This window comes from Rhynchophorus ferrugineus, unplaced genomic scaffold, assembly GCF_030347505.1.
Source record: "Rhynchophorus ferrugineus isolate W39M unplaced genomic scaffold, kcgeb_rfMv2 rfM11, whole genome shotgun sequence".
NCBI classification, from domain to species: Eukaryota; Metazoa; Arthropoda; class Insecta; order Coleoptera; family Curculionidae; genus Rhynchophorus; species Rhynchophorus ferrugineus.
In genome coordinates, this window is record NW_027472590.1 from 3,259,067 (window position 1) to 3,475,000 (window position 215,934).

General features: G+C 32.6%; 12 protein-coding genes and 2 long non-coding RNA genes across 79 annotated transcripts; 7 read left to right on the forward strand and 7 right to left on the reverse strand.

Moving 5' to 3' along the window:
* Nucleotides 1-13,776: 13,776 nt before the first annotated feature.
* On the forward strand, nt 13,777-32,753 carry LOC143205073 (uncharacterized). Of its 50 annotated transcripts, XR_013007732.1 has the most exons (15): nt 13,777-13,913; nt 18,925-19,039; nt 20,172-20,300; nt 20,359-20,535; nt 21,069-21,161; nt 22,529-22,636; nt 24,201-24,302; nt 25,105-25,206; nt 25,380-25,481; nt 25,647-25,748; nt 25,910-26,011; nt 27,486-27,593; nt 27,737-27,978; nt 30,570-30,762; nt 32,228-32,753. XR_013007732.1 is itself a non-coding variant. In XM_076418102.1 (14 exons), exons 2-14 carry the CDS (start codon nt 18,931-18,933, stop codon nt 32,294-32,296), a joined length of 1,545 nt encoding a protein of 514 aa, XP_076274217.1. In that variant the 5' UTR covers nt 13,777-13,913; nt 18,925-18,930; the 3' UTR covers nt 32,297-32,753. The 50 variants fall into 50 exon arrangements, 22 of the variants coding, with proteins under 22 accessions (XP_076274217.1, XP_076274221.1, XP_076274220.1 ...); XR_013007738.1 differs by lacking the exon at nt 25,910-26,011; XR_013007737.1 differs by lacking the exon at nt 25,647-25,748.
* A 1,258-nt stretch (nt 32,754-34,011) lies between these two features.
* LOC143205065 (transient receptor potential cation channel protein painless) lies at nt 34,012-63,192 on the forward strand. 6 transcript variants are annotated; one of them, XM_076418075.1, is made up of 7 exons: nt 34,012-34,233; nt 54,250-54,652; nt 54,706-54,908; nt 56,087-56,320; nt 56,377-56,621; nt 57,131-57,455; nt 61,418-63,192. In XM_076418075.1, exons 2-7 carry the CDS (start codon nt 54,268-54,270, stop codon nt 62,729-62,731), a joined length of 2,706 nt encoding a protein of 901 aa, XP_076274190.1. In that variant the 5' UTR covers nt 34,012-34,233; nt 54,250-54,267; the 3' UTR covers nt 62,732-63,192. The 6 variants fall into 6 exon arrangements, with proteins under 6 accessions (XP_076274190.1, XP_076274189.1, XP_076274188.1 ...); XM_076418074.1 differs by lacking the exon at nt 34,012-34,233 and adding an exon at nt 38,836-39,038; XM_076418073.1 differs by lacking the exon at nt 34,012-34,233 and adding an exon at nt 39,499-39,730.
* LOC143204971 (uncharacterized) lies at nt 51,452-51,858 on the reverse strand. Its single transcript, XR_013007710.1, has 2 exons — nt 51,699-51,858; nt 51,452-51,645 (listed from the first exon to the last, which is right to left on the reverse strand). It is a non-coding gene; the product is annotated as an uncharacterized LOC143204971 (long non-coding RNA).
* Nucleotides 63,193-65,655: 2,463 nt separating the features above from the next.
* On the forward strand, nt 65,656-88,107 carry LOC143205068 (transient receptor potential cation channel protein painless). Of its 10 annotated transcripts, none has more exons than XM_076418093.1 (8): nt 65,656-65,839; nt 72,099-72,486; nt 73,358-73,554; nt 73,611-73,838; nt 73,893-74,152; nt 76,740-77,094; nt 85,013-85,063; nt 85,231-85,292. In XM_076418093.1, exons 2-7 carry the CDS (start codon nt 72,129-72,131, stop codon nt 85,028-85,030), a joined length of 1,416 nt encoding a protein of 471 aa, XP_076274208.1. In that variant the 5' UTR covers nt 65,656-65,839; nt 72,099-72,128; the 3' UTR covers nt 85,031-85,063; nt 85,231-85,292. The 10 variants fall into 10 exon arrangements, with proteins under 10 accessions (XP_076274208.1, XP_076274203.1, XP_076274206.1 ...); XM_076418088.1 differs by lacking the exons at nt 85,013-85,063; nt 85,231-85,292 and adding an exon at nt 78,197-79,491 and having other exon boundaries at nt 73,893-73,928; nt 74,055-74,152; XM_076418091.1 differs by lacking the exons at nt 85,013-85,063; nt 85,231-85,292 and adding an exon at nt 87,951-88,107.
* On the reverse strand, nt 83,471-84,367 carry LOC143205096 (uncharacterized). The gene is made up of 3 exons (XR_013007761.1): nt 84,227-84,367; nt 84,082-84,169; nt 83,471-83,607 (listed from the first exon to the last, which is right to left on the reverse strand). It is a non-coding gene; the product is annotated as an uncharacterized LOC143205096 (long non-coding RNA).
* Nucleotides 88,108-88,744: 637 nt separating the features above from the next.
* On the reverse strand, nt 88,745-99,053 carry LOC143205066 (transient receptor potential cation channel protein painless). 2 transcript variants are annotated; one of them, XM_076418079.1, is made up of 7 exons: nt 98,859-99,053; nt 96,920-97,301; nt 94,975-95,177; nt 94,677-94,916; nt 93,927-94,174; nt 89,998-90,295; nt 88,745-89,947 (listed from the first exon to the last, which is right to left on the reverse strand). In XM_076418079.1, exons 2-7 carry the CDS (start codon nt 97,287-97,289, stop codon nt 88,760-88,762), a joined length of 2,547 nt encoding a protein of 848 aa, XP_076274194.1. In that variant the 5' UTR covers nt 97,290-97,301; nt 98,859-99,053; the 3' UTR covers nt 88,745-88,759. The 2 variants fall into 2 exon arrangements, with proteins under 2 accessions (XP_076274194.1, XP_076274195.1); XM_076418080.1 differs by having other exon boundaries at nt 96,920-97,252; nt 98,859-99,035.
* Nucleotides 91,091-91,883, forward strand: LOC143205088 (uncharacterized). The gene is made up of 3 exons (XM_076418164.1): nt 91,091-91,327; nt 91,386-91,466; nt 91,524-91,883. The coding sequence occupies exons 1-3, from the start codon at nt 91,214-91,216 to the stop codon at nt 91,761-91,763; spliced, it is 435 nt and encodes a 144-aa protein (XP_076274279.1). The 5' UTR covers nt 91,091-91,213; the 3' UTR covers nt 91,764-91,883.
* A 422-nt stretch (nt 99,054-99,475) lies between the features above and the next one.
* Nucleotides 99,476-121,463, reverse strand: LOC143205067 (gamma-tubulin complex component 2). 2 transcript variants are annotated; one of them, XM_076418081.1, is made up of 14 exons: nt 121,309-121,463; nt 121,078-121,254; nt 120,886-121,027; nt 120,530-120,831; nt 120,299-120,470; nt 120,116-120,244; nt 119,639-119,815; nt 119,412-119,586; nt 118,952-119,353; nt 117,591-117,937; nt 117,383-117,526; nt 104,148-104,219; nt 102,068-102,231; nt 99,476-99,596 (listed from the first exon to the last, which is right to left on the reverse strand). In XM_076418081.1, exons 1-14 carry the CDS (start codon nt 121,359-121,361, stop codon nt 99,539-99,541), a joined length of 2,514 nt encoding a protein of 837 aa, XP_076274196.1. In that variant the 5' UTR covers nt 121,362-121,463; the 3' UTR covers nt 99,476-99,538. The 2 variants fall into 2 exon arrangements, with proteins under 2 accessions (XP_076274196.1, XP_076274198.1); XM_076418083.1 differs by lacking the exon at nt 104,148-104,219.
* A 69-nt stretch (nt 121,464-121,532) lies between these two features.
* mRpL53 (mitochondrial ribosomal protein L53) lies at nt 121,533-122,394 on the reverse strand. The gene is made up of 3 exons (XM_076418165.1): nt 122,200-122,394; nt 121,977-122,099; nt 121,533-121,920 (listed from the first exon to the last, which is right to left on the reverse strand). The coding sequence occupies exons 1-3, from the start codon at nt 122,343-122,345 to the stop codon at nt 121,758-121,760; spliced, it is 432 nt and encodes a 143-aa protein (XP_076274280.1). The 5' UTR covers nt 122,346-122,394; the 3' UTR covers nt 121,533-121,757.
* Nucleotides 122,395-122,627: 233 nt separating this feature from the next.
* LOC143204972 (uncharacterized) lies at nt 122,628-123,124 on the forward strand (the record flags this gene model as incomplete). The annotated part of the gene is made up of 2 exons (XM_076417929.1): nt 122,628-122,865; nt 122,945-123,124. Coding segments are annotated over exons 1-2 (402 nt in total), but the record flags the coding sequence as incomplete, so codon positions are not given.
* Nucleotides 123,125-123,129: 5 nt separating this feature from the next.
* On the forward strand, nt 123,130-188,481 carry LOC143205095 (dynein axonemal heavy chain 1). Its single transcript, XM_076418171.1, has 62 exons — nt 123,130-123,286; nt 124,972-125,295; nt 125,347-125,479; nt 126,323-126,446; nt 127,193-127,413; nt 129,328-129,495; nt 130,576-130,791; nt 130,848-131,107; nt 131,162-131,387; nt 132,208-132,351; nt 132,403-132,645; nt 132,704-132,884; nt 135,210-135,349; nt 135,404-135,524; nt 135,582-135,773; nt 135,826-136,003; nt 136,058-136,190; nt 136,243-136,470; nt 137,899-138,091; nt 138,146-138,437; nt 138,499-138,677; nt 140,174-140,346; nt 141,943-142,075; nt 142,131-142,318; nt 143,335-143,497; nt 143,624-143,734; nt 144,467-144,558; nt 164,175-164,329; nt 164,385-164,624; nt 164,678-164,756; nt 164,818-165,031; nt 165,096-165,258; nt 166,590-166,708; nt 166,783-166,988; nt 167,211-167,373; nt 167,429-167,589; nt 167,703-167,918; nt 167,975-168,371; nt 169,100-169,269; nt 172,311-172,519; nt 173,186-173,288; nt 173,871-174,120; nt 175,292-175,422; nt 175,480-175,585; nt 175,642-175,796; nt 177,918-178,106; nt 178,168-178,478; nt 179,829-179,976; nt 181,169-181,366; nt 181,443-181,753; nt 182,150-182,375; nt 182,439-182,634; nt 183,136-183,329; nt 183,386-183,540; nt 184,537-184,903; nt 186,505-186,676; nt 186,737-187,149; nt 187,201-187,469; nt 187,524-187,750; nt 187,806-187,987; nt 188,038-188,167; nt 188,223-188,481. The coding sequence occupies exons 1-62, from the start codon at nt 123,147-123,149 to the stop codon at nt 188,435-188,437; spliced, it is 12,036 nt and encodes a 4,011-aa protein (XP_076274286.1). The 5' UTR covers nt 123,130-123,146; the 3' UTR covers nt 188,438-188,481.
* CNMaR (G-protein coupled receptor) lies at nt 150,178-159,105 on the reverse strand. The gene is made up of 6 exons (XM_076417906.1): nt 158,833-159,105; nt 157,408-157,689; nt 157,127-157,357; nt 156,991-157,072; nt 152,352-152,451; nt 150,178-150,388 (listed from the first exon to the last, which is right to left on the reverse strand). Exons 1-6 carry the CDS (start codon nt 159,103-159,105, stop codon nt 150,178-150,180), a joined length of 1,179 nt encoding a protein of 392 aa, XP_076274021.1.
* A 2,335-nt stretch (nt 188,482-190,816) lies between the features above and the next one.
* Nucleotides 190,817-193,281, reverse strand: cass (apoptosis inhibitor cassowary). Its single transcript, XM_076417903.1, has 7 exons — nt 193,067-193,281; nt 192,513-192,998; nt 192,250-192,456; nt 191,989-192,183; nt 191,551-191,928; nt 191,333-191,489; nt 190,817-191,267 (listed from the first exon to the last, which is right to left on the reverse strand). The coding sequence occupies exons 1-7, from the start codon at nt 193,136-193,138 to the stop codon at nt 191,173-191,175; spliced, it is 1,590 nt and encodes a 529-aa protein (XP_076274018.1). The 5' UTR covers nt 193,139-193,281; the 3' UTR covers nt 190,817-191,172.
* Nucleotides 193,282-193,585: 304 nt separating this feature from the next.
* On the forward strand, nt 193,586-197,118 carry LOC143204944 (potassium/sodium hyperpolarization-activated cyclic nucleotide-gated channel 2). Its single transcript, XM_076417902.1, has 8 exons — nt 193,586-193,942; nt 194,227-194,501; nt 194,561-194,737; nt 195,507-195,676; nt 195,758-195,888; nt 195,945-196,185; nt 196,240-196,438; nt 196,875-197,118. The coding sequence occupies exons 1-8, from the start codon at nt 193,616-193,618 to the stop codon at nt 197,056-197,058; spliced, it is 1,704 nt and encodes a 567-aa protein (XP_076274017.1). The 5' UTR covers nt 193,586-193,615; the 3' UTR covers nt 197,059-197,118.
* The last annotated feature ends 18,816 nt before the right edge of the window (nt 197,119-215,934 follow it).

Consider the following 215,934-nt stretch of genomic DNA (forward strand, 5'->3'; position numbering starts at 1 on the left):
ATAGGAGTTAGGGCTTGGAATCTTAGATGATTCCTTTGTTTAGAGTGACGATACGGTACTTTATTTTCTAGTTATTTCACTTGATCACAGATAATTGAGAAAAAATGTTGCCTGGTCTTCAGTACAATGACACATAGTGGAAAATACAATTTAATAAAGGAGTTTTTACATAAATATAGTAACGCTACTTGTCGAAAACTCTTTCATTAATTCGTATCCATAGCTATTTACCGTATATGTCGACTCAAGACATTGGCAACGATATTTTAATATATTATTTCGGTAGATTATCGAAATAAAAAACCAGATCTAGTTGTCAATGCATTTCCCTGCCTCTAATGTCGAAACACTTAATAGTTAACCACCAACTGTACATTGTAGGAGACATATTTGGCTTCGATCCCCAGTAGGCGTACGAAATTAAAAATCAAGTAGGTTTGTTTGGTGACTCAGTCGAGCTGACAAGGTGAGATACGAACCATTTACGGCTTTTCCATGGACAACCGAAATTCTCACTTCACTTGCTTATAGAGAACGAACAAACATATGTTTGTTGTCGATGGTGGGTATGGTAAATGGGATAGGATCGTGGCTATTTCGTTCCGATTTTTCTGATTTTAATTATGGTTGCCGAACGGACTGATTATAATTGGAGTCTAATTAAAATGGTCTCATCAAGTCTAAAACGAGAGAGAGAGCGCTCGACAGATCTTTTTTGTGTTAATAAAGACATCAAAGATTTAATTTTCTTTAAAATGTCCAATATAAAGGATGTTTTTAAAATTTGTAGACACTAGTAATTTTAATTAAAGTAATTTAGTGTAAATTGTCGTTTGTAATAATAAATTACCCAATGATAATTGAATGCCGTTGAAATTTATATCACTTTAAAAAAACATTACACTTATACTCCATTTCTTGCCGAAAGAAACAGTTTTTTTGTTATACTGATTCAGCATTTTAATAATATAAAACTGAGAATCATCAGTTTTCATATTTATCAATGTCTATTACACACACATCCAGTCCACATCATTACTGTTTTTTCAATCAGTTGTTGCTAATACCAAGAGAGCTAGAAAAAATTAGAGCTAGTGATTTGCAACATTAGTTCATATATGGCGTTTATCTCGATGGTAGGCTAAATTAGAAACATCACCATAGACAAAATACAGAGAAGATCAGATTCAAAATCAAATATCTGTATTAGTTACTTAGAAGATACTCTCAACTTGACCTAAAATCGAAGAGATAACGCACCCAAAACAGAGTTCTTTGATTGATTACTAACCGTTACTAAACCAACGTTACTTAACCAACAAATAATTGCAGGACGACCTCGAAATCAAAGGAATTTACGAAGTTATCCAATATTTCGCCATAAAATATGAAATTAGATTGAAGAGGTTATAAGGTTGAAGTGAATCCAATCACATAAACTTGTATAGTCTATAAGTTTTTATTCTTAACTTTAGTTTAAGTGGTTATACTCTCCCTGTTTGTGTATTGATGCATATATAATAGGATAATAGTTATAAATTAAGGTTGTAGTATGTATATTCAATATAAGATGTAATAATAAAAAATAGTTTATATATACATCAATATTAACGATATGGTTCAATTTTGTAAGTATAATAATGTACCAAATGGGCATATTTTTGTCATGCCAGCAGGGATCCAACTTTTTCATTCCTTTTTTAATTATATATTCATCATCTTGTTTTTTTATTAATCTCCTAGAACGTCAACAATCTGCCCATGGGCAATAAGTATTATTACATGATTTCAGTTATATAATATAACTATCCTGACATGTAGAAGATCACTTCAGTAAGTGATTTAGCAGGGATCCAGCTTTTTCCTTTCTTCCTTAATGATATATTCTCCATCTTGCTATAACATTGTTTGTGTTACTATTGATTATCATACTAATTATTATTTAGGGATGAATACATCAGTATCTGCTGTTCCTTTTCCGCATACCTCAGAGCCTATTCTATCTGTTCTCGTTCTTTATTCTCAAAAACCAATAACTTTTTAGTTATTTCTGGTTGGTAAATAGGTTTGAAAATATTTACAATTTTTGTTTCTGTTAGTTCTAAATTAATTTTGAATTCTTCTTGAAGCTTCTGGTTTTTTCTTCTCTGTTATCTTCTTCTTCTCTTCCTTTAACTATTATATTTGATTTTTGTTTTTAAAGATTTCCAAATACTCTAAACTACTTGTAGTACTACTTATACAATACTGAACTAAGGTACAGGCTTAGAGAACCAAACTGTGTGGTTGTATAGTGAAGTGCAGTGAACGGTAAAAACAGTTATGAAAAGTATTTTGGATGTACCAAAATACTAAAGGAACAGTTACTTATAACGAGACTTTTGGATATGACACATAGAGGACATTAAGAGATTCACAACAAGACACGTGGACAAGTTCAGCAAAGCTTGGACAGCACTGAACTATGAAGCAGACTCAAGAGAACCAAATCGTGTCATCTTATTGTATGGTGAAGCGAATTAAAGGAAGGAAACACTGAAAAATCCTACTAACGTTTATTTTATTTTATTAGAAACTAAGTAAGAACCAACGAGTCTTCCTAAAAAAGTATTTAGTTTTTAGTTACTGCAGAAAAATATTGTAAGTAACTAGTATTAATATATTAATAAATTTAAAAAATAAATTATTTTCTGCTCTTTGGTATATTTCAACGGCTTCATTCTTCAAATGTTTTTTTTTGTTTTATTACTCTTTGTGATTCCACAATCTGCCCTATTGACAATTAGTATTTCTTATGTCTATATTATATATACATGGCATGTAGAAAATCACTTCATTAAGCAATCTTCTGTATAAAATATTATCTTAATTAATTAGTCTTATTCTAAAGCTTATTCTAAAGTCTACATATGTCCAGTAATCAGATCAGGTGGTGTTAAACGTTTTAGTCTACGCACTTCACTATCACGTCGCATATTTAGCTGATTAACGAGTACATTGGGATGCATCGACACTCTTTCGAAGTACTTCACACAAACACGTTGAATTACACTCGTTATAGGTTCTAGAGGAATATCGCGTTGTATCACTTTATTTGAAATATAGTACGGAGCATCAAGAATCGCACGCAATACCTTATTTTGGAACCGTTGAATGATGGATATATTAGATTTGCTGGCGGTACCCCATAGTTGGATTCCATATGACCAAATAGGCTTGAGTATAGACTCACACAGCAATACTTTGTTATCTAATGATAACTTGGATTTGCGCCCGATAAGCCAATACATTTGATAGAATTTAAGTTCAAGTTGTTTCCGTTTAGAGAGTATGTGCTTCTTCCAGGTTAGGTGACGATCTAAGTACATACCAATATATTTAACATGCTCTGCTTGGGGGAGTTGACGATGATTGATATTCACTGGTGGACATGTTCTTCTACGCAGGGTAAACGTTACATGCGTGGATTTTGTTTTATTGGCTTTAATGCGCCATGTCTTCAACCATAATTGTATTTGCTCCAGATGGGTTTGTAGGTTTGTTGATGCTGTGACTGGATCTTCATGGGATGCTAAGATTGCTGTGTTGTCTGCGTATGTTGCCACAGTAGTTATTTTTGTGGTGAGCAGATCGGCAGTATACAGAAGATACAGTACTGGACTACCTTGCGGAACTCCTGAATATATGTGTTTAATTCGATATGTCCATCGTCTTGATTTACAATAAAATGTCTATCAGTGAGATACGACTTTAGCAACTGACAGTCTGGATGAGGGAGAAGTTTCTTTAGTTTAACCGGCAAGCCGGTATGCCATACTTTGTCAAAAACCTGAGATATGTCTAGAAAAGCGGCCGAACAATATCTTTTGGCATTTAGGTCAATATCTATGCACTTGTTCTATAGTCCCATGTTTATTGCGAAAGCTAAACTGATGTTCTGGAATAATTTTTCTTTTTTATATTATATAGTTTAGCTTCTTTATGTATAATATGTCAAAGACTTTCGAGATTATCGGTAATAAACTTATAGGTCGGTAGGAGGTCACATCTTCTGGTATTTTTCCTGGTTTAAGAATCATTAATATTTTAGCTACTTTCCAGATTTTTCTCGGGAAGTAATTAATTCGTAGCATAGCATTAAATGTAAATTTTAATAGTTTTATACCATTTTCTGATAGGAGAGGATATTTCCATTTCCAGGAGTTCTTCAAATGTAGATCTTGTTAGAAGTTCTCCTCTATTATGTTTCTTTTGTGTATAGTTATATTACAATATATACTTATCATTGGAGTTGAATCAACGCCCAATTGTGAGGATTCCCGAAAGAAAACAAAGTCAACATCATAACCTATAACATATTTCATCTCTTCCCAATCTTATCCCAGTTTAGTTAAGTCACACGTAATACCGTGTTAATATTGTTTAAAACTTGAGTTACGAACGGTTATTTTTCAACACAATGATACATTAACGTTACGAAATCAAATCAATTAACACTATTTCACCGAGAAAATGCCGCTGGAAATATCGGTAAACAATTTGAATGACCCAATTCAACCATACGGTCTCCAACCGCCTTGTCAATACCAAACAGAGTAAAAGATATTGAACGCGAGAGACACCGAAAACACCGAATTCGTTTTTGCATCGGGCCTGTCCGCGGAGTTAACCATCGACGGTTTTCACAGCCAGTCAATTGTGGTGCATAATTAAGGAAATGATTTGGTCATATTTACAGCGATGGTTCGTGATGGGAGCCTGTTTATATTTCGATTTGATATCGCTGGCAAGGTTAAATGGGTATTTATTATTTCTGTTGTTATTACGTTACTTAACATGTACACATTTGCTGTATATAGGGCGAGGCATCTATTGGATTAGTTTTGAAATGATATTTCGACATTCGACATTGAAATATGTTGGTAAATTATTGATGAAACCTATTGTCATCTTGGCTGATGTATAAACAAAAATATTTAAGGTGAAGTTGTGATTAGATTGTTGTCCTCTTCTAATAATTCACAAAGAATTGTTATTCTTAATGAAACTGTCCAAGCAAATATACAAAATCACAAAAGATAAGATTATCTTCGAAGGAGATTTAAAAGATCGGATGTACAGCAATCAAAGGAATGAGAACTGTGTGAATTTCAACATGTGAATACTGGTATCGATGTTTTAAAAGTGTTCATTTTGACACTGAAGACAAAGAGCTTTCTGGAGATTTCTTCAAACAAATGTGTTGACTAGGATTTGAGGGCTTTAATCAATTATAATATTGATAGGGATTTTCAGAATAAAATGTTGAGATATATGGTTTATTTGTGGATTAAAATACTAATAGAATTATACCAGGAAAATGATTTTATGGAAGATATATATTTAGAACCAATAAAATGCCTTAATCAATCAAATTACTCTTATAGTGATCATTGTAACATCTACGTAGTTTAACAGTGAAATGATTAATTGACAGTCCAACAAAGTAAAGCTCGATTTAATACTGACGTCAGAGATGATAATTTCTACTTAGAAAACCCTAATTGTGAATAAATACGAGGGTCACTATTTATATTTCGGGAATAGGAAAAAAAATTGTTAAGCTGCGAATATATTTTTATGGTTTTTCAAAGTACTCGCCACGATGGTCGATACACTTTTGCATACGCTTAAACCAACTTTGAAAGCATTTATTCCATTCCGAATCAGGTATCTTCAAAACATGATTTTTAAGCGCTTCACCAGCTCCTTCGGGCGATGAAAATCGTTGACCAGGCAGTTTATTCTTCACGGATGGAAACAAAAAGAAGTCATTGGGTACCAAACCAGGGCTGTACGGCGGATGACCCATTAATTCTAGGTTTTGAGTGCTCAAACAATCTCTTGTTTGAGCCGATGTGAGAGAGCTCGCATTGTCTTGATGAAGAACAATCCGGCGTCTCTTGTTGTTTTCCTTATTTCACCGAAGACTTCTGGCAAACAAGCAGTTGTGTGCCAATCAGAATTTACTATTTTACGATCCTCTAGAGGCACTGTTGCAATATGACCAGTTTTTTCGAAGAAACAGACCATCATTTTGTTTGAAGTGCTTTATGTGCGAACAACTTTTGTTGGATTTCGTTCATCTTGGAACATCAATACAGTCGACTGCTGCTTACTTTCGGGATCATAGGAATATATCCATGAGTCGTCACCTGTCACGATTTTATAAATATCTTTCAAAGCACCGCGATTGAATTTCTTAAGCATTTCTTTGCACCAATCGACACGAGCCTTTTTTGAGCGATTGTCAAATGTGTGCCATCCAACACGAACATAACTTTCGCACAGCTAAGTGTTCATGTAAGATCGTATATATGCTGGTGGAACTAATGCTTAGGGATGCCTCGATCTCACAATAGGTGACATGACTATCTTGCTTAATAATTTCGCAGACAGGATCGATGTTTTCTGGCACAACAGCCGATTTTGGACGACCTTCACGAAACTCGTCGGACCGCGAACTACGACCACGATTGAATTCACTAAACCAGCGATACACGGTGTTTTTTGATGGAGCTTCATCGCCAAAAGTCATATTAAGTTTATTGACGCACTCTTGTTGTGATAATCCACGTCGAAAATCGTAAAAAATCATCGCACGAAAATGTTCACGATTCAGTTCCATTTTTTGCCGAGACGAAAGTTTCATCTAAATATAAAATAAACAAATAGCGTCCGTGCGACAAAATGTTCTGAGTACGTATTTCGTCAAAAATGTCAAACTTTACGATGGAACCGTCAGATGGACTCACATGGCAGCAGTGTTGCCAATTCCCGAAATATAAATAGTGACCCTCCTATTGAGAGATTTATAATAGATATAACTATAACTTATTTTTGTATATACAGTAAAACGTATAGTAAATTATAAAGTTGGTGTTTTGGTGGTGTCTTACTTAATATTTACCTATTTTCTCTTCTTATTTTCATCGAAATCATCTGTACTGCAAAAAACTAAATTAAATTAATTCATTTTTGCATTATTAAAGAGTCTTTTTGTTATGTCGTATATATCGCAGCTTTTGTTATAACTATTTTATAATCTATGAATTTATGAACGATTTTACAAAAGCAGTTAAGGTAAATATTTGCGAAATTATTTAAAGGCCTTGATTGATATTTGGATTGGCTTCGAATCATCAGTTATGTCTAAGTCCAGAAGAAGAGACAGTTCTGTAAAGTTCACAGCAATAATAACAAGAAATAATGTTGTCGTTCTATGTAGCAGGAATGTTAGTATCTCCGAAAGATTCTTGATGCAAAACTTGAAAGTGACTGGAAGGTACATGTAAAAAGGATAGGAAAGAACAGGAACTAAAATATAGAAATTGCCAAAAAGAAGATATGAGGACAGACTCCAACCATTTGATCTTGCGTAGTATAGTGTAGTGAGGTGCATTTAATGTAAAAACAGCCGTGTTAATATATAAATATTATTAGATCAGAAATTAAGATAGGGCCAATGAGCCATTTACTCTACTGTACAAAATAAGATTGGCTAAAAATTGGAAGAAAAATAAGAAGAAAGGTTATAACAAGTAGAAATCTATAATAAAATCATCAATCATCTTACATATGTCTGTATGTAATACATGATTTGACTCTTTCCTTTTTTATAACGATTTATTACTTTAGGTTTGACATCAAAATTATTTCCAGTATTTTGAAATTTTATAATATATTATAGGACGGTCAGTATATTAGTTTTTTTTTGTCGATTTTGTTGAGAATTTTGAAAGGATTGAAAAAGAGAAAGTCAAAATATAATATTACTAAGTGTCACTGATGATATACAGTGACAACAAGCTGTACAAGAACACACAATCACCATTAAATTTAACTGCTATCGCATTTACCTCAACATATCTCGAAAAATGCATTTTAGTTAAAAAGCAAAAAGACATTTACTTTAGTGACACACATTTTACATGCACTGATAAAGCCGGGTCAAGATCCACTAATAAATTTTGACGCCAAAATAGGTAACATTTATTTAAGGCGCAGTGGTAATAACTGGATTTAATATAATTTTAATGATACTGCTAATATACAAACACAATCACGATGGACCGTTAAAAGTTCAGCAGAGGTTAAAGTTTAATTGCAACTGGCGAGAGAATAAAAAAAATCTTTTCGAATATAGATAAAAAATCCGTAGGATAAATATAGATATTACATATTCAGAATTTCTTCCTGTTGGATATATTAAAAAGACGTGTAGGCCTCATCAATTGTTTGACAAAAAGAACAGCTCTTTGCCAACCGGTACCCACGCATCGACCAATGCAAATGGTCTGGCTTTCACCAAGGAAATGATTTTAAGAACTGTAAGATATGTTTTATAAAAAATATATTTCAATAATATCTTTTAAAATTAACTGCAATTAGTTGTTTTTAATCATAAAGGAATGTTAATTTTGTTTTCTTATTTTATTTTATTACTCTTCGTGAGTCCACAATCTGCCCTATTGGCAATAAGTATTTCTTCTGTCTATTTTATATATACATGGCATGTAGAAAATCACATCATTAAGCAATCTTCTGTATAAAATATTATCTTAATTAATTAGTCTTATTCTAAAGCTTATTCTAAAGTCTACATATGTCCAGTAATCAGATCAGGTGGTGTTAAACGTTTTAGTCTACGCACTTCACTATCACGTCGCATATTTAGCTGATTAGCCAGTACATTGGGATGCAGTGACACTCTTTCGAAGTACTTCACACATATACGTTGAATTATACTCGTTACAGGTTCTAGAGGAATATCGCGTTGTATCACTTTATTTGAAATATAGTACGGAGCATCAACAATGGCACGCAACACCTTATTTTGGAACCGTTGAATGATGGATATATTAGATTTGCTAGCGGTACCCCATAGTTGAATTCCATATGTCCAAATGGGCTTGAGTATAGACTCATACAGTAATACCTTGTTATCTAATGATAACTTGGATTTGCACCCGTTGAGCCAATACATTTGATATAATGTTAGTCCCAGTTGTTTTCGTTTAGAGAGTATGTGCTTCTTCCAGGTTAGGCGTCGATCTAAATGCGTACCAAGATATTTAACATGCTCTGCTTGGGGAAGTTGACGATGATTGATATTCACTGGTGGACATTTTCTTCTACGCAGGGTAAACGTTATATGCGTGGATTTTGTTTCATTGGCTTTAATGCGCCATGTCTTCAACCGTAATTGTATTTGCTCCAGGTGGGTTTGTAGGTTTATTGATGCTGTGACTGGATCTTCATGGGATGCTAAGATTGCTGCATCGTCTGCATATGAATAAAGAAATATTAATTAGCATAATTATATGATCAAGTTTTTGCTTCTGCTTATTTTGTTTAAAATTATTAATTACATTCCAATAAAGAATGCTCTATAACAAGAAGAAAAATGAACAATCTCATTGTTGATTTTAAATATGTAGAAATGCTAATTCCATTCTAAGTTTTAGGATCAGCCTAGAAGTGTCGTACTATATATGTATGTATTTGATGGTTACAGAGGTGCTAACTGCTTTAGTACTTATTAATAAACGACAAAACAATCAGTTATTAAAAAAACGAATATATTAAAAAATTATGTGAGTATTCCAATAAAAACCAATAATTTTGGTTTATTTCGACTTGAGCGTAATAGTATTATGCCTCTATACTAGAATATCCCCTAATATAAGCATATTAATTAATTTTAAAGGATTTGCAGCAGATGGTGGTATATTCGTAATCAACTATAGGTTGAAACCTTACTGATAGTGTTCACTTTTCAGTATGTGCCATTTAATATTAAATTTTTATGGAAGTTTTATATTTTTACTTGATTTTGAAGAAAAAGGCAGCTGAAGGTCACCGAACACAGTGTGAAGTTCATGATCTATCTTATTGGCATGGTTTCGACATTTTAAGAGTGGAGATTTCGACAAATATCGGTCTGGACAGTCAAAACAATTAGAAGGCAGAGATTTGAAGATGATGGCTTGATTTGACTCGATGATGATCGATGTAAATCGCAAGATTAATATGCAGAACACAAGAAACTATAACACAAGAAACTATTTCCAAAGCCTTTAAGAACGTGGAAGTGATCCACAAGCTTGAATGTGTTGTGCCATACGAACTCAAGCCAGGAGACGTTGAAAGACGTTTGGTAATATGCGAGATTCTGCTTCAATGGCAAAATCTTTGAAGGAAAGGTCTCTTGCATCGTACTATTAATGGTAATCCAAGTGGATCCATTACGAAAATTCAAGGCGACAAATATCTTGGGGATCACCTGGTTATAAAGTGAATTAAAGTTAATTTTTTGACTATATGTTTGAAAAGTAGCGGGAAATGTTATATAATACAATATTTTGACCCTATTAAATGAAAACACATTTTAGGAAGCAATTATTTTAGTTACAGGAACAGAACAATGGATGAAAAATGGTTCTATCATTTCACTCCGAAGTCCAATCGACAGTCATCCCAGTGGATTGCACACAATGAACCCGCTCCAAAGCGTGGGAAAACGCAACAGTCGGCTGGCAAGGTTATGGCGTCTGTATTTTGGAATGCGCATGGAATAATTTTCATTGACTACCTTGAAAAAGAAAGGACCATCAACAGCGACTATTACATAGCGTTATTGGACCGTTTGAAGGACGAATTGGCGAAAAACAGCCGCATTTGAAAAAAAAAGAAAATGCTGCTCACTAAAATATTGCACCGTGTCACAAGTCAGTGAAAACGATAGCAAAAATCCATGAATGGGGCTTCGAATTGCTCCTTAATTCAGCGTATTCTCCAGATCTGACTCCCAGCGACTATTTCCTGTTCTCAGATCTCAAAAAGATGTTTGCTGGGAAGAAATTTTCGTTGAATGAATAAATAAAAAAAACTAATTTTGCCAAAAAATATGTTTTACTATGGTAGGTCGGGGACTTTTGCCTTTGCCTTTGCCTTTGGAATTGCCTTTGGAATTCTCTATAATAATGCGTTTTTACAAATAACTTCAATAACGTCAATTAGATAATAAAAAATTGAAGGTATTTTTAACGTCTGTATCAATTTTATACAATTAAAAAATTAAACCTATAATATCATTAATAGATCAAAATGAAATTTATCTATCTTTAACAATATAACAACCATAACTGCCTGTTTTTATTAACACAGCGTGGGTAATGTACGACCTTAGAATAGCGATAGAATATAGTGTGTTCGTTATTAGTTTGCTACCTTCTTATTTCTTGTAAAAAATAGGTTTATCAGAAATATAATTATAGAAATTCCGAAAATTATATCTTATGTTTTATTAACACTGATGATACGCATTCAACTTTTCATTAAATCCCCTATTAATATACAGTGTGTTTCCATCGTTTGCTGGTTTTTAATGTATTATAAGTAATTAGTAATTAAATCTTGTTTAATAATCACTCAAATCCCTAATTGGTATTGATAATAACATAGTAATTTGAATATTCAGTCAGAATGTGTTTTACATCTAATTTGATTATATTATAGTATTTGTGAGGTAAATGTCAATTAGTCTCATTTTAAAACAATCAAGATAGTTAAGTAAACAACAGAGTGCTATTTAAAATATACGGGATTAAAAAATAATGTTATTTAAATAACACAGTATGTAACAGTGTATAATTTATAAATTGAACGTATTATCATCATAATTATTGTATTAGTTTGCTTCAATTAGTAAGTTTGTTTGTTTGTTTATGTATAGTTTATTCAAAGTTTTTTTGTACATACGTCATCAAGATGTTTAATGTATTGCTTGTAAATTTGTTTTAGAATTAGACAATATCTCCCGTCTCATTTTATTCTTTTAAAAAGTGACACAATGCTGTCTGATTAGTTCGAATACGTAAACGAACGAGCCTGTCAAAGTCGTCCGGTTGTCAGACGTATTCAAAGTTCGTGAAAGCAATAGTAATAAGAGGGTATAACTCTAACCTATAAACTATTGTGGCTGTAAAATTAAGTGTAGTTTTTAGATGTACTATAATGTTAAAATAAATTATATTTGATAACATTTTTGTTCAATTATTCAACTGAATTATCAAAATGAACTAAAACTCAGAGTTGATGCGGCAACACTGCGACGTTTGTACAAAATAACTTTGAATATATTATATATAAATCACATTGACTTCTCGAATTCCTCATCTAGTATACCAAACTGAGATTAAAATGATATGAGGTGTTAATATTTCGTAATTTGTGATTAAGTATCAGTGACTCCTTATCCTAGTCATTAATACGTTAGTTTGTTTAGACACTAATGGTCTTGCTCTCAATAACCAAAGGGATTAACTGGGTAGCGCAACTAATGTTAAAGAAGTCTGCGAAACTCCAAAAGAGTCTGAGGAGACAAACATTGCTGTAAGAGATATGATTAAATTAAATTAAAACGTACTAAAATCTTTTATGCAAGGATATAGATGCGTTGATGGATTATGACAGGCATATTTTGTTTGATTAAGTTTAATTTAAGTGATGGTAATCTTACGGTAAGAAAGTAAATAGTACGCAAATAGTGATACTGTTATGTAATTAATCCTAAAGGTATAAAAATAAATTGTTAAGCTTGTCTTTAGAGGTTCTCAGTAAACATAAATGAAAAAAACATAATAAAGAAATATATGTATAATATGAAGTTAAAAAACCTTCCTTCATTTGGCATTTCGGATAGTTGACTTCCTTTGGTCGTTGTTTTCTAAATATTTAGAATAAATTAAACCAAAGCTCTAGTTTAATTTCAAAATATATGATTTGCCGGCTTGGTGGTGCAGTGGTAAAGGGGACAGGACGGTCCGCCTACTATTGCGATAGTCGTGGGTTAGGATCCTTCTGGGGCATGGTCGTAAATTTATGTTTGTGATTGTTTAATATTTGTGATTGTCCTAGACAAGAGTGCAAAATCCGACAAGGAAAATGATCCCAGTCACGCCAGTAACCAGGCTGGCTAAGACCGGAGGGCTTCTGGGATGATTTATAAGTTGGTAACTCGCCAGTCGGTAGGTTTAATGCCGAGGACCGTGGTTCGAAACCCACGTTAAACTGTATGTGCGGTCAAGATAAACCCCTAGTCGGTAAAAGGAGACTTTAAAAAATATATAAAAAATATATATGATTTAAATTTATTTTTGTAGTTATTTGACTGTAACTGGTTGGGGTTGGAATTACTTGTTGGCACTTGATGTTTTCTGTTGTATATTTGAACTGTTGTTTGAAATTTTTTGAATAGTTGTTTACGAATCTTCAATATTTTGGTCTTCTTTTTATTAATTCTTCGAAGACTCATCATCTGTATCAGCTTTCATCAGCGAATATTAGATTAGAATATCATTTTTTTTTTCAGACATTTTTATCTATACAGCTGGTATTTGGTCTAACAGATCTGTTGGAGATTGAGTTTAAGATATTTTTGATTTAAGGGCGTTCAGATGAAATTGGGATGATCCGTCCAATATTGGATCATTGTTAATTTATCGTTATTATGCCCGACTGATGAGGATAATAACAGCGTTTTAATCTACCTCCGTAAGATGACATATGATACGACAAATTGAAACATTAGCGGTAATTTCTCTGATATTATCAAAGCTTGCGAGTAGGTCGATTCCAATACATGACCATAAAAGAATATCCAACAGGTCGTCCTTCAAACTGGCGGTGATGACGTACCACCTGAGGTGGCTCTAGGTGGGGAGGGTCGGAATGGCGAACTCTTCGAGCTGGCGAACTTTTCAATTACACAAGATAGTAACGCGCGGCGACAAGCTAACGGCGTGGTGTGACATTTTGGATTTCATATCGCTCGCTGTATTTATTCTCATATTACTAACTTAACGCATTAAGTAAGTTTTTGTTTTTGTTTTCTCAATTGTTTTTACTATTCAGTTCAGGCTTATGAATTTAGAATACTTTAGTAATTCATGGATGATTTATTATTGTAAAATAATAAACATTTCTTTCAGTTTGTTGACGATTTGTTTGCTATATTCCTTTTAAACGCTAAAATAGTGTCGAAAAATTATTTTAAAGTGTGTTTTTGGTTAAAAATTATTTTGTGTTGATTCTTCGTTAATTTTTAAATATATCTGTGCATATTTGATTGTTTCTGAATTTGGGGTCATTTTCTGGATGATTTTTGTTGTAAAATAATAAACAAATATTTCAGTTTATTGATATTTTTTGCCATATAACGATTAGTTCAAAGTGTGTATTTAGTTAAATATTATATTTATTTTGATACTCTATATGATCTCCAATTTTAAATGTTGTTTTTGCTTTTTATTGATGGTTACTATTGTGACAAAAATTCGGATATTAGGATATTGTTTTTGATGGATGATTTCTTATTGCAAAATAAAAAACATTTCTCTCGATTTGATATTTTCTTTGCCATATTCTTTTAATAAGTTAATATAGTGCTAAAATTAGTTCAAACGTCAAAGTGTTGCTAATGCTAATGTGTGTAGTCGAACATTATATAGTTTTAATCCCCCGTATAATCTCTAATTTCTTAACGTTATTTTCATTTAAAAAAATTTAAATCAAAAATATTAAAACAAAAATTTAAATTACTATTAATATTAGAGTTTGCATATGCTTCTTAGCTAATAGTTATTTATCTTCTTGTTGTTCAGATTTACTGATTGATTCGTTTCTAATGTTATCTATTTTCTAAATATTTAAAATAAAGTAATCCAAAACTCTTTTTAAATCAAATGAATTTAACTGGTTTTATTTGGAATTACTTGCTGATACTTGATATTATCTGTGGTATACTTTAATTATTGTAAGCAAACAATATATTGTTTATTTGTATAATAGATACAGTAATTATACTAAAATAAAAGATATTTCATAGGCGATTTTTATAGTTTTAAACAACAATTCCAATACTTTCAATGTTATTTAGTTGTTTACCATAATATTGTTTTCCTAAATTTTGTTATTATATATATTTCAATTATGTAATATATATTTAATGTGATTTATATTCTGTATATCCCCATATAGAGTCCATTATCATTCTTAATCAAATATATAACTACATTCTGTGGATAGTTGTTTACGACTGGTCAAAAGCGTCATATTTATTTACGAAACAGGTTATTATTGATAACTGGACTTTTATTTTTCAATATTTTCTTTCCTATTATACAATATATTTTACTATTTATTACTTTCGCCATATCTACAGATGTATCAAAGAAAGACAGATGATTCTACATAGTTTTTACATAATTTGTAACTATTTTTTGCGTTTTGAAGCTATATAAAAGTCTCATTCATTCGTTGTCCCGACATTATAATTATTAGGCACATTAATAACGAACTTATGGTTGGAAATTCCTGTTCTATACATCCACCAACGCTATTTCAGGATGTACCAGGCACCAATGGTATCCGATCTGTAAAATAGTCATGGATAGCTGAAAATAGCGTATCGATTAGTAGATATGTCACCACCGAAAGAGATCAATATCCCAGGAATGTGAAAATTCATTTCTATATAGAGCAATCGATAAATATTAGGCGTGCGAGAAAATAATCCGCATTTTCGTAATAATAATGAGTTCAACCTTTTGTAGAAGCAATGTCATTCATCGACAATCGGTCAAGACAATCGTATTGAGACTTGTCTGGACGGTATGACCCTCCACCTGTCTAATGGACAGAGTCTTGTTTAACTAATAGGTTTAAATAGTCTATTTTATCCATACAGTATTTGATACTCACTCAACTTTATTTTGTGATGTTTTACTCAATTTTGAAGTAAAATTAATACCGTTTAAATATTTCTTTAGAGTTGACGCCTCATAGTTTATCACAAAGTTGTTAGTGCGATGTTCTTGAAGTAAATTATTTTTAAAATGATCTGTAATGATGAGTATTATGAAGATGGCGGTGATAATACAATAACATTCAATACAAAACAGCTGTTTTTTAAAATAATTATTGAACAGCTGACAAAGTTGAATAATAATGAATTGGAGGTACTGCTTGATGAAGACTCGTATCAAATACTTCAAGAACTATCCAAATTATTAAGAAACTACTCACCAAAAGTAGGCAATCTCCTAAACGCTGTCGAAATAATAAAAAAGGAAGAAAAGGTTCCCTTTCGAATGAAACTTAGAAAGAAAGGAAAGGATGTTTGTATCTAGAGTCATTTTTACTTCTTCCGATTAATGGTTCATTACTTCATTTTTTCTGTTAATGTTAACATTATTTTAAAGCCAGTTAATGTTAACATTATTTCAAAATTAACAGTTTTAGCTTTTAAATATACTTCATGCATATGCAGAAATTTTTTTGCAATTGTTTAATATTTAAGGAAATAAAATAGTGTTAAAAATAGTTCTATGTAGTTTTATAAGTGACTATTTATGTATTTTCTTGATAACTCTTAAGCGATCTTTATTTTTTAACATTGCTTTTGCTTAGAGTGTAACTATAAATTCTTTCTTGATATGGAACTTTGGAATTATTCATTAGATACTTTCCTGTTAATAATATTTAATATATATTACTATTTATACTACTTAGTTGACATTTATTTTGTTTTTACTTTATTAAAATATGATTTTGAGCTGACGGTTTATAAATATCTTCAACGTTATGTTTAAAATTAATAAAAATTTAGTGTAGTTTCCAGGAATTTCAATCTGTTTTGGCACATACTATATTTAGATATATGCAACTTATTTACAAACACGTAAAGTTTGTTATTAAATAATTAACTTGACCTAATTGTACGTTGTTATCAGGATTTATGACCTCTTACTAATTATTACAATAATTACGTTCTGATGTGGGAGAGTTGTCATTTCTATATATAGATAGGCTCGGAGTACCGCTGGCGCTTTGCATATTTATATAAAACCATAATGCAAGGCCCGTGAATGGTCTCAAAACAACTGGCCGCCACGGATTTGTTCCTGTTAACCAAACATGGACCAATATTCGGACCGGTTCCACTAACAGTTTCCACCAAATACGTTTAGATCATCATTAAAAATACGTTTCACCTAAGTTATACGTTGAACCATTGTTATTTTTGTTTATTTCGCAACTATAATGACCGTTAAGTATTTCTTCGCACTTTTATTTTGACGTTCTTCAAGGTTGCAACACGCTTTTTACCAGCAGGCTTGATTGTGGTGGTTAATTATCAATAATTTCGATTCTATGTAACTAAATGATATATTAGGTAACTTGCACCTTTTGTTGAATGGTGAACGCTAATTGTCGAAAAGATACCTTGAGATTTAAATGCATCTTGAATTATTCGATTTATTTTTTTTGTGATAAAAGATGTTGTTGTTCTGATATTTTCTAATCGTGACATGTCTGTCTTTTTTTTACTTCGTATGACTATTTACTTTCGGGGAGATTATTGATGCCAGTAGGTCAGTGAAGTCAGCTAATAGATGTCAGATATTAAAACATTATACGGTTTTTCTTTTTTTAATCTATATCGTGGGTTTTTTGTCTGTTTTTTTGTTTCAGTTTCTCAATGGTCAACAGTTCCATCGTTTAGTTCATCATTCAAAGTACATTGTTCGGTGTATGTTGTTTTTTTTGGATTATATTTATCGAAAATAAATGTGAGAAAATCAGCATCTATATTTAAAGCTTCTACTATTATTATAAACATAAGCTTGGACATCAAATTTTTTATGGAAGGTAATAGATAGCCATAAACAACGTTTCTAGAGGGCATCTCTTTGGACTTTTGTTCTTTGGAAACTTTCTTCTTTGTTGAAGTTAACTGCTCTGCAATACCTACTTTTATAGTACAGGTTGATCACTCGCCAATATTAATAATGTTTCCGATAATGCACATTTGTGTGCAGTAATTCCATATACGCCATTTTTTCTGATGGTTTTCGAAATTATCAAAACCCTTGGTGGTTATTGTTGTATTTGATGCATTTTGATTTTAATAAACAAGGGGGGAGTGAGAGTTTAACATTTGATAGTGATAAAAGATGCGCAGTGTGTTAAAATGTTGTTCCCTATTGGAAAAAATTGTATCAAATGCTTCCATAGACTTTCAAGGAGGATATTTGGAGTTTGACATACATTCTATAGTGGTTTTGTCGCTATAAACTTACGGTTAAAATCAACAAAGGTAGTTGTTTGATGTTCGCTGAATATTGGAAGGTTAGCCGAAGAGCTCTGATATTTTTGGGCTTCCATATTCGCCAGACTTAGCTCCGTTCAATTTTTTTCTCACCTTGAGAATAATAGAACATCGAAAAGAGATACGTTACTACAATTTGGTCAGTGGTGTTTCAAATAGGGGTAAACAATCTTGAAAAACACTTTGTATATAACTAATCATTCATTGACTGGTTGTTATTATTGTTTAAAGTCTTCCCAACGTATGATTATATTCTAGAAATAATTCTACATAGAAATCAAGTTATAACGCTAGAGTAATGAAAGAAAACATTACTTTTTTTAATAAACAGCAGTAATCTATCAACAGGTTAAAATGTATGAAACAAAACTGGCAAAATAAATAGTAAAAATTAAACTTAAGTGTGTTAAGATAAGAAACAATACAAATTATTATTATATTAGAAGTTTCTTTGTTTTGCTGAAGCGTCTTTCAGAACTTTATACATTAATTGGGACAAATATATAAGGTAATACCGCCTTGTTGATGTTTCTATATTCGTATATAAGCTAAACAACTTTTACCGTATCGCGAATAACCAACCAGACAGAACCTAGTTTATCTAAAACGCGCGATTGCGAAAACTTGCCCTTACCATCTTTGGCAGACTTTGGAATCGAGCGCCTAACAGTACTGGGAGATTATTTATAGATGTTATTTGTTACTTCTAGATCATCATGGGTGGTTTGACACAGAGACCATGGACGCCAACCAAAAGACGAGGACCCATCGCTGCTGAATACAACAGTCCCGGACCGGCATGTGTGTCTTTGCCATCATACATCGGTGAATATCGTTATTTATATTTTGTTTGCTTTTGATTATCTGGTACCTGCTGGTACGTAATTGTAAATTCGCTGGTTAATTCTAGGTGATTCTAGTACTATATAGGAACCCTCCTACTTTGACAGGACCTCTTTTTGAATCTTTCTAGTCATCAACTGCTAAACAATTGTTTGACTTAGAAAAATATTAAATTTAACACTTTATTGCATGAAACATACATTTCTAAGATTCCATTCTTCATGTAAATTTATTTGCATTTACAGCCATAATATAATAAAATGTTGCTTTATGAATAATATCGTTGCTGAAGTACTATTGTTGGTATAATATTGTAATAGGACTGCATGTGTATATAATTCTCAACTTGTTTATTATGTGTGATAAAATGCGGAAGGGTTTAGAAACACAAAAACTATTAATATAATTTGAAAAACTGTTCTATTCAAATAAAGAAGAGGCGACTTATTCAACAGTGATATAAAACGACACTGAGTGTTTTTATCTATTAGAACTTTTATTATGTCGTTGGGAACTATCGACTGAAAACAGCCGAAACATAGCCAAAAAAATAGCGACTAAAAATAATAATTACTATTTTCGGTCAAATGCACGGTTATTTACAAGAAAACTACCAAAAAAAATTATAAAACTGTATATATTACATATAAATCTATGTAAGCATAAATTGGGTACATTTTTGTCAAGGTCGCGGATAGAGCGACAGAGCCAGAACGTTAAAAATTAAAAATCAGTCGAATGAAACTAGTAGAACCGAAAATAGTAACTAAAACCGAAATCCACCATCGACTGTTTAGTAATTGACTACATTTTACAATCGACTGTTTCAGTCACTATTTTTGGTTCACTTTACTATACTTTTCACTATACTTTTATATATTTCATTCACTTTTTTATCATGGGTTCCTTTAATACTGTGTTATTAAAGATTGGACCTGCTAAATAATGATGCTGATCTTATAGTTAAGAATGTATATCATTTATACCCTGAATACCATTTCCTTAATAGTTGTATTCATGTTTATCCCTGAACATCTCCTGATATATGGCTTTTTAATAATAAGACATTCTCAATAATGAGCTCAGAGAAATTTTAACTGATCATTTTGCATAGGTAAAAAACCATTGGAAGCCAAAACAGGTAGCGCGCCGGCCTTCAGTTTTGGAGCCAAGACTAACGCGAAACTGGACAGTATCGGACCCGGGCCTGGTCAATACAACGTCTCAGGACTCAGCGCTAAAGGTTGGTCGAAATTAGCACCACACGATCCCATTCGTTCTTCAACATCATTCGTTTTCAGGTAAAGACAATCCCCCCGCGTTGAGTTTACACAGTCGACACAAGGGACCCAAGCAGGAGAATTTTCCAGCTCCTGGAGATTACAATCCTGACAAAGCCGAGAAGGTTATTCATGATAACTCGCCCAAATACACGTTTGGGTTGAAGACGAATGTAGGAAAACCTTTAGACACCCCAGGTAGCTTAAATTTCTTTTTAGTGCATATGATAAATCGATGGTCTAACTTCAGGACGCAGAACTAGGAAGCAGGAATATAATTATCATAGATTAACATATTTTTGACAGAACAGATAAAATATATGAATCAATACTGGTCAATGCAGGTCTCAAGTTTCTTTTTAACAAGTACAAGAACAAAATCTCTGTCAGAAATGTATTTTAATAATAAATAACATCGGTTATTGGTCTAATAACCAAAATAATGTATTGATTAGCTTTATTTTTGGTTTGTGAAGTTGGTATCTATTTATAACACTGTGTGTTTATTATTTATAGTGAAAAATAATCAATATATTTACCGTTTCTATATAACATATCTACTGAAAAGTTTCCAGTATTGTATTTTTTATAATTAATGATTCATAATTAATACTAGATATGTTATATGTTAATAGATACCAGCTTAGATTAGTAGCCTAATTAAATTAAAGAAAATTTAATTTTAACCGATAATGCAGCGGTAATAAATAATCTATTAATATTTAATACAGCTCCTAATGCTTATAAACCATTTGTTCGAACCGGTAGCCACAGGTACTCTTTCGGAAGAAGAACTCAAATCCACAAAACGTCAGATACACCTGGTTAGTTTTTGTTTTTGTTTTTTTATGTCTTATTCTTTATGTGTATTGTTATTGTCATTTTCCTTCTTTGTTTTTCGTATCTGTTTATGTTTGTTTCCAATGTTAATTCTTCTTCTTGACACGCTGGTAGATTAGAATTGCTTGTTTGCATTTTACTAAAAGTAGTACTAAATTAAGAATGAGTTTTGAAGTTTAAAAACACATTATATCATGTTACACAGCTCAAAAGAAATCTTTATGGATTTTTACATTTTCAAGTATACAATATTTGGAATATATTCATGAAAGTACTGATTTTATCTGGCGAATTACAACGCTTTCTGTCAAAATATTTAGTCGGTTCTGTAAAAAATAAATTACGGGTTTTTGTTTGTCTAAAAATAGATTGATTGGTCAGTAAACACAAAATATCTTTGTTTTGTATGTCTGTGTGATGACAAAACGAACCAAGCACTCAGAGCAAGATATGCAGTCAGTACCAATGCTAAAGACAATGCTTTAAATACATTTGTCAAACCTAAACTGAGTGTAGAATATTCAAATGTATTATGTAGAATAATATTATATTGATGAAAGTTTGGAGATGGTTTGTGTCAATGTTCGAAAACATTTCAGTAGTATCAAATTAAAAAGAAATTGCATAAATGGTGTAGGCAATCTTCAAAACTTTAAGACTAATTATGCGTATAAAGTTGTACTTTATCCGCAATCACGTGAGTATATTTTGCTGAGGATCTAGGAAATAAAAGTGATTAAAGAAAGATATGTGAATGGACAGTAACTTCACACAATCACAAACAAAAGTTTACAGAAGGCGTTTATTTTACAGAAGTACACGTATTGCTCTTTTTGGTATAATGTGAAAACGAAGAAGCCAATATTCGTGATTTGTAGACATTAGAATATTTGAAATTCTTACACTTTTATATCAAGCTCAAGTAAACCATTGTGTTATTGTTTATAATATTACATATACAGTTTAAAATTAGTATTAATTGAAAAATGTATTCATTCAATAGTAGATTTTTTTGAATAACTATGCGAAATTTCATTAAAACTAAAAACGACGACTGAAAGTTAGTTTTTAAACTTCATTACTATATAACCTATTAAAATATATATTAGGTTTAGTGTTTTAATAAAACTACTCGTGATTCACGAAAAATATCAGTATTTTTCGAATTCCACGCTGTAATTGCTGAGGCATATCACGCTAGTCGACCTTCACCTAGTTTTGTTGATTAATTTTTTTGCTTATATGCTTAATTATCTCGTTAATTTCTAAAAAAATCACCCGTAGTTTTGTTGAAATACAACTTAACTTCACGTAGAGTCGCGATTCACCAGTAATATTTATAAATTTGTAGCACCCAACGTGTATAATGTTCCCGATTCCGAGAAAAGGTTACATGATAACGCACCTAAATACACATTTGGCGTAAAGGCCCCTATAGACAAACCCTCAGACACACCTGGTTAGTTACTAATTAATTTTTAACCACACTAATTCCAAATATACAGTTTCGTCACCCTTTGATTTGATAAGAAAGTAATTTTTGTTATGTGAAACGTTATACTATAGTTTATTATTTATTAATAAATATATAATATTTATAATATTATTATGATATAATAGGGATACAATAATTCAATATTGAGGTCTAATTTATTGTTGCTTTACTTCTCATCCTGTCCATCTTTGTTATATTGTTTGCTATTCTGAGGTTTTTGAATACTGCTGCTTGTATCTATCTGCATTATGTAGTATGGAATATAACCCTTACTTACTAAGGATTTTTTAAACATTTGCAAAAATAACTAACAATTTAAAAACCCTTTTCGTCACATAACAGGGTAACAGGTAATTGAAAAGTCTACGGCCTACCATAGTAAAACACATTTTTTGCGAAAATTAGACCCTCCAACTTTTCTATACCATTTTTGTAGTACGATTTGTATTCAGTGTCGGCGATCACCTCTTTATTCGACGAATTCGATTTCTTCCTAGCCAGCATTCTTTTGAGATCTGACAACAGGAAATCGCTTGGCGTTAGATCTGGAGAATACGGTGGATTCATGGATTTTTGCCATCGTTTTCACTGACTTGTGACACGATGCATTGTCTTGGTGAAGCAGCACTTTCTTTTTCTTTAAATACGACCTTTTTTCGGCGATTTCGTCCTTCAAGCGGTCCAATAACGCTGTCTAATAGTCACTGTTGATGGTCCTTCCTTTTCTAAGGTAGTCAATGAAAATTACTCCATGCGCATCTCAAAATACAGACGGCATAACCTTGCCAGCCGACTGTTGCGTTTTCCCACGCTTTGGAGCGGGTTTATAGTATGCAGTCCACTCGCATGACTGTCGATTGGACTTCGGAGTGAAATGATGGAGCCATGTTTCATCCATTGTCACATATCGAAGCAAAACTCGGGTTTATTATGCTTGATCTTCTCCAAACACTGCTCCGAATCATCAACTCGTCGTTGTTTTTGGCCAAAAGTGAGCTCGCGCGGCACCCACTTTACACATAGCTTTCTCACACCCAAATATTCGTGAATGATATGATGTACACGTTCATACTAATGATCTGACAGCTGTAAAATTTATACACGCATATTTTGAGGGATAGGGCTAACTAAAAAACATACGGATTTAATTCTAGTTGCGCCATCTATGTGCCAGGCCGGGAACTTTTTAATTAACCTGTTATTTTCATATATTTTCGATAAAATAATCGTCAATTATTTGCATTATCATTGTTCCTAATTTATGATCACTCATCTTATTTTAATCCCGAGTTTCTTGTGCTCTAAAGTATTGCTATTAGAACACACATACTTTTTTTTTAAATAACTAAATTCCATCAAATTGTAATGTAGACATTGTCACTATTAACTTGTTCTTTTCTGAATGATTAACAAAGTTTCTCTCCTCCTCTACAATATATTAATTCAATTGTTTTTGTACGGAATGCAATGAACACTGAAAATTTTTTCTTATCAATTCAAAATTTTATAATTTTTTTTTCGCTTATAGCACCGAACGTCTATAAGATCCCTTCTAGCGAAAAACTGGATAACACTCCAAAATACAGCTTTGGAGTTAAACCAGAGCAAGTGAAACCGTTTAATACACCTGGTTAGTTTGTCTCAATATATTTTTTAGGGCTGTTGCTGTAATACCGATAAGGAACAGCTTCATTGTTTGATTAATATATTTTTAATTAAAAAGCGATTAGTATGATATATGTATATGGTTTCAGATGATTTTAATTAAAAACTTATTAATTAATCGATATATGATTGGTTATAGTTGCATGGGTATATCATTTATATTGATCATTAAGTCTCTATTTTAAGTTGTGTTATTGTTAAATAACTCATTTTATTAAGAACAAAATTAATTAAAAGGGCATGTTGAATATGGGGGAAAGGTTGCTGCTTTTTGTGTATAATTACAATGTGATATTTATGATTTCTACTTGGTTTTTTTCCTACCGAGTTTTCATGATATTCCTTATTTTAATCCAGTAGTCTTTATATCGTACTCGATGTACCTAGCAACGTTTTGCTGTAGTTCAATCTAAAATTAATTATTAGGAGAGAAAATACATAGTTTTCATTGTTGTTGGAATATAAGAAAAGAAAGAAAACACTTTTTTAATCAGCGACAGGACCACATTTCTTGTTTGAAAATTTTGTGTATAACTATAAAAATCGGTTTAATGACTCTGGAAGTAGGAAAACATTAGTAATTCTTATAAATAATTTTAATATAATAAATTAGTAATAATAATTAGCAGATTATCGCTTAATATATATACGAAAAATCCAATGTTTTTTGCACTATTCTAAAACCCTATAAATTTTCTCAAAATCCATGATGGATCAAATAAATCACTGAACTCATATCAAGATATTATGATTGTTTCATTTTTCAGCTCCCAATGTTTATAACCTACCATCTGGTGAAAAGTTGGATAATACTCCAAAATACAGCTTTGGTGTTAAACCTGAATTGGTGAAACCTTTTAATACTCCTGGTTAGTTCATTATCTTGTCACTAATTGATTTAACTGTTTCAACATTCACTATAACCATCATCTTCAATGAAACACTGATATCATTTCCATGAAGTGTTAAAATGTTTTGGTCACAAAGAAAATACAATGGTAAATCAAACCTTTGTGACGATTTAATTGGGTTTATGTTGTAGCTCCCAACGTTTATAACATTCCGTCTGGTGAAAAATTGGATGCTACTCCGAAATACAGCTTTGGTGTAAAACCTGAGTTGGTCAAACCTTTTAATACACCTGGTTAGTGCATTATTTTGTCACAAACTAAATTAATAGCTTCAATATTCATCATCATTATCAGCTCCAATGAAGAATTAATCCCATTTTCATGCATTCTAAAAGTATTTTCGCCATAAAGCAAATGTTATGGCATCTATTTGATGAATTATTGGATTTATGTTGTAGCTCCGAATGTTTACAATCTGCCAACTGGTGAGAAACTCGACAGTACCCCGAAATATAGTTTTGGTGTTAAGCCAGACTTGGTGAAACCTTTTAATACTCCTGGTTAGTTCATAATATTGTCATTAATATTTATAACAGATTCAATTCTCATTATTACCAACATCATTAATGAAAAACTGACCCCATTCCCATGTATATATAAAATATTTTGGTCTTAAAGCCAATATTATGGCCCACTAAACTTGTTTCAACTTATATTGTAGCTCCTAATGTTTACAATCTGCCAACTGGCGAGAAACTCGACAATACCCCAAAATATAGTTTTGGTGTTAAGCCAGACTTGGTGAAGCCTTTTAATACACCTGGTTAGTTTTTTTTTAGTAAAATTAAAGCTTCCTGGCTTCCGATTACTTATCTACTATTTAATACAAAACACATTGTTATATGTTACTTGACTTCTTCGTCATATTTAACACATTTTAAGAATGAAAACATACAACAAACATATTGCTAATATTATAAAAAATTCTATATTAATCTGCATTATAGTTTTATAACTGAGCATAATTTCATTAATTTTCTTAGTTGTAATGATAAGAGCTTTAACAATCTTTCTACAATTTAAAAGTCTTTGTTTAGTTCGCGTCTTTGTTTAGTCTTAACTACTAATTTTAACTTTTTTAATATTCGTTTTCCTTTAAAATCAGTGTGAAAATATTTGTAATAGCAATTAATAATCTTATGGCTTCTAATGTAATTATTAGTAATAATCCTCTAACTAAAAGAGGACTATATCTTTGAGTGATAGTTTAAAACATATATCAATTTTATTATGTGTACGGTATGATATTAGCAATTGGAATAAGTTTCGGCTATTTTTTTGCAAACAGGTTAAAAAATGCATATATTATCATACAATTTTGACGTTATCTGTATAGCACGAAGGCCTTTTAGAATTTAACGATTTATTTAGTCCATCGATGGGCGCTACTTTTCCTCATCCTTCAGGCAATTTTCGAATTCCATCTCGAAGAAACGATGTCTGTTTTGAGGCTATCGCCGAACCGAGTTTTTGGTGTCCTTGTATGAAATGAAGCGCTCGTCAGACAGGTTACGACTTCTATATCGGAACAAGTAGTAATCAGAAGGTCTGGAGAATATGGCGGGTGAGGTAACTCTTAGGATTTTAATGTTTCCAAGTATGTTTTCCTCGGTTATGTTATGATGAAGAATAATACTGTTGTATCTTCGTTGGTATTCTGATCGTTTTTCGCCGCAGTGTTCGTCTGAAACAAATGAAAGGTAGTGGGCAGCGATCCCCATTAATAGTTTCATGGAATAACGATTTCAAGTACTCCTTTTCAAGTTTTTCAAATAAGCTTTACACATCATTCGATGACCTTCAGCTGCTTTCTCTTGAAAAAAAAAATATAAATAAAACTTCTCTCAAATACGATATATTCGATACACATTCCGACATTTTCAACGCACGGAACAATATGTTATGTTCGCACTTCGACGAAATGACAATGAGGCTTCAATATGGATATCATCTGTTGTAAATCCTTTATAATTAATTTATAGGCCTGATAAAAAACACTATGCGCACTTGGTAAAGCTTCCAATAACGGAAAACGTCTGATAATCTCTTGATATGACAATTTATTTTGTGTTGTTCTTGTTGATTAACATACTCTGGTTTAATATTAACCCCAGGATAATTCTGCACTAACACGCATCTTGTTTTAGCTTGGAACTCATCGCCACTCTTTCTCTCTCATTTTTTTCTCACATTTTATTTTATTTATTTCTTTAATTTTATTTTCTTTGACATCCTAGCACCGAACGTCTACAATATCCCGAAAGCTGACGGTGTTCTCCTCGACAATTCCCCGAAATATAGTTTCGGGAATAAAGTTAATCTGGATAAACCACTGGACACGCCTGGTGGGTTTCTCTACACCGAAATCAATCTGAAAAAGACATCATCTCGCTCACCATCGTTCACTATCATCGATCGCCGTGTGTCTTTTTGATTTTGATTGCTTCGATTTGAGATAATAGAGTCTCATTTGGTCTTGTGCTTTTAGCTCCCAACGTGTATAACATTCCGTCAGTTGTGGGCGATAAGAAGGGAGCTCCGGCCTATACCATTTCCGGCCGCAACAAGGATCTGATCGACGAACGTGTCAAAAATCCAGGGCCAGGTCAGTACAATAATGTCGATCCGGAGAATTATAAGAACCATTCGCCGGCTTATACCATGAGCGGAAGGACCAACGTCCCTAAGGATGAAACCATTCCAGGACCTGGAAACTATTCCCCGGAAAAGGTAACGTTGTTTTTTAGTTTTCAATACAAGGACTGTGGATTGATTAAAAATACATTTATTACATTAGATATGCTTAGTACAAACTTGATTTACAAATTAATTTATTACCACTGTACTGTTGTACTTGCATTAATGCACAATAAAGGCGAGATCCGTTCGTGTGGTTTGGTTAACTTCAATCTTCTAATTTCCTGTGCGTTGTCCAGTAGCTGTATTATTTCCACATTGAGATTTAGCAATCTCATTTCATGTTTTAGGGCAAAATCTTGGATCACTTTGTGTATCCATTTGATTCCGAGGTCATCGCGTAGCTCTTTGTTTGTTATGTAGCGATAAGCATTGCTAATTATTGGCAGAACTGTGTTTTGGGTGCACTGAATTACTAGTTAGTTTGATTTCTTAGTTTCTTTTTGGCCTGAAACCGGTAAGGGGAATCCTGTTACGGATACCTGATCGGGGAGACCCGCAGGAATAAGCGAGTTGGACTGGTTATGTGGAGACTGCCTCTGGGCTACCCATTAAACCCCACCCTATTAGCTGATCCTATGACCCTAACTTCTTACTGTTAGTAAGGAGGGTGCCCGTAACCAGTAATACCGTTAAGAGGCACAAGGACATGGCGTCGTTTTCACACCACGCAGTTTGCGGTACATAAGTTAATCGCTCGTCGGAAAAGGTCGAGACAATTTGGAGTTAGAGCACGACGGCTGTGATAGAATAGGGCCACAATATCTCGAGTGGAGCTCAGATATAAAATCGTGAACTTAGAGGACGTCTATTTTTCTATGAATTTGATTGTTCCCGACGAACCAGGGGACATTGATTACTTTCCTAAGAATTTTGTTTAGAAAGACTTGAGGACGTTCCATCTGGCTAGTTGAGATGGATTTTCGATAGACACTGGAGCCGTATAGAGCGACTGATCTTGTACAGTAGAGATTTTATAGAGAAAGGAAGCCTGCTGGTCCGATTGATAAGCGGGAAGAGCAAATTAACAATACCTTGACCTTTATGGAGGGACCTTTGAATCTGGGAACTCCACCTAAACTTGCGATCGAAGACAAGACCGAGATAGGTGACTTCTTCTGATCATGGGATTTCGGCGTTCTCGATTTTAAGACGCGAAGTGCTCAGTGCAGAACGCTTCTTGTGGAAGAAGATGGCCTGCGTTTTTTGTGGGTTGACCTGCAACCTTCAGAAATGTAACCACTGGGCCGTTTCATCGAGTTGTTTTTGGAGTCTGCTCTGGATAGAGTAAATTATGCGAGATAAGATCAAGATCTGAATACCGAAATGTGATATCTGTGAAAATACATATGATTGATATGATCTTGTGATAATTTTACAACGAATTGTTCATTACTTGCTTGTAATCTGGTGGTTGGTGATGGCCGAGAAAGTTATGACCAATACTTTGAAACGATGCCCATGCTGCTGCTTCAAGAGGTGTTAAAAACTTTGTAATTACTGCATCAGTAATTAGTTTTCAAATATCGAAATTAAATGCTCTTCTTCCATAGCGAAATTGCTTTCATTTCTCGCAGGTGATCAAGACTATATATATACTGTGCTATATTAATAAATTTACATCGACGACATTCATCGAGCAAAACTAGCAATAATCCACATGATAGTTCTGAATAACAATCACATCACAAAATAAGTTACAAAAGATATTTGATGTGTCAGCTGACAGCTGTTTTAAGAGCGCGCTATGCGCTAGCTCGAGAAGTAGAACCAATCTGGATATACGGATTAAAGACCTGACTTCAGAGCACCAAATAACGTTAAGAATCATTCTCATTTGCTCAGGTTCAAAAGTTGCCTTGTGTTTTTATTCTCCTGATCCTGATATATCTAAATCCAGTTATTTATACTATTACTTTATTTAAATACCTTGGATTACCGGTACCAACAAAATAAATCTGTAGGATTTTATTCCATCTTCTAAATATCTCGGACGTGTTGTAATCGAAAAGCTGAATTAATCAAGTTGGCGAGTATGACCATTCTATTCCTTGGTTCATATTTGCAGCACTTTATCATCGGTAAATATCAGTTTTTATAACTCTGGTGACTTCTTGACTCTTATGAGTTTTATTGCAGATCAGTTTCTGTGATCTGAAGGTTTGTTCCAAATGGTTGGCGAAAGCTTTATCCAAAGATAATCGCTTTAGGCTTTTAATTTTTGAGTGTTTTTTCACAGTGAATGATTTGTTTGTTGTGTGATTGTGTCGTATTTCAGATCACCATATAAATAACCGTCATCGGATCCTTTTTTACCCTCAATATTTCTATATGCAGCATTTGTTTTATATCGTGTAATCTTGTTTTGGCTTTTCAGCTACCATTACCTTAATTTTTTGGATATCCGTTTAGTTGCATCTTTTATGATCAAAAAACGTTGCTTACGCCAACAAGATATGAAACGTCACTTATTTGAGATCCTTATTTAAGATTAATTCACAGTCCTAGTATAATTTCGGCGAATTTAATTAGATTAGTTCTTGTTAAGTTTAATCAATAACCAGTCTAATTACTTTGGGCGTGGTAACGATCTCGTTAACTCCCACCGCACTAATGCTTTTTAGGTAGTCTCCCATCTGAGACACGCGCCCAGTCATTCCTTCGGCATACGTCACTCCCCATATTTGGGTTCGCATAACATGTTCCTTCGTAAAGACAAAACCTACTTGCTTTTCTAACAGCTTACCCGGATGCTAACCGATCACTAACCTTTCTATCTAACTAACATCTTCTTCGTTACTCAGACGTGGATGCGTGGTAAGTATTTCTGTTTTCTGCTAATGAATGAATGATGAATGATGAGTTAATTTTATAATATTTAATACAGTATGGGAAGTAACAAAGTTCGTGAAAAGTTAAAAAAGACTTTGGGGGTCGCTAGACGTGCTGCTACCTTGGAATGCGGGTCTTACTCTGCTTACGATGGGCTTGTTGAGATTTTTTTTATATTCATATTTTCTGTTGCCATTTCAATTTGAATGATTCTACGTTAGTGAAAACTAAGGGAGTTTTACTAAGAAAAATTTTGTATATAGTGTGGGGCAAAAATACGTCTATCATTTTGATTGCGCGCCAGCTTGGTTATGTGATGTTTAACTCAGTTTCGCTTTAACCATTGTTTTGTGTGGACGTCGAAATTTTATTATGGATAAATATACGCTATAATCGTTCCATTATTGCCACTCTTAATATATTATTTCCCAGTACTTCACATATCATTTTCGTTAAAATCATGGGAGATTAATGAACATTGCAGAAATTATAAAAAATTTTACACCATTAAGCTTGTAAGTTATACAATAAAAAGTGTATTCCCACAAAATAAGTGGATATCTGTTTATGTCATATATATCAAAAGCTATAAATTCTAGCGCAATTTGACATGGATTTTTGTTTATTTTAGTACAAAGTGCATCTATTTTTAGAGATTTATCTTTGTCCGAGAGATAAAAAAAATTTATCACTTTTTCCTGTCATGAAAATTAGCGACTTTTTGCTATTTTCAGGTTTTCTACTGGTATTGCCGTATAAATAATCACAGCTTAATGAAAATTACAGAAGTTATAAAGAATTTCATGCTGAATCGAATGGTGGTATAACAAATTTCATACAGCGTTTACTTAAGTTACACAATGAAAAGTGCATTCTGAAAATTAATTTCTAATATTTAAAAAATACAAAAGTGAACTTTTTACAGACTATACTGTGTAATGCTTTTAGGAAATATTTTATGTAGATGAAATATGCGTTCTAGAAAAGGTATTGCGTTTATTTGTATTCGTATATTGTAGTTAGTGCAACAAAATTTTAAATGTAGTGTGGATTCTCAAGTGTTTGGATTTAAACTAAGCCATGTTTGTAAACTAATCCGGGGTTATCATTCTTGCCAAGCCATGATTATCTTTACTTGATTTCAATTAACTTTGTATGCATAGTTTACAGTTTTATCTATAAAATCAAATTCATATGATGTCAAAGGCTGAGATGAAAGTTATAAAGAACTTTGAACTGATATACTATACGTTTGATTAAATGAAACTTTCTGTTTTATAAAATGTTCCGTAGAACAATGTCAATGAAGCACTGAAAATTGAACGATAAATTTATACCAATACTTTCTCATGGGCATATATTTAAGCTTCTGGAGTTTGTAATTAGTTTTATTTTAAAAAAATACATTATTTACTGAGTATTGTTTATTAATTGTTTATTAATATTTTAGGTCGTACTGGAGTATCCACCAGCCCATAGTTTCGGTATCAGACATTCCCCATACGCCGATCACTACTAAAAAACATTCAAAAGAACGATTTATCACGACCACGAAACGACTGCCGCAACCTATGCCACCTATTACCTTTGCGCAGAACTATCATCGATAATTTTTAAGTTGGTACATCGTAGAATCCCAGAATCCATGGCGGTTTTATTTTCGTTTTAAATCTACTTTTATTAGGATATAGTTTGCCCGTGTGATTAATTGTATATGCTTCTATATATAAAAAATATTTAAGTGTCTGAATTTAACAAATTCGTTAGACGATCGATTAAACCGCAAAAAAAGCAGAATAACTTTTGTCGTTTAATGAAATTGTAGGAATTATATCCGCTTATTAATTACAAACGGCATGTACATGACGATATTTCCCTTTCTGATACCCACTTGCCATTAATAAATATATTGTTAATATATGTGTCCATCTATATCTACGTAATATTTTTAGTTTAATAAATTTTTTATTACACTACTGTGTGTTTCTCATTACTGTGTTTTTTATTTCCTCCATATAGAGGAAAACATTACAATAATTTGAACTTACGACGTTGCCAGCTCTTGTAAATTTTACGCATATTTGAAGAATATCTTAATTGATTGAATTATGCTTGGTATAATTTTAATTATAAATAATTTATAGGCAAGATTATTGCTGGAATAATATATACAAGAGTTTACTGGTAAGTGCGCCTGATATGTACATTAAAATTTTATTTTTGCCGCGTTGCCTATTCTTGAAAATCACTGTATATTTCAAGAATATAACATATACAGAATATTTTCTCGGTTTCAAAAAACAACCCAAAATATACGTTTAAATTGAATTTAATCTATTATCAAGAACAAAGGCATTTGGCAAACCCTTAGGCGGTAAAAGGCTACGCAGAGGAATGCCCGGCATGAGCGTAAGAATTTGAAGTTGCTACGTTGTCAACTATTGTAAATTTTACGCATATTTGAAGAATATAATATTATTTTAAATTCACAAAATTTTAATTATAAATAAATTTTCATCCGTATTGATCGGTTTACAGGCAAGATGAGCGCTGGATAAATATATACAAGAGTTTAATCATAATGACACCTGATATGAACATTAAATTTTGATTTTGGCGTATTGCCGATTATTATATGTGTATGTATCATCGGTATATCAAGAATATAATATATAAAATATTTTCCCGGAACATGCTTTACTCACAAGCTTTAAATGTAATAATTATTGATTAAAATAACGTTCGCCGCGCCTGCACCATAATATAACAGAAATCCACTTATTTATATAGTTGCGTATATGTAAAATAGAATACTGTAAATATAGGGACACTGACCGCCCCGTAATTTCGAGTCTCGCCGTAAGAGGTCGCCCGAATCAGTTTACTGCTTTAATTTGAATCTGATTTTCAGTATATATTTTATATATATTTTGTATTTAATTCTACTCTGATTATTTACCTTATATATAAATACCCATCTTATATTCATGTATAGTTTGTTGATTTTATTATTATTTATATATCGTATAAGGTATATTCAGTGTTATATTGAATATAATTTAGCGTATTATAATTAATATAATAATAAATATATATCTATATATTATATATTATTATGTAGTTATATGTATATATTATTAAGTAATATTTAGTAAGTATTACTACTTTTGTATAGACGAACGTGATAATCCATATATCATATAGTTATAGCAGTAGCAAAGACCAAGGAGAGGGTACTCACAGCCTCAGTGCTGCCACTCTACTTCAAATCTTTATCTACACCGTTTTGCTGACCAGCTTCTTACGTCGTGATTTTTACACAATTTCAAGGTATATGTCAATCTTTATCAAGTGTCTTTGTAGTGATTTGTGGTAACCAGTGTTGTTTGTACTCTCGATTTACCGCAGTGTAGTTGCCTTATGCTTCTATTTTAGTGCGAAGGACTTAACATTCTGGTAAGTTGTGAAATTTTGCCTGAGGGTCTTCAGACGTGATGTCAAGGTTTTTCTTATGTCATTGTTATCATATCTTGTCTATAACACGATGTGGACATCTCAAATTATTGAGATCATTACATCATCCTCAAATTCCTCAAACCTTAGCTTTTTACTATATGTGTCCCCTTGTCCAAAAATTACATTTTCGAGATAACATACAATCCGTATGACCTCTGTCAAAAACGTCATCATCTACCATATTGGTTCGCAGTAATACGTCCAATACATGCGTTCCTGTAACGGTTTTGGTCCTCATATAACAAGAAAGCAGCAAATTGAGCAGATATTTTTTAAGGCTTGATTATTTGAAGAGCCTCTGGTGCCGGACGATTTTGTATTTGTAATCATCTAAGGTGAATAACGTTCGTTGGTTGATCAAGTATGATTGTATGAAGTATGGTTGTTCTGATCGGTGTAGTTCGAGTTTTTTTTCTGTAAAATATCTTAGAAGTTCAAATTATGCAGTTTAAATCGACAAAACCCTTCATAGAATTGCAAATATTGCATATTTATTTACAATAATTGAGCATTTTCAAAATAATTTACCCTCCAAATTTAAAAAAAACAAGAATCTCTTTTCCTCTTAACTTAGAGTTGGTACCAATAATTTCCTAGTCCTTTAAATTTCTATAATATTGTTCTGTTTTCCTGTTCTTTATTGGTACCCATTTATTACCTAAAATTGATTAGTAGTAATGTTTTTATATAAATAGTTTTATATCATAAACTTATTATTCTTAAGAGGTTATTTTAGTTATAATTAGTGAATCAACAAGTTTGTTGGTAGTTTGGTCTGCGATTGTGATCAAATATGGACGCACACGCGTGTTTTGAATCCCACGATTTGTTTTCCATTTAAGGGGGTCCGTGTGAGTGTATGAGCTCATGCCAATAAATATTTACGTGATATTGGCGCAAGAAAGCTTGGAACAGTGTATGCCTACTTGTATTATTAAAAAATATACACAATTTACTTAAAAAAATATATCTTTATAACATATATTGCAATCACATCAGTTCTAGTTTACGTAAATCTGTTGGCAAAGATATAACGTGGCTTTTTGTTGTAAATATTAGAACGATTTAAACGTAGAATATTATAAAATACGATAAATTGTAACATAACTTTGCTTGGGGAAACGAAGAACAATACTTTCTAAAAAGCAGTCGTTATTTTGTATAAATTACTTCATATTAATATAAGAACTACTTACCAATGCTCACGTAATTCTTAAGTTACTAATATTCTATAATCCAAACGGTTTAAGACTACTTTTAAGAGGTTAAAAACAAACTCTGATTTTTGTTATTTCAACGCCCTCTGCAGGAGGCTTCTATCACATACGTTTTTCAGTAATTTCGATTTTTAATTAACGGCCACTGAAGTTTCACTATATATAACACGTGTTCATGCTTCAAATACTTCATAGAAACGTTGTTAATGTATATAAAAGCGATAGTAGCAGTAAACTAGACCAGAATACATTTTTTTAGAATATTAATTAAGTTTAATAAAATCATATTATGTAACATTTATATTAACATATTATGTATATCAACTTAACGTATTTAGTTACATGCGTCAACTTTAACAATTTATATTAATTATGTATCTGTGTTGGTTGTTTTTCCTTAATTAACTGCAAGAATTATTGCAGATGATAAAAGTATTGTTTGCAGAGAAAAAAAGCGCAGTAGTTTTAGTTTACGCAAATCTAACACCAGAGTTGAAACGTGATTTTTTTGTTGGAAATACTATAGCTTATTGAACGTAAAATGATATAACGTGATAAATCGTAACATAATCTTATCCCCGTACTATTAAATATCATTTATGAAACAGAGAACAATTCTCTATCACGAACAGCCCCCATTTGGTTTAATTACTTTATATTAATATAAAAAATACTTACTAATAATCATTTACGTACTTGTTCTATAATCGATACTATACTGAGAGGTTAAATCTACGGATTGGGTCATTTTGGTTACATCACACGCCATCTACAGGAAGCGTGTATCACGTATATCACTTGTCGTACCCTCAATATCTATTAAAACTGTTTTTAACTACATTAACAAAGTCACTAACAAGGAAGAAATCCGTTAAAAGTTTTAGGATATTAATATGGAGCTTTGAAGGTTCATCTACAATATTTACGTTCAATATTGTTTTATCAAATTATGCATATAGTTTACGAAAATTTCCGATAAATCCGTTTATTTTCTAATAAACATTTTGATAGTCTTGATGATTTCATCAATTATTATTTGATAAATTATGTTATATATATATATATATATATATATATATATATATATATATATATATATATATATATATATATATAAAGAAACATTCAAAGTTTTCTTGTGATAATAACACTCGGTATACTCACAAAAATTTGATATAATTATACAACAATGAAAAAACTTAATTTTCGTACTGTAATTTTTCAAAACTGTTTATAGGAATACTCGTAATAATTTAATATGATAGTAAAGTAAATAGTAACATTATTTGTACCATCGCCTGTTTGTCCTTAATGATCTTCGAAATAACACAGTTTTCATCCAAATTTCCATGATATATTTTGGCGGATCCGGGTTCCAATAGTCTTTGTCTGAGAAACTTCGTCTATCTTTGGTGACTGTACACTTTTTACTTCATGTATTTGTCTAAATTTCTCTAGAATATTTTAGTTCAGAGCAACTTCAGACAAAAGAATGGCAAAGGAGAGACACCTTCCTGCAAGTATTGCAACTTTTGAATGACATCCGAACAGGAAACAGATTGTGTAGTGATTATTGTAAAGTGTAGTTAACAGATAAGTATAGAGATTAAGAAATGAGACAAGAAAATAAATTATTGGTTTGCAAGAACTAGTAATAATGTACTAATTAAAAGAATCTTTGTGAAATTGTTTAAATGGTTTTTTTACGACAATATACACTCAGTTTGTTATACTTTCTACAGATATCTTAATATACATATATAATCCTTCTGTCCGTGTGTATGTCACTGAACTCTTAACCGGTTGGACCGATACTGATAACAAATTTCTGTGCGTATCTGTTTGTAATGAATAGATTACGAGAATATTAGATTTATTTTAAATTCACAACTGGACGCGGTAGACAGTGCTGCCATATGATTTCAGGATTCTTTTTATCTTTTGTTGCCATTGAAACATATTTTTCGATTAAAAGAATAGAGAATAACAAATTATAGTATTTGTTTATTTGTCGCAACGTTCGAGCACACTAAGGCCTGTTGGATTCATAGTATATATATATATATATATATATATATATATATATATATATATATATATATATATATATATATAATAAAACCATCCTAACTTACTCTAAAAACTATTCTAGTTTATTCGGGAGGTTATTAAATCTCACCCTATGTGTCTATTAATCAGTTCATACGGTGGTTTGCGTTTGAGCCTACGCGTCACTGTCATCGCGCACATTTAACTGTTTGGCGAGTGCATCGGGATGCACTAACAGTCTTTCAGAGTACTACACACTAACACTCCGAATCACAGTCGTTAAAGGATCTATGGGGATGGTGATATCAAACATCATCAATATATCGGTTTATAAGTCCATTTCGAATGTTTAGTTGTTGTCTTTTACTTATTCTATTTTAGGGCATTATGATCAGAAATAACAGGAAAATAATATCAGTTCTGGGATGTTACTGTCACGTGCTAAAATCACAAAAATTAATTGATATCTTTTTACACTTTCTTTTATTATCTTCAGGTGATTTGTTGTTTGATGATTTGATAACTTGTTTTCCAATATTTTAGAGTTAACATAATGAATAAATTAATAATCGAGAGCAATAACATTAGGTGATATATACTTAAGAAAGTAAAACTACGTGTTTCTTGGTTGTTTAGTTGCTGTGAGATCGTTAATTCGTACGGGTGTCACATTTCTATGGCTGTAACTTATTCTTTAGTCAATCACTATTCAATATTTGATTGGTTTCTTGTAATTAAACAGTGATAAATGTGAAATAAAAGAGATATCACACGTGATATATATTTTTTGGTTGTGACAGTTCAAATGGCGTAGTTGTATAAACCCTTAATGGATACAGGAATTCAAATTTAACATTGGTAAAAGCACATAAACGTTATAGTGGTTGTTGGATATTTTGTTTTTTTGATAAATATAATGCTCTGAGTTAATTTAACTTATATAATGACTTGCTGGCAGAATATGCCCAACAATTGTTATCTTTTTATTTACAAATTATTATACATTATGATAAATAACATGGCAGTAATATCATTTCTGTAGTGTTTTTGCACAATATTTAGAATCTCAAAAACTAATTAGTATTTTTTACATATCTTGTGATTTTTTAAAATAGTAAATGTATCGTAGTTAAAAAGATATTTATCTTTATAAATATGTAGTTAAAATTTTACAATAAATACATAATAACCAAAGGTAATAACCTAATGAATAAATTAGCAATCAAGACCAATAAAATTAAGTGGCATATAATTAAAAAAGGAAAACCACACGTTTCTTGGTTGTTTAGTTGCTGCAGGACCGTCAGTGCGCGCGGCTGTCACGTTACTACGGCCGTAGTAACGTATTCTCGTAATAAAACAGTGTTAAAAGTGAAGTAAAACAGTTTTAAAACGTGGTACACATATATTGGTTGTGAGATTTCAGATGGTTTAGTTTTATAAATCCTTAATGGAGAAAGGACTTCAAACTTAATATTGGTAAAATCACAAAAATATTATAGTGGTTCATGGATATTTTGATTTTGTTTTTTTTGTTGATAAATATCACTCTTAACTTAAACAATGACTTTCTGGCAGAAATTTTTTTTACAAATTTTTATTCGACATTACGAGAAACCTGCCAATAATATCATTTCTGTAGTGTCATTGCAACGTATTTGGAATCACAAAAATTAATTGGTATTTTTTACATATCTCGTGGTAATTTTTGAAAATACTAAATGTAATGTAGTTAAAAAAGGATTTCTCTTTATAAATATAAAGACAACATCATCAGCATGTTGATATATAAATTTCTTCTAAATATTTAGTTAAAATTTTACAATAAAAATACAATAACTAGATGTAATAATGCAATGAAAAAATTAGTAAAAAAGACTAATAAAATTAAGTGACATATATTTAAAAAAGGAAAACTACGCGTTTCTTGGTTGGTTAGTTGTTGGAGGACCGTCAGTGCGCGCGGGTGTCATATTTCTGCAGCGGTAGCATATTTTTCAACAAGCTACTACTCGACATTTGACTGGATTCTCGTAATTAAACAGTGTTAAAAGTGAAAAAAAAAAACAAATTTCAATTTTCAAACGTGAAGCATACATTTTGGTTGTGACACTTCATATGGCATGGTCGTATAAACCTTTAATGGATACAGGAATTCCAAATTAACACTGGTAAAAGCATACAAACAGTGATTGTTAGATTTTTTAGTTGATAAATATCTTTCTCTGAGTTCATTTAACTTATATCTTGACCGGACGACAGACTTTGCCTAACCATTACTGTCATTTTCTTTACAAATTATTACGACTTTACGAAATTATCAGAAACAACAGGCCAGTTGTATCAGTTCTGTGGTGCCATTGTCACATATTTAAAACCGCAATAAGCTTAAATTTGCCTTAGACCGGATATACGTATTGTTATACTTAATATGCTACTGGGTATACGTCAACTTAACTTGCTTTATTCTGGATTTAGCGTAGCCATGCATAATACGAGGCGCCATAGTTATTGTGCAGTCAGTAAGTTTATGAATTTGTTAATAAAAAATCGTAGTAACAAAAAAAACCTTATCTTAATTAAAAAACCTTCAGAATCAGAACTGAAATGACCAATGTCTATATTTAACTTAGATTTACAGTATTTTAAAACCATATTTATACTAATTATTTTGTTTTGTTAATAATTAATAACACAAACTTTATTTATATTGCTGCCCTTTCGAGAGACATATTGGGATGAGCTCTTATCGATATAAAATAGGTATTTGATACCTCATACCAATTTAATTAATACCAGTGTAAAAGTGTACCCCTTTTAAGTTTAAATTGCATTTTAATTAACAAAACTATTATATTTTACATATAGAATTATTCTAACCTATTTTCATGATTTCATGAACAATTTTGCACAATCCTCTAATGAACAAACATATTGAACAATTAACTCTTTCTTTAGACATAGTTTCTTTGTAAAGAAATACTTTCCCTTTGTATTCAAAATTTTGATTACAGAAATAGCTTTTAAATTTTTCACTTTTGCTGCCACTAGTTTGGCCAGTCCCTGGGCTGCCCAACCTATGGATATATACTTTCTAATGAATTAAGTCCTTTGAGTCCATGATCCTTGCTAAATTTTAGTTATCGAAATTTCCATTGGCTTATTCAAAAATCTGTTTAAATATGAAGTACTACAAGCAATATTTGTCCTCATAACTAATAAAAAGTGCGTAAGATTGCATATTAATCTTCTATACGGTACGTTTTTTTTTATTATTTCGTTTTCGCTTGAGCAGTCATTAACTGATGCTTCTATCTTCTCTATTCTGTACTTTAGAGTGTTCCTCACATTTTGGGTCACATATCACTGGTATAAAGTAAGTACAACATTAGTCCTAGAATACTTTTTTGAGAATGACAATTTTCTAAATCTCGTCAACAATTTCCTTGGTGTTAGTGGCTTTATCTTAACGTTCTTACAGTCTTGTCAAAATGAAAGAATAGGGTAGATCTTAATACACGTTAGGTTTTAAAGGATTTCTTTTTAAATTTGAAGCTTTATTGCAAAACATCCATTGTCCATCGATGACCTCTACATTTTCCATTCTGTCAGGCAAATTACGGATTCCTCTCGAAAGAATCTTTAGTATCTTTAGGGATATCCAAGAATCGACTCATTTGGAAATGGAAACGCTTCCTCCTCTTACTCTCAAACATATTCATGGCTCAAAAAATTATAGAAAACAGCTGAAATATTATTGAAATAACAATTAATATTCGACCAAATTTACCAACAGACCTAAACTGCAAAAATAATGTAACTTCTTCTGTTTAGTATTACATATTAAAAGTTTAAACCGACAATTACATTTATGAGTCATGGCCACAAATAACGTTCTTATTAAGGTCAATTTACAGCCATCGTCCAATTCCTCTCCAGACTCCACTTTGTGTTTGTAAATAAAGAATCCTACAGTTGGTAGCATATGTTTTACAGTTTAGGCAGAACGCAACATGTGAAAGTAATTTTTATTCCTAGTAAGTCAGTGTAATAAAATTAAGTTATTATTCTAGACATTAATAAGGTAATTCACGTTTTTCGTGTTAAAATATGTTATCAAACTGAAGTACTTTTTAAAATCTAAAAAGATATTAAAAAAAATGTGACGAAAAAGCCGGACTATATAATAAGATTTATTTAAAAAATGCTGTTCAAAAAACGTGGGTAGCTTTTCGCTAAAACCAAAACTAAAATTTGTCCTGCACAATTTAAACCCGAATTGTTAATTAAAAATTATCAGGTGGTCTGTTAATAAAAGCAGGAAGTTTTCGATATCCGGAACGGAACAATATCGCAGGTTTGAATACTAATGTGGCTCGTTATTTAGTTTTTATTTGACGTTTTCGTGTCTCTGGCAACGATTTTAAATAGAATTTGATGTATTTTATTCCCTTTCGTTAAGATTCCATTCCCATCTTATTCTGGATTGATTCTAGAATTCAAAAAAATATATTTTAATGAAATCATCATGATATCGATAAAATAGGATTCTATAATGAGATATGCGTTGAGAGAATGTGTCAATTAAAAGTGTTAATATTATTTCTGTTATGACAGTTGGACTTTCGAGTGTGATTTGAAGTCAGAAAATAGGTGCCATAAAAAAGGGAAAGATATTAATTCATAAACGTTTAAATAGCAAGACGGCTGGACACGTTCTTTCAAATTGTAAAAATTAGTAAAAAAAAAACCTTAAAATAATGACATGTGACATTTTATGAATATATGCATCGATAGGAAATTAGAATATATACATTATTATCACAATTTTAAATACAAGTTAAAATAAATTAAAATATATTATAATACCATATTTATTTTACAATATTTGATATAGCATTTCTAATAATAATAAAATCTTGATGTGCAAATAAATCCATGATTGTTTGGCTAATTATATTTTACTTGCTATATGTTATAATAGAACCCACTCTATCACGTACTAGGTCGACATTTGGCTATAAAATCGAGATATCATAGTATTGACAGAAATCGTCAAATAACAATCTTTACTGCGATTCAATTAATATTATATCTTTCTGGGATATGGTGGAGGAACATCATCATAAACTTCAAAAAACTGCTTTTAGAAGTTGGGCAGACATTTTCAAAACAAGTAACAAAAGTAATCAATGTCGGAAATACAATTTTAAGTATTTTCTTGATTAGTGATATATATATATATATATATATATATATATATATATATATATATATATATATATATATATATATATATTTATGGAATAACTTAATAATTTTGAATGGAAATGTATTATTTTTATAGAGAAATAATTTTTTATATATATGTTTTAAGTATTTTTTAAAAGTATTCTTTTACCAACTATGGGTTTATCTTATAGAATATATTGTGTGATTTACTTGAAAGTACTAGTCATCATTAATTATGAGATGTTATATTGGCAGAATCATTCATCATCAAATCATTCAAAATCAATTAACAGTTTTAAGGCTAATGTCGCTTGATCTTATCCCCATGTACTAAGTTACGACGTAACGACGCCTCCCTGCCCTTCAGGTTCAAAATTCCCCAAAAAGTAGATTGTTGCTCAATCAGACTTATCGGCCGGGATTAACCGGGACCTGGTTGGCGCAATGTTTGGATGGATATGACGGGAGTGTTATCTAATCCTTAATTTTTTTATTTATTTAAGTTTTTGATTATTGACAAATTGATAATATCACGTCTATTAAACTGTCTAAATGCAATTTATCATCGTCTATTAAGATTTATTAGCGAGGCCATTATATTATGTGCTTGCATGTACATGTATTCTGATAATATTTTCACTATAATATTTCTTTCAACATGGCGGTAACCTCCAAACATTGATTTGTCTTTTTATCTTCCCCGTTTCAACAACAAAATTAATTAATATCGGAAATGCAATTTTGAGCATTCGCTTAATTAGATAATTAGTATGTATATAACTCTATATATTTTATATAGATATATATGTTATATATAAACCACGGAGTTTAACAGTTATTTACATTGATACTTACCATTCTCTCCATTATATTTGTTTTCTATTCAATTTCCCAATATATGTAACCTGTTATCAAACATACAAAATTAATAATATATAATAATATTAAAGCATATGGAATATTTTTAAAGATTTTTATTGTGTTGTGATATTCTTGAAACCCTTATTTGGCTTAAATCTCGAACGGCCGAGATGGAAAAAATATATTACGTGCTACAAAATTGTTAATAATAACACCTATTTTTATTATACACAGATTTATATCAGATAATTTTGTATTACTTAAGTAAGAGGTGGGGAAAAAGTCCCGCTATCATTTTGATTACCTATAATTTTGCTCAAAGGAACGATAATTAACGGAGATCTGGCTGGCCATATTAATTGGCCACTAAATTAGTTTTCATGGAAAAACCTAATTCAATAATTGTATTGTTGAACGAGCTGTGTGTGCTGTTGCCCCATATTTCTGAAACCACATGTCCTAGTCCTTGCTCTTCCATTTCAGGCACAAGAAAATTTCGAATCATGTCTTGGTATCGTTCAACAGCAATAGTAACAGTAACACCTTGGACATTTTCAAAAAAATAGGCACCAATGATGTTTCCAGCATGAATACCATACAGTTGTTGTTAGTGGATGTAATGATGTCCCATGAATTAATTGAGGTTACTGTACCAAAACCGATTGTTATGTTTATTGACGTGGCCACTGAGAAGAAAATGGACTCATCGCTCATTATCAATTTAGAAGAAAAATCTTCAATTTCACCAGACAGTCTTAGGGTTGCATTACTATAAAATTTGGGCGTCTATACAACACAGTGGTTAAAGCGAAACTGAGCTAATGGTAGTGGGACTTTTGCGCCACCCTATAGTGGCGTCGTTTTTTTAGGTATTCTTGTACACCTAACACCATCTGTAGTATTGTAAAGCAAATTGTTGTCCTGTTGTTAATATAGGACCGACATTTCCATTCTAATAAGTGCCTCCTTTTGACCGTGACTTCAATATAACAATATAACAAATAACGTTGGCTTTAAACAGCATGAAACCGATTTGAATAACAAAGGACGCTAAAATAGTGCTAATTTATTTACGCATGGTTATAGATACGGTTGTAAATAAATAGTGTACATGCTTTTTATGTATTTAAGCTGCCCGTAAATTCGCTTCTAATTATTGATAAATTGATAATGTTACGTCCATTAAACTGTCTAATTGCAATTTGTCACAATTTATTAGTGTTTATTAGCGGGATCATTACATTAGGTGCTTGCATGTATTCTGATCATTTTCTCCTATACACTTTCTTTCAACAACATGGCGGTACCCTCCAAAGAACGATGTTCTTTTTCACTCTTTCATAACCGTGTCCAAGATATACTACATCCATCTGAACAGGTTCTGATCAGAATTTTTATTATTTAATATTGTCGAAGTTCATTGGTTCCCCAGGCCGTTCCTTGTCATTGGCGTCAAGTTACCACTTTTAAATCATTGAAATTAGTATGGGGAACAATTGACTGAAATCGACTATCGACTGTTTAGTAATTGACTACTTTTTACTATCGACTGTTTCAGTCGCTATTTTCGGTCCGACTTATTTTATTACTATTTACTATCGACTATTTCAGTCGTTTACTTTTAGTTACTATTTTTGGTTCTACTAGTTCATTCGACTTTTTCATCACTCATTTTTAGCAATGTGGTTGTGTTGTCATAGGCGCGACCTTCAAGGTAATGCGCTGAATTTATACTTATATAGATTTGGCTTTTTGGAAAAATGACTAGAATGAAAGAAGTAATTACTCCAAGTACTGCAGCAACTTTACAGATTAAGCAGTATTTGGAAATGCCATTTATTGGGCGCTTAGAAAACACATTGGATTTTTGGCAAGCCCATAAAATGACACTACCCGATGTGATATATGATTTTAAATAGATGAGAGTTTACATTCATTTTTATAATTAATTAAATAATAATATAAAATTTCTATAACAATAATGGTCTTCCTCCATTATATTTGTCTTCTTTATTTACTCCCTGGATTTTCACAGCTTCTTTTACAGGTACTATTCCTTTTCTATGCTGCAAGAGGGATCAACCTCCATCTTTTACGATAGCAATATTTTTGATCTAGTCTCCCTCTACCGAGAAAACTGCGCTCTATGAACGTGGAACGATGCTCACTGCTGAAGTTTTGCTTTGTTTTTGATTTATTAAATATACAGTAATATTTTTCAAGTATCTACTGACACTAAATAGTTGCCAAGACTAATAACTCACCATATTTAATAAAAAAATGAAGTAGATTTATAATGATTTAATAAATGAGACATTTTAATCGTCTTACAAAAACATGCTCTGGGTTTTAGAAATACAACAATTGTTTTATTTCTGATAATTAGTAGAATTTTTAGTAAATGAAGAAGTGAAATGAAGATTTATGCTAATACTGTGAATTTTGTCAATAAAACAATAGAAGGTATTTAAACTGATATCATGTGAGTTTTGAAACAATGGCTATTAAAGAATATGTGAAAGATACTTTTAATTAAAGTGTGAACTAATTCTCACACAACAACAATGATGGATGATTAATTTTTGATTAAGCAATAATATTTATTCAAGACCTTATCAAAATCCAAACCAAATAACTGTTGACTAAACATCTACAGGTATTTTCCCTTTTGTAAATAATTGTGAGAAAAAAATAGATTTTGAGTCAGTCACATATTTGTAAATGTTGCGAAATAACATGATCACTAATATATCATTTTACAGTGTTTTGTTAGTTAAGCTAATATTAAACTACCATTTATGGTTTTCTGTATTTCTCATCTTCTATATTAAACAGTCACATTAAACAGTTTTGTAATAAAATATTATAGTAATTGTTTTTGGAATGAGCACTAATTTTAGGAATTTTAAAAAGATTTTAGAAATAATTTTCTTGTTACGAACTGATCTTTTTGCACTATCATATCACATGTCTGTTCTTCGAGAACCAAAAACAACCAGAAACCAGAAGGAAGTAATTCCGGAAAGTAAGGGTATTATATAAAGGCACTGTTTTAGAATAGCTAAAAATAAATGTGTATTTATATGTTGAAATCAGCAGCGTTTTAATCTATAATAGTAACAATAGAGGTACTGAAATCGATTGGTCGTGCAAGTGGATAACAATAGGTGATTTTACGCAAATTAAAAGCCTACATCAAAAACAGGAATGAGCTAGTGAAATTGTTGAAAAATGCATGACTTCCTTTGCATCATGTTAGATAGCTGTTCAGCTATTTTAGACAATACAGTATCAACAGAATGAAATATCTTCAAGCATTTTATATCATTTAGATTTAAGTAGATAGGTAGATATTATCATATCGTATGAGAAGTCGGAGAGACATGGTAGGCAACTGTTTCTATGATGTAATAGTTTGAACATTAAGCTCACACGCGGAGGTCCCGGGCTCGATTCCCAACAGAGCATCAACTATCTTTTTTCTAGTTTGGTTGGAACATTTGCCAAATCACCTAGACTAGTTAGCGGGCCCCAGTGTCAGAAATATTATCTGTCTTAAATATTTGGTTCTTTATTTCTATTTTTGATCATCGGGCTGTATTTTTACTTGCTCTGTCCATTGGAAAACTTCATAGAATAACTGCGTAATTTACTGAGTAAATATCTAACACTAAAAAGAGAGAAATAAATTATTTTACAAAAAAAATTGGACCGACTTCAGAAAATAAATAAAGCAACTCACTAATATGTAAAAACTAATGATACTTAGACTTTTAACAAAAAAAAACACGTAAAATGAAATATGTACTTAATAATCGTCAATAAATAACACGGAGCCATGTCATGTCAGTAGGTGGAGAAAAGTTAACATAAATTGTTTGTTAATATCTAATTTCTTTTTACGGTACATCTTTCATGTTATTAAAGTTTGAGCATCCTTCTACGTCCGGTATATCTTTGATTCCGCAATATTCAATTATTTTACCATTTGTTGGTCTGTCAGTTAAATGTCGCTGGCGTTAAATTGTCCTAACCTCAAAGCACTTTCATCAATTTTCGGTATTTATCTACGTTACGTGCTCTACGCGTGGAGACCTTTTTTTAACAAAAACGGAAGATTATGTGTTTACTTCTTTATGTCATCGTTTATTTTTAAATGTTCACTAGTGGAAAATGAACGCACAACAAAAACAGACGTCATTATATCCACGTAATTACTTATACTTATATTAGTATTTTTATGAAGGAGAACTGTCGGCATCAAACCTAATTATAGGTTGCTGCTTTATCGACATGTCTCGTGAAATGCGTATTTCGAAGATTTTTTATAAAATTATTAATTTAGTCTATACAAAGTTTATTTGTATGCGCCATGAAGTTGTCTTTGCCTTCCTGCCGCAATTTGTACATTCGTTTTAGAATCAGACAATATTTTCCTTCTCATTTTATTTTACTTAAAAAAAGATACAGTGCTGTCCGATTAGTTCGAACACGTAAACGAATGAGCCTGTCAAAGTCGGCCGGTTGTCAGAAGTATGTAAAATTATTGAAGGCAATAATGATAAGAGGTTATAACTCTAACCCATAAACTGTTGTGGCTGTAGAATTAACTGTAGTTTTTAGATGCATTATAATATTAAAATAAATTACATTTGAAAATAATATTTTTGTTCACTTATTTTATTTGGATTAGAATTTTGTTGTATGTCAAAGCTAAACTGAACTAAAACTCTAAGAGTTGATGCGGCAACATTGACGTCACTAATTTCGATGACGCATATACAAATAAACTTTGAATAGACTATAAGTATAGTTAATTAAACATTATTGAACTTTTAATTCTTCTTTTAAGAGGAACCAAAATTAATTTGCATTAACCGTACACCAAGTACCGTGCTTTGTCCTACAATCCTTCTTGAAATTAATATATTCTTAATAAAACATTAAAAGTCTCACGTTAACATGTTAACGTCTGGTATAACTATTCTATTCAACAACAACGTAGACTTACTGTATAATTTTAAGACAGAAAATACTAATTTTGTTGTCGCAACAGTGCTGAATATTTTATGAATATTACCGCATCAGCTATTCCAATCGAGGAAATATGACTTATTAATGATGTTATGAAGGGATACGATTGATTTCGAGGACTTTCATTGATTTTTTCGATGGAAAAACATGAACGTTTATCATACCATTCGTATGTTTAATAACGATTGTCTCGAAAATATTGTCTCGCATAGTAGCATAATAAATTAATAATTACTGTTGTTATATATGTTATAAATGAATTCCAACGAACTAACTTTATTTAACTAACTGTATACTGTATACTAACAAAGAAACTACAGCGAAAAGCGACAGCATTTCGCATCTACATCTAGCATCACGGCAGTCTACATCTGGTTATGTTTATTATTTGCTAAATCTATTATTATATCTTTACTGACTTATTAATTTGTTATATGTGGTCGTAAATTAATTCAACGGAAATATTATAGCGAAATTGAATTGGGTTTATGAATATATATTAAGTTATTAGTTATTATTAGTATAACGTTCATCAATATGAATAAAAAATAGAGTATTTAAATAATATATTGTAGATGTATATGTATAGATAATATATTTTGGGAGAATACATAGATTCTACCAGATGGAATATCTAGACATCTTATCTAGTATATCTTTTATAGCATAGCTTGGCACAGACGAAGCCGATTGCTCACAATATTTTCCTCGGGGTTCTTTCTATGAATATATCGGACAGGTGAAAATCTGTAGAATTTAAAGAACAAAATCAGTAAATTTCGAATCATTATTAATTAAACCCGCTGTATTCGCCAGACTTGATCCCCAGTGACAGTTCCATTTCCACGTTGGGTAACTGAAATATTTTTTTGTTAAATTTTTTTTGATCCGTTTATAAGACCTTGCTGAAACATATTCACATTTGCAAATATAACATACTGAATGTTTGATTAATTAAAAACTGCCTACATATTAAAATTTTCTTTTCGTTTGGATTTTAACATTGAAAACATAATCTTTCTCTAATAGAGCTTCGTACTCAATATATTTTATTTGAAAATTACCACCTTAAAATACATGTTATTGTAAATGTATTACCTGTTATTATAATGTTTTGTCATTGCTAATTCAATAAAGCTATAAAATACGCTTTACTTATGCATGATGCATAGGTGTTTTTCATAAATATTTAAATTACTGTAGCAAAAAAATGCTTGGAAAAATGTGACGCATTTAATTTCCTAGCTAGTCAATATTCTTTAAGCTATAAAATATCCTTTAATGATTGTTAATTTAGAATCATATTGTGGCTTTTGATATGTTTTTTTACAAGTACAAACAGCTAGACCTCCAATAGAGTCTTTGTTGTAATAACTTATAATTTGGTTTATTGATTGAGATGGTGAGGGGTTTATTCCGCAGTCTAACATATATTATATCCAGAATTTTCATGTCTAGCTGTAATTCACGAGACTGTATTCCAAAATAAAACTGATGTTAACATCTTGCTTAGTTTTAGACATTTACTCATATATGCGTTGGATTTCGGTTTTTCAGTTAAATATATAAGATTAATATTTCGTGGTTAACGTGAATAATTGCGGATATGGTTAAACATTTTAAGAATTAACTCATAATAGAGAATAATCATATCTTATAAAGTTTAGTCAGTATTCACCAAAACTACATTATAAAGTTTTTTGTTTACAGAGTTTTTATCATAAAATATATGTAGACAATATAATTTTTTCATCACTTTTTAAACATATTATTAATTTTTAAACATATTGGGAACATCAAATTCTCTTAATATGCATTTTATTCAAAATCAATCAAAATATTTTTAATTGTTACTGTATACTTTATCCAACCAAGGACTATATACTAATCCAACTTGCTACCTTTATGTGAGGTGAGATGCTGCTTATGTACAGTCACATCATGGTCCTCACTCGAAGTGACTACATGTATGAATCCTATGAAAGAATTAGCTGTATATTACTGATATGTGTGAGGAGAATTAGCCAATTAAATACGAATTATTTCAACATCCATCTTATTCGCCCTATTTAACAATCGTAAAATTTAGTGTTCGAAATATTGCTACAAATACAAACTCGTCTTTTTCTTTATGACCTATAGAACGCTTTAGTAATAGTCGGTATGAAATGTTTTCAATAACTTACAATAACTTAATTTCGATTGTATGGTTACTGAAGGCAATCAAGAAAATTAAAAACCATTGATTTTATTATTAGACAAATTTCAATGGACAGTCAATTTAATCAGAAATTTGTTAACTCATCAAGTATTACCTGTATCGTAACAAAGCATTGGAGTATTGATTAAAAACGGTGACGTGGAAAAATACAAACTTGTATCGTTATTGTAGGATCAATTAAAGGAAGACATTTGATGTCATGTGTTACTATGATTATAATGTAACAAAAGTAAATACAGTAGATGCCACTGAAGAAATACCTTTCTATATCCTGATGGTACATTAATGGTCACTGTAGAAATTTGTTTGGTTAGATTTGATAACTTGATGGTATATCTTTTGTATATATATATATATATATATATATATATATATATATATATATATATATATATTTCAAACAAAAGATATACTATCAAGTTATCAAATCTAACCAAACAAATTTCTACAGTGGTCTCATTTTTGTTTCCTGTACATCCGATTACATAACCTGTCTTTATAACGAAGATGTTTTGTAAGAGCTAATTTTGATTTTAAGTTCGATTTAATTTAATTCAAATTCAATAACGGTAATAACGTCATCCAGTTTTTTCTTCTTCGCCCAGAAGAGGGCGGTACGATTGTTCCTGTCGCCTTGATTAAGATTAATACCCTTATCAATAAGAACTTTGGCACAGCGACTAATATCTCGGGATTCATAGTCGCCATAACGTATGAGGATGTGCAGTGCATTTAAACCTGAAATCGTCATCGAATAAATTAAATAATACTCTGAAATGACAATAACTTACCTCCTGCTAGATTGTTTATGACGTTGCCGTCCTTTTTCAAGATCAGTTCCAAGGTCTTGTACTGCGTTTTCTTAGCAGCACAATGCAAAGCCTGCCAATCCTCCATGTTCTTGTCCGTCACGTAGGCTCCCTGATCCAGTAAGACCTTCACGACCTCTGCGCTGATATATATATATATCTTTCTTAATATATATATATATATATATATATATATATATATATATATATATATATTTCAAACAAAAGATATACCATCAAGTTATCAAATCTAACCAAAGAAATTTCTACAGTGGTCTCACTTTTGTTTCCTGTACATCCGATTACATAACCTGTCTTTATAACGAAGATGTTTTGTAAGAACTAATTTTGATTTTAAGTCGGATTTAATTTAATTCTTACGAAAATATAGAATAAATATTCTAAACCTACTCTTCCTTAGACTAAGGTTTATACAATGCGTGACATTTCTACCATTCAAAAGCAGCGATTTTGATGTAACTGATGAAGAATATCTCATAAAATTAAAAAGGTTCGAAAGCAACGAAGTGAAAGCTTCAACTCAAGTACCAAAAGATCGTATGGACGTATCATTAACTGGTGAATCAAAAGTTCTAAAACATTCCGCTCGCTTTGGAAAGATCCAAAAGAAAATAAAATGTCAGCCAAATACAATAACAACATTGCCGGTTTGTTAATCGATAAATCAAAATAAATTTTCACTCTTTTCACAAAAAAATCTGGGCTATGAATTCAGAACCAAGCTAATAAACTTCACAGTCATAAGCTCTTCATTTAGTTAAAGCAAGTAGGAATGATCACGAGTTCTTAAAATCATGAAATCATCAGTCATCTATAAGAATTATCCCTTTAGATGGTAAATAAGTGATTGTTTCGTCCTAATATTCCAAAGGTGTACATTGAGCTTATATGTTTTTACAGCACTAGGATACAAGGCGTTTTGGTGGATTGATTTTAAAAAATGTTTATTAATTATTAAAATATATATTTGTTTCTTAAAAATAATATTCTCAAAATGTTAAACATATCAATGGAATAGATGGAACAGTTCGTTATATAACAGAATTCTGTTGAATTAACAGTAACATTTTGTGATAGACAATTTCTTTCAAAAGCGTGATTCCTTAATATTAGTCTCAGTTCTGTTTGTTTCCTTATAAATTTAGATTAAAAAGATCTTCTTCTACGTCTCTGTTTGTCATAGAGCTTTAACTTTTATACAATTTTTATTTTGGGACAGCATAATGCAGCTTTAAGTTTCTATTTTTTAAAAAGTTTACTTATTATATTATATTAGTTGTTACTGACTAACCTACAATTTGTCTTTACAATAACTTAAATCTACGTATATATCTAGGAGGGCCCATCTGACCTATGTTAATGTAATAGTACTTATGTATTAACAATGCTGTTTTTCTATTAAATTTATCTCACTTCATTATACGACAAAATATCAAATTGTTTGATTCGCTAAAGTATGTATCCTGTTCTGGTGTTACCAGTGAGTAGTATTTCTTCAATCTTGATATTAGAATGGTGTGCGTCTTCATGTCTTCTTTTCAATTCTCGTGATTTCTTCAGTGATACACGGTATCTCAAAGTCTAGTTGTTAGTAATTAGTCCCGTAATAACCCAGTCCACCACCATTACTCGCCAGGACTTTGTTCTGAAAAACTTGTAATGTATTTATATTGGTTTTTTCTCCGTAATTGAATTTCACATATTCATATAGGTTTCAATATTTGCTCACATAATATCAGTTTTATATTTTCCTATATTTTAACATCAGTTCTTTCCTTTTCTTTTTTACATATTCCTTCCAGCGTAATTTTGCACCAATATTCATTACGATAGACTTAGCGTTGTTGCTATATGGAATGATAAATTGTTCAAATTGCCACTTGCCTGTTGCAATTTTCGTATGGCTTCTCCACTATAATCTCCGACAGCTATAATCGCAGTATCATCAGCAATTATAGTTATCGTAATATTCTTCATTTGTGGTATACTACATGTGTAGAATAGGTAAAGGATATACTAATACACTTCCTTGTGGTAAACCTGCTTTAGCTGTTTTTACTGTAGAATATGCTTCCTCTTGTTTGGTGTTGGACGCTGGTTGTGATTTAAGATAAGAATATATGTTAATTATGTTGTTTTGGTAATATTTCGAAAAATGAAAAATGTCGTCATCTTTTTTAACACATCCAAACTGAAGTGTAGGTAGTAGGTTTTTTCTCTATTAGATTTAATGGATTGTATCCTTTTCAACAGTAGTTTTTTATTTGGTGATTTTTTATGTTTGGCATGTTTTAGTTGAAATGTTGACCAAGTTTCATAATTCCTTCTTGGGAGTTTTTGCAGCAGAAGTTGTTATATCATTCATTGAGTATCTGTATATATATAAGTATCTGCTTCATATATACCTCCCATGGGTTTTCAGAACTATTTAAAAATCACAATTAGCCAAATTGGTCAACAGACGAAGCAAATTTTATAATATAAAATAAAATAAACGTTTGAATTTTTCTAGCAACGATTGATTTTCGATATGGGATCGAACGAGATCAACCACAACCGCCCTCCCAAAATACAAAGAGTGGGGAGCCAGATATGTCCGACGCCCAATGACGAGCTGCTGGAGGCCATCCTGAACAACGAAGAGCTGAAGGTCGAGCGGATTCTTCGAAATCATCCGGATCTCTTGAGTTATCGGTATGAGGATCAGTTTAACAACACACCGCTGTTGATAGCCTGTTCGGAGCCAAGGATCAGCGCAGAGGTCGTGAAGGTCTTACTGGATCAGGGAGCCCACGTGACGGACAAGAACATGGAGGATTGGCAGGCTTTGCATTGTGCTGCTAAGAAAACGCAGTACAAGATCTTGGAACTGATCCTGAAGAAGGACGGCAACGTCATAAACAATCTGGCAGGAGGTAAGTTATTGTCATTTCAGAGAATTATTTAATTTATTCGATGACGATTCCAGGTTTAAATGCACTGCACATCCTCATACGTTATGGCGACTATGAATCCCGAGATATTAGTCGCTGTGCCAAAGTTCTTATTGATAAGGGTATTAATCTTAATCAAGGCGACAGGAACAATCGTACCGCCCTCTTCTGGGCGAAGAAGAAAAAACTGGATGACGTTATTACCGTTATTGAAAATGCTTTGAATTCACCGGAAATGGTAGAGACACTGGTCCTGGTACAATGTGTACAAGCATAATTCCGCCATTTATTCTAAACACGTATACGTATTTTGTTTTGACTGAGAATAACTTGACCTAAATACTAATTCGTTAAAAAAGTGGTTTAGGAACTTCCTTAAACTGGAAATAGTGGTTAAAAGCCGCCATAATTTTCAGGGTATCTCTCGAATTGGTGGCGTAGTAGGTCAGCATCTCTGATAATCCGAAGGAGTAATATCTGGAGAATTCGACGGTTGATATAGGATGTCTGATTTTAGCGTTAAAATGTGAACTACATGCCGATTGGTCATGTAATAAAGCTACTTATTATTTGCGACTAAAGCAGTAGCTTACTGGAAAAGTGTAAAATAAAGTATTTATGCTTACGTTTATATGGTAGGCGATGTCCTTCTCCTTGGACCATTCGCAAGGCTTTTAATCGAGGAGAAACTGCTTGTTGAGTAACTTCTAATGATTCTGACAACAATCTTCGCCCATCAACTCCTTCAATTCTACGTCGTCAGATTTATTTACTGCTTCATAGTTTGAAATAAAACACTTTCGTCGAATTTCTAGTCTGGTCTGACTTTATTTAAATCAGACACAAACAGGATATATCGATGAGATTACAGTGAAGTTTTCTTACTTGTTAAATTCCTACATATGGTTGTTGATACTTGATACTTGATTTCTGAGTAACGTAATCTAGCTCAATGCCGCATTTTGTTGTTACAGTCATTTTTAAATAATTTCTCACTCACCACCGCGTCTTTATAAAGTATCCTTGGCAGTTTTTGGATAGTTGTCTATATTGGAACTTCCTAGATACATCAGAGCATGTTTTCAGACTTCCTTGGCTTTTATACCGCTTTCGAGTTTACATCTAATTATTTCAGCATTTGAATTATATTGGTAACTTATATTATTGATATTATTAATAAACTTTACAGTTTTAACAATACTTAATTCTGATACTGATTGATATATGAGATGGTGGCGTCACCATTTCTAAAATGGCGGGTTTCAATTTCAGTTTCATTTCTGTCGATTCTAAATTTGACAAAGGTTTTATTTTAAGTAATAAGCATTCGTTTTAGGAACTTAACTGAAATAAACAAATGGTGGGATAGTGTTTGTACACCTAATGATCATGTAAATGAATCAAAAAATGTTTTAGAAATCTGACGATCCTAGTAAAAGTGAACATAGTCAACTGTTGACTTACTTGAGAGCAAGAGATGAAAACGATTTTATCAGCTACAGATGCAATATCGATGATTTTGTGAACGAAACTGATACTGAGTCTACTTTTCTGCAAATATGTTGCTCCAACGGTTTGAACAAGGTAGCCGGTTATTTACTAGAAAAGGGCGCAGATCCCAATAAAACATACAGGAATGAGCAGACACCCGTAAGATGTTATCCAGCATTTATTAAGTGTTTTTATTGTTACTGATTTGGTATTAGATTGAGCTGGCAGCAAGTAGAGGGTACAATGAGTTGATAAAGACATTGCTGAGATATCATGCAAGATTAACAACCAATACGCTCTGCGTTTGCATCAAGGACATAGAGGACGCCGTTCATAAATATAGAGATTGTTATAATACTTTAATATCACATATCAAGACTCAATATCAGGACCACGAGGTCTTTTCATTGCTCAACGGTCATGATAAGATGGGGTACACACCACTGCACTATGCTGTTAGGTAAGTTTTCTGTTTACAATAAACTACCACTAAATTAGGTTTACAGTAGAATAAAATTAAAACAATATGTCTGTCATAAAGTTCGAAAGTTCAAGGCAAAAGTTGCTAATTAAAATACGAACTGTAAATACATTTTATTCGCCAGGTTTAGTTCCTTTTGATTTCTGACTGTTTACACGTTGCATAAGATTCTGAAGAAAGGTAGGGGTGTAAAGAATTTTATGAAGAATCGATGGGTATGATGGTATGATTGGTATATTTGGAGAGTATTATCTTTATTCCAGAGCTAAAATGGTTTGGCACTTTTCTCATATACATAGTCATAACACTTTGTGTTTTTTCTTGCTATTTTGTTTCTTTAAGTCTTTTACCATAATTTCTATTTAAATAATCGAAGTTTAATGAAAATTACAAGTACGTAATGAATTGCGTTGAATTAAGAAATTTTTTTTAAGCTAGATAATCAAAAGTATATTAGACAAAAGGTTTAGTGTGATTTTACATTTTAGGTATGCTGATTCAGATGTTATTCAAGAACTGTTGACCTTGGGCTCATCCCTGGGAGCCAACAGCGATTTTGGCGTGATGCCGATTCAGGATATAGAGCCGAGCGTCCTGGAGAAACATCTCGACAGTTGCATAATATACGACACCAAGGATAAGCACTGGGACAAAGAAAGCTTTAAGGTGGAATATAACTATCGTTCTCTTATACCACCGTTCAGTAGGAAGAATGGATCTGGTAGTCAGGAGAATCTATTCAAAGTCAGCACAGATCCTGAAGAGGGTCATTTTAAGCAAGAGATCCTATCGGATTTAGTCGAAGAAACAAAGGTAAGAAAGCATTAAACAGTCTATTCAAAGTTATTTTGTATATACGTCATCTAAATTTGTGACGTCAAAACGTGGCAATGTTGCCGCATCAACTAGGTGTTTTAGTTCAGTTTGGCTTTGATAAACAAACAACAAAATTCTAATTTAAATAATATAATTAATCAAAAATACTGTTATCAAATATAATTTATTTTAACATTATAGTACATCTAATGCATATATTATCGAAGGACTTAGAATTACAATTAACTACACAGTTATAATAGTTTGTAGGTTACCGTTGTGTGTGATTATATTTATATTAAGCTCTTTTCCATACTACTTTTGAGTTATGCCTATGATGTTCTAGGCGCGTTTGTAGTTGTATACCCTGCAGGCCTAATCCACCTAATTAACAATTATATATCCAAGTAATATATTTTACTCATGAAAGAGCATATTTATCTTTTACGCTTAATTCTTGTATCTTTCGGTACAGTGTTTCCTTGTAAAGACATTTTGGTATCACTGTATTTCTCTTTCGTTTGCTCTGTTCACACCTCTATACATCTTTCTTGATACAACTAGATTTAATCATTGCAATATTCTTAATACATTTACCATATCTGCAAAACAGTTACTGTTCTTTCTCTCCTGAAACATTTTAACCAAACTCTCATATTCTGAACAATTACACACATATATGTGCACATAACCCTTTTACACTTTGCAATAACATTTCTTCACCTCTACCTGTTTCCACTCTCATCACTCTGTCTTAAAAATTGACAGCCTTCATTTTTCCAGCATGAAGAACAATATATCTGCAATGTACTGTTAATAAATTTTATGACTAACAAAACATAATCGATAGTTATTCCAGTGTTTATCTTTCTCCATCCATCATCTTGCCATGAAAGACCATTGGGTATATTGGTCTCATTCTGACATATCCATGTCTCATCTATCTAAATACATAGATTGAAACAATAATCATTTCTTAATTTTATTATATGCTATTAAAAATTGTATTTTTTTAAAAGCAATATCCGGAAGTTTTATTAAACCTTTTCAATATTTTTCAGACTAACAGTTTCCGTTGAAATAATTGTGTTAAATTATGTTTGTATTGAAAACTACTCACTGTTTTTAACTAACGTCAAGCTGATCTTGATTAGATTTTTCATTTTCTGAGATATTTCAGTAAGCTGGCAAGAGAGCTCTCATTATCTCGTTCTTATTGAAAGTAACTGATTAGAGATATAATCCGTTCTGTCTGGCTTCGGAATTTTCAGAGTAATAATAAGCGGAGATTTGAAATTTATTAAAACAAGCAAAGCATTAAAATAAAGTTTGCAGCTTTATAAGCTCTTATAACTATTGTTTTGAAGAAGGCTAGTTCGGTTATACGTACGTACTTATCAGACAGCATTCTGTCTCTTTTAACTAGAATAAAATGAAAAGTATAATATTATCTGATTCTGATTCTTATAAATTGCGACAGGCGATACATTAAACATTTTGATGACGTATATACAAAATAACTTTGGATATAATATTTATATAGGAGACAAACAATTATTCAGAATAGAAATGTCAAGTTATGTTGGCGAAATAAAACAAGTAATTCGTTTAATAAATATTTTTTATCGAAGAAACTAGATACCCCTAGATGACGTATATCTTGAAAATTTTCTCCGACGAAAATAAATATAACCATGTCGTCGATTGTTGATCAAACTTCCTCGCGTACTTACCAGCTGGTGTTTTGTCTGTCAGATTTTGACGACATCGTTGCTGATGGAGAACAGTTTGTAGTTCTTGGCCAACAGTTCATTTCATTGTTGAACTGTGAGCATAACGCCTGTCATATTTCCGTATATGGATTGCCCATAAAATAAAGTTGTCAGAATTGATCTGCATCTGACAGTGGTAACAGCGGCCCAAGTAAGTTAAACATTTGATGCTTTGTTAACTTATCTCTGATATAAATTTGAACATACCAATATGACACATTTAATCGGCCTCGACGACCTAAGTCAAGTGGCCAATTTTGGCATTGTTAACTATGCAAGTAGAAAACGCACAAAATTTGTGAATAAATATTAATAAATGTAAAATACACTTATCAGCATATCAATTCCGAAGAGTACCGTCAGACCTGAGTGGTAAAATACACCTAACTTGATCTAAGATTAAATTACATTAACAAGTATATATCTCGGGGGTTTATAAATAATCCAACGCTGTTTAGACAATTTTTACGATTAATTACCGATGCTTATCGTTACGTAAACATCGAAGAACTACATGTCCCAAAAATCAAGTTGTTCTGCGATACTATCCAAGATATCGTCTTGAAATATGAAATAACGCTACTAATTACTAATACGGTCCAATGACAACGTCGAAAAAACAGCAGAAGCGAATCATGTCACACGATCTTGTATAATGTATAAGTGCTACACTTAACTTTTATTGGGCGACTGATCTAGCTAGAGACATAACATAAAACCATATGGAAAGAAAACGGAAGATATCTTGGTATATCTCAATATCAAGATAATTTTATGTTAAGATCAGATCACGTATCAGTGATTCATATACGGGGTGAATATATAATAAGGAAAACAATATAAATTATATATATATATATATATATATATATATATATATATATATATATATATATATATATTTCATCTCATTTCATCATTTCAACATCTTTATTAGATACGCTTAGTACAATCTTAATTATTATTATTACAATTAATTTATTACTACTTTTCCTATGTGCTTGGATTAATTAACAAGCAAGACGAGTGCGAGAAAATACATCCTCACATACATAATTCCTCAATTATAAAATTATAATTATTTATTAATTATTAACTTATAGCTATAGTTTAGACTAATAATACACACTAAATATTCACCCAAGTTCGTATGGTTTTGTTCGTTTCAATCTCCTGACATCCTGTGCGCTGTCCAGCAGTCGTATTGCTTCCACGTTAGAATCATTTAGTAATCTTCTTTCGTGTTTCAAGACGAAATCCTGCACAACTTCGCAAATCCATTTGATTTGCAGGTCATCGTGCAGTTCTTCATTGGTTACATAGCGATAGGCATTGGTAATCAATCGAAGAATCTTGTTTTGACAGCGCTGTATGACTAACTGATTTGACTTTTTAGTGCAACCTCATATTTGCACCCCATAGGTTCAAATTGGCTTTATAATTATATTATAGATAAACCTCATTTTTATTTATTTTAGATCAAGTTGAGAGTATCTTCCGACTAACCAGTATAGTTGTTTTATTTTGGTTCTAATGTGTTTTGCTTTTTGTCTAACGTGATGCTTCCAATTTAATCCACCGTCAAGATGGATTCCAAGATATTTTTCTGATTCTGCTTGAGCAATCGGGCATCCATTGAGTGATATAATTAAATTTTTATTATTTCGCCTTAATGCAAAATTAACGTGGACAGATTTGGAGCTATTATATATATATATATATATATATATATATATATATATATATATATATATATATATATATATATATAACAATAATAATTTGAATAACAAAAATAAAAAAGAAAATGAGTTAAAAATATAGTTAAATAAAGACGTTATTAAATAATAATCACATGATGAAACGTCTGGATTATATAGTGGATGAAAGGTAGGATAATATGGAAATCAGTCTCTTCTTGGACTTTCCATCATAAATATTCTGATTACTAATAATACCTAGTAATCCTATAAGTAGCAAGTAACTATAATTTTACTTTATTCTTACACTACGGACTACGAACTTTGAAGTAAAAATAATATATTATACAAAATAAATCAAGAAAATTGCAGGCGATAAAAGAAAACTACCAAAAAAATGGCAACAAAATAGAATTACTGGAGTTTTTCTGTTCTGAATAATTGTAATCTGTTCTTGTAACATTGTTTCTAATCACTTTTTTTCCAGGTCATCTTTTTTATGAGCAAGGAAGAAGAGTTTAAGCGGCTATTGATGCATCCAGTAATAACCAGCTATTTGTTCATGAAATGGTGGAGGGTGCAGTATTTGTTCTGGTTGAATTTCTCCTTTTACGCTGCGTTTTTCGTGTCGTTGGTCCTATATATTTTCACCGATTATGCCGATCTGTCACCGGTCGACAAAGTACCGCTACTTCAGTTTTTATCCGGCTTGTCGTATATAGTGTTGTGTTTCACGTTGATTTTGCTGTATTGCCGGGAACTCTTCCAGTTGATAGCCGATCCCAGGAGGTACGTGAAGTGCTTCGAGAATTATATCGAGTTCATTTTGATCGTTATAGTGACCGTCATAGTGTTCTGCGATTCCGCCAGCGGGACCAAGAAACAGTTGTCCGCCATCTCTATTCTATTGGCGTCTTTCGAATTGGTGTTGTTGTTGGGTCAGCATCCGTTCTTTTCCACCAACGTCGTCATGCTCAAGACCGTATCCTTCAACTTCTTCAAGTTCCTGGCCTGGTATTCGATTCTATTGGTGGCGTTCGCGTTGAGCTTCTTTCTGCTCTTCATCCCGTCCGAGGTTGAGGAGAAATCGGATACCGTTGTTCAGGCGGAGAGTAATAATAAGTCTTCGAACGCCGATGATGACGACAATACCTTCTTCGATACTCCATATCGATCGGTGTTCAAGACCATCATCATGTTGACGGGAGAGTTTGACGCCGGCAGCATCAACTTCACCACATTCCCAATAACGAGCAAAATAATCTTCGCCCTGTTCATTTTTATGATAGCCATCATTCTGCTGAACCTGTTGAACGGTTTGGCCGTCAGCGACACACAGATGATAAAGAACGATGCCGAACTGGTCAGTTACATCGCCAGGGCCAAGTATCTCCAGCACGTCGAAAGTATGTTCTTCGCCAACATCTTTCCGGTGCAATTATACCGGAAATTGGTCGATGTCTGTTGCTGCTTCTCGGGCGTCAACCTCAACCGTTGGTCGATGAAAGGGATCCTCGCTCAAAGGGCCTGTCTGTTCCCTAAATATATCCAATACCGACTGGTTCTATATCCGAATAAGCGCGGTCTTGTCGAGCTCGATTCCAACGACACCAAGAAGAAAGACAAATGTTTTCGGTGTTCCGGGATTAATTTGGATGGTGAAACGGTGAGAAGAACCAAAAATATCATACAAGCGAGGAACGATCATCTCGAGAACGTCGACGTGAAGAAGATGGCTGAAGAAATTAAGTCTCTGCAAGAGAAATTGGACAGTCTGATACAGATGCTATCTGATAAATAATCTTGCTATTTGTAAAATGATGTTCCCTATATGGTGAATAAATGGGAAAATGTTTCGCAATCATTGGGGGCGCTGAAAACGTTTTTTTACGATATGTGATAGGTTAGTGTAAAGTGGTCATATGTAAAATATTTTGTTTGATTTTCGTATTTCTTTAGTGTCGTCAATTTTATGGGATCCATTAGAGTTCTATCTTAAATTTTTGACATACCGAAAGAAAACTTTAAGTCTTTCCTTGTTAGTATTGTAATTGTTTGATCCAAAAATATAATGACCACCTAACACTAATTTTTAAAATATATGTGCTTTTTAAAAATATTTGTGTAGGAATAAAACTATTAAATAATAGAGTTAGCTTCACGACCTACAAATAGTGTAACAAAATTTCGCTGTTCCATTGCTTAAATCAGCCTCTATTTTTTTTAATCTGTAGAACTACTTAATAAAGAATGTAGACAAAGCTTACAAGTGGTTTCTTTTCTCAGAAATTATGCCAAATACCATAAAACATAGACCAGCGTGCTACGTTCGTTTTTCATTTTAGTCACAATTTTCTCGCAGAGAATGATATGAAGAAGATAAATTGATGAAATCTATTGACAAAACGAGCATTTAAAATATTTGATATTTATTTAAACATACTAGCTGAAGATTCCTTAAACAAATATAATGACTTGGAAACTGAGTCAACATATTTTGCTTTAAAGAAATAAATTGTTATTTTATTTTTAACGGTACAATAAAATCTGACTCTATTTAAAAGTATAATTGCTGTTTTTTTGACCTTTTTGAATGGCTTCTTTATATGATAACATGTAACATGTGAACTGTGCCTTACATTACCCAAATTTTACTACTATATGTTATGTCTCGATAAGAAATAGGTTAACTTTCTACAAAAAAAAAGCAATTTCTACATGTAGTAAGCATATAATAGATAGATAATTGTATACGTATGTAGTAAAAACAATGTTACATAGACATTTACCCTAGTATCTTCTGTTTTATGGCGTTCAAACCAGCTCCAAATACTGAAAACAAATCCGCTTGAAACAAAAACTTAAAAATGCTTGTGTTTGCACAATTTAAGCAAAACAATCACGTTCGTTTGTGGTGGTGATTCCAATTATTTTAACTAGCCAATCACAATTGCGATCGCAGCACTACCTACGATTGGATATGACAAAATATCTCTACATTCGCATTTATATTTATTATAAGTATGTAGTGCATACGTCATGTCTGGCAAAATATATATCTCATATACATTAATCCAGCATAGACATACAATGTTATTTTTATATTAATTATTATTCTGTCTTATATTATTTAATAAAAACGCGCTTATTTAGAATCAGATCTTTCTTTGCTCGACATTTTTACTGCGGTATCTTCTTAATAAAGTTGTAGCCAAGTTTTGTTGGTGTAAATCACCCGATAGGGGTGTATCAGGAAGGTTTATTTTCTACAGGGAGAAATGAAGAAATATCATCAAGAAATATTTATATTAGAGTTGGAAATTAAAAAAAATATTTTCAAAATATATTAAAAAGCAGTCGGATAACTAGTAACTTATTTACAATTTTGATTACAAAACATCCTTTTCTTTTTTTTTATATATTTGCCCTTTGCAATTCTGTTTATTTTTACATCCGCCAGAATAAGCATTTTATTATGTCGCCTTTGCTTAGCATATAGCCTAAATGAATTAAAATGTATTATTGATACCATAACACAATATCAGAATCTTAAAAATATACATAACACTTCTTGCTTTTAATGTTACTACATATACACCTAGTCTTTAGTGTTTTTGGTGTTATATTATCTGGTTCTTTCAGCATAAAGTTGAAGACACAGATTCGACTGTTCAGAATTTTCAGATTTTAACCCTCTCCATTTAGTTCCTTTGAAAAATTAAACTTGTACTCACTTCTAACTCTTTTTAACTAATGTGAACTGAGCAACTGCAGATTTCGATATTTAACTTCAATCCAAATTTTCCCATCTGATGGGTTAAGGGAAATAATCTGCGTATATACACAAATAATGTATTTCGTTACATTTATAAATGTAGATTTTAATGAAATATTTACTATTAAAATAGCAATTAGGAAATGCCTCTTGGTTAAGTCACGATCTTCTAATGTGACTATTATTCGGCTGAATATCGAAATGTGCTATTAATTACATAATTATAATTAATTATATAATATAATTAATTCCTAAAATGTCTAAAATTTAGTAAATGTTTGAAATAGGTTTTTCGAAAGCGAAGTGATATAAAATGTATTATATTGTTTAGATATAAACTTAATCAATAAATACAAAAAGCTGATGATAAGTTGTTGTGAAAAACCAAAGATATCCAAACAAAGGGAATGACGCAAATTTGTTACTCAATAGTATTAGTCACTGGGATATTGAGTTGTAACATCAAACATGCATTTTATGGAGAACTTGTTTGTCATTTTAAAAGCTAGTCAAAGCGATTTGAATATTTTTATGTATACCCACCAATGAAAAATTTTGAAGAATAAACTACATCTGCTTGGATGACAAAAAATTTGATTGGAAATAAATTCGAATAATTAACCGTTAAAAATGTATAAGACAGAGTATAAATGAACTTAAAACAGAATAATGAAAAATGTAAAAAAGTAATGTAAAATGTCTTCTAATATAACATATTTTAATTCGAATCATGAAAGATGAACAGTCATTGCAAAGTTATCCGCTTTGTTTGATATTGTCATTTTGTGGTTAGAGACGATTAATAAGCGTCAACAACACTTTATTATCTGAAAAACGTATATAACAATGTAATATAGCATAATGGTTAAAAATCCAGGACAAAAACTGACATAGTTAATAGTAAAACAAAAAAAATATAAGTAAAATATAATATAGCCAGCTTAGTTAGTAGTATAGGCGCAGTGGTGAAAGCGAGAGGATGGTCCTCTTGCTGTTGCTATAGTCGCGGGTTCGACTCCTGCTGGATCGTGGTTGTAAATTTATGTGTGTAATTGTTGGAATCGATTGAAAAGGAAAACGATCCCAGTGACGCCAGTAACCAGGTTGGAAAATCGCAAGATAAATAAAGCAAAGGTACGTTAACACACTAGGAACTACATTTGGTGACGTTTATATATGCTTCATATTGTCAATATTTAATTATATACATACACACACACACACACACACACACACACACATATATATATATATATATATATATATATATATATATATATATATATATATATATATATATATATATATATAATTATATTTAATTATATACATACATACATATATAATATATATATATATATATATATATATATATATATATATATATATATATATATATATATATATATGTTGAGACATCAACAATTGTTAACAGTGAATAAAACATATTGTAAAGAAGTCGAGGTTTAAATAGTGATGTAAAATATAGTATAGTCCATGTTTCTAATTTAAAATTAAATTAACAATATGAAATAATAATTATACTATTAATCTCAATCATTGTGACAAGAAAAGGAGAACATCCCTGGATTGGACGAAAAAGCGGGATTATTCGGACGTTGTCGCTGTTATCGAAAAAACTGTAAATTCTCAAGTAAGGAAGAATGTTTAATGATGACACCAATGATTTTTTGTTATAATTAGACGTCATAATGTGTATTGATGGTGTGAGGTTTGCTAGTTTAGAATTTATTTTAAAAACTGTTTTATCTAAGGAAAGAAGAGGCGGCGTATTGAACGGTTCAATCTTAAAACAGATGGTCCCTGGACATGGCCACTACAGTGGACCTTTTTCCATCTGGACAGCTTATAATTGTCGTAAAATTGTCTTTGAGAATCGATTGTACCTTTGGCCGCTAGTTTGCGTTCGAAGATCTTTGAAATGACATAGTGTGTAGCCAAATTTCCATAGTGTCCATCTATACAATGTTATTCCAAGTTTTGGTGACTCCAAATTCCAATAGACTACAGCTAAGAAACTGACGTACTACAATCCGCCTTTGGTGGCCGTTTACATTGAACTCCAAGCATCTGTTCTATGAACTGTGATGCATGTGCCGAGATTTCACAAATATGGATTGTTTTTGAAGCTTGAATGTTTCTTATTTGGAATAGTTCATTGCTAGTCCTTACAGTTTCAGCTGCGGTACTTTTGGTCGAATTCCACTTAACTACATCAAGAAATGTTTCAAGTAACTGCTGAACGATTGCCATTCCAACGTCAAACCGGTCTCCTTTCCACGATAATTAATTTTGTTCCGATTAATTGACCGAATTCAAAAAAGAACAGCACTGAACTTAGCTGTGAGATCGCTTTCTCTGCCATCTTCCTTAAATTTTACCTCTACTTGGAGTCATCCACCCGTTCTGGATCATCTTATCCCTAGCTACTTCACTCTCACAGCTTCTGTCCAGGGTTGGAATGGCATTGAGCTTGTTGCATTCCCTCCTTGTCCACTACCCTAATTTCCCCCCTTGGACCTTCACTACCTCTCCTTCATAAACATATCATAATGTCAATTTTATAAAAGAGAACTTTGTCCATACCTTATTCCAAATACCAAATTCTGTGTACTTCTCCAATCTTACCCTGGCCGCAAGTATATATATATATATATATATATATATATATATATATATATATATATATATATATATATATATATATATACCGATTGTTCCAAATCTCGCAGCGGACTTGGCAGTACAATTGTGGTGGACAACCGGGTATTAATCGCTCAACTCTTCGCGATATTCAAAGCATTATCGTACATCTCAACACAAACTTTCAAAGAATGGATAATCTTGACCAACTCACTGTCAATTATCCGTACCCTCTATGTGAATGGTATCAGGACAATTTTACTGTTGATCCCTTCTTATATTTGTGTCCATACCGACCTTATCCCATTTGTTTCTTGTTTCACAAATAATGAGGTACAACGTCGTTGGATCCAGGAGGCCAACCACAACAGGCTTTTTGAAGTTAAAGCTGATTTTTTCTCCTCTCTTCGCGTTCCTCCCCTTAGTCATCATGCCGTAGTTTTGAATCGACTAAGATTGGGTCAGTGTCGTTTCTCGCACGGTCACGGATGACTTCGAGCCCGTCAGCTCATTATAAGTCCATGGCTCACCCAGATTAGAACTAAATATAAGCTGCAAAATTCTAGAAATGCTTTAAAAGGAGAAAATACAGAGTCCCCGGATTTTTACCAGAGATTCGTTCTATAGTTCCGTCAATTATTACTGAACCCAAATAATATTTATATCTTCAGTTATTGTAAAAAGTCTCTTGATGTACAGTTTCTTAAGAACTTTTGAGATAATTACCTGTAACTAAAAGTAACAGGCTGGTAGGAGGTTGGCTCTTATTTTTTTTCTTGGGTTGTAGAACCACTTTTCAAATGTTAGGGAAATGATTCATTCATAACATTGCACTAAATTTAAATATTATTAATATTATGCCCTTTTCTTGCACTTGTTATAGATTTAGATTTTTCAGTAACTAAATTAAATCCAGACGCAATTGATGCTTTTATTTCCTTCATTATCATATGTTCCACTTTCTTCACAGTAACTTTTTAATGGGGTAGATTTATATGCAATGGTAGTTTGTGTTGTAGTTGATAGTTTATGATTCGGTAGTTTTTTTTCTTTTTTCCTGTAGCTATTTGAGGGCGAAAAGAAGACAATTTTTAAATTATTAATGCTCGAACTTTTTGCCTCCTAGAATCTAGCCTATGCTAAGTTTAGTGTTACTGACCAAATAACCATTACCACTTGTTCGTTATGGTTGTGTTTGTAGTCGTGTATTTGTGTTCATTTTTTGAATTGTATATACACTATTTATAATTTTAACCCCCGTGTGTGTTATTAAATTTATATCAATAAGTTATAACTTATTGATATCTCATGTTAAAAGACTGTATCAAAGCAGAGCTCATGAAGTAATAGTATATCTATTATTTAGCAAAAATGATATGGGATTTACTCCAGTGAGCACTTTGAATTAATTATTAGTCATCCTTAATTTTACATAATAACAATTGAAAATGTCCCAATGTTAACCCTAACCCTCAAAAGATACGTATATAAAATTGACAGCTGTCGGATCATTACTTTATGAAGCAACTTTTGTTATTGTGAGAAAAATGGATAAAAAGGAATTTGGCGTGTTGATAAAATATTGGTTTTTGAAGGGAAAAATACAGTTGAAAGAAAAACTTGGCTTGATGCCGAGTTTCCGGACACTGCCCCAGGAAAATCAACCATCAAGGATTGGTATGCTAAATTTAGACGTGGTGAAATGAGCACTGAAGACGGTGAACGCAGTGGACGCCAAAAAGAGGAAAAATGTTATGGACGAAAACATTTAAAAAAATCACAAAATGATTTTGAAACACCTTAAATTGAAATTGAATGAAATAAAGACACTCTGAAGATATCCACTGAACGTGTACATCATATAATTTACGAATATTTGGGTCTAAGAAAGCTCTGTGCAAAGTGAGTGCTCACTTTTGACCAAAAACAATGACGAATTGATCATTCGGAGCAGTGTTTGAAGATGATCAAGCGTAATAAACTAGAGTTTTTACTTCGATATGTGACAACGGATGAAACATGGCTCTATTATTCCACTGCGAAGTCCAATCGACAATCATCTGAGAGGACTTTATACTCCAAAGCATGGGACATCGCAGCAGTCGCCTGGCAAGGTTATGGCGTCTGTATTTTGGAATACGCATTAAATAATTTTCATTGACTACTTTGAGAAAGGAAGGGCCATCAACAGCGACTATTACATAGCATTATTGGACCGTTTGAAGGACAAAATCGAAAAGAAAGTGTTGCTTCACTAAGACAATACACCGTGTCAAATTCCAAAAATCCGTCCATCCACTGTATTCTCCAGATCTGTTCTCAGATTTTAAAAGAATGCTCGCTGGAAAGAAATTTTCGTCCGATGAAGAGGTGATCGCTGAATCTGAGACCTATTTTGAAGCAAAGGACTAATCGAATTACAAGAATGGTATCGAAGAGTTGAAAGGTCGCTATAATCACCTGTGTGTCACCCTTGAAGGGAATTATGGTGAATAAAAAAACCAATTTTGCCAAAAAATGTATTTTACTATTATAGATTTGCTGACTCGCACATCATTAAGGAACTGGCTGTCTTAGGAAACAAGTTTCCAGGTATTATAATAAAACATTTTAGATTCGTTTATTGTTTATCGTTTTCTGGTCGAAATAACGAGAATAAAATCGCGATTATTAGATATGATTATTTACGACTCGAATTTGTAAACTTGTGTAATTATTTATCTTTCGACAGTATTAATAAAATTGTGAAATATTAATATATAATATTATAAATATAATCTAAGTTCGAAACGGATCTATAGATAATAAGAAATTATTTCTAGAAACTAAATGTCATTATAGATATGGTTATCATGGTTGAACGAAATCAGGCTATTCCACAAATGAATATGGATCAATTAACTTCATGAGCTACCTGATTTTTACGGAACTGTTTCTTGTACTCATATATATTCATATACACATATTACGCTTACAGAATTGTAATATGTAAAGTAATAATATGTATTCTAATATATGGTTTTTTTTATTATGATAACTTAAATTTAGATATATAACTAGGAGGACCCATCGGCGCTATCTCAGTCTCTGGTGAAATAAAGTTTATACATGTCACTGCTGTATTTTCTATTATATGCACCTCACTACACAATACGACACAAGATCAGATGGTTTGATTCTTTTGGGCCTGTGTCCTGTTCTGGTGGTATCCAAAATATTTGCAATATTTCAATATTCTCATGATAATGGACTTTGTTCTGAAAAATTTCTATTTTATTTATGTTACTCTTTGCAGAACATCCCCATAATTGAACTCCGTATGTCCATATAGGTTTCAATATTTGGTTATATAATAGCATTTTATTATATACTGATAATTGTGATTTTCTTCCAATTAGCCACATTTTCCTATATTTCAATTCCAGTTCTTTTCTTTTCTTCTTTATATGTTCCTTCCAGCGATGTTTTCCATCGAGATTCATTTCGAGATATTTAGCGTTGTTGCTATATGGAATGTTAGTGTTATTTAATGTTATTAGTGCTTTTACGGTCTGTTTATAAGTGAACTGCACATGTTCGGATTTACTTTCATTAATTCTTATTTTCCAAGCTTGTGTCCAGTTATTTATTTTGTCACTTGCCCGTTGTAATTTTCGTGAGGTTTCTTCACTATTGTCTCCGACAGCTATAATCGCAGTATCATCATTAAATGCAGCCATCGTGATATTTTCCATTTGTGGTATATCACAAGTGTAGAGTAGAGTAGAGTAGGACCCTGTACACTTCCTTGTGGTACACCTGCTTTTGCTTCTTTTATTGTAGAGTAAGCTTCTTCTTGTTTGACTCTAAACATTCTGGCTGTAATGTGTGTAAATTTTAATAGTTCGGTGTATTGCATTGGTAGCGTTTTCTGTAGTTTATGAACAAGGCCTTCATGCCAAACCTTATCGAAGGAACCCGATCGAAGAATCGATCTACTTGTGCTACATCTAAGAACATAGCTGAGCATACTTTTTGACTTTCGTAGGCTTTTTCAATAACATCTGTTGTTCTGTGGACCTGGTCAATTATTAAGTGTTTGTTAATCAACCCAATCTGGTGTGTAGGTATTAGGTTTTTTCTCTCTATGATCGGTTTTATTCTTTTTAACGGAAGTTTTTCAAAAACTTTAGATATTACTGGCGGCAGTGATATAGGTCTATAGGTTTTTATTTCGTTTGGTGACTTCCCAAGTTTTGGGATCATTATAATTTCCGCCATCTTCCAAATATCTGGGACACGTTTTAATTTAAATGCTGTATTGATCAAGTTGGTGAGTTTTATAATTCCCTTTCTCGGTAGTTTTTGCAGTAATTCTCCTATTATTATATAGTTTTGATAACTTTGGTTAACTCTTTCGGCGTGACTAATTCAATCATCGAATTTTCAGCCTCTATGTCCGGCAAGAGAGTGTTACATGCAATAATAATTCTTACGAAAACCTAAATTGTTTCGACAATTCCCAAATACTGATATCAAAAATATCTAAGGCTCTTAATATTTTTAATCCGTTTTAATTGTTCGGAATATTTTAAAATAAAGATATAAATTATTCAATAATTTTTTTATCATATGATAATATAGCCTATATATATATATATGTTATTGTTATATAGTTTTGTTTTAAATAGTATTGTAAGTAATCTGTAACAAATTAAACCAAATATTATTTTATTAATGTTTAATATAGATTCGCGTGAATTACAAAAACAGTGTCAACATGGATCTAAGAAATGACTCCAAGGAAAAGGCCTCCGAGGAATTGTTGGATATAATATTAAGTAATAAAGATTCTAGACGAGATCAAAGTAGGATAAAGGAGATTATCGAAAGTTACCCGGACCTTTTGAGTAACCGATATTCGATCCAATGCTCTAACACTCCACTGCTCATTGCTTGTTCAAATCCTGGGGTTAAACCGGAAGTAATTAAAACCTTACTTGGTCTGGGCGCTGATTTGATGGAAAGAAGGTGCGATGATTGGCAAGCTTTGCATTGTGCAGCCAATAATGCACGACTCGATATCCTTAAACTGTTACTGGACAAAAATGGGAATATCATAAATAACCTAGCTGAAGGTGAGACTATAATTAGTTTATAAAATATTTATCTGTTATTTTAAGTTAAATTTTTTGTGTTAATTACATCTTCCATTAGATATGTTTAGTACAATCTTAATTTACAAATTAATGTATTACTAATATTCTTTTGTACGAGGGTGGACGTGGCTTGAGTATGTGATAGCTGGGTCCCTTAGGAACAGTGTGGCATAGTTTTCGTCGGGAACGCATGTTTCATGCGCGTGCTGGACTAACATAGGAGTGAACGTCAAGTGCCGACCGCCGTAGCTTTACGTGTTGTCATTCGTTTTTTAGTGTGGATAGAGATTAAAAAGACGTAAATTTTACTGCATTTGCGAAATCAGTTCGGTAATGAATGCCTGAGTAGGGTTGTGTGTTCTGCTTTTTGTCCAGCATAATGTTTGCAATTGAACTTGCCGAGGTATTTAGCTGATTTTGCTTGAAGAATCCGGCATCCGTCAAGTGATATAATTAGGTTTTTGACATTTTACAGCAACGCAAAATTAACTTGGACAGATTCTGAGCTATTAAGCTCCATTTACCAGTTTCTTATCCATTTGTACTTTTTGTATATCTTTAAATAGACATATAGATTTTGCATGATAGTTGTGTCATCGGAAATTGTTCCAAGTAGTGTTTATATACTTGTTGGGATATCAGCAGTGTAAAGCAGATACAGGAGTGATTCCAAGATACTACCCAGCTGGTAAACGCTAGCTGAAAAGGATGTCTTAATTTAATAGGACGTTACTAATAACTAATATACTTGACTATTTTATATTTTATACCTTTTTTATAAATTTTTCAAACTTTTCCAATTTTCTTGTTCAATGTTAAATATTTTATATTTATATTTTAAATATTTCAGAACAAAACGCCCTTCAGATACTTGTACGTTACGGCGATTCCAATTCCACGGACTTCTATAATTGTGCTGACCTTTTAGTGAAAAAAGGAATCAACCTCAATCAGTGCGATAAAAAAGGGCGAACTTCTCTGCACTGGGCGAAAAAAAGAGAATACAATAATATCATCGATATGATTGAAAAGGCTTCGAAGACGAAAGTGAACGATAATGCGAATTTGGCATATTTCATAAATACAATAATATTATTTTATAGACACCTGTCGATCCACAAATTGTGAAGATAGAAACACTAAGAGAATGCTTACGTAAAAGGGATGAAGAAGATTTTATCGCTTATTTTGATAAATTCTACGAGAGTAGCAGTAGTATAATTGACGAATTATTGCAATTTTCTTGCGAGAAAGGTTTAGTAGAAGCAGCCGAACATCTACTTTATAGGGGTGCTGATCCAAATAGGATTTTACCTAATAAAAAGACACCTGTAATATAATAACATAAATTAAAATAAGGTTTTAATTATTTTTATTTGTTTTAGATCGAGATTGCCGCGATAAAAGGCTATAGTGAACTGGTAAAACTATTACTTAAATATAATGCGAACATATCAACAAGTATTTTATGCATATGTCTAAAATACATTAAGCATTCGACACATAACTACAAAGAATGTTGTGCTATATTGATATCAAATTTCCAGAAGCGGTATAAGGTCAACATAGATAAAGAATACGAAGGATATTTATTATTAAACGGTCACGATGACGTGGGATACACTCCGCTCCATTATGCTCTCAGGTAAGTTCGAAGCCCAATTGATTAGTTGTTGGCACACTACAGAGTATTCTGGGCGCGAATTTAAACAGAAAATGCATACATGAGTGGATCTGAACTTTGTGAGCAGTTTGAGAATAATGAGGATATTGTAAACTGAAGGTAATTTCAGTTTAGCACATACGCATAAAATAAAAAACTCATCAAAAACTCAAAAAGTCCAGAAACCATAATTGTATATGTAATTCATATAGCTCAAAACAAAATCTTCGTCTTGCACACCATCGTACTTTTCACCTGAAAGACGTCACCAGTCAATACATCATTATTTTTACATACCAAAAATGTACTTACCTATGCTCTTTTATAATAATATATTCCTTTTTTTCCTTGTCTGTTTCACTCCTCAACCTTCAAAGTACTAGTCATTAGATTGTTAGGGTGCCAGTGAAGATTGATTGTGTTTTGTTTATTCGATTCAGGTCAACCCTTGCTGGCCTTCAAGGCATGATTTTCCGTAAGTTTTTCTATTGTTCTAATTTAACTTTCATCATAATTGCTTCAACAACTACTTGGAACTTCACCTATTAATAAGACTTTTATATTAATAGGGCTTTTCAGGACTTCCCATCTAAATAATCTTGTACCCGAGAACGTTTTTTTTTATACTACTTAGCCCTTAGTCTGAAATAATTACCATAATTAATTAATCATACACCATGCAGTAAAAACAAATTCGAACCTCATGATATAATTCTTGTCTTTATACTTGAGGAATTAATTGCTTGATGACTCAATTTCTACAAATAATATAATATATATATATATATATATATATATATATATATATATATATATATATATATATATATATATATATATATATATATATATATATATATATATATATTGTCAATAATATATTGACTGAAAAGTGCCTAACCCATCGATGGCGCTAGTTTTTTTTACATTCACTGCTTTTCAGTTAGTACCGACTCCGAAGAAAGTAGTTAAAATTTGATATTATACTCATAAGTTTGTGAGTTATTGTGCTAAGAGTGACAATAGTTTTGTTGTTCTCAAAACAAATGCACTGCTTTTTGATGGTAAAAATACCATTCAAGCGAAGTAATGGCTTGAAAAGTGTTATAAGTTCTCCGCTCTATCAGAAATAACAATAAAACGTTGGTTTCCTGACTGTTGAGATGCGGGGGAGAAAACAAGGTTGTAAATAGAATACAATTTATTTTCTCTCTTCCTTGAGTAAATTAATACCCAAAGACCAGTTATTTAATTGATAATAAAGAATACATTTTCCATTCGATACAGTTTACTATCAAATTACTAAAATATAATCATACACCATGCGGTAAAAACAAATTCGAACCTCATGATATAATTCTTGTCTTTATACTTGAGGGATTAATTGCTTGATGACTCAATTTCTATAAATAATATATTGTCTGAAAAGTCCCGAGCCTGACCTATAGATGGCCCTAGTTTTTTTACATTCACTGCTTTTCAGTTAGTACCGACTCCGAAGAAAACAGTTAAAATTTGATATTATACTCATAAGTTTGTGAGTTATTGTGCTAAGAGTGACACTAGTTTTGTTGTTTACAAAACAAATGCACTGCTTCTTGATGGTAAAAATACCATTCAAGCGAAGTAATGGCTTGGAAAGTGTTATAAGTTCTTTCCATCAGAAATAACAATAAAAGTTACTGTCAGACTGTGTTCTCGTTGTGAATGTACAGTGTTTAATCGCTGAAGCTCCTCCCTCGGGTTCTTGGCGGTGGTGGGCCAGGCTGGCCCAAGAAACCCTTTTTTGTACGCTGATTCGCTGAGAATATCGGGGTGGGAAACACTCTTCCAACATGTGCGTTTCGGACTCTTAAGGAATACCCAAAAATTCCACGATTTCGGGTCTTCTTGGTATTTATGGTTATAGGCGCCATAAGGAGTTCTCTATCAGGTCTACCATCCGACACGTTTCGTCTAGCCTCGTTACTTAAACCCTCGTTATCCTAAACGTTCGACAACGAGCCGATGGGAATAATCCTTGTTGGACACGTCTGTTATGTTTACTTGTTATATTTTTGCTTGTCTGTATTTACCAGAGGTTCAATATACTGCGAACGTTATGGTTTTTATCAGGTCATAATTATTTTCTATGTTGTCTATGTTTTTATATATTAAGAACTTCAGTTAAAAGGTTTAATAAATTAAATGTCGTAGAGTCACCTAATGTTGTCACATGTAGTGGAGGTTCAAATAGTGGTAACACTACAAAACATAAAAGAAACGCAAAATCGTTTTGAACGGTCGAAAAGTGAAATCGCAGGAGTTAGCTAATATTGCAAAGATATTAAAAATACGTTTTATATTGTATAAGCCTTTGGCTATGATAAAGCTCTGTCGGGGTATTTTATCCCTTTTCCAAAAAGTGATTCACCAGACATTTATTAAGTCATATTTTTATTATGTCATTGTGAAAATTATAGTTACAAAGTCGCGCAGTGTCCAAACTATTCGCTTCGTTCATATCTATACCTGTCCATGTCTGCCTGTCCATAAGGATTTGGACGATAACCAAAAGTGTTCCTTTTAGATTTGCTGATTCCGACACCATTGAACAATTATTGAGCTTAGGTTCATCTCTGGGTTCAAGTAGCATATATGGCGGCAAGCCAGTAGAGAATATTCGCCCGGGTGTCTTGAAAAAACACCTGGACAACTCTATCAACCCAGATAATAGCAACTCAACGTCAGATACGGAAATTGATATGGATCAAGAAAATTTTAAGTTAAAAATAAACTATAATTCTTTAATACCACCTTTTATTGAGAAGAAAGAGTCTGAAACTACTAATGACAGTATGAATAATGATATTGAAATGCAGGAATGCGAACAGAATAACTTACTCAACCGAGGTTGCAGAACACGGTTAGTCGACGAAACAGAGGTAAAAATGTATATATTTTGTATATTTTTATTTGTGTATGTGGGTCATTCTAAGTTAAGTTACTTTCGACGTCCACGATAAAAAATATATCACATATTAAATATATCACAGATACAATATTACCTTAAACACGAAATCGTATCTCCTCTGATTTGTCCCATATCAGATTCGGTCATTTTATAACAATTTTATAAATCTAGGATAAATAAATCGTTATAAATACAAATGGAATTACATAATAGTTATATCATCTCTGTCATATCTCCTCTGCCTTGTAAGATGTCAGGAGAATAATTCATTTAGCTGTAACTTCCGAAGTGGCATTCTATACGCCAAGATGGGTCATAAACAAAAAAAAACAAGTACAAGGTAGCGCGTTAAAAGGACAGTGAATGAACCCAGGAAATTTGATTTTAGACCTGGATAGGAAATTTTAAAATTTCGTTATGTTCGTTTCGTATAAGTTTCGTTATAAAATTCGAGTTATGGAATCACCCACCAAAATAAACAAAACAAAAATCCAAAAAAAGCTTTGAAAACAAAATATACTTTATAATAAGGATACAATTGCATACTTTGACTTTATCGAAAAGTATGCTGAAAAAGTGCGAATCTTTCATTTCGGTCGGTCGAAATAATAAATAAGTATGCACACAGTGGCAGTCTACACCATTTACAAGTAACAGCCAAAACTTGACACCTTGACATGTAGTGTTAATTTACATTTCTTAAACGATGGTCCGATTATCCAGTACATATAGTATACATATCTACCCTGGATATCTGGTCTCCTTAATTAATAATTCTATAATGAACAAATGATGTTCATTCACAAAGATGATCTGAAAAATAACGTGAAAATCCCTCCCCTGTTCATAAAGAATATATTTACCCTGGATATCTGGTATCCCCTTTATTGAATATCTCCCCTGATGTCTTAGAAATGCCTAAATAAACGGTTTCAATAAAAATATTATATAATTAGGTTGAAATTCTAAACATTTATGGTGTGGCGTTTTTCTAGAATGAAACTCTTAATTTAGAATGACCTTAGAATTGTATAAATATATACGGTATATGCATATTAAATTGTTTTTTGTAGGTGCTATATTTATTGAGCAAGGAGACAAAATTTAAACATCTATTAAAACATCCAGTAGTTACCACATTTATCTGTTTCAAGTGGCAGCAGTTTCGATATATTTTTTGGCTGCATTTATTATTTTACACATTCTGCTATCTTTCGCTTGTTTTTTCTATTCTAAGTTGGCGTGAGTTGAAATACGAGCCCCTGACATATTCATTATGGATAGCATTGTTTATCGTGTTCATAAGAACGTTGGTATTAATTATAATCCTTATCAGGAAAGGAAGAAAAGTCAAGAAAGTCACATTCAAATATTTAAAACATATTTCATATATTTTCGATTTATTATTAAGTATACTTATTTCTGTTATGGTTCGAACTGATTTCGACAGCAGTGAAATGAAACTGGCATCCGTTTTTGCTATCCTTTTAGTATCAGTTAAATTAATATGCGCAATAGGCTATCACCAGTCCTTGTCCGTTTACGTAATAATGATCAAAATAGTTTTGAAAGATATCTTTAAACTTCTATTATGGTTGTGCATCCCGTTGTGGTCTTTTTCATTAATCTTTTATCTAATTTTCGCTACACCTAAAAATGTTGAAGAAACAGGGAGATCTGAAAGTTATAATGGATCTTTCGATGATCCTTACCTGACAATGTTTAAAACTATGATCATGATGACAGGTGAACTGGAAGCCAATAACGTTGATTTCAGTAGTTTTCCATTTATGGGCCGAATAATAATTGGGCTGTTCATTATTGTAATAATTATTGGTCTCATGAACTTACTGATTGGTACAGCAGTTAGTGACATACAGGCAATTCGAAAGGATGCTGAACTCAGCAGCTGTATCGCCACAGTTCAATACTTAAATAATATCGAGTATATTTTTAATGAAACCAAATCAACATTGTCTTCGCTGAATTGTTGCGAACGTTTTATCAACGCGCTATTTAATTATCAAGAACCGACTTCGAAAGAATCCGATTGCAATTTATTTACACGTTACGAACGTACTCTACACCTAAATGCACCACGTAAAAACAATATTTCAATGAATAAACGAACAATAAGTGAAATTAAGGAAATTCTGTGGAATAGAAACCAAGAGGAAAAATAATTAGTTGAGGAATAGTCGAAAACGGAATAACACGTTATCATTAATGATATGTTTAGTATTTGATATCATAATACACAACTAATCTATAATCTGTAATCAACTAAACTAAGAATATTGTTATTTTGTTAAGCACTGGTGTTACCTTTTTATAATTTTATTCCTAAATAAATAATATCCACTATGAATTACCGTTTACGTTTAGGCTACATCCTATTTTTTCATACCTTCACCTTTTATTGTCCATCCAAAGCTATTTTATACAAACGTCATTATTTGTGACGTCAAAACGTCGCAGTGTTGCCGTATCAACAATTTTAGCCCGGTTTGGATTTGGCATATAACTAATAAAACATTAAATAAAATAATTTAACAAAAATACTGTTTTCTAATAAAATTTATTTTAACATTATAGCAAATATAATGAATATATTATCAAAAGGCATAAAACTAAAATTAAGTAAACAGTAAGTGTTTAGTTATATTTGCATTGAACTGTTTTCCATACCACCTATGGGTTAGAGTTTTACGGGCATTTTTTTTATATAGTGGTAACATGACATGACTGCACGACTTTTTGTATCAATATTTCTTGTAATACAGAAATCTATAGAATCTGGTTTTTTATTTCGGTCTGAAGGCCAATATGTTGGTTCACCTGTAGAGATATGTTGCAAGTTATTTGTCTTTATTGCTTTTAGCAGTTCTCTACCTTTTGAGATTATTATTCTTTAACCCCACATTAAATGTTTTGCATTGTAATCTCCTCCGGCTATAAATCTGTTGCCTAGCGTACTGAAGAATTTTCGAAATTGTTCTGCCTTGTTGTTATGTTTGGGTGGGCAATAAATCGCAGACATTGTTAATGGTCCATGGATTTCTTCTATGGTTATACTGATGGCTTGCAGGTAGTCTTTGCGGAATTTTTCTTTTTCGAAATGCTTTATATCATCTCGAATTATTATGGCTGTACCTCCATGTGCTTTATCATCAGGGTGATTTGTATGATAAAGTTTATATTTGGGAATTTTCAAATAATGTTTGTCCGTAAAATGTGTTTCGGAAACCATTATAACGTTAATATTTTGTTCAGTTACGAACATTTTTAGTTCCCTGGCGTGTTGTTGGAGCCCATTGGCATTCCAGACGGCGATTTTGTAGCTATTGGTTTCAGGCATTAGGCAAGTTTGCTGACGACGGTTGTGAGTAGACCAAGTATCCTACTCATTTGATCCATTAGTTTGGCCATCATGTTTTCTAATCTAGAAATGTTGCTGCTAGTTTCAGTAGGTTGTGATGTACTTTGTCGAATTTGTGCTGAACTATTTTCAACCATTTGGGCATAAGTTATGTCTGGTGGTCTTGGTCTGGTGGGTAGACTGGTAGATGGGGATTGTTTTTGTTGTTATTGATGCCTTTTTTCTCTTAAGGCAGGATAGAGTTTCTGCTGTAGTTGCTTGTAAACTGGGCAACCCTTGTAGTCCGCTGGATGATTTCCAGTTACAGTTAGTATATTTCACTTTTTCATAGCGAACTTTACGAGTACAATATTCTGTTTTGTGTTCTCCTGAACATTTTACGCATTTGCGACAATAAGTCTTTGTGTGCCCGTGCGCTTGACACCTCGTGCATTGTGGTATAATTCTTTTTATATGGTTCGCATTCAATAATATTAGTTTCCAATTTAGTGATTTCATACATCGCCTTATTATTTCCATTAGGTTTTAAATCAATATAGAACATAAACAGGGGTTTTTTTGTCGTGCGATGTCATATATTGTGAATATTTACGACCTCGTGGCCTTTTTCAGCTAGTGCTACCTTGATGGTATTAAAGTCCGCTCCGTGATGTAATCCTTTTAACACGAATTTAAATGTTATCTCGGATTGATGATTGACCTGAATGTATGGTATTAGGTGTTTCTTTCATCTAATTCTTTTACTAGAACTTTAAAGTGTTCCGCTTCGAACAATTGGATATTTAATGTTTCATAGCTCACTGTTTTAATTGTGTAGTTCGTAGTAATGGCTTTCAATAGATCACGGATGTGTTTCATTACTCTTACTTTATGGACTGTTAATGGTGGTGGTTTGGGAACAACTTTTTCAGGGCTTGGTTGTATATTCTCTTCAATTTCTTCCGACATGTTGCTAATATATATATATACCGTTTACGTTTAGGCTACATCTTATTTTTTCATACCTTCACCTTTTGTTGTCCATCCAAAGCTATATATATATATGGATGCCTATATTGGAAATTTAAATTGTCCAATCAAATTACTTGAACGGCCAATTATGGCGCCCTCATATGTTGGGCAAAGCAATACTTTGCGCCCTATTGAGTTACATCTCTATTACTCTATGATTTATATGTCTGACATTGAGTACGGTCAGCATTTTAATTATAATCACTATTATTTGATTATAATGTATCTTTATTGTCAAAAGTGTTGTGTATCCAGTATATGTGCGGAAATAAAAAAATCAAGCGTCGTTTTCCTAGGAAGAAACAACCCAAGTTAGCTAGATTAAGGATATGTGTGTAATTCAGCATTGCTTTTACATGGCACGTGTACAATTATTTATATAGGGCATTTGTATTCATATATATTGTTATTAATAGGAATACTACAGAAGAAATCATGAAAATATTACCCATTCTGACATATATCATACAATTTAACGGTTTTAATGAGCCGTTCCACAATTTTAACATTGTAAAAATAATTATAACTTGTCTCAATTATTTTTTCGTTGAACAAGCAAGTAAAATATAAACAGACACGGACTTTGAGCTGTGCTGCTCTGCTTTCAGAATGAGGGAACAAAAAGACAGAAAATGTAATACATATTATTTAAATTGATAGCACTAAAGAAATATGAAAAAGCGCTATAGACAATTTTGATTATATTTGCCATTAGATATCTTATGTATTGAATTAGATTGCAGCCTTTCTCATATTCACATTTAATTATTTTTTTATTTATATTCATTATATACTTATATATTAGCTTTATGATATTTATACTTTAACTACCGATTATATACTTTAACGACCGATTAAATCACTACATAGTATAAAACAAAGTCGCCTTTTCTGTCCCTATATCCCTATGTGCGCTTAAATCTTTAAAACTACGCAGCGGATTTTGATGCGGTTTTCAATAGATAGAGTGATTCAAGTGGAAGGTTTATATGTATAATACATTCATAATATACTAAGGCAACATTGCTAATTTTAGAGGTTTCTAACGTGATGTCGTAAATTAACCTATTTTTTTAGGCTTATTTAGCAATTAGCAAAAACGCTGCCTAACCCTACGAGTTAGATCAAATTAATGTACTACAGTATTGTACACCATAAAAAGGTCTACAAAAAAGTCCGCGATGGTATATGTTTATCTTTTAGGGATAACCCACATTAACCATTTTTATTGTTTACTTTTTACGTGAGAAAATGGCTTATTTACGAAGCTATTTTAAGCAATACGGCATTAATCCTTATCGAATTAAGTACCTTAAATACAGTGTGCAATTAATATAGATCAATATGGTTCCTTACAGCATGTAAATTAAACAAATATTTTCGGAGATATTACAAATTTAAAATTTGCGTTTAAAAATGTGTAATGTAATAAAAATTGTATGAATTTAGATATTCCAAAGATAGCAGGAAATCTTCATAGTAAGTATAGGGGAAGAGGAATTGTTTTACTTCAAATTTAATGCGTGCAGGCCAAGGGCAGTAATGAATGAACCAAAAATACTGGATCGATTTTAATCATGTTTTCATTGAGTGACATAGGCATATATATTTTATGCCCGTGCAAAGTCGGAGCGGGCCGCTATGTTTTTATATACAACGTTCATATTTTTTCTGTAGTGTATTTAATTTAGTATCAGCATTGCACCCGTGCGAAGCCGGGGCGGGTCGCTAGTTTGAAATAAAACCCAAATAAAATAATTTTTGAAAATAATTTATTCAAATAAAATTCTATATAAATACAAATATCATACAATATTAAAAAGCCAAATTATAAGTATATAGTGAATAATGAAAAATAATAAAATATAAATATGTAATTAAAAAATAATTAAATGTGGATATAAAGATCAAAATCTAATTGAAAATATAACATATCTCGTGGCAAATATAATCAAACTTGTCTAAAGCTCTTTTTCCTTTTTCATATTTTTTTAGTGCTATTAATTCGAATAAGATGTATTAAAGTTTCTACATATTTGTTCCCTCGTACTGAAAGTGCAGCAAAGCTGAAACTCTGTGTCTGTTGATATTGTACTACAAAAATGTATTGAGGCAAGTTATAATTATTTATACAATGTTACTGTGAAAATTATGGAACGTATAATTAAAGCAGTTAAATCGTAAAGAGAAAGTCATAGAGGAGGGGAACGGAGAACACATACCAAAAAGTAATACTTTAAAGTACTACGCACTTATTATGGTAAAATCAAGGAGTTAAAAAGGATAACTTAAGCCTCTATTTACAATATACTAAGATAAGCACGATAATCACTTGTCTATGAAATCAAGCTCATCTTGTTGGTTTAGAAATTGTATTATATTATTTTGTATAAATATATTTTATTAACATCCTTGTTGGAAAGGTTATTTCGTTTAAGAAGCCAAAATATTAATTATAAGTATCTTAATCAATATATATTAATTAAAAATAATTAGAGAGTAATATAATTAGAGAGAATTAGAAAGAGTAACAAAAGCTTTTCATGTACTATAATCAATCACATTTACCTTCAACGTAATTTTATCATTGTCTCATTTAGACACATTTTGGTATAAAAGTGTGGGTAATATTTTCATGTTTTCTTCTGTGGTATTCCTATAAATATTAATATATATGAACACAAATGCTTTATATAAATAATTGTGTACGTACCCGGTAAAGAAATGCTAAGTCACACTCACATCCTTAATCTAGCTAACTTGGGTTGTTTCACTAAGAAAAACTACGTACGGTTTTGAGAATGAAGATACATTATGATCAAATAATAGTGATTATATTAAGACACATATATGCTGATTGTAGTTTATGTCAGATACGCAAAAATGGCGTAGTAAACAAACTGAAACAAACAATCGCGTTATAGAAATGAGCCAATCGAATGCCTTTGTAGGCCCATTCAAATAAATCCAGTCCACTCCAGTCCAGGGTTTTCCACTCTTTAAGGCATCACTTGGTACTTGAGTTAATCGATTTTAAAAATAAATCAAGTGTAAATCCATTCTTAATCTTAATCCAACATAATATATTTGTCTATATATAAAAAAATATAAAAATAATATAGTTTTGAAGCTCTCTTTCTATAATGCTATCTTTCTATATTCTAATAATGCTAATAATTAATTTAACATACACTATTAAGCAATAAAATTATCATTTTTCTGACAAATTTTTGTAATAATAAATAAAATTTCCTCTTAATTCAATATGTAGAGAGAAAAAAATGGCATGGTGGAATATACATTTATCTTATTTACTAAATCTTTAATCTCTCAACACATTTATTAATTTTTAAATTGCAATTTAAAGTTTACAGGGATTTTTTTCATAAAATGTCTGATATTATATCTTATCTAAATACTTATTATTGAGATTCTAATATAGTTATACTTTATATATACCGTACCATATATTTTCGAGTATATCTTTTAATATTTTTAGATCGATATAATTTCATAATCATTCAAAGGAACGAAGATAAGAAGATGAATGGTAATAAGAACTAGATTTACATTGAGTTGAAAGTAAACAAAGATAACACACAAATAATTTAGATTTTCGTAAATTACATTTTAAATAAAATATTTCATAGAATATTTTAGCTAATCACTTATTATTGAGATCCCAATATAGTAATAATTAAAATAATGTTTTTGTAGACTCATAAATATGTGACTACCAACATAATGGATTCTTTATGAGAGTGAATCTATTGAATATTCTTTTATTCTACAATATATCATCAAGAAAGCAATCCCTATAAAGAGAACATGAACTTATCCTTGGCGTTCTCTTTCTTGGATTTCTAACAGCATAATGCGCATGATACTTAATTTATGGACACTATCCACCTTTGCAATTTTTTCGCAATTTTATCAATTATCAATTGTTATTTGGTTGTGATCGGCACTTTCTAAGTTCCTACGTAACGTTATAAATAAACGTATTATAACTGATTATTATTTTGTTTATTCCATATTTCATTTCACTGTATCATTTTGTCAAATATATTTCGATCCAAACACATATTTTATATATAATCTATAATCATTTGGATCTAAATCGTATAAATAGAGTGGTATGTCAATATAGCGATTCATATTCTAACTGATAAAATATTCTGTTATCTTTTACGTCAAGTGCTTGAAATGCAGTTTTGTTAAAATTTCCTAAAATACATACACTTTCTACACAAAAAAGGTTGTGATTTTTCTAAATAATTGAATATAAAATAAAACAAATTTAGGCTATTTTATTAACATTTCCAAAAGTGTGTCAATTTTTTTATCAAAAGAATCAATCTTTTCAAACAAATTCTTCAAATCGCACTCCTCCTCTTTGGTCCTCTTCTGTATTATATCTTTCGTTCTTGTTACTGTTTCGCTGTCGATATAGACCAACATGTTCCTCATATGCGCCAGGGCGGAAAATATAGTATCGTTCGGGTATACTATCAGTTGACGGTTTGTAACAAAAAGATGTTTCATAATCCAAGACATTATGCTAAATTTCGACAGAGAGCAGACGTATTTATCGAACTTTTGGAATAAATATATGGGTAGGCCATCGGGACACAACAAACTCTCCATATAGTAGATGTAATTGACTTTGGCGATATAACTGAGATTTTCTGACAAATTTTTGTAATAGTAAATAAAATTTCTTCTTAATTCAATTTGTAGAGTGAAAAAAATGGCATGGTGGAATATACATTTATCTTATTTACTAAATCTTTAATCCCTCAACACATTTATTAATTTTTAAATTGCCATTTCAGGTTTACAGGGATTTTTTTCATAAAATGTCTGATATTATATCTTATCTAACCACTTATTATTGAGATTCTAATATAGTTATACTTTATATATACCGTACCATATATTTTCGAGTATATCTTTTAATATTTTTAGATCGATATAATTTCATAATCATTCAAAGGAACGAAGATAAGAAGATGAATGGTAATAAGAACTAGATTTACATTGAGTTGAAAGTAAACAAAGATAACACACAAATAATTTAGATTTTCGTAAATTACATTTTAAATAAAATATTTCATAGAATATTTTAGCTAATCACTTATTATTGAGATCCCAATATAGTAATAATTAAAATAATGTTTTTGTAGACTCATAAATATGTGACTACCAACATAATGGATTCTTTATGAGAGTGAATCTATTGAATATTCTTTTATTCTACAATATATCATCAAGAAAGCAATCCCTATAAAGAGAACATGAACTTATCCTTGGCGTTCTCTTTCTTGGATTTCTAACGGCATAATGCGCATGATACTTAATTTATGGACACTATCCACCTTTGCAATTTTTTCGCAATTTTATCAATTATCAATTGTTATTTGGTTGTGATCGGCACTTTCTAAGTTCCTACGTAACGTTATAAATAAACGTATTATAACTGATTATTATTTTGTTTATTCCATATTTCATTTCACTGTATCATTTTGTCAAATATATTTCGATCCAAACACATATTTTATATATAATCTATAATCATTTGGATCTAAATCGTATAAATAGAGTGGTATGTCAATATAGCGATTCATATTCTAACTGATAAAATATTCTGTTATCTTTTACGTCAAGTGCTTGAAATGCAGTTTTGTTAAAATTTCCTAAAATACATACACTTTCTACACAAAAAAGGTTGTGATTTTTCTAAATAATTGAATATAAAATAAAACAAATTTAGGCTATTTTATTAACATTTCCAAAAGTGTGTCAATTTTTTTATCAAAAGAATCAATCTTTTCAAACAAATTCTTCAAATCGCACTCCTCCTCTTTGGTCCTCTTCTGTATTATATCTTTCGTTCTTGTTACTGTTTCACTGTCGAGATAGAGCAACATGTTCCTTGTATGCGTCAGGGCGGAAAATATAGTATCGTTCGGGTATACTATCAGTTGACGGTTTGTAACAAAAAGATGTTTCATAATCCAAGACATTATGCTAAATTTCGACAGAGAGCAGACGTATTTATCGAACTTTTGGAATAAATATATGGGTAGGCCATCGGGACACAACAAACTCTCCATATAGTAGATGTAATTGACTTTGGCGATATAACTGAGATTTTCTGACAAATTTTTGTAATAGTAAATAAAATTTCTTCTTAATTCAATTTGTAGAGTGAAAAAAATAGCATGATGGAATATACATTTATCTTATTTACTAAATCTTTAATCCCTCAACACATTTATTAATTTTTAAATTGCCATTTCAGGTTTACAGGGATTTTTTTCATAAAATGTCTGATATTATATCTTATCTAACCACTTATTATTGACATTCCAATATAGTTATACTTTATATATACCGTACCGTATATTTTCGAGTATATTTTTTAATATTTTTAGATCGATATAATTTCATAATCATTCAAAGGAACGAAGATAAGAAGACGAATGGTAATAAGGAGAACTAGATTTACATTGAGTTGAAAGTAAACAAAGATAACACACAAATAATTTAGATTTTCGTAAATTACATTTTAAATAAAATATTTCATAGAATATTTTAGCTAATCACTTATTATTGAGATCCCAATATAGTAATAATTAAAATAATGTTTTTGTAGACTCATAAATATGTGACTACCAACATAATAGATTCTTTATGAGAGTGAATCTATTGAATATTCTTTTATTCTACAATATATCATCAAGAAAGCAATCCCTATAAAGGGAACATGAACTTATCCTTGGCGTTCTCTTTCTTGGATTTCTAACAGCATAATGCGCATGATACTTAATTTATGGACACTATCCACCTTTGCAATTTTTTCGCAATTTTATCAATTATCAATTGTTATTTGGTTGTGATCGGCACTTTCTAAGTTCCTACGTAACGTTATAAATAAACGTATTATAACTGATTATTATTTTGTTTATTCCATATTTCATTTCACTGTATCATTTTGTCAAATATATTTCGATCCAAACACATATTTTATATATAATCTATAATCATTTGGATCTAAATCGTATAAATAGAGTGGTATGTCAATATAGCGATTCATATTCTAACTGATAAAATATTCTGTTATCTTTTACGTCAAGTGCTTGAAATGCAGTTTTGTTAAAATTTCCTAAAATACATACACTTTCTACACAAAAAAGGTTGTGATTTTTCTAAATAATTGAATATAAAATAAAACAAATTTAGGCTATTTTATTAACATTTCCAAAAGTGTGTCAATTTTTTTATCAAAAGAATCAATCTTTTCAAAGAATTTCTTCAAATCGCACTCCTCCTCTTTGGTCCTCTTCTGTATTATATCTTTCGTTCTTGTTACTGTTTCACTGTCGAGATAGAGCAACATGTTCCTCATATGCGTCAGGGCGGAAAATATAGTATCGTTCGGGTATACTATCAGTTGACGGTTTGTAACAAAAAGATGTTTCATAATCCAAGACATTATGCTAAATTTCGACAGAGAGCAGACGTATTTATCGAACTTTTGGAATAAATATATGGGTAGGCCATCGGGACACAACAAACTCTCCATATAGTAGATGTAATTGGCTTTGGCGATATAACTGAGAATTTCGGCTTCGTTCCTTAACATCTGCGTGTCACTGATGGCCAAACCGCTGAGTAAGTTCAACAGAATAATGGCAATCATAAACACGAAGGTTGTGAATATTATCACACTCGTTATAGGAAAAGCTTTGAAGTTTATATTGCTGGCATCGAATTCGCCCGTCATCATGATAATGGTCTTGAAAATCGATCGATAAGGAGTGTCGAAGAAAGTATTGTCGGCTTCAGATGGTAACGGGGTGAAGAGGATGAAGAAGCTCAGCGCGAACGCGGATACGATATTGAAATACCAGATAAACATCTTAAAAAAATTAACCGATACTGTTTTGAGCATTGTAACGTAGAGGGAAAAGAACGGAAGCTGACCGGAAATGAGTACCACCTCGAGGGATGCCAGCAAGACCATGATGGCTGACATCTGTCGTTTTGTACTAGTGGGAAATTCATAGGAAACTATTATGGTAGCAGTGACGATCAAGGTGATTTCGATATAATTCTCGAAACGTCTCCAGTAATTCTTCGGGGCCGCTGTCAACTGGAACAACTCCCTGAAGTACAGTAATACCAACGTTATACACAAAATTGTATATGAAACGCCAGCCGAATACAACTGTACCAACATATCTTTTGGTAAATCGGCATAATGAAATACAATATATTCGGAGAGGGCCGCGTAAAAGGTCAAGTAAAGAGATAAATTCAACCAACAGATGTAGCGAGCCTTCCACCATTTCGCAAACAAACAGCTGGTTATCACGGGATGTTTTAACAAATACCTCATTTTTATATTCTGACTCATGAAATAGATAACCTGCAACAGAGGGCTTTTAAAACTAAGTACCGAGCCGTGATCGTTTTTACCTTGGTTTCTTCTTTTAAACCCAGCCCATTTACTGAGTTATCGTCGTTTCCGGACAAGTTATCGGTGCTTTCGTGACGTGTAACACGAGGGGCTACCAGAGATCGAAAATCAAACACCACCTCCAAGTCCTCCTTGTCCCAGTCCTTGTCCGTACTATCGCAGATGATGCAGCTGTCCAGGTGTTTTAGTAAAATATCGTGATCTATATATTTTATCGGCATTATACCAAGATTGTTGCAGGAACCCAAGGACGAACCCAAGGTTAATAGTTCCTCGATAACGTCGGGACCGGCATTTCTGCAATGAAACACCCACCTTCATATTGATATCAGCATTAATGGATACTAGGGTAAACTTATAATTATTAAGAATCCACATCCGTGTACTGAAAATGATTGCCGTGGTAACCATTATCCAGTAAAGCGAACTCTTGCACAAGAACTACAAACTTTTGGAATATGGCATCTGACAGCTATAATATCGTCATCAGATTAAACAAAACACACGCCCATAAGCACGCCAGAAGGTTTAATTCAATAACACTCGAAGAAATGGCTATTGTTATAGATGAAGTAGGTGATATATAGTCTATTCAAAGTTTATTTATATGCGTCATCAAGATGTTTAATGTATTGCCTCCCGCAATTTGTAAATTCGTTTCAGAATCAGACTATATTTTCCTCCTCATTTTATTCTAGTTAAAGAGAGATACAATGCTGTCTGATTGGTTCGAACACGTAAACGAATGAGCCTGTCAAAGTCACTCGGTTGTCAGACGTATGCAAAATTCTTGAAAGCAATAATTAACTGTACCTTTAAGATGTACTATAATGTTAAAATAAATTATATCTGATACTATATTTGTTCAATTATTTTATTTAGACATACAAAAAATTCTAATCTAAATAAAATAATTGAACAAAAATATTATGAAATATAATTTATTTAACATTATAGTAAGTCTAAAAACTACAGTTAATTATACAGCCACAATAATTTATAGGTTAGAGTTAAAACCTCTTTCACTATTGCTTTCAAGAATTTTACATACGTCTGACAGCTTGTCGCCGTCCGGTTATCAGATGTGCGCTAAATTATTCAAAATATCAGTTATAATTATTACAAGTTATAAACCGGCAAACATTATTATAGCCCTTTGATTATTTAGATAAAATTTAAGTCGCTCTGTAATATATTATATTACTTTGTTTGAAAATGCCGAAAACAATAGATATTCAGGGTCACAAATTGATTGCGGCTTTAATAGGTCATTTCCAAAAGGAACGAGATAATGAAGGCCCCCTTTTGCTGGTAAATTCCGTTAGAGAGGTATTTATAAGGTGAATACAATTTTGAAATGAAGAATAATATGTTAGATTCATCCAAGAAAACACGTCTACATACAAAATGGGTGACCATCTTGACCATCTTGATATTCGAGACCAAATATACGAAATGTATAAGAACAGTAAGTGTACAAACTATTTTATCGATATAAACATAATTTAATAAAATTATTTTACAGAAAATTGGCTGTCTGGAAAGTATACATAAAAGAATTAGGGACATGCAGCTTTTTGAAGGATGTAAGACATCCTTTGATACACTGTTACAGAGCATAGGGTTTAAATGGTGTAAAGTTAACCCTCGAAGAGGTTTAATGGAACTTCCAGGACAACTGTTTGGATATGTGGAAGGAAACATTGTCAACCATAACACCTTCGGTTCGGATGAACTCGATAAGACATACAGAGGAAGTAATTGATAAATGGTGGAATCGTGAACATGCTTTAGACAGATTAGAAATTAACAGTTTAGTGATTGAATTGGACAGTGAGTCGTAAAGATAAATTGACTGAAGGAAACTTTCAGGATATGAAATAATGCTATGCAATGCCGGAAATTCCTGAGACAGAGAGATGAGAGTGGATACAACTAAAGGTATGCACATATTTAATTGAATATAACTATAGAAAATGGTATTGTAGGGCGTGAAAGATTTTTGTGCACAGATATGATTGTATGTGTTCAAAATAAAACATGAGCATTAGTTTAGAACGTATGAGGAAATAATCAATACTGTTTGTAGTACAATCATAACTGTTTTGTAGAAATGGAAAATTCATTAGACAGAATTCTATGTTTAATTTTATGAAGAATGGTGTATACAGATAGTAGCAGAAGAAATAAAATATACAGTGATACCAAGATGACTTGACAAGTAAACACACCATCGAAGGCAACAAAATCAAGGATTTTCTCGTATGTCCAAGCTAAACTGAACGAAAAGTCAGAGTTGATGCGGCAACATTGCAATGTTTTGACGTTGCAAATATCCATGACACATTACTAAAAAAACTTTGAATAGACTAAACAAATAAATTTTGAATAGACTCTATAGTCATCCAAAATAGCAGTGAACTCACCTCTAATTTTGGATTTACCGAAAACAATGTGTGTACATATTTAAAAATATGAAATGTATAAAAACAGTTAATGCAAATATTCTTACAAAATTAGACATGAAATAAAATAAATTTAAGTTATTTTATTAACATTTCCATAAGAGTGTCTGTTTCTTATCAAAAGAATTAATCTTTTCAAACAACTTGTTCAAATCACTGTCTGCCTTCATGCCATTCTTCTGTATAATATATTTCATTCTTGCGACGGTAATAGCGTCAATATAAACCAACATATCTCAAAATCTTCAAAAAAAAAAACAATGTAATTTTGGATTCGCCGAAAAGAATGTGTCTACATACTTAAATGTATAAAAGGAGTGAATAGTTTTTTCACTATATATATTTATTTATTACAATTATTTCAGAGATAACCGCTAATAAAAAATATCCATAAAAAACTTAGAGATGTCCCTTTAGTCATCCCTTCAAAGACTGTTCGAAAACATAAGATTTAAATAATGTTACGATAACCCAGGAAGAGGCCTCTGTAACTTCCAGGGATAGCTATTAAAAGAATGCACTTATTACAAGCATATAATAAAATTAAGGAAGATTCATTTCTTCAATTTGTGTATAGACAAAGTTATTTCAATATGGGACAGTAGGCCACCCTTATCAAGATGCTAATAAAAAACGGTGTAAAGATAACAAAAGATGAGAAAAAAAGCTAAATACTAGAATAAATTTTGATTAGATTTTGGGAATCCTTATATTTTTAATAATTCATTACAGATTTATTGTTTTTCATGCTAAAAACAGAAATACAACAGAAATACCCCAACAAGTGGTCGACAAAGGCTGTAATTAAGGGGTGGCTTGCAAAACACAAATTAAGTTTTCAATTTACCATGTTAAAGAGTGTAGTGTAGTGTGTTAAAGAATAAGTATTTCAAATCGTTGGTTGGTAAATATAAATGAAGTGTTTAATTGCGTTTTATGTAATTTATCTTTTTAGAAAAAAGCCTGAGAAGGGATAGGTATAATATATGTGAAAAGGATTTTCTACGATAACATCCTTCGTTTTGGATGAACTCCATCAGACATACTGAAGAAGAAATTGACAAATGGTCAAGTTGTGAACACAAGGCAGTGACTCAAAATTGGGTTATGATCCAATACTGATAATACCAAAACAGGATAACTGTAGAAAATTGTATTGTAGAATATGACAGATTTATGTGTGTAATTGTTCAAGGTGTAATGAGGATTTGGTTAAAATGTACAAGAATATAATGAATACTAATCGTGTTGAAGATACGACAAATCGATTAGAGAGAATACAGGGATTAAATCTAACTTTATTAAGAAAAATGTACAAAAGAATGACTTGATAAAAACACAGCAACAAAGGGAACAAAAACTAAACATTACAGCAAAAATGTGATGCTCTACTGTCATAAATTCAGATGACGTGTGATTACTCCTATTTTGTAAAGACTATAGTTTAAAAATATAGTACTCACCTAACTGCATAGTGTAGTGGAGTATTTCCCAGTCCATCCTGACCATTAAGCAATAAATATATGTCTGTATCATCCAGACACTGCTTCTTTATATGCGATATTAAAATATCGTAACATTCTCGGTATTTATCGGTAGTATTATTGATGCTTTTCAAACAAGTGATCAGCATAGTCGTCGATACATTCGCACCCAGTTCAAGTAATTTTAATATCAGCTTGTTATGGGGTTTTTTAGTGGCTAATTCAATCTAAAATCGATTGAAAAACTATTACATCATCATTATCGCTATTAAATCTATACGATAAGTATCTGTTCTGGACAAGAAATAGCTATAATGGTATATACGAATTACCAATTTCGGATCCATCATACTCCCTATATTTAGCACTCAGCAACTATTTCTAATTTCAATTATAACTGGAAATTTGTTGTGAGCCTTTTCTATACACCTCTATGGTACAAGGTAAACTATAATTTCGATTTTTAATATTGTTAAAAAAATTGTAATTTAATTAATAAAAACTGTCGGGATGAAGTATTTTCTTTTTGTCGGAATTCAGAATATTCAGATTTCGATTCAGATATAACATTTTCTTCATTTATGTATTGTTTACACATCTGTAAATATCTAGTAAAAAAAAGGAACAATAAAAATATTATTATCCTATTTACTAAAGAAAATCACCAAAAGCTTTTTTTCTTGTCAGGACCAGTTTTTCACAACACACTGTACAACTCCTGTACCTTACCACTTCCTGAATATCATTATGATCTGTTGTGGCTGTCTCAATGATTCTTTGTAGTAAATAAGCAGCTACTTTCGGTAAATTATTATCTTCACAGAATTTTAAAAGATTCAGTTGTCTATAGACGTCTATCACTATATCGCCGATATTGCTGTCAAAGTAGTTGACGAAATCATCTTCAAGTCCATTATGTAAGTACTCGATCAACCTATCTTCATGGACCAGCGTAAGTTCCTCTGTGATCTATAATATTAATCACCTTATTTGAATGGTCATCTGGATTAAATATATAACCGTTTACCTTTCCTGTTGTTCGCAAAAAGTCTTCAATGATAGTTACGATATTATCCAACTTATTAAGTTTCGCAAAATATAACGGTGAACGATTTTTAGTGTCGTGTTGAGCAGCGTTTATATGTTTTTGCATAAGTAGCTCAGCACAGCGGCTGAGATCATTTGAATCACAATCGTTATATTGCACAAGGATATGGAGAGCATTTGAACCTGAAATATCGGGTTATATAAGTAAGCAAAATGTAATATATGATTGGCTAGATGAGCATATGAGCACTTAAATAAAATAAATAATATTTTTTGTATCAATAGATATTTATTTTGTTGCTTAAATTTACTAAGGGGTGTTTCTTTTTATTGGGAAAGAAATTCATGGTGAGTTGAAATTATGTGGTTTTTGTGGAGTAAATTGCACTCTGTACAAAGTAGCCATTAAACCATTAGTATCTGAACATCGAGTTGATGTATGTTTTGTTGTCAAGGGTAAATCGGATCTGTTACAGTTGTATCATGAGAGATGGGGTTATCAAGATAAACATCATGTGAAAGCAAAGCTCAAGAAGGATTTTTGTTTTGATGTCAAGATAGATGAAGCAGAAATCTGTGAACCATGTACATATGAAAAGGCACATTGTTTACCACAAGAGAGATGGCAAAAACTCCAGGTGAAATAATATCAACAGATGTGTGTGGGTCTTTTGAAGAATCATTCGGAAAGAAGCGTTAGAAGGAGAAGAAGCTTGAAGAGGAAGAAGAAGCACTGAAGGACTTTCTAAGGCACACAAAAACATTGGGACATCCAGTAAAACTGATGCTAGGTGATAATGAAAAGGAGTTTGACAATGGAGAGGATAGATCTATCTTGCGCGAAAACAGAATCACACAAAGGTTGACGGCACCCTATACTCCTGAGCAGAATGGAGTTTATGAGCGAGACAATAGAACTGTAGTTGAAATGGCCCGGATCTTGAAATATTCCAGTCCATAAGTGACCTTTCCAGCAGGATTATAGGCTGAGTTAGTTAACACCGCGGTACATATTCTCAACATAACGGGGAAATTATCTGTAAGTGGTGTTAGTCCTTACGAATTATGGAATAGAAAGAAGCCGCGAATCAAACATCTAAAGAGCATTGGTTCAACATATTATGCCCTTATCCCTAGCCAGAAAAGAAGAAAAATTGGTAAAAAAAAGGGCGCCTCATAGAAAATAATGGTGATGAAAGGTTTAGAATTTGGATTGAAAAGGACCAAAGCATTATTTTGTCTAGAGATGTACGATTTGTACCAATTCAAGAAATGAAACCAGAAGAGGAAACTGTTAATAATGAGTCACAAGATTGTGAGAGAAACAGATCAAAGGAAGACTTTGATGAAGTTGTTTCAGAGCTTCAAGAAGAGAGACTAAATGCCAGGCTAAGAGATCGGTCAACTTCAAAAAAGCGTCAGTCTTTGAATGATTATATTCGTTGCAATCAGGGAAAGAAGATAATACAAAGCAGAAGTCTGCAAACAGAGAAGAAGTCGGAGCATTAATGTATTTAATGCTTGTGGCACTTAAATACCGGTCTTGTTTTAGAATGTTTTAGACGCGGGGGTAGCGTAGTGCAGAGCGGGCGTTTGAAGGAGCTCGCAGAGCACGTTCGTGCGGCCCAGATAAATAATAGCGATACGAATATCAATAGCGGAATCGATAGCCTACCGAAAGTTCCACTGCAGCTTTTTATCATTTGTTACAACAAGAATTCGCGAATGCTAACTGGAATTTTCTTATTAATAAGTAATAGAAAATATTTTAGTATATTAGTGAGATTACATATTTATTTTTTGAGAGCTCTGCAGCTCGTGCATAAGCCGCCACTATTTGTTATCACCTTCAGCTAAGTTTAGCGCCATTTTAGTAGTTGTCTATATAATTTGGGTTAACAAGTAAATATTATTCGTGGCCTCACCTTCAGCTAGATTATTTACGATATCACTATTCCTCATAAGTATCAGCTCCAAAATATCGAATCGTCCTCTCTTGGCAGCACAATGCAGAGCTTGCCAACCCTCTGTGTTTGTTTGAGTTATGTCTGCCCCTTGATCTAGTATAACCTCAACGATTTCCACACTGACTTTAGGACTTGAGCAAGCTACGAGTAGTGGAGTATTGTTGGATTGATCCTCATAACGGTAATCCAAAAGATGGGGATGGTCTCGGAGAATCTTCTCAAGCTTCCCAACATCATTGTCCAAGATGGTTTTCAGTAGCACATCCTTGATGGAAATGTGTTCCTCGATTACTGTAATTTCGATTTCGTGTTGATTATCTGAGTCCATATTCGAGAAAACCTAAATAAAATTCCATAATAGGTGAAAATGATGACAATATATTAAACTGCGGATATGTCAATATTTTAAACATATTAATACATCGGCAAACAATTTTTTTCATTAATTACATTTTATATTAGATATGTTTAATACATTTAATACAATTACTGCGATTTAGCAATCTTATTTCATGTTTTAAAGCAAAATCTTGGATCATTTCGTATATCCATTTTATTTCGAAGTCATCGTGCAGCTCTTCGTTGGTTACGTAGCGATAAGAGTTTATAATTGATCGAAGGACTTTGTTTTCGGTGCATTAGATTACGAGTTGGTTTGATGTTTTAGTGCTGCCCCATATTTCCATCCCATAAATCCAAATTGGCTTTGTGATAGACTAATTAACCAATCTCTTTGACTTTAGGTCAAGTTAAGTGTATCTTCCGACTAACCAGTACAGTTGCTTGACTTTGAATTAAATCTGCTATGCTTTTGGTTTAACATGATGTTTCCAATTTAAATCAATATCGTGGTATATTCTAAGGTATTATAACTGATTCTGGTTGAGAAATTCAGTTATCCACGTTGTGATATAATTAGGATTTTCGCATTTCGCCTTTACCCAAAATTAATATGGACAGATTTGGAGCTATTAGCTCTATTTTCTAGTCTTTAGACCATTTGACGATCTTGTTGACTGCTACTTGTAGAATATCTTGATTATACTGAGCTGGATTTTGTCTCATTTATACTTATGTACTCGTATTTCTCTATTTTTATTATGTGTACTTAACAGGTCAATCTAAAAGTTCCCGGCCTGATACATAGATGGCGCTACTAGAATTAAATCCATATGTTTTTTAGTTAGCCTTAACTCTCAAAAGATGCGTGTATATATTTGACAGCTGTCGGATCACTAATTTGTGAAAAATTTGTTTTTGAGTGAAGCAAATTTGATGGATGAAACATCAGCTCCATCATTTCACTCCGAAGTCCAACCTCCAGTCAGCCGAGTGGACTGCACACGATGAACCCGTTCCAAAGCGTGGGAAAACACAACAGTCGGCTGGCAAGGTTATGGCGTCTGTATTTTGGGATGCGTATGGAATAATTTTCATTGAGTACCTTTAAAAAAGAAGGACCATCGACTACTGCGACTATTATATAGAGTTATTGGACCGTTTTAAGGACGAAATCGACGAAAAACGGCCACATTTGAAGAAAAAGGAAGTGCTGCTTCACCAAGACAATGCACCGTGTCATAAATCAGTGAAAATTATGGCAAAAATCCATGAATTTGGCTTTGAATTGCTTCCTCATCCACCGTATTCTTCAGATCTGGCCCCCAGCGACTATTTCCTGTTCTCCAATCTCAAAAGAGTGCTCCCTGGGAAGAAATTTTCGTCGAATGAAGAGTAGTAGGCCGGGGACTTTTCAATTGACCTGTTATATTAGTTTTTTATCTTTTATATACTTATATTATTTACATCTTTGTATATTTTTCATTTATATTTTTATATAATGTCATTTAATAAATTAAATTTATTGACAATAAGTGTGACATTATAGGGTACTCACGTGAAATAGACGACCAATGAGAATATGTTCTTTACAGGTTTCTATATAACCAATTTTAAGTAACCACTAATTAAACTGGACAAAACATTGCCCCAGAGCTCACTATTAGTAATTAGACCCCCTTCACAAATCTAAGACATGAAATGTACTCGCCGGTTCATAGACACCAACCGAATTAACATATTAATCTCAGTCAGAGGACTTGTTAAAACACAGTTGGAATTTAATTATTTATCACATTATATATTTATCGACTCGACCACATCCGCAATTGCTCATTAAATTCGAAAAATTTTATATAGATATATGTGGGTATTCTTTTGTGAAGGAGACAGATGCGATAAAAAATACCCGTACAGTAACATTTTAGAGTCTAAATAAGCTCAAAAAACATTCGGTAGTTCCCGCCTGATTTCGCGACGTTGCCATTTACAATGGTCATATGCGAAAACAAAAGAAAAACTATTTTGAAGATTGTAAAAAACTAGAGTTCTTAAAAAACAAAAAATATATACATCCAAACTGATAAGTAATCATATAAATAGTTTGCAACTTTTTATATTGTCTTTAATTGACAATTACCATCTATAGACGAAATGCCCAAATAAAACTCGCTGTTTTAAAGTTTATTATATTACGATAATAATAAAACAACAGTAAAGATAATTTACATTTACAATTCAACCTGACGAGCCGTCAATGATTCTCTCTCCGGTGTAAAAAGAGTTGAAGTCCAACCTGAAACAGAATAATCCCAATTATTCTTTTTCCGATACCACTAAAAAAATGTTCGTTCTTCGTAGGAGTCCCAGTTCATCAAACAAACATTTAAATTCTGATTGAGAGCGGAAAATCTAGTTAACCATGTAAAACAAATGGTTGTTTGTTAAACAGTTTGTGTTAGTGTTAGATGCTTGCATTTATTCCTTACAGATATTTTTAGAAAAAAATTGGTACAATATATTTTAATCAAAATATTTTCGATAATTTTCTACAACTTTTCCTAATTTGCATCTGGAATTTTTGCAACAAAACGTCGTCCAATTTGTTCAACTGAGGTCAGTAGACATTTGTTTTTTGCTGCGTGCAGACTGGGCCAACGAACGCTAACAAATAGGTTTGTTGGGATATTTTTAGTTCTGTTTGGACGGTTTGGTGACGGCTAACGTTGTGTTGGCATTCGCTTGCAATCCGTAGTGGGTCGGTAACATCAAAATAAATGAATGGAATTGACGAATGCGGTGTGGACGGTAGGTATATACTCTATAGTCACCGTTTCTGTTGAAAAATACGGATTCACGCCCAACAAACGTTTGCTCGTAACAACAAATGCAGTATGTAACAGGTCAATTGAAAGGTCTCCGACCTGACACATAGATGGCACTACTAGACCCTCAAGACTCTTAACCCTTAAAAGATGCGTGTATGACAGCTGTCGGATCATTCGTTTGTGAATTATAGAATTTTGAGTGAAGCAACTTTTGTTATTGTGAAAAAAATGAATAAAAAGGAATTTCGCGTGTTGATAAAATATTGCTTTTGAAGGGAAAAAATGCAGTTGAATCAAAAACTTGGCTTGATGCCGAGATTTCGGACACTGCCACAGGAAAATAAACCATCAAGGATTGGTATGCTAAGTTTAGATGTGGTGAAATGAGCACCAAAAACGGTGAACGCAGTGAACGCCCAAAAGAGGTTGTTACCGACGAAAACATTTAAATAAAAAATCCACCAAATGATTTTGAATGACCGTAAAGTGAAATTGATGAAATAGCACACTCTAAAGATATCAACTGCATTTGTACATCATATTATTCATATCGAATATTTGGGTATGAGAAAGATCTGCAAAGTGGGTGCCCGCGAGCTCACTTTTGACCAAAAACAACGACGAGTTGATGATTTGGAGCAGTATTTGAAGATGATTAAGCGTAATAAACTCGAGTTTTTGCGTCGATATGTGACAATGGATGTAACATGGCTCCATCATTTCACTCCGAAGTCCCATCGGCAGTCATCCGAGAGGACTGCACACGATGAACCCGCTCCAAAGCGTGAGAAAACGCAATAGTCGGTTGGCAAGGTTATGGCGTCTGTATTTTGGGACGCGAATGGAATAATTTTTATTGACTAACTTGAAAAAGGAACAACCATCAACAGAGACTATTACATAGCGTTATTGGACCGTTTGAAGGTCGAAATCGCCGAAAAACGGCCGCATTTGAAGAAAAAGAAACTGCTGTTTCACCAAGACAATGCACCGTGTCAAAAATCCATGAATTGGGCTTCGAATTGTTTCCTCATCTACCGTATTCTCCAGATCTGGCGCCCAGCGACTATTTCATGTTCTCAGATCTCAAAAGAATGCTCGCTGGGAAGAAATTTGCGTCGAATGAAGAGGTGATCGCCGAAACTGAGGCCTATTTTGAAGCAAAGGACAAATCGTACTACAAAAATGGTATCGAAAAGTTGGAGGGTGGCTATAGTCAGGGTATCACCCTTGAAGGGAATTATGTTGAATGAAAAAAACTAATTTTGCCAAAAAAATGTGTTTTACTATGGTATGCCTGGGACTTTTCAATTGACCTGTTACGTTTCATTGATGGCCAACGAATGTTCAGTATCCAACGCCAAATCTCATTCGTTGGCCTGGTCTGTACGCAACATTTCGGTGTTGATGTGGGCGACTCATAATACAGCATCGAAAGCTTTTATCTTTCCTGGTAAGCAATGAAACTGCAATATCGAAATGGTTCGAAATTACATTTTCTGACAGTTAGTGTTATAGCCATTTTCTCTCCTTCTAGATCTTTCTCATCACATGTACACGTCTATAAACAGCTTATTCCCCGACTGAAAAGTTGTCTGAGAGTTTGAACTCTAATTAAGCCCAAAAAGTCTTGCAATTCGACTTATGTTCGATCCTCCTGATTTTTTAAATCATTGAAACCAAAATTGATCGGAATACATGCAAGCACCTAATAGTTTTAATGGGACTCTAAATATTTGCCTATGAACTACGATTCTTAATATGTCCCTGCTCACCAAATATGAATACCGATCACAGCAAACTTTGATTCGCAACAAGTTAAAACCTTCCCAGTTCGCTACGCAGGACGCCGAAGGGTTTTTGGGGTTGGGGGGGGGGTTATGATTTTGTGCGGATTGGGGTATTGGTGGTCATCGTCGCGCTACGTTTTTATTTGTACCTGTATAGCAGATTGAACAGGCGATCGTGTTCGCTCGTATCTCGGTTGAGATCGTTGATCTGCGCCAACAGAGTCCTGATGGCCTTCAGGAAACGCGTGTCGTACTGAGCGATCTTGTCTTTAAAGCTCAGATCTGGCTCTTTCTCGTCCAGAGTCACGTCGTTCTGAAACACAAACGTTGGTCAGAGTAGGCCTCGATAGAGTATCGGTGCGTTTAAAAGAAAGGTGTCCCATTAACAATATTGTTCCAATTATTTTCAACACCAAAAAAAAACACTGTGTGACACTTTTTTTATCCATAACATCATATAAAACGGCTTTTTGCCAAATTGTACCTGCTGAACAGAAAAACCTAAGCGGATTTTTTCTAACACCTTTTTTAGGTTATGATAAATTAAAATGCTATAAATAAATAAATAAAGTCAGCATGAAAATTGTAAATCTTATTTATGTTATATTACTGGACATATATATACTTTAGAATAAGACTAATTAATTAAGATAATATTTTATACAGAAAATCGATTAATAAAGTGATTTTCTACATGCCATGTAGATATAATATAGACATAAGAAATACTTATTGCCTATAGGGCAGATTGTGGAATCACAAAGAGTAAAAAAAATTATGCTATTAATTTTATAAAAAATATATTTACAAATAGATAATAAATCAAAATATCTTGTGCACAGTACAATCCTCTTTCATTATAAACCAGCAATAATCTGTTAACATTTCAGCATTACCTCTTGCTTGATAACTCTCTTCTATCTGTTTTATCGCTCACCATTCCAAGATTAGAAAATTCCAAGGCAAGAAATGTATTTTTAAAGACATTCGGCCTTTGTCTAAAATTTTTGTAATAAGTCATTTACTAAAAACTCGGTATTTCCTGCTATAAGACTGCTTAATAAATATCCATGAATTACTTTTTTTAGAGATAACCAAGCCGCTAACCCTTTCGCGGTAAGATATTCATCTAACTTACGTTTTCTTACCTGTACACCAACTTTCTTCTTCTATTCTTCTTCTAGCCTTCTTTTAATTTAGCATTTTGAAAAAGTTTTTAAATACAACAGTTTAAATACAAAAGTTCTTTATCCATTTTTATTCATGGCCGTCCCGTTTTTTTGTGGAATAAGAAGTGAAGTGAGGTTCATATTTAACATTTGATTTACCACAAAGTCAGTTTTTTTTACCAATCTTTAGCTTAATAGTGGTTTTGGTATCTCTAATGTCCCACAAACTGAGAAAACAACAATACTTCGCGAACCGACTTGGTGGCGTAGTGGTAAAGGTGACAGGACGGCCCACCTACTGTTGCGATAGTCACGGGTTCGAATCCTGATGGGTTTCGGTCGTAAATTAATGTTTGTGATTGTCCTAGGCAAGAGTGCAAAATCCGCGAAGGAAAATGATCCCAGTCACGCCAGTAACCAGGCTGGGTAAGACCGGATGACTTCTAAGTTGGTCACTCATCAGTCGATAGGCTTAATGCAGAGCACCCTAGTTCGGAGTCCACGTTAAATTGTAGGTCCAGTCCAGATAAACCATTAGTTGGTAAAAGGAGACTTTAAAATATATATATATATATATATATATATATATATATATATATATATATATATACTTCGTGAATCTTCTAGTCCAAGCAATATAGCAACAACTTTTAAATCATCACAAACTTTCCAGTTGTATTCTTTGTAATTAATTAAGCCTAAAATTATTCACATTATTACTAAGATAACGTCACGTGTTAAACAACCATATCAATAGACAATGATTTTTAAAAATTGAATAAGGAATTCAAAACACCTGTTCGTATTTACGTTAGAAAAATTGAGTCACACAGCGTAATTAACATAATTTTTGAACACAAATAAAAATAAAGTGAGAGACAGTTAAGAAAACATATGAAACACAATAAAGGCAAAACAAATGAATCAAGAATAACAATTGACAGGTGCAAGTATTACTAAAATGAAAAGGTTTGTCGCATGCTTTGATGAAAAAAAACCGACATACATAATGGAATGGCTCGATACTAAAGCTGCAAGCACAACAACTGTAGAGAAATACCTGTGTGAACGATTCGTAAAATGAATTTGGCAACGAACCCAACTCTGCCTCCACGAAATAGCGTTGCATCCGCTGAATGAAGCGTCCAAATACAATAAGGGTTCGAATTAAATTTAGGTTACGAACGGAAGCTTTTTGACAGTGATTTTTGATCTTACACTAGTGGGTAAAAAAATATTTAACTCACCTAAAAAACATAAAACCCTCCACCGGGCGAGACCGAAGTTCTACCTACTAGATGTCGTAAATGTAAAATAACTTTTTTTACCCACCGTTAGTGTAAACGTGATATTTCAAGCCTGAAAAAGTAATCCGCGTCTTTTTGTTGTTTTTATCTGTATCTGTATCCAGTTGTATAGTGTAGAGATATGACTACATGACTGTTAATTACTCTATCTGTATCCTGTATTCATTGGCCTTTCATTGAGTTGCGAACAAGTGATCAAAACAGAGATCGCTGTTTAGATTTGATGATGACGATGTTTAATATAATCGCAACTTAATGAAAAGTTACACATTAAAAAAAATTTTACGGTTAATCGAATGGTAGGATCCAAATTTATACATATAGTTAAAACTGTTTTTTCAAAAGTGAGTAATTTCAGTTTATGTTCTATATATATTAATTCTACCGCAGTTTAATATAGATTTTAGTTTATTTCACCCCAAAATACATATATTCTGAAACAGTGAAAGGTGTCTTTTCAAAAAATGAGTTTATTTCAGTTTATGCTCTATATCTCAAAAATCATAAATTTTAAAGCAATTTAACGTGGATTTTCGTTTGTATCACCCCAAACTACATATATTCTGAAGGTTTTAACTTTATCCGAGAGATAAAAAAATTTGCCACTTTTTCCATACATATGGTCGTGAAAATTTGCGATTTTTTACCATTTTCAGGTTTCTTGCCATCATATCCGTTAAAATAATCGCAGCTTAATGAAAATCACAGAGATAATGAAGAATTTTACGGTGAATCGAACGATAGTATACCCAATTCTATGCATCCTTTAGTTTATAAGCTAAACAGTGAAAAGTGTTTTTTCAAAAAATTTGTTGATTTCAGTTTATGTTCTATATCTCAAAAATTATAAATTCTGAAGCAATTTAACGTGGATTTTCGTTTGTATCACCCCAAACTACATATATTCTGAAGGTTTTAACATAATCCGAGAGCTAAAAAAATTTGCCACTTTTTCCATACATATAGTCGTGAAAATTTGCGATTTTTTACCATTTTCAGGTTTCTTGCCATCATATCCGTTAAAATAATCGCAGCTTAATGAAAATCACAGAGATAATGAAGAATTTTACGGTGAATCGAATGATAGTATACCCAATTCTATGCAACCCTTAGTTTATAAGTTAAACAGTGAAAAATATCTTTTCAAAAAATGAGTTGATTTCAGTTTATGTTCTATATCTCAAAAATTATAAATTCTGAAGCAATTTAACGTGGATTTTCGTTTGTATCACCCCAAACTACATATATTCTGAAGGTTTTAACATAATCCGAGAGCTAAAAAAATTTGCCACTTTTTCCATACATATGGTCGTGAAAATTTGCGATTTTTTACCATTTTCAGGTTTCTTGCCATCATATCCGTTAAAATAATCGCAGCTTAATGAAAATCACAGAGATAATGAAGAATTTTACGGTGAATCGAATGATAGTATACCCAATTCTATGCAACCCTTAGTTTATAAGTTAAACAGTGAAAAATATCTTTTCAAAAAATGAGTTGATTTCAGTTTATGTTCTATATCTCAAAAATTATAAATTCTGAAGCAATTTAACGTGGATTTTCGTTTGTATCACCCCAAACTACATATATTCTGAAGGTTTTAACATAATCCGAGAGCTAAAAAAATTTGCCACTTTTTCCATACATATAGTCGTGAAAATTTGCGATTTTTTACCATTTTCAGGTTTCTTGCCATCATATCCGTTAAAATAATCGCAGCTTAATGAAAATCACAGAGATAATGAAGAATTTTACGGTGAATCGAATGATAGTATACCCAATTCTATGCAACCCTTAGTTTATAAGTTAAACAGTGAAAAATATCTTTTCAAAAAATGAGTTGATTTCAGTTTATGTTCTATATCTCAAAAATTATAAATTCTGAAGCAATTTAACGTGGATTTTCGTTTGTATCACCCCAAACTACATATATTCTGAAGGTTTTAACATAATCCGAGAGCTAAAAAAATTTGCCACTTTTTCCATACATATAGTCGTGAAAATTTGCGATTTTTTACCATTTTCAGGTTTCTTGCCATCATATCCGTTAAAATAATCGCAGCTTGATGAAAATCACAGAGATAATGAAGAATTTTACGGTGAATCGAATGATAGTATACCCAATTCTATGCAACCCTTAGTTTATAAGTTAAACAGTGAAAAGTGTTTTTTCAAAAAATTTGTTGATTTCAGTTTATGTTCTATATCTCAAAAATTATAAATTCTGAAGCAATTTAACGTGGATTTTCGTTTGTATCACCCCAAACTACATATATTCTGAAGGTTTTAACATAATCCGAGAGCTAAAAAAATTTGCCACTTTTTCCATACATATAGTCGTGAAAATTTGCGATTTTTTACCATTTTCAGGTTTCTTGCCATCATATCCGTTAAAATAATCGCAGCTTAATGAAAATCACAGAGATAATGAAGAATTTTACGGTGAATCGAATGATAGTATACCCAATTCTATGCAACCCTTAGTTTATAAGTTAAACAGTGAAAAATATCTTTTCAAAAAATGAGTTGATTTCAGTTTATGTTCTATATCTCAAAAATTATAAATTCTGAAGCAATTTAACGTGGATTTTCGTTTGTATCACCCCAAACTACATATATTCTGAAGGTTTTAACATAATCCGAGAGCTAAAAAAATTTGCCACTTTTTCCATACATATAGTCGTGAAAATTTGCGATTTTTTACCATTTTCAGGTTTCTTGCCATCATATCCGTTAAAATAATCGCAGCTTAATGAAAATCACAGAGATAATGAAGAATTTTACGGTGAATCGAATGATAGTATACCCAATTCTATGCAACCCTTAGTTTATAAGTTAAACAGTGAAAAATATCTTTTCAAAAAATGAGTTGATTTCAGTTTATGTTTTATATCTCAAAAATTATAAATTCTGAAGCAATTTAACGTGGATTTTCGTTTGTATCACCCCAAACTACATATATTCTGAAGGTTTTAACATAATCCGAGAGCTAAAAAAATTTGCCACTTTTTCCATACATATAGTCGTGAAAATTTGCGATTTTTTACCATTTTCAGGTTTCTTGCCATCATATCCGTTAAAATAATCGCAGCTTAATGAAAATCACAGAGATAATGAAGAATTTTACGGTGAATCGAATGATAGTATACCCAATTCTATGCAACCCTTAGTTTATAAGTTAAACAGTGAAAAGTGTTTTTTCAAAACATTAGTTGATTTCAGTTTATGTTCTATATCTCAAAAATTATAAATTCTGAAGCAATTTAACGTGGATTTTCGTTTGAATCACCCCGAAATACATATATTCTGAAGGTTTTAACATAATCCGAGAGATAAAAAATTGGCCACTTTTTCCATACATATAGTCGTGAAAATTTGCGATTTTTTACCATTTTCAGGTTTCTTGCCATCATATCCGTTAAAATAATCGCAGCTTAATGAAAATCACAGAGATAATGAAGAATTTTACGGTGAATCGAACGATAGTATACCCAATTCTATGCAACCCTTAGTTTATAAGTTAAACAGTGAAAAGTGTTTTTTCAAAACATTAGTTGATTTCAGTTTATGTTCTATATCTCAAAAATTATAAATTCTGAAGCAATTTAACGTGGATTTTCGTTTGAATCACCCCGAAATACATATATTCTGAAGGTTTTAACATAATCCGAGAGATAAAAAATTGGCCACTTTTTCCATACATATAGTCGTGAAAATTTGCGATTTTTTACCATTTTCAGGTTTCTTGCCATCATATCCGTTAAAATAATCGCAGCTTAATGAAAATCACAGAGATAATGAAGAATTTTACGGTGAATCGAATGATAGTATACCCAATTCTATGCAACCCTTAGTTTATAAGTTAAACAGTGAAAAATATCTTTTCAAAAAATGAGTTGATTTCAGTTTATGTTTTATATCTCAAAAATTATAAATTCTGAAGCAATTTAACGTGGATTTTCGTTTGTATCACCCCAAACTACATATATTCTGAAGGTTTTAACATAATCCGAGAGCTAAAAAAATTTGCCACTTTTTCCATACATATAGTCGTGAAAATTTGCGATTTTTTACCATTTTCAGGTTTCTTGCCATCATATCCGTTAAAATAATCGCAGCTTAATGAAAATCACAGAGATAATGAAGAATTTTACGGTGAATCGAATGATAGTATACCCAATTCTATGCAACCCTTAGTTTATAAGTTAAACAGTGAAAAGTGTTTTTTCAAAAAATTAGTTGATTTCAGTTTATGTTCTATATCTCAAAAATTATAAATTCTGAAGCAATTTAACGTGGATTTTCGTTTGAATCACCCCGAAATACATATATTCTGAAGGTTTTAACATAATCCGAGAGATAAAAAATTGGCCACTTTTTCCATACATATAGTCGTGAAAATTTGCGATTTTTTACCATTTTCAGGTTTCTTGCCATCATATCCGTTAAAATAATCGCAGCTTAATGAAAATCACAGAGATAATGAAGAATTTTACGGTGAATCGAATGATAGTATACCCAATTCTATGCAACCCTTAGTTTATAAGTTAAACAGTGAAAAATATCTTTTCAAAAAATGAGTTGATTTCAGTTTATGTTTTATATCTCAAAAATTATAAATTCTGAAGCAATTTAACGTGGATTTTCGTTTGTATCACCCCAAACTACATATATTCTGAAGGTTTTAACATAATCCGAGAGCTAAAAAAATTTGCCACTTTTTCCATACATATAGTCGTGAAAATTTGCGATTTTTTACCATTTTCAGGTTTCTTGCCATCATATCCGTTAAAATAATCGCAGCTTAATGAAAATCACAGAGATAATGAAGAATTTTACGGTGAATCGAATGATAGTATACCCAATTCTATGCAACCCTTAGTTTATAAGTTAAACAGTGAAAAGTGTTTTTTCAAAAAATTAGTTGATTTCAGTTTATGTTCTATATCTCAAAAATTATAAATTCTGAAGCAATTTAACGTGGATTTTCGTTTGAATCACCCCGAAATACATATATTCTGAAGGTTTTAACATAATCCGAGAGATAAAAAATTGGCCACTTTTTCCATACATATAGTCGTGAAAATTTGCGATTTTTTACCATTTTCAGGTTTCTTGCCATCATATCCGTTAAAATAATCGCAGCTTAATGAAAATCACAGAGATAATGAAGAATTTTACGGTGAATCGAACGATAGTATACCCAATTCTATGCAACCCTTAGTTTATAAGTTAAACAGTGAAAAATATCTTTTCAAAAAATGAGTTGATTTCAGTTTATGTTTTATATCTCAAAAATTATAAATTCTGAAGCAATTTAACGTGGATTTTCGTTTGTATCACCCCAAACTACATATATTCTGAAGGTTTTAACATAATCCGAGAGCTAAAAAAATTTGCCACTTTTTCCATACATATAGTCGTGAAAATTTGCGATTTTTTACCATTTTCAGGTTTCTTGCCATCATATCCGTTAAAATAATCGCAGCTTAATGAAAATCACAGAGATAATGAAGAATTTTACGGTGAATCGAATGATAGTATACCCAATTCTATGCAACCCTTAGTTTATAAGTTAAACAGTGAAAAGTGTTTTTTCAAAACATTAGTTGATTTCAGTTTATGTTCTATATCTCAAAAATTATAAATTCTGAAGCAATTTAACGTGGATTTTCGTTTGAATCACCCCGAAATACATATATTCTGAAGGTTTTAACATAATCCGAGAGATAAAAAATTGGCCACTTTTTCCATACATATAGTCGTGAAAATTTGCGATTTTTTACCATTTTCAGGTTTCTTGCCATCATATCCGTTAAAATAATCGCAGCTTAATGAAAATCACAGAGATAATGAAGAATTTTACGGTGAATCGAATGATAGTATACCCAATTCTATGCAACCCTTAGTTTATAAGTTAAACAGTGAAAAGTGTTTTTTCAAAAAATGAGTTGATTTCAGTTTATGTTTTATATCTCAAAAATTATAAATTCTGAAGCAATTTAACGTGGATTTTCGTTTGAATCACCCCAAACTACATATATTCTGAAGGTTTTAACATAATCCGAGAGATAAAAAATTGGCCACTTTTTCCATACATATAGTCGTGAAAATTTGCGATTTTTTACCATTTTCAGGTTTCTTGCCATCATATCCGTTAAAATAATCGCAGCTTAATGAAAATCACAGAGATAATGAAGAATTTTACGGTGAATCGAACGATAGTATACCCAATTCTATGCATCCTTTAGTTTATAAGCTAAACAGTGAAAAGTGTTTTTTCAAAACATTAGTTGATTTCAGTTTATGTTCTATATCTCAAAAATTATAAATTCTGAAGCAATTTAACGTGGATTTTCGTTTGAATCACCCCGAAATACATATATTCTGAAGGTTTTAACATAATCCGAGAGCTAAAAAAATTTGCCACTTTTTCCATACATATAGTCGTGAAAATTTGCGATTTTTTACCATTTTCAGGTTTCTTGCCATCATATCCGTTAAAATAATCGCAGCTTGATGAAAATCACAGAGATAATGAAGAATTTTACGGTGAATCGAATGATAGTATACCCAATTCTATGCAACCCTTAGTTTATAAGTTAAACAGTGAAAAGTGTTTTTTCAAAAAATTAGTTGATTTCAGTTTATGTTCTATATCTCAAAAATTATAAATTCTGAAGCAATTTAACGTGGATTTTCGTTTGAATCACCCCGAAATACATATATTCTGAAGGTTTTAACATAATCCGAGAGCTAAAAAAATTTGCCACTTTTTCCATACATATAGTCGTGAAAATTTGCGATTTTTTACCATTTTCAGGTTTCTTGCCATCATATCCGTTAAAATAATCGCAGCTTAATGAAAATCACAGAGATAATGAAGAATTTTACGGTGAATCGAACGATAGTATACCCAATTCTATGCATCCTTTAGTTTATAAGCTAAACAGTGAAAAGTGTTTTTTCAAAAAATTAGTTGATTTCAGTTTATGTTCTATATCTCAAAAATTATAAATTCTGAAGCAATTTAACGTGGATTTTCGTTTGAATCACCCCGAAATACATATATTCTGAAGGTTTTAACATAATCCGAGAGCTAAAAAAATTTGCCACTTTTTCCATACATATAGTCGTGAAAATTTGCGATTTTTTACCATTTTCAGGTTTCTTGCCATCATATCCGTTAAAATAATCGCAGCTTGATGAAAATCACAGAGATAATGAAGAATTTTACGGTGAATCGAATGATAGTATACCCAATTCTATGCAACCCTTAGTTTATAAGTTAAACAGTGAAAAGTGTTTTTTCAAAAAATTAGTTGATTTCAGTTTATGTTCTATATCTCAAAAATTATAAATTCTGAAGCAATTTAACGTGGATTTTCGTTTGAATCACCCCGAAATACATATATTCTGAAGGTTTTAACATAATCCGAGAGCTAAAAAAATTTGCCACTTTTTCCATACATATAGTCGTGAAAATTTGCGATTTTTTACCATTTTCAGGTTTCTTGCCATCATATCCGTTAAAATAATCGCAGCTTAATGAAAATCACAGAGATAATGAAGAATTTTACGGTGAATCGAATGATAGTATACCCAATTCTATGCATCCTTTAGTTTATAGGCTAAACAGTGAAAAGTGTTTTTTCAAAACATTAGTTGATTTCAGTTTATGTTCTATATCTCAAAAATTATAAATTCTGAAGCAATTTAACGTGGATTTTCGTTTGTATCACCCCAAACTACATATATTCTGAAGGTTTTAACATAATCCGAGAGCTAAAAAAATTTGCCACTTTTTCCATACATATAGTCGTGAAAATTTGCGATTTTTTACCATTTTCAGGTTTCTTGCCATCATATCCGTTAAAATAATCGCAGCTTAATGAAAATCACAGAGATAATGAAGAATTTTACGGTGAATCGAATGATAGTATACCCAATTCTATGCAACCCTTAGTTTATAAGTTAAACAGTGAAAAGTGTTTTTTCAAAAAATTAGTTGATTTCAGTTTATGTTCTATATCTCAAAAATTATAAATTCTGAAGCAATTTAACGTGGATTTTCGTTTGAATCACCCCGAAATACATATATTCTGAAGGTTTTAACATAATCCGAGAGCTAAAAAAATTTGCCACTTTTTCCATACATATAGTCGTGAAAATTTGCGATTTTTTACCATTTTCAGGTTTCTTGCCATCATATCCGTTAAAATAATCGCAGCTTGATGAAAATCACAGAGATAATGAAGAATTTTACGGTGAATCGAATGATAGTATACCCAATTCTATGCAACCCTTAGTTTATAAGTTAAACAGTGAAAAGTGTTTTTTCAAAAAATTAGTTGATTTCAGTTTATGTTCTATATCTCAAAAATTATAAATTCTGAAGCAATTTAACGTGGATTTTCGTTTGAATCACCCCGAAATACATATATTCTGAAGGTTTTAACATAATCCGAGAGCTAAAAAAATTTGCCACTTTTTCCATACATATAGTCGTGAAAATTTGCGATTTTTTACCATTTTCAGGTTTCTTGCCATCATATCCGTTAAAATAATCGCAGCTTAATGAAAATCACAGAGATAATGAAGAATTTTACGGTGAATCGAATGATAGTATACCCAATTCTATGCATCCTTTAGTTTATAGGCTAAACAGTGAAAAGTGTTTTTTCAAAACATTAGTTGATTTCAGTTTATGTTCTATATCTCAAAAATTATAAATTCTGAAGCAATTTAACGTGGATTTTCGTTTGTATCACCCCAAACTACATATATTCTGAAGGTTTTAACATAATCCGAGAGCTAAAAAAATTTGCCACTTTTTCCATACATATAGTCGTGAAAATTTGCGATTTTTTACCATTTTCAGGTTTCTTGCCATCATATCCGTTAAAATAATCGCAGCTTAATGAAAATCACAGAGATAATGAAGAATTTTACGGTGAATCGAATGATAGTATACCCAATTCTATGCAACCCTTAGTTTATAAGTTAAACAGTGAAAAGTGTTTTTTCAAAAAATTAGTTGATTTCAGTTTATGTTCTATATCTCAAAAATTATAAATTCTGAAGCAATTTAACGTGGATTTTCGTTTGAATCACCCCGAAATACATATATTCTGAAGGTTTTAACATAATCCGAGAGCTAAAAAAATTTGCCACTTTTTCCATACATATGGTCGTGAAAATTTGCGATTTTTTACCATTTTCAGGTTTCTTGCCATCATATCCGTTAAAATAATCGCAGCTTAATGAAAATCACAGAGATAATGAAGAATTTTACGGTGAATCGAATGATAGTATACCCAATTCTATGCATCCTTTAGTTTATAGGCTAAACAGTGAAAAGTGTTTTTTCAAAAAATGAGTTGATTTCAGTTTATGTTTTATATCTCAAAAATTATAAATTCTGAAGCAATTTAACGTGGATTTTCGTTTGTATCACCCCAAACTACATATATTCTGAAGGTTTTAACATAATCCGAGAGCTAAAAAAATTTGCCACTTTTTCCATACATATGGTCGTGAAAATTTGCGATTTTTTACCATTTTCAGGTTTCTTGCCATCATATCCGTTAAAATAATCGCAGCTTAATGAAAATCACAGAGATAATGAAGAATTTTACGGTGAATCGAATGATAGTATACCCAATTCTATGCATCCTTTAGTTTATAAGCTAAACAGTGAAAAGTGTTTTTTCAAAAAATTAGTTGATTTCAGTTTATGTTCTATATCTCAAAAATTATAAATTCTGAAGCAATTTAACGTGGATTTTCGTTTGAATCACCCCGAAATACATATATTCTGAAGGTTTTAACATAATCCGAGAGATAAAAAATTGGCCACTTTTTCCATACATATAGTCGTGAAAATTTGCGATTTTTTACCATTTTCAGGTTTCTTGCCATCATATCCGTTAAAATAATCGCAGCTTAATGAAAATCACAGAGATAATGAAGAATTTTACGGTGAATCGAATGATAGTATACCCAATTCTATGCAACCCTTAGTTTATAAGTTAAACAGTGAAAAGTGTTTTTTCAAAACATTAGTTGATTTCAGTTTATGTTCTATATCTCAAAAATTATAAATTCTGAAGCAATTTAACGTGGATTTTCGTTTGAATCACCCCGAAATACATATATTCTGAAGGTTTTAACATAATCCGAGAGATAAAAAATTGGCCACTTTTTCCATACATATAGTCGTGAAAATTTGCGATTTTTTACCATTTTCAGGTTTCTTGCCATCATATCCGTTAAAATAATCGCAGCTTAATGAAAATCACAGAGATAATGAAGAATTTTACGGTGAATCGAACGATAGTATACCCAATTCTATGCAACCCTTAGTTTATAAGTTAAACAGTGAAAAGTGTTTTTTCAAAACATTAGTTGATTTCAGTTTATGTTCTATATCTCAAAAATTATAAATTCTGAAGCAATTTAACGTGGATTTTCGTTTGAATCACCCCGAAATACATATATTCTGAAGGTTTTAACATAATCCGAGAGATAAAAAATTGGCCACTTTTTCCATACATATAGTCGTGAAAATTTGCGATTTTTTACCATTTTCAGGTTTCTTGCCATCATATCCGTTAAAATAATCGCAGCTTAATGAAAATCACAGAGATAATGAAGAATTTTACGGTGAATCGAATGATAGTATACCCAATTCTATGCAACCCTTAGTTTATAAGTTAAACAGTGAAAAGTGTTTTTTCAAAAAATGAGTTGATTTCAGTTTATGTTCTATATCTCAAAAATTATAAATTCTGAAGCAATTTAACGTGGATTTTCGTTTGTATCACCCCAAACTACATATATTCTGAAGGTTTTAACATAATCCGAGAGCTAAAAAAATTTGCCACTTTTTCCATACATATAGTCGTGAAAATTTGCGATTTTTTACCATTTTCAGGTTTCTTGCCATCATATCCGTTAAAATAATCGCAGCTTAATGAAAATCACAGAGATAATGAAGAATTTTACGGTGAATCGAATGATAGTATACCCAATTCTATGCAACCCTTAGTTTATAAGTTAAACAGTGAAAAGTGTTTTTTCAAAAAATTAGTTGATTTCAGTTTATGTTCTATATCTCAAAAATTATAAATTCTGAAGCAATTTAACGTGGATTTTCGTTTGTATCACCCCAAACTACATATATTCTGAAGGTTTTAACATAATCCGAGAGCTAAAAAAATTTGCCACTTTTTCCATACATATAGTCGTGAAAATTTGCGATTTTTTACCATTTTCAGGTTTCTTGCCATCATATCCGTTAAAATAATCGCAGCTTAATGAAAATCACAGAGATAATGAAGAATTTTACGGTGAATCGAATGATAGTATACCCAATTCTATGCAACCCTTAGTTTATAAGTTAAACAGTGAAAAGTGTTTTTTCAAAAAATTAGTTGATTTCAGTTTATGTTCTATATCTCAAAAATTATAAATTCTGAAGCAATTTAACGTGGATTTTCGTTTGTATCACCCCAAACTACATATATTCTGAAGGTTTTAACATAATCCGAGAGCTAAAAAAATTTGCCACTTTTTCCATACATATAGTCGTGAAAATTTGCGATTTTTTACCATTTTCAGGTTTCTTGCCATCATATCCGTTAAAATAATCGCAGCTTAATGAAAATCACAGAGATAATGAAGAATTTTACGGTGAATCGAATGATAGTATACCCAATTCTATGCATCCTTTAGTTTATAAGCTAAACAGTGAAAAGTGTTTTTTCAAAAAATTAGTTGATTTCAGTTTATGTTCTATATCTCAAAAATTATAAATTCTGAAGCAATTTAACGTGGATTTTCGTTTGAATCACCCCGAAATACATATATTCTGAAGGTTTTAACATAATCCGAGAGATAAAAAATTGGCCACTTTTTCCATACATATAGTCGTGAAAATTTGCGATTTTTTACCATTTTCAGGTTTCTTGCCATCATATCCGTTAAAATAATCGCAGCTTAATGAAAATCACAGAGATAATGAAGAATTTTACGGTGAATCGAATGATAGTATACCCAATTCTATGCAACCCTTAGTTTATAAGTTAAACAGTGAAAAGTGTTTTTTCAAAAAATGAGTTGATTTCAGTTTATGTTCTATATCTCAAAAATTATAAATTCTGAAGCAATTTAACGTGGATTTTCGTTTGTATCACCCCAAACTACATATATTCTGAAGGTTTTAACATAATCCGAGAGCTAAAAAAATTTGCCACTTTTTCCATACATATAGTCGTGAAAATTTGCGATTTTTTACCATTTTCAGGTTTCTTGCCATCATATCCGTTAAAATAATCGCAGCTTGATGAAAATCACAGAGATAATGAAGAATTTTACGGTGAATCGAATGATGGTATACCCAATTCTATGCAACTTTTAGTTTATAAGTTAGACTGTGAAAAGTGTCTTTTCAAAAAATGAGTAATTTCAGTTCATGTTCTTATGAATTCTTCTCAGAATTATAAATTCTAAAGCAATTTAACATAGAATTTAGTTTATTTCACCTCAAGATACATATATTCTGAAGGTTCTAACTTTATCTGAGGGATAAAAAAAATTAGCACAATTTCCATATCTAGTTGATTTTTTTGCATTTTCATATATTTTAACACCTGTTCAAATAATATCATCCTAATGAAAATGGCAGTCATTATATTGAATTTTTTTTTCAAATCTTTCTCAAATTTTTTCCCCAAATATTTTAAGCCTTCTATTGATTCTTTGATTTCCTTTTTAATTTAATACACTCGTCAGATCACGGAGCTGAAGTTATTATTAATTTGTCATTGGTCGTAATTTGTATTTTTATCTTTGAACACGTGCAAAACCAAATATGAGAAATGAACGAAATAAGATTTGTCAACACATGAGCTATTGGAATATTAAAAACGTGGATTACTTTTTCCACAGCTTACTTGCGCTCATTCTCAATCTCTCCATACTGACCTGCATGAACTTGCAGAACTCCACGCAAATATTCAATATATTCACAATGGTGCTGAGTATGGCGGGTATGGTCAACATGCAGTCTTTCAGGCAGCTATCCAAAAAGTCACAGTGGCACGACAATATCTCGTCAACGTTTTGAACCTAAACTTAAACAGAACCGTGACGTATTTTCCACTACGTATTAAGACGGGGGGCGTCTCGTCACCTTGTTGATCTTCTGTATGAACGTGCACCAATGAGGTTCGATCACCTCCACCATCATGTGGTACTCCAGATTCTGGACGCAGTGGAGCATCTTCTGTCTCAGCGCGAACGCCTCGCGGTAGTGCCTCGCATCGGGATAGTGGAACTTCTTGGCCACCTTGTTCGACTTCCACACTTGACACAATAATCTCTCGACATATTTTGAGTAAAACAGGTGCCGAAAGATCATTTGATAGCAAGCTAGGGATTTCTTGTTCAGGATCAGCGAAAGCGGCCAGTGCACCTCGTAGCTGAACGCGAACGACTCGATGACGGACAGGTTCTTCGGATCGAAGCACGACCAATAATCTAAGACACAATAATACAGAAACAGTTGGGAAATGCTACAGCGGTTTTGGAAAACGACAGATGATAATAAAATGACTAATGTAGATAATTATCACGATATTGTAAGATATAGCATCATCCACATTGGGTCGGGAGTTTCCTCCAACCTCATAGATAGTCCCATCCCCCTGATAAGGTCAAGGATGAGATAGTATAGACAGATGTCCTAATGCCATCAAGGTGATGGTATCAGATGCCCTATGGTAATGTTCTGATTTAACGCCCACAAGACAAGGAAAATTGAAAAATTTTGCACAAATCTTCAATCAAACATGCCATGATAATGTTAACGAATATTATTAACTATATTAGAAAAGCCTGTTATTACGGTTGATTATTACAATATCATTTATCATATATCATTTGAGAGAACACAACAACAAAGTGAGATGTAATGAAAATACAAGACTGAAAACCAACAATGCCTCCCAACGAATAGATTTTAAAAAATAATCAATGCTCTTACAAAATTGTACTTCATTATTCCATTGTTCTTCTTGTGAGACTAAATGCGAGAACAAATGAAGAACTAATACTTTTAAGCAGAAAGGTCAAAGCAAACATGGAAATGATGAATTAAGCCTCCTAGATTTTATTATTTTGTTATTTTTCTAACTTGCCAGAACAAGTGAAAAACAAAAACTTCTTATCAACATAAACTCATACCATACTAGTATACCTAAGACAAATAAATGATAACTTTTGATGGTTAGGCCGGCAAAAATAGACTTGGAGCTGTAAGACTTGAATTTTAAGTAAATAAATAATATTGTAGTAAATTTTTGCTATTTTTGTAAAAGAAGTATCAAATAAATCATGAACACAATATTAAATACTGCTTTTAAATTTAAAAAAAAAGACGTTTTTTCTTATATAGGTTGTAAATCAATTAGCTTAATGAGCTATTTAGGGAATATATAATGAAATTCATGTCTCAGAGTCCCCTTTGAATTTTAATGTCTAACCTAAACGAACCTTGCTCAGAATTGGTCTGGATGCTGAGTATCTTGAACATCTGGAACTGCAGATTGAAGGGTAACAGTTCGGTCTTCAGATCGTCCTTGTAGGGGTCGTTGACAGAGCTGGACAGTCTCAGGGCCAGGTCCATCAGGCTCTCGAGACGGCCTTGAATGACGTCGACTATCGTCTTGTTCAGTTCCTTCTCGCACAAAGTCAGGAAGGTTACGATGAAATCGCCTTTGTCCAGCAGGAAATAGTGTTTAACGGACTTCAGTCGTCCGATAAGGTCCTTCTCCCTGACGACTAGGTCTAGCAGAGTCTTGCTGGCGAACATGTAGGCTTTCTCTATGGCTTCGATATAATGTTTCTCCTCGATTTTGTACTCTATTGGGTGTATTTTCGTCCTCACTGGCTTACCTTTAAAATCGACTATAATCGTAATTTTGTTCTGTATTAACTGGTGTAGTATAATTACCACACTGTCGGATAACATTTAAATATTTCCCTGCTTTCAATATAATATCAGCCACTGGCTCTAGGAACTTTGGTATACGATCCCTTCGGATGCAATACTTTTTATCCCAGTAATCCGCTGAGTAATCGACGGGCATGTCCTCCTTTTGTATCACTTCATTATCTTCGACGAGAAACTAAAAGCCGAGTTATTTTAATAGATCCCATAAACACTTCAATCCATTTAACCTCATTGATCGGATCGGATATAATACCCATATATATCCACATCCCTAACATTTTCATGTATGGCACACAGGCAGCTTCCATCAGTTTCAGGCATAGCTGCTGATTTCTTTCGTCACCGATAGAACTTATCACGTTATCATGCAGCAAACTGAGCACCTTACCACCTTTGGCATCAGACTACAATAACTCATTAAAAAAACTAACAGATCACAAAACAATAGGTTCGTCCATACAGTTCAATATAAAAACCATTTGTTAATGTCACTCATAAAATATATGTGTTTAAAATTAGTTCTTTACTTTGTGAAATTGAAATCCGAAAAAATTAGTAAAACAAAGAAAAACGGAGAAAAGCCCTTACTTACTTTTGTTTTAAAATTTATTGGAAAACTATTTAAATTTTAAATATGAGTTAAATTAATTAGCACGAATAAGTCAGAAATATCCCTGTGTGAACGAACCTAGTATAAATCTTACCTTGCTTATGGAGAAAGCTATATCTGCAGCAATCCCCAAACACTGCATATTCCTCTGAGTAAAAAACCACATCTTTTGCAGAGTTAGATTACCTGCTCTAAACTCTGTCTCAAGTTGAACCACAAATAACTACAACATAAAATATACAGAGAAATTAACAAAAAAAAACATACCTCATAATACCATATGTTCTTTATTCAGTCCTTGCATAGCTTCAGCTAATGCATTATTGACTTGTCCGAATTCAAATCTCATTTTCTCCTCAGTAAATCTCTGTATCATAGAATAATGACTAGCCAAAGGTAATATTTGTTTTACCAATTCTTGTAATGATACCGGAACATTATCATTAATCCTATAACACATTAAAGTTATTACCTACATGTATTATGTACTTTGGTGGTAGTCAACTACTTAAAAGTTCTAGGACCATAGGGATCTTTTAATTCCTCTGGCTCAATGTAACATCCAGGTAATCCAATTAGACAGTTTAAAAGATCCTCTATTAAAATGTTTTCCTGAGATATCTCAGGTACAGTGGTGTGACAGGCGCCGAAGTTTGTTGTTGAAAAGTCAAATGACATGGTAGGTCTTCTCTGAACCCATGACATAACTGAAGGTGTGGAAGCAATTGGAACCGTGGCTGATATATTTAAAACACTGCTTAGGTCTCCCACAGGACTGTGTTTAACTTTTTCCTTTAATATATTTTTTACCTAAAATTACTCTCTTTATTTTTTATTGTAACACAAGAGAGATAACTGTGTTACCAGTGGCAAATCATCTTTAGTAATGTTGGTTTTTGTGCTTGATGAAAACTGTTGTCTCTTGCATTTAGCTAGCAAATCTTTGACTCCAGGATCTTGTGATATCCTGCTTACAAGCTGAACAAATAAATTTAAGGAGTCAACGCTAAAAATTTAAGCTTGTTAAAAAACCAAAAACAATTAGTTCAAATTTACTTTTTTTGTTTCAAATCATTGTATTTGGCGAGAAAGTGCTCTTGGTTCGGTATTTTCTCAACCAGGTGCCTAATTTGGCTCATTTCAGCCACTTGAACTCCCGAACATCCAGTACTTGCATTTTGATTTGTGTTTTTCTGTAAATAATCGACAACTTCCTCCGGCTGAACCGTCGCGCTAAAAATAAACCTCTTTTTTCTATAGAACCGAAATTGTTTTGATAACACTCACCCTAAATGATGTAATATTTTGTCTACGATGCCTTGTAAATGAAATTCGCTCATTTTTGTTATTTAAGTTACTGGTAAACAATTTTGAATTAATATATTTTGACAGTTAACTCTAACCTAAATAAATAAAAGCGTTATGATCGCAGATGTATTATGGGTTGTCTAGTCGCTACAATTTATAACTTCTCAATAGATGAATCGTAAACAAAATAATTAAAAATAATATTAAAATTTTAATAAACGTTTTTATTTACATACAGTACCTATTCGACAGCTTTTATAGTGATAAATCTAGATAAAATAAATACTATGACGAATGTTCCAGCCACAAAACATACTACAAATATATAAAATGTTTCCTCATCAAAAACATCGGTGAAGGCAGGTATTTGATCATACACAGAATGAACTAGTTTCGCGCTAAAGTCGCCGGATGATCCCCAGCCCATCCTATCGATTTTTGTTCAGCTTTTTGACGGATACCTTCTTAGTTTTGGTCACTGTCGAGTCTGCGGTGCTAATTTCCTCCACCACTACTTTGGAAGAGATGTGTTCGTTGATTTTTTTCAAAACTTCCAATACAGTTAAATCGTTGAGCAAAAACTTGATGCTCCTACAAGAACAGACCTCACTCTAAAAATATCGGGCACAATCCGTCGATTTACTCACCCCGATTCTAATAAATGTACTTTGATATAGGGCTCACTCCGGTCGCACACAATATTGGTTTTAATTGAACAGTTCAGGTTGGTTTCCTGGATTTTCGGCGCACATACGTGATAGAGGAAATCCCTGAAATAAAAATAACAATCCTTGATATACTGGGCGGAAAACGGACTTGCGTGAATATATATTTAAAGAAATCGATCGAGGTCTGTTAGGTTATGTTTACCTCGCCGTTATTGCCTTAGGATGGAATGGATCGAATTGCACTTCTATCCGTTTTACAGGCTTCAAATTGATCAGTTTTAGTTGTTTACAAATAGCACTGATTATTCCAGCTGATCTGGTAAACGTACCACTATAATATATGGACATGGTTAAATTCGGCAACTTGATTTATCATCAAAAAAACTGTTTGAGATATTAAACTGTCACTTGGTGTTGTCACATGCGCATCCACCATATCCTAACAAATACATTTAGAAATATTTATATGCAGTATCGAAAGCTGCATAACGACAATACCAGTTAATAAACGAAAATTACCCAAAAACGTACGCACAATCGCCAAGGAAATAGGTTTTGTCAAATAGATATTATATAGTGACAAATATATATGGATAAAGCGAAATCTAAAGACGGGGTTCCCAAGGAAGGGAACCCCCCGAAGAAAATGAAGGGCGGGAGGGGATACTATGCGGAACTTCTTACGAATTTGAACATGATAGATCTGCGGAAGAAGACGTACCCGGGTAGCTATAAAAGGACCAGCTTGGCGTGGCAGGCGAAGACCGAGAAGAATACCCCGATCTTCATGGACCTGGTACCACCGAGCAAGACCGTTGATTTAGCACCGGCCGAGAGATGGATGACTTTCGAGGCCGAAAAAGATGTGGTATATATGTTTAAGTACCCGTACTTAGTAGAATATGAAGGTTAAGTTAGCGCACGATTCCAAAGACGAAATGTTGCAGTCTTTTCCAGTTGACACCTTCAAGCCCAAAGTCCAGCACCAACACGAGGTGGATCCGCGAACGTTGCCCAGGAACGTAGCCATCGAGCGCAGGAGACGACAGTATCAGGAAAGTGTGGTCCTGCCGAGCCTTATTGTCGTTTGTTTATTGTTGTTTATCTCTCTTCGGACAGGGCGAGAATATTATTCAGGTCTTAGAGAAAATGGGGGTGCAAAATCGAGATTTGTTGCCAATCGACGTTCTGTTTCGCGAATTTCCCTCCGCCTCTGATAGATATGGACTTTATTCTTGGACACCATTCCTCCCATTAGAGTTATTTGATGACGAAGAATACATGATAAGGTATTTTTCAATTAATATGTAACTTTTAGACTTGCTACAGTATAAATTAAACCATAGTCTTGATTATTAACTTAGCTTGTACTATACACTACGTAAGAGCAGCATATTTTACCATATTCAAAATATCCACGACTGGAACTTGGCTGTATACATTTTATAACACTTATTACTAACAACATATGATATTCCTTACTGCTCTGGATACAAAAGTACCTAATATCACCAGATTAACACGCTTGGGGTCGAACAGGAATAAAACTTTGAGATACAATTTCGGAACAAGCATTGGGAACTTTGGACTGAAATTGACTATGGACTGTTTAATAATTGACTACTTTTTACTATCGACTGTTCCAGTCGCCACTTTTGGTTCCACTAATTTTATTATTTTTTGCTAGTGACTGTTGCATTTTCAACCCGACTGATTTCTGAACGGATTCGTGAACTTTACTATTATATATATATATATATATATATATATATATATATATATATATATATATATTCTTTATTATGCGTTAAAAGCGTTAATAATACCTAAATGCTGTATACTATTTTCCCTATATGTAAATACTAATTTAGCATATCGTGTATCATGATAATACTGAATCGTAGTTTCAACCGTTAGTCTCTGGATACTATTACAATAATATATGATTGAATAACATATGACGGTTTAAATAATAAGTGTTATTAAAACATAATCAAATTAGATCTTTATAATAATAACCATTGAAAACAGCGAACAAAAAATAACACGAAGCCTTCATATTTCATTGTGGGTGATCATATTGTTATATTTCTTGATCATATCTTAATATTACAGTAATATATGATGTACAGTCCACAGAGCTAACATAAAACTGACTTTTAAACAACAAAAATGTTCCAACAAGAGAGTTCAGTATTTAAAAAATGATATTTATGAATATTTGTACCTTATTTTATATCATACGTTATACAAGATTTTATCACATTTTATTATGTATTTAAATAATATATAAAAACCTTCATATTTTATCATATATCATATTTATATATTATATATGATCATAATATTATTTATAAAGAATGAATATGAACTATTTATATTATAATAATATATGAATTTTTTGCGGAATTTTGACGTTAATATAGATGTTTGAGGTAAGAGTTTCCTATTAAGGAAAAACTCGATATAAAATCGTCATATTTTATTACATATGATGATAATTATATTGTATTTTATTATGAATAAAATATTATATTGTTATGCTTATGGATCAAGAATCAAGAATCATAAATTTATATAATGTATATATATATATATATATATATATATATACATATATATATATGATCCTATATAATGATATATAATGATAAATAATAACTAAGTAATAAGAAGTAAATTATAAAAATTAAAAAAATGAACATTAATGAGGAGTTGATATAATATAATAATATTTTTATGTTTATTAATGAAGAATTGATATTCCAATAATATATAATTGTTTAAATACAAATATACGCAAGTTAAATTATTTTCTGACGATTTATATTTAAGACTGATTAATATTTTATTGTAAATGATCTTACCATTATTAATATTCTTATTCTTCATGATGAATGATTGATAATACAATAAAATATGATGTCCGTGGTGTTTTTATCGATGTTCAACTATTTTCCTCGGCATTTTCAAGAACCGCGGCCAACTGGATAGAGCACGGGATCATCGACGGGGTCCGGTACCCTCATCCGGGCATAGCTTTCGTCCCCAATGAGAACGTGAACGAGGAAAATCGCGACACGTTCTCCATCGACGATCTCTACCACTGGGTGGACGTGGCCGTGGAAGATTACGACTCCTCTTCGAAGTGCTGGCGCGTAATGACCCTGGACGGCCTCAAGCGGAAGTTCTCCCTGCCCAAGGTGAGCTTCATGTTCAAGGCGGAGGACCCCATCAGTTTTGCGGAACGAATTAAGAGCGCCATCGCGCTGAGGAAGCGCTCCGAAGAGATTATAAGGTATTTGAGTCGACGTCTGGTCGGTATTCGGTAATAGTAATCATTATCCAGGTGCGAGTTCTTCATGGACTGTATGGTGTTGACAGGAACCCCGACGATGGACGACGTTATGATGGAGAGGATCGTGCAGCTAGTGCAGAGGACACGGTCGGGCAGGACCACATATTCGGATTATTTTTATATAGTAGGTCGAATTTTGATGATAATCAGTGGTGGCTAGTTTTGGAGAATCATAGCAGACATTCAGTAAATCTCGGTAGTTTACGCCTGATTTTGCCACGTTGCCATTTATCGAGAGGTGTAGAATCCAGCGAACTACAGCGGCCATTTTGGTTTGATCCTGATATTGGTAGGATACCTGTTTCGTAAGGTTAAGATTTTGTTGTTATAGTTTATTGGTTCTTGTACTGTTCATATTTTGATTATAACTACAAGGAATTAAATATTCAGTCAAAAAAGTTTCTATAGCAGTTCTAATCTGAAGAGAGATGGGAGAACATTCAACACCAGACTCGTTATATTTTAGGCTTAGTGGACGCTGCGAAAGTAAATGTACAGATAAATATAACTCGGCGTCCTTTATCTGAGCTTCAGTTTCCGAGCGTAATTGATCCGGAATTCTGTTCCGGAAAACATACAAATAACTGTAGTAAGATATTTCTATTAAAACCAGGTAAGAATCTGATTGTACCTAAACCAGATGCTAAATTCCATTGGATGCTATATTCATAAATAATTTATAGATTAATCGATAAATATATTGGTTTATTTTATAATTTCCTATCAAAATTATTTTAAGTGCTCTTTATATTGCATCTTTTATATTATAGGAGATGAAAGAGTCTCAACGAAAATATTAGATTAATTTGTGAATTGAAGATAATTTATATTGTGTTTTTCAAACATACGTAAAATTTGCAGGAAATGGCAACGTTGCAAATAATTTAAATCCTCATGAGCATGCCATGATTCTCCATAATTAGACCCTTGTGTGAAGATTTAGATGTTGAGACATGATATTTTTCAGCTAAAGGACGAGATAATGCTGAATCATCAGAGAACCATTGGAGAGTTGGACTTCAGACGGATCCAGTCGCCTAACGATTATAATTTCTTCAGTTTTAATAGTTGCATGCCACCACTAACTTACAGTAAGTTGATTGTATACAGATTATTGTATAATAATTCGATTCAGTGTAAAATTCTCTATAACTCCTGAAATGTTCATTAACGTATGACTATTTTTGAGGAAACGACATAAAGAAAATAGAAAATGTCAAAAAATCGACTATATCCATGGAAAATGTTATCTCAGATAAAGTTGAAACCTTCAACTTATACAGATTTTAATCTGTATAAAATTAATGAAAATCCATCTTAAATTACTTTAGAATTTATAATTTTCAAGATACGTGACATAAACAGAAATCTACACATACCTTGAAAATACACTTTACAGATTAAATAGAAATTATTATATCATCAGTCGATTCAGCGTAAAATTCTCTATAACTTTTCAAATTTGCATTAATTTATGATTATTGTACGGCATTGAAAAATTGAAAATAACGAGATATCACCAATTTTCACGACTATATATGTATATGGAAAAACAGGCAAATTTTTAATTTAAAATAAATATGTAAATATAACAGATGAAGGTAAAACCATCAGAATATATGTATTTTGTCGTAAAACTTTTAAAATAGGTGACAGACCCATCTATTCCAATATATATATATATATATATATATATATATATATATATATATATATATATATATATATATATAAACTGAAAGATGTGCAAAAATAAAATTATTTATAACTGCTTATACATGTTTCCAGTTTTTCGATAGGTTTTTACTAGTCACACCTTTGTTTCTTCTTGTTTCAGAAATCATCGATACCGGCCTGAGCAAGACCGACTTCCGCAAGAAGAAGAAATTCTTCGCTTGGTACAATATCTACGTTGTGCCGGAAACCTATCTGGCCATGTCCTACGTTGTAGGAGAGTGCATCAAGGTCTCCCAGATGTCGCTCTTTTCGGCTAATTACGGCGCGAAATATGTCACCTTGGACGAGTTCAACACCTTACAGACACAGATTTCCAATATTGTAAGTAGACTGACGAAATGTATACATGACATAATCTTAGCTTACCAAAAGCTTGTCCTCCTTATCTTGGTCTATGTTTTGACAACCAAAACACAATTATTTCCTAAACTTAAAAAGACTATCTTTGGGAACATTCTGTTTTAAAAATCTTATTTTATGTAGTATCATTAAATATAACAAACTAATACTGGAAGATTTAGAATAAATAATCACTATTAAAAAAAGAAGATAGTAAACATTGCAAAAACCTTCAAAGTATATATAAGTCTCCTATCAATTGTTGGGAAGGTGATACAAATAAGATTTTCACACTACAAAATGTCAAATTTGTTTTTAGCTTGTGTGGTAGTGATTGACACTGTTGTCAAATGTTTACAAAATTCGTCAAAACATTAGTAATAATAGTTAGAGCTTACAGACCGGCGAACATTGTAAACCAACATTCTAAGTTAATGCGGTAATATTGGGATATGCTGCATTGACTGTTTCATTTGTTTTAAGCACTATAGCAATTACGATGTAATTCTTTCAGGCCTATATACCTTAGTTGCAAAAAATATAAGCATGTTAATAACAGAAGTCAATAGATAGTCTATTCAAAGTTTTTTGTACATACGTCATCAAGATGTTTAATATATTGCCTGTCGCAATTTGTAAATTCGTTTCAGAATCAGACTGTATGTTCCTACTCATTTTATTCTAGTTAAAAAGAGGAACAATGTCGTTTGGTTAGTTCAGTTCGGTTGTCAGACTAGTAATTAACTACTTTTTGTTATCGACTGTTTCAGTCGCTATTTTCGGTTCGATTGATTACTATTTTTGGTTCTACTAGTTTCATTCGACTGATTTTTAACGTTCTGGCTCTGTTGTCCTAGCCGGGACTTTGACAAAAATGTATCCAATTTATGCTTACATAGATTTATATGTAATATATATTGTCATAATTTTGTGGTAGTTTGCTTGTAAATAACAATATATTGTATATTAATATAGCAGCATTTTACAACGATATTTTTCAAGATTGTGAATGTAATATGGTAATGGTCATAGATTAGTTTTATGTTTAATTTTTATTTAGTATTTATGGTTATTGCTTTAGTTTTTAGGTCTTTTTTAAGTTCTATTGTATCGTCTATATTTATTATAGTATATTATTTAAAAATATCAATTAACATATTAAAATACGATAAAATATTGGTGGGCTATTATTCCATTCCATAGAAAAATTCCATTCCTTTTTACAAATCCACAGAACATTCAAATATAAAAGTAATTCTACTTCTTTTTTTAAAGTTAGTACTTGAAGGAGTATGTACATCCCCGTCTCGCTTATACTACCGTTGGAAATTATAAGAACATGTAAAATTAACTGCCCCAAGCAATTATATCTTCGTCTGACATCACGAATTGAAAAAATCAGTCGTAACGTGAATTTGACTGAATATAGTAATTACAATTTTCAGTCGCTAATTTTTTAACTATCGACTGTTTCGACTGTTTTCAGTCGATAGTTCCCAACGCTAGTTTAAATCTACTTTAATAACCATAATCTCCCCATAAATCAAACCTCTAGGTCTAGAAATCTCACTCATAATATAAGTTTTTGTTTTAAACTCTCCTTGTTACATAATAAAGTACTGTAAGAATAAAGGAAAATTATAGTTACCTCCTAGTTATAGGAGTATAAGATATTGTTAGTAATCAGAATGTTTATAATGGGACAGTAAATAAGAGCTCCTAACCATCCACTATATAATCGTGATATTTCATCATGTGATTATTATTTAATACGCTCTTTATTTAACTATATTTTTAACTAATTTTCTTTTCTCTTTTTATTGAAAGACACACATATGTGTTCTTTAAAGAGAAAACATCCATTCATCGTTTCTAATCGATTGGGTTTTTTTTTAGGTGCTGAAACAACTGAAAACCACCTGGTTAGAGACGTTGGTGTTTAACATTCGCATGTGTATCGGCGATTTGGGTAAGGGTTGGTTCGATATTAACGAGCGCAGTTATGAGGTGTACGAGATATCGAAGCTGAATCGGTTCATGGAACTGGTCAAGTACAGGATGCAGGTAATTGATGGGAAACTAATGAGTCACCATCGGAAATACAAATACTCTTTAATACTTTGGCCACAATTTAATCAATCAATTAGTTACAGTAACAAATGTTTGCATATTAAAATAATATGCAAACTATTTCAAGAACTAACATTCACAAACTTCTTTTAAATGGCATTTTACTATTGAATATCAAATTTCAATTACGTTTAAGTAACCAATAATGTATTAATAAGTTTAAATTACTCCTTCTCTGAATATTATAACAAAAATATTTTGAGTAAGATTATTCTCAGAACTGCAACAACTTCAAGTGTTTTTACTTTTGTGTCATAAGTAATATATAGGGTGGGAAAGAAATCCCGCTTCCATTTACGCAATTTCCGCTGATTGGTAACTGTATGGAACGATTATTTTCAATAAATGTCACTATTTGAGCTCGTTCTTATGGCGTATATTTATCTATAATAAAATTTGGACCTCTATACAACACAATGGTTTACTTTACATTTTAAAAGAAAATGACATCGTTCATTACTTATCTATTCCACTACTCAATCTTTAAAACAGTAGCTGTCACATTTTTTCTCTATCGTTTTATGTAATATTCTGGAATCCTACCATTATAGAGTGCTCATTTTTAACTTGTCTTATTTATGGCTCTTGCTAATCCACTGGTGAGGACTAAAAACTTACCTACATATAAGAAATTAAATTATTCATTTTAACTCTCTTTGTTACGAAATGTGTTTACTAATAAAGTCCGAGATGAAGTAGAAGTAGTAGCAAAAAAATTGGCAGAAATATTTTATAGTACTTGTAAAACAAATTTTGCAATTACCTCTAATATAATGATATGCCATGTCTCGTCAATGATATGCTATCAATGTATAAACCTTCTCTGTTCTTCCACAGATATTTTAAAACCAAAATTAATGCACTGGGTCCAGCTGTTCTCGAGTTATAGCGAGACTAACGAACAGTATTTCATTTTAAACGGGCATTCAAATGAAATATTAATAATCTTTATATTTTTTCGATAGTTTGCAGTGTTAATTTTATTATTTTATTATTTTTTATTATTTGTTTTAGTATACTTTACGTTTACTGGTAGAAAACTCTTTACAAGCGTTTATTAACATGGTTGAAACGCCTTGTTTACCATGTCTATCGGCCGACGATGATTTTCTTTGGGGCAATGATTTGATAAACAGCCCATTCATCTCGCACGTGTCACCCATTTTCAGTTTGCAGCTGAAAATGGATGAAAACGGTGCCTTTTACAGCACGCCGCCAGAGAATTTTGCCGTAAGCTCTTCCCTACATAACCATCTGAGTTGTTTTCTTATTATACATCATTGAAGGAGGTACTGTTGAAACTCTTTGACGAAGCACTAAGACAGACTCATCAAATACGACAAGTACATCCATTACTTCTTTCAAACCTGCGCTTCCCAGCTGATCTGTGCCTCTCGTCGGTCGGTCTGCTCGCGGATGAGGTGTGTCATATCAGAAATCGATTCCTGCTGGCCTACAAGAAAGCCCTCATACCCCTTAAAGCCTACGCCAAAGAGTACGACGTCCACGTGAACCTCTACACTCTCAACATTCCTGATTTTATCAAGTGAGTCCAATCGTTTGCTGGTGTTCTTGGTAATTATCATGCAACATCCTCCAGAAATTACGAAATCGATCAAAAAACCGCAGCTGAGGTGAAGGAGGACATCTCGCAACATTACCGGCTGAAGAGGAGTTTGGAGGAAACCCTACCCAACTTAATCTACATCGGTCCTTTCTACATATCCATCGACCACTTGCGATTGTTTCTCATCAACAAACGACAGGAAATCATTAACAAGTTGCTGGATTTGTTCTGCTCCAAAATGAAGGTGTGCGTGGAAGACGTAAGGAATATTTTGTTTATTTACATTTTTATTACCCTATCACAGAAATAGAAGAAATTTGATATATAGAAATAAAAAATCACAGTATTTTAAATTAAGTTACTATTTTTATTTTGTTTTTTTTTGCGTCTTCGTTCGATGTGATGCATTTGGTCGTTCTTTGTGAATTGGTTAACAGTAATCCATCGTCTATTATATCATCTCTATAGTATTAAGTAGTTTGGGCTATTTTTTGTCTATTTTTTTGTCTCTGCACATACATTCGATGCACAACACTAACAACTTTTAAGATTAAATATACATCATAATAAAATAATAATCATTATAAATAAGTCATAAAAATGTTTAACGTACTCTGTAACAACATCTGCATCAAACAAACTGAAAGAAACAAGTTTAAAAGTGAGCCTTTATAGGGCAATTCAAATGAACCAATAAAAAAAGTGTTCTCAGGCCCTCCATTGTTAGGACCACGCAAAATAACTGAGGAAAGGTATTGTCTATTTAAGTTAAACCTCTATATAACACTCTGTGTCTATACATCATGTAATAATGAGCAGTGCAGTTAATTTTTTGTAAGATTTCATTAAGATTTCGTAAATTTCCTTTATATGGACTGAATTAGTAGTAAACAGTGAGGCATAGTAATGCTTCTATTATTAAAATGTTAAAATCTGTTAGATAATCAAACTTATTTATAATTATTTTCATAATCAGGCCACCAAATAACACAGGTAATAGTTTAAATCACAGAAAAAACTGTAAAATAATCCTCAATGTATTCAGTATTCATTAGTCAGTATTGTATTCCTCATTCCAGCTTTTGCAAGAGTACAAGAACATCATGATTAAGCTGGCGGTGAAACCAGACAGCATCGAGCACATATTCGAGATTCGCGACTGGATGGAGACCGTGCCGATGACCGTCAAATCATTGGAGGAGAATTGCAAGAGATACGTGCTGGTAAGTGACCTTATCCTATTATCCTTGTCCCTGACGCGATATCTGCGATAGGAATACGAGGTCCTGGATCATTTCTGGTACGCCTTGCCCAACGAGGACTTCGAGAACAAATGGGAAGCCGTGGGATGGCCGTTGAAGATCTACCAACAGATCGAGGCAACCGATACCTTCCTGAAGGAGGAGGAGGACCGATATTACAAGCTGCAGATGAACGACGAGTTCACCTTGAACGACCGCATCGACGTCTTCACCACTCAGGTTGTGAATATGTCCGGATACAGGGACATCAGCAAGGTACCGACGTAAAACTATTAGACAACGGCATCGATTTGTCCATTATTTCCTCGTTTAGACTCACGAGTACGCGTTGGAGATCCGCAAAGCTTGGAAGGCGATGAAGGAAGCTCAAGAATTCGGGCAGTTGCTCAACCAGAGGCAGAAGTTGTTCGGAGCTCCGATAGTACCTTTCGATAATCTCAACAAGCTGATCAAGGAATTTGAACCGTATAAGAACCTGTGGACAACAGCTTCAGGTAAGTTGTCTCCTGACGATTTAGTTTAATTAATGATACTGTAACACAGTACTACTTTTCCTATGTACTTGGATTAATTAACAAGCAAGACGAGTACGAGGAAATACATCAGTATATATTCCTCAATTATAAAATTATAATTATTTATTAATTATTAACTTATAGCTATAGTTTACACTAAATGTATACGCTTTATATAAGTTCGTATGGTTTTGTTCGCTTCAATCTCCTGACATCCTGCGCGCTGTCCAGCAGTTGTATTGCTTCCACGTTAGTATGATTTAGTAATCTTCTTTCGTGTTTCAAGGCGAAATCTTGGATAACTTCGCAAATCCATTTGATTACCAGGTCATCGTGCAGTTCTGCATTGGCTATATAGCGATAGGCATTGGTAATCAATCGAAGAACCTTGTTTTGACTATACTGAAAATGGCGCTCAAAATAAATTAACAACAAACATACTATAAAAACGAAGTGAACCAATCAGGTCCTGTCGCGGCTTATAACATAGCGATTAAACCAAGTAATAAGTTAAGAATAGCGACATCTAGATGTTGGACGTCGCGAAACATTTCCGCAAAATTTCCTATAAAGTTAAATCTCTATTTCTCTATGGTTGTTACAATATTGAGATTATTTAATATTCTAGTTTAATTGGATTTCTGTAACAAATGATTACTTGAAAGTCTCTTATATATTTATCATTTGTATCTGTAATCTGTTAGGATCATAAAAACTACAAAAAAATATACAAAACAGTTTTATAACCATCATTTTAATAATTTTAATATTTAGTGATGCCACCCTTTTAATATCTTCCTGAAGTTTGGAGTTCAATTAACTGCTACTTGGTGGTAATCACTTCTTTTACAATATCCTATTTGGTGAATTCCCAGATATTTTCTGCGGAATTCATGTCTTGTTAATTCACTGACCACGACAAAACATTTCTTTTTCCACCAAATATGCAATAACACTTCTGGCTTCGTGGCAGGGTGTCGAATCATGCATAATAATATAGGTTGTCATAATCATGGATCCATTTACTGATCTACGGTAGTAACCGGGTATATAGCACTCGCTAGTGATTGATTTGTCTTGTTTCTTTGTCCTTTCTACACTGTATAAGCGTCCCATGCCTTTGGCTGAGATAAAACATAGCGAGAAGCATAGCAAATGAGCATTACTTACTTTTTGGTTATTTTAGACGCGGTTATTTTTTAGCAGATGTCGGTTAAAAATAATGAAATTATGATATCTATACAATAACAATGCTGCAAAGCGCATGTTTTAACGGACAATGACTGAATGAGAAGAAACTTCACACTATTAACAAATAACACGCGTATACTGTGTTGCCACTTCAACAAAAAAACATTAATAAAGATACTTACTACCTTTTTAAAACAAAATAACCCGTATTTAAAGGGTTAGGTGTTTAAACATCATTTATTCAAACAAATACAATAAAATATAATTTACGTAAATACGAGTACTATCCCTAATAATTTGGCCACCTACTATATATGTTAATAAAGAGACATTCAAAATTGTATTTTCGACATTCATTACTTTTGTTGTTTGATTTCTGAAAAGAAAACTGAAGAAATCTGCTGAGATGGTGATTCCAGTCTGTCATATTATTAAGTTCCAAGACACTTAATTGTACGATTTATTGAACGAAATCTCAGTTCAGATTTTCAAAAAACTTCAGACAATATAACAGTTGAAGAATCAATGTTTCCCATGCAATGGATGAGATCCAAAAGAAAGTAAAATGGCTACCATATGAATTGACTGATTAAGTCATTTCTGACTGTGTCAATATTGCGGTTTCATTATTTTCCAGACAAAATAGATGAGCTTTCTGTGGCGTATTGTGATTAGTGATGGACAGTGGATCTAGTACAACAATCACATGAGCAAACAGTCATGTACATTGACATCGAAGCGGAATATTTATAGCTATAAAGTCTTTCTTTGCATATGATGGAACCAGCAAAGTTTAGCAAATCAACAAGCAATCAATTTGTAAAACAGATCAGTAAGATCAAGTATCAGACTCAGTCATTGTCTTCCATAACAACGATCTTCTACACGTTAGAAAAACTGGGAAGGATATACTGTTACAGCTCGAATGGGAAGTTCAATCACGTCCAGCGTACCCAAAAGACATAGCACCTTCTGACAACCACTTCTTTCGACAAGATATCGACAATATCTCACAATGGACGCCATTTTACCAGTTCAAAAATGATCAGAGCACATAATATTTCATTCCTCCACTATCTCTGCAGGTTTGAGTGTTTATTTTTGTTTCTTTAGACTGGCTCCGAGCGTACGAGATGTGGATGGATAATCCGATATTGAATATCGACGCTGACGCAATCGAAGTTACGGTCACTGACATGTATAAGATGATGGTGCGCTTGATAAAAGTATTTTCCGATATTGAGAATGTCCAGGTACGTTTCCCTTCGCTTCAGTCGATGATCTCGTCTCGATCACAGTTTTTTTAGAGCGTTGCCATCCATATTCGGAATGATATTGACAAGTTCAAACCTCTGATACCCTTGCTTCAATGTTTGAGAAATCCTGGTATGAGACAGCGACACTGGGACAAATTCTCCGATGAAACTGGTATGTTTTTGTTGGATATATATGAGTTCTTCGATGCACCCGTGTTTATATGTATAGGAATCGAACTAGTATGGTCAACAACCACGACATTCAACGATGTCTTGAAGTTGGGCGTGGAGAAGTACGCGGAGGAAATAAAGAACGTGGCTGAGTCGGCGACCAAGGAGTACGCCATCGAGCAGACGCTGGAGAAGATGATGGCCCAATGGGACGACAACCTTTTGGAGATCACTCCGTATAAATCAACAGGTACCAGTGTTTTTTGACGATTCCCCTGTTTGTCTTCATCCCATATTCTTAGGTACTTACATTATGAAAATATCTGAGGAACAACAGCAGATGCTGGACGATCACATCGTGATGACCCAGCAGATATCCTTCAGTCCCTTCAAGGGTCCCTTCGAGGACAAGATTAGCGAGTGGGAGGAGAAGCTCAGAATCACAGCCGACGTCATTGAGGAATGGATGGACGTTCAGAAGTAATTCTTCCAACACTCACCAGTAAAAGAACTTCGATAAAATCAAATTTACAGGCAGTGGATGTACTTGGAGCCGATATTTACCAGCGACGACATCACCAAACAGCTACCGGTCGAAAGCAAGAAGTACAAGACGATGGAGAGGACCTGGAAGCGTATCATGAGGAACGCGCTAGATCTACCGAACGTCAGTTGAGGCCCCTGCCCATTTCCATCCGCTAACTCCTCGTGTTCTGCAGGTGATCGAATACTGTGGAGACCGTCGCCTGCTGGAGAGTCTCAGGGACGCCAATCACGTGTTGCAAGTGGTCCAGAAAGGTCTCTCCGAGTATCTGGAGACCAAGAGGACGACGTTCCCGCGTCTCTACTTCCTCAGCGATGACGAGTTGCTGGAAATATTGTCGCAGGCGAAAAATCCACTGGCAGTCCAACCACATCTGAGAAAATGCTTCGAAAACATTTCCAGGGTAAAATATTTTGACATCTGATAGGTACTACAGAAGATAAGTTCTTCAGAACAATTCTTAATTAAATTGATTCGGTTGATATGATAATGTTATAGCTTTGATACTCCTCAAATACTTCAGAAATTGTTGCCATATGGTTCTACTAAGCACGGAAATTGTTTGTTCTGAAATCTTATGATAAGCTGTTATATAATATGCAGTCTTCTTATATCATAGTTAAGCCTCCGGAAGAGCTTCCACTGATTCTAAAGAACCTTTTATACCATTGCAGTGGATACATCTTTGTCTGGTTTTTATATTATTTCTTGATACTCAAAAGAGGTTAAGAGGTCTCAGGGAAAGAAAAAAAGTATGAGGTTAAGATCTTGTCGGCGCCATGCTGTTCAAACATCTATCGTGATACATGGGAATTGTGAGCCTAGTCAAAATCTTCAAAGGCTTCTTTGAGATCGAACATTTCCCGGGATAATGGAAAATGACTCAAGTCCTAATGGGTGCTTAAACTTGGCAAACCACAGGAAAGGGTCTCGGTTGGATCTCTAAACCTCCTATGAATAATTGGTAAAGTAGTGGGAAAAATCATTTTAAACAGAATGAAAGAGCACCTAAATATCATAATCCTCAGCCACCAATTTGAATTCTGAGAAGATGTCACAATCTTAATCTAATTGAACAAGTAGGTACTTAAAAAATAGACTTCTGTACAGTTCTGCTGCTTTTTTGGATATGTCAAGCCTCTGACAAGGTCTGGAATGATGGAGTGAATATTTTGCTGAACACAAAATATGATCAATGCCAATTTTGTACTTGATTCCACAACTGCGATCTCATATTTATCAATTCTTTGCTATCTTCGAAAAAACTACCGTTCACCCTTTTTATGGTATCTTCCATTTTCATTGTACTTTACTCTTATGCTGTTATTTTCTGTATATAGTTTTTGTTTCCTCTTTGTTTGTTCTTATATCTTCCGCATTCTTCCCCTTTTCATTTCTAAGGTTTTATTCTATATATTTTTTGTAATCCTTATTTGTCCCTCTTCGCTTATGATCATTTTCTTAACCACTGTTATTGCTGATTTTTATTGGTCTCCTTTCATTTATTCATTATTCTAGTTTATGTTTCTAGAACTCCCTGAATTCTTAATTAGGTTGAATTTTTTCTGTTATTTTTTATTGATCGGTTTCCTACCTTTACTCTTCTTTATTTCGCCCACTTACTCCCACGTATCCCACATCAATTCTCTAATATTTATAGGATATCTATTATTTTAGCCCCGTTCTTTATTAGCATAAACATTCTGAAACTCGATCATAACTAACATTTATTTCAAAACGTATATAAAACTTCTAGGAAAATTTGAATTGTGCTTTGTGGGAGGGATATTTCCAACTATCGTCGTATTATTCGATTATATGAACTTTGCAGCTGACTTTTGAGGACGATCTAAAGATTACCGAGATGTTTTCGGCTGAAGAAGAATGCGTTAGGCTGAACCCACCTCTTTATCCAACTGGTAACGTGGAGAATTGGCTTTTGGTCGTTGAAGATACCATGAGGAACACCCTCCGGACTATACTGGGTGATTCGTTGGCCGACATGGACACCAAGCAGAGAAAAGGTCACGCCTACGTTATTTTTTGACGAGTAATGACAGTCCTTCCTCGATTTTTAGACTGGGTATTATGCTGGCCCGGTCAGGTGGTCATCGCTTGCAGCCAGACATTCTGGACGGCCGGTGTAGAGAAGGGTATCGCCGAAAACGCCCTGGCGAGCTTCCTGGAGGACGCGGTAATCGTCAATCTGGACGCGCTGAGGGGTCTGGTGGAGGGTGACCTCACCTTCCTGCAGAGGGAGATCATGTCCGCCCTGATCACCATCGAGGTCCACTCCAGGGACGTGACCCAGAACTTGGTTGACTTGAATATCGTGAATTCGAACGACTTCAACTGGATCAGTCAGTTGAGGTAACTCTCGCAGAGTGTGAGGGGCTTCTCTTATATTTATTATTGCTTTAACATGCTTCAGGTACTACTGGGTGGAAAAGCAAATGAAGGTAAGGGCCGTCAATGCGGAATTTCAGTACGGGTACGAGTACTTGGGAAACAGTGGGCGGTTGGTCATCACCCCTTTAACAGATCGATGTTATCTGACATTGACGGGCGCCCTCCACTTAAAGTTTGGTGGAGCACCAGCTGGTCCGGCAGGTAATATACGAGGGCTGGGTGAGATGTAGCTTAGATGCGACAGATTTTTATTTTGGATTTTTCGAACATGTCAATTTAGAATAATTATCTGGAGCTAGATCTCGTAAATGTGGTCAAGGTTGTCAGATGAGGATTGTTTTAACTCCATACATATTTGTTTTTAAGAGACAGATACAGATTAAATAAGCTTTAAATGATTTTATGAAGTGGTGAAGAGTAATGATTGAGTAGAAGAACTATTAGTCGATTACTTTCTTATCTCTATGAGAAACGAATGCTGGTGTTCTAGAAGATTTAGTGCTCTAAAGGTATATGTTAAGCTCAGCGTACTTTCTTGGTGTTGACTTGCTAACGTGCCGACCAAGTTAAAATCGTGGTACACTTCGTCCAGTTTCTGGAGTCATCCAGCATCATCCTACATACTTTATATTGTTTCAAATAATTTTAAAAATCATTTCACAAGATTTCCCATTGTACTGTATTAAAATAAGTTCTAAATATATAAATACTTATTTAAATAATATGTATTTCAACAATACTTTTGATCGTAATTGTTAACCCCTTTAGAACTATTTTGCCCTCTACCATATTGTTTTATGATGAATATACGTTTTGTCAACAATTACGAAAAGAAGTCATGTCAAATATAATTTCAATTTATTTTTGCTACATCATAGTAATTGTGACATGCTTGTTGAAAAGCTTATTTATATTCAAATGTCCAGTAATCTCAGCAATCTATCTTCTCTTCAATCGTATATCCACGAGACTGATGTCTGATATCGTAACCTGATTTGGAATTATTTAAGATGTTTTAACATATAAGGATTTCTGTAAACTGGTGGAGGTTTCCTGCAAATGTGTTATATGTGCATGGTTATTTTTACGAAACATACAAATATTTTTTAAAGCGAATATTGCTGTCTCCTGCCCTGAAAATATACTTGTAATACAGCTCTCGTTCTACTATAAGTTTCACTGGAAAATTTACTAAAAATCGTTTTTAAAAAAAAGTTTTTTTGTATCTGACATCTAATTACCAGCTAATTTTTTTCTCCATAATCTGTCTTCGTCAGTCATCAAACAATTTAAAGATCTGAACAAACTTTTTGAACAATTCTTGGGGTATCTGATTCTAATAAAGATACATAGCCCAAAACGACATTACGTTAGGTAGCTTTTTCAGAGTTTATTTCATCAAATACCGGGGTTAAGTTATAATTGTTGGAAATAGAACATTTTTAATTGTATTTTGGAGTAGGGTTTGCGGAACTCTGGATATTCAAGAAAATGAATCTTGTTACATCATCTGCAGTAGCCATAACTTTTCAGTATTTACCTTGGAATATAATTGCAATTACGTAACATCGCTCTTACTCATCAGGTTTGAGAATGCGTGATTTACCTAAAATATACGTAGTATATTCGTCATTTTTTTTTCAAATGAAAGTAATTAAAACTAATATATTTTGTTCGCACCATGTATATGAATACAGGTACAGGGAAAACAGAAACTACCAAAGACTTGGCCAAGGCAATGGCAGTGCAGTGCGTCGTATTCAATTGCTCGGACCAATTGGATTTTATGGCAATGGGAAAATTCTTTAAGGGTCTAGCCAGTTCAGGAGCCTGGGCCTGCTTTGACGAATTCAACAGGATTGATATCGAGGTAATTCAATGTCCTTCCGATTTATCTCCTATTATCGTCGATTATTTTCCTCCTCCTCCTCTATCGGGTTATTTCGCCGGGATTTTTCGATGGGAATACGAATGCCCGAAAGTATTCGAGAATCTTAACTTTAACTCTCCAATTATCTGCGTTCGTGTAGCGATTTCGTTATATCTGTTTACCTCCATTAGGCTTATTGCATTTCTTTGATATTAATTTTAAGTAGTAATCGCCCAGTGGTTCGAGCACAATTTATTAAGTTAATTATATTTATGTCATAATAAAGCAAAGAGAATAATTTATAAATATTACGTTATGTCACTAAAACTCGTTTTGTCAACATTTTCAATATAATATTATAAATATATTTGATATACGAGGGTTACTATTTATAATTTCCGGAATAGGAACAAATAGTTAAGCTGCGAATATATTTTTATGGTTTTTCGAAGAACTCGCCACGATGATCGATACACTTTTGCATGCGCTTAAAGCAATTATCAAAGCATTTATTCCATTCCGAATGAGATACCTTCAAAACATGTTTTTTGATCGCTTCAGTAGCTTCTTCGGGTGTTGAAAATCGTTGACCCCAGTTTATTTTTCACGGATGGGAACAAAAAGAAGTCATTGGGTGCCAAATCATGGCTGTACAGCAGATCAATTAGATGTTTCGAGTGCTCAAATAGTCTCTTGTTTGAGCCGATGTGTGAGAGCTCGCTTTGTCATAATGAAGGGCAATCCGGCGTCTCTTTTTTGTTTTTCTTATTTCACCGAAGACTTTTGGCAAACAAATGGTTGTGATCCATACAGAATTTACTGTTCTACGATCCTCTAGAGAAACCTCTAGTTTTCCCGAAGAAACAGGGTACCATTCTCTTCCAAGTGCTTCTGGCGCGAACAACTTTTGTTGGATTTGGTTCATCTTGGAACACCCATACAGTCGACTGCTGCGTGCTTTCGGGCTCATACGAATATATCCATGATTCGTCACCTGTCACGATTTTATAAAAGTCTTTCGAAGCACCGCGATTGAATTTTTTAAGCATTTTTTGCATCAATCGACACGACCCTTTTTTTGAGCGATTGTCAAATTGTATGAGCTCCAACGCAAACATAACTTTCGCACAGCTAAGTGTTCTCTAAAATCGCATATATGCTAGTGGAAGTAATACTTAGGGATGCCTCAATCTCACAGTAGATGATATCACGATCTTGCTTTTCATTTCGTACACCGCATCGATGTTTTCTGATACAACAGCCGATTTTGGACGACCTTCACGAAACAATCAATACACCAAGCTGATTAAAAGACTATTAATTTAGTTACCTAAAATTTTAAATAATATTGCATCGTTCTTTGATAATTTATTCCACTTTTCGAACTTATTCTTGCAGATAGTTCATATTTAGTTCGCATTCATGGATGTTGGACAAAGCAAAACTTTTCGCCAGAGTCCTTATTGAGTTGCATCTCTATTACTCTATGGTGGTTGCCTTTAGATTGTCGGAATATTTCTTTAAAAAATATATGATGCTCTGATCATTTTGATTTTTGGTTTATTAGATTGAAACAATTTTTTTCGTGATTTTTAGGTGTTGTCCGTAGTTGCCCAGCAAATCACCACCATCCAAAAGGCCCAACAATCGAGGCTTGATCGCTTCCTTTTCGAAGGATCCGAAATAACACTTAAGGAGTCCTGTGCGGTGTTCATAACGATGAATCCTGGTGAGATACTGACTGTTCACGTAGATTCCATCTGAATTTGATGGTTGCCCCACAGGTTACGCCGGTAGAACCGAATTACCCGACAATTTGAAAGCGTTGTTCAGACCGGTCTCCATGATGGTCCCCAACTATACCTTGATAGCGGAGATCTCGCTTTTCTCCTATGGGTTTGGCAATGCGAGGCAGCTGGCGAATAAGATCACTACGACGTTTAAGCTGAGCTCAGAGCAGCTCAGTTCTCAGGCGAGTTTAACAGAATTTCAATTGAGAAGTACCCGGCCTGACACATAGATGGCGCTACTAGAATTAAATCCCTATGTTTTTTAGTTAACCCTAACTCTCAAAAGATGAGTGTATAAATTTGACAGCTGTTGGATCATCAGTTTGTGAATTATAGCATTTTGAGTGAGGCAACTTTTGTTATTGTGAAAAAAACTAGATAAAAAGAAATTTCGCGTGTTGATATTGCTTTTTGAAGAGAAAAATACGTTAGAAGTTGAAGCAAAAACTTGGCTTGATGCCGAGTTTTCGGACACTGCCCCAGCAAAATTAACCATCAAGGAGTGGTATGCTAAGTTTAGACGTGATGAAATGAACTCTGAAGACGGTGAACGCTGTGGACGCCCAAAAGAGGTTGTTACCGAAGAAAACATTTGAAAAATCCACAAAATGATTTTGAATGGCGGCAAATTGAAATTGAATGAAATAACAGACACTCTAAAGATATGAAATGAACATGTACATCATATCATTCACGAATATTTGGGTATTAGATAGCTCTGCAAAGTGGGTGCCCGCGAGCTCACTTTTGACCAAAAACAACGACGAGTTGATGATTCGGAGCAGTGTTTGAAGATGATCAAGCGTAATAAACTCGACTTTTTGCGTCGATATGTGACAATGGATGAAACGTGGCTCCATCATTTCACTCCGAAGTTCAATCGACAGTCATCCGAGAGGACTGCACACGATGAACCTGCTCCAAAGCGTGGGAAAACGCAACAGTCGCTTGACAAAGTCATGGCATCTGTATTTTGGGATGCGCATCAAATAATTTTCAATGACTACCTTGAAAAAAGCAGGACCATCAACAGCGACAATTACATAGAGTTATTGGACCCTTTGAATGACGAAATGCCGAAAAATATATATATAAAATATTTATATATATATATATATATATATATATATATATATATCCTCCTGGAAAACTGAGAATTAGATAAAAATTACCAAAAAGACCAAATTTTTTTATGTAGGACCACTACGATTTCGGTATGAGGGCTGTTAAAACAGTCATATCTGTTGCCGGCAATTTGAAGCGGGAAAACCCGCATATGGACGAGCGCCAGATCTGCCTGAGAGCCCTCCGCGACGTGAACGTCCCGAAATTCCTGAAAGACGATCTGAAATTGTTCAATGGTGAGTGTCCTAAAATCCGGCGCTGTCACAGCGACCGGCTCGTTAGTCCTACCCCTCTGCGTGTATATAAGACGCGAGCTTAACCAGCCAACGATAACCGATATAGAGTGCGCTTTTTTTAAATAGGGATCGTCTCGGATTTATTCCCGAGAATGGTGGAGGAGGCGGTGGATTACGGGGCGCTGGAACTGGCAATTAGGAACTCCTGTCTATCCAATGGTTTAGAGGACGTGAATGGTAAGCTCATTGATTTCCTGATGGATATTATGTACGTTATATAATTTTGAAGCTTATATATTTTTCATTAAAAAGAACTATTATTTATATACTTGTTCTAATAAAATAGTCAATTCACCTCATAGATGACATCAAATATACTGCCAAATGCAGTTTGTAACTGTCTACCGCTTGAAAAGACACAGAATGCTGTGTTATTCGTCTGAACATGTAACCAAATCAGTTTTTAAAAAAAATCTATTTATATTAGAATTAGTCGTCAAATGTCTGCTAAATTCTTTAAGACATTAGTGATAATAATTATAGATTATAAGCTAGTAAACGTTATAAACCAGAACTCTAAAATTCTGAAAGAAAAGGTGATGCTCAATTCATTAAAATTAACCTTCTAACAAACAACTATAAGTAATAAATTTCCTCTGAACCATAACAAACAAGATCAAGCAAGATCTTCAAGATCAAGAAGGTTTGAGATATCCATATATATATATATATATATATATATATATATATATATATATATATATATATATATATATATACATATATATATATATTCATATATCATTCTATTAATTTCTTTATACTTAAATAGACCTAATATTCATCATGAGTTTCCATACTTTTTTTGATAAAATAGCGTACTATCAATTTTCCTTCTATCTGAACTAAAGACAATATTTGTTTATTTCTTGATTTGACGACTGACTGATTTGTTATTTCTATTTTCAGAATTTGTACGAAAAGTGATACAATTGTATGAGACCACTGTGGTTCGTCACGGACTGATGCTAGTTGGTCCCACTGGGTCTGGCAAAACAAAGGTCAGTAAATTGATAATCCTTTTTGCAATAAATATTGAACTGATACGTCATGTTTACATTTTCCGCAGCCGATTCATTTAGTTTGCATTTCACATTCATATAATTCAACTTCCGTATGTTTGTGCCCGCAAATCTCTGAAAGTAGTTGATGAATTGACTTGAATTTTTTACATATTATTGTATTTTAATTAAAAAAAAGTTTTTATGTAATACCCATTTTAATTCCGAAGCTTCAACACCAATAAAAAATGTAAGCATTTTAATTTGATTCATAATTGACGGTAATATGATAACCATTACCTATTAATAGTTAATATGAAATAAAATATAATTACGATTATAAATAGAACAATTGTACAATACTAATAAATAGTGTCGCATTTACACACACAATAAACTTCTAAAACCCTATATAACTAGTCGAATTTTCTCAACAAAATAAATTAATAAATTATATCGCTCTGAAATGTGTCATAATAGAACCCTTTTCATATTAATTAAGGCAACAACAAAAAATTTAAATAATTTTTCATAATAATCCGTCGAGATTGTATTTTTTGTTTAAGAAATTGCATAAATAATATTGTAATAAAAAAAATAAAGACCAAACTATAAATGGAATGTCATGTATTGGATAGAATAGTTAAAGAAATTATTCCTTATTAATAGCCAAGCTACTCTAATAAAACTGATTCTAATGCTCACTACTGACTTTAAATAACCCAAATACGACCAAACTGAAGTATAGGATTGGATTGAAATATATTGAAGAAATATTTGGTCAATATTCCCATAAAAATCATAAAAAATATTGATAAAAATCAAAGGTAATTAATATTTTTTGAATTAATAGCCCCCTTTGATATAAAAACCGAGATCAAACGTCTCCCCAATCTCGTCATCTGTTATATATTTGACGTATATGTATGTATTGAATAGATGAAGTAATTATTCTTTATTAATAACCAAGCTACTCTAATAAAACTGATTCTGACGCTCACTACTGACTTTAAATAGCCTAAATAAGACACAAATGAAGTATAGGATTGGTTTAAAATATATTGAAGAAATATTTGGTCAATATTCCCATAAAAATCATTAAAAATATTGATAAAAATCAAAGGTAATTCGTATTTTTCGAATTAATAGCCCCCTTTGATATAAAAACCGAGATCAAACGTCTTCCCAATCTCGTCATCTGTTATATATTTGACGTATATGTATGTATTGAATAGACGAAGTAATTATTCTTTATTAATAACCAAGCTGCTCTAATAAAACTGATTCTAATGCTCAATACTGACTTTAAATAGCCTAAATAAGACAAAAATGAAGTATAGCATTGGTTTAAAATATATTGAAGAAATATTTGGTCAATATTGCCATAAAAATAATAAAAAATATTGATAAAAATCAAAGGTAATTAGTATTTTTCGAATTAATAGCCCCCTTTGATATAAAAACCGAGATCAAACATCTCTCCAATCTCGTCATCTGTTATATATTTGACGTATACAATACAATAATCATCGCACCAAAGCAATGCGGGCTAATTTTGAATGATAAAAAAGACGACAGCACCGTTTAATTAAAATCAATCTCCATTTCCACCAAATGACGGGTAAATTAAAATTACCAATTAGCCTGAAACAAACCCGAATACGCGAAGTAGATCCATTAGCGGATGGAAAACGTTAACCCTCGTTGGATGGGAATGGGAAAACACGTCCAGACATTTTTGAAAGTAGACATGATGACAGTGACATGTTAAATATCTACCAGAACGAAGACATTGAAAGAAATACAGGGAGGGGGACATATTGGGGAAGTATTTTGGTTTTCATGGCTATAAGGAGCTATCAAATATACAGGAAGGTTGTAGTGAAGTTTATATATCAAAACATATTTTTAACAAAACAATTAGAATGATATTCAATACGACAACAAAATATAATCATTTAAGAACTCATATATTCAAAATTTTGATTAAATTGGATAAATATAATTATTGGGAGAAAACATAGTTGATAAATGTATAAGAACGAGGAAAATAGCTTGATGTTTATGGGATTAAAGCACCAATATTAATTAAAGTGTTTAAAAGTGAAACCAAATACTACTTTATATGTAGAAGATAAAGTGTTGCTATGCTATTATTTTGCTTAATTATATTTTGTTTTATATGTATGATCTTGAAATGAAAAAAAGTCATTAAAAGGATCATTAAGAGAGTTTTGAATTTAAATTTTATATAACAGGTCAATTGAAAAGTTCATGGCCTGACACATAGATGGCGCTACTAGAATTAAATCCATACAGTTTTTCAGTTAGCCCTAACCACCAATAGATGCATGTATAAATTTGACAGCTGTCGGACCATTTATTTGCGAATTATAGCATTTTGAGTGAAGCAACTTTTGTTGTGAAAAAAATGGATAAAAAGGAATTTCGCGTGTTGATAAAATATTGCTTTTTGGAGGGAAAAATACAGTTGAAGCAAAAACTTGGCTTTATGCCGAGCTTCCGGATACTGCCCCACGAAAATCAACCATCAAGGATTGGTATGCTAAGTTTAGACGTGGTGAAAAGAGCACCGAAGACGGTGAACGCGGTGGGCGCCCAAAAAAGATTGTTACCGACGAATAGATTTAAAAAATCCACCAAATGATTTTGAATAACCGTAAAGTGAAACTGAATGAAATAGCAGACACTCTAAAGATATCAACCGAATTTGTATTCATTCATATCGAATATTTGGGTATGAGAAAGTTCTGCAAAGTGGGTGCCCGCGAGCTCACTTTTGACCAAAAACAACGACGAGTTGATGATTCGGAGCAGTATTTGAAAATTATCAAACGTAATAAACCCAAGTTTTTGCTTCGATATGTGACAATGGATGAAGCATGGCTCCATCATTTCACTCTGAAGTCCAATCGACAATCATCCGAGTAGACTGCACACGATGAACCCACTCCAAAGAGTGAGAAAACGCAACAGTCCGCTGGCAAGGTTATGGCGTCTGTATTTTGGGATGAGCATGGAACAATTTTCATTGACTACCTTGAATAAAGAAAGACCATCAACAGCGACTTATTATATAGCATTATTGGATCGTTTAAAGGACGAAATCGTTTTAGATAATCAAATTTTTTACATCAATGCAAAATTGTGTGTCATCTTCACATAAACACAATTATTTGATGCCTTTTGCGACGATCACTTTATTTTGCAATTTACGCTCACTTATATAAAGATTAAAAATAAAAAATATCAGTGGCTTTTGCTGTGCCATATTTAAATCAGTTAATATAAAAAAAGGAATACTTAAAAGTTCGTTTCCCAATTTCGTAAAAACACAATATAGAAGCAAAAGAACTTACCAAACCTTCAACAAGCACCCCATGATCTCAGGGGTGATCTTAATTTGTCACATTTTTTAGTGGAATTTATGAAATCAGCAATGAAATATTCCACATAATAGAGTTTAGAGTATCAAACAAGAAAAAAGATAAAAGACAGTGATCTGACATGGGTCACCAATAGTTTTTTTTGTAGACTCCACATCTCGGTGGGTGTTTTTTTAACAAAATCAATGTCGAAACAAAAGTTGTTACACCAAAAAGAAGTAATCAATTAGTTCAAGTAACCTATTGTATAGATACGAATGTCATCATTGCAGACAGAATGAAATCAAACAGCTTCAAATCCCAAGCAGGACTAAGACAAGGCCTAAATTTAAACCCAATCCCTGAAGAACTATTGAGTTAAAAGGGGGCAACTCAGATGGTGGCCAAATAACGATTAATATAAGGATATAAGACAAGTAAAGAGAAGATAAGAAGCAAAGATGGAAAAGATAAAAAACAAGCGACCTAATCAAAGCTGGGATAAATGCATCGGAGGAACAGTTGAACCAGAAGGAACAGACAGTTAACAAAATACACCTATATAACAAAATATGTTTTTGATCATATTATAAATCATTTTTATTGTCTCCCTAGTCTAACAAGAACTAGTTTTACCACAATAGTCGGATTCATTTCATTTTTCCCCAGTATAAAAACACCTAATTTACGTTTCTCTATAAAGAATCCTCTAACGAGAGCCGCTAAAAGTTTCTCGAGAGCGCTTCATAATGCTTTCCAATTAAAGAAATTTGCGTACCAATGAAAACTTTCTATTGTCGAGGTTTTCTTTCGCGCATAGCGGTCGGGATTTTTCCCCTTTGGTACAAGTCTGGATAGCGTTGCCCCTCTTAATTGTTGCGACCTTCATTTTGTTTTCTGGACTGTTTACCGTGCGGTAACTTACGGCTTTGTTATCCACGCCAAAGCAAACATGTACCAACGGTTACTTGCAATTTATATGGCTATTCGTACTCGAACACTTACTGTCTATTACAGTTCACATAGAGTAGATAGTTTTTTTCGACATACTTGACGTATTCTCTAGTAAATACCACTCGAAAGACACGATTTCGATACTTTTAACATAAAAGACTTCACCTACAACATGAAAAACTGCAAAAAAGTAAATTATATGGAGATTTGGCATCGTTTTTATATAACTAAAACCTTTTCAAGTGATTTTATTAAAATTAACATTAAATAAAATCAACTTTATCCTCATAAATATTTATTCGAATCTGTACAAAGGAAAGACAGAGTTTAGTACGTTTGATTGACAAACAAAAATATTTAAAACTAGACACACCCTGTCAGAAAATAAGTAAAATTATTGAATGTCAGTAGAAAATAATTTTCTTTATATACAGTAGATATAACAATTTAACCGGTTAAAAATAAATATGAACTACAATATTTTGGAATACCAAATCGTCATTCACATGTACAACATTTATTGAATGTCTTAATAAAATATTAACATCTAATAACTGTACAAGTTTGGTTCCAATTTTCTCCTACAGATAGCTCTATGCATCATATACATCATAAATATTATACAATAAAACTGGCCATTTACCAACGAAACCACGTATAAATTTTAGTCGATTCTTGTCTGAATCATTCAAGTTAGTCGCGATTAAATATGTCAATTTACGAGCTAAAATCTTGTTATCCGCTATGTTTAAAGAAATATATGACTAAGTTTGCTTTAATATATAGGTTTGAGGCATTAAACCATCATAGGAGACTGCAATGGGTTACAACTGATGCGCTTGAATCTAGTATAGAAATAAAAACAATTTATACACACACGAAGAACGTTCACAATATTACAAAATCTATCGAAAATATATAAGATGCTACAGATGCTTGTCTGGAACGTCATAACCGCCTACTATATTCTTCAGTTATTTCTCCCCCTAATGTCACTTGTTTATGTCAATGGCATCATTCAAAAGTCAAAATTATTCGTAGAGTGTTTCGAAAATGACCAGTTCTTTTCAACATAACATTTGCAAAATAAATCAATGGTGGACATGTTTGTTAAATAATTTACGGAAACAAACTTGTACATCTTGACTTAGCACCTACATGAGCTTGTATCTTATCAATTAACTTAATTTACCAATTAATATAAACAGTCTTGCATTTGGTTTAACTTTATGTACATATTTACAGTCCATAATTACAGTTCCGCTATCCGTGAGGTATCTTAAGGCGGTAAGATCCTCCTGAATAGTTCTCTCAATATTTTCTTCAGGCACATCCGAAAAGATTTACCGCACAAGGTGTACAGGATGAAATTGATGCTGAAATTGGTGTAATAGAGCATCTGGGAGAATTGCTGCGCACAATATAGATAACCTGGCGGCGACTTGTCAGCCAGGGTGAAACCAAAATAAACGATGAGACGTACTATGTAGCTGAAATAAAGAGAATACGATCATCCACGAAATAGCCCTAGCCCTAGCCTTTATAGGAATCGCTTGATTGTGTAACAGGACAATTGAAAAGTCTCCAGTCTGGCACATAGGTGGCGCTACTAAAATTAAATCCATATGTTTTTTGTTAGCCCTAACCCTCAAAAGATGCGTGTATAAGTTTAACAGCTATCGGACCATTAGTTTGTGAATTATAGAATTTTGAGTGAAGCAGCTTGTTATTGTGAAAAAAATGGATAAAAAGGAAATTCGCGTGTTAATAAAATATCGCTTTTTGAAGGGAAAAAAATACAGTTGAAGTAATAACTTGGCTTGATGCCGAGTTTTCGGACGCTGCCCCAGGAAAATCAATCATCAATGATTGGTATGCTAAGTTTAGATGTGGTGAAATGAACACCGAAGACGGTGAACGCAGTGGTTGCCCAAAAGAGGTTGTTACCGACGAAAACATTTAAAAAATCCACAAAATAATTTTGAACGACCCTAATGTGAAATTAAATGAAATAGCAGACACTCTAAAGATATCAACTGAACGTGTAAATTATAGCATTCACGAACATTTGGATATGAGAAAGCCCTGTGCAAAATGGGTGCCACGCGAGCTCACTTTTGACCAAAAACAACCACGAGTTGATGATTCGGAGCAGTGTTTGAAGATGATCAAGCCTAATAAAGCTAGTGCGAGTTTTTGCATCTATATGTGACAATGAATGAAACATGGCTCCATCATGTCATTCCAAAGTCCAATCGGCAGTCATCCGAGTGGACTGCACACGATGAATCCGCTCCAAAGCGTAGAAAACGCAACAGTTGACTGGCAAAGTTATGGCATCAGTATTTTGGTATGCTCCTGGAATAATTTTTATTGACTACCTTGAAAAAGGAAGGATCATCAACAGCGACTATTATATAGAGTTACTGGACCGTTTGAAGGACGAAATCGCCGAAAAACGGTTGAAGAAAAAGAAAGTGCTGCTTCACCAAAACAATGCACCGTGTCACAAGTCAGTGAAAACGATAGCAAAAATCCATGAATTGGGCTTCGAATGGCCTCCTCATCCACCGTTTTCTCCAGATCTGGCCCTCAGCGACTATTTTCTCTTCTGAGATTTCAAAAGAGTGCTCGCTGGGAAGATATCTTCGTCGAATGAAGAGGTGGTGATGGCCGAAACTGGGGTGTATTTTGAAGCAAAGGAAATATCGTACTACAAAAGTGTTATGATAAAGCTGGAGGATTGCTATAATCAGTGTATCGTCCTTGAAGGTAATTATGTTGAATAAATTTTGCCAAAAATATGTTTTACTATGGTAGGCCAGGGAGTTTTCAATTGACCTGTTATTATGATCAACGAAGTGTCAAAAGGTTTCGAGAAAAATGGAATTATTTATGAAAGAATTCATTTTGAAAATCACTTAAAGTAAATTACCTTCCTGCAATCGATAAGTTCACGCATCACTGTAAATTAATATAAAATCAATTTCCGAAGTTGTAGGGCAAATAATAATCATTTCCAAAAAGAGCTTTAATTTAACTAGATGCAGCGTGAATAAAATAGTCACTTTATAAAACACTTTGTCAATTAATAGGTTAAAGTCAGAATTGAGCCGGAAATTAATTATATTTTTTGAAACAATTTTCGTTGCCATAGCAACTTCCTTTACGATATACGAATTTTCCTTGTAATTTTCTATTTAATAATTTTAATTAAAATTATAGAATTCAAGCAACGTTTTCAATATCTCTGCATTTATGAGTAGATGCCTGGGAATAATCTTCGGATATTAAACTTGCACTAGTAGCATGCACATTTTAATGAGCACTAGCTCAGATTGATTTTATTGACCCAAGATACATTTTTCGTTGTCATATCGAATTTTATTGAGGGTCCTTATTAATAAATGCAATTAACTCCAATATGTAACTTAAAAATAGATTTGTAATTACCTTGGGAAATTCAGAATAATGAACACGGATGAAATGATGAAGAGCATCGTGTTGATGTTCTGTTGAGATTGATTCTGGGAAGAACGTGGATGTCTGTTGCCTATAAAAGTGAAAATAGTAAAAAATATATATTAGTTGGTAAAGAATTTGTTGATTATTAATATCGTCAATTATCATTTATCATGTATATTAAGAAATGAAATGAAAAACGCTAATCGTTTAAAATAAATATGTTTCAGAAAACTTATATTTTCTTTTAAATAAAAAAACTACTTTTTTCCAGTCTAAGTAACAAAACTTAGTCGGTAAAAAGAGATCCTTGTTTGGTATAGACATATTGTGCTCCCCGAAATATCGATATTTTGCTTCATGGTCGATACCACTAGATTAATCCCTCAAAAGAAGTTATACATAATTAGATGAACTATGATGGACATTTCTTCTTTATCCGAATTTGTTGATTCTTCTGACATAATTGATAATCCTGATTCTTCGTCCAATCTTAATATATTTTTAAATTGTAATATTATGATTCTTGAGTGAAAAAACAAATTGTACATCTGGTTATACTAATACTGGGTAGACAACCAGGTGGTGAACCGGAGAGTCATTACCATTTTTTTCTCAAAATAAACATAATTTTCAAGAAAGTGGAAAAGTTTATTTACTCAAAGTAAGAAATATGTTTCAAAAAATTTATATTTTCTTTTAAATAAAACAACTACTTTTTTCTAATCTAAGTAACAAAACTTAGTCAATAAAAAGAGATTCTTGTTTGGTATAGACATATTGTGCTCCCCGAAATATCGATATTTTGCTTCACGGTCGATACCACTAGTTTAATCCCTCAAAAGAAGTTATACATAATTAGATGAACTATGATGGACATTTCTTCTTTATCCGAATTTGTTGATTCTTCTGACATAATTGATAATCCTGATTCTTCGTCCAATCTTAATATATTTTTAAATTGTAATATTATGATTCTTGAGTGAAAAAACAAATTGTACATCTGGTTATACTAATACTGGGTAGACAACCAGGTGGTGAACCGGAGAGTCATTACCATTTTTTTCTCAAAATAAACATAATTTTCAAGAAAGTGGAAAAGTTTATTTACTCAAAGTAAGAAATATGTTTCAAAAAATTTATATTTTCTTTTAAATAAAACAACTACTTTTTTCTAATCTAAGTAACAAAACTTAGTCAATAAAAAGAGATCCTTGTTTGGTATAGACATATTGTGCTCCCCGAAATATCGATATTTTGCTTCATGGTCGATACCACTAGATTAATCCCTCAAAAGAAGTTATACATAATTAGATGAACTATGATGGACATTTCTTCTTTATCCGAATTTGTTGATTCTTCTGACATAATTGATAATCCTGATTCTTCGTCCAATCTTAATATATTTTTAAATTGTAATATTATGATTCTTGAGTGAAAAAACAAATTGTACATCTGGTTATACTAATACTGGGTAGACAACCAGGTGGTGAACCGGAGAGTCATTACCATTTTTTTCTCAAAATAAACATAATTTTCAAGAAAGTGGAAAAGTTTATTTACTCAAAGTAAGAAATATGTTTCAAAAAATTTATATTTTCTTTTAAATAAAACAACTACTTTTTTCTAATCTAAGTAACAAAACTTAGTCAATAAAAAGAGATTCTTGTTTGGTATAGACATATTGTGCTCCCCGAAATATCGATATTTTGCTTCACGGTCGATACCACTAGTTTAATCCCTCAAAAGAAGTTATACATAATTAGATGAACTATGATGGACATTTCTTCTTTATCCGAATTTGTTGATTCTTCTGACATAATTGATAATCCTGATTCTTCGTCCAATCTTAATATATTTTTAAATTGTAATATTATGATTCTTGAGAGAAAAAACAAATTGTACATCTGGTTATACTAATACTGGGTAGACAACCAGGTGGTGAACCGGAGAGTCATTACCATTTTTTTCTCAAAATAAACATAATTTTCAAGAAAGTGGAAAAGTTTATTTACTCAAAGTAAGAAATATGTTTCAAAAAATTTATATTTTCTTTTAAATAAAACAACTACTTTTTTCTAATCTAAGTAACAAAACTTAGTCGATAAAAAGAGATTCTTGTTTGGTATAGACATATTGTGCTCCCCGAAATATCGATATTTTGCTTCACGGTCGATACCACTAGATTAATCCCTCAAAAGAAGTTATACATAATTAGATGAACTATGATGGACATTTCTTCTTTATCCGAATTTGTTGATTCTTCTGACATAATTGATAATCCTGATTCTTCGTCCAATCTTAATATATTTTTAAATTGTAATATTATGATTCTTGAGTGAAAAAACAAATTGTACATCTGGTTATACTAATACTGGGTAGACAACCAGGTGGTGAACCGGAGAGTCATTACCATTTTTTTCTCAAAATAAACATAATTTTCAAGAAAGTGGAAAAGTTTATTTACTCAAAGTAAGAAATATGTTTCAAAAAATTTATATTTTCTTTTAAATAAAACAACTACTTTTTTCTAATCTAAGTAACAAAACTTAGTCAATAAAAAGAGATTCTTGTTTGGTATAGACATATTGTGCTCCCCGAAATATCGATATTTTGCTTCACGGTCGATACCACTAGATTAATCCCTCAAAAGAAGTTATACATAATTAGATGAACTATGATGGACATTTCTTCTTTATCCGAATTTGTTGATTCTTCTGACATAATTGATAATCCTGATTCTTCGTCCAATCTTAATATATTTTTAAATTGTAATATTATGATTCTTGAGTGAAAAAACAAATTGTACATCTGGTTATACTAATACTGGGTAGACAACCAGGTGGTGAACCGGAGAGTCATTACCATTTTTTTCTCAAAATAAACATAATTTTCAAGAAAGTGGAAAAGTTTATTTACTCAAAGTAAGAAATATGTTTCAAAAAATTTATATTTTCTTTTAAATAAAACAACTACTTTTTTCTAATCTAAGTAACAAAACTTAGTCGATAAAAAGAGATTCTTGTTTGGTATAGACATATTGTGCTCCCCGAAATATCGATATTTTGCTTCACGGTCGATACCACTAGATTAATCCCTCAAAAGAAGTTATACATAATTAGATGAACTATGATGGACATTTATTCTCTACCCGAATTTGTTGATTCTACTGACATAATTGGTAATCCTGATTCTTCGTCCAATCTTAATATATTTTTAAATTGCAATATTTTGAATCTTGAGTGAAAAAACAAATTGTACATCTGGTTATACTAATACTGGGTAGACAACCAGGTAGTGAACCGGAGAGTCATTACCATTTTTTTCTCAAAATAAACATAATTTTCAAGAAAGTGGAAAGGTTTATTTACTCAAAGTAAGAAATATGTTTCAAAAAATTTATATTTTCTTTTAAATAAAACAACTACTTTTTTCTAATCTAAGTAACAAAACTTAGTCGATAAAAAGAGATCCTTGTTTGGTATAGACATATTGTGCTCCACGAAATATCGATATTTTGCTTCACGGTCGATACCACTAGATTAATCCCTCAAAAGAAGTTATACATAATTAGATGAACAATGATGGACATTTATTCTCTATGCGAATTTGTTGATTCTACCGACATAATTGATAATCCTGATTCTTCGTCCAATCTTAATATATTTTTAAATTGCAATATTTTGAATCTCGAGCGAAAAAACAAATTGTTCATCTGGCTGAACTAATACTGGCTAGACAACCAGGTGGTGTACCGGAGAGTCGTTATCTTTTTTTTTGAAAATAAACATAATTTTCAAGAAAGCGGAAATGTTTATTTACTCAAAGTAAGAAATATGTTTCAAAAACTTATATTTTCTTTTAACTACTTTTTTCCAGTCTAAGTAACAAAACTTAGTCGGTAAAAAGAGATCCTTGTTTGGTATAGACATATTGTGCTCCCCGAAATATCGATATTTTGCTTCACGGTCGATACCACTAGATTAATCCCTCAAAAGAAGTTATACATAATTAGATGAACTATGATGGACATTTATTCTCTATCCGAATTTGTTGATTCTTCTGACATAATTGATAATCCTGATTCTTCGTCCAATCTTAATATATTTTTAAATTGCAATATTTTGAATATCGAGCAAAAAAACAAATTGTTCATCTGGCTGAACTAATACTGGGTAGACAACCAGGTGGTGCACCGGAAAGTCATTACCACTTTTTTTCAAAATAAACATAATTTTCAAGAAAGTGGAAAAGTTTATTTACTGAAAGAATTGGTCATTTGATTTTATACATCTTGCCCATCTTTCAGGCCAATTTATCGATGGCAATGTATAGTTCAAAATGATCATTTATTGTCAGTAGCAATCACCATTAACTATCTCTACCAGGAAACAATTACTTTCAGTAGCTTTGTCCATTTGATTAAATATGAAAAGTAATACGTGATGAAAATGCGCGTTTTCAAGTACAAAACTTCACATTTTCAAAGATATAAATTTAGCTTTGAAGCTCGTTGTCATTAAAACGAAATTATGTGACAAATCATAGCACTGCATGCTTACACCTACTTAAGTCTGTTGGAAAAATCAGTAATGACTTTCCGTCACATCTAGTAATAAGGGATACCTACATCTTATGGGATAATCCTCAAATTTAACGTGTTTCCTTGAAGCCGTCGAATCGAAATCGGAGAGCCTGGTCGAGTCGCTGCTCTAAAAGAACCGTCCACTGTTTTAGGAGGGTAGCAATTACTTATTTCCACTAACCTGCGAGCTGGCATGATGAAACTTGATGCGCTCATCGTCCGTGGCGGCCAATCGGCGTGAATTGAACAGGATCTTACCGATCATCGAGTTCATGATCAGTAACGATGTCAACGGAATGACGAACGTCAGGATTGTGTCCAGCCAGTTCAGAAAATTCGCCAGCAACCAGTTGATGGTCGGTTCCATCTCACACAACGGCTTGTCGTCGTTATCTATTAAAACCTTGGCCATCTGGAGTTGTGTTAGTGTTATTTGATGGTTTTAGTATGGTTTGTCCTTACCCATAACATAGGAACTTGGGATACCAATCCAGCCACAGTAATTCCAGCTATTATCATCTGAGCCCGCGACACTGTGCACATATACTGGCGACGTAGCGGGTATCTGACAGCTATAAACCTCTCGGTGGTAAAAGCGACAATCAACCAGACGCTTATGAAAGAAGTGACCGCACCCAAGTAGATAAAAAACTGGCAGAATCCTTCCTGATTGAAAATGTTGATGATGTCGTTGTAACTCCAATAAGGAGCCAGCAGCGTTAGCAAGAAGACAAAATCCGATACCTGCATCAAAGAGAATTAATCCAGTTCAATCTTTATCACCACCATATCAAGCTATCAAATATAATCAACAAACAGTTTTAATTATTTTTATCGAGCATATGTGTACGCTGATAAATTGTTGTTTTTTTTTCGCAGATTATAGTTTGTTTAAATTGCACTTTCGGAAATTATGAGAATTGAGATCATCAAATTTCAATTTTCATGTGGAACAATAGAAAGCGATTGATTGCATGTTTTTATTTCATTTTTAATTGTTTCAAAGATACAGTATATTCGTTTACTGCTCGTTATTATCTGTTGTTGTCTATGTGTATGTAGGACTGTAAAATTGATAGTTTTATAATTAATAACGTAAATTACGATTTGTCGTATCGGGCAGATGAGTAAATACAGTATTTGTCACTAGGCTTTATATGCTATGAAAGAACCAACAACATAGCATTTGTAGAAATATTAACATTCTTAATTATTTCTTAAAATGTACTTCAGGCTTTTTTTATAATGATGATAGTTGAAAATTCCCTTCGTGACTTCCTGACTTTGTTTAATAAACAGTTTCAAATTATTTCCATAAAAATGATTGCATACAATTCCAGCAAGCATACTCTATTTCGCCCTATAGCAATAATTTTATAGCAAAAATATACATATACTGTCTCTAAACAGAAATTATGTTATTTGATTTAATCCTATTTCATGCTACATTACCTTCATATAAACAATGATACATAGTTCTTCTTTTTTTTAATATGTTTACCCTTTTATGTCCTTTTTCTTTCATGCCATGTTCAAAATGCTACTTATGTTAAACACATGCTACATGTTACTTAATGAAAATACAGTATACTAACTTCTAAAAGATATTATATTAATGAATTTAGTGCTATATTAATAGCACTGGTCATTAAATAAACCATGATTCACATTTCCTTTTCCTTGTAATATAAATTTACGTTTGGTATTACACTTAACAATTATATTAATGATAAATGTTTTATTAAACAGATTCATAATCAAATAAGTTATGATTTCCTCTTTGTCCTAATTTGTCTAGTATATAATAATATATATTACTTTAACAATTATCTGAATTTTGCTTTAAATTCCTTTTGTTTTAAAGTATATGCAGTATGCATTACTTACCGACAATGCTGCTAAATAGTAGCTGGAGCTTCTCATCTTCAAATGGGTGGTCAGCAGGACGAAACAGGACAGCGCGTTGCCAATCAGTCCCACCACGATGACTATCGGTATATAGAAAACGGTGAAAAAATGATGGAACGGATTGCACGACAGGTAAAAGTCGAGGGTGTCGTTGGCCGACACGTTCACGGCCAACTCGAATATGTCGTTCGGCATCTGGCTGTCAAATGGCGCGAGACGCGAGGACGTGATATTAGCCGGCACGTAAAACATTCCTTTTTTTTGGGACCGGATATCGTCGCTTCAATGGAAATTGATATGTCGGTTTTTTGCGGTGAGCACTCCGATGACGGCTGAAAACAGGTGGAAGGTAACAGCGCGGCTAGAATATTCTCGCCCCTAATTTCTTTGAAAAGTTGATATTGTTTCTTGTTTTCAAATTGTTTTCATAAAGTATTCAAGTTCTCTCATTAAATTTCTTTTTCAGCTAATTTACTGAACCATGAATATCCGTAATATGTTGAGCTTTATTGAGACCCACATATTGTTTATTCCAAGGAATCAATTTAATTATCTATGTGTATAATATTATATGTCATATGATTATATTATTTACGTACTGTACGAAGAAATAAAGTTTTTTTTACTTTTACTTAGAGACTGAATGATCTAACAGTTACAAACAGTTTTTAAAATAAATTTACAGGTTTTTTCTCTAAACCCTTTTATATATTATTAACTATGTATACTGGGTTATTACAAAATTGAAGTTATTACCGGTAAGTGCACAGTGTCTTCTTTTTTATAGTATATCCCATTTAATGAGTGTGTCTAGAAGCGGGAGCAAAACCACTTTTGATGTAACGTTCTCGGTATTATATCCACTCTATTCTTTGAATTCATATACGATTCCGACAGCAATATTTATTAAAAAAGCAATAAAACAAAGAATTTATTATTATTACCAAAACCAAAACCAAAAAGCCTGTATATATAATAAGTTTTCCATTTCTTTGTTCATAGTTTCCTTTGAGAGCCGAAATAATTTTCGCTCTTTTATATGATATCTTTCGTCTGCGAGCTATATATCTTCATTAGTTCGGATTTCTGAAAATACCAACTTTTTATTTGGTAAATTGAGAGGATATAAGTCACCATCAACTTTCCGGGGAACTTTTGCAATAGGAAAGTTCCGCGTCCTTTTTTCCTCCCGAAATCTACATATTTCTTTATAAAAAAACGAATTTTTTGTAGGAAATTTTACTGAATTTGTATCTCTACGGGACTCGATATATATGTACTGATATATATTTTTATAATTCATATCGTGAATAACTTATTAATATCGTTTTCAACTATTTTTTGATATAACAGTTTTTCTTTCTTTCCTTGGATTTATTCGAATAAAATATTTTTCAAAATCTGTCTCAATATCATAGCAAATAAATTATGGATGCAATAATCAAATTCTAATTATGTAAAGGTTTCATTTTTATTCAATAAGCCCAATCATTAACGGGCTATGGTAATTATTTTCCAAAAAAAATTTAAATCAACGTTAATAATCGAGATTATTAATATATAATTAAATTCCTCGCTTATTATATCTGTTTGTGGCTAAAACTGCTTATTACGTATTATGTTTCGTTATTTTTGGCAGTTAATTATCGCTGAATTAATTCATTACCTTGTAATTCATTGGGTAATTCCAATAGAGAAAATTAAGTCAAAACAATGCAATCAGCTTTAAAAAGGGTAACGATGACAGATTGCAAAATAAGTTTCTTCCATCTAGGATATGGTGCAGTTAGTTATGTTATATTATTACTCCACTATTATCCGAGTTAAATGTCGATATTAATCTATTGTTTTAATTGAGTATTTATAAATAATAAAGCCAAAGCGTGTAAGCGAACTGTCAAACTAAATCCAGTTGTTTAATTTAATTAGTATAATTTATGATTGTACAAAACAAAATAATAAACTTACTATATATATATATATATATATATATATATATATATATATATATATATATATATATATATATATATATAATGAAAAAATATATATATATATATAAACTATATATATATATATATATATATATATATATATATAAACTATATATATATATATATATATATATATATATTGGTTAAGTTGGGTAGCATATATTTATATTCCATTGAATTAACAAATAAACAAATTGTATTTGAACACACAAAATGACGCCATTATATTTCTACTACTTCAATTTAAGTATATTTAAGAAAATATCAGATATAATAAGCGAAATAATTGAGTGAAATCTAAGTATCAATAAAAATGTACGTTGTAGCTCAAACAAAAAAATTATATAAATCTTTGAAAATCATGATACCTAATACTAATACCAACACTGTAAGGTTTGAATATATCATGACACATCATATGCGTTGAGCACTAAAATTATCCAGTCAGTATATTCGTATATTTTATAGATTTTAAGATGGTGATTTTTGTTTTGCTATAAGTATACACAACTTTCAAAACACTTTTAAAGGCCATTTAAAAAATCTATTTTTGGCATAACGAAAATCCATTATAATATTGTCGTTAAATTAGTAAATCTTGGAGGCTTACTTTAATCGGTAAATACGAAAGGAGACAACAAACTCGGTATAAAGATATACCTTTTTTGCCTTGAGAAATAAATTGAATTAACTTGTTGATCTCAACATGTCTAGAATAAAGTATACCGAATTATAACACTAATAAGATGTTTAAGGTTACTAATTGTTATTTTTACAATTTTTAATTAAGAAAAAGTATAAAGTAGCGTAACATAAAAATGGAAAAGGTCTTTATACTGCAAATGACAAAATCAAAAGTAATTAACAGCCCAATTAAACAGATTTAAAAATCCATTTCTAATTCTAGCTAATAATGTAACTGACATGATTATAAACTTTTAAATTTTATTTTAAAAAAAAGCTTAAAATAATATAAATGCAGTATTACATTATAACATAAAAAATACGACTTATTTCTTTGTTAAAAATAACTAATATTTGTTCTTTAACATTTATCATAACATTTTAATACATAAAAACAGAGTATTGGATATATTAAAATCAGGGTATTCATAATTTTGCTGAGGATGATTCCCGGTTTGCTCAAAGTTAGTTAACATTTGACTAAATTATATTAAATATTAATTTAATTTTAGCAGATCTGGTTATGAAACTCACTCAAACTGTTTTATAACAACATAATTGATGACTTTTTTTTGAAAAAAACTCCTCTATTTTACTATTAACATTAAGAACTCTAGCTAATCTATATTTGATAATATTTATAGTTAAGTAATATTAATATATAAGTGTAATTAATAAGTTCGTGATAAAATTTGATTTGAATCATAAACTAATATAACTAAACTAATTTAAAGTTTCTGTTGAATGTAAAACACTAACAGAGTTTATACTTTGTGTTACGTACATTCTAAACAGAATCCATCCACACAACTTTCTCTATGCGTTAAATTGAACACGACGTCACGGACAGCCAACTATGTTATCCCGATTCAACAAGTACGAAAGGGCGAAACCAACTGAGCCAGCACCATCGGGTAGCAATTGTTTTCATCCCTTTCGCGGCATTCTCCGACCGATAGTTGCGCACTGACAGTTTTTCTGAACAGAAGTCTTATTTTTATTAATGTGCACTCCAATCATTGTCTGAATTGTAATGTGCGATTTCTATTTAATTAATTTATATTTAGATTTAAGGACGATCTAATAATAGGGATACCTTGATCTCACAGTAAAATTGGAAGAAAGGAGCAGTTTTCTGTATTTATAAATTAATGAACGGCCATATTTGTTATAATACTCAATTCTAAGACATTACATAATTTTCCTTGGGATTAAACTTCTTCTAAAAAATATCTATAAACATAAAATAAAATATAAAAAGCTTCGGCTAAAAAATGTTAAATCTTCCTTCTCTGTAGCATGGAATATGTTTATAATGGAAACTTTAAAACTACAAACCAGAATTTACCTCTCCCGAACGCATTATAATCTATATTCTTTTGAAAAGCTTACAAAATTGTATACTAAGAATATTCTGGATTTGGTGAGATAGAAAAATCAAATACGCTGATTCATAAAAGCTCAGGTTGCTCGAAAAGGTAAGTAAATACATATCCAGAAAGCGATGTGTGTGGAGTGTGACCTCAATCAGTTTTTTTAGTGTCAAAGAAAGGATTTTATTTGAAGCGCCAGAAGTTATATTTAAATAAGAGAAACGCTTTTTGTTGATTCTAAAAGGGTCCACATTTCGAATGTCATGCTTTTGTATAGAGAACATATTTCTAATACCGTAGAAACTGATTTATAAAAAAACAAAAAATAAAATATGAACTAAAAAAAAAATAAAAATGTTTTAGCACCTTCAAAATAGAAAGTAGGAATAGAATTAGAATTTTGTGTCACAAACAGCAACGTTTCGATGTATTAGCTTAGCAATATATTATTTTCAGTTTGCAATAAAAAAGGATTAAACGCTTTTACTGTTACTGTATTTTTATATCAAGTAACGGAATATCGATTACCCTGTATTTTATAGGATAGTACTGTTACAAAATCTAGTAGAGATAAACAAAATTGAGTTTATTTTTGGTTCTAGACTATTATATTTTGTCTATTTATAATTAAAAAATTATTCATAATTCTACAGGTCATGATAACCACTTTCTCTTTAAATAAAAAGCATTGCGAAGCAATGAAATCTAAAAATCTTTTGTAATAATAATTAGTTATAAATTACTATTTTTAATTATCTATATATGCAGTACTCAAGATAATTTTAGGAAGGCTATCTATGAACTAAATTTAATAAACATGAAAACAAATTTGATGTATATATACTAGATAATATTAAGTTTCAAATATAACCCATTTTCTAACGCAAAAAGCAAAGGTTAAGTTAACAAGAGAATATTTCCAGCTTTTACGCATTTTAATTTTAGTTGCAGGTTGTTAGTTTAGGATTACAAAAAAAAAACAACTATGATGTTACCTTTTTGGCGGTCTTATATATACGTGCTTTATTATTTTACACCAAAATTCTCCCGTCTATTCACGAGACTAAAATACGTCCAAATAAGTTAAGGAAGAGCTGATTAAATCAGCCAATTTCAAGGGGTTATTTTGGACGGCAACCTTGGATAAAAGGAGACAAATATGACCCGTATCTAAATTATTCCGCTATTTGATTAGACATTACAGCATGTCTGATAAATTAATTTAATAAATTAATGCTAATTAAACATATTATTTACTTTATTGCTCTAGTGTTATGAAATATTGAAGCACGCTATGACATCGTTGAAGGGTCAACCTCAGCCCAGCGGATATCCATTCCAACCAGCTCATGCATACGTTTTAAATCCAAAGTCGATCACGATGGGTCAATTATATGGAGAATTCGATCTACAAACTCACGAATGGTAAAAATTGCAAATTGGGTATTGTTTCTTATAAAATATCACTGTTTTTGCTTAGGACTGATGGCATACTTCCTTGTTTGGTACGACAGGGTATAAATGCACCCAATAAAGACAAGCGATGGTACGTCTTCGATGGCCCGGTGGATGCTGTCTGGATAGAGAACATGAACACTGTCCTGGATGACAATAAAAAACTATGCCTGAGTTCGGGAGAGATCATTAAATTACGAGATACCATGACCATGATGTTTGAAGTAGCCGACTTGGCAGTTGCTTCACCAGCAACTGTATCTAGGTCAGTCTGAAAGCTCCAAAATAAGAGGTTCAATGTAAAATATTTTGTTATAGATGCGGAATGGTGTATCTCGAACCGGGGGTGCTTGGATTGAATCCCTTCATAAACTGTTGGATGAAACGCATTCCTGCGGTGCGAACACAGTTTCTTTTTGATATATTTTCGGGGATATGACGCCATTTTCCGTTTTTAGTTGATTAAACCATACGCCGATGAATTATATAAATTGTTTGAATATTATACGTTACCAGCCATCGAATACGTCCGTTCCAAGTTAAAAGAAGTTCTAACATCTGTCGATTCCGCCTTGCTCATGTCGTTCTTGAGATTAATGGATTTTCGGCTAGCGCCCCTGACCGGCAAGGACAACAAACCACCGCCCCCTCCCCAATTCCTGGCCCTAATACGTAAGAAACATCGGGAACTGCCCTAATTTGAAGGGATTCATTTAATGTGATTTTCACGCATCAGCGAACCTCTTGGTTCCCTGGGTGGTGTTTAGCACGATCTGGGCGATAGGAGCCACGTGCGATAATCAGAGCCGGGTCAAGTTTGATCAATTCATAAAGGCAAAAATGGAAGAGGCTGACCATACACCACTTTTCACTGAAGATATCCTTTGTTATGACGTTAAGTGAGTCGATTCAAAATATATATTTCCATAAAAATCCTTAATAAAAATTAGCTTGGAAGGTTCAAACTTCCTGTTAATAAAATACACCTAAGAAAAGACATTTAGTTAACATATAAATAAATATCTGCATCTTTAATCGCCCAAGGTTGAAAAAACAACGTGTTACCACTTAAAAAGCCTACTTTAACGAAATAAAATCGTTTCTATTTCCGGTCAATCTTTTCCTTACAACGTACCTACTTACACGCCCCTATTCTAAATTGAAAATTTTTGTTTTTTTCTACCTTATTTTGGACATATGAATACAAACATTACGCCAACATACGCTTTATATAATATTAAATAATTAAATGCTTCCTTTTTGTTACTGTATTTTTACCGAAGTAAATGGAAGGAATATCGATTACCCTGTATTGTTACAGAACAGTACTATTACAAAAACTAGTAGAGATAAACATTATTGAGTTTATATTTGTTTCTAGTTAATACGGTGTCTATTTTTAATTAAAAGGTTATTCATAATCTTTCAAGTTATGATAACCACTTTATTTTTAAACAAAAATATCAGGGGGTTTTTTATAAAATATTATATGTTCAAATATATTGGGGGATACAATCTATATGAAGTTTTTTTATACATTTCTTTTCAAATAACTCTCAAAAGTAATTGTGACGTACTAATAAACATCGTGCTAACATCAGTGTGGTTAGTACGTGAGATAACACATATATTTTAGTGACTTTGATGACCTCAGTCAGGTCATCTTTTTCTTGGGGTTATTAATAAGAATAGTAAAGAAAATTTATAGTTAAATACTAACAAATGTGAAATGCTTAAACAAAGTGTGCTTCACCATAAACAGTAACTATCTATTTCAGCTCTATACATGGTAAATGTTTGCTCGAAGTGACACTTTGTATGGGTTGTTTTTAATATCTTTGTCGCAATTATTATTTCATATTTTGTGACCATATAAACCTTCCCTGGACTGCCGCAAATTTTTCTGAATCAAAAATTGGTCAAATCGGTTCATCCGTTCTGGAGCTCTGGCGAGACTAACGAATAGCAATTCATTATTATTTATTAATGTGTATAGATTAAGAAAAATCCCCAAATTTTCTAGTATATAAAAAAATTTTATTAGATAATGTAATTTACTTGTAACGACTAATCTCATATATGTACTTAAAAGTAACTGTGGCATTATTTTTCATACAAAACAGTACTAAATCAATTCCAAATTAAGTAATTAAGTATGTGTATTTAAATGCAAAACTGAATTGCTCCAAAAAATTTACAAGGTAAAATGTGTAATTTTTTTCTTCTCTAGCTTACATGATGGTGGTTTTACTGATCCTACCCCAGATGGCGATCCCGCCCAACCTTACTGGTATAGTTGGATGGACAACATTCCCGAATACAAAATAACCATCGACATGAAATATTCAGGTACGATCGTTTCCCTATACTGACCGAATTCTTCCTTGATTTTTAAAAAACTGCCGATTGTTTTACTCTGCCAGATATTGAAATTCCAACAATCGATAACGTAAGGAATGCCCATCTGTTGGGAGCGATATTGTTGAATGAGGACAACGTGCTGTGCGTAGGACCGACGGGAACTGGAAAAACTCTGACAGTTATTGCGAAACTGAGCAAAAATATGCATAAGAAGTTTATATGCGACTTTATCTGTTTCTCTGCAAGAACTACAGCCAATCAGACTCAAGTAAGTTCAAGTGGTTAAAATTTTCTTTTGATTTTCATAATGTCGCAATGTGTGATCACCATTTCTTTGTAAATTTATTCATAATTTGTATAATTATGATAACCGTTTCATTTTACTTATATTAAATGTTAAGTATATGAGTTATTAGTTTAATATATTATATTTATTTTATTATAAATCCATGAAATTATATTTAATATATTATAATTTTTGTTCACGAAGGATCTAATTGATTCTAAACTGGACAGAAGACGTAAGGGTGTTTTTGGCCCACCTGTTTTAAAGCGACAAGTATTTTTTATCGATGATTTCAATATGCCCGCACTGGAAGTCTACGGGGCTCAGCCTCCGATTGAATTGATACGTCAGTGGATGGATTTTGGAGGTACAATTTCATTTTACCACCGATAAGCCTATTTTTCAATATCGCTGGGTTTAAGGCTGGTATGATCGAAAGAACATTGGAGATTTTCGAACTATTATCGATGTTAATTTCGTGGCTGCCATGGGACCACCTGGAGGCGGTCGAAATCCTGTAACGGCAAGGCTGTTACGTCATTTTCATTATCTGGCGTTTATCGAGATGGAAGACAACAGCAAGGTATCAGAGTCCACGTAGATTTTCTCTAATAAAGAATATAACAAGATTATAAGATTAAAATTGAGATAATACTATAAGATTTTATCTAGTTCTGATAAGATGTAATATTTTAGCGTAAAATATTCGGAAGTATTTTGAACTTTTGGCTAGATCGTGCAGGTGATCTGATTCAGCATTATAATTCTATACTAACGTCCACATTAGACGTTTACGACACGATACTGAAGGAACTTTTACCCACTCCTGCTAAGACTCACTACACTTTCAATCTGCGTGATTTGAGTAAAGTATTTCAGGGAATTCTCATGTTTGAACCAGCTTCCCTTAAGGTAGTTTCAACGCCCACTAATAACTACAAAAACAAGTTTACGTTTATTATACCTAGAATGTAGATGAAATCCTACGTTTATGGTACCATGAGTGTTGTCGCGTCTTTCAAGATCGTCTGGTGAGCGACGAAGATCGAACTTGGTTCGAGGACCTCCTGAAGACCCAAATAAAGAATTTCTACGGTTTGGATCCGGAGAAATCGCTCGGGGTACGACCTATACTCTTCGGGGACTTCATCGATCCCCAAGTAGATATGGGACCCTACGCTCAGATAACCGACTTCGACAAGCTGGACGAGGCGCTCAATTACTATCTGGGCGAGTATAATCTGCAGAGCACCAAACCAATGAAGCTGGTGCTGTTTCTCGATGCAATGTCCCACGTGTGCAGGATATCTAGGATAATCAGGCAGCCGATGGGTAACGCTCTACTATTAGGAATGGGAGGTTCAGGTAAATTTAGATATTGCACTGCTATTAACACCTTTATGCTTTAAACAAGCTTTTGTCGAGAACATTTCTAAATATGTATTTGAGTAAATGATAATGATGTTATCAAGATTGATAATAAGGAGAAAACTTCCTATTCGAGTTTCAACAGTATCTCTTTTACACCTCCGGCCCCTTGTTTAGCCAAATATAAGGAGATAAATCTATTATCCGATGTTGCTAAACTTTTTCATTCCCAAACAGTTTGTTATTCAATTATTTTGAATTAATATTGCGATATATCTTAAAAGAAATGACTTAATTTGACTTTATTAACTCACAGTACAGCACCCAAGGTCTAACCCAATATTTTCTCGAACTTGAAGTTTCGTAATAGATTTACTGTTCATTGTGGGCTTTTAAAATTACCTGGCGATGAAACAAATCGCAATCATGAAACAATTTCCAATTGATACATTCAGTTGGTTCATATAGTAACCATTTTCGTTCATTTTAGCTTTTATTTAGCTATATTTTTTTCAGATATTATTCAAAAACTTTTATTGCTTAGGTAAAACCTTTACACCTGCGGGCTGAGTTATATTCAATAATGCTTGGAACTTTCCTGACTGCACATCCCTTTCCTGTTTTATAGTTATTTTTTTGTTATCAACTTTACTGGTCAACGGTTCCTAGTACTAGTATTTCCAATAATTACTTCACTTTTCAACTTAACATATATTGCTCTCAAGGTCGCCAAAGCTTAACAAGGCTCTCGTCCTTCATATCTGAATACACCTGCTTCCAAATCGAATTGACGAAATCATACGCAGCCTATGACTGGAGGGAGGATATTAAGAAACTGATGCTAGGCGCCGGCCTTCAGAAAAGGGAAACAGTCTTTCTGTTCTCTGACACCCAGGTACATATTAACTGGCATTATTTAAAATAGTTTCTTTAGTGGTACAGACATAATTAATAATATTATAGTTATTTTCGTTTATTTAAAACTACAAACAAATTTTCGACATTATATTAATATTTTTATTTTTATTTTAAAAACTAATTTAAATCAATCTCACGAAATTAGAAAAAAACCTGTTTTCACAACTGGTTGGACCTATAGAATAATGTTAATTTCATTTGTATTGTTGTAAAATGTCACGTCTAATTATAAACAATATTGATCTGGTTTATATTTTTCGAATGAGTTTACAGAAAAAAACAAAAAGTAACATTTACATAGCGACATCATTAAAATAAATTGTTAAAAGGACTTTTTTTTGCTCTGCACAGTATTTAATTAGTAATCGGATGTTTTACAGAAAATACTTTTAAGGGAATATGTTACAGAAAAATACTGAATGAAATATATACTGTAAAAAATTGTAATTTAATTATTTCAGATTAATTATTTTTCTATATTTTTAACCGTAACGTGTAGTTAATTGATATGCCTGAAACGTCAATAGCAGCTGATTGAAATCAATCCGCCTCAGTAGGGTTTCACGATTCTTATAATGAGCAGTGCGATTGAATACAGAATTGTCTGAAAAGGTTAACGGAAAATGTTAATAAAAGCCTTTTAAAAAGTCGATCCAATCAAAGGGAGCTGGGTCCACGTCAAAAACAAATGAAGAATATTGTGCGTAATACCGTCATTTTAAAGTAAAAATACCATCCATTCCATAAGTTTATTCTTTTTCGATGATACGCTACCTTATTCACCAGTATTGGTACCGTGTGATCGTTTTCTATTCCCATTATTACTAAAATTGCCTTGAGTCATGCAACTATTTGAAAATACAATGGAATGTTACACTCGCCATTTATTTTGTTGCAAACTAAAGATATAATGTATTATGTAATAATGTACTTTAATTGAAGTACTATAATCTTTTTTAATCATATATTGAAATGTTTGTGTCTATTTTTTATTTATTTTTAGCCATCTTTCACTCTTAAAATAGCCTACTAACTACTATTAGGAAGTTTCTTATTAAATGTATTAATTTTAGTAGTGATTTTTCAGAGTGTCATATGAAATCATTATTTTAAAACAAAAACAAATCCAAAATATCTTTTACATTATTAATATCATCACAAGTACTAGTTTACTTTTACGAATATAGAAATGGCATTAAAAGAGAACGCTTTATACTACATAGCATAGTTAATGTATAGATACACCCTTCGTGTATAATTTGCATCAAAAGGAACTTATTCTAAAGATGATGATGATTATAAACAAATAAATAACAAGCTTTCAGATTTTTGACAGAATATAGAAAGGTAAAGTGACTTTATTGGTCGAAATTAATTGTTTAGGCGAGTGTGTTGCAAATTTCTTACTTTCTCAGATTAAGTTTGAGTAGTTCACGGGTGGTAGTAAAACTTTTTTTTTAATTATTTAATTAATATATATATATTACTAGTCGTTTCCGTCTAACCTATAATTTGTCTTTATGTTAACTTAAATCTAGGTATATAACTAGGAGGACTAATGTTTATACATGTCAATGCTGAATTTTTTAATATATGCACCTCACTACACAACACTACACAAGATCAGATGGTTTGATTCTTTTGAATCTGTGTCCTGTTCTGGTGGTATCCAAAAATTGCAATATTTCAATATAATATGAGAATGGAGTCTTTCCTCATGCCCCCTTGCAATTCTCTTGATTTCTTGACTTACTGTGGGTATCTGAAGGTCTCGATGTAGGTAATCAGTCCCATAGTATTTGAGTGCACCTACAATACCTTTCAGGACTTTGTTCTGAAAAATTTGTATTTTATTAATGTTACTCCTTGCAGAACATCCCCATAATTGAACTCCGTATGTCCATATAGGTTTCAATATTTGCTTATATAATAGCAATTTATTATGTACTGATAATTGTGATTTTCTTCCAATTAGCCAGTACATTTTCCTATATTTCAATTCCAGTTCTTTTCTTTTCTTCTTTACATGTTCCTTCCAGCGAAGTTTTGCATCGAGATTCACTCTGAGATGTTTCGCGTTGTTGTTATATGGAATGATAGTATTATTTAATGTTATTGGTGCTTGTACGGTCTGTTTATAGGTGAACTGCACATGTACAGATTTACTTTCATTAATTCTTATTTTCCAAGCTTGTGTCCAATTATTTATATTGTCACTTGCTGTTGTAATACTGTCAGTTGCCTGTTATAATGTAGTACAACTTGAACAAGTCAGCAGACTTTAATTGTCTTCGAAGTAATTAATCTTCATAATAATATACTTAATCGTTTTCTTTTCCCATAACTATAAGTTCTAAGTTAAGTATCTTTATGGACTCTATTTAAACAAGGCATAGTACTGTTATTAATTTCCTTTTCTTATTGGATCTTTTGAGTTGTAAAATATTTTGAGTGTAAAATATAGAAATCGTTACGTATCAACAAATCGGGTGAACAAATATGGTATTCAGCTAAATCATAAAAAGTTGTCTCTACACTATTCGATTGTTCGTTATAAGGTAATAGGCTTCCTTATCTAGTTGTACTGGGTTTAACATGTAAACGATCTTCTGGTGACTGTCTTCCGGTCATTTCATTAAGATTGTATCGAACTTTCTTCACTGTGGTGTTTCTGATAAGGGTTTGGTCTAAATATCATTAGATGTCCCAAACCGAAAAAACACGATCAGATCTATGTTCTTCTATAATAGACTTCCAAGGTCGAATCCTTTAACTGTAAAATTACCATTGTATTTGTTGCATCAAGTTACAAGAGATGGTGTAACTGTGTATTAAATCATATCGAGTACATACAAATATACAAATATATAAATACCGAGTTCTACTTTTTTTTGACAGAATGTAAGGATAAAAAATCTAAACAGTATTAGACTAAGGCGCAAGTAAACACACGCAAAATTCGTTTATGTTTTCGAACGCTCGGATCCCGCTTTAACATCCAATCTCGCTCGTCCCCAGATTAAGTCGGAGTCCTTCCTGGAGGACCTGAACAATATTTTGAACTCGGGCGACGTGCCAAATATTTACCAGCCCGACGAGCTCGACAAGATCTATCAGGGAATGAAGGGGACGGTCCAAGAACTGGGCCTGTCTGCGACCAAATCCATCCTGTTTTCCGTCTACCAGAAGCAGGTCAGGTCCAATTTGCATACGGTGATTACGATGAGGTGAGAACAACAATTTTTTCGTCTTAAACGTCGCTTGGCTTTGTCATAGAATATCGAGGCATGGAATGCGACCCCCAATGTATAAAATTATAGCCAGGTTTCGTCTGTCTTGTGTTGCACATAATTAATCACTTAAAAAATTTCAATATATGAAAAAGTCTAAAAATTCGCATACACAAACGCATTAATATATGTAAAATAAACATAAAAATATATATAACAATTCTTGGTTTCAATATTATCAATATTATCTCAATGAAATTAAAGGCACAGCTTCATCTGTTTCAAAAATATCTACAGGAAGCTCGATGAAGAGCTTCCTGTAGATATAAGAGGTTTAAGAGGCAGAGAGCATAAGAGGTTTCTTGAACCTTTCTGTGGTAGAATTTTTTTTTTCCTGGAAAATAACACAAAAAGCCTATTATGTTTTATGATACTACTAAAGTAAAGTCATGACGCAAATTCCCTTAAAATTAAAAACAAAAATAGAAGAAAACAAATATAACGAAATTTTAAATCGAAGGAAGGAAAAAACCTTCCGGTTCTTGCTTTTATACCTTCAACCCTTTAGTGGTTAAGACATGCAGTGGTAACATGGTGACGGGTGTGTCCATTTATCTCTATATCTCTATGCCTCGTGTTTGTTGCTATCCTGTTCGATTTCAGCCCCATCGGAGAGGTGTTTCGAGCAAGGCTGCGACAGTTTCCTGCTTTGGTTAATTGCTGCACCATCGACTGGTTCTGTCCCTGGCCAGATACTGCATTGCAGGTACGTTTCATTCCAAAATATTAGTTAAAGATCATTTGGTCTGATTGTTTTGGCGCTCTATCTGTTACCATTAATGTTTTTTTATTAACGTGTATGCTAAAATTTTAGTTTGTCCTGTTGCTCAAGCATGTCCCAGTCGAATATTTGAATTTAGGGTCCAAAAGTCCAAAACTGTAAATAACTAGCAAGCGAGCTTTTGTTGATGCATGAATACTTTTTTTAATGTGTGAACAAACAAAACTGCGGTTTTTGGCCATTTTTTAACTTTTATACATAAATTCGATGTAAAACATTAATATTTTTGCGCTATAATACCGAAAACCTTTATACACAGAAAACCATTTTTTTTTCCATTTTCTGTTTTTTCTTATTAATAATTGTTTTTTTTTGTAGTAATTCATCTAATTTAATGCGATTTTCCGTTAGTTGACTTCCTGAACTAGCCATATTCTTGACAAGCTAATATCACGACAATAAATTAACAAAGCCGCTTAGTATAGGCCTCAAGAACAAGAAGAAGAGATAATTATTTGGCGGGCTTCGTCATATTCACGATGACATAACTCGTTATTCGTTTTACAGTCGGTCGCACTCCAGTTTTTAAAGGACGTGGAAGACCTGAACGTGTCGAATAAGATTTTGCAGGGCATCGTCATTGTCTTCCAGTTCATGCACGCCAGCGTGGTGGAAGCCAGCGAGCGCTACAAGCAGGAGCTCTCCCGACATAATTACGTGACGCCCACGTCGTATTTGGAACTACTCTCCAGCTATACCGAACTGATGAACAAAAAGAAGGGATCGCTCACTGAGGGAGTAGGCCGATTGAAAACAGGTCAGGATACGGACTTGAATTGCCATTATGTAATAATATCCATAAGCATTCATAAACTTTTTAACGTGTTTAATATATAATACAGGCCTGCATAAACGTTTTGTGAAGCAATCCTGTTGAAATAACTTCCCTTTTCACATAAAATCACATGTCTCTTGACAATTTAGGTAAATACCAGGTGTACTGTAAAATCATTACCGGTTTTTTTTAACTATAAAATTTTTAAGAAAATGGAAATTTTACTTATTCAAAGTATTGACCATTTAACATTAACCATACATTTTAACCATTTTTCGTGCAATTTATAGATGAATGACAAAAAAACTGCTTGTCCTTTGAGCAAAACCATTCATCAAGCCATTATCTAACTTGTTCGAAATTGACGCAGTGCTGTTCTGCAAGCGTATGCCCTATTAATGCCAGAAGTTGATAGTCGGACGAGGAAAGATTTGGAGAGTACGGCGGGCGTGATAATATCTCCCATCCAAATAGTTTCGACGTTTCCTTGGTCGGATTTGCTTTGGGTGGTTAAAATATGATGGAGACAAACACTGTAGATGGTGCGCATGTATGTTTGGAAGGTCGTGGCTTGACTATGTGATAGCTGGGCCCTTACGAACAGTGTGACATAGTTTTCGTTGGAAGCGCATGCTACGACCATGAGTGAACGTCAAATGTCAATCGTCGTAACACAACTTATCACTCCATGTAAATTTTCAAATATTTTTCCTTATGATGCAGGTTTGACTTCAAGGAACAGACACAATTTACATGGTATCAGGACAAGTGAATAACATGACTGCTATACTTACTTTTGGATTCGTAGAATTTTTGTCCTAATTTTCGCAGATCCTTTCTATATGCCAAACTTTTTATATAATTTATACGTTATAGTAGGACGCTGAAGTGAATTCATAGCTATGAAGCCTTACTTTGTATATGGTGGGATCACCAAGGTGTAACGAATTCAATTTGGAAGGGAAAATTATAAATGGAAGAGATTCAAACTCCCCATTTGTCATTATTAATATCTGCTCCGTTCATTTCTAATAAGAGCAGTCTTGTAATTCGACATATTATAGAATAGTTTTCTTGAATTTCTGAAGTTTACATCAACATATTTAGCAGCATGATAAAATTGAATTATATATAAGAATTGTATATGTTTCAGGATTAGGTAAGTTACAAAACACCGCAGAGGAGGTGAAGGTCCTTCAAGCCCAACTAAAGGAAATGAAGCCGGCTTTGGAAATAGCCGCCAGAGATGCCGAGGAAATGATAACCATTATTGCGGCCGATACAGTGAGTTGCCCGAACAACATCCATGTAATTTTGATCAACAATATCGTTTCGATACAGATAGTTGCGGAGGAAACTAAGGCAATCGTAGAGAGAGAAGAGGAGGAAGCCGGTAAGAAGGCCCTGGAGACGCAGGCCATCGCCGAAGATGCTCAGAAGGATTTGGGTAAGACGTTTTTCTGATTTATTTCTCCAGGATCATCATTTCTCCTCGGAATGTAGACGAGGCCATGCCGGCTCTTATGGCAGCTGAACAGAGCTTGAAATCCCTGAACAAGAACGACATCATCGAAGTCAGATCGATGAAAAGGCCACCGTCTGGTGTCGTTTATGTTATCGAGTCCATTTGTATTGTAAAGAATATTAAACCTAATAAGGTATAAAGTTATAATTTATAGAAGTATGATCGTCGGGTCTTTATACGATAGCGTACCATTTTTATATTTTTTAATCAAACTGTCGCAAGTTAAGTTATAATTAATATATCAATTTTCCAGTTATATAATGAAAAATTAATTTTCCAAAAAATGGATGAATTTCAGTTTAAGTTGCATATCTTTAAAGTTATAAATTCTAAAGCATCTTAACATGAATTTTTATTAGTTTCACCTCAAAATATGTCTATGTTGACGGTTTCAGCATTATCTGAAAGATAACAAATGTTGACACTTTTTCCATGTATATAGTCGTGAAAATTGGCGATTTTTTGCCATTTTGAAACTTTTCGATCTCATTTCCGTACAAATAATCATGCATTAATGAACATTTCACGAGTTGTAAAGAATTTTATACTGAATCGAATGACGGTATAATAATTTGTACACCATTTTAAGTTTTTAAGCTGTATAGTAAAAAATATATTTTAAAAAACTATTTATACCACTAATTGTGAAAAACTTTAATTTTAGAGCGATTTAACATAGATCTTCGTTTTTTTCTCACACCAAACTTTATAACAACATAACAATTTAAATACAATTTTTAGTTTTTAAGATAAAACACTGAAAAGTGTATTTTCGAAAAAAGTTGGATTTATTTTTAGATAAAACTCTACGTAACTTTTGCGTCAGACTGTTGCATATAGTGTTTAAATCATCAATAATTTTTATTAATTTCACCTCAAAATATGTTTATGTTGACGGTTTCAGCATTATCTGAAAGATAACAAATGTTGACACTTTTTCCATGTATATAGTCGTGAAAATTGGCGATTTTTTGCCATTTTGAAACTTTTCGATCTCATTTCCGTACAAATAATCATGCATTAATGAACATTTCACGAGTTGTAAAGAATTTTATACTGAATCGAATGACGGTATAATAATTTGTAAACCATTTTAAGTTTTTAAGCTGTATAGTAAAAAATATATTTTAAAAAACTATTTATATCACTAATTGTGAAAAACTTTAATTTTAGAGCGATTTAACATAGATCTTCGTTTTTTTCTCACACCAAACTTTATAACAACATAACAATTTAAATACAATTTTTAGTTTTTAAGATAAAACACTGAAAAGTGTATTTTCGAAAAAAGACGGATTTATTTTTAGATAAAACTCTTCGTAACTTTTGCACCAGACTGTTGCATATAGCGTTTAAATCCTCAATAATTTTTATTAATTTCACCTCAAAATATGTCTATGTTGACGGTTTTAGCATTATCTGAAAGATAACAAATTTTGACACTTTTTCCATGTATATAGTCGTGAAAATTGGCGATTTTTTGCCATTTTGAAACTTTTCGATCTCATTTCCGTACAAATAATCATGCATTAATGAACATTTCAGGAGTTGTAAAGAATTTTACACTGAATCGAATGGTGTATAGTGAAAAATATATTTTGAAAAATTTAGTGGACTATTTATATCACTTATTGTAAAAAACTTTAATTTTAGAGCAATAGTACTGATAGAAACTAGAACTAAAATATCGTTAAAGAGATAATATTGTGTCTTTGGTCTGTGTCTCGATAATCTTTATTAATTTCACCTCAAAATATGTCTATGTTGACGGTTTCAGCATTATCTGAAAGATAACAAATTTTGACACTTTTTCCATGTATATAGTCGTGAAAATAGGCGATTTTTTGCCATTTTGAAACTTTTCGGTCTCATTTCCGTACAAATAATCATGCATTAATGAACATTTCAGGAGTTGTAAAGAATTTTACACTGAATCGAATGGTGTATAGTGAAAAATATATTTTGAAAAATTTAGTGGACTATTTATATCACTTATTGTAAAAAACTTTAATTTTAGAGCGATAGTACTGATAGAAACTAGAACTAAAATATTGTTAAAGAGATAACATTGTGTCTTTGGCCCGTGTCTCGATATAGTAGGCTTATATTAAATCTCAACCCTATAATTAATGTATACGGGTAATTTCTCAGTATTCCGCACATAATACCGCCATTCTCGGTTCGTAAACAACAGTTAGTCGTTTTAATCAATCCATGTCGCACAAGATGTTATGGTAATTACACATTCCCACAGGTACCTGGAATGAGACCCGGTGAAAAAATCCTGGATTACTGGGAGCCTGGGAGGATAATGCTGTCCGATCCGGGCGCTTTTCTCTCATCCCTGATGAACTTCGATCGGGATTCGATTACGGCCGACATGATCGAGAAGCTGAAGAAATACGTGGAGGATCCGGAGTTCACCCCACCCAAAATCGCCAAGGTTTTCTTCTTGAAAATTGACGGTTTCGACGGGGATCTGTTACCGAAAAATTACTTTACAGATCTCCAAGGCTTGTACGTCTTTGTGTATGTGGGTCCACGCCATGTACAAGTACTACTTCGTCAATTTGGCTGTGGCGCCGAAGAAAGCGGCTTTAAGTACAGCCAAGGACGAGTTGGAGAAGACCGAGAGAGCCCTGGCGGAAGCGAAAGCGAAAATGAAGGAAGTAACTGAGCGTTTGGACAAGCTTCAGAGTCAACTTAACGCCAAGATAGAGTTCAAAAGGGAAAAAGAGCAAAGTATAGCCACGTGCGAAGAACGGATGTCCAGGGCGGTGAGGCTTATCACAGGATTGTCTGACGAACGTGTTCGGTGAGTTTGTTTCAACATGTACTTTTCCTTCTTCGGCATAGCTTCAGGAAAGCCTATTATGTGATCAATAGACTCATAATTTATAACTTTGAAACACAAAAAAATTATGAGTAAACGCTATAATATACTTGCGTATAATATTCTTACATAAAATATTTACGTAAGTTGCTTCAGACACTTCAGCACTTTTATTTGTCTTAGCAAATATAGGGCACTTGATTTCAATAATACTATTCTCTATACACTTCCCAACTACATTATTATTGGGTACCCTTTAGAGTTATTACTTGCATTTATCAATTTTCTTGCCAAGTGATATACTGATAATATTTTTACTTGATGTTCTTCAATATTTTATCACATTTCATCTGTATCGATTGCAATATATCTGCTGTCAATATTAGATAGAGAACGGGGCCCAATATGTTGCTATATGGTACTCCTGACTTAACATCATGCGTTTGAGATGAGTCAGAATTATATTTTTTTTCAACATCAGATTTTGATAATGGAAAGAAAGAGTGTGGTAACTTAATTTAGAACTGTATAGGATAGCCAGTTATGCCACACCTTGTCGAATACTTGGCTAATGTCAAAGAAGGCTGTGCAATAACATTGTGTTAAATGTGTAATGTGTTAAATGACTGATAAAAGGGCAAAAAATCGTATTGAAAAAATATATGGAAAAATTGCCGAAATTTTTCACCCTTTAGATAAAGATGCAAAGATCAAAATATATGTATTTTGGGCTGAAATTAGCGAAAATCCAGTTTTCTAAGAAAATATTCGAATTTAAAGCGGTTGGAGCGCCTCCTTGATTCATGGAAATTGTTGGTCTATTGAATGTTAAAAGAATCTGAAGATGTTAAACAACGAAAAAGTGCTATACAAGATAAGTGGAAAGAGTTAGATTAAGATTATGTTATAAACCTATATGAAACGCTGACGGGGACACTAATTATAACAAGTTTAACTAACTGTAAATTGTTAAACTGAAGTTTGGCACCTGTGCTAAAGTCTGCACAAGTACACTGCTGTCTTACCTAAGGAAATATCAAAAAAAAAAAAAAATATATATATATATATATACAAACATTGATTCATATTTATCATATAAAATAATAATAATAATAAGGATATTCAAACTTATGAATTTACTTTTTAAAAATCATTTTGTTTATCTAACAAATTATCAAAATGATAATAGTGATTAAAAATTACAGTGGACGAGGTCAGGGAGTGGTCTCGGTACTACTTACAATTAATTTTCGGTGACATCAATGTCTCAATACTATGACGATTGTCTCTTAAAGTTTCTGCGTAGTTAAATATAACGAAAATACTCTTTAGATGGATCCAAACTATTGAGAATATCGAAGCGAACGTGGTGAACGTCACTGGCGACATCCTGATCAGTTCTGGTTGTGTCGCGTACATGACTCCCTTCACCGATCAATATAGGCGAAGTTTGTTCACCGAGTGGATCAAGTTGATCGAGGTAAGTGTACAGAAATATATATATCGGTTTAGCTGATACACTTTAAATCTCTTGTAACTTGTGTTTTGTCGTGTTTTGCGATTTTTTATCGACAGGAATTGTTACTATTGGTGATGTTTTAATTTACTTCCATCTACTGAGGTTTTGAATTTGTTAAAAAGTGTGTTGTGTAAGCTTAGGCTAATAGAACAAAGATTGGGATTTAAAAAAAATTAATTTAGGTTGGTGCTTCAACAAAAACCGTTTTTTAACATACGAGAGCGGTTCGATAAGCAATTAGCTTCATGGCCCGATGGGGCCACTATCCCCAGAGAATTTACTGTCGTACAGGATATTCTCCTAGACGGCTATTGTCGAAATTTCAGCCGAATTGGACCCTCTCCTAAGTAGTTATACGACCGACCTCGTAGTTTTATATCCCTGAAAACCCAGGCCATCATTTTCCATAAGAAGGTTACGCACAGCGCGTCTCGCAACTTAAGGTCGTCACCGTAACAATTCCATGGCTGGATAACATCACGTACCTAGGTCTCCACTTCGACCGACGGTTCGGTTGGCATTCCCAAATCCAGAAAGGTTCGGGGATAGCAAATCTACTATCTTCTCTGATCTATCCTTCTAGCAGACTTCCCATCTCCATCAAATGCTTATTTTACAAGATGTTAATTCGGTCCGCACTCCTCTACGACTCTAATGTCTACTTCAAGTTTATTACACCCAACCAGGTGAACCGGCTTCAAGTTTTCCAAAATAAGATCCTCCGGAGGATCTTCAACGCTCCATTGATTTTCAGAAATAGCAGTAGCGATCCACAGGGTTCGACTGTGAGGCGATTTCGGTTTAGTGTATTGGTAAGCTCAGAGGCAGTCTCACATAACCCGGTCCAACTTGTCACTCCAGGGCAAGTCTCCGCGACCAGGTATGCGTCATGCATTCCACCGCCTGGTTTTAGGCCAGAACACAAAAAAGTTGTATATTAAGAACATTAATTTTCATGTATATATTTAGTAGATGACTCGTTCATACGCCTGATATTCTGAGATGCACAATTGACTGTATATTTTCCACAACACTATCAACGTATTTTAAACACACAACTTTCTTTTATAATAGAAATCTATAATAGTCTTTTATTGGTATAAAATCAACTAACAACTATTTAAAACATTTATTATTTTGATTTTATTGTTAGGAACAAGAAATTCCCTTCACAGCCAACTGCAACCCGGTCAGTATATTGGGCGAGCCAGTCCAGATACGACTGTGGCAACTGGACGGTCTTCCTAGGGACTACCTCTCGACGGAAAACGCTGTTTTGGTGTCGTGTTCCCGTCGTTGGCCATTGTTCATCGATCCCCAGGGCCAGGCCAACAAATGGGTGAAAAATATGGCGAGTCTTATTTCGTTTTCTATTTTCGCGCACCTTCGCCAAATCGTAACTATAACGAAACTCCTCTTCCTTTCAGGGAAAATCCCAAGGTCTCTCGATCTGTAAGTTATCGGATAAAGATTTGATCAGGACGATCGAGTCGGCGGTCCGTTTCGGGAAACCGGTGCTGATCGAGAACGTCGGGACCGAACTGGATCCTGCTCTGGATCCCATCCTGCTGCGGCAGGTGTACAATCAGAGCGGCACGATGGTGGTGAAGCTGGGCGACGCCGTGGTGCCATACGACAACAATTTCAGGCTGTACATCACTACCAAATTACCGAACCCGCACTACACACCCGAGGTCTCCATCAAAGTGCTTCTGGTCAATTTTACCGTCGTTTCTACGTAAGAAATTTTTTTAACATTCATTAGTCCAACTATTTTTTAACCTCAGGCTTATAAATTAATTTTAAAGGATGTACAACAGTTGATATTACTGTGTATTAAATATCATCGGGCACGTTGTAACAAACTTCATGTTGATGACTTACAGGCGAGATTTCTCGAAGAATACTAGACCATTTGTTTGATAGGCAAGATACTAAATTCAAAAGCAAAACTATTTTGAATAATTTTAGCGACTGTAGTTTAATCATCATTCCAATGCATCTGAAACTCATTGAGCATCTTTATAACACTTTGAAAGACAATAATCTACACATTAAAATTAAAATTAATTCACAAAGCCCGGCTATCTCACATACACGTACGAGATGGTTTTTATTCAACCGTGAACCTCAGGGGACTACAAGATCAGCTCCTGGCGCTGGTGGTGATGCAAGAACGGCCCGATCTGGAAGAGCAAAGGAGCCAGATCGTGGTCAGCGTGGCGCAGATGAAGCACGAGCTCAAGGACATCGAGGACCGCATCCTGCTGAAGCTGAGCTCGTCGGAGGGCTCGCCCCTGGACGATCTCGATTTCATCATCACCCTGGAGGCGTCCAAGGTCAAGAGCGAAGACATCAAGGTAAGGGATTCGGATCTCGCGAGGTCCTAGGTTATTTTTTCAACGAACGTGGTTGGTTTGCAGAATAAAGTTGAGGCCGCGGAGATCACCCAGATCGATATCGACAACACGAGGGCCTTGTACATACCGGTAGCGAACCGGGCCCAGATTTTGTTCTTCTGCCTTGCGGATTTGTCCAACGTGGATCCCATGTACCAGTACTCCTTGGAATGGTTCATATCCATTTTTATATCGTCTATGGCGGATACGGAACGTTCAGGTTCGGAAAATTCAGCATATTAAGTGTATGAAAAAGTAATCCACGCTAAATAAAACCTAACTATCCAATAGTATGCTATAGTGAGTAAGCTATTCAAATTTTGTCGCGCCTACTGACCTCTACAATTATATTAGTTACAGTTTAATCTTTTAAACTGTCTGGGACTCGGATAGGACTAGATTTTAAAAATAAGTTGCAATGTTTGCAACAAGTGAGAGTTAGAGTTATATATTTTTCATTGGATGTTACAATTAATGAAATAACTTACAGCTTTCTAATCTAATGCATTATAACTACGGAACTGTTTTATCATAATTAGACTGGTATCATTTATTCAGTCATTAAAACCAATTTCTGAAGTCACTTCCTAATTATCTGAACCAGAAAAAAACTGTATAATCAATCTAATGATCAGAAAACTTAGACGACTTTTTCTATGTGGGTGAAAAAGTTTTCTATGTGGGTGAAATGAAATTATTAATCATAGCGAACGTGTTTCAGATGATATCAACGTTCGAGTGCAGACAATCAACGATCACTTCACCTTCAACCTCTTCAGCAACGTATGTCGTAGCTTGTTCGAGAAGCACAAGCTTCATTTCGCCTTCCTCATGTGCGTCAGGATCCTGATGGACGACAAGAAAATCGATTCCCACGAGTGGCATCATTTCTTAGCGGGTGGCAATCCTGTATTGGTGAGTTGCATGGAATTAAATTCGACTGGACGTGAATCAGGAGTAAAACGTTTCAGGATATTCCCAATCCGGCATCCGGATGGCTATCCAGCAAGTCTTGGAACGAGATATTAGCCCTGGCGGTACTGCCGAACTTCAAGGCCCTTGTGACAACATTCGGCAGACATATCGAACATTACAAAGCGATATTTGAGAGTGCGGAGCCACATAGGTTAGTAATAATATGGTGTTGTAATTTGCTTAACTAAACACTCAAAATTTGGATATATAGTATAGAGTTTTTTTCGAAATATATTCTGATATTTCATTTTATAATAGCTTTTACTTATAAAAACGGGTACAATATAATCAAAATATTTTAGATCATTTTCTACAACTTTCTAGCATTAGCGATCCAACCATCGATTCATTTTGGCATTTCTTCTTTCGAAATCATTTATTAGCCATGCCATATCGATCTCAAGCTACACCAGTATATTTTTCAAAATTGATTTTTTATTGCTAGTCTTTTTGCATCATCACACGTCATTCAATTCATTCAAACATTCTTCAAGGTTGTAGCAGAAGATTCACCACCATAAATGTCAAAACCATGGAATTTAACAGTTATTTACATTAATATTCTGCATTTTCACCAATAAATCTCCATCTCTGAAAAAAATACATGCAAGCACCTGATACTATTGTATTAGATTTCACTAAACAACTCTGAGATGTTGGAGTGCAGGCGGTATTCAGGGCAGACTTTAGCATAGGTGACAAAATTTTAGCACAAATGACAAAACCTTAGTTTAACAATTTACAGTTTTAGTTCACAAGTTTAATTAGTGTCGTCGTCAACCTTTCATATAGATTTTTACCAAAATCTTGATCTAACTCTTCCCACTTATCTTGTATAGCGCTTTTTAGTTGCTTAACATCTTTAAATTAATTTAACATTCAACAAACCAACAATTTCTAGTAATTGGAAATTGAATTTTTGCTAATTTAACCCCAAAATGCATATATTTTGAGAGTCTCATCTTTATCTTCCGTCCAATGCGTCCAAAACAACTACGTCACCTACAGCATTTAAAATATTTTATTTCAATTTTTATCGTAAATCCATTGATCCATCCATCCATCTGATCGAGTTGCAGAAATCATAACAAATCAGATTTGTTCAATGCTAATTTTTAGTATTTTTTAACAATTTTGTCCTGGACAGGATGGACTTACCTTCCCCGTTCAACCATTCGATGGACGCCTTCCAGAAGATGGTCGTGCTGAAGAGTCTCCGGCCGGACAAGGTGACCAACAGCATGCAGGACTTCCTGTCCGAGAAGCTGGGTCAGCAGTTCATCGAGCCGCAGTCCTCGGACCTGGCGGCCATGTTCAAGGAGTCGTCGGCCACGACGCCGCTGATCTTCGTCCTCTCGGCCGGCACCGATCCCGCGGCGGAGCTGTACAAGTTCGCCGATCGGATGAAGTTCGGCAAGAGGCTGTTCTCGATCTCGCTGGGCCAGGGCCAGGGACCGAGGGCGGAGAAGATGATCAGGGAAGCCATCGAGGTCGGTTCGTGGGTTTTCTTCCAGGTAGGTTGGTAAAAAAATAATATCCTAATTTAACCTTCGATAAAACTTTAGCACGCGTGACAATACTTCGTAGCATCTCTTTTTTAAATAAGATTTTAATAATGGGAAGAACTGTGGTAACTTTTTTTTAATTAAATAGAATAATCATTATGCCACAGCTTGTTTAATACTTAGCCAATATTAAGGAACGCTGCGCCATAATATTGTTTGTTAAATCTGTAGTGTGTTAAAGTTTTGTCACCTGTGCTATAGTTTTGTCACATGTGCTAAAGTTTTGTCACCTGTGCTAAAGTTTTGTCACCTGTGCTATAGTTTTGTCACATGTGCTAAAGTTTTGTCACATGTGCTAAAGTTTTTTCACCTGTGCTATAGTTTTGTCACCTGTGCTAAAGTTTTGTCACCTGTGCTATAGTTTTGTCACATGTGCTAAAGTTTTTTCACCTGTGCTATAATTTTGTCACTTGTGCTATAGTTTTGTCACCTGTGCTATAGTTTTGTCACATGTGCTAGTTTTTTCACCTGTGTTATAGTTTTGACATCTGTGCTAATGTTTTTTCACCTGTGCTATAGTTTTGTCACATGTGCTAAAGTTTTTTCACCTGTGCTATAGTTTTGTCACCTGTGCTAAAGTTTTTTCACCTGTGCTATAGTTTTGTCACATTTGCTAAAGTTTTTTCACCTGTGCTATCATTTTGTCACCTGTGCTATAGTTTTGTCACCTGTGCTATAGTTTTGTCACATGTGCTAATGTTTTGTCACATGTGCTAAAGTTTTGACACCTGTGCTAAAGTTTTGTCACCTGTGCTATAGTTTTGTCACATGTGCTAAAGTTTTTTCACCTGTGCTATAGTTTTGTCACCTGTGCTATAGTTTTGTCACATGTGCTAAAGTTTTTTCACCTGTGCTATAGTTTTGTCACCTGTGCTATAGTTTTGTCATATGTGCTATAGTCTTGTCACCTGTGCTATAGTTTTTTCACCTGTGCTATAATTTTGTCACATGTGTTAAAGTTTTTTCACCTGTGCTATAGTTTTGACACGGGTGCTATAGTTTTGTCAGGTGTGCTAAAGTTATGACACCTGTGTTATAGTTTTGACACCTGTGCTAAAGTTTTGACACCTGTGCTCATGTTTTGTCACCTGTACTATAGTTTTGATACGGGTGCTATAGTTTTGTCAGGTGTGCTAAAGTTATGACACCTATGCAATAGTTTTGACACCTGTGCTATAATTTTGTCACATGTGTTAAAGTTTTTTCACCTGTGCTATAGTTTTGACACGGGTGCTATAGTTTTGTCAGGTGTGCTAAAGTTATGACACCTGTGTTAAAATTTTGTCACATCGAGTCGTACCGCAAAAACTATCAAGCTACTCGACCAGCTATATGCACAACTCAACTAAAGATATATCTACAGATGAAAAAGTACCGTCTACCATATAAAAATGTAGATTTTTATAAATTCTTTGTATAGGTTTATATACGTTATAAGTTATTTACGTAGATTGGATTTGCTTTTTGGACAAAATATATATCAATCAATGTACCCAAGAAAACTACAGAAGAGCACCTCTTTTCACTTTCTCTTTCCCTATATGTCGTAGAATTGTCACTTGGCACCTAGCTGGATGCCTACGTTAGAACGCATCATCGAAACCATACCACCAGACGCCGTCCATAGAGATTTCAGAATCTGGCTCACATCGACACCATCGCCATCTTTCCCCGTCTCCATTTTACAGAACGGCAGCAAAATGACCGTTGAACCACCTTCCGGTAAGGCATCATCCATCATCACCCTTCATCAACATATCCTAACCACCGAATATCAACCAGGTATCAAGGCGAACATCCTCAGAGCTTACCGGAACCAAGTGTCCGACTTTACCGATTTCATCCAGTCGGAAAACGCCAAAGCCGCCGATTTCAAGCTGTTGACCTTTTCCCTGTGCCTCTTCCACGGAATCTTGTTGGAGAGAAGAAAGTTTGGTCCGCTGGGGTTCAATATACCATACGAGTTCACCGACGGTGACTTGAAGATATGTCTGTCCCAGTTGCACATGTTCCTGTTGGAGTATCAGGACATTCCGTTCAAGGTTCTCACCTACACAGCCGGAGAAATCAACTACGGAGGAAGGGTGACCGATGACTGGGACAGGAGGTGTCTGATGAACGTCCTCGCTGATTACTACAAGCCGGAAGTCGTTCAGGAAGGATACGTGTTCGATAAGGATGAGATTTACTATCAGGTTCTCGATTTCTGATTCTATAATATCATATATCTACGACAAAACTTCCAGCTTCCAACAACATCGCTATTCATGGATTACATGGACTACATCAAAACCTTCCCCATCAACGACGACCCAGAACTCTTCGGCATGCACCCCAACGCCGATATAACCTTCGCCCAAGCCCAAACCTATCGGTGCTTGTCCACCCTTCTCCGGCTGCAACCGAAGACGGTGGGTGGAGCCGCCGCCAGCCAGGAAGAAGTCACCACGTCCCAGTCTCGAAGCATTCTGGACCAGCTACCCAAACTGTTTGATCTAGAACTCATTATGCAAAAGTAACCATTCGTTTTTCCGATTCATTCACGTAAATTCGCCAATTCCATCTTAAGGTATCCAGTTTTGTACGAAGAATCCCTCAACACCGTCCTCATACAAGAAGCAATCAGATACAACAAGTTACTGGTCGTACTACGAACTACCCTCAACGATCTACTGAAAGCCTTAAAAGGACTGGTCGTCATGTCCGAAGCACTGGAGAAAATGTCCCTGAGCTTGTACAGCAACATGGTGCCACAGCTATGGGCGAGCAAAGCGTATCCGTCCCTGAAACCTTTGGGTTCGCAACTCAACATCTGGAAATCTTCTAAACTCACTCATAAATGATTTTCAAGGAGCCTGGGTTACCGATCTTATGGCCAGACTCGATTTTCTGAACACTTGGATCGAGAAGGGCATACCAGCGGTGTTCTGGATCTCTGGGTTCTATTTCCCGCAAGCTTTCCTCACTGGTACACTGCAGAACTTCGCGAGGAAGTATATCGTGTCCATCGATACCATCAACTTTTCATTTAAGGTACTATGCCGTCGAGAGTCAATGAAATCCTCAACTAACTATGTTTTAAGGTACTGAATCGCTTTCCTAAAGAACGCCAGTCAGATGGATGTTGTATATGGGGACTGTTTTTGGAAGGGGCCAGATGGAATTCTTCCGCGAATATACTGGATGAATCCAATCCCAAGGAGTTATACACAGGTACGGGTGAAATGAATTCATAAGTACTATCTCCATGTTTGTTTTTGTTTTGAAGAAATGCCGGTGATATGGTTAATACCAGAAGAGCATCACGTCAAACCTGAGGGTATCTACGAGTGCCCAGTTTACAAGACACTCACAAGAGCTGGTACTCTGTCCACCACGGGGCATTCTACCAATTATGTACTGACCACAGAATTACCATCAAAGAAGGATCAACATCACTGGATCAAACGCGGAGTCGCATTGATATGTGCCTTAGATTATTAATATTTTAAATTTATTTAGGGTCTGTAAAAACCACTATAGAAAATGTACCGTTATTTTGTTAGTTATATTAATAATAAAAGAATGATTTTTGAAAATAATGATATATCTATGAATGACCAGTACTTTCTCCACTATAATATATATATATATATATATATATATATATATCTTGTATCTGCTTGTATCTTATCTAGATTACGTAGCATTGGAAATATAACCCCTACTTTCTAAGGACTCTTTAACAATTTGCTAAAATAACTAATGATTGTTAAAACCCTTTTCGTCCCATATATTTTCGACAAAACAACCGTCAATTATTTGCATTAACATTGTTCCTAATTTATGATCATCTTATCTTAATCGCGAGTTTCTTGTGCTCTAAGGTATTGCTATTGTAACACACATACTTTTTTGTAATAACTAAATTCCATCAAATTGTAATGCACACTGTCACTATTAACTTGTTTTCTGAATGGTTAACAAAGCTTCTCTCCTCTTGCACAATATCTTAATTGAATTGTTTTTGTATGGAATGCACCAGTTTACATATGCAATGTTGAAATTATAACGAAATAAAAAAAAACTAGATAGTGCATTGTAAAATAGAAAAAGCAGCAAAAGTCAGGGATTAAACATCAATGATAAAATAAAATATTTAGTGCTGGAATATAAAATATTAACTAATGAAAAGAACGACAGAAACAGCAGAATATATTTAAAAAATAATGAAAAACTTCTATTTTTTAGGGGAAATGTTAAGAATAATATTTTGACGGCGAGAGTGTATGAAAAAACCAGTATACCGACTACCGAAATATTTTTATCCCCACTCAAATCGAGAAAAAAATAAGGCTGAAAAGCTGTTCAAGTAGGCATTTTAATAATATCAAGTCACCTTAGCAGAAATCCATGACAGCTCAACAATAAAGCAAAAAGGTCTAGTTGGGCCAGAATGAAACATCTACATTGTCTATGAATGGCCAGTTTACATATGCAATGTTGAAATTATAACGAAATAAAAAAAACTAGATAGTGCATTGTAAAATAGAAAAAGCAGCAAAAGTCACGGATTAAACATCAATGATAAAACAAATTATTTAGTGACAGAATATAAAATATTAACTAATGAAAAGTACGACAGAAACAGCAGAAGATATTTAATAAATAATGAAGAACTTCTATTTTTTAGGGGAGATATTAAGAATAATATTTTGACGGCGAGAGTGTATGAAAAAACCAGTATACTGACTACAGAAATATTTTTATCCCCACTCAAATCGAGAAAAAAATAAGGCTGAAAAGCTGTTCAAGTAGGCATTTTAATAATATCAAGTCACCTTAGCAGAAATCCATATGACAGCTCAACAATAAAGCAAAAAAAACCAGTTGGGCCAGAATGAAACATCTACATTGTCTATGAATGGCCAGTTTACATATGCAATGTTGAAATTATAACGAAATAAAAAAAACTAGATAGTGCATTGTAAAATAGAAAAAGCAGCAAAAGTCAGGGATTAAACATCAATGATAAAATAAAATATTTAGTGCTGGAATATAAAATATTAACTAATGAAAAGAACGACAGAAACAGCAGAAGATATTTAAAAAATAATGAAGAACTTCTATTTTTTAGGGGAGATATTAAGAATAATATTTTGACGGCGAGAGTGTATGAAAAAACCAGTATACCGACTACAGAAATATTTTTATCCCCACTCAAATCGAGAAAAAAATAAGGCTGAAAAGCTGTTCAAGTAGGCATTTTAATAATATCAAGTCACCTTAGCAGAAATCCATATGACAGCTCAACAATAAAGCAAAAAAATCTAGTTGGGCCAGAATGAAACATCTACATTGTCTATGAATGGCCAGTTTACATAAGTAATGTTGAAAATGATAACGAAATTTAAAAAAAAAACTATAAAGTGCATTCCGTAAAATAGAAAAAACGGTAAAAGTTAGTTCATTGATATTACACATCAATGATAAAACAAGATATTTAGTGACGGAATATGAAATATTAAGTAATGAAAAATACGACAGAAACAGGAGATATTTAAGAAATAGATGTTTTTAAGAATATTTTGAACAACGAAATAACAAAGTGGTCCATATGGAGAGAAAGTTCAAAACAAGATATAAAAGTATATAGCTATAAATATGCAATTCAATATCTAAAAACACAAGGGGTTGGTACATATCATTAGAATACCAGAGTATAGACCCCGGCAAGGTAGTGCTGATAGGGAATGATAAGAATAGCAGGAAAGGAGTATATGGTTAACACAGTAAGAGGAATTCAAAAAAGATCTCAACACAGAAAACTTGTAGGACTGATGTACCAAGGATCAGAGTGTATATTAAAAAAAAACCAGTATAGAAAATGTACAGTAATTTTATTGATATTAAAAAAAATAATTCAAACAAATAATCCTGATGAAAATAACGTGATCTAAATGTCGTGAAACCTGTGAAACTTGGAATAGGTCGATATTCTCAGTAAGTTAGCAATAGGTCACTTAAGGAAACCTATTGGAAGGCATATAGAAAAATCTATAAAAGTCAATTTAACGTCGTCTCGTTTTCACCTTAGGTGATACCTAATAATATACAAAATACACCCCGTGGAAAAGAGGCTAAGATATCATCTATCTTACGATATAAACTTTCTTTATATTTACATATTGAGAACATGACCTTTTAATACCTACCTATGAAGGAATAGCCATTCCAAGTTAATTCCTCCAGTTCCTGTTTCCTCCCCTGTTACCTCTGGATGTTCTGCCGCCACCCATGCCTCTGTGCCATCCGCCACGTGAATTTGACCTACCTGTAGAGGAAATCATGTTTTAGTAGATGTTTGAGGTGATAAAAATCATCCATAAACAAATTTACCAAAATTACTACTAAATTTTCCACTAGGGGGAATATATAGTTTCCTGTCCTCGCCACTCTTGTTTGCTCTGTGTTGTTTCGCACTTGGGGTTCCGTTACTTGATTCAAAAGTTATAGGAATATGTCTTTTGACTCCAGCAGGACTTTTCTCCACCGCCTGGAAATAAAAACAAGTATGCACAAAATGTACATTATTCCAAAAAATATATAAAATATACCTTTTGCTTGTTCTCGATTTTAAAAGATAACTGTGGATTACATTTGTAGAGTGGTGGCTGGTAGAACAAGTCCTTCACCAATGAGTTGATATTGTCCAAAACTGCTGGAGCAATTGCGAGTTTGCTCTGTTCTTCTGCGGTTAACTCCTTCTTGATGTTGGCTGAATTATCCAGGGCCCTTTTGCAACCTTGAACGCCTCTAGAAAAGTATTGAAGCCTTGAACGGAAATCCTTGAGTAACTGTTGGTCCCCAATCAAAAATTCTGGGCATTTCCTCGCCAACTTGTGGAAGATATAGAGCAGGCATTCTACACTGCTAAAGTCCAAATCAGGGACTTGATTTATGTCTACATCATCAGGGGGGAGAGGCATACATTCCTAATATGGGAAATAATTTTTTAGCAAACACATAATTAATTACAATTTAGGATTAATTACCTTCAACTTGTTGAAAATTTTCTCGACAATCTCGGTAATATTTTCAACATTGCCACAATGAACGCTAAGTTCTGCTAATTGTCTCAGAAGTCTTAACTGCAACTTTTCTCCATCTGGAATTCGTCCAATTGATTCCCATTGTGGTAAAATTTTATTGCAGTAATACAATAAGAATTTGGTAGATTCTAGCGAAGCCTAAAATAAATAATTAAATAAATGAAAACCTCAAAATAAAATTTTATATTTAAAATAACTACTCACACTGAATAAAGGTAAAATACTGTTTATACACAATATTAACTTGTCAACGTTATTATTGTTAACATCCTCAGATATAATGAAGTTTTCACCCAGTTCAACTCGCTCGGCAACTAAATCAATTAATTCTTGTTGACCTGCTGTGGTTTTTGCCAATTTTGATTCCAACAAAAATGAAATTATTACAATAAATTCATTTGAATTTGTATCCTGAAATTTAAAAAACTTTAACAAAAACAAAGCTAAAATAGAGAAAAATAACTTACCATTAAAATCTTTTTGCCTTCTTCAATAAGCAAATCCTCCAAGTCACTAGGTAACTTGCCCTGTACTTTAGTTAATTTCTTGTAAAGATAAGTAATACACTTTTCTCTACTAACTTCATCGGCTGGTTGATGTATATTACTCAAAATACCCTTGGTAGCACTAAGTTGATTTTCTTTGAAAACCTGGTTTAGAGCATTGCAAGCTGTTGTATAATCTTGATCTTCTAACTGGAGTAATTGAGATAATACACTCGCTATATTGGTAACATATTCTTTGTTGTCTTTACAAAGAATCGGGAGAGTTTTCATGGCACAAATTCTGATATCACTATCTCCATCTTCACACAGGTCCAGGATAGCATTCAACGATGTATCTTGAAGTTCAGGAAAGTTTTTGAAAAACTTGGCGATAATTTGGGCGGCCAATTTCTTCTCCTTTGGAGCACCTTTAGTACCCTCGATACATTCCACATATACATTTGAATGCTGAAACCAAAATTGTCAGTTACTATCTGAGATATCTAAAATAAAGCTAACCTAAAATTGATACTAACCTGAGTAATATTATCTTTGGCAGACGACAAAAAGTCGTATTTTTCATATAATTCTTGTAAATGATCAGTCATTTTAGCGAATTAAGTAATAATAGCTACGATTTATAGTTAATAATGAATAGCTTTCTAGCTAGTTAAAATACGAGAGAGAAACTTTTCTATCGAAGAAATACAACACGAGAAAAGACAAACTGAACTAAACTGAAAATTGTTGTGATATTTGAATGGTCGCCGGTAGGTGGGGCAAAACTTTATTTTATTATTTTATTACCTCTTTATATTTATTGAGGGTGTAATAGTTTTATTACATTTGCTATTTGTAGGGGTTTAAACTAATAAAATATGTTCAATTTTGTTTTATTGTTTAAAGACTAAGATAAATAATTATAAAGAAATCTATAGAATTCTATAGAAGTTCAGAATATGACCGTTAGATGTCGCTGATTGATTTACATATGAAATTTGCCATGGGAATAAAGCGATTTTATAAACAAATCCAGCTTTTTTATTAGTTTTAAGTAATAAACGTACAAATAATTGGAAAGTATTATGTCTAAAGTAAATACACACTATTGTAAAGTGAAAATCGATACGTTCGGATTGCCGAAGCTCCCGCCAAATGCTCCATGGTACCGGAAACTTTGTCGGAAAATACGGAAAAACCTAACGCTAAACCCGAATTCACCGGATTCCAAGAGGTTTTTCCGAAACAAATCCGTAATGCTGCACGAACAAAAACGTCACTTACAAGGCCCGATATATATCATACATCCTTTCAGCACTGTTAATAGAGTACGAAAAATGCTTTTCTGTGTCATGTGGATCATCGATATGTTTGTCTCTCCTTTGTATATGAGTTTTATACAAGTTGCAACGGTGAGTAACCTTATCAGTTACAATTTTGATCCAATCAATTTAATCGCGATATTGCTACAAACAATTTTGACTTTAATATAGATCATGTAATGTTCAATGTAATTCAAAAAATTAAAACAAACCTTTTAAATTTTCCCATAATGAATGTATTTTTATGTTATAGCTAAGTAAATATAAAGCTATTTAAAATTTGTTTTATATTTTGGGTTATATAGCTGTCAAATTGACAATAATATTTATACCAATTCAATAATTAAATCTAAAACCAGTATTATATGTTTTAGAGAAATAGTAACGGTAAATTGCTGGAAAGGGAAAGAGTATTTTTTACATTCTACTTGTACGTCTTCTCTCCATTGCAAGCTGTCATATTAGCCATGTATTTTATCACGGGATATGCTAATTATAAAACAAAAGAAATCACCACCAAACCAACTCAGATTGTAAAAAAGTATCTCGAGTTTTATTATGTAGTCGATTTCATTACGTGTTTGAAATTTGGCATCTATACGACCGCAACGGAATCTTTATATATACTAAATATGGCCTGTATGTTTAGGTATATAAACATATTTAGTTTTTTTTATAGAAAAAAACATTGATAATTATCGGTTTTAGACTGAATACAGTATTTCTTTACATGAAAGATATGATGTTGAATTTCCATGTGCCAGATGAACTATACGACTGTATAAAGTTATTCATCTATACTTTGATAATATTGCACGTGTGGACTTGCTTCTTTTTCTATATACCTTGGATTGTGTACATGGATGACTTCGATAGTAATTCATGGTAAAGTATACTTGTTTTCTCAATTTATGTTAATGGTAGTAAATACAGTCCATCCGAAAGTTTTTTGTACATACGTCATCAATATGTTTCTAGTTAAAAAGAAACACAATTCTGTCTGATTAGTTCGAACACGTAAACGAATGAGCCTGTCAAAGTCGTCTGGTTGTCAGATGTATGAAAAATTCTTGAAAGTAATAATGATAAGAGGTTATAACTCTAACCTATAAGCTATTATGGCTGCATAATTCACTATAATTTTTAGATGTACTATAATTTTAAAATATTATATATTTGATAATATTTTAATTTTATTTAGATTAGATTTTTGTTATATATCAAAGCGCAATAAAACTAAAACTCGGTTTATGCGGCAACATTGCTATGTTTTGACGTAACAAATTTAGATTACCTATGTACAAAATAGCTTTAAATAGACTGAGATAGGAATGTTGGTTACGAATAAATATCGATATTTCGTTATGTCGATATTTAAAAAATTAAGTACCGATTTTAAAGGTTTTTTTAAAAACCATATTTAACCTGTTCTGAAAAAATATCGACTGAAAATATAATATTTTTTCAGAAAGTATCAATATATCTCTATATCGATATTTTTCTGCATCCCTAGACTGAGAGGTGTTTTCAAACATTCACCAAAACTATTATAATAATAACAAGCGCATTCGTCAAATTATGGTAACAGCAATTTTATTCTACTAATAAATTAACTCATGTTGCTCACTCTTTAACTCTTTTTCTTAATATTAAGGGCCGGTAAAAATGATATACGTCCTGTTGACCGGAATTCTATTGGTGTGGCGTTTGCTGAATGTTTCCTCACTATCATATGTCATTTCTTCGGTACGGGACAGGGACCACAACTGGTTGATCCTGAAAACTTTTTGGAGCAGTTCTTACTAGCTCTGGTCATGATTACCGGTAAAGCTGAGGCCAGAAAACGTTTTTCACGTTTTGGAGCACCGGGTTCGAGACAGTTTTCATCACCATCCCGTTTTTCAGGTCGTATATGGACTCTCAATGTTATTGCTTGCATTCTGAAGCTGTTCAGCGTGGTTACCATGTCTGAGAGCAAATATGAGGAGTACTTGTTGCAGCTGGAGGTATTCATGAGGCAAAAAAGGTTACCAAATGTGAGGAGGCAGCTTGAGAGTAACTGCGTCATGTTGCTTACGGTGAAATGTTGCAGACTCTTCGTAACAGACTAGTAGAGTACTACAGTTACACGTATCAGAACCACTTTTTCAACGAAGAGGCCATTTTCGATACTCTCTCGGCCTATCTTCGCGAGGAGATGCTTCTGTACAGCGCCCGTCGGCTCATATCCAAAGTAGAGCTGTTGAAACTGCTGCCAAAGGGCGTAGTCAACACCATCATCACCAGCACCAGGAAGGCGGTGTACTTGGCGAACGATCCGATCGTAAAATCTGGTTTGTAGATTTCTCTGACTTGACGTCTAAGCCTGAACCCGAAATATGTTGCAGGAGATCCAATCGATTCCATATATTTCATCTCTTCTGGTACGGTGGCCCTAACAACTAGAAATGGTGCGGAACTATCGCACCTGGAGGATGGAGATCCAGTTGGCTTGATGGGGGTGCTGTCTAATAGGGATTTTTTTAGATACAGCTACTTCGCAATAGAGACTACCGAAGTTTACATCATTGGGAAAAAGGAATTTAAGTATGCTTTAATATTTCTCAGATTATATTAACGTGTAACATTCGGGAAAAGGTCAAGTTAGCCGCGCATTCGCCGAAATAGAACAATGTCATTTTTATAGTTAATTTAATCTAATTCTACCATTTAACAAATAACAGAATATAGCTTATAACTTGTTATCAGTATAAAATTTGAGAAAATGTCGATATTACTAGCAGTTCCGCTAAAATTAAGTAATAAAATGTGTATTGTTAAATTTAATTCCACCAGTTGATTTACTTCGGCACATCATTAATAAAATTATGTTTTATTTGTCAAAGAAATTCGAATAATACAAAATAAATAAACAGTAATGCAGAAAACTTGTCATCTGCGTAAAACTTGGGAAAATGTTAATATTACCAGCGCCTTCGCCAATGTAAAATAATGCAGTTTTTAATGTTTCAATTGATTTTAGAGCGATTATCCAAGATCATTCCGAGACCGTGAAGTATTTCCAAAAGAAATTGATCGAAATGGACGAGGCTTGGCTTGAAAGAGAGTTCTCGGTCAACGTTACCGAACACGACATATTGTCCGACCTCAATGTCGGTAAATTATTGGAGAGACCTGTAAAACGACCGGTTCATTTTGAAAATTAATTCTTGACGATAAAAATTGTGTTCATTGTTTATATAAAAGTTTTATGTATGTTCCTTCAATTATTTCGTTTTATTTTTTGCTCTTTTTTAAGAAAATGCCGAAAATATTAATTTCAATAAGGAAAATGTTGAGTTGCATATATACGATTACAACCAACAGACTGTGAATTTTATGTTGTATATATACTTGAATTAATAATATTTATCCGATTGACTAAATAATTTAAATAGCTAATAATAATGTGTACTAAAATAATATTCATGATCATACATAATTATTTAGGCATAGTACCGTTTTTTACTTTTGATAATAAAGAAATAAACTAATTAATTTGGATGATTGTAACGTCAATACCAAACAAATTTGGCAAAGAAAAAGACAACGAACGCTCGTCCCGTTTTGTTGTCGTTATCGGATGTTTGTTTTTTGATTTATCCTAACTTTGTCCTTATCTAAAACGCTAAATCTGCCGAGATAAAGGCGATTGTGGCGGTCCGTTTCAAACCGTGACTTTTTTATGCCCTTATCTTTTAGTCGAGCTTATCCTTTTATTCGTCGGATGTCAAACGTGGTCCCGTCTACGTTCAAACGCGTCACATAACAAACGAATATATATATATAACACATGTGTTTGATTGATACGAGGATGTTTAACAAAGTAAATTTCAGATGCATTATGATTTATTGCCGTTATTTTCTTTAAGATATTGAGTATTACGGATAAAATGTTATTATTTTTACTTTAATTAAGAAAAAAATAGTAGTAATTTATAAAGAAAGCTTTGATTAACTATTTTGTTTAATATTTTGTTTTTTTAAATACGTACCTGACGTAAAATTTAGGAGTTTCCGTTTGATTAAGGGTATAGTGAATAAATACAGAATAAATAGAAATAGACCCTATAATTTTAATGTCAGTTATTCCGTTTATATATTAAAATCATTAAATCTATAAAATCCAATTCATTAAAAATAATTTTACTTGTATTATGTGCTATATGTTTTTTGTTGGATTTCTAATTGGATTTCTGTTAATGACCTACAAATTCTAAAGATATTTAACATCGATTTTCGTTTCTTTCACCCCAAAATAAATATTTGCTTGGGTTTTACCCTTATTTATATTTTTTCCCTATCTATGTAGTCGTGAAAATTTGCTATTTTTGCCATTGTCAGACATTTTGTTGTCATTGTTGTTAAAACAGTGGCAAGTATTAACTTGTTTTCACTAGAAAATTGCACTGATTTTCAAGAATTTAGCGTTGAATCGAATGGTACTATACCTAATTGTATACAACCATTCGTCTATAAGTTATAGAATGAAAAGTAAATTTTCAAAGAATAATTGGATTTCTGTTTATGTCGTATATCTTAGAACCTACAAATTCTAAAGATATTTAACATCGATTTTTATTTCTTTTACCTCAAAATATATATTTGGTTGGGTTTTACCCTTATTTATATTTTTTCCCTATCTACGTAGTCGTGAAAATTTGCGATTTTTTGCCATCCTCAGACATTTTGTTCTCATTGTTGTTAAAACAGTGGCAAGTACTAACTTGTTTTCACTAGAAAATTGCACGGATTTTCAAGAATTTAGTGTTGAATCGAATGGGACGATACCTAATTGTATACAACCCTTCGTTTATAAGTTATATATTCAAATGTGCATTTTCAAAAAATAATTAGATTTCTATTTATTTCTGTATATCTTAGAAAGTACAAATTTTAAGGAGATATAACATGGATTTTCGTTTATTTCACCCCAAAATACATATATGGGTAGGTTTTAGCCTTATTTAATTTCCAGTTATATTTTAGCTGCATATTTTCCTTTATTATGTTTGAAATATATCTATAATTACGTAGAATACACCTCAAACATTTCAACAATGAAAAAAATGCAATCAACGAATGAAATTAAACGGAAATTCTTTAAAAATGCTTTTATGTAATAGAAACTCTTTTCTTTACAATGTAAGCTTTTGAATTTGAACCTTAACTTTATGATATTTAAATAATTAAAGTATTTCAATAGGTATTTTAACCTGGTAATACCAATATTTACTGATAATTACAGAGTTGTCATAAAATTGGCAAATACCGCTACTCAAGACTCTGTTCAGGTACCTCCGCCCGAGCGAACGGGTTCCCTTTCCTGGTATACTCCAAAAGGAAAACAGGGTTTTGCGAATCTTCGTTAAAAATTGGATTCATCAAAGTATTGCCAGCCGAAGAACGCAAATATTTTCCGGTAGATCGTAAACCATCGAGTTTTATAGCGTCAGGTATCGAACGTTGGATGCAGCCGACGCAGTTTTTCCCAAAGCATCTTTTCCTAACGGTACAAAGCGATGAACCGTTACTTATCGGTTCGTCAAGAGGACGTCATTTTGGTTGTTATTACGAATTTCAGTGGCTATTTGTTTGTTGCACAATTATTTCTAAGAAAAATGCTTTTTCATTTTCAATGATTATTCAAAAGTTTCCATGTTGTGTTTCTTAAACCGCCCGTTAAATTGGTTTAAAATGCTAATATGACAGCTTCAACAGTCTCTAAATTGTGACATCTTATCAAGATAAAGTATGTCGCTTAAGTTAGCCTTATCATATTTCATTCATAAATAATCTACTAACAATGTAACGTTTATTGGGACCAAATTCGAAAAACATCAGGATATATTTCTTTTTAAATTCATAGTCTCTATATTTAGTGTTAAAAACAAGAAATTGGTGATCCGAAAGGCTGTGAAAAAGAAAATCTTATATCCCAGATTCTTAATATTAAGATAATAATGAAATTAATCTATATGTATTCATCATTCATCCCTCATACTTTCAACTTTACGTTTCTGGAAAGTTCTGGAAATATAACGGTTATTGGCATCCAATTCCGAAAACCGAACATATTTTCTGTTCATTTAGCGCTGAAAACATTTTTAGAAGAAATATCAATATTAAAAAAACATTATTTTTGCAAGAAGACGTTAGAAAATATCGACAAATAAAAATATCGATATTTTTTCGGCATGATTAATATATTTTTAAATATTTTGTTATCAATAATTAATAATAAATCATTAAAGAGACGAGATAGTCCTCCTACTGTCCTCCTACCATCCCAGTCACGCCAGTAACCAGGCTGGGTAAGACAGGATGTCTTCTGGGAAAGCCTCGTAAGTCGGCAGGCTTAATGCCGAGGACCGTGGTTCAAAGCCCACGTTAAACTGTAGGTCCATTAAAAATATAAAAATGCATTTTAAAAACATTTTAAATTAAGTTTTCGGTTTATTATAACTATCGATATTTTTATAATAATTCACGGCTAATGCTTCGTAAATGGTTTTAAAACACCCTTATGATTAAATGATAATGTAAATTATAAACTATTTATGTAGTAATAGTGTGGAAGCTGTGTTCTTTTAAATAATCTATATAAAGTATTTCAATATATAGTCTACGACTCTGTCTATTTTCACAAGACTCTAGATTAATAAAAGTATCTAATATATCACAAAATAGTCCACAACAACTTGAAACTTTATATTTTCTAATGATAGTTGAAATTCTTCTTATATTTTCGTCTTTTGAAGTAGAAATGGGTTATTTTTCTAGACTAGATGACCTTATAGCTTAGATTTTTTTGATACATCGGCCAAAAATATCAATATTTTTTGAAAAAGATTTCAGTTTTAGTCTTTTCAAGACAAATATATTCCAAATACAATTAATTGATCTTCTGGTAATATTTCAGGACGTGAAACTAGCCAAATGATTTTCTCAATGTTTGGAAACCTTGGAAATGCTTTTTAGTAAAGCTTTACAAAATATCTCCATTTGTCTACTAGATATTTATTAACATATAAAAAATTAATCAAAGGAAAAAAAAAGAAGTATAGAGTTCTCAAAAGTTGAAAGCTGAGAAAATCGTACACGCTCGTTGACACAATTGAAACCCTTCGTTAATCTGAAGCCAATAAAAAATCAAAAAATTTACAGTTTAATGAAGTTAGACTTTAAAAATATCAATAAAAAACAATCGATTTTTCCAATTTTCTAGGACAGAATAACTGCAGAATGAGTATTACCAAATTATTTTATTTAAATTTAACGAAATTGTTTTTTTTCCTGAAGGTTATACGAGGGTTGTTATTAATATTTTAAGGCTAATAATAGGAATACCCTAATTTATTAATGAGAATGGCTTTATTGCTTTTTTCAAGTATTGTCAATGATGATCTCCATGAATTTCCATGATGATGAAAATACATTTTTACTCGTTTTGGCAGTACATATACTAAAATTCAAAAGATGCAGAGATGCAGACTCCCATAGAACTACATTATTGGCTATTTATAATCTATTCAAAGTTTTTTTAGTAATGCGTCGTGGATATTTGTGACGTCTAAACATTACAATGTTGTCGCATCAACTCTTGAGTTTTAATCTAGTTTGGCTTTGACATGCAAAAAAATTCTAATCTAAATAAAATAATTGAACAAAAATGTTACCAAATATAATTTATTTTAACATTATACTATATGTAAAAACTACAGTTAATTATACAAATAATTATAGTCAAAGGACAAACAGTTTTTTTTCTGCTCAGTACAGCAGAAAATCAGGTAACAGCAGTAACTATTAAATCAAGCAGATACAAGGTTACAATAGCCGCAATTTATTGTCCTCCAAGATACAATCAAAAAAAGGAAAATTATTTGAATGTCCTAAGCAACCTGGGAGAAAAATTTATAATTGGAGGTGATTTTAATGCAAAAAATACAAGATGGGGATCCAGAATGACAACAACTAAAGGCAATGAACTCTATAAAGCAGCTACTGAACCAAGATGTAGTTACATGTCAACAGGAAAGCCAACTTATTGGCCGACTGATCAAGAGAAAACTCCAGACCTGTTAGATTTCTTCATAGTAAGAAAATTTTGAGCTAAGTTCAGATCATACGCCAGTGATTCTGACGTTGAGTGAAAATACAATTAGAAAAGAAAGAAACCCAACGTTAACAAACAAGAGAACAGACTGGGCAGGATTTGCTGAAGAATTGAACAAACTAATTCAACTAAATGTACCCTTCAAGACAACTGAACAATAAAATCTTGAAGCAGAAAAAGTCGTAGTAGATATTCAACAAGCTGCTTGGAATACTACTCCAGAAATTAAGAGTACAATTAAAGGAATTAATTATCCAAAAGAAGTGAAGGAAATAGTAGCTGAAAAAACGTAAATTACGAAAAAAATGGTAACAAAACAGAACAATAATTAACCGGAAATAGAAGTTGAAAATTCGATGATTGAATTAGTCACGTCGAATAAGTTAACCAAAGTTATTAAAACTGACATTAACCCCAGGAAATCACCAGGCTACGATTTAATAACAATAGAATTACTTCAAAAACTACCAAGAAAGGGAATTATAAAACTCACCAACTTGATCAATACAGCATTTAGATTAAAACATAGCCTAGACATTTGGAAGATGGCGGAAAGCCTTCTATAAGGTTTGGCATAAAGGCCTTGTTCATAAACTACAGAAAATGCTACCAAAACAACACACCGAACTATTAAAATCATACTTTACAACCAGAATGTTTAGAGTCAAGCAAGAAGAAGCTTACTCTACAATAAAAGAAGCTAATTACACTTGTGATATACCACAAATGGAAAATATCACGATGGCTACGTTTGCTGATGATACTGCGATTATAGCTGTCGGGGACAATAGTGAAGAAGCCTCACGAAAATTATAACAGGCAAGTGACAATATAAATAATTTGACACAAGCTTGGAAAATAAGAAATAACGAAAGTAAATCTGTACATGTGCAGTTCACCTATAAACAGACTGTACAAGCACCAATAACATTAAATAACACTATCATTCCATATAGCAACAACGCTAAATATCTCGGAATGAATCTCGATTAACTTCTCTGGAAGGAACATATAAAGAAGAAAAGAAAAGAACTGGAATTGTAATATAGGAAAATGTACTGGCTAATTGGAAGAAAATTACAATTATCAGTGCATAATAAATTGCTATTATATAAGTAAATATTGAAACCTATATGGATATACGGAGTTCAATTATGGGGATGTTCTGCAAAGAGTAACATTAATAAAATACAAATTTTTCAGAACAAAGTCCTGAGAGGTATTGTGGGTGCACCCAAATATTATAGGACTGATTACCTACATTGAGACCTTCAGATACCCACAGTCAGTTAAGAAATCAAGAGAATTGCAAGGGGGCATGAGGAAAGACTCCATTCTCATATTAATATTGAAATATTGCAACTTTTGGATACCACCAGAACAGGACACAGACTCAAAAGAACCAAACCATCTGATCTTGTATAGTGTTGTGTAGTGAGGTGCATATAATAAAAAATACAGCAGGGACATGTATAAACATTATTTCACCAGAGACTGAGTTAGGACCGATGGGTCCTCCTAGTTATATACCTAGATTTAAGTTAGCATAAAGACAAATTGTAGGTTAGACGGAAACGACTACTAACAATATATTAATTAAATATTTAAAAAATATATATTTTTCCGAAAAAAACCGGTGAAGTCTTTCTGGTACACCCGATCAGTTATGGACTTATGGAGATGTTCCATTTCGATATCATCGAACACCCCTCGTCGTTAATGTATTCCCCACGCCGTCCTCCCGGTGGATCATCAGCATGACGGTTACCGAACGGTGCCTTGACAAATCGCCTTAATCATCCGAAGGAATTACCGCTATTAAAACGCCGGAAAAAATCCGTGCCTCCATTTCGGATTCGGTGGGCGTCGCGACGCCTCTCTACGTCGCAACGGACGCATAAATCAAGCGACGACGGCGGCCGATACTAAGCGGTCCTGCGGGACGCATTTCCTCGCCCGTAACGATTTGATCGATGGGGCGGCGACCCGTTATAACTCAATAAAATGGGGCCCCCACATAACCGAACGCTCCGTTTAACGTTCGTCGCCGGCGTATTTTCTCGCAAAAAGCGACCTATAAAACGCTATGTAAAATTTGTCAACGGTCCTTCGCTTTTTCGCCCGCCCGTTCCGATACCCGACGACGATGGAAACATTAAAATAATGTTAAAAAGCGATAAAATAAGATTGATGACCTAGACCGACAGAGCGAAGTATTATTTTGTTGTTTGATTCGGAGAAATCTGATGTGGAAGCACACCAAACCCTTTTAGAAACTTACAGTGATGCTGCTTTGTCATATTTCCATTGGGTTCAATGATTTAAAAGTTCAGATTTTAACGTTAACGACAAAGGACAGCCTGAATGATCAAAAAAATTCGTAAACAATAAATTACAAGGCTTACTGTACAAAAACCCAGCTCAAACTCTTAAAGAGCATTCAGATAGGTTATCAGTTTATGAATCAACTATTTCCAGACGTTGAGAAGCGATGGGAGATGGCTATCACATCAATTAACTGAAAATGCCATTTCGAATGGTTTCCCAGACAAAAAAAAACAACATTTTTGTGGCATATTGTGATTGGCGATGAAAAAATGTATATACAAACTAGTACAATCCCAAGAGCAAAACGTCATGGGTTAATACAGGAGGGCCAACTATACTGACGGCGGAGTAGTGATGGTGTCATATCAGTATAACAGTAGTATCAGTCAGTCATACCTTGTAAAACTACAGAATTTTCAAGAAAATGGAAAAGTTTATTTATCTAAAGTATTTGCCATTTGATTCTATACATATTGCCCATCTTTCAGGCAATTTATGGATGTCATCCCGAAAAATTGTTTATCTTTTGAGCAAAACCATTCATCGATCTATTTTCTAACTTCCTTGAAATTGGCGAAGTGGTGCTCTGCAAACGCGTGTTCCATATATGCGAAAAGTTGATAGTCGGACGAGGTGAGGTCTGGAGTGTACAGTGGGTGCGATATTACGTCCCATCCAAGTGCTTTCAACGCTTCCCTGACCGGTATGAGACGGCGCGTTATCGTGCTATAAAATCACTTTACCGTGTTTTCGGGTACATTATGGACGTTTTTCGATGGATGCATGGTTCAAATTAATCATTTGTTATCGATAGCGCTCACTATTAATTGTTTCAGTAGATTTCAACAGTTTGTAATACACCACGTCGCTCAGGGTCCACCAGACGCAGAGCATTGCCTTGTGACCAAAACGAATTCTAGGGCTTCGCCAAGTGATTTTGTATTTATGGTCAGTCGTGTTGCTAGAAAGATGAGAAATTCATAATTTTACTATGTTTGCCCATTAACGGTCATATATTGAGTTAACAAGTATAAATAAGAAATGAACAGAGGTTGAATTGAGTGTTCTATACTTCTTGTTTCAAGCATTAGGTTCGGACAGTAATTTGTTATCCTGCTTTTGTCCCAAATTCCTTGGTGTATACTCCCCTTGCTCGTCGCTCATGTCACTCAACTTCTGTGGGAATCTCCAAGAAGCTCCATTCTTGTGGTAATTTTACAACAAACTGTCGATGTTTGTAGTACGGTAATTTGTGGTTGTAGGAGCATGTAAAAAGAAAATGACAGAACTGGAGTTATTATATAATGAGCAGTTATCCATTACAAAATAGAAAATAATAAAAAAAAACGAAAAGGATATACGCTGTGTTAAAACAGCAACAAAAATCAAGATTCAATATCAAACTGTACTGGTTATTCTGAGGACACTCTCAACTTAACCTAAATTCAAAGATATTGGCTTATCAGTCAAACAGAAAACCAATTTGAACCTACGGGGTGTACAGAAATGAGGTTACACTAAAACATGAAATCAACTAGTAATCCGACGCTGCCAAAACAAAGTTCTATAATTAATTGATCCAATATTTCGTCTTAAAACATGATACATACATATAATAGGTTTTGAAGCAATTAAAATAATTATTAATATTCTCCCATTAATATTTATTTAAATACCCAATAAAATGAATAACTTGCACTTATTTTTTTCACAAATGGTTTTGGTGTAAACATATTTTACCCACCACAATAATAAAAAAAAAAAAACGAAAAGAAACGAAATACGCTGTATTGAAAAACAGCAACGAAGACTGATTAGTCCGAAGATACTCGTAACTAGACCTAAAATCAAAGAGATTGGCTTATCAGTCAACAAATTTGGACCTGCAGGGTGAAAATATAGGGCTGCACTGAAACATCAAACCAACTAGTCAATGCTTATCGCTACAAAACCAACGAACAGCTGCACGATGATCTTGAAATCAATTGAATTGATCCAATTTTTGGTCTTAAAACATGAAATGAGGTTACTAAAATACAGCAATGTGGAAGAAATAGACCTTCTGGACAACATGCAGGATATCAGAAGGTTGAAGCGAACCGAACTACATGAATTTCTATAAGATATGTTTATTCTTAAAGTTAGCTCAAGTAAACTAATTTAATTCTAATTTGGGAAATAAATATTAAGGTAAGTACAACCGAAAAATAGTAATAAATTAAGATTGTGCATATCTAATATAACAAGTAATAATATAAAATCTAAATCATTTATAGTTTTTCAGCAATGTGGAAGAAATGGAACTACTGGACAACATGCAGGATATCAGAAGGTTGAAGCGAACCAAACTACACGAACTTCTATAACATATGTTTATTCTTAAAGTTAGCTCAAGTAAACTAATTTAATTCTAATTTGGGAAATAAATATTAAGGTAAGTACAACCGAACAATAGTAATAATTTAAGATTGTACATATCTAATATAACAAGTAATAATATAAATTCTAAATCATTTCTAGTTCTCTGCACTTTTAAATACATTTTGTAATTTAATTACAAACAAGTGTTCGAAACTAATATTAAAGTTACTTCTTTGAATGCTTTAAGCTAATTAGTAGTCATACATAACTACCCCCAAATAAAAGTTAGTGATTTATTGTGCATATATTTACAAAAATTACATTATATAACTGTGTAAATTCAACACCAAACATCATAAAACTTAACTAACTGTTAGAGAGTCAAACATTTCACTTTATGAAGTCAGATATCTTTTATAAACTGCCCGTGCCACATTTTACAACCTCACAAAACCGATCTTGTGAACTTGAGGTTTCTGTGATAAACTGAATATATTGAGCCAATTTACCTAAGAGTTAAGAGACAATATTAAACTTTTAAAATAAAATGGCTTAGTGGTAATAATGTGTTAATTTGATCTTAATGTTGTGATTCTTTGGAAGATATGTAAAATGTTCTTCTACGTTACCGTTTTATCCTTAATATCGTTTATGATTCAGTGATTTTGGCCATTTTTTTTATGTTGTTTGAGCTGTTGGGTTGTCTTGATAGAAAATGATTTTTCTGTTATCCAAAATGTGCCAATTTTTTGAGAATTTTTATTACTTTAATAACAATCCAGAATTTTCATTAATATTCTTTCGGTGAATTGATAAGTTTGAAGTCTTTTTGGAGCTGAAAAACCGAGTTCACACCACTTTCATAGCGGAGAACAATCACATATAGTCTATTCCAAAGTTTTTTAGCAATGCGTCATGGATATTTGTGACGTCGAAACATTGCAATGTTGCCGCATCAATTCTGAGTTTCAGTTCGGTTTGGCTGTCACATACAAGAAAATTCTAATCTAAATAAAGTAATTGAACAAAAATGTTATCAAATATAATTTATTTTAACATTATAGTATATCTGAAAACTGCAGTTAATTATACAGCCACAATAATAAGTCAGCAATAGTAAAACAATAGATAGTCAGAGAAAATTGACAGTCTGGAAAGTATACATAAAAGAGTTAGGGACATGCAGCTTTTTGATGGATGTAAGACTTCCTTTCATACACTCTTAGAGGGCATATGATTTAAATGGTGTAAAGATAACCCTCGAAGAGATCTAATGGAACTTATTGCCTTAAAAATAATTCAATTTTTAAAAGTATACAATAAGACCAAGGAAGATAAATTATTTGAATTTGTGCACCTTGATGAAACTTGGATATTTCAAAATGGTTCACTGGGGCACTCTTGGCAGGACAGTAATAAAAATGTGTAAAAACAACAAAAATTGATGGAAAAAGGTAAACGTTACAGTAGCATTTGATTAGGTCTTGTTGCTCATTCAAGTAATTGATAAATGGTGGACCGTGAACATTGGAAGTTAAAACAGTTTAGTAGTTGACTTGGACATTGACTCGGAAAGTGAAAGTGACTAAAGGAAACTTTCAGGATATGTGATAATGCTGGAAATTCCTGGGACAGAGTGATGAGAACGGAAACAACTAATATGCACATAATTAATAGAATATAACTGGAAAATGCTATTGTAGGGCGTGAAAAATTTGTGTTCACATATATGATTGTAATTGTTCAGAATTAAACATGAACATTAGGTTAAAATGTATGAGGAGAAAATAAAAACTAACTGTTTTGTAGATATGGTAAATGCATTAGACAGAATTCAGTGATTAATTTTATCCAGAATGGTGTATACAGGTAGTAGCAGAAGAAATAAAAAATACAGTGATGTCATGATGACTCGACAAGTAAACAACCATCGAAGGAAACAAGAACTAAATACAAAAAGGTAAATATGCTCTCGAATGAAAGTAAAATACATTGTTTACACTGATTACATTGATACCACTACTTAAAAATCGCCGTGCCTCGAACACTACCTCATGGGTGATGTGGAAAAATAAATGAAAATCAATGTAAATATATATGAAGTCCTTCGATAATCTGCATTAGATGTACTATAATGTTAAAATAAATTATATTTCAAAACAATATTTTTGTTTAATTACTTTATTTAGATTAGATTTTGTCAAAGCCAAACTGAACTAAAACTAAGAGTTGATGCGGCAACATTGCGACGACGATATAGAACTTCCTCCTTTTTCGAAGTTGCTTAAAAATGGTTTGTGTTATTTGAGTTATTCAGTTATTCAATTTTTACCGTAATAACTGTCTATTATGTCTTAAGTATGCATTGAAAAGTTTGTCTGATACATAATAACACAGATATCTCACAGCCTTACTCTTAAGTATGTATATTACATACTTATAAGAATGTTCAAACAATTTTGCCATCCGTCATCGCTCAGCCAGCGATAGTGAATCAGCGTTAGATGTCAAACACCAAACTGTTTACAATGAACATCGTAAAATTAGAATGGCGCGAAGTGTGGATTGTTAATCTCGCAGTTTATAAAGTTTCATAAAGTTCATAAATTATGTTTATGGATTTTATGGGACCTGTATTTACTCTTGGCTTTATTGTTCGACAATTGACGCTTCGTAATTGTTGTCGAGTACGATATTTTGGATTAATTGTATAATGTTATGATGAACTTGATGAAAAAATAAATATCGAAATGCTGGCGTCATTATTTGAGTTGTTCTTTTACAAGAGGATAATCCGGTGGATACGGCTGGTGGGGTGGGGTTTTCTTATTGCACGTAGATTTCTATGGATTTAGCAGGATGTAGTGGAACGTTTTATGTTGAAAAATCATTTAATTTTCTTTAAAATGTTGATAAATGTGAAGATAATCTCAGTTTGTATTGAATGTTCAATCTTCTAATATCCTGCGCGTTGTTCAGTAGTTGTCTTACGGCGAGTTTTTGTATAATGCGAGATTTGATGATTTAACTCAACCCATTATTTGCATCTTATGAGTTCAAACAGGCTTTATATACATTGATAAATCAACCTCTTTGGTTGTTGGTGTTAAAACATGTTAAAAAGTGAATTATTTTTAAGACTTTTAGCATAAGATGAACAATTTTGCATTGTAGTAACTTTATATACTAGATTGTTCAATTTATTCATCAACATAAGACAGGTAGCATATCGTCGGTTTCGGCATAAATTCATTAAGATATTATTAATTAAGCGTACATAAATGTTGACGAAGTGTTGTTCTTCGAGCGTGCGCTCTATCGACGTGAAAAGGTTATAATCAGATGGAGCTACGTCCGGAGAATATGACGGATATGAAAAAAAAACTCACATACAATTAAATTCAGCACTTTTTACTGTTATCATGTATATTATGAATGTTGTTCGATCAATGCAGTTCAAATTTATCACTTTTCCATCGCTTGTAATCATTTATAAATTGTTCAGTCTACGCGGACGTTCCTTGTCTAGAACATTGAAATTACCAAGTATTCTTATTGTTGGAGCATGTTTACCATAACTCTCTATCAGCACACGAAAGCTTTTAGCGGTTTTCGTAAGTTTTCAAACACAAAACTTGACATTTAAAAAAATATGTAAATCGATAATGCAGAACATAATATATTTAAATCATAACATTGCATATTTAAATAATATAGGTATATTTTACAATCATAAAATACAAAACGAAATCTGGACAATAGGAAAGTAAATATGTTTGTTTAATGATTCTACAATGTCTTCAAATTTGGGAGAAAATTTTCTATAATGGCGATCTGATTTTTTGAGAGATTTTGTTAATTTTTTGTTCCATTGTTAATTTATATATAGTTATTATTATTTATTATTATTTATTTGTATACTTATTTATTGTTTACTATTTTTATATACATTTTTGGATTTAGAAACTTTCAGAATGAAAATATAGACTTTCGCATAAAGGAATATACTAAATACTTAAAGTTGTATCAGCTGGAGTTCCCTAGAGTAGTGTTTTGGGACTACTCCTGTATCTGCTCTGATAACTGCTAACCAAGTAACAAAAGAAACAATCTAAAAATGGACTACAGATGGGAAAATACAGTTTAATAGCAATTAAGCCAAGAAGTTCGATTCTTTAGCATCCATCTCGATGGCAGACTAAATAAGAAACATCATGTTAGATAAAAACTATAAGAGGTAAACAAAAATCTATACTGGTTAGATGAACATACTCTTAACTTCAACTAAAATCAAACGGATTGGTTTATCAGTCAACCGTAAAGCCAATTTGAACAGATGGGGTGCAAATATGGGGTAGCATAAAACATCAAGCCAAGTAGTAATCTAAAGCATTTAAAACAAAATTTTATATTTAACTCCTGATGCTTATAGGTACGTAACTACTGATGATATTGATTTTTTTGATCCAAGATATAAAATTATTATTAAAATATATTATAATTAAACAATTTTTTTGGATTACTGTGTTTCAACTCTTTCCTGTTCTTATGGCAAAATGATGCAGCAATGTCCAATCTTCAGATATTGGGTTTGCTAGGATAACAGCAATTATCATATATGTTCTCTACTTAAGATATGTCGAAGTTTAAACAAACTTGCCAATATTTCGAGAAATTTTTCGTTTTTCGTATCTGTTGTCACAACTACTAACCCAATAATAAAAGAAACAGTCCTTGAAATATCACTCCAAGGCTGTAGAAAAAGTACAAGTAGCTGTGAGCGATATGTAAAAATGGTCTAGAGACTGGAAAATTCAGTTTAATTCAGTTACAGAGCAGATAGTCAAGAATCTATACTCGTTAGATGAAGATACTCTCAACTTCACCTAAAACCAAACTGATTGGTTTGAATATATATTTTTATGAACAATATTTTAAAAAAAGTCATGCACAGAAATGTATTCGAACTTGCGATCTCTTTGATAGCGATTCCACCACTATGACCGCTCCATCAATATCTGGATTTATTAAAAATATTTTTTATTGTGACAATATTTCGATAAATTTTTTGTTTTTCGTTTTCATTATAATTAATATAAAATTATTATTAAAAGGTATTATAATTAAGACATATATTTTGGATTACTGTTTTTGAAGTCTTTTCTGTTCTTATAGTAAAATGATGGAGCAATGTCCAATTGTCAGATATTGAGTTTGTTTGGACAACAGACAAATTTATACCTTGACAAGATAAAGTTAATGATTATAGAGAGAGTATATAAATATAAACGGAAAGAAGTCCATAAAAATTTAACACTTTATATTTACTGGTCTAGCTATACAATTTATAGTAGCAATTTATAAAGTGTGCTATTGCACTTTAGTGACAAGAATAAACAATATTTTTAAAAAAGCCATGCACAGAAATGTATTCGAACTTGCGGTATTTTTGATAGAAATTCAACCACTATCACCATCCATCAATAGCTGTATTTAATATATATATATACTCTCTTTCAGATTTATACCTTGACAAGATAAAGTTAATGATTTTAGAGAGAGTATATAAATATAAACGGAAAGAAGTCCATAAAAATTTAACACTTTATATTTACTGGTCTAGCTATACAATTTATAGTAGCAATTTATAAAGTGTGCTATTGCACTTTAGTGACAAGAATAAACAATATTTTTAAAAAAGCCATGCACAGAAATGTATTCGAACTTGCGGTGTTTTTGATAGAAATTCATCCACTATCACCATCCATCAATAGCTGGATTTAATATATATATATATACTCTCTTTCAGATTTATACCTTGACAAGATAAAGTTAATGATTTTAGAGAGAGTATATAAATATAAACGGAAAGAAGTCCATAAAAATTTAACACTTTATATTTACTGGTCTAGCTATACAATTTATAGTAGCAATTTATAAAGTGTGCTATTGCACTTTAGTGACAAGAATAAACAATATTTTTAAAAAAGCCATGCACAGAAATGTATTCGAACTTGCGGTGTTTTTGATAGAAATTCATCCACTATCACCATCCATCAATAGCTGGATTTAATATATATATATATACTCTCTTTCAGATTTATACCTTGACAAGATAAAGTTAATGATTTTAGAGAGAGTATATAAATATAAACGGAAAGAAGTCCATAAAAATTTAACACTTTATATTTACTGGTCTAGCTATACAATTTATAGTAGCAATTTATAAAGTGTGCTATTGCACTTTAGTGACAAGAATAAACAATATTTTTAAAAAAGCCATGCACAGAAATGTATTCGAACTTGCGGTGTTTTTGATAGAAATTCATCCACTATCACCATCCATCAATAGTTGGATTTAATATATATATATATATATACTCTCTTTCAGATTTATACTTTGACAAGATAAAGTTAATCATTTTAGAGAGAGTATATAAATATAAACGGAAAGAAGTCCATAAAAATTTAACAGTTTATATTTAGTGGTCTAGCGATATAATTTATAGTCGCAATTTATAAAGTGTGCTATTGCACTTTAGTGAAAAGAATAAACAATATTTTTAAAAAAGCCATGCACAGAAATGTATTCGAACTTGCGGTGTTTTTGATAGAAATTCAACCACTATCACCATCCATCAATAGCTGGATTTAATATATATATATATATACCTTGACAAGATAAAGTTAATGATTTTAGAGAGAGTATATATATATATATATATATACTCTCTTTCAGATTTATACCTTGACAAGATAAAGTTAATGATTTTAGAGAGAGTATATAAATATAAACGGAAAGAAATCCATAAAACTTTAACAGTTTATATTTAGTGATCTAGCGATATAATTTATAGTCGCAATTTATAAAGTGTGCTATTGCACTTTAGTGACAGGAATAAACAATATTTAAAAGAACGCCATACACAGAAATGTATTCGAGCTTGTGATGTTTTTGATAGCGATTCTACCACTATAATCGCTCCATCAATAGCTGGATTTATTAAAATATAAATATCCTATATGTTCTCTACTCTAGATATGTCGAAGTTTAAACTAGCATGATAATATTTCGATAAATTTTTCGTTTTTCGTGTCTACTCTGACTACTACTAACCCAATAATAAAAGAAACAGTCCTTGAAATATCTCTCCAAGACTGTAGAAAAAGTACAAGTAGCAGTGAACGAGATCTAAAATTGGACTAGACTCTGGAAAATACAGTTAAAGAAATTAAACCAATTATTTCACTTAACGATGTTCGATTCCTCAAGAATCCATCTTGATGTTAGACTAAATAAGAAACATTAAATTGAATTTGACTGAATTTTACCGTTAGGTTCGGTTTACTTTATTGAATACCTTATTTAGTAACGAAATATTGATAATACTGTGCAAATAAAGTAAATTCAATGTTTTTCTACGGAATAATTTGAAAGTTTCTGCCGTCGAGCGGGTTGAAAAAGGGGCTGAAAGTTTTATGACGTTTTGTTTAGACGTTTTCGACCTCTTTTATGGCCACCGGACAGTGCGGAAGGTACGATCAGTTGTCGTTCGTACAAATACAAACAAGACTGAACCAACAAACAACCTTTTTGTTAATAGGATTTCGATGGCGTATTGTCGTCCATGATACGCTGTCCTCTTTGTCGCTTTCTGACAAGATTATCATATCGGAAGGTATTAGCTGGTGGGAGGCTATTGTTGCTCGACGGTGGGTATTTGTCGGGGTTGATACAGTTAATTTGTCAGCAAGATACACTCTTTTCGACAGTATTTCTACCATAACCACTTTAAAATCCGACAAATGGAACGCCTAAGCTTATAAAACTCGACTCTCAGCACCATTGTCATTATTATTGATTATTTTGGTTTATTATTAGTGACAACATTGTTGAAAACACAAGAAAAATGATATATAACTACTTTACATGTAGCTACTCATGAATTAAATCTTTTTCTTGGTTAATTTATTATTGTCATTGATATTTCGACATGATTCATCTAATAAAGTTGAGATCCTCTACATTTTATGTCTTTAAACGAAAACATATGTTTCTCCAGCTCTTATTTCTCATTTCCATTAATAAGAGTAAACGGGAGCTACAGATATTTAGTTTAGTCCTAATTTTTAATTAAAATAATGCAAAAGTGACGCTACAGTGTTCAGATTCATGACGTCTAAACGAAGACATCAATCTCACGTAGCCGTTTTTGTTTAGACGTTTTCGACCTCTTTTATGGCCACCGGACAGTGCGGAAGGCACGATCAGTTGTCGTTCGTACAAATACAAAAAAGACTGAACCAACAAACAACCTTTTTGTTAATAGGATTTCGATGTCGTATTGTCGTCGATGATACGCTGTCCTCTTTGTCGCTTTCTGACAAGATTATCATCTCGGAAGGTATTAGCTGGTGGGAAGCTATTGTTGCTCGACGGTGGGTATTTGTCGGTGTTGATACAGTTAATTTGTCAGCAAGATACACTCTTTTCGACAGTATTTCTACCATAACCACTTTAAAATCCGACAAATGCAACGCCTAAGCTTATAAATCTCGACTCTCAGCACCATTGTCATTATTATTGATTATTTTGGTTTATTATTAGTGACAACATTGTTGAAAAGACAAGAAAAATGATATATCACTACTTTACATGTACCTACTCATCAATTAGATCTTTTTTCTTGGTTAATTATGATTTTCATTGCTATTTCGACATGATTCATCTAATAAAGTTGAGATCCTCTACACTTTATGTCTTTAAACGAAAACATATGTTTCTCCAGCTCTTATTTCCCATTTCCATTAATAAGAGTAAACTGAAACTATAGATATTTAGTTTAGTCTTCATTTTTAATTAAAATAATGGAAATGTGAGGCTACAGTGTTCAGATTCAGGTAACTAAAACTGAGTAAATATTTTATTAATAACTGTAAAAGATCTTTGTTTGAACAATATACAGGTTTATGCCTGGAAAATGGTTTTATTGCGTGTCCTTCAAGGAAGGCTGTTTAAAACGTGTAAATTTGTATGAATATTTTGTTAGGAAAAAGTATAATGTTTCAACAGTATTTCTATCATAGTTACTGTAAAATCTTAAAAACCCAATGTCTACCCATATGAAAACTTTATTTTTACCCCTATAATCATTAAAGCTGATTAATTATAGTATATTTTTTGTGATGATATTGTTGAAAATTCTAACAGAAAGAGTATATAAGTATAAACGGA

Bases quoted from the DNA above. Each gene is read 5' to 3' on its own strand.
- LOC143205073 (XM_076418102.1), top strand. From the start codon at position 18,931: ATGGGTGGTTTGACACAGAGACCATGGACGCCAACCAAAAGACGAGGA. The intron at 22,637-24,200 runs GTTAGTTACTAA...TTTCGCTTATAG, and splicing joins CAAACCCTCAGACACACCTG to CACCGAACGTCTATAAGATC. The intron at 24,303-25,104 runs GTTAGTTTGTCT...TTCATTTTTCAG, and splicing joins GAAACCGTTTAATACACCTG to CTCCCAATGTTTATAACCTA.
- LOC143205065 (XM_076418075.1), top strand. From the start codon at position 54,268: ATGGGATCGAACGAGATCAACCACAACCGCCCTCCCAAAATACAAAGA. The intron at 56,321-56,376 runs GTAAGATGTTAT...ATTTGGTATTAG, and splicing joins ACAGGAATGAGCAGACACCC to ATTGAGCTGGCAGCAAGTAG. The intron at 56,622-57,130 runs GTAAGTTTTCTG...TTTACATTTTAG, and splicing joins CCACTGCACTATGCTGTTAG to GTATGCTGATTCAGATGTTA.
- LOC143205068 (XM_076418084.1), top strand. From the start codon at position 72,129: ATGGATCTAAGAAATGACTCCAAGGAAAAGGCCTCCGAGGAATTGTTG. The intron at 72,487-73,357 runs GTGAGACTATAA...TAAATATTTCAG, and splicing joins CATAAATAACCTAGCTGAAG to AACAAAACGCCCTTCAGATA. The intron at 73,839-73,892 runs GTAATATAATAA...TATTTGTTTTAG, and splicing joins TACCTAATAAAAAGACACCT to ATCGAGATTGCCGCGATAAA.
- LOC143205088 (XM_076418164.1), top strand. From the start codon at position 91,214: ATGCCGAAAACAATAGATATTCAGGGTCACAAATTGATTGCGGCTTTA. The intron at 91,328-91,385 runs GTATTTATAAGG...GATTCATCCAAG, and splicing joins TGGTAAATTCCGTTAGAGAG to AAAACACGTCTACATACAAA. The intron at 91,467-91,523 runs GTAAGTGTACAA...ATTATTTTACAG, and splicing joins ATACGAAATGTATAAGAACA to AAAATTGGCTGTCTGGAAAG.
- LOC143205066 (XM_076418079.1), bottom strand. From the start codon at position 97,289: ATGGACTCAGATAATCAACACGAAATCGAAATTACAGTAATCGAGGAA. The intron at 95,178-96,919 runs GTGAGGCCACGA...CCGATATTTCAG, and splicing joins CGTAAATAATCTAGCTGAAG to GTTCAAATGCTCTCCATATC. The intron at 89,948-89,997 runs GTAAAAACGATC...CCTCTGTTGCAG, and splicing joins GTTTAAAAGAAGAAACCAAG to GTTATCTATTTCATGAGTCA.
- LOC143205067 (XM_076418081.1), bottom strand. From the start codon at position 121,361: ATGAGCGAATTTCATTTACAAGGCATCGTAGACAAAATATTACATCAT. The intron at 121,255-121,308 runs GTGAGTGTTATC...GTTTATTTTTAG, and splicing joins AAAATATTACATCATTTAGG to CGCGACGGTTCAGCCGGAGG. The intron at 102,232-104,147 runs GTATTTCTCTAC...TTTGTGTTTCAG, and splicing joins TTTACGAATCGTTCACACAG to AACGACGTGACTCTGGACGA.
- mRpL53 (XM_076418165.1), bottom strand. From the start codon at position 122,345: ATGTCCATATATTATAGTGGTACGTTTACCAGATCAGCTGGAATAATC. The intron at 122,100-122,199 runs GTAAACATAACC...TTTTTATTTCAG, and splicing joins CCTAAGGCAATAACGGCGAG to GGATTTCCTCTATCACGTAT. The intron at 121,921-121,976 runs GTGAGTAAATCG...CTGTTCTTGTAG, and splicing joins GTACATTTATTAGAATCGGG to GAGCATCAAGTTTTTGCTCA.
- LOC143205095 (XM_076418171.1), top strand. From the start codon at position 123,147: ATGGGGGTGCAAAATCGAGATTTGTTGCCAATCGACGTTCTGTTTCGC. The intron at 123,287-124,971 runs GTATTTTTCAAT...GGCATTTTCAAG, and splicing joins GACGAAGAATACATGATAAG to AACCGCGGCCAACTGGATAG. The intron at 164,757-164,817 runs GTGCGAACACAG...TTCCGTTTTTAG, and splicing joins GGATGAAACGCATTCCTGCG to TTGATTAAACCATACGCCGA.
- CNMaR (XM_076417906.1), bottom strand. From the start codon at position 159,105: ATGTTTTACGTGCCGGCTAATATCACGTCCTCGCGTCTCGCGCCATTT. The intron at 157,690-158,832 runs GTAAGTAATGCA...TCTTTGATGCAG, and splicing joins ACTATTTAGCAGCATTGTCG to GTATCGGATTTTGTCTTCTT. The intron at 152,452-156,990 runs GTAGGTATCCCT...TCACTTTTATAG, and splicing joins TGAGGATTATCCCATAAGAT to GCAACAGACATCCACGTTCT.
- cass (XM_076417903.1), bottom strand. From the start codon at position 193,138: ATGACTGATCATTTACAAGAATTATATGAAAAATACGACTTTTTGTCG. The intron at 192,457-192,512 runs GTAAGTTATTTT...TTTAAATTTCAG, and splicing joins AAGGCAAAAAGATTTTAATG to GATACAAATTCAAATGAATT. The intron at 191,490-191,550 runs GTATATTTTATA...TTTTATTTCCAG, and splicing joins AAATCGAGAACAAGCAAAAG to GCGGTGGAGAAAAGTCCTGC.
- LOC143204944 (XM_076417902.1), top strand. From the start codon at position 193,616: ATGTCTAAAGTAAATACACACTATTGTAAAGTGAAAATCGATACGTTC. The intron at 193,943-194,226 runs GTGAGTAACCTT...TATATGTTTTAG, and splicing joins GTTTTATACAAGTTGCAACG to AGAAATAGTAACGGTAAATT. The intron at 194,502-194,560 runs GTATATAAACAT...TATCGGTTTTAG, and splicing joins AATATGGCCTGTATGTTTAG to ACTGAATACAGTATTTCTTT.